The sequence below is a fragment of the Brienomyrus brachyistius genome, chromosome 1, assembly GCF_023856365.1.
Source record: "Brienomyrus brachyistius isolate T26 chromosome 1, BBRACH_0.4, whole genome shotgun sequence".
Lineage (NCBI taxonomy): Eukaryota > Metazoa > Chordata > Actinopteri > Osteoglossiformes > Mormyridae > Brienomyrus > Brienomyrus brachyistius.
Window position 1 is genome coordinate 56,254,722 of NC_064533.1, and position 288,358 is coordinate 56,543,079.

General features: G+C 43.2%; 3 protein-coding genes across 6 annotated transcripts; 1 reads left to right on the top strand and 2 right to left on the bottom strand.

The window, feature by feature from the left end:
• Positions 1 to 13,705: 13,705 nt before the first annotated feature.
• LOC125731156 (titin-like) lies at positions 13,706 to 169,661 on the bottom strand. Its single transcript, XM_049005864.1, has 158 exons — positions 169,420 to 169,661; positions 167,591 to 167,690; positions 166,874 to 167,077; positions 166,215 to 166,502; positions 165,997 to 166,085; positions 165,811 to 165,876; positions 164,857 to 165,115; positions 163,329 to 163,404; positions 162,776 to 162,985; positions 162,549 to 162,691; positions 162,201 to 162,388; positions 160,521 to 160,751; positions 159,288 to 159,532; positions 158,945 to 159,138; positions 158,532 to 158,696; positions 158,248 to 158,416; positions 156,394 to 158,087; positions 154,735 to 155,016; positions 154,371 to 154,637; positions 153,900 to 154,172; positions 153,536 to 153,799; positions 153,194 to 153,454; positions 152,848 to 153,108; positions 152,494 to 152,757; positions 152,121 to 152,381; positions 151,776 to 152,039; positions 136,855 to 136,989; positions 136,685 to 136,725; positions 131,991 to 132,249; positions 131,424 to 131,882; positions 130,846 to 130,890; positions 128,168 to 128,215; positions 127,579 to 127,980; positions 124,894 to 125,169; positions 123,414 to 123,680; positions 123,056 to 123,322; positions 122,594 to 122,860; positions 122,295 to 122,434; positions 121,982 to 122,108; positions 119,274 to 119,416; positions 118,311 to 118,434; positions 113,982 to 114,248; positions 113,805 to 113,902; positions 113,490 to 113,658; positions 113,084 to 113,350; positions 112,434 to 112,700; positions 112,070 to 112,348; positions 111,568 to 111,976; positions 111,337 to 111,461; positions 110,985 to 111,251; positions 110,626 to 110,895; positions 110,232 to 110,531; positions 109,834 to 110,136; positions 109,568 to 109,755; positions 109,283 to 109,397; positions 108,276 to 108,560; positions 108,030 to 108,181; positions 107,674 to 107,821; positions 107,408 to 107,585; positions 107,056 to 107,177; positions 106,676 to 106,963; positions 106,247 to 106,543; positions 105,968 to 106,154; positions 105,774 to 105,889; positions 105,393 to 105,692; positions 105,000 to 105,299; positions 104,813 to 104,918; positions 104,495 to 104,691; positions 104,015 to 104,320; positions 101,994 to 102,272; positions 101,595 to 101,894; positions 101,201 to 101,503; positions 90,917 to 91,300; positions 90,428 to 90,730; positions 90,042 to 90,341; positions 89,657 to 89,953; positions 89,007 to 89,291; positions 88,632 to 88,925; positions 88,229 to 88,528; positions 87,841 to 88,149; positions 87,561 to 87,751; positions 86,588 to 87,017; positions 85,604 to 85,912; positions 85,336 to 85,517; positions 85,114 to 85,243; positions 84,723 to 85,022; positions 84,292 to 84,609; positions 83,883 to 84,179; positions 83,453 to 83,752; positions 83,030 to 83,344; positions 78,777 to 78,925; positions 78,551 to 78,701; positions 78,185 to 78,466; positions 77,789 to 78,091; positions 77,385 to 77,687; positions 76,978 to 77,259; positions 76,510 to 76,809; positions 76,107 to 76,409; positions 75,719 to 76,027; positions 75,342 to 75,623; positions 74,916 to 75,215; positions 74,540 to 74,833; positions 71,479 to 74,451; positions 70,937 to 71,254; positions 70,525 to 70,809; positions 70,120 to 70,419; positions 69,674 to 70,024; positions 69,292 to 69,567; positions 68,828 to 69,127; positions 68,435 to 68,737; positions 66,959 to 67,258; positions 66,585 to 66,872; positions 66,190 to 66,492; positions 65,798 to 66,100; positions 65,411 to 65,716; positions 64,761 to 65,048; positions 64,390 to 64,680; positions 64,003 to 64,290; positions 63,321 to 63,911; positions 63,112 to 63,216; positions 62,834 to 63,031; positions 62,454 to 62,750; positions 61,779 to 62,366; positions 61,332 to 61,634; positions 44,056 to 61,167; positions 41,244 to 41,540; positions 40,533 to 41,120; positions 40,090 to 40,392; positions 39,697 to 39,993; positions 39,329 to 39,616; positions 38,840 to 39,139; positions 38,442 to 38,744; positions 38,036 to 38,341; positions 34,734 to 36,497; positions 34,056 to 34,349; positions 33,046 to 33,333; positions 32,625 to 32,924; positions 30,459 to 32,522; positions 29,659 to 29,961; positions 29,262 to 29,567; positions 28,881 to 29,171; positions 28,470 to 28,769; positions 27,934 to 28,239; positions 27,480 to 27,782; positions 26,779 to 27,060; positions 26,089 to 26,682; positions 25,657 to 25,944; positions 25,252 to 25,551; positions 24,860 to 25,162; positions 24,443 to 24,745; positions 23,765 to 24,349; positions 23,336 to 23,638; positions 22,941 to 23,240; positions 22,107 to 22,679; positions 21,557 to 21,862; positions 20,881 to 21,474; positions 15,203 to 20,791; positions 13,706 to 15,071 (listed from the first exon to the last, which is right to left on the bottom strand). The coding sequence occupies exons 2-158, from the start codon at positions 167,679 to 167,681 to the stop codon at positions 14,779 to 14,781; spliced, it is 71,880 nt and encodes a 23,959-aa protein (XP_048861821.1). The 5' UTR covers positions 167,682 to 167,690; positions 169,420 to 169,661; the 3' UTR covers positions 13,706 to 14,778.
• A 319-nt stretch (positions 169,662 to 169,980) lies between these two features.
• ccdc141 (coiled-coil domain containing 141) lies at positions 169,981 to 188,185 on the bottom strand. Of its 2 annotated transcripts, none has more exons than XM_049019952.1 (23): positions 187,831 to 188,185; positions 187,209 to 187,331; positions 184,678 to 184,866; positions 183,477 to 183,585; positions 182,915 to 183,168; positions 181,848 to 182,015; positions 180,413 to 180,579; positions 179,978 to 180,104; positions 179,716 to 179,838; positions 179,342 to 179,533; positions 179,025 to 179,174; positions 178,458 to 178,637; positions 178,222 to 178,347; positions 177,850 to 178,035; positions 177,419 to 177,580; positions 177,087 to 177,236; positions 176,255 to 176,395; positions 175,943 to 176,131; positions 175,561 to 175,744; positions 175,355 to 175,467; positions 175,149 to 175,202; positions 174,691 to 175,062; positions 169,981 to 174,567 (listed from the first exon to the last, which is right to left on the bottom strand). In XM_049019952.1, the coding sequence occupies exons 1-23, from the start codon at positions 187,930 to 187,932 to the stop codon at positions 173,746 to 173,748; spliced, it is 4,383 nt and encodes a 1,460-aa protein (XP_048875909.1). In that variant the 5' UTR covers positions 187,933 to 188,185; the 3' UTR covers positions 169,981 to 173,745. The 2 variants fall into 2 exon arrangements, with proteins under 2 accessions (XP_048875909.1, XP_048875820.1); XM_049019863.1 differs by having other exon boundaries at positions 177,850 to 178,038; positions 187,831 to 188,184.
• A 31,754-nt stretch (positions 188,186 to 219,939) lies between these two features.
• Positions 219,940 to 239,359, top strand: LOC125747915 (protein phosphatase 1 regulatory subunit 1C-like). Of its 3 annotated transcripts, none has more exons than XM_049023665.1 (6): positions 219,940 to 220,098; positions 220,567 to 220,627; positions 231,512 to 231,549; positions 231,779 to 231,897; positions 237,917 to 238,057; positions 238,681 to 239,359. In XM_049023665.1, exons 1-6 carry the CDS (start codon positions 220,018 to 220,020, stop codon positions 238,736 to 238,738), a joined length of 498 nt encoding a protein of 165 aa, XP_048879622.1. In that variant the 5' UTR covers positions 219,940 to 220,017; the 3' UTR covers positions 238,739 to 239,359. The 3 variants fall into 3 exon arrangements, with proteins under 3 accessions (XP_048879622.1, XP_048879529.1, XP_048879704.1); XM_049023572.1 differs by having other exon boundaries at positions 231,779 to 231,893; XM_049023747.1 differs by having other exon boundaries at positions 231,779 to 231,845.
• The last annotated feature ends 48,999 nt before the right edge of the window (positions 239,360 to 288,358 follow it).

The following is a 288,358-nucleotide window of genomic DNA, read 5'->3' on the forward strand; positions in this document are numbered from 1 at the left end:
ATTGCAAATAGTGAGGGGGAGAGAGGGCATCCCTGCCTGATTCCCCTCTTGAGACAGAAACTGGAGGATGTTTGGTCATTCGTCCTGACATATGCTGTTGGGGAACTATATAATATTTTTAACCAGTTCATGAGAGTTTCCGAAACCAAATTTGCGTAAAGCTGCAAATAAAAAATTCCAGTTAACTCTATCAAATGCTTTTCTGCATCTAGAGACAATATTGTAATTTGAAGGTTTTTGTTGCATGAGTAGTCTATCAGGTTAAGTAATCTTCGTGTATTTGTTGATGAGTGTCTCCCTTTTATGAAACCAGTTTGGTCAGGATGAATTATGAGAGGGGTTATCTTCTCTATTCTTTTTGAGAGAGCTTTGCAGATTATTTTAAGGTCAGCGTTAATAAGGGATATTGGACGATAGCCGGTAGGCAATGTAGGGTCTTTGCCTGGTTTTAGCAAGAGACTAATGTTGGCGGAATTCATATTTGGTGGTAGCCTACCATTTTCCCTGGTCTCGCAACATTCTGTGGAATGTTGGTGCCAGAATTCTTCATAGAATTCTGCTAGAAATCCATCTGGACCTGGCGCCTTTTTATTGGGCATACCATTCAGGGCTTCCTGGAGTTCACCTGGAGTCAGCGGAGAATCGAGTGCCATCGTTTGATTGTCTGATAATTTCGGAAGGGTTATACTTTCAAGAAACTGATCAATTTCGTCTTTAGCACTAGAACTGCCAAATCTACGCAAATTTGCGTAAATTCCCTGGGCCTAACACCTACTAGCATCCCTGCTGAGAGTTTCTTGGGCCATTGTCCTCCTGCTTTTGTTGTGCAAACACACCCATTACCTGTGAGGCCTGGCACATTTGCATTTTTTTACTCAGAGCAGCTAAAATCCAAGGCAGGCTAAACCTCTGTGTGTGACATGGAAACCTTCACAAAAGTCTGCCATATCTATACCAAATATCCCACACGCTGACTGACCTACAAATATGAAAGACACACATTCACAAAATATATGGAAGCACAAGTCTGTTTTATTTATAAAAAAAATTGAGTGTTTCAAACTTTGCAGTGTTTGCAGACCCAGTGACCATCATCCCTGCATTTGGCGCAAGTGAATTTGTAACACTTTGCACTGGTAAACCTGCTGCGGTTTCTGTTGCAGTTCTCCTGTACCTGACACTGAGTTGTCCATACAAGTCCTGGCACAGCAGCAGCCTTCCTCTGTCCCCATAGCCTTTTGTGGCATAAATTGGCAATGGAGTTCCTTGGCTAGATGACTCAAAAATAATCTTCTTTTGCCTTCCCACCCTGTACATGCCTTGTACAGAACGTAGGAATTTGCCACCACCAGGTCCAGCATGTTGTAAAATACAGCTACTGGCCACCTGCATGTTGCTGCTCTTACGGAATACATGCGCGCCATTTGGTCCAACACATTTACACCACACGATAACAGCAGAGAGAGAGAGAGTCATGAGTGTATTTGCTTTTTTTCTACCTTCTTTCTATATAGGCCTGTATAGTACATATCAGAAAACATTGTAGCACTGATGTAAAATTATACACACATTCACATACCTTCATGTGGTTATAGTCTGTTATCGTGTTGGGTTTCCTCTTTCTGCCTTCACAGATCGCCACATCTTGGTCCAAAGAACTCAGAACACACACAATCTTGTTTTTTTAGGTGCATAAATTGTCAAGGAGACACTGCCACTTCTAAGCACTGACGCGGAAAATTCCTCTTGCTGTGCAGTGTCCTTTGAAATTGGAGGAAGTTCATACCAAACTTTATTCCCTGTGCTCAGTAGTGTTGTTTTGCGCTGAAGCAGTCTGTGTGACAGTGCCAGTGAGGTGAAGAAATTGTCCGTTGTGACATTTCTCCCGTCATCCAGAAATGGCTCCATCAGACTCATGACCATGTTCTCTGCCAGCCTCTCCCTTTTCTGGTGACTGGGGTCCTTTCCCAAGTTAGGGGACACGTTGCAGACGTATTTGGTCTCCAAATCCGTGGCCATCCAGAACTTGATCCCAAATTTGTCCGGCTTGGATGCGATATACCAAGTGACATGGAATGGATCCATATCTACTCTACGTTGTCTTTCCACCGGTGTCCCTCAGGGCTCGGTTCTTGGCCCTCTCCTATTCTCCCTCTACACTAAATCTCTTGGCGAAGTTATATCCTCACATGGCTTCTCCTACCACTGCTATGCCGATGACACTCAACTCATCCTCTCCTTCCCTCCCTCAGACACTCATGTCTCCACTAAGATCTCTACATGCTTGGCAGACATCTCATCTTGGATGACCACTCACCAGCTAAAACTCAACACTAGTAAAACTGAGTTGCTTTACATCCCGGCTGACTCATCCCCCCTCCAGGACCTTGCGATCTCCTTTGACAATTCCCTGATCCGTCCTTCGGTTTCTGCTAGAAACCTTGGAGTTACCATAGATGATCGGTTGTCATTTTCCTCACATATCGCCAGTCTTTCTCGCTCTTGTCGGTTTCTCCTCTTTAACATCAGGAGGATACGTCCATTTCTTTCCACCCAGGCTACCCAGATACTCGTCCAGTCCCTCGTCATCTCACGCCTTGACTACTGCAACTCGCTTCTAGCGGGTTTACCACTGAGCGCCATCCGTCCCCTCCAACTGATTCAGAATGCAGCTGCTCGTCTTGTTTTCAACCTTCCCAAGTTCTCCCACACCACTCCTTTGCTGCGCTCCCTCCACTGGCTTCCTGTAGCTGCACGCATCAGATTCAAAACACTGATGCTCGCATACAAAGCCAAAAATTCTCTGGCACCATCCTACCTAAAGGACCTCATCACACCCCGCTCTGCACCACGATCTCTCCAATCCTCCAGCACTGCTCGACTGGTCCCACCTCCCCTCAAGGCACAAGGAAGACACGCGTCTCGGCTCTTCTCTGTCCTGGCACCTAATTGGTGGAATGAACTCCCCCTAGATGTCCGAACAGCTGAATCCTTGAATGTCTTCAAGCGACGACTCAAAACTTTTCTTTTTCAGAAATACCTGACGTAGAACTTCTATATTCTTACTCGACTCTTTTTCTGGTGTGTGTTTTAAAAAAATAAAATAAAATAAAAATTCTGCACTACTCAATGGCGTTCTCAGAGATAGTATTCGTAGCTGGGGTCCTTATTGAGCTAGCATCGGAAATTCATTGCAGAGTCTCAAAGCACTTATGTAAGTCGCTCTGGCTAAGGGCGTCTGCCAAATCCTGTAAATGTAAATGTAAATATACTGCATGGACAATGAACCTTGGTCGAGAACAGCTGTACATCTATGTTCATGTGTTCTCCTGGAGTGAAACTTTCAGCACAGTTCTTGGTGAAGGCTGGCAGAGAACGTGGTCATGAGTCTGATGGAGTCATTTCTGGATGACGGGAGAAATGTCACAATGGACAATTTCTTCACCTCACTGTCACTGTCACACAGACTGCTTCACTTTACTGGGCATGGTGAATAACGTTTGCCGTGAACTTCCTCCATTGGCAAAGGACACTGCACAGGGAGAGGAATTCTCCACGTCAGTGTTTAGAATGGCGCGCATGTATTCAGTACGAGCAGCAACAAGCAAGTGGCCAGTAGCTGTGTTTTACAACATGCTGGACTTGGTGGCCGTGAATGCCTACGTTCTGTACAAAGCATCTACAGGGTGGAAAGGAAAAAGAAGATTGTTTCCGATTCTTCTAGCCAAGGAACTCCATTGCCAAATACAGGGATGATGGTCACTGGGTTTTCAAACGCTGCAAACACAGACTTTGAAAGATAGACAGACTGTGTGGGACAGTAACCACTGAGACAAAAGGCAGAAAGATGACGAAGAGATGAACCTGGAACTGAGGCACGGATACATCAATTTTTACATGAACAGCCAAACATGCAAAGCTGGAGAGATCACATAAAAACAAAATTCACTTTTGGTGTTATAATTCAGTGATGGCCAATGAAAATGAAATGACATTTTATTCTGTATGTGTATGAGCCATGGACCATGACTTCACTCAGCTTATGACATTTATATACAAACATGCATTGGAGACTGAAGTGTTAGCATGTTTTCATTTTATTCATTTCATTCTATTAGCAACTTTTCATTCTATTTTCACTCAATTTGTTTTATAAATAACACAGACTTGTGTTTCCATATATTTTGTGAATGTGCGTCTTTCATATTTGCAGGTCAGTCAGCGTGTGGGATATTTGGTATAGATATGGCAGACTTTTGTGAAGGTTTCCATGTCACACACAGAGGTTTAGCCTGCCTTGGATTTGAGCTACTCTGAGTAAAAAATGCAAATGCGCCAGGCCTCACAGGTAATGGGTGTGTTTGCACAACAAAAGCAGGAGGAGGATGGGGCTGAAGACCTGTGAAAATCACAGCAGGGGTGACAAACACCTTGGGACTCTCAGCAGAGAATAAAAACTCGGTAAATCTAGTGTTAGATGAGTTTCTGTGGTGAATATAAAGATTTGTAAAAGTCCCTGAAAATGTTATTTATTCTGTCAGGATCATATACTGTATCCCCATTTGAGTCTTTAACAGCACATATAGTTGTTTTTTCCTTATTTATTTATAACTGATTAGCTAAAAATTGACCTGATTTATTACCATGTTCATAATTTTGCCAGCAAAGCCTTTGTGCTAAGAATTGAGTTTTTTTTGTTAATAATTTCATTTAATTCTAGTTTTGCTTTACATATTTTATTCAGCATTTCCTGTTCCTGGGATGAAACGTAGGCTTCTTCTAAGGATTTGATGGTTTCTTTTAATTCCTGAATACACTTGTTTTCTTTTTTTCTTTTTATATGATGAGAATGAGATTATTTTACCTCTCATCACAGCTTTGCCTGCTTCCCAGAGAACAGATGCTGATGTTCCAGGCAGGTCATTATAGTCTAAATATAAAGCCCACTCTTTTTAAAAATAGTTAATAAAGTCTCCATCTTTAGGCAATGATGCATTAAATCTCCAGTTTCTACTTGGTGGAATGGCCTTCCTATTTATTAGAAACAGGAGCATGATTGCTGACAGCTATAGGGTGTATCTCTGTGTCTGAAATGTCACTCAGCAGTGAGCTACTGACTAGGAAATGATCCAGACAAGAGTAAGAGTGATGGACATGTGAGAAGAAAGTATATTCCCTACGGGTGGGTCGCTCCGTACTGTTTAACTGTTTATATTTGTGGATTCCCAATTGCGCTGAGCAGCTGTACTGAGCCTGTCCATTTCTTTATCTAGTCCAAATTTGAGGTCGCCCCCCAAAACAATTGCGCAATCTAGGTGTTCAGAGAGTGCGGTAAATAAAACGTGGAAGAATGAGGGGTTATCAACATTTGGACCATATATACTAACAATACATAACTTTTTGTTAAGTATAGATAATTTAGTAATTATAAATCTACCCTCTGGATCTATAATCTATAATTGTGTTTAGTACTGTAAAATTGACATTTTTATGTATTAAAATTGCTACCCCTCTTTGTCTAGAGTTATAGCAGGCTGAGAACACATTAGGAAACTTAACATTTTACAGTTTTTCTGAATTCCTAAAACACATTTCCTAAAATCTCCTCTCCTTTAATCAAACCACTAAGCACAAAACCTAAAATTCAAGCTAAACTCACAAAAAAATGAAAACACTACCAGTCAAAATAGTTTTTGGCATGTAAATTAGAAACTGTAAGACTATAATAAAAAAAAAGTATGGTGGTCTACAATGACTGATTACTAATATGCAACGTTTGCCGTATTCAGTACTCCAGAAAAGTTACTGTAAAGATCAAATCCAAAAATTAAACAAATGAGAGGTATATTACAGTAAAATGTTGTGCAACTGCCAAGTCAGATTCACGGAAAGAAAGAATCCTCTGTGTGACCCATTTGTAATTTGACGTCGAAATTCTGCTCCTATTCACCTATGGCACTCACTCTTTGGCTTCTTCAAATGTTTATAAATGTGTGTGAACAGTTTTGAGTCATTGTGTTTAAATGACTACTGTGTGCTGGCTGCGCTTAACCTCGGTGGCCTGTGTTTTCTATTTTGCATCAAAGTTCACCATAACTCAAAATGTGTTTTGATGAATGAGAATGTGTTTTGAGTTTTGCAAAAAGGGTGACTGAGATCTGCAAGTTGTGTCTAACTAGGTGAGCATAGTTTTGCCAAGTTATTGATTCAATAAATGACTTTTGGCAATTGGCATGCAGTTTTGTTCCCAAAATGATTTCTAATATTTCAGCAATTCAGAAAAACTGTAAAATATTTCACTTATCTAAACAATATTTATCCCAAAGTGCTACAAATGCTTTTATTCAGCACAAACTCAGCACCAATAATCTGAGATCATTTTGAATGTGATTATTCTATTTTTTTGTTAAAATCTACTTTAAACATACACTTTTCGAAATCTATTTTCAGTAGTGCTGACAAATTGTAAAAAATCACACTATAAACATTTCTAGCCAAGACTTTTGAGCTCTGAAGCTTATAGACATAGGGGCTGGCTACACAAAGGTGAATGAGACATTCAAAGAATTGTATGTGGTTTGATTACTAAAGTGTTACAACTTTGAAGTGACTTTGGAGTCACCACACCTTTGCATACTGTCAATGGCCCATCAGTCTGGAATGTCTGTCACTGATCCTCACACTAATCAGTTTGGAAAAGCAGTGTGAATTTTACAGTTTTTTTCAATTGCTAAGACAGATACTGCAATACTGAAGTTGCTTTCTCAAAACTCTTCATACAGTCACCATAACATTAGCGTATGTGGGCTTATGTTAAGCCTTTTGATTTGCCTCAAATGCTTCAAAAATCATGGATTCCTGTCTCACTCACAACATAAAATTTTCAGAGGCCATTTTGCACATAAGTACATACTGACCCTAAAACTGCCAATAAAACAGTCAAAACTGAAATATGTCATTTTGCTAAATTATTATCAAGACCCTTTCTAAAATAAATTGTAAAAACCACATAAAATAAACAAATTATGTTAATTGCCACAAGATCAAACAATGAATGTGTATGCCAAGATATTTCTCCAGAGCAATGCAATGAGTATGTGAAGACATAGTACCGTAGATTCTACTCTGTCTTAGCAATTGAAAAAAACTGTAAGAAAAGACACAATACTAGCCTTTTTGCAGTTTATAACATGCAACAGATTAAACGATGATGTATAAAATGTGCAATCACATTATATTACAGGAATAATACAAAACAATAAATGAATATTAGAACAACAAATTAGTTAACTAATAGCTCAGCAACTAATAGCTAAGTTCTCCTCAAACGAGCTTGATGGGCCGAATGGCTTCCTCTCGTTTGTAAATTTCTTATGTTCTTATGTTTTTATGTAAATTGTCACTCCTGATCAGGATGCCAAGCTTCAAAACAGTTGTGGGTTATGCTTAAAAGCCAGGTCTGTGCCCAGAACCCAACTAGTTTAAATGAACTAGAAATTCTGCAAAGAAGAGTGGTCAAATATTCAGCCAGAATTATGCCAGAAGCTTGCTAATGGCTACCAAAAGATTCTGGTTGATACCTGTTGTACTTGTGTATGTAAACTTGTGACCACAACTAAAATGTGTTTTTGTAAAGAAAGCGCCATCTCATGGTAACACCCTGCAAGTGAATAAATTGGCAGCTTTAGATGAGAATTTAGGCACACCCCCAGAAGGAGGGGGGTTACTCCCTTTGACTGGCTTTTGGCAGGCAACCGGCAGGCAGCCAGCTGGCAGTTGGCTGGCAACCAGCAGGGAGCCGGCTGGGAGGGGAAAATTGAAGTGGCTGCATCTGTAGCAGGCTGAGAGCACATTAGGAAATTCATGTGTTTTAAATTGATCAGTAGCTTTGGCAGGTCTATGAGTCTCTTGTAATAAAACAACGTCTGCCTGTAGTTTTTTAAGCTGGCCAAAAATCTTTAACCTCTTTTCTCTGGAGCCAGCTCCATGCACATTCCATGAGACAAACCTTAGTATGCCCATAGACCGGTGTGTGCAGCTAATGTTGCACATGCAAATGAATGAGGTTTGATCGAGCGTGTACGCGCTTGTGTGTGTCCTATGTGTCTGCGTGTGCTATAAGGTCGGAGTGGTTGTGCTGACGCTGAGTGCATATGTACGTGGTCGTGCCGTGCAGATGCGTAACGACTGAAGATATTGTGTGTGACAGAGTAGAAAAGCAGGTGATCAGTGTAGTGAAAGAAGGGGAAAGTGAGGGAAACATACAAAGGGGCAAGTTGGTGAGGGTATACATGGGGTCAAGAGAAAAGCGGAAACATTGCTAGTATTATAGCGCTGCGGAGACTGACGGTAATGTATTCAATATGACATCACGTTAAATTGGCAGAATGACATGTATGAGCTAGAGAGATGTTGTTGGAAGAGGATTAGAGGAATTAAGAAAAATATATAACGGGTTCTTATCTGGACTGGCATTTAATATAACCAGCGAGTGGTACTGGGGTCGCGGTACAGCTGCCCATCCACGTAGAGCCGGTCTACGGCGATGACAGCTCGGGAGCCTTTCTGAATGAAGTTACGTCGGATTGGGAACAGAACTTTGCGTCGCTCCAGGATCTCTTTGGGGAACTGGTCGTTTATGCCAAAGTCCGTTCCTTTCAGCCCCCTGCCGCTCTTCACCTGCTCCTTCTGCTTAAAATATCCAAATTTAGCCACAATAGGACGCGGTCTTAGTGCACCAGGCCTCTTGGCTCCCAGTCGATGTACTCTCTCAAAGCAGATGTTTTTCACATTGTCCTCTGAAAGCTTCAGGTGGTTCTTAATAAAGGCTTTGACAGTAACTTCTGCGTCCTCTTCGGCAGATTCCGGAATGCCTGAAAACACCAGGTTATTTCTCATACTACGGGCCTGTAGATCGATGACAGTCTCTTTTATTTTTTTATTTTCTTCATTCAGATGGGTCACATTCTCAGTTAGAGACTTAACCGAGTCCTGTAGTGAGGCGTTTTCAGCAGCGAGTGTTCCCACCTGCTGCTGGCTAAATTCCAAAGATTTCCTCAGGGATATGAATTCCTGACGTAGAATCTCAACTAGCGCTAACCTCGCGTCGAAGCTGGACAATCGTTTGTTGAATGAAGCCAGGATGTCGGCAAAGTTTTTACCAGTCGGCGATGTTGTTCCAGGGGAGTCTGCCGGGCAACTTCTCTTGGAGGACGGCATTTCACTTTGGGCTGGAGAGGATGTGTTCGCGCTCTTCTTCATGACTATATTGCTGAAGTACCAGTCGATATACTCCTCAAGAGATTCCAAATTTTCTTAGCTGCTCATTCAGAGTTACCGCCAAGTCTCCGGCGTCTGACGTCACCTACAGCATTTAACATTTGGTGTCAGAAGTAAACAGTTGAGTAATTATGGAAACCAGAGGAAGAGAGAAGCGAGGTCGAGAAGAGGGAGGCCAACCGGAGGATGTTCCAGAGCAGATTACATCCCAGGCTGCAGGGGAAGCTGCAATTGTTCAGCTTGCAAAAATGTTTGAGAGTTTTATGGACTTCCAGAGGGTAAGAGATGACCGGGTGGAGAAGGAGTCTGCTAAGCAAGCACAACAGTTTAAAGTTCTCACACATCAAGTCCATCAACTACAGCTGGATGTGGAACAGACTCGGGATATCATGAAGATATCCAAAGAAGATATCATGGAGGCTGTGGTTCTTCAGCAGTACCTGCGTGTCCTTTACCCGGAGGTGAGAACATGGGTAAAAGAACGGAGCCCAGCGACTGCAGTAGAGGCAGCTGAATTGGTAGACATCTATCTGACTGCGCACAAAGGTCTGAAGTTGGCCCGTTCTGCTGGAGTACTGGACAAGTCCATAAGGGGCAAGTCTGAGGGTTTGGGTAAAGGAGTGGGTTCTGAAAACAGCTATAGCCAGTGTAATACAAGCAAACGTGATATGGGGAGGATTTGAGCATAAAGCCCCTTTAATCTGTTTTAACTGTGGCGCTCAGGGCCATAAAAGCCCTGTTTGTCCTGTAAAAAAATTTAAATCTACAAATATGTGTTTTGTGCCTCATCCTACCCTAGTAAAAGATGTAATTAAACGAGGGAACCTGTTATGACAGTGGAACTAAATAGTAAGCCACTCTTAGCTCTTGTTGATACTGGATGTTCTCAGACGTTGGTCCAGGCAGATCTTGTACCAGTTGAGTGTTGGAATGAAGACAAGGTTATGGTGAAATGGGTACATGGTGACCAGTTTGAGTATGCTACGGCTGATGTGTATATTAAAGCTGGTGACCAAACCTTTCTCTTGAGAGTAGGGTTCGTGTCTGAGTTGCCATACCCTGTGTTACTGGGTCAGGACCTGCCATCGTTGCCAGGACCTGCCATCGTTGCTCTTGTGCTGACGCCCCGTTACCCACTGCCGCGGACATTAGCTGACCGACAAGACATGCAATACGCATAAATCCCCTCCTAAAAACAGGATGGCTGTGTTTTACCTATATAAAATAGTGCATTTTGTTTAAAAAATAACCCATTAACAATACACAACTACACCTTTTACCATTTAATACTGCCATACCATCTTTCCTCTCTAGCTAGAAATGCTCAACGCGTCCGGTGACCCAGTTGAAATTATTGTTAAAAGTTTTATTATACCTTAAAACATATTTAAAATATCACATTACTAAATTAATGTAACGTATTTTATTCTTTTAAAGACTACTGATTCCAATTTAGCGCCATATACTTTTATCTTGTAGGCTGCAGGATAGCGCCATTTCTACCAGCTATAGGCTAGTAAAAGAGCCTTTTGTCCCTGCTCTGAATAAAACATGCAGAAAACTGCTTCTGATTGTGTGTCAGTCACTACAACTGTCATTTGATGGTTTCTGCTTCCATAAAGATAAATCAAAGCCAAATCAAGGTGACACACCAATAATAGTGGTAGTGGTAGGAGGCAAAGCCATGGTTAAGGTGGTGTGGTGAAGGTCGAGGTAGAGGTGTGCAGCGCTGCGTGAAGGACATGGAAACCACCAACGAAAATGATGACGATTCCAATGATAAGCTCTACCTGTTCAAAATATCAAAATCTGTAGATGTTACAAACCTCCAACTTAACAATGACATTGTACTACTAGTGAAAATGATGTTCAGGTCCCTAACACCAAATGATGGGTCACTGCTCCTTTCTTCATGGTATCACCAGCCCAAACCTCACTTTAAACAGTGGAACAAGCACAGCATCGATGCTGATGTGTGGTCAAGCCTACATCTGAAGTACCCACAAGTTTACTACTACTGGGAAAACTGAAGAATTATCAGCTCAGACTCGAGATAAATCCAAACATTGCTCCAGTTATTCAGCCAGTACGCCGGATCCTGTTTCATCAAAGATAGCACGTTTTTGCCAAATTGCAAGAATTAGTGGCTCTAGATGTCATTGAACGAGTGACAGAACATACTACCTGGGTTAACCCACTAGTAACTGTGGAGAAAAGGGCTGAAGGTGATGAGAAACATGGAAATGTCAGAATCTGCATTGAAATGCGGTGAGCCAATGAAGCCATCATTCGTGAGCGTTGCTCTGTACCCACAATTGATGAAACCATCCAAGAAATGGCTGGAGGAAAATATTTCTCGATAATTTACCTTAATATGGTATATCATCAGTTAGATTTTCATCCAGACTTCAGAGAAATCACCACATTTTCTGCACAAAGAGGACTCTACAGATACAAAAGACTGTCTGCTTCCTGCCCGTGTGATCACCCGCTTTTAACCAGCGCGATCGCAGCCTATCGTGACAGAATGACAGACCGCAAAAAGAAGACACCTCCCCAGACCGAGACGGAACTCCTCGCTCTTAGGGAAGAGGTGAAGTACTGGCTTGGCCAGCCAGAGGTGAGGGGCGATCCCTTGCTGCGAGCGATCGCCCTTCGCATAGAGAAGAGGCTAGAGCGGAGAGCCCTGCCCGAGGACACGCACCTTGCGGCGAAGGTCCGTGAGGGTATATGGCGGCTGAGAAGTGGAGTAGCGGAGAGTAACGAGAGGCAAGTAGCGGAGAACTGCGGCTGGCCGTTTGGCCCGCTGTCCGAACTCCCTGATGTGCCCCGGACTCTGCCCCCGGACCTTTCTGGAAACTCCTAGGCCCCATCGAGAACCGTGACCCGAGGACAGAGGAGAATGAGAGGATCGGCGATTGCCCCGATCGCAGCTTATCGTGACAATGGTCTTGCATAAATTGTTTGCCTGCCTCAATACATCAAAGACATTAAGAAAGACATTAAAGAAATTGAGAGACATTAAAATGACAGCATAACCATCTTATTACTAAGGAGTGAGTGACGTCATGATTTCAAATCAGCGTGTGACAGGGGGAACATGGGGGACCTGAAACACGTGTAGTCATCATTGCTTTGCATGAAAAGGGCTTCACAGAAAGATATATGCTCTCTGCCTTCCCAAATGCCCGGGGTGGGCACCACTGAGTTGGAGTCCTGGTTCAGTCCCATGGAGAAGTGACATTGCTAATGGGATCTACGAACTGTATCATTGTGGGTGCCGCCTTCAATGCCACAGGCTAGCGTGGATAATGGACTAATTTTTCCCATTCTGTATTACTCTCTCTAATGATGTTTAATGTATTACAACACATCCACGTAGAGCGCTTTGAGATGACTGTTATGAAAGGTGGTATACAAAAATAAATTGAATTGATATTGCTGCTAGTAAAACTGCACCTACAGTAAATCAACCATTTATCGGATCATCAAGAACTTGAAGGACAGAGCTTCAATTGTTGTGAATAAGGCTTCAGGGCACCAAAGAAAGTCCAGCAAGTGCCAGGACTGTCTCATAAAGTTGATTCAGCTGTGGGATTGGGGCACCACCAGAGCAGAGCTTGCTCAGGAATGGCAGCAGGCAGGTGTGAGTGCATCTGCAAGTACAGTGAGGTGAAGACTTTTGGAGGATGGCCTGGTGTCAAGAACAAGAACAAGGAACAAACAAAGAAGCCACTTCTCTCCAATAAAATCATCAGAGAGAGACTGATATTCTGCAAAAGCTACGGGGATTGGACTGTTGGGGACTGGGGTAAAGTCATTTTCTCTGATGAATCAATCTTATGTTATGCCAACAGTAAAGCATCCTGAGATCATTCATCGCTTCTCAACCAAGCGAGTCGGCTCACTCACAGTTTTGCCAAAGAACACAACCATGAATAAAGAATAATAGCAAAACATCCTCCGAGAGCAACTTCTCCTAACCATCCAAGAACAATTTGATGACAAACAATGCCTTTTCCAGCATGATGGAGCACCGTGCTATGATGCAAAAGTGCACCAAATATTGATTCTTTGCATAAGCTTAATGTAATTGTAAATAAAAGCCTCTTACACTTATGAAATGCTTGTCATTATACTTCATTATGCCATAGAATCATGTGACAAAAAGATCTACAAACACTGAAGCAGCAAACTTTGTGAAAATCAATACTTATGCCATTCTCAAAACTTGGCCACAACTGTAGAATGTTTGTTACGATTCCAGACCCCCACAACCATGTGCAGGATAAGCAGGTGCAAAAAGTTTCTCTATGGATGGACATCGTTTTCCATTAATAATCAGAAGCGTAAAAGACAATGATAAAAATATTACTGACTACTGAAAATTTCCAAGATTCCAGAGAAAAAAAAACTCAGAACGATGTTTTGAGGTGCTGAAATCATGCTTTATTTAATCAATTAATAAAACTCAAGGAGGTTGCTGTTATAGGTAAAGCTACATTAATAAATTCAATAAAACCAAAGTTTAGGACATGCAGTTAATGCATTTGGTTTCTGACTAATTGTGATACACTGTGGTACAATTGCTTGGTAGGTGCCTTGACTAAGGACAATGTGAAATCCTAAAAGCGAACACACTTAGACACACAAACGCACGCACGCGCACACCCACACGTACAACCACAATGCACCCAAGCAATCCTCCAAGAGATGGCACTGTTTCTGTAGAGAAGTACTTGAATAGCCTGAGTGAGGTAAAGGCCAGGCGATGTTCATTTCTCAGGTTCAGTCAAGCAGTCCACCACCAGAAACAATGCACATAAAACAATTTAGCTCACAAAGTGCAGGCCGCTCGCACTGTGGGCATTTCAATAAAATCCTGTAGTGACATCGTCTTTCTGAACATGAGACCTAGTTGGACAGCTTGCATGAGGGTGTACAAACTGCACTTGAGGTCTATTCTAGAAAAAAACATCAACAGGGAAGCATCCACCTGCTGAGGCAGTCTTGACATCAACATACTGTTGAGGCACAGCATTTAGTTTCAGGTTTTTCAGGGTATTCGTTTTTTTTTTTTTTTTTTTTTAAAAAAAAAAAAACTTTCTCCTGTTAAACATTTAGTTCCACTTCTTTAAGTTAATATTGCCATAAATAACAACGTATACATTTTCCATAACCGGTTAATTCGGCTATATACATTATGTACATGTTACAGAGAAGTGGCCCAATAATCAATCGAAAGTCAGTTACCCAATATGGCACATTTTAACATCTTACATTTTAGTCTAATTTGGCATAAATTAATGTCAAGTTTGTTATAAAAATAGTTCATATTTACAATAAGTCTTAATTATTTAAAACACTTTTTGCTCATTTAATAAATGAGGAAATGATGGAGAAAAACCATAGCCTTGATTAGACAAGCGGTTATAGAGGTGGAGGAACGATGGATGCCTGGGGATGGATGAAGCTGGCAAGCTTAAAGACAGTATATGTTTACATTGATCGAATGCTGATGTGGACAGTGGCAGTGTCTGACCCAAGCTCGTTGGTCAGTTTTAAGGTATAAGCCCCAGCATCTTTCTCTTTGACACCACTGATAATGAGGGTGGTAAGGTCCTCTGTAGTTTCAATGTGGAGTCTGCTGCTCTCCTCATCTTTCAGCGTCTTACCCAAATGGGACCATTCAATGTCCACGGGCATCCCTGAGAAACCACAGGCCACCGTTAGGACCTTGCCCTCCTCTATGCATATGTCTTTAGGTAGGGCTTCGATTTTAGGTGGCGTACCTGTTGCAGGGAAGTAATATAAGAACATAAGTCTTAAATACACAACACAAATGAAATACATATTTAAATTAAACCAGGTGATAATGATACATGTGAGTAATTGAGTTACGCTAATATGTGTCAAAACTCACCTTGAAGACTCTGTGATGTTAATGTATGACTGGTCATTTTCTCAGTTGCTGTTACAGACCTTGATGATATAGAAGACACAATGGTAGAAGATATGGATTCACATGTAGCCTCAGTCATGCTGGTGCTGCTGAAGCCAGCCTCTTGCATGGAAGCAGTCAGACGTGTCGCCATTGCAGAGAAACCTTCCTGTGTGACTGATATACTGGTGAGTTCGTCAGACATGGATGTGTGGACTTCCTCATGATGAATTTCTGTCACACCTTTGGCTGAGATGTCCTGTCTTTCAGTAGAAAGAATTACAGAAGCTTTCGTTGGAGTTAGTGACTTAACTCCTAGGGGAGATTTAACTCTTTGTGGAGAGCCAGTGGGCTCAGGAGATCTACTTCCTTTAAAGGACTGGATTGCTTCAGGTGATTTAATTCGAGACTCTGGGGTCTTGGAACCTGGAGATATTGGAGATGTCACCCTAGGCTCTGGTGACTTCACCATAGGGGACTTGATACGAGGTTCGGGTGACAATGGAGATTTCAATCTGGGTTCAATAGACTTTACCATGGGTGATAATTTAATTTCTGTGGGTAATTTTCCTCGAAGCTCTGGGGATTTAGCACCTGGAGACACTGGCGATTTTACTCTAGGCTCTGGTGACTTCACCTTAGGTGGTGATTTTATTCCTATAGGAGACCTAATACGAGGCTCTGGGGACTTAGCAAATGGAGATTTTACTCTGGGCTCAGGTGACTTTACTTTAGGTGGTGATGCAATAGCCATCTCTTTCAGTGTTGCCTTGTGGATTGAGAGGCTGAACTGTGCCTCTTGTTGGCCCTCAGAATTCTCTACAAACACAGTATAGCTGCCTTCATCTAATGTATTAACAGAAGAAATATCTAAGGTGGACTTGTTATCTGTTGTACTCACATGGTGACGATGACTAGAAACAATAACCTGTCCTTCACGTGCCCATGTCACACTGGGTGTTGGATCACCATCAAAATCACATATAAACTTAGCTGATTCTCCTACAGATACAGTAAGAGACTGTGGTTTTGCCAATATTCTGGCAGGTAAAGTGGTTTTCACTTCCTCCTGCACTATAATTTCCTGCACTGCTGTGACCTCTACAGCTTCCACCAGCATTTCCTCACAGACAGTCAGTTCTTTTGCTGTTGTCACCTCTGTTTTTTCAGAAGATTTATGCTCTTCATATTGGACGTATTCATGGACTTCAGTTACTTCCATGTGTGTTTCAGATGTCGAAGCTGCTTTCAAGGAGGACACGTCAGTCTTTGTCATTTCAGGAATATAAGGTGTGGGGGGCTCTTCATCTTTGCGAAGAGATGATATTGTAGTAAAGCCCACCCCTGAAACATCTAGAGTGGCATAGTCAGAGGCTTCTCCCTTCACGTTTCTACAAACAACACGATACGTTCCACTATCCTCTGCCTGGCAGTCAAAAATATGAAGTGACAAAACCCCACTGATGTTGCTGAACTGGAATTTTTTGCCCTCGTGAATTTCTTGTCCATTGTGGTACCACTTGAATTCAGCATCTGGCTTGGCCTGAACATTCAGGGTAAATTTGGTGTTCTGGCTAACAGGTACGCGGTGGGAGCGCATCCTCACAGTTACCCGTGGGGCATGGTCAAGGCTGAAGGGTTGCTGAGTCACAACCTCATACTTTTTTTCAGATTTCAAGGCTGCTTTTCTTGCCTCATATCTGGACATGATGTCAACCTTTGTGGGCCCTTCGACTTTAGTGAGTCTACTGTCAGATATAACTGGACTAGGCGGACGAATTGGTGCTTCTTCAGGGGTGGGTGACCTTCTATGTGGCACAAACACAGGCCGTGCTTCTGGGGTAAATACAGAAGATGTAATACTCGCTTCCACTGCCTCTGATATTACTGATGAAACTTGTACTCTTTGTTCTTTCTTCAAAACTCTAGTTTTCTCTTCTGCTTCCATGCGTTTCAGTTCAGTTTGATAGGAGGATAGCTTCTGTGTTGTGGCTACAGGACAAAGAATTTCATGATCTTCTCTCTCTGCATGCACTCTTTGTTTTTGTTTCGGAGGTCTGTATGTAATTCTCTCATATCGTTGGCGGAGATCAATGAAGCTTGGACCAGCTTCAAATTTGGATGGAATACGGTAGGAGTCATACAATTTAACTTCCTCCTCTTCCTCCTCCTCATCATATGTCCTTCGCTTTGGTGGTGTATGTCGTAGTGGGGAAAGTTCAAAACGCACAGGACTGAGACTAGGTGGAGATGCAGAAAAGCCAAGCTGAAGCTCATCTTCAAGTCGAAGCCTCTCTTCTTCAGTCTTCTTCATTGATAAATAGTCACGGACTGGGAGGAGCAGCTCTTCATCTGACAGGTCACCAAGTGACCTTCTTCTTGGTCGGTAGAAAGCCTCAGATTCAGGAGAGGGTGCACGGTATTTTGCTGGTCTTACTGTTTCAATATCATCCTGAGATGTCTTTGAAATGTGCCTAGACTTATAAAAGGTTTTGATTCTTGGTTGAGGCACCTCATAGAATTTGTCCCATCTAGAGAGGCGAATGCGTTTCGGGCGTTTCTGTGGATGTTTTTCCATGGGTTCGGGCATTTCATACTGGTCACGCAGTATTTTGTACCATTTCATGTCAGAGAGTGGTACAAAGTATTTTATTTCATTGTCCTGCTCAAGGGCAGTTACAGCACGGACACGCGGTTGTGGGACATCATACGGCATGCGAAGCCTCTTTTCCTCTGCTCTCTTCTTCCTTTCTTCTTTTTCTTTTTTATCCTCCATTTCAACTTTGTCTTTTTTAGTCAGAGCTGGTTTGTACATAGTTGCTGCCTCTCTCAATGCCTGTTGAGCCAGAGGGGTGAGTGGAGTGACTTCCGTGCCTGAAAGGATTTGTGAAAGCCTCACCTTCTTGTCAATCTCCACCTTTTGAACTTGCTCTTTTTTCTCTGCCTCACTCTCATACTCTTTTTTTACATGAGCAACACGCTCAACCCTGAGAGTTGCTTGGCAACTTGCAGAGCCAGCTGAATTTGTAGCTGTGACTCTGTATGTACCCGAATCTTCTGGAAGAGTATCTCTAACATGCAGGACATAATAATCCAAGCCTTCATGAATAACCTCAATCTGTGGGCCAAATGACAGAGGCGTGCCATCTTTCTCCCACTTCAAGATAGGTGACCCTGACACTCTCACTTCAAAGCGGACACTTTGGCCCTCTCTGCACTCTACATTAGCAAGTACACGCTTGAACATAGGTCTTATTGTACTATCTGCAGGAGTTGGCCGAGGTGTTACTGTGAGACGTGCCTTACAGCTGTCTTCACCAAATCTGTTGCGGGCCACAACAGTGTATTCTGCATCATCCTCAGGCTCAATATTACGAATAGTAAGCTGATAGAGACCCTTATCACTTGTGAAAATGTATTTCCTGTCATCATCTCCTGGTGTAATCTTTTGTCCAGATTTCAACCACAGAACACGAGGCTCTGGGTGAACTGTTATAGTGACTCCAAAACGCACATTTTCAGCGATATGTGCACTTTGGCTGATCAGAGGGAAGGTAAATTCAGGTGGTTTCTGAAGAAGTCTAGTTGTATCTACTCTGCGTTTCACTTTCTTTACAGGGCGTGCGAGAAAGTAGTCCTGGTATGACCTGACTCCTTGGACAAACAGCTCTGCATAAGCACTATCCTCACCACACTCATTAACAACTTTACACCTGTAGGTGCCATCATCAGCTCGGTTAACTCCTCTGACAGATAAGATGGCTAATCCATCTTCATAACTGATTTCATACTTGTCATTTTCCTCCAGTTGTCTAACTCCACAGTACCAAGTTACCTCAGTACTGCTGTCATAGTTTTCAATATGGCAGACAAATTTGGCATCACCACCTTCCTCTGTAATGTTATGTTTGATCTGACCAGCAACGGGACCATGTTCAAATGGTGCAATCTTCGCCTTGCTAACTGTGACCCCTCTCTGACTTCTGATAGCACCACCATTAGCTACACGAGCTGCTGAAACAACAACGTTCCATTCTTTCTTGACTACTGTCTGATAGTATCTGATATGTCTTGTAGTCTTAATAGCTGTGTTGCTAAGTTGTTCAGATTCAGTTTTTAGCCAAGGATGCTCAAGAGCTTCAGCTGCTGTCATACGATGCTTGCGGTCTTTAGTCAGCAGCCGGTCCACAAAGTCTAAGGCATCAAGTCTGACTTTTTTGAAGGCTTCATCATCAAAACTGTATTCTGCGTTGGAGATGTTATCAATGACCTGCTGATTAGTTTCAGCTGTAAATGGATTAAGCCCACTAATAAGCACATATGCTAGCACACCAACTGACCACATGTCAGTGACAGTACTAACTAGGTCATGTTGGTGGATTTCCGGAGCGCAGTACTCAGGTGTTGTAAACTGAATTTTGACACTGTCTCCAGGTGTCAGATGTCTTGCCTGACCCATCTCAATGATCTTGATGTTAGTACCCTTTCTTGTGGTGTAGACAATGTTTTCAGGCTTTATGTCAAAATGGCCAAAACTCTTGCTGTGTAGGAATGCAAGGGCTTCACATACTTGTTTAATGTATTTTACTATGACTCGTTCAGTGAGCTCAAAGTCAGGTGATGCAATGCGTTCAAAAATGTCTATGCCTGAAATAAAGTCATAAATCAGCACAAGTTCTTCAGGACTCTCAAATGATTCATGGAGACACAAGAAGTTCTTGTGTCGAGAGAGGTTAAGGGTGGCAATTTCCTTCTTTACAATGGCTTGGTCAGCACCTTTTACTTTTACAAATTTAACCATGAAGGTTTTCTCTGAGCTTATTTCAATGCAGCGATGAACTATACCAAAGTTTCCTCGCCCTAATTCCTCAGCAATCATATACTTGTTATATAAGTTCTTAATTTCTGAATTTGGAGCTTTACTCATCGAGACTTCTGCAATGTCATCCACTTCCTCATCATAATTCAGCACTCGTGACTTGTCTTCCTTTGTTACAACTGGACTTGTTGGTTTGGATGGCTCACTTTGCCCAAATTTGTTTTCAGCAATAACACGGAATTGGTAACTTGTCTTTCCAAACAGATTTATGACTGTGTAGTGTGTATCACGAGCTTGGGCTACACGCATCCATTTTTCCGCTGTGGTAGCACATTTCTCCACAATGTAGCTGGTGACTTTGCTTCCACCATCATTAGCTGGTGCACACCAGTTTAGTGTGACAGAGTCCCTGGAGACATCACTGGCTTTGACACCTCTCGGTGGATCTGGTACGTCTGCAACATCAAGCTCAACTGTCTGCTGGTCAATGCCAAATCTGTTCTTTGCACAGACAATATAGAAACCAGCATCCTTCCTTTCAACTCCATTAGAGAAAACCAAGGATGTGAATGATCTTGTAACGATTACTTGATAGTATCCATTGTTATCAATGAGATCTTGGCCTTTCTGCCAAGTGATCACTGGATCAGGCTTTCCACTAAATGGAATCTTGATGCTGACCACTTCACCACGGAGAGCATGTACTGCTTCTTTTTCTTGAAGATTTTTGGGCAGATGAATCTTGGCCGGTACTGCAAAGTATAGAAATATACAGATTAATGTAGAAAATTAATGAGGCAGCAACAGTAAAAGTTGTTTGGTAGAAGTAGGGCTTGCATACCTTCAACATCCAGAGAAACAGTTGCAGCAATTGACCCTCCCTGGTTTGTTGCCCGAACCTGGTAAGCAGTGGAATCTTCTTCATCTGCAGCATTGATGACGAGCTGATGATAGCCACCTTTGAATTCCTGAACAGTTATTTTCTCGCCATCTGAATGAACTTCTTTACCACGTTTGTACCACTTAACCACAGGCTTAGGTTGTCCACTGATCTTGCAAACTAAGGTTGCCTTGCTCTTATATTTGACACTCATGTTTCTCAGTTCTTCTTTGAAGGCAGGAGCACGGATTTCAACATCTGATTTTGGAATAATAGATGTAGAAGCTTCAGTCCAATAACTTTCTCCCCCAAGATTTTCGCATTTCACTCTGAATTCATATGACAAGCCTTCAACAAGTCCCTTGACACAGTAGACCGTTTGATGAATTTCATCAGTAGTCACTGCAGTCCATTGGTTTGATTTCTTATCTCGCTTCTCAAGGCAGTAATTTTTAATCTTAGAACCTCCATCACTGATAGGTGGCTTCCAAAATACCACACAGGAGTCTTTGGTTATTCCAGAAACATTTAGTTGTTGTGGCACTCCAGGTTTATCTGTAATTTGTAATAAGTTATTCAAGCAGCTAATTTTAACATTCATTTTGTTGTTATCAAAAGTTGTCAAGATTTTACTTACCTAACTGACTCTTAATAAGGACAATTTCAGGAATCTCTAGAGGTTCACTGTTGCCATAGCGATTTTGAGCAGAAACACGGAAGTAATAACCAGCTCCCTCAGTAAGATTGGGAACTCTGCATGATGTTCCTGATATTGATGATGATACTAGAAGCCATGGCTCGCCTTCAGATTCTTCACGCTTTTCTACAATATAGTTTGTTATCAGAGCTCCACCATCATCAGCTGGTGGTTTCCAGCTGATTATTACAGAGTTCTTTAAAAGAGCATCAACTACAATTGGTCCTTCAGGTTTTCCTGGTTTATCTAGAAACAAAAGAAGAAACTGGATGTTTTATGATTTCATAAAATATGTAGTATCTGTACATTAATTCAATTTTTCTACTATTATTGATATATTTTATTTAGCTTGCAGCTATTTTTAATTTACCAAACAAAGAAAAGGTACCTTTAGGCTGACTGTCTGCATGAAAAGTGCTATATAACAAGTTATTACTAAAATGATTCTTCAGTATTATTACAGATTAAAATAATACAGATTATATTTTACCTTGAATATCGACATCAAGTATAGTGTCAACTGTACCAAATAGATTTCTGAACCACACTTTATATTTTCCAGCATCCTTGCGATGCACATCCTTTACGACCAGATGGGTATAATGATCTGTATTTTCAATTATGACTTTATTAGAAGGTTCTAGCGGCTTGTTGTTGTGGAACCACATAATCTTTGGTTCTGGGCGTCCAATATATACAACGTGCAGACGCAGACTTGTACCACAGCCTGCATAGTATTTTTCCTTTAGAGGGTAGCCAGGGTTGATCTGTGGAGGAGCCTCCAAGACAAGTTTTCCACTTGTTTCTGTCTCTCCAGCCTCATTGACAGCTTTACATGTATAAATCCCTTCATCCTCCTGGACATCAGCCAACACTTTGAGTGAATGAGTGCGACCATCACTGCTCATCGCATACTTCCCGCTCTCGAGTAGCTCTTTTCCATGCCGGTACCATTTTATCTCTGGCAGAGGTCTGCCAATGATCTGGCACTTCAGTGTGGCATGCTGTCCTAGCTTAACAGTGACTTCCTCAATCTCTTTCCGTAGGCTTGGTTTATCTGCAACTGGAGAAAAACAATTTTTAATTACACAAAGTATATAACATTTTCTTTATAATTTTCTGGTTTTAATGTAAGTAAAGCATTTTTGCATGTATGTGCCTTAATAACATACTTGTCTGAATCCATCATAAGAATTTTGATTTGATTAAAAAAAATCTATTTTTCTTAAAATTCTTCCAATGTCATGAGCTTCATAAATATTTTGTGCATGTGCTGCTGGAATAGGCAGTATAATTAACTGACAGCAACATTAAATATACATACCACTCAGCTGAGTTTTAATTGCTGTAGCAGTCCTCCGTGGTCTGCTGATTCCAGTTTCATTTTCAGCAAACACTCTGAATTCATATTCAGTGGCATCTTTGAGACCACCCACAGTAAACTCTTTCTCCTTTGTATGTTCTGTGTTGCATTTCCGCCATGTACTTTCTCCAGACATCCTATACTCAACCCAGTAACCTAGGATCTCCTTTCCACCATCGCATTCTGGACGTTCCCATCGAATGGAAATATAGTCCTTTGTAACTATGATTACATCAATTTCACCAGGCTGGCTTGGCTTGTCTTTAAGAAAAATATCACACATATGATCAGTCAGATATCACTGAAAACATTTGGTGGCTTTTTTCATGCATCTTAGAAAATTACCAAAGACCTACCAAATGGGTCTTTGCAAATTATTGAATCTGATGAAGGCCCTGGGTCGCTCTCGCCAATTTCATTTTTGGTTACAATACGGAAATGGTATTCTTTCTCAGGAGTGAGCCCAGAGAGGGTGTACATGGTAGTAGTAACTTGAGTTTCATGACGTATCCATTTCTCAGTGCCTGCTTCTCTAAGTTCAATAAAATAGCCAGTAACAGCAGAACCACCATCGTACTTGGGTCTTCCCCATGCTAGAGCAACAGAGCTCTTTGTGACATCCAGAATTTCTGGTGGGCTACTTGGAGGTTCTGGTGGACCTATCAGGTTAAACAGATTATATGGTAAGATGATGCCATTCAGTCATTCATATTAAAGGGAGATAACTGATGGTAAATATTAAATTCACAAATTTTTGCAAACTGAAACATAAAAATGAAACTCACACAGAGGTGTCTTTGGTGTCACACTTTTGTCTGATTTCAGATATCTGCTAGTGCCAAACTGGTTCTCAGCTGTCACCTTGAATTCATACTCAATGTTCTCTTTCAGTCCCTTCACAACCACAGATGTGTCAACCACCCTTGTATCTACTGTGTACCAGGCAGCTTTGGGAACCTTACGTCTCTCAACAATGTAGCCAAGTATTTCTGAGCCACCATCATCTGCAGGAGGTTTCCAGCTTACTTTTACAGAATGAGCCTGGATGTCATCAAATCTAAGCGGACCTTCGGGTAGTGCTGGGGGCCCAATAACTTTCACTGTTATATGCACCAGTTTTTTGCCACACTTATTCTCTAGCATGAGACTGTAGGTTCCACTGTCTTCTCTAATGGCTTCCTTGAGTACAAGCTCAGTGTTATCTTCACTGGTAGCAATCATTGATTTCTGGGGAAGCTCACAACCATCTTTTGTCCACTTGCAGATAGGGTTTGGTTTGCCCTTGATGGGTATGCATAGCCTGATTACTCCACCCTGCCTGACAATAATGCCATCTTTGTACTTAGTTTCCAGATCGTAAGAAGGAGGTTCTGGAAAAAAAGTGTGTGAATTAGCTGTTACACTCATGTATATTCAAACTGAACGACCAAAAGCAGAAGAGTGAAAATTTATTACATTCTTACCCAGCATCTCTGTAACTTTGACAGTGCCTGGGACTTCAGCAGGTTCCCCTGATCCACCGGCATTACAAGCCAATACACGGAACTTGAACTCCTCACCCTGGGGCATCTGCGTGAGTGTGTACTCACAGATCAATGAGGGTGTTGTGTTACATTTGATCCAATTGAACGAACCAACCTTCTGCATTTCTATTAAATAGCCTGTGACTTTGGAGCCTCCTTCCTCATCTGGTGGACTCCAGGCCAGAGACACAGATGTCCTTGTTGTATCTACAACTCTAGGGTTTTGTGGTGACCCAGGTGGATCTGTCCAAAAATAAAACATTACATTTAGCATATTTAAATGCTATATGCACAACTTTCAAAAACAACTGTACTCTATGAAAAAAATATTTAATAGAATCCAAAAAGGTAACCTACCGACAGGATCTGTTGCCACTGCAGGTTTAGAGACAAGGCTGGGTTTTCCAATACCCCTAGAGTTAATAGCTGTAACTCTGTGCTCATACTCAAGGCCTTCAATCAGGCCAGTAGATCTGTATCGGGTCATCGTTACTGGATTCTTGTTAGCACGCACCCATCGATCAGCTCTGACTTCTTTTCGCTCAATGATATATCCAGATACCTTGGAGCCCCCATCTTCATCAGGAGGGAGCCAGGCAATAGTCATGCCATCCCGAGAGACATCAAACACATCTGGTCTTCCAGGTGGCCCAGGTATAGCTATAAATGGGAAACAAATCGCTCAATAAATCCCTTGTGGAAACTTCGACATGTTTAAAACATTGCTATTTACTAAGAAAGCTACTTACTTTTGGTGCTCTTGCAAACCACGAGATCAGACTGCAAGAATGATCCAGTGCCAAAGCGATTTGTGGCAGCGACACGGAACACATACTCATCTCCCTCAGTCAGATTGGTGAACTTGTAGGTGGGTCTGCTCACAGATTCAGACACAGGAATCCATCCCGGACGATGAGCATCGCGCATCTCAACAATATAATTAGTGATAGGGGCACCACCATCTCTCTGGGGTGGATCCCAGCAAATAATGACAGATGTGGCGTCGATCTCATCAAACCTGACTGGACCTGTAGGCTCATCAGGTTGGGCTGACAGAAAGAGGTTATATGTCATTAATCATTTATGCTTTCTTGTCCTCAGAAATATCATTCTATGAAATCTTGTGAGTGAAATATGTCAAATTTCATTCTCACCTAGAATGATCACTTTGATGATCTCTGAGGCACTTCCCATGGCATTATTCAACTCAAGCGTGTAATCGCCTGTGTCATCAATTGTGGTATTGCTCACCATCAACTTGGAGTATTTTCCTGTGCTTTCAATCTTGACACGTTTATGTGTTTTCAATTTTACATCACCAAAGTACCATGAACAGATTGGAGGAGGTCTACCGATGATTGGCAGGCACAGTTCAATTGGTTTTCCAGCCAAGAAGCTGATAGACTTCTGAGGAATGGCAGACAGATCAATCTTGGGCAATACTGGAAAAGGAATTAAAAACAAATGAGATATTACACAAAAAGTATGTTAGAGATATAGTACATTTTTATATTCTAGTGTGATAGTATCAGTTACTGAAACACACAGATGAATATGCAATTTTAATAATACATTGACTCATTTACCTCTTTGTTCTTGAACAGTTACAGCAGTTACGATCTCTCTTGGTTCACTTACTCCCCTACTGTTCATGGCTCTGACCCTGAAAATGTACTGCTCATGCTCATTCAAAGAAACAATGGTGTGCTGGAAATCTGTCATCTTCAAAGTAGCCACCTTCATCCACTTGTCTATTCCAAATCGGCAAGCTTCAATTACATAGCCAGTAATCCTACTGCCACCATCATGAAGAGGTTTTTCCCATGCCAATGTAACTGTGGACTTCGTGATATCTACAATGTCCAGTTTCTGTGGAACCATGGGTACCTCACATACTAGCACAACGTCACTGGTTTCACAAGGCTCACCAATACCGTATATGTTCTCTGGCAAGACTCTGAAGTAATAAAGCATTCCTTCCGTAAGACCTGTGATTTTGTATGACGTCTTGTGACATTTAGATGTCACAGTCTTATAGGCTCTCATTGATGTGTCCCGTCTTTCAATAATGTAGTTATTAACTGGTGCTCCACCATCAACACTTGGAGCATCCCAAGCAATCAAAGCTGAATCCTTTGTGAGTTCCTTAATTTTAAGAGCCCCAGGTGGCCCAGGTGTATCTGAAATCCAGAAAAAAGAAGTTTCCAGCCTTTTATGATAATTGTTTAACACTACAAAAACACAGACATTACTATATCTTGATTATGGGGTCTTACCATAAATCTTCACAAGAATACTGGCTGACTTCTTTCCCGATGAATTATCTGCTTCAATGGTGTATTTACCAGCATCATAGCGATGTACTTTGTCTATAATCAACGTCGAGTGATGCTTGCTGACTTCAATAAATCCTCTGTTCTGAAGATCCACATCAGGTTTGCTCCAAATAACAACTGGAGTAGGTCTTCCAGTCACAGTGACACACATTCGGAGTAAACCGCCAGCTCTTAAGCAGATAGTCTTCTTCAGCTCATCAGAAAGCTCAAGATCAGGGGCTTCTGTTTAGACAAACCAGTGTAACATGTCAAGTCTGTATTTTACTCCTCATGCCCAAAGGCTAGTTATCTGGTTAATTAGCAGTATAGAAATACAAAGTTGAAAAGTACATATTAATTATGAAATGAACTAAGTTAATCATTGAAGAGAAATTATTTTTTTAAGCAAATATCTTTATTCTCATAGCTTAACAAGCTCCATTACATGTATAAAATGAGTTTTATTAAGCCATATAATACATCACACTTACATTTTATGCATTTGGCAGACACTTTTGTCCAAAGTTATGTGCAAGTGAGTTAAATAGCACATTACAGCTAAGTTAGGCATAAATGCCTCTAGTCTGAGCTCCCAGTGAATGCTTAGTTAATTTCAAGCATCGAAATAAGTACTGTCAATAAAGGGTTATGATTTCTCTTACCGAGTCTCTCCACAGGCTCTGTTTCACTGCAGGGATCACTGAAATCCCCAGTACCATTGACATTAATTGCAGCCACTCTGAAGACATACTTCTTACAGCTGGCAAGACCTATAACGGTGTATTCCGGCTCCCTCAGTGTTTTTTCATGAGCTTTACTCCACTGCTCTGCTCCTACTTCTTGCATTTCAAGCACATAACCTATCACATCTGCACCACCGTCTTCTGTTGGTCTCGTCCAAGCCAGGCTGACACTGTCCTTTGTTGTGTCTGTCACTCTTGGGATTGAGGGAGGAGCTGGCACAACTTGAAGAGAAATACAGTCAAGTCAGTACATTTGTGTGCATTTCATGCAGTGATTTATACGTTCAGTGATTTATACATTTGATATCCATATGACTAATATTTGACATTTGGGTTAATCTGCCTTAGGTGTTTATTGGGTGTCACCACTTACAGGTCGCCTCCCTGCACACAGCATACAGGGACACTTCACTGGGTTCACTGTCTCCAGCTTCATTCATGGCCATAACACGGAACTGGTAAACGCCACCAGTCTGAAGACCAGTGACTTTGAATGAGGTGCCACTTATAGTGAAATCTCTGTTGACCTTGGTCCATCTGATGGCCTTCCTTTCATGTTTCTCTATTAAGTAATTGGTTATCTCACTGCCACCATTGTTCTCAGGCTTCAGCCACTGAATAGTGGCAAAATCATTTCCTATGGCTATAATTTCTGGTGTGCCTGGAGGGGACGGCACAGCTGTAATATAAGAAAGAACATTTGTTTAGCAGTCCTTCAAAAAGAACATTTATATTATACAAAAGCATAACTGCTTACCATACAGTTTGATCCAACATTTTATGCTTTGCACGTTTATAATTAGATCCATTAATGAAAAGCTTGTTTTGGCTGACTATAGTGTGATGTCATTGTCATATTTAAGCAATATAATATATATAATATAATCAATACAAAAAAATCTGACTTACTGAATGTATTTCTGGCAACAACAGGTTCAGACTGCAGTGGTATGCCAGAGCCATACTTGTTTACACCTCTAACTCGGAAGAGGTATTCATGATTCTTTATCATCTTGGAGATGACACAAGATAGGCTCTTACACTCAGGTTCCATTATAACCCAGTTGAGACGGTTGGTGTCACGTCTTTCAATAATGTAATGTGAGATCTCGTCTCCACCATCCTGAAGGGGTTTCTTCCAAGACAAAGTGCATTTTTGCTCAGAAATGTCACTAATAGTGATGTTGTCTTCGCAAGGTCCAGGTGAATCTACAAATGTGATGATGTTGGAATTACATACAAACAATAATGTACAAAAGAAAAGTTCACTTCAGCCATTTTCCAGTACACAGTAGGCTTCCTGAACACTTGAACACTTACCCAGGACTTTAACTTTTACTGTTGCAGTCTTGACACCACTGGCATTCTTCACTGTCAGGTTGTATATCCCAGAATCATTTCTGTCACAGAACTTAATGATAGCCATAGCACGTGTGCTAGTGTACTGTAAGAAGTACTTCTCACAAAGCTCTAGTTCTTTATCTCCTTTAGCCCAGAAGACCTTAGGGTCAGGTTTACCACCAACAGCAGCATCAAGTACAAGGTCTGACCCTGCTCTAACAGTAACTGTTTCTGCAAGAAGTTTGCTGTCAAGTTCAGCTGTAGGTGGACCTAAAGAAAAGAAAAAATAGTGAATCTGTTGTTTAATTATCGCTTTGTGTAGGAAAACATGTCAAGTGTAAAAGGTCCCATGTATCTTACTGTATTCTGCCTTGCACTGCACAGAGCCAGTGGAAGGAGATGGCAGGCTGTGAACTCCAGCTGTATTCTTTGCAATCACCCGGAACTCATAGACTTCTCCCTCACCCAGAGCTGTCACTGTGAAGTTCATCTCTGTAATGTTTGTGTAGTTGCACTTAAGCCAGCGACCCTCACCCGTACTGGTGTATGGTTTACGCTCTACAATGTAGCCCACTATTGGACTTCCGCCATCATTTAAGGGTGCAGTCCACTTAAGGGATACAGTGGATCTCGTGACATTAGTCACTTCTGGTTTGCCAGGTGGATCTGAGTGTGAGAGACATGGAAAGATAAATGTAATTTCTTTTAAACAGAAACTGAACATGAAGTTATTACCTTGAAGAAATGGCCTACTCACCAACTGGGTTCTGAGCCACCATTCTCTTGGAGGCTTCACTTGGCTTGCTTAGGCCTGCAGCGTTCATTGCATAAACTCTGAACTGGTACTCAAGGCCTTCAGAAAGTTCAGTCACTTTGTAGTAGCACTCAAAACATGGGACCTTGTTTTCTCTGACCCAAAGAATTGTGTTGCGTTCCTTCTTTTCAATCCAGTAACCATTCACCTTACTGCCACCATCATGATATGGCTCCTCCCAGCGAATACTCATGGAGTTTGCGCTCACAGAAAAGACTTCAGGCCGAGTGGGGGCACTTGGAGAAACTTAAATAAAAATCGAGAAGCAACAATTCAAATCATCCATCCATCCATCCATTTTCCAAACCGCTTATCCTACTGGGTCGCGGGTGGTCCGGAGCCTATCCCGGAAGCAATGGGCACGAGGCAGGGAACAACCCAGGATGGGGGGCCAGCCCATCGCAGGGCACACTCACACACCATCCACTCACACATGCACACCTACGGGCAATTTAGCAACTCCAATTAGCCTCAGCATGTTTTTGGACTGTGGGGGGAAACCGGAGTACCCGGAGGAAACCCCACGACGACATGGGGAGAACATGCAAACTCCACACACATGTGACCCAGGCAGAGATTCGAACCCGGGTCCCAGAGGTGTGAGGCAACAGTGCTAACCACTGCACCACCATGCCGCCCCCCAATTCAAATCATATTTGACTTAAATATATTCCATTTATACTATTTGCAAATCACCACAAAGAATGCAAATAAATAATTTTGCATCATGAAGTTATACTCACCGAAGGGATGCTCAGCAATAATAGTCTCAGATTCGGTGGGCTTGCTCACACCAAATCTGTTTTCAGCTGAGATACGGAAAGTATACTGCATGTATTTAGTCAGACGGGACACCAGGAATTTTGTGCGCTTCACACTAGAATTCACAAGCTGCCAGGCAGTTGAGCCAGATTCACGCTTTTCTATGATGTAATTAGTGATATCAGTGCCACCATCATCTTCAGGTGGTTCCCAAGTCAACACACAGGACTCTGATGTGATTGATGAGACCTGAATGGGTCCTGAGGGTGCACTTGGTCTGCCAATAACATTGACAGTGACTGTAAAGGTTTTGGATCCAGCAATATTTTCAAGGTTAAGGAAATATTTGCCTCCATCACCCCTCATGCACTCCTTGACTGTCAAGGTGGTCCTGTCTTTTGTGGTTTTAAGTAAGACTCGGTCCGTCTCCTTAAGTCTCATTTCTTCAAGTTTCCAAGTCACCTTAGGCACTGGCCTCCCACTAATAGGAACATCAATAGTGAAAGTAGTTCCTGATTTGCATGTAATAAGTTGCTCAGTAATACCACTGAGATCTGCAGTTGGTTCAATATGAGGTTCTTTAACAATTACAGATGCAAGTGCTTCTCTTGGTTCACTGAAGCCAGCATCATTCTTGGCCTTGATGCGGAATTCATATTCTGTGTTTTTGGTAAGGCCCTCAATGACCATGCTTAGAGAATTAGTGTGACCACCAACAACCCAATTATTGGTGCCCTTTGCTTTGGTTTCAATAATATAGCCAATGATACGACTTCCACCATCATGCTCAGGCTTCAACCAAGCAATGGTAGCAGTGGAATCTGTTGTATCCACAATGTCCATTCTCTTTGGTGGAGCAGGTTCTGCTGTGGCAATGACTGGATCAACAGTTTGAAATGCTTCACCCTGGCCATACTGATTTTCTGCAAAGACTCTAAAGAAGTATGGGACACCTTCTAACAAATCAGTAACTCTTAACATTTGAACAGAGGACTTTCCGACTTCCTGCCAACAACGTCGGCTAGCCTCACGTTTCTCAACAATGTAGTGATGAATTCGAGCTCCTCCGTCATTACTTGGGTCATCCCATTTTAGGGTGAGAGCTCCTCTTGTGACATCCATGAAGGAGAGTGGTCCAGGTTGCCCAGGTGAGTCTAGCACTTTTACTATAAATGTTGTACATTTGCTGCCACCACTGTTCTCAAGAGTGAGGGTGTACTGTCCAGAATCATTTCTATTACAGTTCTCAATGGTCAAGGTAGTATAATTCTCTGTGGTGCTAACATCTGCCATTACACTAAGTTCTCCTTGTACCTTCTTCCATGTAGCTATAGGGACAGGTCTACCTTTGAAAGCAATATGCAGATGGACAGTACTACCATTCTTCACAACATGTGTTTGTTTGAAACTTGCATCAATTTCAAACTCTGGAGCTGAAAGCCTGTCCACAACCTGTACAGGTTCCAGAATCTCCCGGGCTTCTCCCTTCCCTGCTTTGTTTACCGCAAAGACACGGAATTTGTACTCTTCACCACTTGCCAGATCTGTTACAGTGTATCTATTAGTGGTACAATATTCAGGATTGACTTTTTCCCATTCTTTTGAGGTTGCTTTACACTTCTCAATAGTGTATCCGAGAATCTCCATACCACCATCAGATGCAGGTTTTGTCCATTCTAGACTGACAGATGTGTTTGTAGAATCTGTCACATTTACCACAGACGGAAGGGTGGGCACAGTGGTCGGTTCACAGCATTTTATAAGAATTGATGTATTGCTTGGTGCACTAATTCCGGCATCATTTACGGCGATCACCCGGAATTCATACTCATGACCTTCAGTAAGATTTGTCACTCTATGGGCTGGCTCGGTGATAGGCCTCCTTGACAAAACCTTTATCCAGCGCAAAGTCTTCTTCTCACGTTTTTCTAAAATGTAGTATTGAATTGCACTTCCTCCATCAGAGCCTGGTGGTTCCCAGGACAATGTAATGCTGTCACCTGTAATACTGGTTGAATCAGGGGTGCCAGGAGCATCAGGAACAGCTGTAAGAGAAATACATACATGTTGATTGAATGTGGTTTAAATGTATGTGTAATACTTATCACATTAAGCACATAATTCTTAAATTAACAAGCTGGACTTACTGTACTGCATTTGGGCTATAATTGGGTTAGATTCCAATGACCTGCTTGCACCAAACTTGTTGACGGCAGAAACACGGAACTGATATTCATTGGTCTTGAGCAGCTTTGTAGCATTGTAAGAGCAGGTACCGCATTGGTCCGTTACGAGAGTCCAGGAGATTTTGGAAGTTTCCCGTTTCTCAATGATGTAGTGCGTGATGGGGGAGCAGCCATCATTTTCAGGGGCACTCCAAGAGAGGGTTGCTTTGCCTTCTGAGATGTTTGTGAAGGTAATAGGCCCAGAAGGCTCATCAGGCTTATCTGGTTTGAAAAAATGAATGAGACATAAACATCATTTTCTTCACGCTTAAGTTATATTATAGTAGATATAAAATGATATAATTGGACATATAATAAATCACAATGTTTTTTAAATACAAACCTAGAACTTGGACATTAATCTTCTCCTTCTTCGTTCCAGAGCTATTTGTAGCTTCCACCCTGTATATGCCACGATGACTACGATCACCATCTCTGATGAAAAGAGTGCTTGATCCAGAAATTGTTGTAATTTCAATCATCATCCTTTTGTCGATTTCTTTTTCATCCTTAAACCATATAACTTTAGGCATTGGCCTTCCGGTAACTGAAACTTTAAGTCTGATGCTTTCCCCTGCCTTGACTGTGAGACCCTCAAAGAGGTCCTTGCCAAATTCAATGTTTGGAGAAACTAAAAAAAGGAGTTTGGTATGTTATATTATTATTAAATAAATAAATGGTGTGTATGTGTAGATCTATGACAACTATGACAACTTTAACCCCTACCCAGCCCAAACGATAACCATAAGTAACCAAACAAACAATACAAACAAATACACATTTTTGCATTTTTAGTTTTTTCATTGCAGTCACAGATTTTTATAAAATAGAGTTTTCCCTGAAAACTGGTCCCCATAAGGTAAAAAAATGGGTATTCATCATGTTGTGGGGACATTTAGACACATACTCACACACACACATACACACACATAAACACGCACATGTAGGGTATAGCTATCCTTATGGGGCCCGCTGATTCATTTCTATGGGAAAAATGGTAACGCTAACTATGATAATCTTAACCCCCACCCTGCCCTAACCATAACCATAAGTAACCAAGCAAAATACAAGAGTTTTTGAATTTTTAGTTTTTTCATAGCAGTCACTGATTTTTATAAAATAGAGTTTTCCTGGTTTCCTGGTCCCCATAAGGGAAAAAAATGGATATTTATCACGTTATGGGGACATTGTGTCCCCATAAGGATAGGTATACCCGCTCGTACAAACACACGTACTTATTATAAAATTTAGAGGATAGTACAAATAAACCACTCCAGACTTTTGACTCGTACTATATACTTTGTGTGTGTGTGTGTGTGTGTGTGTCTACATATTACCAGCAAATATACATACCATTTTCATCTCTGACTAGAATGTAGCCAGAAGACTGGGAAGGAGGACTGATAGTGCCAATGGCATTTCTTGCTGTGACTCGGAATTCATATCGCTCACCACAAGCAAGACCCGTCACTGTGAAGTGACATTCATGGACATCAGAGAAATTGCACTTCAACCAACGGCCATCTCCTTGGCGTTTTTCCACGTTGTAGGCCACAATTTTGCTGCCTCCATCGTGCTTAGGTGCGTCCCATTTTAGTGTTACAGATTCACTTGTTATATCAGTATAATCTGGTGTGCCTGGTATATCTGGAGTGGGGAAAAAAGTAGTCATTATCACAAACATTCACATGAATACTTGTTACATTGGTTACATGACCTTGCATTTACATTAAATGTATAGCCTTATTTAAAGCTTAATTAGCAATACAAAAACCAGTTTATGTTTGAATAAGCATATATAAACAAAAGAAAATCACAAGAACTTTTCAGTCATTAAATCATCATAGATAAGATAAGATAATTATCCATAATTAGTCCCACGGGTGGGAAATTAGCATTTTACAGCAGCAGTGCAACAGAAATAAGCAGAATGCAGAAAGTCCTTAAGCACACAGATGGGAGAGAAATACTTTTTAATGTTAAAAGGTTTTAAAGACCTTGAAAAATAAAGCCTATGAAATATAAACTTACCGACTGGAGATACTGCCGTGGTAAACTTGCTGGCTTCACTCACTCTACTGCATCCAGAGTCATTCTGTGCATAGACTCTGAACTGATACTCCAGTCCTTCAAGCAGGCCAATGATTCTGTAGTTTCTTTCAGTTATTATGACAGTGTTTACTTTCTGCCACATAACACTGTTTCTCTCCTTCTTCTCAACATGGAAGCCAATGACTGGTGAGCCACCATCATAAACAGGTTTGTCCCACTGAATTGTCATGCCATCATTAGTAACGTTGTATACTAATGGCCTTCCTGGGGGGCCAGGTGGTCTGAACTCATGTTTTGCAAGCACATTATGTGACACTAGAGGCTCGCTCACGCCATATCTGTTTTCTGCACATACCCTAAACTGATATCCCGTTCCTTTAAATAAGTTAGGCACCTTAAATGTAGTTCCAACCACAGCTGAGCAAACCATCTTCCAGGTATCCTGGGAAGTGTCAAGTTTCCCCACACTGTAGCAGGTTATTTCTCCACCTCCATTATCATTAGGTTCATCCCAAGATATTATTATGCTTTCAGCTCTGATCTCATCAAATCGGATTGGGCCAACAGGTTTGGAAGGAGGTCCAAGAGCAATGAGCTGGATGTGGAATGATCTCCGGCAGACTTTATTATCAAGGGCAAGTGTATATTTTCCTCCATCTTCTTTTTTCACATTCTTGATCATAAGGGTCACCTTATTTTCAGTTTTCTTAAAGCGAATTTGGTCACTCTCCTTTAAAGGAAGGTTGTCTTTAAGCCACTCAGTAGAAGGCCTTGGCTTACCCATGTATGGAAGTTCAATGTGCACTTTGTGCCCAATTCGCACGCTGAGTTCACCCTCTGGATATTCTGATAAGTCAGCCTCAGGAGGAATGATATAGTCTTTAACTGCGATAAGCTCAGACTCTCTAAAGTCACTCTGTCCCTTTTCATTCTTGGAACATACTCGGAATTGCATGACTGTTAGTTCTTTGAGTTTTTTAATCTCATATTCACAATGCTTGCTGGTCCCTGCAAATTCCCATGCTTCTTCGCTCTGGAGTTTTTTCTCAATGATATAATCAGTTATAATGCTGCCACCATCATAATCAGCCTTCTTCCACTGCAATGTTACTGAGGTTTTTGTTGAGTCTTTCATTGAGATATCTTTCACTGGTCCTGGAGTCTCAGTGGCCTTTACTGGCTCTGTAGTACTACATGGATCACCAGTGCCATTTTCATTCTCAGCTAAGACACGGAAGAAGTAGGAGGACTTCTCAGAGAGTTCATCAATCTCATATGCCGTAGTTGTACACTTAGCTACACTTGAGAATGATCGCTTGGTAGAGTCTCTCTTTTCAACGACATAATTAGTAATTGGTGCACCTCCATCAAGGAGAGGAGGTTCCCAGCTAAGAGTTACTTTGCCACGAATGACATCCTTCAGCACCAGTTTCTGGCAAGCAGATGGAGTGTCAAGCACTTTAACAGACACGGTTACTGTTTTAGGCTCGCCTACACCATTATCAATGTGGAGGGTATATTTGCCAGTGTGATTGCGAGTGACCTGGGTAATGACAAGCAATGTTGAAGATTCTGTGTTATGTATGTCATATTTTGGATCATTGCTGATGTTCTCTTCTTCCTTTTTCCAGATGACACTTGGTGCAGGTCTACCCTTTAGTGGAACCAAGATTTCCACATTTGTTCCTGCCTTCACCGTGTATTGTGTCCTCATAGCAATATCTTGGTCTATCTGAGCTTCCTCTGCAGGATAAGAAAAAATAATATAGATGAACACTTTGCTAAATGACTATATTACACACACACACACACACACACACACACACACAACACACACATACACATAAACACACACATATGTTGTCGTACCTATCTAAATGGGGATTTTCCATTAATTTCTATGGAAAAAAACCCAATCCTAATCACAACACCCTTAACCCCTACCCAGCTGTAACCTTAACCATAACTATCCAAACCGAATATAAGACTTTGGCATTTTTACCTTTTTTATTGCATACACATATTTTTATAAAACTGCGGCTATCCAAATGGTGACCTGAAAAATATTCACGTTTCATCATAGCGTTAATTTAAACCTATACTTGATATAGGGTCGTGACTGAGCTGGCATGATGAAAATTGGGCTGCGGTGCAAAAAAGGTTCAGAACCACTGATCTATGCAACTCCCCCCGCCCCCCCAACACACACACACACACACACACACACACACACACACACACAGTGATCTGGAAAAAATTATGAAACAAGAGCAAAATTTTCAATTTCTCTCATTTTGCAATTTAGGGGTATGTGCCTGTGTAAAACATTGCATTGCATGTGCAAAATCCAGACTGGCTCTTCCCTGCTTCTCATTGATCCTTGCTCTAGGGCCCTTATCCGCAAAGGGCCGGTGTGTATGTGGGTTTTCGCTGCAACTCCCTAATCATATTACTAATTAGAGGACTGATTGGCTGAAGAGTCCTCAAACCTGGGTTTGACCAGTTGACCTACAGGTTATCCCAAAAACCTGCATACACACCAGCCTTTTGCGGATAAGATTGGCCTAGGGTCAGTCCTGCTTCTAGGAACCTGTTATAAATTGTCCTAGCAATGCCCTTCACACCACTTAATGATTCCCATTCCTTTAGAAGGTCACTTGAGGTCATCCTCCAATTTATGAGGCAATGCCGAATTAGTTGATGGTCGTCTCTTGCATTAGAAAGTTGCTTCACCTTGTTCTTGAGTACTGCTGTCTTAGAAACTTTAAGCCTGAAAGCAGCCTGCCTCACAGTGTAACATTCTCCCAGCAGAACCAGGATTAATCCAAAAATGCAGATTTAAAAAAAATATAGAGTGGTATCTTAATTTTTTCTAGAGTTGTATGCACACACACACAGACACACACAGTTGTGTAATCATATCTTTTCGGGGACCACTCATTCCTTTCTATGGGAAACGTGCTAATGCTAACTATGACAACTTTAACCCCTACCTAGCCCTACTCATAACAATAAGTGACCAAACAAAATACAGTTTTTGCATTTTTAGTTTTTTCATTGCAGTCATGGATTTTCATAAAATAGAGTTTTCCCTGGAAACTGGTCCCCATAAGGTAAAAAAAATGGGTATTCATCACATTGTGGGGATATTTGGTGGGTACACATACAAACGCACACAAAGACATACACAAACATATATATGTATATACATACACACACACATACATACATACATACATACATACACATATATACATACACACATATTTATTTATAATTACCAAGAACATCTTTAGCTTGAACAGGCTCAATCATCTCAATTGGCTGCCCACATCCAGCGCAGTTAATAGCTGATACACGGAAGTAGTAATCCACATCAGGTTTAAGCTGTGACACTACATACTCTGTTGTTCTCACTTCACCCTTGGTGCTGACCACAACCCATTCCACTTCTTCAGCTACTCTCTTTTCAACAACATAACTGGTGATCTCACTGCCTCCATTGTATTCTGGTTTTGCCCAACCGAGGGTGATTGATGTTTTAGTTGAGTCAATCACTTTTAGCTTAGTTGGTTCATCTGGTGGGTCTAAAGGGGGGGGAAATATTACAAACGTGCAGCGTAATTACAATAAAGTAAATATCACCATCTTACATTGTAACTCTGGAAAATACTACAGCATTCTTACCAACTGGATCAGCTGCTTTGTAGAAGTCAGAGGCAATAGAAAATGGACCCTCTCCAGCCTTGTTAATTGCATAAACACGATACTGATACTCATTTCCTTCTGTTAGGTTGTGAATTTTTTGTGTGGTGCCAGAAACAGGATCTCTGAAGACCTTTTGCCACCGTAAACTCTTCTTGTTACGTTTCTCTAGGCAGTATCCAATGACTAGACTGCCACCATCCACACCTGGTTTGTCCCAGACCACGGTCATGGTTGATCTGGTAATTGCAGTCACTTCTGGTGTACCTGGTTGTCCAGGAGTGACTGAGATAACAAAGCAAACATTTTAAAATGCTAGTTTTCACCATAATTTGAATTAGTCATACTATTGTTACATTGATTTCTTCTATTATTCTCACCAAATGCATTCTTGGCGATAACAGGTTCAGATTCCAAAGGTTCTCCAACTCCAAACTTGTTGACAGCTCTTACTCGGAATACATACTCATTGCCCCTGACCAATTTCTCAGCTGATACAATGTGTTCTTCCATCTCTTCGGATATGACTGACCATGCAACTCTGCTTGTCTCTCGTTTTTCTATAATGTAGTGGGTGACCTTTGCACCACCATCATCAGTGGGAGGCTCCCAAGATATCGTAATCTTGTCCTCTGTGACAGACTTAAATTCAATATTTCCAGCTGGGGAGCCAGGTACATCTGATAAAAAAAAATAAAAAGAAATATAATCCAAATACTCACAGCTTAGACTGTTGCCCCCGCGACCCGACTCAAAAAAGCAGTAGGAGATGGATGGATAGATAGATGGATAATCCAAATAAATAATATGTTGTTATATTTCTGAAATTAATTAATGTTGCCATAGTATAATTAATTAAACATGCATACCTAGAATTTGTAATCTGATGGATGCAGAAGCTGAGCCCAGTGGATTCTTGATCTTGATTTCATACAATCCGGTATGGTGGCGGCTGGCATCTTTGATGAGGAATCCTGAAGTGTCTGTACTGCTCTCAATGGACACCTGAGCACTTGACACCAATTCCTTACCATCTTTGCACCACTCGATTGTTGGGAGTGGTTTAGCAATAATTCCAACATGAATCTTGACTACTTTTCCGGCCTTGTACTTCACCACGTCTAGATATTCTGGAGGAAGGTCGATCTCAGGAGCTCCTGGATTGGAAATTAATGAATAAGGTTAGCAAAACACCAAATGTCTGTTATCCTCTAAATAAAAAGGGACAAACACTTACCCTGTACATCAAGACATTTAACTGGCCCTGCGATCAGTGATGGGTTGCTGAGAGAACCAATTGCATTCCTTGCAAACACTCTGAATTCATATGACTCATCCTGAGTTAAGCCTGACGCAATGAAATTTGTTTCAATGACATTAGAGAAATTGGCCTTTGTCCATCTGCCTTTTGGAGATTCTCTCCGCTCAACAACATATCCAGTGATCTTGCTTCCACCATCATAATGAGGCTTCTGCCAAACAAGTGTGACGGTGTTCCTTGTTGTTTCAGAGACACGCAGATTAGCTGGAGGTTCTGAAAAGCAGCATTTACGTAATATGTAATTTTGAAAAGTTAAAACGATTCTATGATCAACAATGACAGAATCAAATATAACATAAATTTACTTACCACAAGCATCGATTGCTAGGACTTCCTCAGAAGTTTTACTAATTTTACCTATTCCAGCAGCATTTTCTGCAGCCACTCTAAACTCATAGATATGGCCTGGGGAAATGTTTGCTACTTTATATTGTGTGGCACTAATGGACACTTTATTAATTTTCTGCCAAAGAGCACTAGATCTTTCTTTCATCTGTAAGTGGTAACCGAAGACATGGTTTCCTCCGTCAGAGACAGGTTCATGCCAGCAGACAGTGAGGCTCTCCCTGGAGACAAAACTGACCCATGGTGTTGAAGGAGGCCCTGGAATTGCTGAAAGTAAGAACAATGAACTTAAGCTTTTATTTATAGGGATACTTACAGTGCATTTAAGGCTGCATTTAATGTTTATAGGGATATTTATAGTGTATCAAGTGCAATACAGTGAGCTTTTCAAGTATCAATATACTTACTGTATGGGAGCTTTACTGTTACACTCGCAGAGTCAATGTGATCACTGATGCCAAAGCGGTTTTCTGCTTTGATTCTGAATTGGTATCCTTCCCCTTTGGTTAATTTTGTCACCTTTATTGCACTTCTCGCAACTGTAGAGGACACCTCTGTCCAGGTAGGGGTGCTTGTCTCACGTTTCAGTATGATGTAATTCGTGACAGGACTGCCACCACTATACATGGGGGGAAGCCATGTAAGGCTCACACTCTGCTCAGTGACCTCCCCAATTTTGACAGGTCCAATTGGAGGACCAGGCCTATCCAAAACCAGAATGTTTACAAAAGTCTTGGTCACTCCGCTTGTGTTGGAGGCAGTAATCTCATACTTGCCAGCATCACTAGTGACACATTCCTCAAGGTTCATCATCAGACCATCAGGAGTGACTTCGTATTTAAACCTCTTGGTGGATTTCAAAGCAATATTTTCTTTTGAAAAAGTAACCTTTGGCAGAGGTTTACCAGTGAAAGGTATTTCAAATTTGAGGTTAGCTCCTGCTCTAACATAGACTGTATTGCGAGGGAAGTTCTCCATATTAAACTCTGGGGCTTCTGTAATTAATAAACAGACAAACAAACAAACAAATTCAAGAGGCAAAAAAAAACTTATTATATATACTAAAATTAGCTACAAAAATGTCAAGCTAAAATTATGTGTAAAATGCAATATCTTACCAAGCTGGTCTTTTATAAGCACAGGCACAATCATCTCTTTGGGTTCACTTAGCCCAGCATGGTTTTCGGCACAGACTCTGAAGAAATACTCAACATTCTCCCTCAGTCCGCGAATAACGTGAACATTAGCTTTAACCACAGCACACTTGACCCACTTCTTCTGTCCTTTTTCAACAGCCTCAATAACGTAGCCAGTAATCCTGCTGCCTCCATCATGCTCTGGTCTACTCCAAGATAATGAAACACTATCTTTTGTTACTGTAGTAACTCCGAGTCTTGCTGGTGCACTTGGTTTTTCTGTGGGTAAAAACAACACATTTTACAAATTTTGAAAAAGACAAAATAGAGAGAACTAACAAACTGAAGCAGGGGGGTGTTCTCCGTACGTCACTTAACACATCCAAAATCAGAGGACTTATCCTGGGTATTATGCGTATCAGGCTATTTCGGTTCTTCAAAGCCAAAGCCAAATTTGGATTAAGTCATCTGCATGCTCCAGAGGTCACTGACTAGGCTACATACCCTATATTGACCAAAATTTTGTGACACACCTCATAATCAGTGAATTCAAATGTTTCATTCAGACTCATTGCCACAGGTGTATAAAATCAAGCACCAAACCATGCAGTCAGGTTTAAAAACATATGTAAAAGAACTACTTGTTCTGAAGAGTTCAGTGAATTCAGGCATGGTGCTGTCATAGGATGCCACATTTGCAATAAGTCCATCCATCCATTTTCCAAACCGCTTATCCTATTGGGTCGCGGGGGGTCCGGAGCCTATCCCGGAAGCAATGGGCACGAGGCTGGGAACAACCCAGGATGGGGGGCCAGCCCATCGCAGGGCACACTCACACACCATTCACTCTCACATGCATTCCTACGGGCAATTTAGCAAGTCCAATTAGCCTCAGCATGTTTTTGGACCGTGGGGGGAAACCGGAGTACCCGGAGGAAACCCCACGACGACATGGGGAGAACATGCAAACTCCACTCACATGTGACCCAGGCGGAGATTCGAACCCGGGTCCCAGAGGTGTGAGGCAACAGTGCTAACCACTGCACCACCATGCCACCCCTTTGCAATAAGTCAGTTCATGAATTTTTTTCCCTTCTAGATATTCCATTTTTAACTGTTAGTGGTATTATTGCAAAGTGGAAGCATTTAGGGAAGAGACACTCAGCCCAAAGTGGCAAACCACATAAAATAACAGTCATAAAAGCTCCTATAGGTGTAATGATCAGTTGTCTCAATACTTTTGACCAGGGGTGCCCACACTTTTTCAACTTGCAAGCTACTTATAAATGACCTAGTAAAAATGATCTACCTACTACAAAAATGCAAAACATGCATTTATGTATAAAAATATTGAGTATTGTTTATTATTGTTTATTTTAATTATTTATTTTTATTGTTTATTATTATCATTATTATTATTCTTTATAATTATTATAAATTTTCCTTTGGGATAAATAAAGCATCTTTGAATTGAACTGAGATTTTAGTTCCTTCACCTTTCTCTTTCTCAGCTCGCTTTTCAGAGGGAAGTTAATGTTGCTACACATTTTCCTTCTTCGGAATAGCAATGGTAGACTGACAGATAAAGCAAACACACTTCAAATATGACGTTGTGAAAAAAAGTCCTCCTTCCATTCCATTCCGGTAGCTTCCTGGAGTTTTGCAGCAGCTGGCGCGGTTGAATGTGTCATATACAGGGACGGATTACGGACCGGGCCAGCGGGGCCGCTGCCCAGGGGCCCTTGGGGTGCAGGGGGCCCGTGGGGCCCCTAGCCCAAAACAATTTGCAACGCTTATCAACAATGTATTTTCGTTTGTCTATTTTAGAGGGCCTACATTCTTTGATCCTCTGCCTACAAGGGCCCCTGACCCTATAGGGAGGGCATTTGGCTGCCAAGGGCCCTTGAATTGTGGTGGTTGTGGTGGTGGTGCTGGTGGTGGTGGAGGGGGGGGGGCCTCGCGAACGTTTTGCCCAGGGGCCCACACAACCCATAATCCGTCCCTGGTCATATATCCTCTATTTTTTATGCCATGCGATCTACCCACTCTACCTTTACGATCGATGTATTGGGCACCCCTGCGACCATGCTGGGCAAGTTTGTGATTGGTTGTCTAAATTGGTGAAAGCGAGGGTACAATTCTTCACCCCCAAAAGAGCAAGAACTTTTGCTAGAAATATGCTAGAGGGATATGAGGAAATTCAGGAAAACAATATGTATCAAATGCAATATAGCAAAAGCAGCCAAAACAAGAAAGGACGGCTGGCAAAAAATAGATGAAAATTAAACATATAATTGTCCTTTTTAATTGTTTACTATCACAAACTTTGCATTTTCAATCATGCTAAGGCTGTTAAAACCATCCATTTCTATAACTATTTTATTTCATCCAAAAACTAGTGTTTTGTTGATGGTTGCCCTATTATTTCATTTTCTCTTATGTGGCCCAGTATAATTTTTTTTGTATTTATACTGTTTATTATGCAATAAAGTTCGATTTAAAAAACTTCTCTTAGCAAAATTGCATCAATTGCATTCAGTTGCTCTCATAAGAATAGCGCGGCTATGATTCCTGAGAGGACACCTCTGTTTAAATCTGGATCTAATTTTGTTTACACTGGATAAACCTGCTCCTGAGTAGGTTTGAGCGTATGGATATGTTCATATGACTAAAGATCCATCAACAGTTTTGAAGAATCAAGAATATGTGATGTGGACAAATCGTCAACAGATAAATCCAAATACGAAGAACACCCCCCAGCTATTTATTATGTAGATTAAATGCAAACACTGACCTGTAATCTTTGTCCCATCTTTAGTTTCCAAGGGAACACCAATTCCAAATTCATTTTCACCAATTATTCTGAAGTAATAGATGGCTCCCTCTTGTAAGTCTTCTACTTTGTAGCTCAGAGTATGGCAGTTGTTTGTCACACTCACCCATGCCTTTTTGCTTGCCTCACGCTTCTCTACATGGTAGTTTTTAAGTGGGTCACCACCATCATTTTCTGGTGCTTCCCATGTTACTGTTACTGATTCTTTTGTGACATCTGTGATCTTAATTTGTGATGGTGGCCCAGGAGAGTCAAGTACTTTGACAGCAAGTGTCAAAGCAGCAGTTCCAATTGGATTCTGCAACGTTACAGTATATTTTCCAGAGTCATATCTTGTGGCATTTTCTACTGTAAGTTTTGTGGAGGTATCACTTGTGTCAATGCTTGCTCTCTCTTTCAGATTAAGTTCTTCTTTTTCCCACAGAACACTTGGAACTGGTTTTCCCTTGAATGGCACAGTAAGGGTAAAAGAGTTTCCATGTTTAACGAGAATTGTTTTGCGCATTTCAATGTCCACATCAAACACAGGCTCTTCTTCTCTCTCCTTTGCAATGTGGGGTTCTGAGGCCAGACTTGGATTACTGACAGCAATCTTACTGATGGACTTGACAATAAACATATATTCTGCTCCAGGTGAAAGTCCACCAACTGTAAACTCAGTATTTCTTGTGCTTGGGGCAGCTACAATCCAGTCTGTGTCCACTGTTTTCTTATATTCCACCCTGTAACCAAGTACAGGGCTTCCCCCATCGGACAGTGGCTTGTTCCAAATAATACTGATAGAGTCTTTGGTTGAATCAACCACCTTTGGTTTAGTGGGAGGCGATGGTGGTAACCGGGGGTCCTCTGCTTTAATCAGTGGACATGGATCACTTGGAAGACTTAAACCAGCAGAATTTTCAGCAATGACACGGTATTCATAGTCACATCCATGACGGAGGTTAGTTGCTCTAAATGTGATATCAGTCACTGGCTTTTTGTTGATTCGTATCCAGTGCATTCCAGACTTCTCACGCCTTTCAATGTTGTAGCTGGTGATTTCACTGCCTCCATCAGAAGCAGGTTTCTCCCAGCAGATTGTCATTGCCTCGCTGCTCACATTGGCAACCTCCACCCGTGTAGGTGCAGATGGGACTGTGAATGGATCTAATACCTTAATGGGGACACTTTCCAGGGCTTCACCCACTCCAAATTTGTTCACAGCTAAAACTCTGAAGGTGTACTCACTGCCTTTGAGAAGTTTAGTAACTTTGCAAGTTGTTGCCTTCATCTCTCCGTATAGCAGTGTCCAAGCCAAATGGCTTGTTTCACGTTTCTCAACAATGTAGTGAGTGATTTCTGCACCACCTATTTCATGAGGGGGTCCCCAACTCAATGTGCATTTTTCTGATGTAAGGCCAGTGACTTCCAGTGGTCCAGCTGATGGTCCTGGCTTATCAAGGATCTTGCAGTTGATGGGGAATGATGTTGTTCCAGCCACATTTTTTAACATCAAGATATACTGTCCTGAGTCACTTCTGACACAATCTTTAACAGTTAAAGTGGTGTTGATGTCTGTTGTACAAATCTCAATTCTAGGCCTTGGCTCCATCTCTTTACCGTCTTTTGCCCAGGAAACGACTGGAATGGGGCGTCCGGAAATATCAGCATATATTTTCAATGCGTCTCCTGCTTTCACCACAAAGACATCTCTGAACTTCACATCCATCATTATCCGTGGTGGATCCACATCATCTTTGGCTGTTGTAGGGCCTGTACAGTCAGATGGATCACTGAATAAACCTGCTGCATTCTTTGCTATGACATGGAAGTCATATTGCTGGTTTTCTGTAAGGCCAGTAACATCAAAGTATGTTTCCTGGATATTGGTGAAATTGCACCTCAACCAACGACCCTGGGGAAGTTCCCTTCTTTCAACAATGTAACCGGTGACTTTCGCTCCACCATCATACTCTGGCTTTGTCCATAATAAGGAAACAGATGTTTTAGTGATGTTCGTGATAGTGGGTTTACCAGGAGGGTCACAAGGGTCTCTTGCTGCCACCAGTTCACTAGTTTTGCTGCATTTACCAATACCAGCAATGTTTTCTGCATAGACTCGATATTCATAAAATAAGCCCTCTTCAATTCCTGTGACCTTGAATTCTGTGTCTTTGATCAGTCTCCTGTTCATCTTTATCCAAAGAACACTACTTCTTTCCCTGCGCTCTAGGTGATATCCTAGAACTGGGCTTCCACCATCATTTACTGGTTCATTCCATGTAACAAACATGAATGCTTTAGTTACATGGGCAATCTGAGGTGTAGCAGGTGGACCAGGTAGCTTGAATTGATACTGAGCAGTAATACCTGGGGACTCAACAAATGGTCCCTTTCCATAGCGATTCACAGCATATACACGGAACTGATATTCTGAACCATGTGTCAAACGAGACACTTTAATTGATGTTCTAGCAACTGCAGATGATACAGTCTCCCATACTGTTGTGATAGTGTCCCTCTTCTCTACAATATAGTTGTTGATGTTGCATCCACCATCATACTCTGGTGGACTCCAGAATAAGGTTATGCTTTCAGAAGTAACAGTATCTACTTTCAGTGCTGTTGGTGAGCCAGGTTTGTCAAGGACCACAACACCAATTTCAACTGATTTGGTGCCAGCAGTATTAGCTAAAGTGATTTCATATTTTCCAACATGATCCCTAGTAGCTTCCTTAAAGGAAATTTTGGATGAGGCTTCAGATGTTAAAAGAGTTATTGAGGATGTCTGCCTTAGAGGAAGACCATCCTTCTTCCAAGAAACAGCAGGCTTAGGCCTGCCTCTAAATGGAACTTCAATTGTAAGGTCTTTTCCAGCATTCACACTATAAGTAGTGAAAAGTAAGTTAACAGTGGGCTCCATCTGAATGTCTTTTGTAATCACAGGTACTCCTAATTCTTTTGGTTCACTTTTTCCTTTTTCATTCACAGCAATAATGCGGAAGGAATGTTGTTCACCTGATGTAAGACCAGTAACTGTTGCTTCCTGTCCTTTAGTTGTGGTGCTCGCATTCCATTTATCACTGCCTTTCGTTTGTGTTTCTACATTGTAGCATATTACTTTGCTACCACCATCATGTGATGGTTTTTCCCACGACAGAGTTACACTGTTTCGTGTCACATCTACAACAGAAACTTTACCCGGTGACATAGGAGCTTGGGCAACCTTTACTGGATCCTTAGTTTCTACCGCCAAACCAATACCATGCTCATTTACGGCACGTACACGGAAATAATAAATACCTCCCTCTTGGAGTTCACTAATCACAAACATATTTTGTGTGCAATTATTTGTGACTGCAGTGTATGCCTTTCTTACAGATTCTCGTTTTTCTACTATGTAGTTAGTTATTTTGGCTCCACCATCAGTTAAAGGCTGCTCCCACAGAAGTGTTACTGAATCTTTCGTGATGTCTTTAACTACAAAATTAAGGGGTGCACTTGGGGAGTCCAGTATTCTAACGCTGACAAATGCAGACTTTGTACCACTATTGTTTTCCAGAGTCAAAACATATTTGCCACTGTCAAATCTATTGACATTGTCAATGGTAAGAATTGTATAAGAATTTGTGGTTTCAACTTGTGCCTTTTCAGTCAGAGATCCTTCTTCCTTTTCCCATTTGACATTAGGAACAGGACGACCCCTGATTGTGACAAAAAGACGAAGTGTTCCACCTGCATGCATGGAGACGACTTTCCTTAGATCTGAATCTAGTTCCATTTCTGGAGCTTCAACTTTTTCAGCAGCAACAACAGAGCCATGGATGTCAGCAGGTTCTCCTACTCCTTCAGAGTTAATTGCACATATACGGAAGTTGTATTCAGTATTTTCCTTTAGTTTTTCAACAACATAGCGTGTTACTTGTATGCCAGTTGGTGGGGTACATATAACCCATTCCTCCTTTGCTGCTTCTTTCATTTCAACCAAGTATGCTTTGATATATGCACCACCGTCATCCATAGGTTTGCTCCAAGCTAGAGATACAGTTGTGCTTGTGTGATCCGTCACTTTGGGATGGTTTGGTGGGCCAGGTGGACGTGTGGCATCACAGGCTCTGTAGAACAATGAAGGTTCACTTGACTCTCCTTTACCAACCTTGTTTTCTGCAGAGACTCTGAATTCATAGAAGTGCCCCTCTACAAGTCCAGTGACTTTGAAATGTTGCTCGTTTAATTTCTGTCTATTACATTTTATCCATCTAATGCTATCTTTGTCACGTTTCTCAAGATGGTAGCATTCAACTTCTGATCCACCATTATGCTCTGGCTGATTCCATGTTAGGATCATGGAATCCTTTGTTATAGAACTTGCTTCAGGAGTAGATGGCGCATTTGGTGGCTTGAATGGGTTGCGTGCTATCACTGGCTCAGATTCAAGTGGTTCACTCACACCATACTTATTAACTGCCATAACTCTGAAAATGTACTCTTCACTAGTCAGGAGATTAGTCACTTTACAACTGGTGGTTTGGCATTTAGATTCTGTTAGAGTCCATGATAGCCGACTGGTTTCTCTCTTTTCAATAATGTAGTGAGAAACTTTAATGCCCCCATATTGCAAAGGTTCACTCCAGTGTAAGCAACATGTGTTCGCAGTTACATCAGTCACTTGGAGTGGACCTGATGGAGGTCCTGGTCTGTCAAGAACTTTCACTGTGATTGGTATTGTTTTTGTTCCACCAATATTACTGAGGGTAAGCTCAAAGTGCCCACTGTCATTTCTATTGCAATCCTTAACAACCAACATGGTGTATTTTAATGTAGTTCTCACCTCCATCTTTGCTGTATTTTTTTCAATTTCTTTTCCATCTTTTGCCCAAATTACATCAGGCACTGGTTTTCCATAAATATCAGCATGAAGGACAAGGGTTTCACCAGCATTAATTACTATAACATCCTTGTACTTTGGATCCATAGACACTCGTGGGGGTTCAACTTCATCTGTTGCAGTAATTGGTCCAGTGGTTTCAGATGGCTCACTGAAAATTCCAGCTGCATTTCTTGCAATCACTCTAAATTCATACTTTTGATCTTGTGTTAATCCAGAGACTGTAAACTCGGTCTCAATAACATTTGTGAAGCTGGATTTCATCCAGCGACCTTCAGGCAAATCTCTTTTTTCTACAATATATCCAGTGACTTTGCTGCCACCATCATACTCTGGTTTTGTCCATTGAAGTGTGATTTGGTTTTTAGAAATGAAAACAGGTTCAGGTGTGCCAGGTGGATCACATGGATCACGAGCCACATAACATTCTGAAACTTTGCTTGATCTACCAACACCAATAATATTTTCTGCAAAAATTCTGTATTCATATCCATTTCCTTCTTCAAGATTGCTTACTTTGAAGATGGTATCAGTAATAAGAATCTTGTTCAGTCTAACCCAGAGAATGCTGTTTCTTTCTTTACTTTCAAGGTGGTAACCAATAATTGCACCACCACCATCATTAACTGGTATGTTCCATTCAACAACCATATGGTCCCTTGATACTGATTTGACATATGGGGTGCCAGGTGGTCCTGGGAGTTTGTAGGGGTATTGTACAACAATTGATGGTGAGTCCAGTGAAGGGCCCTTTCCATATCTGTTCTCAGCAGTCACTCGGAACTGAAACTCTGAACCTGTTTTCAGTTTAGTTATCTTGATAGCAGTCCGGGCAACCAATGCAGACACAACCTGCCAGGTTGTAGTAGTTGTGTCACGTTTTTCAACAATGTAGTTCTTTACCTGACAGCCACCTGTGTATTCAGGAGGTTCCCATGAAATGTAAATAAAATCGTTACTTACTTCATCAATTTTAATGGGGCCCATTGGGGGGCCAGGTTTGTCAAGTACTGTGATTCCAATCTCTTCTGTTGCTGAACCAGCGCTATTTGTTGCAATAACTGTGTATTTACCAAGGTCATCTTTGTTTGTTTCCTTGATCTGAAGGATAGTTGAAACATGCGTATTTGAGTAAGTCACCCTTGTAGTTTGTTTCAGTGCTTCTCCATCCTTCATCCATTCAATTTTCGGTTTAGGACGGCCCATCACAGGTATTTCTATCTTGAGATCTTTCCCTGATTTGACATTGTAGGAATTGAATAGCAATCTGAAACTTGGTTCAATATTCAAATCATTGGCAATAACAGGTGCCGCCAGTGGTGTTGGGTCACTTTTTCCTTTTTCATTATATGCTATAACACGGAAACTGTATTCTTGACCAGCTGTTAGTCCTGAAACTATGCCATCACATGTTTTTGTTGACGTTGCTACACCCCATTTGTCGGTTCCTTTAGGCTGCATTTCAATTAAGTAACCTGTAATCCTGCTACCACCATCATGCTCTGGTTTTTCCCATACTAGAGAGACACTAGATTTAGTCACATCAGTTAAAGTGACCTTTCCCACTGGTAGAGGAATTTCAGATGCCTTCACTGCATTCTTTAATTCAGCTGGCTGGCCAACTCCAAATTCATTCTCAGCCATCACTCTGAAGTAATACATAGCACCTTCTACAATATTTTCTACCTTGAAACTTGTTTTTAGGCACTTGGCAGTAGCATTAGAATATGTTTTTCTGGTTGATTCCCGTTTATCAACAACATAATTCTTTATCTTTGCTCCGCCATCAGTTACTGGTGGTTCCCATACAAGAGTGACAGAGTCTTTTTTAATTTCTTTCATTTCAAGATTTAAGGGTGGGCCTGGCGTATCCAGAACTTTAACAGACACAAAATCAGATACAGAACCACTCTTGTTTTCCAGTTTTAGTGTATATTTTCCAGTGTCATTTCTATCACAGCCATCAATTGAAAGCTGGGTGTAGTTAAGTCCCTTCTCAATTAGCACCTTATCAGACAATTCAGCTTCATCTTTAGACCAGCTAATATCAGGACTTGGTCTTCCTCTGAATGGTATATTAATCCGCACAGATCCTCCAGCACGGACAACAATTCCTTTCCTTAGTTCTGAATCAAGGCTGAGTTCTGGGGCTTCTGTTTTCTCTTCAGGTTTAGCAGTTCCAGGAATGGCTGCTGGTTCTCCAACACCTATCTTGTTAATTGCACAGACCCGGATATTGTATTCCTGATTTTCTATAAGTTTATCAATTTCAAATTTGTTCACACGGAGGCCAGTTGGTGGTGTGCACATAGTCCATTCCTCATTTTCAGCTTTGCATATCTCTACAATGTACCCTTGAATTGCACTACCACCATCATTAACTGGTTTGCCCCATGCTATTGAAATTGAGCTCTTTGTGGTGTCAATCACGTGCACATGAGTAGGTGGTCCAGGTTTGAACTTTGGATCACAAGCTTTATAGTAGGCACTTGGTAAACTTGGTTCTCCCAATCCAGCTGCATTTTCAGCAGAAACTCTGTATTCATATTCATGATCTTCTGCTAAACATGTCACTCTGAAACACACATCAGTGACTTTTTGTCGGTTGCATCTTGTCCATCTGATTCCAGACCTGTCTTTTTTCTCAATAATGTAGCCAATAACTTCACTTCCACCATCAGTGTCTGGTGGAGCCCAGCACACTGTCATAGAGTCCCTTGTAATGTTTGATACTTCTAGAATTTGTGGTGACCCAGGTGTAACAAATGGGTTTTTCATTATCACTGGGGCAGAATCTAGTGGTTCACTAATTCCATATTTGTTGACAGCCATTACACGGAATATATACTCATTTCCATCAAGGAGCTTTGTTACTTTAAACATATTAACTGTACAATTATTAGTGACTACAGTCCATGCAAGTCGGCTTGTTTCCCTCCTTTCAATAATGTAATGGGTAACACTGCTGCCTCCATCATACTGTGGTGGGTGCCATGACAGTATACATTTTTCAGCTGTTACACCAGTTATATTTAGGGGGCCCTCACATTGAGCTGGTCGGTCTAGTACTTTGACATTGTATGGAATTGTCTTGGTACCAGCTAAGTTTGTGAGTAGCAAAGTGTATTGCCCACCGTCAGATGTAATTGTATCTTTGATAACAATCATTGCTTTGGAATCGGTGTTTTTGATCTCACATCTCAGTGTATTTTCAATTTCTTTGTCACCCTTAAACCACTGAGCTGTTGGTATGGGTTTTCCTTTGATATCAGCATCAAGCTTAAAAGTCTCTCCAGCATTTACAACAATAACTTGGCTAAACTCTGGGTCAACTGAAAATCTGGGAGGCTCAACTTCATCCTTTGCAGTGATTGGTCCAGTATTGTCAGATGGCTTACTAATTGTTCCAGCTGCATTCTTTGCAATAACCCTGAAGTCATATTTGGCATCCTCAGTTAAACCAGTTACTATAAACTGTGTTTCAATAACATTTGTGAAATTTGCCTTCATCCAGCGTCCCTCTGGAAGATCTCGTTTCTCCACAATGTAGCCAGTAATCACACTTCCTCCATCATATTCAGGCTTTGTCCACTGGACTGTAATTGAGTCTCTACTCACAGTTACAACTTCTGGAATTCCAGGCGGATCACAGGGGTCACGTGCCACACAACCCTCTGAGACTTTGCTGCTTCTGCCTGTACCAACTATATTTTCAGCATAAACCCTGAACTCATATTCAATACCTTCTTCTAAAGGAGTTGTTTTAAAGTGAGTTTCTTTAATTAGAGACTTATTAATTTTGGTCCATATAATACTGTTTCTCTCTTTCCGCTCGAGATGGTAACCAATTATACTGCTGCCACCATCTATCACTGGTTCATGCCATTCCACCACCATATGATTCCTTGATAGTGATGAGACAAAAGGAGTTCCTGGTGGACCTGGTTCTCTATAAGGATACTGGGCAACTACACATGCAGAGTCTAAACCATAACTTTTGCCATAACGATTTACAGCAATAACTCTGAACTGATATTCTGCTCCAGTTTTCAATCTGGGAACCTTCAGAGCAGATCTTGCTACAGAGGTTGAAACATTTTCCCAGGTGGTTGTGGTTGTGTCTCTCTTTTGTACGATATAGTGTGACACTGGGCATCCCCCAGTGAACTTTGGCAGCTCCCAAGAAATTGTAACACTTTCAACACTGATCTCATTGAATTTTACAGGTCCTGTTGGGGGTCCAGGTTTATCCAGTGTGATTATTTCAATGGTGGCATCCTTTTGTCCAACAGTATTAGAAACCACAATCCCATAAATCCCAGAGTCATCTCTTGTTGCTTCTTTTATGTTAAGCACTGTGAAATGTTCAGTGTCCACAACATTAACCCTCGTTGTTTGTCTAAGTGGTGAGCCATCCTTTGTCCAAGTAATGTTTGGTTTTGGACGTCCAGAAATTGGGATTTCTACTTTGATGTCCTTATCAACTGCTACAGCATAACTGCTAAATACAGGTCTTACATCTGGTTCAATCACAAGATCCTTCACCTGCACAGGAACCGCAAGCGTTCTTGGATCACTCTTTCCTTTTTCATTAGCAGCAATAACTCTGAAAATATATTCTTCTCCTTGAACTAAATTGCTCACAACAGTCTCAAGAGTTTTCACATTAGCACAGTTAGTCCACTTGTCACTATCCTTTTTTTGTATCTCCACCAGGTACTGAAGGATTTTGCTTCCTCCATCATGGTCAGGTTTTTCCCATGCAAGGGACACACTATTGCGTGTCACATCAACAACAGTTAGACTGGTAGGAGACTGGGGCACTTCTGACACTTTAAAAGCATCAACTGTTTCTGCAGACAAGCCAATACCATGCTCATTTTCAGCAAGAACTCTGAAGTAATAATTGCAGCCCTCCTGAAGTGGTTCTATCTTCCAAGTTGTTTTGTGGCAGTTAGTAGCAACAGCTGAATAAGTCTTTCTCGTACTTTCTCGCTTTTCAATAATGTAGTTTTTTATTTTAGCTCCGCCATCCACAGTAGGTGGCTCCCATGAAAGTGTGATGGACTGTTTTGTAATTTCCTTGACTTTGAGGTTAACTGGAGCACTCGGTGTGTCAAGCACCCTGACACTTACTACAGCAGACTTTGAACCACTTGAATTTTCTGCAGTAACAGTATACTTTCCACTATCAAATCTGTTGATGTTGTCAATCATAAGGCAAGTATGTCTACTTGTCACCTCAATCTGAGCTCCCTCCTTGATTTCACCATCTATCTTTTCCCATTTAATTGCTGGGGCTGGTCTCCCTTTGACTGGAATGAACACTCTAAGAGTATTTCCAGCTTTAATATTAAGCATCTTCATAAGTTCAGCACCAAGATCAAGCTCTGGCTCTTCCATCTTGTCTTCAACCAGGACTGTTCCAGGGACATCTGCATGCTCACCAACACCAGCCTTGCTAATAGCACACACCCTAAACTTATATTCATGTTTTTCTTGTAGTTTTCCAACTTCATATCTTGTTTGCTTGACACCTGTTGGTGGTGTGCACATTTTCCATTGTTCTTCGGCTGTTGCCTCGCTTACCTCCACTGTATATCCTTGTATTTCACACCCACCATCATATACAGGTTTTCCCCAAGCAAGAACAACAGAAGTACTTGATATATCAATTACTTTTGGATTGTTTGGAGGGCCAGGTTTGAAAGTAGGATCCAAGGCTCTATAGTAAATAGATGGGGTACTAGCCTCTCCAATGCCAGAAATATTCATGGCTGAAACTCTAAATTCATAGCTATGATTTTCAAGAAGTCCAGTAACCTTGAAGTGTAATTCATTCTCTGTATCCCTGTTGCATTTAGTCCATCTCACACCTTCTTTATCATGTTTTTCAATAACATACCCAAGAATAGGACTGCCACCATTGTTAGTAGGTGCTTCCCAGGTTACAACCATTGAGTGTTTTGTGATATCGTAAATCTCAACACCTTTAGGTGCATCTGGAACAACAAATGGACATTTAGCAACTACAGCCTCAGATTCAAGTGGTTCACCAGCTCCATACTGGTTCACAGCTATGACACGGAAGCAGTACTCATTTCCCTCCAAAAGTTTTGTAATTTTCAGATCAAGCGTCTTTACTTTTGGCTCAACAGTTGTCCAGATTAGTCTACTTGTTTCTCTTCTTTCAACTATGTAATGAGATATTTCACTGCCACCGTCTTCCTGTGGTGGTCTCCAAGTTATTGTGCACTGGTCACTTGAAACACCACTTACAGAAATGGGACCACCAGGTGGACCAGGTTTGTCTAAGACTTTGACAGTGATGCAAACTAACTTCTCTCCTCCAATATTTTTTAGAAGTAAAGTGTATTCACCTCCATCAACACGTTTAGTTTCTTTTACACTCAGACATGTAGTATGGTCTGTGTTTTTTATTTCACGGTATAAGGTATTAGTAAGTTCTTGTTTTCCTTTCATCCAATATATTGTGGGTATTGGTTTCCCATGAACATCAGCATCAATTTTGAAGTTGTCCCCAGCATTTACAAAAAGAGTTTGAGTATACTGTGGATCTATACTAATGTGAGGAGGATCAACTTCATCTTTGGCAGTGATTGGGCCAGTGCTGTAGGAAGGATCACTAAAAAGACCTGCTGCATTTCTTGCAATGACACGGAACTCATATTTGTGATCCTCAACTAAGCCAGTTGCCAGATATTCAGTCTCAATAACATTAGTGAAGTTAGCCTTCATCCAGCGACCATCAGGTAAATCCTTCTTCTCAACAATATAACCAGTGACTTTGCTCCCACCATCATACTCTGGTTTTGTCCATCTTAATGTAATTGAATTGTTTGTGATAGCAATAGCTTCAGGAGTACCAGGAGGATCACAAGGATCTCTGGCAACATAGCATTGTGATAGTTTGCTGGGTTTGCCAATGCCCATAATATTTTCAGCATATACTCTATATTCATATTCCATCCCTTCTTCTAGACCAATTGATTTGAATGTTGTGTCCTGAATAATTGTCTTGTTTAGCTTCAGCCAAAGAACACTTTTTCTTTCTTTGCGTTCAAGATGATATCCCAATACAGAGGTCCCTCCATCAATGACAGGCTCATTCCAAACCACAACCATACTATCTCTGGTTGAAATGTGCACAGATGGTGTTCCTGGTGGGCCTGGAAGTTTGAAGGGATATTGAGCAACCACAGATGGTGATAGTAGAACTGTACTTTTCCCATATCGGTTCTCAGCTGTAATCCTGAACTGGTATTCAGTGTCAGTTTTCAACCGTCCTGCCTTAATTGTTGTTCTAGCTAGGTTTGGAGCTACAATCTGCCAATTTGTACTAGAGGTTTCCCTCTTTTCCACAATATAGTTCTTGATTGTGCAGCCACCATCATATTCTGGAGGTTTCCAAGAAAATGTGACACTGTCAGAAGTGACTTTATCCACTTTTACTGGTCCTCTTGGTGGACCAGGTTTGTCAAGAACAATGATAGCAATGTCTGCTGTTGTTTCACCAGCGTTGTTTGAAAGTTTGATGGAATACTGGCCAACATCATCTCTGCAAGCTTCCTTAATAACAAGACACAATTGATCAGATGTAGTTTCAAACTTTACTCTTGAGGTTTGCTGGAGTGGAGTACCATCTTTTTGCCAGGATACAGTCGCTTTGGGGCGAGCGGCATAGGGTATGTTTACTGTCAAGTCTTCTCCTGCCAGAACACTGAATGTGGAAAATAATAATTTAACTGCTGGAACAATTACAAGTTCTTTTACTATCACTGGTACCCCAATCTGACGTGGCTCACTTGTTCCTTTCTCATTCCTTGCTGATACACGGAACATATATTCTTGACCTTGTGTCAATCCAGTAACAACAGCTTCAGGGACTTTTACAATCATACATTGCATCCAGGAGTCATTACCTTTGCTCTGCATCTCAATGACATAGGCAACTATTCTGCTTCCTCCATCATGCTCTGGCTTTTCCCAAGTTAGTGTAACACTATTCTTTGTGACATCTTGAAGAATGATCTTACCAGGAGGAAGTGGCTTTTCAGACACTTTCACTGATTCAGTAGTTTCAACAGGAAGGCCAATGCCATATTCATTTTCTGCTATAACCCTAAAGTAATAATTACAGCCTTCCTGCAACTGATCAACAGTCCAGCTTGTTTTGTGGCAGTTAGCATTAACAGTTGCATATGCTTTCCTTGTGGATTCACGTTTTTCTATTACATAATTTTTAATCTTTGTACCACCATCATTAAAAGGGGGATCCCAAGTAAGTGAGACTGATTCTTTCGTAACTGCTGTGATCTTGAGGTTTTCTGGTGGTCCCGGGGTATCCAGCACTCTGACATTCACAAAAGCAGTTTGACTGCCTGCACTATTTTCTACAGTCAAAATGTACTTTCCACTATCAAAACGATTGACATTTTCAATTATTACTGATGTAAATGATGATGTGCTCTCAATGGTTGCCCTTCCAATGGGCTCATCATTTTCTCTGGACCATTTCACTGTTGGATCAGGCCTCCCTCTTATAGGTACAAACAACCTTAAAGTGTTACATGCTCTGATGTTAATAACCTTACGAAGTTCTGCATCGAGACTAATTTCTGGGTGAATTAATCTGTCCTCAGCCTTTGTTAATTCAGGAACACTGGCAGCCTCTCCAACGCCCTCACAGTTAAAACTCGAAATATTGATTTTGTACTCTTGATTTTCCTTCAAGTTGATGATTGTGAATGATGTGCCTTTCAGACCATCTTTTGGTGTGACAACTGTCCATTCATCTTCATCTGGAAGGCTAGTCTCAACAATATATCCCAATATATCAGATCCACCATCATACACTGGCTTATTCCAAGCAAGAGTGATAGATGACTTAGTTGTGTCCAAAACCCTTGGATTTCCAGGAACTCCTGGCTTGAAAATGGTATCACTGGCTTTATAGAATGGACTTGATGGGCTTGGCAAACTTAAACCAGCAGCATTTTCAGCACTGATTCTGAATTCATATTCATGTCCCACTAAAAGTCCTGTTACCTTGAAATTTACATCTGTTACGTTCTTCTTATTGCATCTAACCCACTGGAGACTTGACCTATCTCTTCTTTCAATAATATAATTAAAAATATTGCTTCCTCCATTGTTCTTGGGATTATCCCAGCAAACAATCATTGAATCCTTGGTGATGATTGTTACTTCAGGAGTTGGTGGAGGATCAGAAGTTACATATGGATTGACTGCAACAGTAGGATCAGATTCAAGTGACTCACCAATTCCAAATTTGTTAACAGCCATAACTCTGAAAATATACTCGTTTCCTTTTAGTAACTTAGTTACCCTGACTTGATTGACTTGTAAGTCTGATGCTACATTTGTCCAAGCAAGTCTACTTGTTTCTCGCTTTTCAACTACATAATGATTAATATTTGCTCCACCATCATCTGATGGTGGTGACCATGTTAGGACACAACTTTCAGCAGTGAGGTCTGTTACAGCAAGTGGCCCTCGTGGAGGACCTGGTCTATCAAGAACTTTGACATTAAAGATATGTTTAGCAAAACCTCCAAGGTTGCTAGCAGTTAATGTGAACATACCACCATCCCTTCTTAATGAATCTTTGTTAATTAAGGCTGCTGTGAGGTCTGATGTTTTGATTTGAAGTTTCATTGTATTTTCAACTTCTTTTCCATCCTTTGTCCAAACAATAGATGGCAATGGCTGGCCTGCTACATCAGCCTCAAGCTTAAAGGCATCACCTGCTTTCACAAGTATGACATCTTTGAACTTAGCATCAACCATTACTCTTGGCTCTTCAATATCATCTTTGCATGTGATGGGATCTGATGGCTCAGATGGCTCGCTCACTGCACCAGCTGAATTTCTGGCAGAAACCCGGAACTCATAGGAGGCATTTTCTGTAAGACCGCTTATAGTGAAAACTGTCTCAACAATGTTGCTAAAATTAGCCTTAACCCAGCGTCCATTTGGCAAGTCTTTCTTTTCCACAGTGTACCCAGTTATTTTGAATCCACCATCATACTCTGGTTTTGTCCAATGAATAGTCACTGACCATTTAGTAATGTCAATTGCTACTGGCTGGCCAGGTGGGTCCACAGGATCAAGGGCAAGCATGGGCTCAGATGGCTTACTCGGTTTTCCCACACCGGCCTGGTTTTCAGCAGCAACACGGAATTCATAAGCAATTCCATCTTCCAGTCCTATGGATTTGAACATATTTCCTACCACTAAGGCTTTGCTTATCCTTTGCCATGTTACAGCACTCCTTTCTTTTCTTTCAACGTGGTATCCAGTGACTTCATTTCCTCCATCATTAACTGGCTCATTCCACCCAACTGTTATAGAATCCCTGGTAAAGGACACCACATGTGGAGTTCCTGGTGGTCCAGGGACTTTGAATGGATAAGCAGCAACCACAGATTCTGAGGTGATTGGTGGTCCAAGACCATATCTGTTTTTGGCTTTAACACGGAACTGATACTCAAGTCCTGTAGTGAGACAGTCAGCTTTAAATGTTGTGCGAATCACTGTTGAAGAGAGCTCTAGCCATGTTGTGCTTGTGGTTTCACGCAATTCAATAATGTAATTGTTAATTGGTACCCCTCCATCATTTTCAGGGGAGTCCCATGATATTACAATATAGGTACGGGTTATTTTGTCAAACTTAATTGGCCCCTTTGGAGGTCCTGGAATATCATGCACTTTAACTGTAAAGGTTTCTGTCACTGTGCCAAGTATATTTTTTCCTGTAATGGAGTATTGTCCACTGTCACTTCTTGCACATTCACCAATACTAAGGATAGTCGAAATTGGAGTATCTTCAGTGTTTACTCTCGGAGTAAGTTTGAGGTTCTGATCATCTTTTTTCCAACAAATGCTTGGTTTTGGATGACCAAAAACAGGAATCTCAGCCTTTATATCATCTCCTGCCTTGGCAATCACTGACCTATGGCAGATTCCACGTAGGTCAAATTCAGGTTCTGTGTTCTGTTCCTTAACCAAAACTTGCCTGCTGTTACAGGGATCACTTCTACCAGAGTTGTTAACAGCCATGACTCTAAATGTATACTCCTCATTTTCATTTAGATTTTTCACTACATAGTCTAAAGTTTTTACAGCAGTCACATGAGACCACTGATCTGAACCTTTCTTTTGAGCTTCAATGACATAGCCAGAAATTCTGTTGCCACCATCATGCTTTGGCTTTGTCCACACCAGACTTACAGAATTCTTAGTGATATCTGCAATGTTGACTTTTTCCGGACGAGTGGGTGCTTGTGAAGCTCGGACTGGATCTGGCATTTCAACAGGCTCACCAATGCCAAAGTCATTTTCTGCTCTTACTCTGAAATAATATTCCGATCCTTCTGCCAAATTAGGGATTCTAACAGAACATTTTGCACAATGTGTGATGACAGCAGCATATGCTTTCCGGGTTGCCTCACGTTTCTCAATGATGTAGTTGGTGATCTTTGACCCCCCATCAATTATGGGGATTTCCCATTGTAGAGTGACACTTTCCTTATTAATATCCATGGGTTTCAAATTAAGGGGAGGCCCAGGTGTGTCCAAAACTCTTACATTGACATATCCAGTATTTTTTCCAGCAGCATTCTCTACTGTAAAGATATACTTTCCAGCGTCACGTCTAGTGCAATCTGGGATAACCAGTAGAGTATATGATTCTGTGGTGTCAATATGTGCTCGGCCTTTAAGTGGTATATCCTCTTTCATCCATGTGACTTCAGGAGGTGGCCGACCTTTGATGGGCACAAATATACGTATGGAGTTTCCAGCCTTGACAACAAGTGTCCTTCTGAGTTCAGCGTCAAGCTCAAATTCAGGTATTTCCATACGATCCACAAGTTCAATAAGTTCTTCAGTCTGAGCTGCTTCACCAACTCCTTCTGCATTCATTGCACTCACTCTAAAATAGTATTTTCCTCCTGGTTGAAGATTGGCAATAACAAATTCAGTAATTCTCAGTGGTGTAGATGGCTTATCCTTAACCCACTCTTCTTCTCCTTCTTTTTTGTGTTCAGTTATATATCCAGTAATTTCAAGCCCCCCATCGTATTGGGGTTTTCCCCAGTTGAATGTAGCTGTGGATTTGGTTGTATCTGTAATTCTAGGGTTCAGTGGAGGCCCAGGTACATCTGAAAAATAGAATATGTGCACTAGGAATAAGAAATGATAGATGTATGTTTCTGGACATAGATTTTATTTTATCTTGAAATATCCAGGTTACAAGTAGTTTTCAAATAGAATAAGCTTCAGCTCTGTAGCGAAAATGAATGACATAAGTAACATTAGTACTCACATGTCACATTCTTGGTCTTGACAGGCTGAGACACCTCACTTGGAAGGCCAAGGCCAGCTTTGTTCTCCGCAGTCACTCGGAATTCATACTCAATTCCTTCAGTGAGGTCTGGCACGCTGTAATAAAGCTCTGAAATCAACTTCTTTGAGGCCCTGACCCATCGTGCCCCTTTTCTTTCCTTTCTTTCAACACTGTAGCCTACAATATCACTTCCTCCATCTTCAGCAGGTCTCTTCCATGTAATGGTGACAGAGTTATTCGTCACATTTTCAGTTTCAGGTTTTGATGGAGGACCTGGTGGGCCTGTAATTATAAAAAAATAATAAGTAAAAAAAACATTCATACACAATAAGTTCAGCATAAAATATTGTATAACAATAATAAATATGATGATAATAATAATAATGTCATGTATAATAAACTGGTAGAAAGTTTACATCAACATACCAAAACTATCCACCATTTTCACTGGCTCAGAAAGTGTTGCTTCACCAGCACCATATTGATTTATAGCTGAAACACGGAAGACATATTCATTGCCTTGGATGAGCTTGCTAGCAATAAAATGGCAATCTGTGATGTTCTCAGCCAAAGTTGTCCAAAGAAGGCGACTTGTCTCCCTCTTCTCTAGAATGTATGATTTAATCGGCAATCCCCCATCTTGATGAGGAGCTGTCCATGTCAGAGTGACTTTTTCGGCAGACACACTGCTGGCTTCGAGGGGGCCGGTAGGTCCAGGCACATCCAGCACCTGCACTTTAACATTCTCCTCCTTGACCCCAAATGGATTACTGGCAGAGATTGTGTATTCTCCTGAATCCTTCTTGCTGGCATACTTGATTGTCAGTGTAGAAGATGTTGGCGTCATTTCAATCTGGCAAATATCTGATGGTTTAAAGTCTTTCCCTGCTTTGGACCACATAGACTTTGGTGCTGGTTTTCCTGTGATGCTTGTGGCAGTGATAACAATTGTATCACCAGCCCTGACCTTAAGCCCCTCTTTCACGGTAGAATCAATAATGATAGCTGGTGCCTCTGTTAATGAGAAGGAAATGAGAAGGTTGCTTATGTGGTGCTATTAAATGCTTCACAAACCATACAAAAAATAGGAAGTGTTCTCACCATACTCATCTTTGCACATAATAGTGTCAGTTTGTTCTGAAGGAGGACTGATGGCCCCAGCCGCGTTCTTTGCTCTTATTCTGAATTCATACTTGCAGCCCTCTTGTAGGTCTGTCACTGTGAATGCGCAGTCCACAACATTTACATTGTTGGCCTTCATCCAGACCTTTGCCGGCAGGTCACGCTTCTCAACAACATAGCCTGTCAGTTTGTGTCCACCATCATACTTGGGTTCAGTCCACTGTAGTGTTACTGTACTCTTCGTAACACTAATCACTTCAGGTTTACCTGGGTTATCTAAAAAAAATCATATAAATCATAGTTAAATTCACATTACTTATGCAGGAAAACAGAATTAAAACTGTATTTTTAGCCCTTACCGATTGGATCCAAGGCAACAAAAGGCTCAGTTGATGCACTAGGTTTACCAACACCAGCTAAGTTTATTGCCATGACTCTAAACTCATATTCAAGGCCTTCCGTTAGGCCAGCTGCCCTAAATTCCTTCATTTTCAAGGCTACTGGGTTGGCTCTCTTCCACAGCAAGCTGTTCCTTTCTTTGAATTCCACATGATAACCTGGATGAATAAAAAGGTCATAGTTTTCATTCATAGTCATGACAAAATTTTGTTAATAAAAAAGATAAATATGAGATTACCAGTGATTGGGGAGCCACCAGTTTTCCTTGGATCAGACCAAGCAAGAACTGCAGAATCATGCCACATGCTGATGACTTGTGGTGCGGGTGGCGCATCAGGTACATCTGTTAACAAAAATGACCCATTATTCCTAGGTGTTTTCTCCTTTGAAGTGCAATATAACAATCAAAAACATAACAATACAATTAAAATAAATTAAGTTACTTACTGAATGGATGCTTAGCCACAACTTCATCAGATTTTAAGCCTTCCCCAATCCCATACTTATTTTCAGCTTTAATTCGGAATATATATTCAGTTCCTTCATGAAGATCTGTCACTCTAAAAATGTTTGTGTCCACATTTGAAGCGACAGTAACCCACATGTTAGTTACAGAATCCCGCTTCTCAAGAATATAGTTGGTTATTTCTGATCCACCATCATCCTTTGGTGAACCCCATTTCAATGTGGCACCATCAGCAGTGACTTCTTTGAACTTGATGGGTCCGGCTGGCATTCCGGGCTTTCCAACAACCCTAACAAAGATGTTGGACTCTTTGGTCCCGGCACTGTTTCTTAAAGTGATGGTATACTTAGAGGCATCGCCTCTTTGACAGTCGCGGATGAGCAGGGTCGTATTGACGGAAGTGGACTCGACACACACGCGACCCGTGTCAGTCAGGGCAGTGTCGTCTCCCTTCTTCCAGGAAATAGTAGGGACTGGTTTCCCCATGATTGGTATTTTGAGCCGTACAGTACTGCCCTCTTTTGCAATGTAGTTTAAGTTTGGCAGCTCTCTTAAGTCACATGCAGGTGGAACTACAAGAACAAAACAGTAGATTTTCATCTATTGAAGACAACACAGTTAAATGCGTATATCTGCAATATTTCATTCTTAAGAAAAACTCACCAATGACATCTTTAGCCACAATGCTAAGCTCCTTTACTGGACCCTCTCCAGAATCATTCAATGCCTTTACTCTGTATAAATATTCCCTTCCTTCTACGAGGTCTTTGGCACTATACTGCATGTTTTTTGACCTCATCAGCACCCTCCACCTATCATCACCATTTTTGACCTCCAAGATGTATGCCATGATCCTACTTCCACCATCACTAATTGGTTTCTTCCAAGCAAGTGTGCATGAATCCTTGGTAACCAGCAATGCTTTAAAGTCTTTAACTGGTCCAGGTTGCTCTGAAAGTGAATTTGTGGCTCAAAGTAAGTTGCATATAAGTTAATCAAAATTTACAATTGCTATATTATTGAGCAACAGATCAAATGTGTCATACTTACCAGAGGCTCGCACTGCATCACCAGTCTCACATGGCTCTCCAATGCCAAATTCATTTTCAGCGAAGACTCTGAAACAATAGGATCTTCCAGGGTTCAAGTCTTGAATCAGGAATGATGTTTTTGCACACTCAGCTGAAACTCTGGACCATGACTTTCTCTCTATGTCATGCTTTTCAACCATGTAATTCTTCACTGGGCTTCCTCCATCAATTAGAGGAGTATCCCAGGAAATGGATGCACTGTCTTTTGAGGTCTCCTTCACCATCAAATTAATAGGTGGTCCAGGGGTATCTGTACAAGAAATATAATTGTGAGGCTTAAGAAGAGCATTGCAATTGATTGTTTAGAAGATTAAGGAAAGAAAAACTTACCAAAAACCTTGACAGTGATTGTGTACATTTTCATCCCAGTTGTGCTCTCCAGATTCAAAACATATTTTCCAGCATCATATCTGTTCACTTTTTCAACATACACCAGGGTGTCTATGTCAGTGGTCCTGATTACGATTCCCTGTCTGTTCTTAATATTGGTGTTCATTTTAGCCCAGGTCACTTTGGGAGCGGGGCGGCCTCTCAGAGGTATGTGAAATCTCATAGGCATCCCAGCACGCAGTTCCAGTGTTTTCTTCAGCTCTTCATCAAGATCTGCTTCAGGAGCAACTGCAAATTGTATAAATTTTATGAAGCAGGTTAATATTCAAATCATGGATTATGTTTTGGGGGAGGGGATGAGGATTTCTTTCTTCCCAGGGATACAAGTAACGTGTAAAGTACATCTCCTGAGAGGTGCGATTAGCTAATAGCATATTTAGCTAATAAGGGAAAACCTATATCACTTAGAAATTTTCCATAAAAATAAAACAAATTTAATAAATGTTATTAAATAATAAATAATAAAGAGTAATAAATGTTATTTTTTGCCAAAAAATGAATATGATACATTTATACATAAGCTTTCTTTTGTAAGATGGCATTATAATAATGCTCTGTATTGCATTCATACAAACTCAGCAACAACATACTTAAAACCTCCTTTGCCAGATGTGTTCCTGGAACTTCACTTGGTTCACCAAACCCAACTTTATTCACAGCGGTCACCCGGACCTTGTATTCTGTATTTTCAAGCAGTCCAGTTATAGTGTACTTTGTCTCCTGGAGATTCTTGGGTACGTTGCACCTTATCCAGTCACCACTGTCTGCTCGCTTAATCTCAGCTAGGTAGCCCAAAATGTTGCATCCACCATCATGGGAAGGTTTGGTCCAGGTCAGGCTAATTGTGCTGTTTGTTATATCAACAACCTTTGGTGATACTGGTGGTCCTGGAAGATCTACAATGTCAGATATAAATATAAGGCTGAGTTTCAAGCTGTTTGCTTGCAAATTGGGAGATAACTGCTTTTAATACTTACGTAATGGCTCATGAGCAAGGGCAGCATTTGATGGGTCACTTGGTTTGCTTAAACCAGCTTTGTTGACAGCAATGACTCTGAACTCATACTCAGCCCCTTCTGAAAGATCACTTGCTTTTATTGTTCTCTCTGCTACTGGCTTTTTGTTGAGTTTTGTCCATTTGATATCCTTGGTCACCCGCTTCTCAACAACATATCCGAGTATGGTGGAGCCGCCATCACTAGCTGGTTCTTTCCAACTGACTGTCATGTTATCCTTTGTGATATTAGTAATAATAGGTGGCTCACAAGGTTCAGGAACATCTGTTGATGAAGAGATTTACAGTCAAAGTTTGCTAGAAGCACAAAGGCTTTGGGATATATCACAGTAGTAATGTAAGAAAGTGTCTTACTGAATGGATTCTTAGCCACAGTAGGACTGCTCAGGATGGCTTCACCAGTCCCACACTTGTTCTCAGCACGGATGCGGAACTGATACTCCCGACCCTCGATCAGCCTTTCCACCAAGAAGTCAGTGAACTTGCTGTCAACTTTAGCTGTAACCTGTGCCCACTCAGCTCTACTGGTGTCACGTTTGTCAATTATGTAGTTTGTGACTGGACAACCACCATCTGCCTTTGGTGGCTCCCAAATCAGCCGGGCATGATCAGAACCCACTTCTCCAAATTTGATTGAAGATGGTGGGCCAGGTATATCTAAAAAATGGCAAATTTAGAAAGTAAAGCATATTTTTTCACTCAATACAAAATTAAAGCTGATGAATTATTCTATATGCATTTTTTCTTACCCAGAACTGTCAGGTTAATTTCACTTGTTTTAGAACCACTTGCATTTTCTGCAAGAACAGTATACTCTCCCGTGTGTTTTTTCGTCACCGATAGCATTTCCAGCTGGAAAAGGTATCGTTTCTGTTTCATCTCCACACCTTCAGCAGCTTTCAATACCTCCCCATTCCTCTTCCAAGTAACTTTTGGCATCGGTTTTCCAAAAATTTCAGCCTCCAGGCAGACATTTGATCCAGCTTTCACCGGGAGCATCTTCTTCATTTGAAGTCCAATTTCAATTCTTGGTGGGACTGAATTGAAGATGAAAACAAATTAATATTTCTAATATGAATATACAAGCTGAAATATTATTTGAGAGTGTTTTATTACACGATACCATTATCTGCAGAGACAAGGACAGTATCAGACACTTCGGAAGGTCTGCTGAGGTTTACTGCAGTCTTGGCAATGATTCGGAATTGGTACTGGCATCCCTCTTCTAGACCAGTTGCAATATACTCTTCCCTGGGCACGTTCTGGCTGCTGATGTTGCAACGGATCCATTTGTCATCAGGAATCCTCAGGGCTTCAACATAATACCCGATGATCTTGCTGCCCCCATCATGCTTCGGCCGGGCCCAGACCAAAGTGACTGAATTTTTAGTTACATCAAGCACCTCAGGTTTTCCAGGGGAATCTGCAAAAGAAGGCTCATATTTTCAATAAAATGTGTGCTTGTTTATATATAATTATATTGCAGCATACACATGGTGTTAAACAGTACAATCACAGTAGACATAGTGCAAAAATATGTCAAATTACACAGTACACAAATAAATGAAATATTCTGATAAACAGTATGTGTTATTAAAAATAAATATTAAAGATAAGAATAGTAATTATGTGGAAATAAATTATGTGCAGTTACAACAGAAACCATCACATTGTATTACAAAAAGACAATGGGGTTTCGTGATGTGTTATGGCTGTGAGTGTGAAGTGGCATGTCAGGAAGAGGTGTTGTGGTGTCTGATGGCAGCAGGATGGAATGATTCCCAGTAGCGTTTTTTTAGTACACCATGGTGGAATGAGCCAGTGGCTAATTGTACTCCAGGATAGTGCCCCCTGAAGCAGATGGCCTTACAGCACCTTGGATGTTTGGCTAAGCATCAGACTGGCTAAGATGCATGATCAAAGTGCTTTTGAACATGGCATGATTACTGGTACAGGATGCAGTTGTTCCAGCATCTCAGATGGACAGGGGAGAATGGCTTGTTAGGGATAACATGATGGCCACAAGTGCACAATTAACAGTAGTGTGCAGAAATACCTAACTGCAGTTCTGGAGGAAAACGTGAGTCCTACCTGCTACCATGGGTATCGTCACCATTAAATCTGAGGGGGACGTGTCTCCCTCACATTTCATAATCATTTGTATGGACCTCCCCACATTTAACATAAAGTATTAGTTTCATGCCAGTGTGTCCTCCCCACATTCAAAATGCTTCTGATGCCCTTGCCTGGAACTATCCATGTATACCTTATAAAAAGGGCTGTCCTGGTGCTAGCCCGGTGTACCTAATAAAATGGGTCCAACCTGGTACTAGCCAAGTGAACCTTTAGGCCAGTGGTGGAGTAATGGTTATGGAAGTGCACTTGTTACCGAATGATTGCTCATTTCAATCCCTAGCCAGCAACATACCACTGAAGAACCCTGAGCAAGGTACTACCTCTTAGCACTGCTCCCTGGGTGCTGAATTAGCTGCTCCCTTATATGTCACATATGGGTTAAATGCAGAGGAAACATTTTGTTTGTTGAAATTCAGCGAAATGCAGAATGGTGTTACAGTGAATAAAAAATACTGTTACATACCCACTGGTGTTCTTGCTGTAACAAATTCTATTTTTTTGCTTGGTTTACCCTGTCCAGCGCGGTTTATAGCAGACACCCTGAAGGTATACTCCAGGCCTTCGATCAGGCCAGCACAGGGATATTCTGTAGTACGAACCACTGTGTCATTGGCCTTCACCCACAGAAGGCTGTTCCTCTCTTTGCGTTCAATGTAGTAGCCGGTAATGGGACTGCCACCATCACTTTCTGGTCTGTCCCAGGCCACAAACATGCAGTCTTTGTTAACTTTGTTGATGCGACAGTTCAAGGGTTCACCTGGCACATCTGTGATAGAAAATATTTAAGAAATTAACTTTCCTACTGTATGCTGCAAGACATCTTTTTTCTCATTTATGCATTGATTTGTGAACTCACCAAAGGGGAATTTAGCAACCATTCTTTCAGATGTGATAGGGTCTGAAATGCCAAAGCGGTTTTCAGCTCGGGCACGAAACATGTACTCCCTTCCAGGTACAAGCTTCCCAATTCGGCAGCCAGCCTTGCTACAGGACGAAATGGCAGAGACCCAGTCACCTCGACTGACATCACACTTCTCCACCACGTAATTTGTGATGTTACTTCCACCATCCTCGAGTGGTGGGCTCCAAGAAAGTGTGCAGGCATCAGCATCTATGTCACTGATCTCGAATGGTGGCTGTGGTGGACCAGGGATATCTGTAACACAGACAATTTTCATGTTATTATCCATGTCCGTCCAAACATTATCAGTGCACTGCTATCACCAGCATAAGGCAAGATACCCTGGAATCAACACCTTAATATACTGTATCTCCACCAATCTCATTACCTGTATTTAAAAAAAAGCAAACAAAACTTACCCTTGATGGTCAATTTAAGCATGTGCTCAATTTTGTCTGTGCTATTTTCAGCCACAAGACTATACTCGCCAGTGTCCTGCCTCGAGACATCTTTGATGATGAGCACACAACAATTGTGAGATTTGTGCACAGCAAGGCGGCTAGATGGAACCACATCACTGTCTCCCCGCTTCCACTTGCAGACCGGTGCTGGCTTCCCAGATACCAGAGCCTCCACTCTGAGTCTTTGTCCTGCTTTTGCCATCATAGCATCAGGCATAATAATTGTTGGTGGCACTGAATGATATAAAGGAAGTGTGGAAGTGAGATTTAGCATTTTCTGCAAATGTGTTACAAACTGAAAAAACATTAAATATATAACATGCAAAAAAGGGGATCTTACACATTTGTTCCTTCATTTCAAACTCTCCCTTGGTTTCTGTGGGCAAACTACAACCCACTGCATTCCTCGCTGCCACTCTGAATCTGTATTTCTTGCCCTCTTTAAGTCCAACAACAACAATGGTTAAATCTTTGACCACAGAATATGGTGTCCATTCAACTGCAGGTTTCTCTTCCTCTTTCACTACAGGTTCACCTTCCACAGGCTCCTTTGGTGGAACAACCACATGGTAATCAACTACATAACCATCGATCTTAGATCCTCCGTCCCTGAGTGGTTTCACCCACCCTAATGTTGCACTGGTCTTTGATATTTCCAGTACATCAATTTTCATTGGTGGGTCAGGCTTACCTACAAAGCAATTCACCATATTTAGAAAATATTTGGTTAAGTACCACTAAATAATAAATACACTTGATTTAAAAAAATGAAACATATGCACTTACTGATAGGGTCAGATGCCAGGTAGGACCTTGGTGTAACGCAGGGTACACCATCACCATACTCGTTGACGGCTATAACTCTGAAATAATATTCTGTGCCTGCAATAAGGTTGCTGATTTTCATGCTGGTCTTCTTCACGTCATTTTTAATTGTTCCCCAAGTCTTTCTGTCAATTTCACGCTTTTCAACTATATAGTGCGTAACCTCACTGCCACCGTCACACTCTGGTGGGGACCAGGTGAGCTCACAGGATGTCATTTTGACATCCACAGCATCCAAACCCAGTACAGGCCCTGGAGTGTCTATTAATTAAAGAAAAAAGGATAGCACATAATATTGTACAGTGAACTTAATGTCAAATTAAGAATGAAATGGTTTAGCATGTTAAGAGTCTGTTTGAGACTCACCCAGTACTTTGACATTCACAAACACAGCCTTCTCCCCAGCTGGACTTGTGAGCGTCAGAGAATATTTGCCAGAATCATCACGTGTGCTGTCAGCAATAACCATAAAGGTCATGGTGTCGATTAGATCTACACGAGCTCTCCTAACCACATTGTCAATACCCATTCTTCTCCAGGTCACCTTGGGGGCAGGTCTTCCCCTTACTGTGGCAAAAAGCCGGATGGGACAACCAGCTCTGACAGTGACGCCCTTTCTCAAGTTGGCGTCCAAGTCAATCTCAGGTGTAACTGTTGGTGACAAAGATAAATGACTCTTTACTGCTGAAGAAAGGTTCTTATGACTGTTCCAGGCTGAACAATGAATTTAATAACAATAACAAAATTTCTATGGTTTTCATGTTGATATGGATCTCACCAAGTATCTCCCGAGGTGACACAGCTTCCTTGAGACTAGTAGGATTGCCCATGCCTACTTGGTTTTGAGCAGAGACACGAAATTCATACTCCATTTGTTCATCCAAGCTCGTCACAGTGAATTCCGTGATGGTCAGCTGAGCAGCTACATTGCATCTTTTCCAGGTTTCTTCTGCTTTTTTAAGCAATTTAGGTTTCATTTCAACTACATATCCAATTATAGGGGCTCCACCATCAGAGACAGGTTTCACCCACCCAAGTGTGATTGAGGTTATTGTGCTGTCAATAACTCTCAAATTGGTTGGAGGACCAGGAGGCTCTGTCAGAACAAACAAACAGAAAATAAAATACAATAGTACACTTAGTTAAGGAATTAGCAGGACTTGAGCCTTTTATTATGCAAAGCAGCTGAACTTGAAACCTATGTTTATCCAGCTGTTTAGCTATACGGTTAATACACAATACTTGATCACTAGAGTGCACAAACAATTAGCAGCACAGACATCATTACAGAATATGTGTAAGAATAGAATTCAAACATACCAAGTGCAACCTTGGCAATCATAGCTCTTGAAGGCTTGCTAGGTTCTCCCAATCCAATTTCATTTTCAGCCTTAACACGGAACTGATATTCATGATTAGGAATCAAGTTAGTAACATTCATGTGTGTCTGTGGGATAGGACTCTTTGTCACCGGAGACCATCGGATGGCATGCTGCTCTTTTCGCTCCAAGATGTAACCTGTGATGGTCTTCCCACCATCATTCTCTGGAGGACACCATGAAACAGTCATTTCCTCCTTGGCAACTCTAGTGACCTCAGGTGGATCTGGAGGACCAGGTCTACTGAACTGAGTCTTAGCCTCAATAGCCTCACTCTCCACTGCAGGGCCAGCCCCCATCTTGTTCTCAGCTCGTACCCTGAAGATGTACTCATTCCCTTCCACAAGACGGGTTACATTGGCAGAATTGGTAATGATTGCTGCTGAATGAACTGACCAAACCATTCTCTTTGTCTCACATTTTTCTAGAATGTAATTCATTATATCACAGCCACCATCATCTTCTGGAAGATCCCATGTCAGTTTGCAACGGTCCACTGAAATGCCAGATACTTTCAGGTTTCTGACAGGACCTGGTTTGTCCAGCACATTCAAAACAGCATGAGCAGAGCAGCTTCCAATGGCATTAGTGGCAGTAATTATGTATTTTCCACTGTCTTCACGTTTTGCATTTGTCATAAGGAATTTAGAGAAATCCACACCAGTGTCAACATGAAGTCTTGGACTCTTATTAATGTCTCCTGTATCATTTTCCTTAAGCCATTTAACCTCAGGCTGGGGTTTTCCTTTGAGCCCAGCTTCAATCTTAATTGAATCACCTGCTTTTACAGCAAGAACACCTTCTAATTTAACATCAATTTGCAGTTCTATTACATCTTCTTTGACAAGGATCTCTGCCGTATTCACCCAGTTACTTTCCCCTCCTTCATTCTTAGCTTGCACTCTGAATTGGTATATTTGGTTTTCAATACACCTGTCAGCCATGAAGTATGTCTCTTTGATTGCTCCCTTGTGCAGTCTTTCCCATTCCTCAGCATCTTTTGGTTTCCTCTCCACATGATAGCCCAGGTTACGGCTGCCACCATCATAATCAGGTTTTTTCCACTTAAGGAAGACAAATGTCTTCCCAATATCAGCAATATGTAAATTCTCTGGTTCACCAGGCTTTTCAACTGGGTCAACTGCAATAATTGCTGTCCTAGTCTCAGTTGTTGGTCCAGGACCACATTTGTTTTCCGCACTGACACGGAATAAATATTCACAGTTTTCCATAAGTGGTGCCTTAAAAAGGCGTTTGGTACAATCATTGGAGATCACAGACCAAGTTCTTTGGCTTGGTTGGCGGATTTCAATAATGTAATTTGTAATTTCTGTGCCTCCATTGTCTTCTGGATTCTCCCATGACACCATGCAGGAATCCTTTGTCACATAAGTTGTCTTGAGATTGCGACACTGTCCTGGTGTGTCAAGCACGTTCACAATAATGGTAGCCTGTGCCTGACCACTGACATTCTTTGCTTGAATTGCATACTTTCCATAGTCTGCTCTGGTTGCTTCTCGAATAACCAAATCAACAAAAGGGAAGTTTTTGTTCATCTCAGTACGCTTATCTCTGCCTAGCACCCTTGCATCTTTAGTCCATGTAATTTCTGGATCAGGCCGCCCTTTAACACGAGTAGCAAGAGTAATAGTCTGACCAGCTCTGACTGTCAAATGGTCACGACAGGAAGCATCAACCATGATATCGGGAGGAACCAGGATATCTTTAGCAAGAACTGTTTCAGCTAATTCTTTTGGTTCCCCTTCACCAATCTTATTGGAAGCCCTAACGCGCAATCTGTATTCTGTGCCTTCAATTAAACCTGGCACTCTAAATGCACACTGCCTAATAAGCTCATCCTTATTAATTTTATTCCACTGTGATGTGCCAGCTTTCTGGCATTCAACAACATATCCCAAGACAGGGCTGCCACCATCTCTCGCAGGTTTTGTCCAAACAATGTCAGCATAGGATTTGCCCCAGTCCTTGAGTTTGACATTGCTTGGAGGTCCTGGTTTGGTAATTGGACGTGTGGCTTTAAATGGATCTGACACTGGGGAAGGCTCACTGATGCCAGCAATGTTTTCAGCAAATACCCTGAATTCATATGTGTTGCCCTCAAAAAGTCCTGACACTCTGTATTTGACATCCAAAACAGGTGTTTTGTTAACGCGAATCCATTTTCCTGTCATTTCCCTACGTTCAACAATATAACCACTGACTGGACTGCCACCATCAGAAAGTGGAATTTCCCATTCTAGGGTCATAGCATTTTCTGTAATGTCATAAGCCATTGGTGGACCTGGAGAACTAGGTGGATCAAACATGTGTTTGGCCGTGGTTGGTGGACTTTCAAGAGGGGCTCCAATGCCAATCTTATTCTCTGCACGAATGCGTACAATGTATTCACGACCCTTCTGCAAACGTGGGATCTTAGCCTGGGTGCTGATGCTTTCAGAACTCATAACACCCCATGGCTCCCATGGCCTTTTGGAGTCTTTCTTCTCGACAACATAACTCATCAAAGGAGTTCCACCATCATCTTTAGGGGGGCGCCAGTTTATGACCATGTGATCAGGGGTAATCTCAAGAATGTTAACAGGACCAGTGGGTGCTGATGGTACATCAAGGACTGTCACATGTAGAGGAACTGTTTTGCTTCCAGCACAGTTGGATACTGTAAGAAGATACTCTCCAGAGTCCATTCGTGTACATTCTTTAATGCTGAGCACAGTTGAAGAATCCTCTGTTTTAATGTCAATCTTGTCTCCTGTCTGTAGTTCCTTTCCATCACTCATCCACTTTGCCACAGGGATAGGAATACCTTTCATTCTGGCTGGAAGAGTAATGGTGCTGCCAGATTTTACCACAATACCCTCAATTAGCTTCACATCAACTTCAATTGTTGGTGCCACTGAAAAAAAAATACAGATACAAAAATTTTATGTTTTAATGCCAATAGCAACACTTTCTTCAACAATAAAAAACTAAACATATCTTACCAAGTTTCCCTTCGCATACAACAGGTACTGTGGTATCAGGACGGCTCAAGCCAATTGCATTTTCTGCTTTGACACGGAATCTGTAAGTCTTTCCTTCCTCAAGTCCAGTAATGTGGGTTTCATTTCTAGTCACAGTTTTGTGAGTGATCCAGTCTTTTGTGCCTTCCTCTTGGTACTCAACTAAAAATCCTGTGATATCACTTCCACCTGTACGGTCTGGCCAGTCCCACTGAAGCCAGACTTCAGTTTTATCTACGTCCACATGATGCAAATTCTTTGGTGGACCAGGTGGATCTAAAAAGAATCAGTTAAAAAAAAGTTACGATAAGAAATTAGAGCATTTACCCCCCATCAAAACAAATATTACAGTACTTACACAGAGGATCAACAGCCTTAATGGGTTTCTTTGCTGAAAGGTATGCACTCCTGCCAAATTGGTTTTCAGCTGCAACACGGAACATATACTGGGTGCCCTCTACTAAGTACAGAGCCATTAAAGTGCGTTTTTTGGAGGAGGCACAGACAGGTATCCACTGGTCAGAAGCCACATTTTTCTTCTCCACCACATAGTTAGAAATAACAGCCCCACCATCATCCTCTGGCTCTTGCCAGCTGAGATAGGCTGTTTCGCTTGTCACTTCGGAGATGTTCAGATTCCTGGGTGGACTAGGTTTATCTTTGCAAAAAAAAACACAAGAACAAACTTAAAAATACACATACACACAAAATACAATTCCTTACTCTCAGGTCAATGATAAATCAGAGATATTTAGCTGCAATACATAAGTCATGATTAACACACCTAATACAAGCACAGTGCACGTGGCTGACTTTGATCCAGCTGCATTTTCAATGGTTATTGTATAATTGCCACAGTCTGAGCGCCGGCAATTAAGCATCTGCAATTTGCTCCCAAGAGCAGTGGTCTCAATGCTGGCTCGTTCAGGAACTTCTGCATCATTCTTCTTCCATGTGACTTTTGGGATTGGCATGCCCTTAATGTGGGCACTGAGAACAATGTCTGTTCCTACCATAGCTAGATGGTCACGAGCCATGTTGGCATCGAGCAGCAGCTCAGGAGGCTCTGTTAGAAAGAAATTAAATATGACCTATTTAGCAATCGATGCACAAATACATGGAAGCAAAACAAATAATGCAACAAATAAGCGATGAATTTACCCAATCTGTCCTGCACGTTCACGTCTTCCTTGACATAAGCAGGTTCAGAATTCCCTGCTGCATTTACAACAATGATCCTGAATCTATACAACTGTCCATCTACAAGATTAGTCACTATGAATTTTGTTTCCGGGCATGATTCTGGAGTCTCATTTGCCTTAGTCCATTCTTCATCGCCGATCTTCTGATACTCAATAAGATATCCAAAGAGTTTTCCCTTGCCATCATGGCGAGGTGGTTGCCAGGACAGACTAACTGAATCCTTAGTCTTGTCAACAACTTCAGGAAGGACAGGAGGGCTTGGGAGGACTGTAAAAATGATGTCAGCAAGTGTGAGTTAAGAGTACTGTAATAACTTCTGCACATCTTAACACAGCAAAATACTCACCAGTTGGATCTTTAGCAATGACAGGTTTAGATGGTTCACTAGGGTCACCAACCCCCATTTCATTTTCAGCCATGGCCCGGAATTCATATTCACAACCTTCTGTGAGATCCTGTACCCTGTACTGAGTGTCTGGATAAATAGGGTCTCGGGTAGCACGTGACCATCTTTTTGATGTGGTTTCCTTTTTCTCCAAGATGTAGTTTGTTATGGGTTTGCCACCATCTCGAGGTCGAGTCCAAATCACAAGTGCTGAGTTCTTGAAAACTTCCTGCACAACAGGCAGTTCAGGTGCACTGGGCACTCCTGTGGATAAACATCAGGTGAACCAGTTGATGCATTTTATGCATATATAGAATCTAGTTTCAATTTGTATTGTTAGACACCTGAAGGAGCTTATACATACTGAAACGGTCTTTGGCCCTCATTTCTTCAGACTCTAGTGGATCACTGATACCATACATGTTCTCAGCACAGACTCTAATGATGTACTCTTTGCCTTCGATCAATTTGGGAACTTTGCAGGAAGTCTTTGTGGTTGCAGATGTTACGGACAACCAGATATCCCTACTTGCTTCCTTCTTCTCAACAACATAATTAGAAATTTCACTTCCACCATTATCTAGAGGAGGTTTCCAGGAAATCACCATGTGATCTCTGTGAACTTCCTCAAATTCTACTGGGCCTTCTGGAGGTTGTGGACGATCTGAAAGTATAATTTTTTTGGTTGTCAATTAAGTGAAGGATAATAGGCATTTACTGCTACATAAATGAATAATTTATATAATACTTTATTAAAATTATATAATAAAATTAATAATCATCATAAAATAATAAACAAACAAGAATACCAAATACGAAACAAAATATTTACCGACAATAATCACGTTACAGATCCCTTTGCGTAAACCTGTACTGTTCTCCACACATACGCAGTACCGGCCACTGTGCTCTCTCTTTGCTTTCATGACACAAACACACATTGTTGTTAACGTGTTCTTTAGCTTGGTGTGGCTATCAGCTTTAAGCTTCTTGTCATCTCGGAACCATGTGACTGATGGTGCTGGTTTTCCAGTGAAGCGACCCGGGAGAGCAAAGGACTCGCCGACACGCACGATTAGCTTGTCACGGAAGTCAACTTCAATCGACGGGGGTTCTAAAAACACAACAAAAGGTTAATCTTAGCCAGAAATTCAATTTTTACGCACTGTTATATATAATAATACATATAATAAAATTACTTTGTTATGTTTTGTATATAATTAATTTGAGGTTATTTACCAAGCTGGTCTCTGCAGGTGATTGCTTTGGTGCAGAAAGATGGCTTTCCCTGACCAACCTCATTCACCGCACTGACCCGGAATTCGTAAGAATCCCCCTCTCGGAGACCATCATATGTAAATTTCCTTCCCATCAGCTTTTCTTTTGTGAGTCTGATGAACTTGTCCTTTCCAATTGAACGAGCTTCCAGAATATACATAGTGACTTCAGAGCCTCCATCGGACTTTGGTGGCTTCCAGACCAAGCTGATGTAATCCTTTGTGACAGCTGTGACCTCCAACTCCTCAGGACGCTCAGGTGGAGCTAGTTTAGATAAATCAAAGATACTGAGGTTACACTAGGACTCTTTTACAGGTGTATTGTAAAGAAATATGCTTTACTTTAACCATAAATAAATAGCTTACAAATTTTTTCCCTGATGATTATTTCTGCAGCAGTTTTCACAAATGGGCCCATTCCAACCACATTTTCAGCTGCTACTCTGAAGAAGTAAGCCTTTCCAGATACCAGCCCACGGATAACAGCACTCTGCCTGGTGGCCTCATAAAATGCTGGAGTCCAGGTCTTGCGTTCAGAATCACATTTCTCAATGATAAAATTACTAATGGGTGAACCACCATCATTCTCAGGGAAAAACCAGTTTAATTTACAAGAGTCACTGGAGAGATTTTCTGTGCATAGGGGTACACCAACTGGGCCAGGAACATCTTTGTGGAAAAGAAACAACACATATTTCAAATTAGTTCGGCTTCTATTCTTCCAAGAATACAATTACTAATGTCTTTACTAACATTACTTACCTAACACATCCACAATAATAGCTTTCTTCATTTCACCTGCTTCATTCTTAGCTGTCAAAGTATAAGTGCCTTTATCTTTTCTGGAGCATTTTTTCAGTGTAACAGAAGAGCTAGTTGCAGTTGTTTCAATGACTGCTTCTGGCGGCATTGAGTATCCATCCCTATCCCAAGTGATCTGGGGTGCAGGCTTGCCGCAGTAATAGGCCAAGATGTTGAATTCACCACCGACATGAATGACTATTCTTTCTTTCACAGAAACATCCAGATCCACCTCAGGAACAACTGCAAAATTTTGACAGCATTATTTTAATAAAAATAATTCTGTGGAATAAATCAGAAGTAGAATGCATTATTCCAATAGCTTACTTATCCTGTCTTTGACTTCAATCACATCAGTGACATCACCAGGTTCGCCGACACCAGCGGCATTTAATGCACTGACTCTGAACCTAAAAAGTCCAAGCTCCTTCAGTCCAGTCACTGCTAATTTTGTGCCTCTCACTTCCTTATCTTTAGCCTTAAAAAAGAAAATATTAAATTTGACTTAATATGATTTCACAGATTAGAGTAAAAAATGGCAGTGATAACTTACCTTTTTCCATTCTTCTTGGCCTTCTTCTTTGTATTCAACAACGTATCCAATGATCTTTGATCCACCATCTTTAAGTGGCGGGATCCATTCCAAATTAACTGTCGATTTAGACCAATCAGTTACTTTGCAAGTAGGGGGACCAGGAGGAACTGAAACAAAATAGAAAGTGTCAGTCTGGGGACATACTGTATAATAATAAGAACATAAGAACATAAGAACTATACAAACGAGAGGAGGCCATTCGGCCCATCAAGCTCGCTTGGGGAGAACTAAACTAATAGCTCAGAGTCGTTAAAATCTTATCTAGCTCTGATTTAAAGGAACCCAAGGATTCAGCTTGCACTACATTATCAGGAAGGCTATTCCATACTCTGACTACACGCTGTGTAAAGAAGTGCTTCCTTAAATCCAGCTTGAAATGTTCTCCCGCTAATTTCCACCTATGGCCACGAGTTCGTGTATTTAAACTAATGCTGAAGTAACTATTTGGTTGAACAGCATCCAAACCTGTTAGAATCTTATATACCTGGATCATGTCCCCCCTCAGTCTCCTTTGCTTGAGACTGAACAGATTTAGCTCAAGTAACCATTCCTCGTATGACATTCCTCTAAGACCAGGAATCATTTTTGTGGCCCTACGCTGCACCTTTTCTAAGGCCACAATGTCCTTTTTAAGATATGGTGACCAAACCTGCACACAATATTCTAGGTGAGGTCTCAGCAAGGAATTGTATAATCTTAGCATTACCTCCCTTGACTTAAACTCCACACACCTGGAGATATACCCCAACATCCTATTGGCCTTATTTATTGCTTCCCCACGCTGGCGAGAATGGGACATGGAAGCATCAACATACACACCAAGGTCTTTCTCATGATCAGCTACCTTTATTTCAGTGACACCCATGAAATACCTGTACTTTATATTTCTGCTCCCTAGATGGAGTACCTTACATTTATCGACGTTAAATTTCATCTGCCAGGTATCGGCCCAGTCATTAATTAAATCAAGATCCCGCTGTAGCTGCTGAGCCACTAATTCAGTATCTGCTACACCACCCACCTTGGTGTCATCTGCAAATTTCACCAGTTTACTGTATATATTGGTATCCATATCATTTATGTAAATTAGGAACAATAGTGGTCCTAAAATCGAACCCTGCGGTACCCCACTATGAACGCAAGCCCACTGTGACATTGTGCCTCTTATAACTACTCGCTGTTTCCTATCTGTTAACCAGTTATCAATCCAGGTCGCTACGGTACCTAAAATACCTGTCGCTTTGAGTTTAAGTAGGAGCCTCTTGTGGGGGAAAACATCAAAAGCCTTTTGGAAATCTAAGTAGATGACATCATAGGCCTTCTTATCATCAACTTCCTGAGTAGCTTCCTCAAAAAACTCCAACAGATTTGTTAAACAGGATCTACCTCTCCTAAATCCATGCTGGCTATCCCAAAAAATGTTATTGGAGTCCAGGTAATCTACCATTTTCTCTTTGATTATAGCCTCCATAACTTTACCAGTTATACAAGTTAGACTGATTGGCCTATAGTTAGACAAATTACTTCTATCCCCTTTTTTGAAAATAGGCGTTATGAAGGCGTGCTTCCAATCAGAAGGTACCACACCTTCAGATAAGGATTTTTGAAACAGTAAAGTTAAGGGTCGGCAAATAATATCCCTCATCTCTTTTAACACTATAGGTAAGATGCCATCAGGGCCCTGTGATTTATTTATTTTGAGCTTAGCTAGGCTTTGCAAAACATCTGCTTCAGTTATATATATATTAGCTATAGACGATGCTGGATAGGTAATAACTGGTAAATTACTAAGGTCCTCAACAGTGAATACCCGTGCAAAACTATCATTGAACTCATTTACTATATCAATGTCGTTTACTATTATAAGACCCTTACTATCCTGCAGATTAGTAGTTTCAGGTTTTAGAGCTCTTTTAGAGTTAAAATACTGGAAGAAACTTTTAACGTCATCCTTAGCTTCCAATGCAACCATCCTTTCGACATTTCTTTTAGCTCGTCTAATATCATTTTTTAACTCAGCCTGTAGACTTAGATATTCCTGCTTAATTCTGTCATCGTCAGTTATTTCCCATTGCTGGAACAAAGCCCTTTTCCTCCTTACTTTATACTTTATTTCCCTAGTAAACCACCTAGGTTGCAATTTCCTAGATTTATTCTTGCTGGAAACAGGTATGAAGTCCTCTTGCACTTGCAATAATGTGCTTTTAAAAAATTCCCAGGCCTTTTCAACAGTTTTGTTATTTAACTCCATCCAGTTCACAGTTTCTACTTTTAGTCTCATACACTTAAAGTCAGCCTTCCTAACATTATATATTTTTGATTTGGACTTAGCTCTTCGAACACTAAACTTAACCTCAAATTTGACCATGTTATGATCGCTACTGTCAAGTGGTTCTAAAACGTCTAATTTACCAATCCTGTCCTGGTTATTAGAGAGAACAAGATCAAGAATGGCATCTCCCCTGGTAGGGGTGTTAACAAACTGAGTAAAAAAACAATCCTGTACTAATTCCACCATCTCCAGTTCATTTTCTGAAGAGCCAGTGACAATGTCCCACTGCATTCCTGGTAGATTAAAATCACCCATAACTACCACATCATTTTTATTGCTCATAGTCCTAATATCACTGTATAACAATCTGCTTTCCTCAGCAGCTATATTAGGTGTTCTGTAACAAACACCGACAATTAGGCTATTTGAGTTTTTAGCATCTAATTTTACCCATATTGCTTCCGTAGTTTTATTTATATCAGTAAGTTCCCTTGCCTGCAAGTTTTCCTTTACATATACTGCAACACCACCTCCCTTTTTTTCTATACGATCCTTACGGAACAACGTGTAACCATCCATATTATATTCTTGTCCATCCTTTTCACTCAACCACGTTTCAGTTATTCCTATAATATCATAAGAGTCCGATGAGATAAAAGCCTCTAAATCATGAATTTTATTCCTAATACTTCTGGCGTTTAAATACAGACAACAAAGGGTAGGCCTATTACGGTGCCCACTTACAATATGATTATTTGGGGCTTTCCGTTTCCCCCCACTGACATAGTTAACTAACCTCCCTGCCCCCCCAGTCCCTAGTTTAAACATTCCTCAACTTCTCTACACATACGCCTCCCCAATACACTGGTTCCCCTCTGGTTCAGGTGCAACCCATCCGGCTTGAACAGGTCCCACCTGTTCCAGAAGGTCCTCCAATGCCCCATAAACCTAAACCCCTCTTTCCTACACCATCCTTTTAGCCACGCATTTAATTTCCTTATCTCAGCTAACTTAGCCTGACTTGCACGTGGCACGGGGAGTATTTCGGAGAATACCACCGTGGACGTTCTGCTTCTAAGCTTATTGGCGACTTCTATAAATTTATCCTGCAGAACAGCCCTTCTACCCTTGCCTATGTCGTTGGTGCCAACATGCACCACGACAACTGGATCCACCCCAGCTGGGGCCAAAAGCTTATCCACACGATCTGGAAGGTCTCCTACCTGGGCACCAGACAGGCAAGACACCGTACGGAACCCTCTATCACGCGTGCACACATAACTGTCTACTCCCCTAATAATGGAATCCCCCACTACCACAACCTCCCTCTTCCTGGGGGGAGGGGGCTCCTCAGTGCCCAAGGGCCCACCTGCCTCCCCAGTCCGTTCCGGCTCTAAAGCTGGAAGAACCTGAAACCTGTTCGACACAGTCACCTCAGGTGATGCCGCCTCTGCAACGTGTGTACGCCCCTTCCTGCGTCTACGACCTACGGTCACCCAGCTCTCTCGACCTCTCTGCTCTTCATTCTCCCCCCTCCCGGCTAGTGGCGTACACACCTTCTCCCTAAAAGGCGTATTAACTTGCTCCTCTAACTCACTGTTGTATTGGATGAGAGCCAGTTGCTCCTCAAGGCCGCGAACCTTGACCATGAGCGAGTCCACTAGCTTACATCGCTTGCAGATGAAGTCCGACTGGACACTAACGTCCAGAAGGGCAAACATGTTGCAAACGCAACACTGAGCCGGCCCCATAATTAACTAACTCACTATGACCCCGTACTCCCAGCCCAGTAAATTTATATAGCGTAAATTTATAAACTTTACACTAAAGGATGTAGACCTACCCTTGAACAACAGTACAATAAACTCAATAGTAAAGACCATAGAGATAGCCACAGAAAACAGTACAATGAACTCTACAATGACGGCTGCAGACATACCCATAGGGTCTCTGGCAAAGATCGGATCTGATGGCACACTGGGTGGGCCGCACCCTGCTGCATTTATTGGTGATACACGAAACTGGTACTCTGACCCTTCAATGAGACCCCGCACATTGTGGGACACGCCAAGGGGCATGATCCGAACGGGATCACGTGTCACCCTGTTCCACCGTTTCGCGGTTGTCTCTTTGCGCTCCAGCCAGTAACCAGTGACTGGTGATCCACCATCATCTTCTGGCTCTTCCCAGTTGATTGTCATCGACTCATGGGTCACACTTGAAATAGTTGGCTTTTCACATGGCCCAGGGGGTACTGAAAATACAGGGTTGTGAAAATACATACACACAACATTATCTAATGATTCATGAATATCAACAATGTCGAACAACAGGATAGAGAAACAGTTTACCATAAACTTACAGTAAATATTCCTGGCCTTCTCAGTTTCACTATCTAGAGGATCTCCAACACCGTATTTGTTCTGAGCCCTGACCCGGAACACATATTCGTAGCCATCCATCAGGTTCTCCACTGTGTATATGCGTTGTTTGGGTTCACTGGTAACATGAATCCATGTCTTCCTGTTGGCCACCCGCTTCTCTATTACATAGTTGGTGACCTTTGAACCCCCATCATCCTTCGGGGGAAGCCAGGACAAAGTAATCTTGTCAGCAGACACTTCCTCAAATTTTATGGGTGCTGACGGTGCTCCAGGGCGCCCTGAGAAAACACAATTTTGACTTCACTGAACACATTGCTGTGCATCTATTTTACCGTATTCAATAAATTTCTGTGAGATTGATAAATATGTAATGAAAGAGAACAAAGAGAATAAAGTATTGCAACTTACCTAACACATTGAGTCTCATTTCTTTGGAGGCAATCCCGAGGCTGTTCTTGGCTGTGATGGTGTATAGGCCAGTGTCTGCTCTGGTTCCCTGCTGGATCAGCAATGTGCAGCTACTGTCTGACACCAGTTTGTTGATATTTTCGTCATATTGCACATCAGCTTTATCATCAGCCCGGTGTGGTGGGGCCTTCTGCCACATGATGGTAGGGAAAGGGCAACCCCTAATTTTAGCAACTATGCTGATGTCACTCCCCTGTTCCACTTCCATGAATTCATCAAGCTCAATAGAAGGGGTACCTTAAATAATAATAATAAAAATAAATAAATAAATAAATATAAACACAAGGTATCTACCTTTTTGTGACTGAAGAGTAACAACAAAGAGTTAAAAACTTTAGAATTTACGTACATGTCTGGTCTTTGACATTGACTGGTCCAGCGGTGGAGGATGCTTTGCTAGAACCAGCATCATTCACAGCCTTGACACGGAACTCATATTCCCCACCTTCGTTAAGGTCCTCAACCTTAAAAGTGGTCTCCTCAATGTCACGCCTGTTACATTGTCTCCAGGTCTCCTTTTGTGTCCCAGAGGCATCCCAGTAGAGACGCTCAACAACGTAATGTGTAACAGGGGCACCGCCATCATTCTTGGGTGCTCTCCATGTCAGAGTTACTGTGCTCTTGGTCACCTCCCTGATCTTAACTCTTGTAGGAGCATCTGGAGGATCTAAATAAAATATAGAAAGCTAAATTATGTATTATAAACAAACAAACCTCTTAAGAATGTTCTCAAAGTGAATTCTTTTTGCCAAATTGTATTAATGCAATTATATATCTCACAAATGGGGTCCCTGGCTGTTGTCCTCTGGATGGTGTCAATGTGCGGCCCAAGGCCAAGGTTGTTCTCTGCACGGATGCGGAACAGGTAATCCTGACCAGAAATGAGATCTGGCACCACAAAGGACTGAGTAGCACATGCTGGGTTCACTTTTGTCCAGGCTTTTCCTTCCACCGTTTTCTTCTCAATAAAGTAACTCATAATTCTCATACCACCATCATTGACAGGAGGTTTCCAGGTAAGTCTGCATGAGCCTCTTGTGATATCACTAACTTTAATTTCCCTTGGTGGTCCAGGCAAATCTAAAAATATGTATTATCAACATTTAGGAACACAAGCAACAGAAGCAATGTTTTGGTGTATCCATGACAATTTGCCCCCTCCCCCACTCACCAATGACGTTAACTCTGACTTTAACAACTTTCTGTCCAGCTTTGTTTTCAGCTGTGATGATGTACCTGCCAGAATGACTTAACTTACTCTCTGGGATGATTAAAGTTGATGTGGTGTCAGTCGATTGAACCTAAACACGAAAAGAGAGGATATTAATAAAGAAATGTGCACTGCTGTCCACAAAATAATGCATATGATATGCTCAACAAAAATAAAGTCTACCTCTGAATCCACTGGAAGTGTATGAATATCATTCTTCTTCTCAGTCTTTGCAGCACCTTCAAACTCCCATCTAACCTTGGGAACAGGTCTTCCCTGGATAGCTACTGGGATTCTGATGTTAGATCCAGCCCGGCACGACAATAGATCTTGGGAACTGACATCGAGTGTGACAACTGGATCCTCTGTGAACCAGAAACACAAGTACGTAACTCAAGAAGGAAAGAAATTATGACAGTTCTTTTTAGATGAAACATCATATACAACCTACCTTGGATGTCCTGGACAACCACAGCATTAGATCTGACACTGGGGTCAGATTTACCAATAGCATTGACTGCAATGATCCTGAACCTGCATTCTTTGTTCTCTTCAAGATTTGGCACAGTAAATTGGGTGGTAAGGCTCAGCTTGTCTGGCTCATTCAAGCTCTTCCACTCTGTTGCGCCCTCGTCCTGAATCTCAATGATATAGCCTTGAATGGGGCTTCCACCATCTTTATCTGGTGCACTCCAGACAAGTGTGACACTGTCACTGGTTTTGGTTGCAACTTCAGGTGATGATGGTGTACCAGGGACATCTAAAGAATAAAGTATAAATATAGTTGTTAGTCTTTTGAAATTATTAAAGTGACAAACTATTTAGCATAGTGGAATAAACAAACACCAATCAGACAGTTATATACAGTACTGTGCAAAAGTCTTAGGCAGTCCAAAGAAATATTTAAAGCTGTTTATCAGGATAGCAAGTGTACTTTGGCTTAGAACAAAAAACACAATTTAACATTAAAACATGTGCAAATTAAGAGTAACACAATAAAAAATAGTAATCATTTCTTCTGTTTTCTAAAAAGTTACTGATGTCTAGTTGGATGGCTAGATGAACACTGCTTCAGTTCCCAAACTTCTCATCAGGGGCACCTCAGCCATTCCATGATTTTGTTAAATTTCACCAACAGCTCAATTAAATAATTAAATATATTGGTTTAAAAGTCTGTGACAGATTGACTAGCTGTATGAGGTGTGCTAGTGGCCAAGTCAAAAAACACATGGCTGCACTGGATGATCGCTGCAAATATTAGGATGATTTTAGCAGAGGTTCTGAAATGGCTAAGCTGACACACTTTGACAGGCATAAGATCATAGTTTTACACCAACACGAAGATAATCTAAACATCATTTTCGTTGCCTGCCTAAGACTTTTGCACAGTACTGTAGATATACACAAGGGGCATCTGCATGTTATGCTGACTTACTGCGTGGATCAATCGCAAATGCAAATTCAGTTGCTTCACTGTGGGGCCCAATGCCAGCAGCATTGCAGGCCATGACACGGAACTGATACTCGATGCCCTCAATGAGCCGCAGGATGTTGAATTCCAGACCTTTCACTGCTGGCTTAGTGACTGGGGCCCTGTTCACACGACTCCAGTAAACAGCTCCACGCTCTCTCTTCTCCAACCAATAGCCTTGGATGGTAGAACCACCGTTGTCCTTGGGGGGCTCCCACCGTACCAGCATGGAATTCCGAGTATGTGAAACAATCCGGGCATTTAACGGTGGACCAGGAAGTCCAAACGGATCCTTCAGGACAACTTTCTCAGACTCACAGCCATCACTTATTCCATACTTGTTTTCGGCTCGGATTCTGAATTGGTATGTTCCGTTGGGTTCAAGTTTGGAAATCTTTAAGAAAAAATATTACGCATGACATTAATATAAACACACAATAAAATAATTGCCATCCATTGATTTTCTGTATTTGCTTGTATGGAATATTATATAACACTTTATAACATACAGTGAATGTAATCTTTATAACAATACTACAAAGATATAACATGTAACCTTTATAGAATGAAGACCAATTACTGCTGCAGGATGTAACGAAAATAAGTGATTCTGCATGTAAAGTTAGCATCAATGTTTCTGCATCTGTATTTTATTTTAGCGCTGGTTGCATAAATATGTGCCTTAGTCAGCTCTGCAGCTTATTACTATGTCGAAGGCCAAAGAATATACAGTGTGTTGACTCGAATATAAGACATTTTTTTTCTCAAAATATTTCTGAAAAAGTGGTGTTATGTTATATTCGGGATCTACACAAAAAAAGATAATCAAATTCCATTGCCATTCCTGTATAACCAAATACAGGAATGATGCAAGAATAAAATATTTTTTATTGTATTTTTGTGTATGTACTTATTTTGCAGTCATAGTGAAACTTACTGCATATCGCCTGTCAATAACACAGCTGGTGACATCTTCCCAGTCTGACTTCTTCTTACTGGCATCCCTCTTATCAATGATATAGTTTGTGATGTCACTGCTTCCATTATCTTCTGGTGCATCCCAGGTCAGATAGCAAGATTCAGCTTTGATATCAGATACTACAATGTTTCGTGGTGGCAAGGGGCAGTCTATAAAAGAACAGTAAAATAGAAGCAATGTTGCCTGTTTCCCTTTTGAGTAAATTGTAAAATTAATACTACCTTCTGGAAAGTCTTACCGTATATGATAACCCTTATGTTCTGAATAGCTGTGCCATGGGAGTTGGAGGCAGAAAGAGTATAGAAGCCTTTATCCATTCTTCCTGTTGCTGGCATGCTTAACTTAGTTGTAACTTTCATCCGTTGCACCTCCTCTGTTTTGATCAAAACGGTTTCACTTGGTTGCTCAACGACCACCCCATCTTTGAGCCATTCAACCTTGGGCAATGGGAGACCAGTCACCTCCGCAGAAATTTCAGTGGGATCTCCATTCTTTACAATAAGGGTATTTCCCTTGATCTGTTTCAGCAGTGTCACTAATGGACCAGCTGTAACAAAAAGTAACATTTTAAATCACAAGCTAAGTATATTTTGAGTTTTACTGCTCAAAATCAATGTGGTACAAACCTTCATCATCTTGAATCGTGGTAGTGAGTTCTTGTGAGGGTTCACCATTCCCAACCTCGTTAACTGCCTTTACACGAAAGTCATATGTTTCATATTCTTTGAGGTTTTCTATTGTTAAAACAGTGTCTCTGCACATCTGGTGGTTTGCAATCTCAAACTCTCCTCCATCCTGTCTTCTTTTCTCAACATAGAATCCCTGAATAGGACTTCCCCCATCACTACGAGGTGGATTCCAGGATAAAGTAATTGATGACTTGGTCCTTTCAGTGTAATGGAATCTGTCAGGGGCAGATGGGGTACCTTTTATATAAAAGAAAAAATATCATTAATTTTATGTTTCCATTGTTTTCCATTGTTTTATATTTCCAGTTATAATTCAAATACAAAATATTGAATATGTTACCTATTGGATCCACAGCAAGAATAGGCCCCAGATCACATGGGGGTCCACTGCCGTACTTGTTCTTCGCCACAACTCGGAACATGTACTCCTCTCCTTCAAGCAGCCCAACAATCTCACATTTACATGTAGAAGTTTCTAGAGGCTGTCTAAATATGTGCATTTTTGCATCTTTCTTTTCAACAACATAGCCAATGATATCACTTCCACCATTGTCAATAGGATCGGACCAGCTCATTAAAATCATCCTTTTGGTTACAACAACAGGCTTCAGATCCAGCACAGGCCCAGGAACATCTGGTAGGATGAAATATTCTCCTTTAAAAAAAGCCAGCATATGAGATAAACATGTGACAGAGAACACTACCATTTACGCACCCATGACATCCACTCTTGTTTCTGCAGTTGTGGTTCCACTTGCGTTTGTGCCAGAAACTTTGTAATTGCCGTAATCTGTTCTCAAGGAATCCTTGATCATAAGTACACTGGTCTTTCCTTTGGTCTCTATGACAACACGCTCTTTGTCCAGCTCCCCCTCCTCCTTCAACCACTGCACCTCAGGGGTCGGCCGGCCCGTAATGTGAGCAATCAGCCTTAGTGATTCGCCAGCCCGGATAATGACACCATTTTTCACAGACAAGTCAAAATCAACATTTGGAGCCTCTGTTGAAGTGAATGAATAACCACAAATATCAAATGTACTTTCAGCAAGTTTAGCAATTTATTCTATACTTCTGACTCTAAGCAAATCAAACTTACAAATGTAATTCCATGGAAGACAAGAATAACACAGACAAACACAAAGAAGTATATTCATGAACTTTACCAGAGCCAGTCATTTAGGACTGACTTCTGGTTTCCCTTGCACTAGAAAAAAAACTCCCAAACTCTGATGGCAGGAACCATAAAGGTTGAAACTGTAAGCCTTAAAAGTTGCTGCCAACTGTCTACCAAAAAAAGATAAGACGAACTTGAAAGTGGTAACTACACTGAAAGCTGTGCTCTTACACCTCTTTAAAATGGATTACCTTGAGGTTCTTTTACTGTGACAGTATCGGTCAGGCCAGGAACTCCCTCACCGGCATCATTGACTGCCATGACACGCACAATGTAATCAGCTCCCTCTGTGAGCCCTGTTAGAGTAAATTTGCGGTCCTTGCAGAGTCTTTCTGTTGATCGGGACCAGTCTTTTTCTCCTACCACAATTTTCTCAACATGATACCCAAGAATGTCTCCACCACCATTGAACAAGGGAGGGTCCCATCGCACATCAATTGTAGAGTTAGTCGTGTCAACAATACTTGAAACAGGTGGACCAGGTGGTACTATGGATATAGAAATTACAATTAATATTTCTGCACACAAAAAAAAATATTATGATTTGGTTTCTTGTTAGAACCACATCTGACTTACAGATAGGGTCTTGTGCAATAATGGGGTCTGTAGGGACACTGAAGTTTCCAGAACCAGCTAAGTTCTCAGCACAGACTCGGAATACATAGGTCAAGCCTTCCATGAGACCTTCAGCCCTGACTTCCAAAGAATTAAGCAGACTGTGGTTCACCCTGCTCCAGTTTTTGCTGCTAATTTCTTTTCTCTCTATCCAGTATCCCAGGATTGGACTACCATTATCTTTAGGCTCATGCCAAGTGACTAACATGCTGTTAGCAGTAACATCCACAATTTTTGGCATGTTGGGGGCCTCAGGTGGTTCTACGAAAGAAAAATGCAGGTCATCATTGGTATGTAAAACAAATCAATTATCAGTCTCTAAAGCTTTATGTCTTACAATTCCTTACCAAACTCATTTTTAGCCAAAAGTTTTGCCGAGTAACCAGGAGGTCCAGGACCAAATTTGTTTTCCCCAGTGACTCGGAAGATGTATTCCTTCCCTTCAATGAGATTAGTCACAGGAACGGTGCAGCCCTTCACAGCTGAGGATACATTGACCCATCCAGTGTCATCCTTTGTGGCATCTTTTTTCTCCACGATGTAGTTAAGGATTTCACTGCCACCGTTATCCACAGGTGGATCCCACTTACAAACAACAGAAGTGTTTCTGACATCTTCAAAGGCAAAATTCACTGGTTTTCCAGGTTTATCTGTAAATGAAAGACTTAATAGGTTACAGACTTTAATGGCAACATTAATAATAATAATAATAATAATAATAATAATAATTATTATTATTATTATTATTATTATTATTATTATTATTATTATTATAAATATAATAGCAGCAATAAAAATGTTCCAATTCAAGTGAAAATGAAGCAGAAAAACCTTACCAAGCACATTGACATCACAGGATGCAGTTGCAGTGCCATGGGCATTCTCGACCTTAATGACGAACTTTCCATGGTCTTTCCTTATGGAGTCACGTATCATTATACTGGTTTCACCCCTCTGGCTGAGGTCAAAGGAAAGCCGTTCTTCAATAGATGGATGGTAGGGTTCTTCTGGCTCTGGAGGAGCACCTTTCACCTTCCTTCTTATGACTGGCTTATCTGGCTTCCTCCTTCCAGTCTCTGGTTTGAGCACCTCGTCATTCCTGAACCACGTTACCATTGGGTATGGGGATCCAGAGATGCGAGCATCTATCTTGATCTCATCACCAGATTTGACACTCAGGCCATACAGCATGCTTCCTTTGAGGGAGACCTTGGGTGGATCTGAAATCAAATCAAAGTGTTTTTATATTATCAGAGATTTTACCCATTCAAGGTAAATTTATCATAGGTAACACTTTTCTTAAAGCAGTCATATAAATGCATTATAGATAATGTACCTTCATATTGCATTATGACGCACTCATAAAGTATTACTAATACGGCTATAGATATTTATAAAAAAGGCATGCATTACAACCATGTTTATTATGAATTATGAATGCTCTATGAAGCTGTCATCTATAATACACTGTAAATGCCTTCATAATGCTTATAATTGTCAAAAAAGTATTAAGGATGCTTTGTACTGCTGTGTTTATAATACTTTATGAATGCATTATAATGATTTTTTTAAGTTAAGTGTTACTGACTAATCTAACTATCTAATCCTCGTTTCAACGTTCTGTGCTGAAGTGTTCCAGAGTCATCTTGTGCGGAATGAGGCATATATTTTAAACATTTTCCACAAAAAAGCACTCCTAATAATCCATAAAACATTTATATTATTTACATTAGATGGAAAAAAAAGTGCATATTCGCTTTTGCAATGATCCACATACAGCCCTTTTGGGGGTAAAAATGTTTATTTTATAAATAATTAATCATAAGCCTATAAATAAAAGGATAGAAAAACACTCAAAAATTTACTGGAGTTCTACTAGAAATAACAAAATGCAGCAAAATACAGTTTATTAGGAGGACAATTACTTGATATTTTCGTAATATTTATTCACAAAAGTTTATATATGTATGTTTGGTGTCGAGCTCCGTCAAAAGAGTTGAAACAGAACGCACTCATTATGTAAGTGGACCACCTCCCATTTGTAAGCACAATGACGTGATACAGCCATAGCATAAATAGGTGGAAAAACGATTCAGCATATTTGACTCTAAAACTCTCTGTTATGCTTTCATTTATCCAGCGGATCATAAACTAAGCAGTGCTAAACCATGCATTGCTGTTCATTAGATAACTTCAACAAGTTACCGAATGAATAGAAAGTCAGAGATATTCATTTCTGCTCGGCACTAACCATATATCCCTTCACAATACTAAGTCATAGAAAGGCCCCCAATGAAATTGTCCTGTCCCGAACGTCCACTCCCTCCATGTGCCATGCCCCCTCGTCAACCCCATGTGGATTCCCCGTGTTCACCAGCTGTTTCCAGTTGCCGTCCTTAGTCCAATGTATTTAGTCCACGTTGCAGTTTATTTCCACAGTCCGGTCATTGTATTGTCAGTCTGCGTTTGCTTCACCTTTCATTAAAACCCTGACTTCTGGCATCCTGCATTTTGTCTGCGCTCTGGGTGCAGAATATTGGCTGCAACAGCCCAAGGTCCTGGAGGACCTCATGGCTTTCGCCCTGGTGACTCGTACCGGGGAGATCCTTCAAAGCCTGACCCCGTTCGAGGATACGCACCTCATTGATGAGGTGCACAAAAATGTGCGGCAGCTGAGAAGGGGCACAGCGGATTCTAGGATATGGCAGGTGGCCATGGACAGCGGATTACCAAACGGTCCGCTGTCAGAGCTGCCCCATCTGCCTCAGACTTCGCTACCAGTACTAGGAAGAAAGAAGGAAAAAGCAGAAAAGCCGAAGATGGGAAGACATGCCTGAGGTCTTCTTAGGGGCCGTCTCGGTCTCCGCTGCCTGCTCTGCTGTGTGTCGGGTGGAATCCCTCCTGATTCTGGATCCGGCAGTGTTCAGGCTGGATGGCACTGCCATCGCCCTACCTGGGCAGATACCCGAAGCTTCTCCGTTTTACTGTCAGTGCATACAGTTTGCCCGTTTTTTGAGATGCGCCCAGGTCCATTAGGGATGCCATCCTGCGGGTCCCTAAGTTCCTTAAACAGGCAGCGACTGCTGCTAAGGTGCAAACTCCAGCTGCAACCCCCGTGGTTCCTGTGCTGGCGTTTCCTGCAGCTTCACCGCCCATAGTTCCTGTGTCTGCAGCTTCGCCGCCCTTGGTTCCTGCGGTTCCTGCTTTGTCGCCCGTTATTCCTGCAGTTCCTGCTTTGTCCCCTGTGGTTCCTGCGGTTCTTGCTTTGTCCCACATGGTTCCTGCGGTTCCTGCTTCGTTCCCTGTGGTTCCTGTGACTCCTGCTTCGCCCCCATGACTCTTGTGGCTCCTGTGGTTCCTCTTCTGTTCTTCATGGCCCCAGTTCCTGCTCTGTCCCCCATGGTTCCTGTGTCTCCTGCATCGTTCCTCGAGGTCCCCGATCCAGCGGCTCCAGCCCTAGCCCCAGAGGTTCCTGTTCTAGTCCCCGTGGTTCCTGCACAGCTACCCGTGGTTTCTGCTTCATTCACCATGTTTCCAGTACCTGCTTCGCCCCCCCTCGTGGTTCCTGCTGTGCTCGCGGAGGCTCCAGTGACTGGGGACCACCTGAAGTTCCTGAGGCACCTCTGGCCCCCGTGGTTCCTGTCCCTGCAGCTGCAGCTCTGCCCCCGGAGTTCCCTGCACTGCCCCCTGAAGTCCCTGCCTCTCACGTCCCTGCTGTGCCCCCTGAGTTCCCGGTGCAGGAGGTTCCTGGCCAACTCCCCATAGCTCCAGGTCCTGCTCGGCTCCCCGTGGCTCCTGATATGGTCCTTGGGGCTCCAGACCTGGCAGCTTTGGCTGCACTACCCGAGGTCCCTGCGCCGCCGCCTAAGGTTCCTGGCCGAGCGCCTCCCACAGCGCCCTTCATGGTTCCTCCTACACCGCCCGAGGTCCCCATGCCAGAGGTCCCTGCTCTGATGCCAGTCCCCGTGATGCCCGCTCCAGAGAAGCCAGTTCCCGTTATGCCAGTCCTGGTGGCCGACACGCCGCCTCCCGACGGTCCAGGCCCCCATGGCCCCAGTTCAGGCAGCTGACGCTCCACCTCCTATAGTCCCTGATCCTTCTACCTTAGTGTCCCTGATCCCTGATATCTCGGTGACAAGTCCCCTGGGTTCCTTGGCCCCAACCGCTGTCCCCAAGGAGGTCCCTGATGACCTGACCACTGCACATCCGTCCATAATGGGGCTGGAAGAGGAGCTCGAGTGGGACCCCTCAGGGATCACCCTGACCACACCCTTGGATCCCTCCAAGAGGCCACCCCAGCCAGCACCAACATTTCACAGCAGATCTCAGCTGGGTTCCCAGCTCTCGGTCTTCCATAAAGGGAGGGGACACTGACATCAGGGTTGACTCCCTGGCACGTCTTTGCCCCCCCAGACTCCAGCTCGGCAGGTGCCCCCGACCTCACCTGTGGCACCTTGTCGGCCAACAGTAGCCCCGACTCCGATGCCTTGTCGGTCACTTGCATCTGGACCAGTGAAGGCTGCAGCCCCGCCTGCCCTGGCTACAGTTCCCTCTTCTCCTCTGCTCAATGTCCCCTTCAGCTCCCTCCTCGCCATCTCCACCAGCCCTTTTATCTGCCCCATCGCCTTCCTCCTCGTCCACTTCAGCCTCTTTTTCAGTCTGACGGTCACCTGCATCCCCTCCGATTTTCTCCTTGCCTCTCCCGGTTCCCCTTTTGACTCCCTCCTCACCACCCTCGACGTCCCCATCAGCCCGGCCCCACGGAGGTCTGCTGCTCCAACACACCTCACCTTCCGCTTGTCGAGGGTCCCTTAATGCTCTTGCCCTTGGCCCCCTTGTTACCTGTGTCCACGCCCCATCCTGCTCCACTGTTGTTTCCAGTGGCGTGTTGTTTAACTGGTGTGTTGATAGCAGACAGGGCTATCGTAGAAGGAGGGAAGACACGGGCGGCGGGATCTGTGTTTACATCCGAGATGCGTGGTGCCGGAATGCAATGGTGGCACGGAAACACTGTTCACCACTGGCGGAGTTTTTGATCATAAAGTGCCGTCCTTTCTATCTGCCCAGGGAAATAACTGCGCTTTTGTTGGTCGCTGTTTACATCCCCCCCCACCAATAACAACAGCGATAGGAACGCGGCACTAAATGAACTGTTTCAGGCCATCAGTGAGCAACAGACAGCACACCCAGACGCCTTCACCATCCTCGCTGGAGATTTTAATCATGCTGATCTCAAGACTGTGCTCCAAAATTTCACCAGCATGTACATTTCCCAACAAGAGGAGATAACATTTTGGACATGGTCTACACTTCTCACAAAGGAGCATACAAAGCCATCCCCCTCCCCCACATCGGTCTCTCTGATCACATCACTGTTATGCTAATACCAGCATACAGACAGAGAGTGAAAAGCACCAAACCGGCTCAGAAGCAGATAAGAGTGTGGCCAGAAGGGGCCTCCTCAGCTCTTCAAGACTGCTTTAACAAAACAGACTGGGAAATGTTTAAGCAGGCAGCCACTTACAATAACTGCACAGACATTGAGGAGTACACAGATACTGTAACCTCCTATATCACTAAATGCATTGGAGATGTGACCTACACAAAACCCATCATCACTCGGGCTAACCGGAAGCCATGGTTGACAGGGGATATCTACAGGTTGCTGAGGGACAGAGACAATGCATTCAGAGTTGGAGACGAAACTGACCTGAGAACAGCAAGAGCCAACCTGTCCCGGGGCATCAGGAAAGTAAAACAGGACTACACAAAAAATATAACCTCTCACTTTCAAGACAGTAAAGATGCACAGAGCCTATGGCAGGGCATTCAGGCCATTACAGAATACAAGCCCATGCCAAAGAGTTGTGGCAATGACATCTCTCTGCTCAATGACCTGAACAGCTTCTTTGCACGTTTTGATGCACAAAACAGCACTCTGCCACAGAAGACCCCATCCCTTCCCAATAACCAGATTCCATGCCTGACTGCTGCCAGTGTGAGGAAAACACTCTCCAAAATTAACACCCGGAAAGCAGCAGGCCCGGACAACATTCCTGGTAGCGTGCTGAAGGACTGCGCTGAGGAGCTGAAGGATGTCTTTACAGATATCTTTAACATCTCCTTGAATCAAGCCATTGTACCATCATGCTTCAAAGCTGCAATCATCATACCTGTGCCAAAGAAATCATCCCCATCATGCTTCAACGACTACCGTCCTGTGGCACTGACTCCAATTATTATAAGAACATAAGAACTATACAAACGAGAGGAGGCCATTCGGCCCATCAAGCTCGCTTGGGGAGAACTAAACTAATAGCTAAGAGTCGTTAAAATCTTATCTACCTCTGATTTAAAGGAACCCAAGGATTCAGCTTGCACTGCATTATCAGGAAGGCTATTCCATACTCTGACTACACGCTGTGTAAAGAAGTGCTTCCTTAAATCCAGCTTGAAATGTTCTCCCGCTAATTTCCACCTATGGCCACGAGTTCGTATATTTAAACTAATGCTGAAGTAACTATTTAGTTGAACAGCATCCAAACCTGTTAGAATCTTATATACCTGGATCATGTCCCCCCTCAGTCTCCTTTGCTTGAGACTGAACAGATTTAGCTCAAGTAACCGTTCCTCGTATGACATTCCTCTAAGACCAGGAATCATTTTTGTGGCCCTATGCTGCACCTTTTCTAAGGCCACAATGTCCTTTTTAAGATATGGTGACCAAACCTGCACACAATATTCTAGGTGAGGTCTCACCAAGGAATTGTATAATCTTAGCATTACCTCCCTTGACTTAAACTCCACACACCTGGAGATATACCCCAACATCCTATTGGCCTTTTTTATTGCTTCCCCACACTGGCGAGAATGGGACATGGAAGCATCAACATGCACACCAAGGTCTTTCTCATGATCAGCTACCTTTATTTCAGTGACACCCATGAAATACCTGTACTTTATATTTATGCTTCCTAGATGGAGTACCTTACATTTATCGACGTTAAATTTCATCTGCCAGGTATCGGCCCAGTCACTAATTAAATCAAGATCCCGCTGTAGCTGCTGAGCCGCTAATTCAGTATCTGCTACACCACCCACCTTGGTGTCATCTGCAAATTTCACCAGTTTACTGTATATATTGGTATCCATATAAATTATGTAAATTAGGAACAATAGTGGTCCTAAAATCGAACCCTGCGGTACCCCACTATGAACGCAGGCCCACTGTGACATTGTGCCTCTTATAACTACTCGCTGTTTCCTATCTGTTAACCAGTTATCTATCCAGGTCGCTACGGTACCTAAAATACCTGTCGCTTTGAGTTTAAGTAGGAGCCTCTTGTGGGGGACAACATCAAAAGCCTTTTGGAAATCTAAGTAGATGACATCATAGGCCTTCTTATCATCAACTTCCTGAGTAGCTTCCTCAAAAAACTCCAACAGATTTGTTAAACAGGATCTACCTCTTCTAAATCCATGCTGGCTATCCCGCAAAATGTTATTGGAGTCCAGGTAATCTACCATTTTCTCTTTGATTATAGCCTCCATAACTTTACCAGTTATACAAGTTAGACTGATTGGCCTATAGTTAGACAAATTACTTCTATCCCCTTTTTTGAAAATGGGCGTTATGAAGGCGCTATGATTATGATTTGATTATGATTATAATCAAATCATATCATATTTGATTATGATTATGAAGTGCTTTGAACGGCTAGGCATGCATCAAATCCATTCTCCCCCCCACCCTGGATCCCTTCCAATTCGCATATAAAGCTAAACGATCCACAGAGGATGCAATCTGCTCGGCCCTACACCCAGTCCTCACCCACCTGGAAAAGAAGGACTCATATGTGAGAATGCTGTTCATAGACTTTAGTTCAGCATTCAATACCATAATACCACAACAACTCATCTGCAACAAAGATGTGTGCTCAGTCCTCTGCTCTTCACCTTATTGACCCACGACTGCACACCAACCTACAGCTCCAATCATCTGGTGAAGTTTGCGGATGACACAACCCTGGTGGGTCTCATCACCAAGGGGGACGAGACTCACTACAGGAAAGAGGCCAATTTTCTGACCACGTGGTGCAAGAACAACAATCTCCTTCTGAATGTCAGCAAGACCAAGGAGATTGTTATCAACTTCCAGAGAGGCCACACCCAATACCGGCCACTGATCATCGAGGGTGCTGCTGTGGAAAGAGTGAGCAGCACCAAATTCCTAGGGGTGCACATCTATGAGGACCTCTCCTGGACCACCAACACTGCATCACTGGCAAAGAAAGCTCAGCAGCGCCCCTACTTTCTGCGAAAACTCAAACGAGCAGGGGCCCCACCACCCATCATGACCACATTCTACAGTGGAACCATTGAGAGCATCATCTCTAGCTGTATCACTGTGTGGGGCGGAAGCTGCACTGACTATAACAGAAAGGCCCTACAGCGCATAGTGAACACAGCTGAGAAGGTCATTGGCACATCCCTGAAAGACATATACACCATTCGCCTGTTCCGGAAAGCAACCACAATTGCAAGTGATGCCAGTCACCCTGCACACAGATTGTTCAACCTCCTGCCCTCTGGAAGGAGGTACAGGAGTCTCCGCTCCCGTACCACCAGAGTCACTAACAGCTTTGTCCACCAAGCTATCAGGATGTTGAACTCTTCTTCTTTCCAGCCCCAGAGTAAACAATTCGGACCCTGTATCCTCTGACTCACAAAATAGAAAGACTATCTTCATATATGGAAATTGCACAACCTGCTGCTATTTTTATTCTTATTTATCAATGCTGCTATTGACTCTGCACTGAAAACTCATTGCTGTCAGTTCCTGACTTTAAGTCTTCTTAAGTTCAATCCACATGCACTTTACATGTTGTTCACTGATTACATACTGTTTACTACCTACATATTGTTTACTGCTACAATCCATGTACTTTACATGCTGTTTACCGTTTACTCACTGCTTACTGTACATACATGTTTTCTGTTGTGCTGTACTTATGCTGTTGTGCTGTACTTGTACACTTGTTTGTCTGTCCTGTCTTGTCTGTCCACTGTATTTTTAGTGTTTAGAAATAGCGTTTAGAATTTGGTATAACACAGGTTACGTTGGTGTTATGTTGTTGTTCTGTGCACTTTATAGTTCGTCCCGTCCTGTATTGTTTGTCTAATGTACGCAAGGGACAGTGGGAAAAGTAATCTCGATATCTTTATATGGCTAGTACATGTAAAGGAATTGACAATAAAACTCTCTGATTCTGACTCTGACTCCCAGTGCATTACTGTCCCGGTGCTCACTTCCCATCCTGCTACGCTGTCATTCCCCACTAGTTTCTATGTTTCTCCCATGTTCGCTCCTCATCCCTCGGTGCCTTTGTTTCCTTCTGGCCCCTCTGTGCTCCTTGAGTTTCCCCCTTGCCCTACAATACTTTCAGGTTCTGTGGTACCCCCTGTGTTTCCTTCCTGTCCCTCTATGTCTTCGTTCTCTGCCCGTCCCTTGGTTCCCCGTGTGTGCTCCACGTCCTTTTGCGCCTTTGTCCCCCGCAGGTCCCTATGTGCCTCCTATAGGTTTGTCCCCTGTGTTTCCTCCTCATTCCTTCGTGCCTTTGTTCCCTGGTGTGGTCCCTTCATTGTCGCCTTTAGTGTTCCCCGGTCCTGTGTTTCCGTCTTTGGTGTCTGTATTAGTCTGCGTTCCCCGTGGTTTGTGGCTTATTGTTTGAGTTGTCCTTTTTGTGCCAGTTCTGTGTGTCCACATTGTTCCCTGTGCCCTGTTGATGTTGTTGCTTTTGCCTCCCCAGTTGCTGTTGTATCTCCAGTCCCCATCACTTCGCTCCCCTTAGGCACGCCCAGAGTGCGCATCTTTGGGGCGGTCCTGTCCAGCCCCGATTGTCCGCTCCCTCGATGTGCCACGCCCCCTCATCAACTCCGTGTGGATTCCCCGTGTTCACCTGTTTCCTGTTGCGGTCCTTAGTCCAATGTATTTCGTTCGCGTTCAAGTTTGTTCCCCCAGTCCGGTCATTGTATTGTCAGTCTGCATTTGCTTCACCGTTCATTAAAACCCTGTGTTTCCTTGACTTCTGGCATCCTGCGCTTTTTTCTGCGCTCTGGGCCCTTTAGCGCACAACAAAAACCTCTGCATTCCCATATTATAGGTACTCTAATGTCAACATTTATAATACAATGGTATCTTGGTTTGCGAGCATAATTAGATCCGGAAACATGCTTGTAACCCAAAGCACTTGTAAATCAAAGCAAAGTTTCCCATAAGAAACAATGTAAACTGAGATTATTCGTTCCACCACCCAAAAATGTTCATATAAAATTATTAAAGTAAAAATACATAAAACAAATTAACCTGCACTTTACCTTTGAAAAAAATTGTGGATGGTGTGAGGGAGACAAGAGAGAGGAGAGGAGGAGGGTTATTTTTTAGGACGACTTACATTATAACTAAAGGAATCACTATTATCTGTTGTTTCACTGGAATCTCTTTCTTTTTGTACAACTTTAAAAAAGATCTTATCCAATGACAGCTGCTTTTGCCTCCTTTTTCATTTCGCGGAAATGTGACATTGCATTATCGTTAAACGAATTCATCACTTGCACTGCTATGCCCTTATTTGGGTGGTGCTTTTCTACTAAATTTTGACCATACGAGTGAGGCATACCAACTGAGACCAAGCATGGGAAACAATTACCCACAATCCCGCAGCGTGAGAGAGAAGAACCATCGGCTTAGTTGAGATCACTCGGCAGACAAAGTATATACGTAATACTCGTATTGCAAGACCTCGCTCATTTACCAAGTTAAAATTAATATAAAAAAAATTCTCATCTTGCAAAACACTCACAGACTAAATTACTTGCAATCCAAGGTTTTACTGTATTTATAGTGCCTGCAAATTTTTATATTTCATACAAATAAAATTGATATTAAGACCGTGTCAGCATTTACACATTTACATCATCATATCTGCAGAAAACCCTGAAAACAAAAACGCACAGCATATATATACCGTGTAGTAAGCCAAAAATTAAAGTGATAGAAAATGCTCAAAAATAGATAGGGTTGTAAGGGTTAATTGACTATCATTTGAAATGCCACTCACCCACTGGATCGGCAGCTTTTACAAGCGGAGTACTGTGGGATGGGTCACTGAGTCCACAGGTATTCTCGGCACGGACCCGGAACTGGTACTCCTTTCCCTCAGTCAGGCCCTTCAGGATAAAAGAAAATCCAGGTGCTGGGTCCTCATTGCATCTCTCAAACCTGTCTCCATCCTTTTCAATCTTCTCCAAAATGTATCCCATGATGGTGCAGCCTCCATCATTCTCTGGTGCTTGCCAAGTCAAAGTGACGGACTGAGAGCTGGGGTCATGGGCTTCAACGTTAGCTGGTGGATCTGGTGGCTCTGAAAGATTTCAAGTAATACACTGAATTCTGAACTCATTCTATACCTTCATTACTTTTAATAATGCAACAGTAGCCCTCCAATTACTTACGCTTCTGCTCCTCGATGATCACAGGGTTGCGAATCTCAGTATACTCCCCACCTCCAACTTTATTCACAGCTTTGACCCTGAAGTAGTATTGCAAATTAAAGAGCAGGTCAACAACCATGCAGCTTGTTTCTTTCTCTGCAGATATCACGGGGACATAAGTCTTCTTGCTGGCTTCTCTGCGTTCCACAACATAGTGGAGAATGGGTGTTCCTCCATCGTGCTCTGGAGGCTCCCAGGAAAGCTTGCAAGAATTCTTGGTGATATCGCTTGGAACTATTTCGCCGCACTGTCCTGGTAGGCCTGTCAATTAATAATAGAATGTTTTATGCATTGTTGGTAATTTCTTCTGAACAAGAAACCACTGAAATCATGCCGACTCATATTAACAACACACAGTACCTATGACTTTCACATTGACAGTTCCAGTGACTGATCCAAGAGGATTCTCCAGAGTCACAGTGTACACCCCAGCATCTGAGGGTGCACATTTAGCAATCTCGATATGAGCTGCGGTAAGTTCACAGCTCAGAGCGACTCTGTCGTCACCCTTTAACTCTGCACTGTCCTTCTGCCAGAAAAAGCTGGGTTTTGGCACTGCCTTGTATGGGACATTCAGCTGCATTTTCTCACCCTCAACCAGCACAATGTCTTGGGTCAGCAGATCAACCATAGGAATACCTTTAGGAGGTAAAACACAAGACATTTTTTAACATTACATTCTATCAGTAATTTTAGTCTCTTACTCAAGGGTCCAGCAGTAGGAACCCCCTTAGGTAGTAATTAGTTGACCCATAATAAATCAGGTAACCCAGGCAGTGTGTGACTCAGCAGGTTAAGCCTCTATTTCCCTAATTAGAAGGTCTGTCCCCCTAGCTATTTGAGGCCCCTGCCATATACTAAATGAACACAAAGTTACACTGATATAACTTCTCTCAAGCTCTTAATAACTAGAAGACATTGCTTATAGTTCAGTTGTGACTTGTGATTTTATATATCTGTCATTTTTGGTATACATTCTTATTATGGTGAGTGTATGGTGTAATTAATAATTATTTTATTTAATCTGTAAAATCCCTACAACAAACTTAAAATATAATACATAGTAATGTTTTGAAGTCAAAGTAAGCTGTTCCTTTTGTATTTAATAAATTTCTGTTTGAGGAATTTGCAAAAAACTGCAGTGCAAGATGGGTAGGATATAAAGGCTGCCTAATGTCCTCATCCGTCTGAGGACATACATCAAGACTAGGAAGGTGCATGCCTGGTTGCGTTTGTTGGTCCAGAAAGTAATTCAACATGTTTAAAAGTAAAAGTGGGGCATAAAAGAGGAAGGAAAAGAAAAAAAAAACTTTGAGCAAGTTCTGTTCTAATAGGCTATTATATACCACAGGCCTTCTGTTTGTTTGCAATTTCGCTATGTAGGCTACGTTCTTAGAAACTGCTTTTTGTTGGATATAGCCCGATTATATGCCGTGGGACTTTTAATTTGCTTGTTTGCAATTTCGCCAGGTAGGCTTTCTTTAAACTGTGTTTTGCTAGACTACATATTTCGGGATGTTTTATTGTAGTCTTTGTAAATATGTATATAGTTTAGGCTAACCCAGCCACTTAAGGGAGCAAACCAGCTGAACTAGGTGCCGGCCACCCAAGCCCGGATTGGCGAGGGTTGGCGTCAAGAAGTAAAGAGACTGTATCTTCACTGCATCACTGATGTCAAAATGTGGGAAATATGTGGTTGCATAAATAAATGCGTTAAAGTAGGTTAATGATTCTGTGCTGTCTAAATTGTATAAAAAGGCTACATGACATTTGAATAGGCTATACCTAGATGCATGAACACATTATGAGAGTGAGAAAGACAGTGCGTACACACTAATTAACCTATACCGTATTCACTTAGACAATACACTGTAATTTTTGCAACAGAAATGGATGAGATGGGCAGGCAGCTGGAGGAGGAATTTTTGTCCTTGGTAAAACTCTGATGTGCTCCACACTGGTAACAACGTTGTTTTCTAGGCATAGCCAAACAAATGTTCTCCTGTCTGAAAAAGCATAGAAAACTAAATTTAGCCACAGAAACTTTATAGTTTCTGTGAGGGACAGTCGAATTCTCCTGTTAAGTGTTTTGTGTTCTTGCACCCACACTTTAAAACTTGTTTCAGCGCTGCCACATATACGTATGCGTGTGTGCGTGCATGTGTGTGCGCGGGGGGGAGGGGGGGCCCGATCGGTGTTTTGCCCCTGGGTCTTGTGTGCAATTGTTCCGCCACTGGCAAGAAGGGATATGTGAAGAGATGCATTCCAATGTACTTGTACTTGTGCAAATGGCAAATAACCGATTAGCTAGCCTGTAATCTATTACCTAACCCGATAAGCACTAGGCCGTTTATTTTCAAAACATTCAGACAATTGCTTACTATCAGGGTCTTTGGCAAACACGCTGTCAGAGATCTCTGAGGGCTCACTGACACCAGTGGCATTTATTGCACGAACTCTTGTGACATATTTCTTCTCTGGGATAATGCTCTCCTCCACCCTGTAGCGAAGATCCTTTATGGGACGGGTATTGACTCTCATCCACTTCTCTGTTCCAGCTTCTGCCAGCTCAATGTGATAGCCCAGGATGGGGTTGCCTCCAGTCTTTTCTGGCAGCTTCCAGGTGATCGAGATATGGTGCCGGCTAGCATCAGTGATTTTCAGGTTCAGTGGAGAAGATGGTGGGCCTGAGTAATCCGATATATTAATGGCCAAAAATTTATCAAAACCAAAACCAGAACCAATCAATTCATACATTATTCATCAAGTAATATAATCAGCTAACAAAAATGGCTTGCATAAGAATTATTCTTGTATAATAATGAACCAGGTGCTGAGGATGAAAAGGATGCATGACTTACTTGTGGGGTCCTCAATTGTAAGGATGTCAGTTGGCTCACTGGGGTGCCCGACACCAGCTTCATTCTCTGCGCAGACTTGGAACTGCACCTCTGTTCCCTCAGCAACGTCTGTCACTTGGTATGTACGCTCGGGCCCTGCTGTTTTCCCAGCTTTTACCCACCGTGTGGCCATTTTCTCTTTCTTTTCAATAACATACCTATATAAAGTTATGCAAGTCGAAGCAATTAAAAAAATTAAAAAGGCACAATATAAAATTTTTAAATCAATCAACAATATGCACAGAACATGCAATATACATGTTTTTTTGTAAAACGTACTTTGTTATGTGTCTACCACCGTCATTCTTGGGAGCTTCCCATTTCAGATCCACGTGCCTCTTGGTTACCTCCAGCACAGTCAGAGCATATGGTGGCCCAGGTGTAGCTGCAGAATAGAACACTGAGCAACAGTACTGTCCATCGAGATATCACAATAGCCAGGAACAAAGACACAAAAAAATCTTACTGAAGGTGTCCTTGGCAAGGATGGAATCTTCTAGTTCATTGAATTCACTCTGGCCTGCAGCATTCTCTGCAGCTACGCGGAAGACATAGAGGGAGCCTTCAGTCAGTGGCGTCACTGTATATTTCAGGTCCTTCACAGTGGTGTCCACCGTCTGCCAGGCCTTGCGTCTCACATCTCTTTTCTCCACAACATAGTTGGTCACAGGAGAGCCACCATCTGTATCTGGAGTGGCCCACTTCAACTCAGCACTTATCTTAGTAACATTAACCACCTCAAGCCAACGTGGGGGTGCAGGGGGATCTGATGAACAAAAATAGGAAAAGCAGTATTTTAATCACTGTACTGGGTTTTCCACAGTGCCAGTGAAGAGACAGGCAGGTCTCTGTGACTCACAAAGTCTCTCTTTGCAAATGACCTGGTCACTGGGGTCACTGGGCTCACTCTCTCCTGTCTTGTTCACGGCCTTGACCCTGAAAGAGTACTCCTGCTTCTCCATCAGACCCTCCAGAAGGTACTCCGTTGTGGTCGCATCCTCAGCCACACGAACCCATTCCTCTGTTCCACTCTTCAGCAGCTCAATCACATAGGACTCGATTTTGGCCCCCCCATCATGTTCTGGCTTGTTCCATTGCAAGAAGGCAGAGGTCTTACCAATGTCTTTGATAAATGGTCGACCAGGTGCCCAAGGAGGATCTGCAACAACAAAGTGCTCATTTTATGCTTTTGTATGAGTGTCTTTCAGAAGAAAAATGGCTGAAAATATCTTTATCTTACCTATGGGGTCCTTAACTAAGATTGGGTCAGTTTCCTTGCTTGGTTTCCCGGCTCCAGCAAGATTCTCAGCTAAGATCCGGAACCTGTATTTCTTTTTGGTCGGAAGCCCTTTCACCCTGTAAAATATTTTGGTCAGATATAACATGGAAATTGTCCTAGAACCCTTTCATCAGCTAACATTTTTCCATTCTCACCTGAAAGTAATGTCTAGCACTGGCAGCTTGTTACACCTGATCCACTTGTCAGTTTCTGCGTCAAACCTCTCAACCCAGTATCCGGTAACTGGACTTCCACCATCCTCATCAGGTTCATACCACTTCAGTGTCACTGCATCTTTAGCTATATCAGATGCCTCCACCCTACTGGGAGCACCAGGAGTATCTGAAAACAATGTCATATAACCACGATCATGATCAAGGCAACAGTCCATAATATATAATAGTTGAACTACATCTACTTTCAAAGAAACTTACCAAAAGAATATTTGGCAACAACAGGCACATGTTCAGCTGGGACACCGATGCCATACTGGTTCTCAGCAAGCACTCTGAAGACATACTCCTTTAGGGACATCAGTTTGGAGGCTTTGAATGTGGTTTGTTTGATGGTGGAAGACAGTTTTTTCCACTGATCACTTTCTGAAAGCCTCTCCTCCACAATGTAATTAGTCACATCAGAGCCACCATCATCACGAGGAGCATTCCAGGCCAAAACACAGGATTCATTTGTGATGTCTGAGATATCAAAGGCAGCTGGTGGACCTGGTTTGTCTGTTTAGACCAAAAAGGAGATGCATTACTTTAGAAAAACAAAAGCGAGCCTACTATTCACCATATGAAACACTATATTATGCATTTGTAGTTACTATAATTAGTCCATTATCTGGACAAGAGAGACCTTACCAAGTATGTTGACTTCAACTGTCGCAGTGGCACGACCACTACTGTTCACAGCCTCTACGATGTATGTAGCTGTGTCTTCTCTCTGAGTTTTAGCCACAGACAGTATGGACTGCCCAGGCTTTGCCTCAATTGAGATTCTGTCATTTTGTTTCAGTACAAGGTCAGCTTTAGTCCATGTGATTTTGGGTTCTGGCTTTCCAAACACCTTAACAGGTAACTCTATCTTGGATCCAGCCCTGGCAGTCAAGCCAGCAAGCAGCTTCACATCCAGCTGGATCTCTGGGGGTTCTGTAGAGTGTGATGAATGCTAGATTACCCCCATACATTAAATACCAAAAAACCAGCACATGACTTGAAGAGAAGATCATAAAGAAACATACCGATCGGGTCCACGGCCTGCACTTCATCCGTGGCCCGGGAGGGTCTGCCAGCGCCCAGTCTGTTTGTAGCTTTGACACGGTAAGCATACCACTGGTCCTCTTTGAGACCAGTGACCTGGTACCTTGGAGGAATAATTATAGTTTCGAATTCAGTTAGAATACTGCAGCAGTTATAAATCCCATTTGAGGCCACCAGCAGCAGTTTACTACATGGACCTTACACAACTTTAATATGTGAAAATGATTGCTGTCAATGAAAAAAACATCATCATACAACACAATAACTATGTAAACATTGTTAATTAATAAACTAGTGTCAACTAGTGTAACCCCCCCCCCTTTAATAGCTTACTTGAGATCAGCCACAGCATCTCCACAAGGTTCCCATTTATCCGTGCCACGCTGGCACTTTTCTACAACATAGCCCTTGATCGCAGCACCTCCATCATATCTTGGGGGCTCCCAGATCAGACATATCCCAGTGGCGGATTTGTCTCTCCATTTCAGGTTCTCCGGCGGCTCTGGCACAGCTGCAATGGGAGAGATTTAATATAGGATTAGATCATATCAGCAGCCACTATCCACCCAGCAGAACAGGCCAGCCCTCCTTTTACTCACTAGCTGGTGAGGATACATTCACTGGCTCCTCAAGGTAAGCAGGTTCTCCAGGACCACATCTGTTGCAGGCAGCCACACTAAACAAATACTCTTTGCCTTCGACAACTTCTGTGACGGTATACTCCAGGTCCTCAACACCACTGGCAACCTTAGAGAAAGGGCCAGTTTTCCCCTTTGAGTTTATATCTCTGGTGTACTGTGAAGCTTCATGTTTTCATCACTTAGTTTGCAGATTTACTGGCATTTCTGCTACCCATTGTCTATAAATGCTATGTGTACACAACACACATACAATTAGCTGAATCTTACCTTTATTTTAATCTTATTTATTTCAACTCTGAAACACTGATTCATACCTTGACCCAGGTCTTACGGGAAACTTCGCGCTTTTCTACATGGTAGTACGTCACTGGACTTCCTCCATCATGTTCAGGAGCTTCCCACATTAGGTGTACATGCTGCCTGGACACCTCTGACACCTTGAAGTCTCTGGGTGAACTTGGGGATGCTAAACAAACACACACACATGAAAAATGAACCTTCTGGGACAGAAATGGAGATTGTTATAGGTTCCATGAGTCACTTTCCACTGTATCACTCACCAATGACATTGACTTCAATTTCACCAGAGGCCGAGGAGACATCATTCTCCAGGTACACAGTGTACGTGCCCTTGTCCTGCCGTGAGCTGGGGGTGATGATGAGCTCTGTGGTCTTGTGCTTGGTGCTCATGGACACACAACCTTCGGCTGTCAGCTCCTTGTCCCCTACGCTCCACTTGGCCATGGGCAAGGGATAGCCAGTGATAGGGATGCGGATTGCAACAGGGTTGGGGACGATGACCTCCAGACCATTTTTAAAGGCATCAAGTTCAAGACTAGGTGCAACTGTGAATGATTTCAGTATATGAATTAGCTTATTTAAATTACGCTAGGCAGAATCAGATTCATTCTTTAATATATGCAAGAAACAGGAGTACTACCCCACTCTGTATATCACATTTTAACCTTTCTATTACAAATCCTTTTTGACTGCTTAGCATCCCATCTGCTCCTAATAAATGTTCAGTAATGCTTTACATTAACTGCACCCTCATAATGCCTTCGTTTTGCATTCATAGAACATTCAGTGCACCTTCATAATGTATTTATAATGAATTCCAAGAACATTCATAGACAGCATGTAAGTATACCTTATCCTAACATACCTCAACAACTTCAATATACATTAATGGCAAATATTATACGATTATAAAGTTTGTTATTATCATTATAATGTTTGTTATTAATGTATATTAAAACTGTTAAGATATGTTAGGATGTTGTGGTATATTTACATGCTGCTTAGGAGTGTTCTATGCATTATGAAGGTGCAATGAATGTTCTACAAACGCATTATAAAGGCATTATGAAGGTGCAGTTAATGTAAAGCCTTCCCGTTTATTAATGTATATTAAAGCCATTAAGGTATGTTAGCATGTTAAGATACACTTACGTGTTGCTTATGAATGTTTTACGAATGCATTATAAAGGCATGATGAGGGTGAAGTTAATGTAAAGCGTTACCAAATGTTTATATATCTATGGTGATCTGAAATGCAGCCACCCACCATGGGGATCGTCGGCCAGCAGTGACCCAACCTTCTCATGTGGATCAGAAAGTCCAGCTGCATTTTCAGCAGATACTCTGTAGTGATACTTCAGTCCATGTTTCAACCCTGTCACCTAAGCAAGATTTAAAACATTTAAGTGTCATTTACATCAAATTTCTGCTTCACCTTCTAGCCTTTTTAAAACTAGATATTTTACTGTGACATTTACTGCATACATTGATGTGTATTTTAATATACACAGCTTATACATGTTGCCTTTGGCTTACAGGGTGGCAGACTGACCTTATAAGTGAGGTCCTGGCAGAGCCTGGCATTACACCTGAACCAGTTCTCACTGCCATCCTCACATTTCTCAATGATGTAACCAGTAATGGGACTTCCTCCATTACTGAGGGGTGTCTCCCAAGTCAGTATGATGGAAGTCCTGTTCTGGTTGGAGTATTCCATATTCAGTGGTGGGCTTGGCCTCTCTGAAAGACGTGGAATAAAATTAATGCTGCATTTTTATACACATTTAGTTTTACAGTTTAAAACCAAACGCAACAAACCAATGGGGTCCATTATCTTCACTGGAGAGGTTGCAGCGCTTGGCTTTCCGATTCCAGCCTTATTTTCAGCTTTGACCCGGAAAATATATTCTTTATTCTCAATGACATCATTGAGGACTGCACTGCAGTCTTTTGCCTTGGTCACCAGAGCCACCTCCCATCTCACTGATGTCCTATCACGGAGCTCTATTACATAGGCTGTGATTTCTGAGCCTCCATCAGATTCTGGGGGCTCCCAGGACACTGTAGCACCATATCTGTTCACATTTCCCACAGAGACATTCTGTGGTGCTTCAGGAACATCTGAAATATATGGTCAGGTACCTTAATAATCATTAAGCCAATCTTCTTAACAAGCATCTCTATACTGAACACTGGGAGCTTCATGCTGTACCTACCAAACTTGTTCTTGGCTTGTACAGGCTTGTCCGTCTCCACAGTCTGTCCGCTACCCACCCGGTTACGGGCACTGACACGGAATAAGTACAGGTTGCCCCTCTGTAGTCCACCAACACAATACTCAAGGGCATCAGCACGGTCTGTTGCTACTGTCCACGTTTTCCGTTTGATGTCTCGCCTTTCAACTACATATGCCATGATCTTGCTACCGCCATCACTCTCTGGTTCCTCCCATGCAAGGCTGACTTCACCATCTGCAGTGTCTACAACATCCAGGTTCTTTACAGGTCCAGGAACATCTAGAAATGACATAAAATATCAATTATTCATTGAAGAATGAAAGTCTGCATGAAATGATCATTGGCATTATTGTTAAGAATACTGCTGTCTTACCGATGATGTCTAAGTTTATGTAGGCCTCTCCCTTTCCATGTTTATTCTGAATGACAATCTTGTATTGGCCTTGGTCAGCCTTCTTTGGTTCTTTCAGCCTATACTCTGTCTTGTCAGCAGATGTGTCAATGTTCTGCCCAGGTAGACTGATTTCACCAAATATCCACTCAGCCTCCGCCCGGGGATAAGCGTCAAAAGGGACCGTCATGACAAATGACTTTCCGGCATCCGTCACCAGGTTCTGATCAGTGGTCTTGAACTTTGGCGCAGCTAGAGTAATCAAGCAAATAAATACATAAATAGGTATTGACTGTTCAAGTGCATTGCCATGCGCCACACAAATGAAGGCCTTTGAGTACCTGCTAGCTCCAGCTTTGCCCTCCCATCCTTATCCTTAGCAAGGACTCTGTATTCCCCCTGGTCCCGGGGCCTGATTTCACACACTTGAAGCCTGTGAACCTTGCCCTCACTGATCATTTGGTATTTGTCACCCTGAACAATGACCATGTTGTTTCTCAGCCATTTAACTTCAACTCTGTCTTTGTTCAGCTCAACGTCAAACATGGCGTCTGAACCAGGACGTTCAAATACATCGGTGGGAGGTCTGATGATTTCAATTGGGATCTCTGGAACATAATATAGGTGTTTTAGAAATGAAATACTAACACAAATAAATTCTTAAACATATGAATGTGGTCCTATGAAGCTTGCCTTCGACAAAGAGCCTGGCACGGGTACGCATCTCGCCCACGGCACAAGCATATTCACACTCATCATCTGGTCGGCAAGCCTTTATAATCAGTCTGCACATCTTGCCCTCCTTCTCAATATGATACCTTAAAAAAGAACAGAGGAAAAATGATTACATCATCAACTCAGCACTAAGCACTCAGTGCTTATACTGTATGTATATTGCTACAGAACCACATGACAAAATCTTACCTGGGTCCTTCACGGATCGCCCGGCCAGTCCTGAACCATTTCACGTCAGCTTTCTCCTTGGAGAGTTCACATGTAAATTCTGCATCCTCAAACTCTGTGACTGTCTGGTCCATGAGTCGCCCAGAGAAGTCAGGGGGAGCCTCGCTGATGATGAGCTCTGCCGTGGACTTGTCAGATCCAGCAACTGCACAATACTCACCCTCATCCTCCATGCTGCAGTCCCTGATGGTCAATGTGTGCTTATTCTTGTCGGCCCTATAAACAACTCGCTTGCTGAAGGTGATCTCTTGATTGCCCTTCATCCATTTTACAGTTACATTGGTTCTGTTCACCTTGCAGGTAAAGCTCACTGTCTTCTTCTCTTGGGTTTCACAATCCTCAAGAGGTTCAGTGAACCTCAGCTCTTCAGCTGTAGATTAAAATAAGTGATTTATTATTTGGACCCATGTATCTGAGATGCTGGCTACTGGAACAGAGTCATTGGCAACACAGTCATATTTACCTTCTACAACAAGACTGGCAGAGCTCTTAGCAATTTCTCCACGCTGGTTGGTCAGTATGATGCTATACAGGGCTTCGTCTGACTTCTGAGCATCTCTGATTCTCAGAGAGAAAACAGTGTCCTTCTGGAACATGATGAACTTGCTGCTCTCAAACACAGTCTCCTCGTTCTTGAGCCATTTTGCTTTGGCCCCCTCAGCATTGACTTCACAGTTAAACATGACTTCCTGTCCTTCTGTAGCCTGTGTGTCTTTTATCTGTGTCATTACTTTCAGTTTTTCTGTTCACAAATAAACACATTATTTGTACATTTTGAATCAGCAGTGACTAATACTGAAAAAGGAAACCAGGACAGTGATACATACCAATCACAATCAATTCAGCGGTAGCTCTGGTGGAACCCACAAGAGCAACATAGGGCCCTTTGTCATCAAGAGTACAGTCCTTTATAATGAGCACTTTCCTCTTGCCGTCACTGATGATGTTGTACTTGTCTCCCACCGTAAGCTCCACCTCACCCCTAAGCCACCTGACTTCCTGTGTTTCCTTGGTAACAATGCAGCTAAATTCTGCCTTTTCACCTTCAATGGATATCTGGCTCTGGGGTTTGGAAGTAAATTCTGCTGCCAGTTCTAAGAGGTGCAGAGCATCAGCAGAAGGTTAGTCAGCAGGTTTCAGACTGCAGGCTCAGGATTTGTGGCAGAGGACAATATACCTGTATTACAATTTTGTTTGTTTGCTTATTAGGGTTTAAGCACAGCCACTAATTTGAAATAACTATTGCAAGGTATAATGTGTTTAAGTCCAAATAAGTAAATTACCGTTTAACACATTTAAGGTGCTGGCTTATTTTCTGTATTTGTTCGGATTAAGCTTGTCACTTGTACAATAGAAGATTCTCTTTTTTGGAGTTGAACCAGCAGTGACAAGCCAGGTAACAATATAAAAGCTGACATTCAAGCAACTGAAATAATGTTATTAAGAAAAAGTGCCTTTAAGGTGCATTGTTGTATACCGTTAATCAGGAGCGTTGCTGCCGTTTTTGAGGCTTGCAATTGGCAACTGTATTCTCCAGCGTCATCCATGCAGAGGTTCTTGATATGAAGGATCCTCTTGCGGCCATCGACGATATGCTCGTACCTGCCACCCTCCAACAGTTCCTTCTCCCCTTTGTACCATGTGACATCTGCACTAGCCTTGGAGACCTCGCAAATCATCTTCACGCTGTCAGATTCTGTTCCCTCCACGTTGACCAGTTTCTTTATAAATGATGTTTCTTCCTCTGTACAGAAAATGTGTCATTGTAATTTGGTCTGGACATAATGTTAAAGAAGAAGAAAAGTAAATCGGAACAGTAAAAGGGATGAAATGGTCTGTGAGAAATCTGTGAGATCAAATGAAGACCGACAATGAAAACTCACCAACAACAGTGAGCATGCCCGAGGATTTTGCCATCCTGGCATTACACTCATACTCGGCCTCGTCATCGAAGCTGGACTTATTGATGATGAGAATGTGCTGGAAGCCCTTGGCAATGATCTCATACTTCTTGCTCTTCCTTATTTCACAGCCATCTTTCAACCAGCTTACCTTTTAGAACAGGGAAATGCAAAAGTCTGGATGATGAGCCAGATAAACCTCATGCTGAGCTTGAATCTACCTCACAATCTGGTAAACTAAACATGAAGTAAAACAGACATTAACAGTCCCCATCTTGAATGTAAAACCTCACATACCTTCACATTTTCACGGGAAACTTCACATTCGAATCTGGCAGATTCCTTCTCCTTAATCTCAACATCACGAAGAGGCTTTGAGAATTCAATGCGTGGAGCTGTGGTAAGAGCAACACATTGTCAACACCACTGTGATCCAAAATCCAACCATCAGCGGCTGCTCCTTTATTTACTTACGCTCTACATTTAGGAAAGCAGATGTCTTGAAGTCTTTGGAGTCACAAGTATATGTTCTGGAATCCTCCAGCGTGCATTCCAGGATGATGAGTCTTCTCTTTCTGCCCTCAACAACAATTTCGTGCTTCTTAGTCTTGCGTATTTCCTGACCATCTCTTAGCCATGTGACCTCGGCATTTTCTCGGGATACTTCACACTCCAAGATGCCAGTTGACTCCTCCTCCACAGTCTGGTCCTCCAAAAGTTTTGTGAACGAAACCGCCGGTTCTGTTGAGTCAGACAAGCAGGAAGAACATAAGAACATAAGAACTATACAAACGAGAGGAGGCCATTGGGCCCATCAAGCTCGCTTGGGGAGAACTTAACTAATAGCTCAGAGTCGTTAAAATCTTATCTAGCTCTGATTTAAAGGAACCCAAGGATTCAGCTTGCACTTCGTTATCAGGAAGACTATTCCATACTCTGATTACGTGCTGTGTAAAGAAGTGCTTCCTTAAATCCAGTTTGAAATGTTCTCCCGCTAATTTCCACCTATGGCCACGAGTTCGTGTATTTAAACTAATGCTGAAGTAAGTATTTGGTTGAACAGCATCCAAACCTGTTAGAATCTTATATACCTGGATCATGTCCCCCCTCAGTCTCCTTTGCTTGAGACTGAACAGATTTAGCTCAAGTAACCGTTCCTCGTATGACATTCCTCTAAGACCAGGAATCATTTTTGTGGCCCTACGCTGCACCTTTTCTAAGGCCACAATGTCCTTTTTAAGATATGGTGACCAAACCTGCACACAATATTCTAGGTGAGGTCTCACCAAGGAATTGTATAATCTTAGCATTACCTCCCTTGACTTAAACTCCACACACCTGGAGATATACCCCAACATCCTATTGGCCTTTTTTATTGCTTCCCCACACTGGCGAGAATGGGACATGGAAGCATCAACATGCACACCAAGGTCTTTCTCATGATCAGCTACCTTTATTTCAGTGACACCCATGAAATACCTGTACTTTATATTTATGCTTCCTAGATGGAGTACCTTACATTTATCGACATTAAATTTCATCTGCCAGGTATCGGCCCAGTCACTAATTAAATCAAGATCCCGCTGTAGCTGCTGAGCCGCTAATTCAGTATCTGCTACACGACCCATCTTGGTATCATCTGCAAATTTCACCAGTTTACTGTATATATTGGTATCTATATCATTTATGTAAATTAGAAACAATAGTGGTCCTAAAATCAAACCCTGCGGTACCCCACTATGGACAGGCCCACTGTGACATTGTGCCTCTTATAACCACTCGCTGTTTCCTATCTGTTAACCAGTTATCTATCCAGGTCGCTACGGTACCTAAAATACCTGTCGCTTTGAGTTTAAGTAGGAGCCTCTTGTGGGGGACAACATCAAAAGCCTTTTGGAAATCTAAGTAGATGACATCATAGGCCTTCTTATCATCAACTTCCTGAGTAGCTTCCTCAAAAAACTCCAACAGATTCGTTAAACAGGATCTACCTCTCCTAAATCCATGCTGGCTATCCCTCAAAATGTTATTGGAGTCCAGGTAATCTACCATTTTCTCTTTGATTATAGCCTCCATAACTTTACCAGTTATAAAAGTTAGACTGATTGATCTATAGTTTGACAAATTACTTCTATCCCCTTTTTTGAAAATGGGTGTTATGTTGGCATGCTTCCAATCAGAAGGTACCACACCTTCAGATAAGGATTTTTGAAGCAGTAAAGTTAACGGTCGGCAAATAATATCCCTCATCTCTTTTAACACTATAGGTAAGATGCCATCAGGCCCTGTGATTTATTTATTTTGAGCTTAGCTAGGCTTTGCAAAACATCAGCTTCAGTTATTTATATATATATATATATATATATATTAGTTATAGACGATGCTGGATCAGTAATAAGAACTGGTAAGTTACTAATGTCCTGTTGAGGACATTAGTAACTTACCAGTTCTTATTACTGTTGAGTGAATACCCATGCAAAACTATCATTGAACTCATTTACTATATCAGTGTTGTTTACTATTATAAGACCCTTACTATCCTGCAGATTAGTAATTTCAGGTTTTAGAGCTCTTTTAGAGTTAAAATACTGGAAGAAACTTTTAACGTCATCCTTAGCTTCCAATGCAATCATCCTTTCGACATTTCTTTTAGCTCGTCTAATATCATTTTTTAACTCAGCCTGTAGACTTATATATTCCTGCTTTATTCTGTCATCATCAGTTATTTTCCATTGCTGGAACAAAGCCCTTTTCCTCCTTACTTTATACTTTATTTCCCGAGTAAACCACCTATGTTGCAATTTCCTAGATTTATTCTTGCTGGAAACAGGTATGAAGTCCTCTTGCACTTGCAATAATGTGCTTTTAAAAAATTCCCAGGCCTCTTCAACAGTTTTGTTATTTAACTCCATCCAGTTCACAGTTTCTAGTTTTAGTCTCATACACTTAAAGTCAGCCTTCCTAACATTATATATTTTTGATTTGGACTTAGCTCTTCGAACACTAAACTTAACCTCAAATTTGACCATGTTATGATCGCTACTGTCAAGTGGTTCCAAAACGTCTAATTTACCAATCCTGTCCTGGTTATTAGAGAGAACAAGATCAAGAATGGCATCTCCCCTGGTAGGGGTGTTAACAAACTGAGTAAAAAAACAATCCTGTACTAATTCCACCATCTCCAGTTCATTTTCAGAAGAGTCAGTGACAATGTCCCACTGCATTCCTGGTAGATTAAAATCACCCATAACTACCACATCATTTTTATTGCTCATAGTCCTAATATCACTGTATAACAATCTGCTTTCCTCAGCAGCTATATTAGGTGTTCTGTAACAAACACCGACAATTAGGCTATTTGAGTTTTTAGCATCTAATTTTACCCATATTGCTTCCGTAGTTTTATTTATATCAGTAAGTTCCCTTGCCTGCAAGTTTTCCTTTACATATACTGCAACACCACCTCCCTTTTTACCTATACGATCTTTACGGAACAACGTGTAACCATCCATATTATATTCTTGTCCATCTTTTTCTCTCAACCACGTTTCAGTTATTCCTATAATATCATAAGAGTCCGATAAGATAAAAGCCTCTAAATCATGAATTTTATTCCTAATAGTCCTAGCGTTCATATACAGACAACAAAGGGTAGGCCTATTACGGTGCCCACTTACAATATGATTATTTGGGGTTTTCCGTTTCCCCCCCACTTACATAATTAACTAACCTCCCTGCCCCCCAGTCCCTAGTTTAAACATTCCTCAACTACTCTACACATACGCCTCCCCAATACACTGGTTCCTCTCTGGTTCAGGTGCAACCCATCTGGCTTGTACAGGTCCCACCTGTTCCAGAAGGTCCTCCAATGCCCCATAAACCTAAACCCCTCTTTCCTACACCATCCTTTTAGCCACGCATTTAATCTCCTTATCTCAGCTAACTTAGCCTGACTTGCACGTGGCACGGGGAGTATTTCAGAGAATACCACCGTGGACGTTCTGCTTCTAAGCTTATTGGCGACTTCTATAAATTTATCCTGCAGAACAGCCCTTCTACCCTTGCCTATGTCGTTGGTGCCAACATGCACCACAACAACTGGATCCACCCCAGCTGGGGCCAAAAGCTTGTCCACACAATCTGGAAGGTCTCCTACCTGGGCACCAGGCAGGCAAGACACCGTACGGGACCCTCTATCACGCGTGCACATATAACTGTCTACTCCCGTAATAATGGAATCCCCCACTACCACAACCTCCCTCTTCCTGGTGCCCAAGGGCCCACCTGCCTCCCCAGTCCCTTCTGGCTCTAAAGCTGGAAGAACCTGAAACCTGTTCGACACAGTCACCTCAGGTGATGCCGCCTCTATAACGTGCTTAATATCGCCCTCTCACGAGTGTGTGTGGAGTTTGCCTGCTTTCTGCCCACAACCTGAAAAAGCTCAGCTGAATGTATGTGTGTGTGTTTGCATTGACTGAATGTTATAGTTTAGCCCATTTGTTGAGCTCATTTGTTTTATGATTTAGATGAAATTTAGCGCCTCACTCATACTTCATTTCAGAGATTTCTAATCACACTCAAGAAGTTAGAAATCTATTCATAAAGTATTGAGCATGATAACTGCTGGTCAGCTATATGACTAAAAGGCTTTGCAAATGGCTCTACCACATTACCTTTCATCAGTTTTGTGAAGAAATTGGTTCCTCCCCTGTTCCTCTTCCTAAATGTCTTTCTGATCTTAGTAAAAACCTAGAAGCTGCTCCAGCTCCCCTCATCAATGTCATCATCAAAACTGTGACTCACCGTTCACTACAAGTCTGGCTGACGCTGTGAAGTCCTTAGCTGTCAACTTCACCTCCCCAGCATCTGTCAGCTGCACATCTTTAAGGGTCAACGAATGAATTTTGCCCTCTGCATGGATAACAACCTGTACAGATTTGATTGTTAGAAAAATAGGAAATATACCAACACATGGGGAAGTTACATACATGCTACTTAATTGCATGTGTTGCATGCCCAGCAATGTGGCATCCTTTAAGTACCCCTAAAGCACCATCAATAATTCTGATTGTGGTACAAATTTTTTCATAATAACTGTCGTGCAGTCAGTCTGTCTAAGTTTGGTAATGCAGATTATTTTTTCATGGGAAGACCTTTACTTAAATACCAATGCTGATATTATTTGGGAAATAATGCATTATACATTCAAAACAATAAAAGACAAATAGTTTTGCTAATGCAAGCTAAAAGCTGTCTAAATGTCCTTGGAATGACACACTAGTCACAATCAAACACTTAAAGGTGCTATAAATAACGCCTGGAGGGTTATTCATGTTATCTTATCACAGAGATGAGACTCCTGCCTTCTATGAACTTCATACTAAAACAAATTAAACACATTTATTAAAACATAAAAGGGATTTGGGAAAAACAAAAAACATTTATGTTTAACTGTTATTATACACTGAAATACTCATGTCCATTTTCAAATTCTGACAAACTGGAAAGTTCTTCTAATAATTGACATTTATTTTATTGAGCCCACGTTTTTATCCAAAGCAACATACAATTTTTTGAAAAAGCAGGGTGAGCAATTAGAGGTTAAAGGCCTTGCTGAAGGCACCAATGATAAAACCACTCTGAAGACCCAGTTGAACTAGGAACTTTTTGATTACAGACATTTCTTCTTCTCTAAACTGCTGACCCACGCATCACCCTCTAAGCAATATAGCAGTTAAACACAAACACCCCCCATGGGGGACTTACTCTGTCAGTGAGCTCCAGCTTGGTGCCCCTGAGGAACCACTCGACAGTGATGCCTTCATAGGACAGCTCACATTCGAAAATGGCGACGTCTCCAGCTGTGACGGTCACATCACTAAGTGGCCGCACCATGCTGATGGCTCGGGCTTCCCGTGAACAAGGAAACATTGTTACTGTCCCAGCAAGGAGGAGCAGCGGCGAATGTACATGCCAGCATGTGTGACCACAGAGTGAGACTGGGGCCTGCTTGCTTGCTGGGGAGTGAGTGTGCCCAACGGCCACCACTGGGGAATGTGACTTCGGCAGAAATCCCAAAAGGGGGGGTTGCTCTTCCACATCACCAAGAACCCCAAGCTAAATATGGTATCAAGCTTCCAAAATAGTTACAAAACCTGATTCCAGAGCAGTCACCCCCATTCCAGACACCAAGCTCAAATGTCAGTGTCTGTCAGGCAAGCCTTCATAATGTTAAAGGAAAACAGCAATAATGTAGGCCAAATGTGGAAACAGCAGCATTTCAGGAATACACAGTAATGTTAATGTGATAATGCCAACAAGAATGACACCTATAAAAAATTCTAAAGCAACAAAATAAAAGTAACTCACTTTAATAAAATGAATACATCAGCTGTCTATTTAACAAAGGCAGCACCAACATACAGACGTGGACAAATTTGTTGGTACCCTTACAGGTCATTGAAACGATGCTTCATTTCTTATGAAAAGTGATTCATCCATTTTCATTTTCCAAACCGCTTATCCTTCTGGGTTAAAATTAAAAGCAATTGTCTAATGTACACCTGCAAGCCTTTAGTATGTCATAGAGTAAACCAATAAAATTATGAAAAGAAATGATTTGTTCTTTAGTTTACAAAAATATGCTAAAATAGGATGGACAGATTTGTTGGTGCCCCTAAAGAGACTATTTATCCTTGCGTTATAGTCAAGTTTTTAACTGTTATTAGTATCACAGGTGCCTTCAAGCTTTTCACCAGCCATTCAGCCATTTTAAAAGGAAAGAACATGCTGCTGTGTTGTTTGGTATCATTGTGTGCACCACACTAAACATGGACCAGAGAAAGCAAAGGGAAGAGCTGAGGAGCTCAGAAAGAAGATTATAGATAACCATGTTAAAGGTAAAGGCTATAAGACAATCTTCAAGCAGCTTCATGGTCCTGTGACCACAGTTGGCAACATCATTTAAAAGTACAGTTTAAGGCTCATGGGACTGTAACCAGCCTTCCAGGTTGTGGATGCAAGAGGAAATGCAATCTCATGTCGATCAGAAGAATATTGTAAATGGTAGAAAAAGAGCCAAAGAAACCATTCAAACTATGCTGTAAGGTCAAGGTATGGCACTTTCTTATCGCAACATCCATCACATTTTGAACAATAATGGACTTCATCAAAGAAAACCCAGGAGGGCTCCATTATTGACAGAAAAACATAAAAAAGCCAGAGTGGAATTTGTCAAAATGCATGTTGACAAGCCCCAAAATTTCTGGGAGAATGTCCTTTGGACTGAGGAGACAAAAATGGAGCTTCTTGGCCAGTCACCTCTATGTTTACAGAAGAAAAAATGAAGCTTTAAAAGAAAACAACACCATACCAGGGTGGCATGGTGGCACAGTGGTTAACACTACTGCCTCTCAGCAAGAAGGGCCTGGGTTTAATCCCCAGGCCCGGCGTAGGACCTTTCTGTATGGAGTTCGCATGCTCTTTGTGGGTTTCTGCTGGGGGCTCTGGTTTCCTCCCACCATTCAAAAGTGTGCATGTTCTAAGTTGGCTCTGTAATTGGGTGAGTGTGTGTGCCCTGTTGTGTGTTGGTGACAGCCCAGGGTTGACTCATGCCTGTGCCCATTGTTCCTGGGATAGGCTCCGGTCCCCCCCACAACCCAGTTGGGATTAAGTGGTTACAGTGATGGATGGTACTCCATACCTACTGTGAAACATGGAGGGGGCTTGATTTGTTTTGAGGCTGCTTTTCTGCATCTGGCAAAGGGAACCTTGAATCTGTGCAGGGCACAATGAAGTCTCGAGACAACCAAGGCATCCTGGAGCGAAACTGCCCAGTGTCAGAAAGCTCAGCCTCAGTCACAGGTCATGGGTCCTCCAACAGGATAATGACCCAAAACATACAGCTATAAGCACCCAAGAATGGCTGAGGAAAAAAACATTGGACTATTCTTAAATGGCCCTCCATGAGTCCAGATCTTAATCCTATTGAACATCCTATTGAACATCTACTATAGGAAAGATCTGAAAATTTCATTGTGGAAATACCTGAGACTGCTTGAGCACTTTGCTCAGAAAGAGTGGGCCAAACTACCTGTTGGCAAATGCAGACGTCTCAGATTGCAGATTGTGAAGTACAGAGATTGCTTGTTAACAGTGATTTCCAGAGATAGTTGCGTTATTTTGTTTTTTGTGCAAAGGTACCAACAAATTTGTCCACGTCTGAATCCTTCATATTAACTTAATACAGGAACTGTAAATTTTTTTGTGCTTGCTTTGTAAAAAAGGATTACAATTTCCCAGAAATACCATTGTTTCCCAACTTGTTTATACTGTTTATGAGATGTGAAAAGGCAGGACACCTTCACAGGAGATGCTCCCTGATTTGAATGTGTGAATGGGCCCACAATGCTAAGGCTAACCCTGATCCTCCTCCCATTTAAAAATGGGGCACGTGTCCCTCATCAGCCTCTCACCTCTGACCCTGAGCTGAGCGCTGGACTTGGCATTAGCGGCATGGAAATCCACCGTTCCAGCCTGGTCCATGCGGACGTTGTATAGGATAAGAATGTGCCGGGTGCCCTCCTCCTTCTTCTCAATGTCCTTTGAATTAGAAAAATATGGATTAAGCATGAAGTGCCAGCCAGAGCTTGTGGGTCTTTGTAAACTTCTTGAAGCAGGTCCATATTGATAAAACACCTGTCCATAACCCAGGTCCATATTAATCTGTGCCTGTAACCTGTTATGTGACTGTCACACACTTTGGACAGTGGTGGGCACACATCTTACATCAGACTGGTGGAGGACCTCTCCTTTGAGCTTCCACGTGGCATGGATGTCTGCTTCCGATATGTCTACCTCGAAGCGAGCTATTTCAGTCTCCGTCACTTCCACACTGTACAGAGGACGGACTACTTTGATGTCCCGCTCTATGGTATGAGAGAAAAGAGAGGGCATCAGAATGCCGGTAAGTTCAAATATATATGAAAACACATCTGTCAGTTTTCTATTAAGCATACCGTAATAGCATGAAACTGGGCTCTGTAACACATGCAGTATGTTCTGGTCGTGTGATCAATGTGACTCACCCTCGATGTTCAGCTTAGCCATGGTCTTCTCCGAGATGCAGTCACACGTGTATTCGCCAATGTTGCTCCTCTCAGCTCTCTTGATTGTCAGAATGTGTTTCTTCCCCTCAGATCTTATTACAATGTTCTTGGAGGGTGCAAGCTCCTTGCTGTCCTTAAACCATTTAACCTTAGCAGTGGGCTTGCTCAGCTCACAAACCAGCACAACCTCATCCTTCTCCACTGCCGTGTAATCCTGCAGCTTGGTGATGAAGTAGGGGTCTCCCTCTGTGAGGGGCAGCAAGCGGCACAAATGAAGTTTTTATACACACACACACGCACACACACATAATTATACAAATAAAAATACATAGATATATATGAGTGCGTGTATGTATATACGTATGTGTGAGTATAGATAATGCATACACAGACACAAACATATCAAAGAACAGATACTCAATAGTCCGTCTGCCTACTAACCGATGACATTGAGCATGCCCTCTGAGGTGACACCCAGGGCCTCAACCTTGATTAGTGAGGTGTCATCCATGCACACCTCTTTGAAGGTCACGGTGTGAATCTTGCCATCCTCTGATATTTGAACCATTTTGGAAGGGCGTACACGCACATCATTTCTGTACCATGTAACCTGGATGTTAGCATGAGAAAGTTCGACCTTGAACTCTGCTGTCTCGCGTTCTTTGACTGTGACCTCCTTGATGGGCTTGACGAACCGGAGGTGAATACCTGAAACATGACATGTTAGAGACAGTCAGGCACCATCTGCTCCCTCATCACAGCTGTGTTAGACTCAGACATGAAGGTTGATTAATATTACCTTTGGAGACTATTCTGCCGAAGGATATCAAACCTTCAGCCTCAAAGACATACTTGACAAGATCTTCCTTAGTGATAGACTTCACCACCAGCATGTGCTTAGTCCCTTCATGATGCATCTCATACTTCTCACTGGCGGTCAACTCTTCAGCCTCCTTCAACCAGCGGAAGCTCTTGGCCTCCCTGGAGACCTCACACTCAAACATGGCATCCTCTTCCTCATACACCTGCACATCACTGAGTGGGCTGATGATCATGAGTGGCACCTCTGAAAAAGTTAGGAAAAGGCTTTGCTGAGTCTCTGTGCTGCAGATTAATACACACAGGCTGTTCCACCACTGAAATATGTGATTGAATTATTCAGACTGATCAACTGCAACCACAAAAGAATGACTTTGATGTGTTTAGTAATAATCTCCAAGTACTAGACACTAGGCACTAGACCTGCCACCCTATCTGCCACAATATCATATCTCAATTATAATTATAATTATATTGCTAGCTTGCGCAATAATCACCAGGGCTTTTAGATGATGGCTGGAACATTTGTCCAGACACCAGTTTTTCGGTACTATACAAACGATTACTTATGCCACGAATTTGGTAATAAGATTAGTAGTGGGCCTATAATGTTAGTAAGCTGTATAAATGCGGCATATCCTTATGTTTAATATATGTGTGGGATTTTAAACTACACAAAATACTGCCTTGAAACCGACGTCTTTTTTAAGTTGTTTATCTACGATATCTCCTCTTTCAAAATGTGGTTGTTGAGCTGTCCCTTTCTTCAATGCCAGTGCTTATTGCTTCCATGATAAACCAAAACAGTAGGTTAGCTCCATTCATCCATCCATTTTCCAAACCATTTATTCTACTGAGTCGCGGGGGGTCCGGAGCCTATCCTGGAAGCTATGGGCACGAGGCAGGGAACAACCCAGATGGGGGGCCAGCCCATCACAAGGCACACGCACACACCATTCACTCACACATGCACTCCTATGGGCAATTTAGCAACTCCAATTAGCCTCAGCATGTCTTTGGACTGTGGGGGGAAACCAGAACACGAGGAGGAAACCCCACGACGACATGGGGAGAACATGTGACCCAGGCGGAGACTTGAACCTGGGTCCCAGAGGTCTGAGGCAACAGTGCTATAGGTTAGCTCTGCTAATGAAATTTGATAAACATACGGATTTACCAAATTTATACTGATTCTTATGGGCATCAGAATACCCATCTCATTAATATTTTAGCTGTACTACTAATCTGCTTACCAGATTGTGGGCATAAGTAAATGTCTCTATAGCGCTGAAAAGCTGGCATCTGGAAAAATGTTTCACTCGTCATCTAAAAGCCCTGGTGATTATTGTACATGTGCCATCGAATAGTGAATTGTGTTTCCATCTCACACTGTTAATGAAACATCTGAAATAGCACATGGCAGCAAACAGGCCAATTTGTTAAGTATACGTGCTGCTCACCTTGCACTATGAGCTTGACGTCCGCCTCCGTCTTGATGCTCCCACATTCGCACGTATAAAGGCCGATATCATCGTCACCCATGTTCTGGATGGTCACACTGTGTTGCATGCCAATGACGTTTATAGCCACCTTGTCAGGCACAGCCTCCAAAGGTGCCCCATTCTTTTTCCAAACAATGTCCCGCTCCTTGTTGAGCTCGCAGGTCAGATACAAGGGCTGGCCCCTCAGAACAGTCATCTCCTCTTTCAAGGTCTTCAGGAATTTCACAGGTAATTCTAGGACATTTGTATTTGTATTAAATGAATATCAGGTAATAAAACGGACATCATTGCTATGTATTGAATTTTATTTACTCGTTCAAAATACAGTACAGCTGTTTCAAACACTTTTCAAATTACCAAACTGAGTATAATTCAAATACACTATAATACAGTACTGCACTTAAAATGTACTTTATTGTAGTTTCCCTGCTGCATATTGTTGGCTCAGTATTCGCAGTTTATCATAAGCTTTGATGAGTCTATATTTGTCATTGAGAGAAAATGACTTTGTTTTTCCCATCATGTTTTCTGTGCACACAACATTAGCCTCAGGTAGCTAGCCAGAAGCAGGAAGGTTACTGCAAGGTAAAATAGGCCAATCAAAGTAAAGTAAAAAACAAAAAAAAACATAGTTTTACATTTACATAAGAACATAAGAACATAAGAACTATACAAACGAGAGGAGGCCATTCGGCCCATCAAGCTCGCTTGGGGAGAACTAAACTAATAGCTCAGAGTCGTTAAAATCTTATCTAGCTCTGATTTAAAGGAACCCAAGGATTCAGCTTGCACTACATTATCAGGAAGGCTATTCCATACTCTGACTACACGCTGCGTAAAGAAGTGCTTCCTTAAATCCAGCTTGAAATGTTCTCCCGCTAATTTCCACCTATGGCCACGAGTTCGTGTATTTAAACTAATGCTGAAGTAACTATTTGGTTGAACAGCATCCAAACCTGTTAGAATCTTATATACCTGGATCATGTCCCCCCTCAATCTCCTTTGCTTGAGACTGAACAGATTTAGCTCAAGTAACCGTTCCTCGTATGACATTCCTCTAAGACCAGGAATCATTTTTGTGGCCCTACGCTGCACCTTTTCTAAGGCCACAATGTCCTTTTTAAGATATGGTGACCAAACCTGCACACAATATTCTAGGTGAGGTCTCACCAAGGAATTGTATAATCTTAGCATTACCTCCCTTGACTTAAACTCCACACACCTGGAGATATACCCCAACATCCTATTGGCCTTTTTTATTGCTTCCCCACACTGGCGAGAATGGGACATGGAAGCATCAACATACACACCAAGGTCTTTCTCATGATCAGCTACCTTTATTTCAGTGACACCCATGAAATACCTGTACTTTATATTTCTGCTCCCTAGATGGAGTACCTTACATTTATCGACGTTAAATTTCATCTGCCAGGTATCGGCCCAGTCACTAATTAAATCAAGATCCCGCTGTAGCTGCTGAGCCACTAATTCAGTATCTGCTACACCACCCACCTTGGTGTCATCTGCAAATTTCACCAGTTTACTGTATATATTGGTATCCATATCATTTATGTAAATTAGGAACAATAGTGGTCCTAAAATCGAACCCTGCAGTACCCCACTATGAACGCAAGCCCACTGTGACATTGTGCCTCTTATAACTACTCGCTGTTTCCTATCTGTTAACCAGTTATCAATCCAGGTCGCTACGGTACCTAAAATACCAGTCGCTTTGAGTTTAAGTAGGAGCCTCTTGTGGGGGACAACATCAAAAGCCTTTTGGAAATCTAAGTAGATGACATCATAGGCCTTCTTATCATCAACTTCCTGAATAGCTTCCTCAAAAAACTCCAACAGATTTGTTAAACAGGATCTACCTCTTCTAAATCCATGCTGGCTATCCCGCAAAATGTTATTGGAGTCCAGGTAATCTATCATTTTCTCTTTGATTATAGCCTCCATAACTTTACCAGTTATACAAGTTAGACTGATTGGCCTATAGTTAGACAAATTACTTCTATCCCCTGATATATTTCTCCATATATCGTCATGTTTCAAAAGACCAAAAGTGAACATTGTAAGTTGAATACTTGATTATCATAAGTAAATTATTTAAACAACATTTGTACAGGAATGATTCTGTCCCAAGTTTTTTGATCCATATAAGTGCTTGATCACTATAACCATAATCATCATAAGCGGTTTACACTGTATTTGTGTTCATGGGTTGTTACGTGTACATTTTCATCAGCACATACTGTCCTCTCATGAATCTATCCCCGTGGTTATCGCAGCAAAGCTCATGCATGAGAACTGACATCAGCCATAGCGACGGAGTCTTACTCTTAGCTTAGGAGTTGGCTTTTTTCATAATTAAAAGTTGCTCTCTGTGAATAAGTTTTAGGGAAAAAACTCTTGGTTAAAAACTTTTAGTGTGATTTACTGTAGGAGTATTCTTAGTGGTAAGATAAAATGCTTTGTGAATATGGGCCCAGAATACTAACACTGACTGGTGCTCCCAAATAAAATTCATTGCTTCCTGACCTATTAATTGCCAAGTCACACAAGGGAGCATCTAAGATGAATATTTTACATGCATATATCCCTTCTGAATATTACATGAAAAAAGTGAACTTTGTGTACCTTCCACAATGAGTTTGGCGATGGAAGTCTTCTCCTTGTTACCCAGCTTGGCCACGCAGGTATACTCGCCCTGGTCAGACAGCTGCACATCGATGATGGCCAGCTTGCGGTCCTTGCCATCAGAGGTGAACTTGTGCTTGGGGCTCTCCCTCAGGTTGCTTCCATCCTTCATCCAGGTGGTAAGGGCAGTGGAGGGGGACACCTCACACTCAAACAGGGCTGAGGAGCCAATGGACTCGGCCTCCTGCAGCACAATGTCCTTCAGGTCCTTGGTGAACTTCAGTGGGACGGCCTTGAGCTGGAAACCAAATGGATTCGCATCTGGAGGGGGTTTATCCCCCCCTGCCCCAGGCCTCCGGCCCCTCCCTCTGTCACCATCGCCAGGGGAAGGTGTTGGCCTCGCTGGAACAAGAAGTTTGAAAAAATTCACTTTCCCAAAATAAGTTCCTGACACAGCAACAGTTATGAGTATGGAAGTATTAAAGTACTCAGTGCATAATCAGCCCCACTGTGCCAGTAACATATATATGTAACATAGGATGAAATTTGCTTGGGGCTAGGGGGAACAGGCAGAATCATGCAGGCTCACCTCGGAGACCTGCTCTACCTTTTCCAGGTTCTTCTTTAGGTTTTCCATCTGTATAAAGAAATAAAAATAACTATCTGATGAAGGGTGTAGTAGAAAAATGACATTATGTGGAAAACCATCCCATCATTGGGGTTCATTTGGAATCAGGGATGAATAAGTACACAATAAAATGGAGACACGGCAAGCGAACCACAAAGGGGTATTCTGTTAGACTGTTAACACACACAGATGGATGGAAACACATCTTCTTACCTCTTATTTTACTATGCATGAAAAAACAATGGAAAATTGACTGAATATTGATGAAGCAAAATGAGACACAAGCAACAAACAGACCACATAAGTACAAATGATTTATAAAAGAATGTAGCGCCTGGCAGACTGAGGCATCGCAAGAGCAGTGAAGAGTGAGGAAACTTGCTTGCCGGGACAGAACACGTTCTTTATTATAGTCCTGAACCAAACCCAAATACACATAGCAAAAACAGAAGTTGGTCAGATGCCGAACTTTAAGGTGCACACATGGTGGGAGGTTTATACAAGCACAAGAACACATGAGGATTGGACAGGGTATTCACAAGACATAGGCAGCCACACAATAGGGAAATACAACCATTAACAACAACAGTGCAAAAAGGGCTATTTACAATTACAGTCTGGGGCTATTTACAATTTCATGCTGGGATATATTGACCCCCGCCGGCGCTACACTGCCTCGCACCTCAAAGACTGACTGTCTTGGCAACCACCACCCCCAATCCCCACCTCACTTCTGAAGCAAGTCCCATGGGTCTAGTGGCTCCCGCCAGTGTCTCCGATGAAGGGGGGGGGGGTGTCAGTTCCAGAACTCATGTGTGACCGCAAAGCTCAGCAACTAGCGGGCGCTCAAGGCAGGTTTCCCCCCGGAATGGACTCTTCCTCTTGCGTGCCTTAAGGGGACCTAATGCCTCTTCCAGGGGATCTCCCCTTCTCAGGGGACAGCCAGTGCAGGAGGCTGCTGTGGTTGTGCTGCAATTTCCTCCTGGTCCCAGCTCTTCCCCCTGCCCTGATGTTGTGCGATAGGGCAGCCCTGCATAGCTTCTCCTGCTTCCAGTGGATGGCCTCTTGGAGGCGTGTCGATTGGACCTGCTCCTTGCACTGCTCATGGATTTCATTCATGTGCTAGGTCTCCACCTCCAGCAGCTTGTGACATGTCTGGGCCAGCTCCTAGTCCTGATGGTCCCACTGCTGCTCGTCAAGCTTACACCATTCCCGGGCTAACTGGGCCTCCCAGCTGCACCATGTCTCCTTGTGCTCAAGCAGAGTAGCCTCCGCCTGCTCGTGCTCAGAGCTGGGGTTGCACCGTGGCTCCTCGCAGCTGACGAGCAGGGAGTACTCGGATATAGATGAGTGGCCAAAGTCTACAGTAAAGGCCTTCTTCCTCGTTTGACAACATCATGCGAATCCGCAAAGCTGGGAGGAATGGCTTCATGGTGTGCTTTGTAGGTCAGGTGCATCTTGGATGGAGTGGAGAGTGCCTTCCTCACTCCAGCATCCCCTACTCGTCTGCCAGAGGCTCTGGTGCAGGCCTCCAGGTAGTATCATGCCCAGTGCCCTTCTCTCCAGCACCACGAGCTTCACATCCCTCATTGTCCTCCTCGTGTGCACGAGACTTGCTTGACGGGACAAAACATGCTCTTTATTATAGTCCTGAACAGGACTATAGCAGGCACCCAAAGAGCACTGAACCCAAATACACACAGCGGAAACACAAGGTGGTCAGATGCCAGGTGGCCAAACAGTGAGAGATTTATACAAGCTAAGAACACGTGAGGATCGAACAGGATACACACAAGGCATGGGCAAACACCCATGCGACACTAGGGAAATTCAACCATTAACAACAACAGTACAACACGGGATATTTACAATTACCGACAGGGGCTATTTACCCTGTGAGCATGCTGGGATATGCTGACCCCCAGCTGCGCTACAAGAATAAGAGGCACAGGGCCTTAGACACCACGTATAGCATTTCTCAGACTTTTGAGATACATTATGTTCCTTCTTGAGTCTTGGGCTTGAAAAATCCTGGAACCATCTTTCACACTTTTTATAGGAAAAGCTTCAGGGAATCGGGCCCTTCTTCTTGTGGCATAAAAATCCCAGGGAATAATTTCACCAGTAATACACAAGTATTTCTCGTGGCTGGGGGAGAATTGTTCATGGTTTGACAATTTGTTATATAAAATGTTGGTATTAAATTCAGCAGGACCACCTTTGGACCAGTTTCTCCTCTGCAGTTGGGCCCAGCCCCTCCCAATTTTGTGTGTCCTGCTTATTCTGGAACCATCAACATTCTTCCACATCTTCTGTGCATAATTACTCAATTTCCCTGTAACCCAGTTAAGGTTAAGCAGAGGGTGGGTGGGAGGATGTATATTTTGTTGGCCTCAAAATAAAATGTACCTGTTTATTTAAGAATTCACTTTGCACTATTTGTTCTACACAACATATGAAAATAATTCATAATAACTCATAATAAAACACTCACACAGAACAGCACAGGACACATGAAACACACCAGAAATCCGCTGATAGTCTTTAAGCTGTCAGTTACACAGTGATAGCGAAACACAGAGCAGACTGTAAGTTCCACACTGTGTCTGCAGTTATCAGGCAGGTGTGTGACCACATACCTTTCGGTTCTGGCCCAGGTGCTGATACAGGGGCTTTGGTTCCACCTTAATTGGATAAAAATGGAAGACAGACTATATGGTAATCAGCAGTTAACTGTCCATCATGTGAGTATGCAGTACACAAGGAGGTGACCACCAGAAATTGTGGGGTTTCCTCCACTGAATGAGTAGATTATGAAGGATCAGCATACAGGAAATTGATTAACTACAGGTTCCTTCATTTTCAGAACAGCAGACCCTTGACTTGTACTGCTGACGTTTTGGTAAAGCCTCCTTTAAACCATATCCTCTATTCTACTACTGACAACAGACCCATAATTATTAATAACTGCCGATGAATACGAACTCAACCAACCAAATGACTGGTAACTTGTGCATCACTATTGATATAACATTCTGTAATTATTATAATTCCTCTAGGGAACTCTGTTCAAAGTTCAAATTCTAAAATTATTAAGATAAATTATGATACTGTAAGGGTTTGATGAAGAAGCTTGTCTGTTGCACACACATCTTCACATATTGCCAATAACTAATTCCCAAACATTTCAGAAGCATACAAAAGCACTTGTCCTTACCTGGGGCCCTAAACGCACATGAGTCAAATTTACTTCTAGGCTCACTGACTGGAATGTCAGCACATGCCTCTGTATCCTCCAGTCTGCCAGTCTGAACTCTGAGAGGGCCAGTCTTAAGTACCGGGGAGATTTGATAATCTAGGTTGAAAGTAAGCTTCCGACCCACCCTGGTCCAGATCGGGGTCACCAACGTGTCTCCCTCCACAAGGCCTTCTAGTCCCAGGGGGTCACCCAATGCCATTGGTTCAAGCATATTTACAAAACTGCCTTCATCAGACAAGAAGCTTAAAACTGTTTGTGGGGACCTCCACAGAGGCTTTGGGTGAAAGGTTTTTATTACTAGGGGTTCTTCAGCTTCTATCTGTTTCTCAATATCTTCAGTATTGGGATCATGCATTGCCTCAGTCTTCTCTGTCTTCAAAGTCATCCCATGCTTCTTCTTATCATCTTCATATTTCCCTGAGCAACACAAAACAGTCAGCACTTGCATACCAGTCCACTATCAGCATATCAGAAAATATTTCCCAGTGGATGTACTAAAAAAGGATAAAAATACAGAGTAATTACCGTTGACAGCGACGAAGCAGGAGGTGCTCACAGTGCCGGCTTGACTGCTTGCAGTACAGGTGAACTGGCCGCTGTCCTCAGCAAAGGCCTCATGGATCATCAGGCAGGCACATCCACTCTCATATGAAAGGCAGAAGTTATAGGAGCTCTCGATCTTGTACTCTTTGTGGAACCACATCACACTGGGTATGGGGCTGCCAGAAATCTGACATTCCAGAGTCACAGATTCTCCCTCATTGATGGTCATGTCATCCAAACCCTAGAAACGTAAATTATCTTAATGTGTAATCCTTGAAAAGATCATGCCGGAAATGGAAAGATGATTTAGAAAAAAAATAAACTTACAACCAGGAAAGTGGGCTGTACCAATGCCTCTTCTGTGGCTGGCTGGGTTGAAGCTTTCTCTGCAACCTAGAAAATGTGATTTTTATCTGACTTAGAAATCATCTTATGTTGTTTTATTGAATGGTAGAAAGATTAGTAAAGTAAAAAGGAATGAGGAGGTAGGACCCCTAATGGTGGTGGTGATGTTTACAGAGGATGGGTACAAGCCCTGGGCTCTGCTCTGGTTAAACAGCTGTCAAGCCCACGAGGACCATGAGGAAGAGGTTAGACCTGTGGGGAGGAACCCTGTGATATCTGCATTGCATTTACCTGCCTCATGGCTCCCTAGACCAAAGCAGGCAAAAAGAAAATGCAACAACAGTATGCATATGTCGAATAATTTCCACCATCATGAGGATGACTCATAACAAGAAGTGTCACTTCTGCACTGCAAGACATGTGGATTGAGTCTGATTCATAGAACTAGAAGAGAACGGTATAAAATGACTATTTTTATCAGGTGGCGTAACATTACAGTGAAGTATCAGGTGTATCAGAAAGGAAGGAGTATTATTTCTGAAAGACAATAAAGACTATGGAGTGATTCAGGTACACCACCCAGCTTAATGGGGTTTAAACAGAGCAACAGGAAGGATTTTAGTCAAGGACTACATTACAAAACTATACAGGTCTCTAAAAAAAAGGCTGCATGTCAGACAGGAACATACTCTGATATGTGCCCAAAACAGGCTGATTCCATCACAGCTGCTGAGGCACAGAAATATGATCAGACATTTGTGGCCATCAATCTACTGCATCCTTCAACAATGGAGGCCTTCACTTTGCTGTGGAAGGAATCGACACTGAACAGCAGAGGACATCTTGTGGCTGAGCTGTCCCATAGTTCTAGTGCAGGTCTTTGAATGATCCTGAGGTGGGGGCATCAACTGGACAACAGATAGGTTCCCACGTGGAACGTGAATGATGGCAGGCAGTACATTTTCTGCACAAATGGGGTGTTCTCATAGATAATGTCACTTTGTACTCAGTTCAGCACTGACTCAGATATATCAAATAATGTAAGCAGAGACACAGTCCATCCATCCATTTTCCAAACTGCTTATTCCTTCGAGGTCGCGAGGGTTCCAGAGCCTATGCTGGAAGCAATGGGCATGAGGCAGGGAACAACCCAGGATGGGTGGCCAGCCCATCGCAGGGCACACTCACACACCATTCACTCACACATATACTCCTATGGGCAATTTAGCAAGTTCAATTAGCCTCAGCATGTCTTTGGACTGTGGGGGGGGGGGGGGGGGGGGAAGCTGGAGTACCCAGAGAAACCCCACGACGACATGGGGAGAACATGCAAACTCTGCACAAATGCAACCCAGGTGGAGACTTGAACCTGGATCCCAGAGGTGTGAGGCAACAGTGCTAACCACTGCACAACCCTGACTCCCCTCAGAGACACAGCCATGAATATAATTCAGCAGTGAGGGACAAAAGATCGCATCCAGACCAAGGGGTGAACATAGAGGAGTGGGACCGCTGGTATTTCTAGATTCCTCTACTCCACGTGTGTGATGTTCAGTCACTCCACAGTACAGCCACACACAGGGGATGTGGTGCCACCGATGCATTAAAGGTTTAACAGTGGTACTTGTGATGGTCACGCCTGGGCAGTGGCAAAGGGGCTCCCCAGCTGAGCCACCACTGCACCTCTCAGACAATGAACATTCCTGGAACAACATCATGAATATATGACTTGGGGTACTAGATGCATATCAGAACATTTCTGCACGCTCTTCAGGGTGATTATGACTTTTACACTAAACCATTGTATGGTTTAGTTTTTTACCTATATTATTTGACAGAAGTTTATAAGCCATCACTACTAAAAAAGATTTCCTATCATAGCATTGGCTTTGGCTTGGAATGGCCTTAAGGCTGTAATCGAGCTTTTCTCCATGTCGGCTCATTCTAATTTCAGTGGTTATTTTGAACACATATTAAACTTAGGAGGTATGACTACTCTATCCCGAAACCTTAAAAGAGAAAGTCAGGTGAATTGGTATCTCTGAATCCCCCTGAGAGTTCGAGTGTGCACATCAGTGCGAAAAAATATCGCCCTCTGCAGGGTGGTCCCTACCTTGTACCCTGGGCCGTATGCTGTAGGCTCCAAACTAATACTGTGACAATGTACAAGGCAAGCTTTTTGAAGATGGAGGGATTGTAGTTGGGATCACCACTAGTTATTTTTTTTGTTAAAATGTACTCCTTGCTAGTAAATTATTAGCTGTTGTAACCATGAGGAGATATACTACAAATTAGACAGTCACCAAGTATTGTTACATTTAAAAACCTAGTAAAATAAAAATTGCAATACCATAGAACAAAAGCTTCAAATTTTTTATGAGATATGTGTTAATGGTAGGGCTGGGCAATATGGCAAAGTATTTCATTGTAATGTATTTTTTTCATATCAGTCGATGTCCATAATTATCACAATATAATTAATACATTTTTATTTTTAATTGCAGTTCAATATTTCCTTAATTTGAAGCTCCATTTATGCTTAAAATTTCCTTAAGATTTTCCTTAAACAGAACATTAAAAAGAGTAAATATTGAATGGACTTCAAACTGAAATTTATTGTAAATAATCATACACATTTTTTTTGCTGTATGGTGTAATACCAGTAACACACCGACAGTACAGTTTATTATCGAGTATTTTACTCTGATTGCCTGGCTGCTCATTCCAGGAGGTAGCTTGAATATTGCTAGTAAAGTTGCCACCTTTCTGGTATTGAAAAATAAAATGTTTTTTTGACCAATATGGCAATATGGGATGTGACTGAAAATTTAAATGCTAATTGCTGGTGTCTATAACTCTAAGTGCTTGCATTCTTTGTGTTCTACTGGATGGCAATGCTTCAAGTGGTGAAAAAAATTCATAGTATTTCCAGTTTTAGTTGGCACAAGTTTTCAACAGAGATTATAATACACGACAGCACTCTGTTGCGTCATGGGCTTCTTTAACTTGGCAAAGTACCGCCACACCACCAGCGTCTTTGTACCTGGTTTATCCACAATACAGTGTATCTCCTTTGAAAAAGACATCAACACCAAAGTTTCTTAAGAGGGAGTGCTTTTCTTTCCTATGACTCAAGTATAGTACCAGAAGCATAGTATCTGGGGTGCTCTATTAACTCAACACACCTTGTTACGTGTTTGTTGTAGCTAGGATGTCTATCATCAAAACATTGGCAGCATGCCAGGTTTATTAGGCACTGACATGCTTTTGCTAGCATTCTCACTATAGATTCCGAATTCACTGTAGATTATTATTGTGTGGATTTTCCTGCGGAGTGAATTTTGCTAGATACTTTCATTTTGGATTTCACTGGATAACCCTTATTAGAAGGCTTGTTTAGGACTTGCCTGCTTTCTTGGTGAGTTGCCCTGTTATTTTAACTGTGTTGTCTTTCATCTCTATAACTGCCCTATTACATTCTGTTATTTGTTCAATAAATTCTCCATTTGTAATTTTACGGCTATGTCTGTGCTTATGCTCCATTACTGGTGCTGACAAGCACTCACAGAGAAAGAGATTTTATTTCACACCAAAACTTCATCAAGTGTTTGCCATATCGGCACCAAGGATATTATATTGTGATAATTATTATTATAGTTTTATTGCCCAGTCCTAGTTAATGGCAAATGTTATAATCATTTGACACTTATGCACATACAGTACTCACGATATCATCATGATGCATCAGGAGATGCCTGGAGATGGATTTAAACTGGACACTGGTGAGATAGACGGACATATACCTGCTCTGAGAGTGGGGTCTGTAGTTATGTTCCTGAAACAGATGTCAGTTCTCTAAGATTGATACTGTCTGTCTACCTCCATTGCGCCTTGTCTGCACCATGTGAGCAATAACAACATTGTAAGAAGTGGAACAGATCGAACACCAAACGGTGATGAATAAACTGAAAAGCGAATGAGGAGATGAGATCAGAGGTTCAGAACAAAGGCCGGTTATGGCTGTTAAAGTGGAATAAGGTGTGGCCAGGGGAACTAGCACGGAAGCTCCAGTGCTGGCTATCTGACATCACACTGACCCTGCTGTTTCGGTAGGATTGTCTTAAATATGGCCTCCTGTCCTGCATCCAACAAGAGGAAGAAAACAGTGCAAAAGAGACACAGGATGCTTTGCCTACATCCAACACACAGAACAGCTCCAAAAGTCCTGCAAAATCACCCTCCTACTCGATGAGACACAGGTAGACATGTTGTCTGACCACCAGGAGGCAGTATTGAGTCAGACTGTTTGGAGCCACGAGGAATTTCCATACCTCCACAGCCTCAGTCTTGGTAGCAGATACCGCAGTTTCTTCTGAAAGCAAAAACATCAGAATGTCTTAGAGTGATACACAGACCACTTTGCAAGTCCAAAACAACAGGAAGCACTGAATGTTTACCAAGTTCTCCATGCTTTTGTTATGTTACTGTGGATGATTCTCACCTGTGATGGTGGCCTGGCTGTGCATGGCTGATACAGCGGGGATCGTCAGTGCAACGCGGCCATTGCTGCCTGAGATCTGCACATCAGAGAGGACCTGGCCATCACTAAGCCAGCTCACATCAGGAACTGCGCCATCTGCTTGCACACAGACCCATTCACCATTAAATAAAGGCACACTGCCTACCTTACATTTTTATGATGGATATTCGTCCTTTTGAGTTTATTTCATGCGAGTGGATGGATTTTATTTAGATAACAGACATGACTCCTTACCACCAGCTCCAACCTCAAGCGCTGCAGCACCACCCTCAAGTGCCACAACGCTCTGTGTAATTCCTGATGCCTTCATTGACATGATAGTAGGCACCCTAGAGACAAAGGAGGGAGTTACAAAGTAATGCATTAGAAGAACTTAATTCGCTGGTGATTGTCGGTCTATGTGTGTCCAGCCAGCTTGAGAAATGTTACTAATTATTAAAGGAGATCCCTACTGGGACAGGATAAATACTGCAATGAATGAGGCAGCAGAAAATGAATGCATGAGTGGATGGATGGACAAATGGATGAATATAAGGTGGGAAACTCCCACCGCAAGCACAACTGGGGCTGTCAAACTTTTACCAAAGACCTGCTTTCTGCATCAAGTGAAATAGGACCATAAAATTTATTTTGGTAAGAATGTATGTTTATTTAAAGAATTATCAGCCGCATTACACATTGCTGAAACAGAGGCTTATGAACAAGTATAATGATGACAAATGTACCATTTTGTGTAATGGGAAGTACTTGTTTTTATTTATAAATGTGGTAGAATATAAAAAAACACATTGAACAGTATAGATTGGTAATTGTCAGCTTCAAAAAATCAAAATAACTAAAATCTTTTCAACATTATTACATCATGACAATTCTAGTCTCTCTATATGATCCACTGATGTCTTAAAGATTTTTATTCACTAACAATGATATATGTGCAGTTGTCAACAACCTTTCTATATATATAGAGAGAGCTGAATGTGTAATAGCATACTGAGGGTGACATTATAGTTATGGGTGGGTGCGGAGCACCCCACAGAGGTGATATTCATTCATTGGGTTACTGTGACACCCCAGCCAAAATGCACAGGATCATGACTCATGGCAACCATACAAATTCACATGTTTAGACAAGTACCTGCTTTACTTCGCCAATTTGTAAGAAACCCTGGAATTTTGATATAACAAACAATTGCCCAGACAATTTAACATTACCATCTAATCAGTTTATCGCAGGACTGCCTTCTTATTTCACTGTCAACAAGTGGTTCAAAAGTAAACTCCCATAAATCTATGCTCGGTTTTCTTTAATAAAACTGCTGGTGTTTTGCTCTGCAGTGCCGCTTCTCCTATTCTGTAAGCCTGTCACAGAACTCCATTGCACCACCTTGCTACCTAATATTCTGCTGAATTCTTGAAGTGATCTGTTGTTGAATGGGCAGTAAGCAGCCAAAAAGATACAACTGAAAAATGTCCTGGAGTTATCAAATCACCCATTCTGATTTATGAAACATTGCATCTTAAATATAATATCAAAATGGTAGACAACATATAAATTTGTTTAATTTGTATAAAAAACTAATGACCCCCAAACAAAACAGGGATATTAATAAACAACCTAAAGAGAATTCCAGAGAAATAAAATTTGAGCATTTGAATGAGATATACTCATTCATAAGACCCACATTGCCTCATTTAAAAAACAACCTTTTGGAAAAACCTGCAGCTTCTCACTCAGCATGTGAACAAAAGCAGTACGTGTAGGTCTGGCCACCTCCACAACAGCGCCCACCTCAAGACTTACATTCACATAAAAAAAATGCTGAGAACACAATGTTTTTAAATGCTACACGCCAAATAAAAACATTACCAAACCATATACACGTCTGAAAGGATTTCTGCTGAATGACCAAAGTGGATGACTCCAAAAATAATCTGGAGACATCTTGATTGACAATCACCACATGACACATAGCTGGAGGTGCATCTGATACCCCCCTAACCGATTCCCTTAAAAAGACATCAGAACCCACCGGACTTCGCAGGCGAATGCTACCAAGAGCTATTCTCGGGTCTGCAGCAAAATGCTTGTGAAAGGTGTCAGCGTGTTTCCTATTTTGTGGAGAAGTATCATACAATAAGCAGGCCAGTACTGCAAGGACTTCTGCCCAGGTTGGCTGCATTAGACTAACAAAAAGTTACTGCTCACCGTCGCTTTTAAGTGTCACTAAAGGCATACGTACACATGCTGCTGTCACCAATTAACAAAGGAGAAGCGTCAAATCACATACCCCAGCATTACTTACTTGTCTTCACAAGGTGGCCCAGGGAAGGAGGGGCAAAGCCCTGAAGATGTGTACCTATAGACACGTTATCTCCTGATCTGGGCTTTCTCTCAGAAAATCCCAAGTGAGAATGGGCGAGCCTCCAAAGAGAGCCCCCAAACAAAACCACACGAAGCGGGGAGCCGTGCAGTTTTGCTTTCTCCTGCCACAAAGCCAACGCCAGTTCGAGGCGAGGCAGGGAGTTCTCCAACAGCTCAGAAGTGCTAAATTGCCTCTTTCACTATATATACCCCCATGGGGCCCAGTGACCTCGTCACCACTGCCACCAGGCCTCATTGGCCATGCTGTCTTCCCCTCAGGGGGATGGGGCTGAAGGGGGGGTTACTGCAGGAGGAAGAGTGCACACCTGTCAGCTGCGTTATAGTTCGCTGCATGGCTGGGTGTCAGTTCCAGTGGGATGGCCGGCCCTTCAACATGAGATGTCAGAAATCACACTAATATACACACAACTCCCCAAAATCAGCCCTCTTTCATTCCTATCAGAGTGACTACTTATTGCAAGGAAGTCCATTTATGTGCTTAGGGACTAGAAAAAAGGTCTCAGTGCATAAACATATGACACAATGTTGTTAATATAACGATTGTTTGGGCGTCTGTGTGCTTGTGCCCCACTTAGAGAGCAGTCACAGGGTCCCTCTCAATTCACATTAATCAGTATAGATCTTAGACATAACCCAGGAGCACAGGAGAGATTACTGAAGTGGGGGGAAGGGGGGAACCAAACAGTGAGCAAAAGGTCTCTACTCTTAACTTAATCCTACCATGCTTGATGTGGTATTCGGCGTGATTTTATATACGAAACATTTTGATTAACACTGGCTGATATACATACAATGTTACAGTGTTGTCTGGTATGGAATTGCCAATCACCCAGAAATAGTATATTGGACAATAGCAAATTACAAGCAAATAACAAGCAAGTTGCAAATTTAAATTTACTGAGCTCCAGTATACTGTAATGTTTCATATTATGTGAGGACACATTCATAGTTCATAGAACTTTATTCTAACAGACATAATTTTACGTTAGGTCAAATGTAGATGAAGTTTTTATCTTTTATCTGGCATAAATTAGCTTGTCAGACATATGACAAAATATGTTGACAATAGCATTCAACATAAGCTTGCTATAGATTAAGTGTATATAGAATTTGCATCTACTTTCATTGCTCACTATTTAAAAGAATCCCGCAACAGATCTTTGTTTTTTTTTTTTCCAGATAGCTTTTTTCAGTATTGTGTACCGGTTTCGTTCGTGTGACTGAAACTGAATCTGGCACAATTCAGGCAGCTCTGTTTGTTCTGGACCCAAATCCTGCGACGGTCAAATACAACCCGAATACATGAAGTCACAAATGTGGTAAGTATTGGTGTTTTTGAACAACATGTTTTAGAAAGTGACATTGGAGTTTGAGTTATTTATCCTTCGTTAAATCGGTAGGTAGCATCCTTAAGTGAAAAATTTTAAAGCCACGTATACGCTAATAGGTATGCGTGCATTTTACTCTGTCCACCTACAAATGATATAAAAAGAGACGGTGGCAACATGTGTATGCAGCACGGAGATATGCACGCATTTCAGTGGAATCCTACATGCTGTGAGTAGATCGTGATGGTCGAAACAATTTGGTGAGGTCAAACATCATGGTATCCACCCCTATTTAGGGATGCTACTTATCAAAGTTTGGTTATTTTTTTCCCCCTCACCCTGACGTAACCAAAGACACAGAAGAAATATACAGTACCACCCTTCTTTTAAATGTTCTCACCCCAAGGGAAAGTCCAGTGCCAAAAGACAGATCTGGGACAAATAACATTAATACAAGTTAAATAACAGAATCCATCCATCCACCCATTTTCCATGACTGCTTATCCAGGACAGGGTCAGGGTGAGCCTGGAGCCAATCCCAGGCAGGACAGGACACAAGGCAGTGGACACTCTCTCACATACATGTAATCCTGCACAAAGGGCAATTTCATCAGTTCACCTCCAATCAGTTCACCTACAATCTTGGATTACAGGAAGAAACTGGAATATCTGGAATAATCCCAGACAAATACAGGAAGAACATCCAAAACACACAAAGCTGGGAGGAGGAAACCAATGCACAGCGCTGTCCTTGGACATAAAACATTATCCTTTCCTCCATCCATCTTCCCACAATTTTTTCTGGTCAGGGTCATGGTTATGGACCTGGAGTCCTTCCTAGGCAGCATAGCCAGGGTATACCCTGGATGGGGTGCCTGTCCATCAAAGGGCATGTGTGCATACACATACAGATCGACAACTAAGACACACATATAACCTAAATACAAGCATGAGGAAATTTGCATGGCCTGCAAACTCAACACACACCACAGGGGCAGGAATTTGTACCCCCAACCTAGGAAGTGTGAGGCAACAGTGCTGCCCACTGTGCTGCATTAGTAAAAGTGAATATGATCACTCATAAAAAATTGATCAAAAATCATTTTAATTGAAATTTCATTTGCAACATTACTGCTAGCTTGTCATTTTTTGTTTATTAAAGAAAACCACCAGGTACCGACTGACCATACGAAAGACTGGGAATTTTCCCAGTGGACCAGTCTTGCAAAGGCCAGTCATTTTTCCCCAACCTGCTCATCGATCTTGGTGTATTTAATAGATGATTAAATGGATGATTAATGATAATGCTTTATTTCATTAGTGGCCAACTGGTTGATCACAATCGTCAAAAGATACCTGACTGCTTTTAGTTGCCAGTCCGCCTCTGATAACCACATACCTTCACTTCTTATGAAAAACATTCTCACCCGTTTACAGCACTGCTTCCTGACATGATCTATTATAACCATGAGTCATAATGTGACCTCTGCACTAGAGAAACCAGTGTAAAGTCAGTTTCTCATTTCATCTGTGTCTATAGCTGAATATGTAACTGTAATTATCTGAATTTGCACATGGTCACAAGTCATAATGTCACTTCTGCAGCTTGAGGAAACTGGCGTAAAGTCAGTTTGTCATTTCATCTATGTCTATGGCAAAAAATGTGACTGAAATGTGATTGTAAATATCTGAATTCGCACTGCAACGTTCTTGCCTTTCTCTGATGCCTAAATCATCAGCAACTTTTCACGAGCTGCTCAGGACCAAAATTCAAGAATGAAAGGAGGGCAGATGAAGGCTTATAGCTTAAGAATGGCAATGTTACCCAAGACACTGAGCTGTGCTCTACTCTGATAAGTTTCCAGGGCAGGACATATCATTTATACAGCTGGCCATTTCTGTCTTGGGGGTGGGCTTTGCAGGGACCACACAAAAAGCTTAAGGAGGGGGTGTCACGTGTCACCTTCAGCAGCTGCTGTGGCCATGGTGCCATTTTGGGATACTGCAGATGTGTGGGGTTTTCTGTTGGGGAGAGGAAAGAGGAACACCACTTAAACAGGGGGACACCAGGGACAGAGACAAACAGAGAGAGTAACATTTACTGTATGACGCAAGGAAAAACAGCCCTACTGTACTTTATAAAGGTTAATTTCAGAACAAGTGAATGACAAATAAAATTACATCAACTGAAAGTTCCAGTAGACATGGTTCATTTGGTCGATTTCACTGTCAGCTGCCACACTGTCACGTTACTAACACGTGCAAGAACAGATCCATTTAGGGCCACTATGTCCCATATAACTTCAAATGGATTGACTAGGATCATCAGGAGATTAAATGCGGAGCACTTTACAGTGCTCTTGCACAGGCTGCATCGCAAGGCATTTGTCTATAAGCAGTATATGTATAAATACTCAGAGGTGGACATTTCAGGTCCAGAAAGACAGAAATCCAAACCAGGATTTTGTTTCAACCAACCAGTTGAGTACTATATGACTGTGACTCTTTATGTTCATTGGGTTGGTTGAAAGAAAATCCTGGTCTGGATTTTTACTTTCTGGATCTGAGCAGTAAATGTACCTCATGATTCTTCGTGAGTCATTTTACCTGCATGTCTGGATATCAGCAATTGTAGTCCTCACAGATTTTTTCGTATGTTGCATAAGGACAATGTCATGGTGTTCAGGTCTGGCTTGAGCACTGTTACATGTGCAAGGTGAGCACACAGGTGCTGGGTTTACACGCCCCCTGCTGGTCCTGCCACACTCAACGCTCACCCTTATACCTCATGACGTCCACTGGCTTCCGGTACTTTATTGCATTCAATAGAGAATGATCCTACTTACATTTAGGCACTTATCCTGTCTTAGATCATCTTCTTCAGGTCTGCTGTCTGATTTAAACTTTCCATCATGGGTGCTCGTCATTCAAAGTTGAAGCCCCCAGATTTTGGAATTCCCTCATAACCACTTTTCTCCCAGAGTTCAAATTTCAACTAAAATCTCATCTCTTCTCTCTCTGCGGTGTTTTCTGATCTTTGAGCGCCATAGTGTCCATTTGCTGTTACTCTGGTTTGAATTAGTCTGCGGTTTCTGTCATATTATTTATGATGTTTTATTTCTCCCATCTTTTATTTGTAATAATTACTTTTTGTTAGTTATTCCCTCAGTGAAGCTTCCTTAAATTGATGTAAGGTGCTATATAAATTATAAATTTTTTTGGTGGAACCGCCCCCTGTGGGCCGTGCTGCTCAAGCATGCAAAGACGGGAATACAACAGCAAGCAATCTTCAGTTCGCAGGATGTCCCATGTATGTACACTAAGCGGTACGGGAACGTTCCCCAGATTACTTACTGTAAGCAAACATTCCGCTAACATAATTCAGGAAAGTTTTCTTAATATTCAGAGAAGTTAGCTTTTGAGAAACTGTACAGTTTGCGGAACGTTCTACAAACGTTCATAGGACATTCTCCAAATTTCACGGGGAATAAACAAAATGTATCTTAAAATGTATCTTAAAGCATTGCCTAGTTTTTTTCTTTTTATTCTTTATATCTTACCAGGTTTCCTCACAGAGCAGCAATTACTGGATATGCAGTGTCTATTTCATGATCTGCCCTGCTCTGCTGCCAGTACAGCAACCATATATTTTTCAGTACTTACAGTCCATGTAACGTTTATCAGTTCAATTTTCTAAGCAAAGACGGACATTTGAAGTTCAAATATCCAAAGTTGACATTATGAAATTACTGCTTCCACACTCAAATAATTCAATATTGTGGTGATTCTCTCCTCTGTTCCTGATGAGAATTATTGTTTAGACACCGATCCAGCCTACCAAAATTACCAAAAGTCCCAAATAATCCCACAAATATACAAATATAAAACAAGAAATTATCAGAACTATATGACTAAATAAGAGAAACAGAAATGAAACATTTCACTTAGCTTCTTCAAATGTATTTGTATTATACAACATATATATTAAACATTTGTATGTTTATAATGATAGATACCAAAATACATTTAATAGAAGTTAAAATAAAAAAATAACATTGCTCTTCATTAATTAGAGTTTCGGTGTAACCTTCCTACACAACCTAACACGGTGGTTAGAAGTCTTGGCGTTCTTGTTGATTCTGATCTATGTTTTGATGCTCACATAAGAAGTATTACTAGAACTGCGTTTTATTATCTACGGAACATAGCCAAGCTTTATAAGATGCTCTCACTTCATGATGCATAAAAATTAATACATGCCTTTGTAAGTTCCAGACTGGACTACTGTAATGCCCTCCTATCTGGTTGCCCGTCTGCATCCTTACATAAACTTCAATTGGTACAGAATGCAGCAGCCAGAGTTCTAACAAACACTAAAAAATTTGATCGCATTACACCAGTCTTATCCTCCCTTCATTGGATTTCAGTTAAATCTCGGATTGACTATAAAATACTGCTATTAACCTACACTGAACAAAAATATAAACGCAACACTTTTGTTTTTGCTCCCATTTTTCATGAGATGGACTTAAAGATCTACAATTCATTCCAGATACACAATATTACCATTTCTCTCAAACATTTCTCACAAATCAGTCTAAATGTGTGATAGTGAGCACTTCTGCTTTGCTGAGATAATCCATCCCACCTCACAGGTGTGCCACATCAAGATGCTGATCTGACATCATGGGTAGTGCACAGGTGTACCTTATACTGCCCACAATAAAAGGCCACCCTGGAATGTGCAGTTTTGTCTCACAGCAAAATGCCACAGATGCCACAAGCATTGAGGGAGCGTGCAATTGGCATGCTGACAGCAGGAATGTCAACCAGATCTGTTGCTCGTGCATTGAATGTTCATTTCTCAACCATAAGCCGTCTCCAAAGGCGTTTCAGAGAATATGGCAGTACATCCAACCGGCCTCACAACCGCAGACCACGTGTAACCACACCAGCCCAGGACCTCCACATCCAGCAGGTTCACCTCCAAGATCGTCTGAGACCAGCCACTCAGACAGATAATGCACGGCCCCATGTTGCAAGGATCTGTACACAGTTCTTGGAAGCTGAAAATGTCCCAGTTCTTGCATGGCCAGCATACTCACCGGACATGTCATGTTTGGGATGTGCTTGACCGGCGTATACGACAGCGTGTACCAGTTCCCACTAATATCCAACAACTTCGCACAGCCATTGAAGAGGAGTGGACCAACATTCCACAGGCCACAATTGACAATCTGATAAACTCTATGCGAAGAAGATGTGTTGCATTGCATGAGGCAAATGGTGGTCACACCAGATACTGACCGGTTCTGAGTCCCCAGACCCCCAATAAAGCAAAAAACTGCACATTCCAGGGTGGCCTTTTATTGTGGGCAGTATAAGGTACACCTGTGCACTACCCATGATGTCAGATCAGCATCTTGATGTGGCACACCTGTGAGGTGGGATGGATTATCTCAGCAAAGCAGAAGTGCTCACTATCACACATTTAGACTGATTTGTGAGAAATGTTTGAGAGAAATGGTAATATTGTGTATCTGGAATGAATTGTAGGTCTTTAAGTCCATCTCATGAAAAATGGGAGCAGAAACAAGAGTGTTGCGTTTATATTTTTGTTCAGTATATAAAGCACTGAATGGCCTTGCACCAAAATACATTAGCTATCTGCTGACCCTCCACGCTTGCTTCGTTCTCAAGGCACTGGATATCTGTTAGTACCTAGGGGAGAAAGAGCTACAGCAGGCTGCAGAGCTTTCTCCTGTAGAACTCCTCAGCTGTGGAATGGTCTTCCACCGGATGTGCGGGTTTCAGGCTCACTCTCAATATTCAAGTCTAGACTAAAAACACACCTATTTAGTTTAGCTTATAGGGACACTAGTTCTATCTCTAGCTAACTCCTCACTCACAGTCAGACCTATAGTGTGTGGTGTAGAGCTGGGTGGGGATCGGTGCCATTGGCTTTGGATAAACTTAACTGTCAATGCTGTCACTCTAGCTTCACAATCCCTTATGGAATTCGGGTGCTGACATTTCAGGGACTCCCCATGCCTGCATTCCCACCTGCCTCTCCCTCCTACATATGCTGCCATAGCCATATCTGCCGGAGCTTGCACATTGCACTTCATATTGCACTCACCTAACTGTTAGCACTGGCTATAGTCTCCCCTACTTTGACTAATTGCACATTTTATTTCCCCTACTTCTCCAGGGGGATGCTGCCTGGTGACCTCAATCTATCAAGATGACCAGCACACCCTGCTACATGTGACGTCGCCACTACGAGTGACGTCCCTGCATCCAGGTCGTCGTTCTGCTTGTGTCATCTTTCATTTATGACCTTCTGCCTTGCCTGGCGATTGGAAGGAGAGTCGGCACCGGCTTGTCATCACCTCCCTGCTCCCCGATTATTTCTCAAATCTTATGATTTGGACAGTGTGACTTGGCACTTAACCATCTCTTCTATTTGACTCTCCCTGCTGGCCTCTTGAGGTTTGGGCTCCCCCTTTGAGTCTGGTCCCTCCCAAGGTTTCTTCCTTCTTGGGAGTTTTTCCTTGCCACTGTCGCCTATGGCTTACTCACTGGAGGTTTTGGGTGAGGATGCTGTAAAGCACCTTGAGACGATGTAATGTTGTGATAATGCACTATACAAAAATAAATTTGTTGTTGTTGTTGTATTACATATAATTCTCTCAGTATTATAATTCTGTCAATTTAGCTTAACCCTATTATGCTGATAGTTGTGAATCAAATAGTACAAGAAATCCTGTCAGAGTAGTGCGTGTAATGGTAAAAAAAAAAAAAAAAGCTGTTCGTTACATGAAATTTACTCAGAAATCATTTAATATGACATATATTGTAGACATTTTATACAACATTTACTTCATCCGTCTCTAAAAGGCCATATTGTTTTCCTCGACAATGAGTGTCGTATTTTTCAGGAGTTTGCACACAGTTTGTGCGAGGAACTTGCAGACTTGGGTGCCACTGTTGACTCTAATGTGATGTGGGAGACCTATCGTGAAGGTTGCCAAAGGTTGTATTGGTGTCCCCTGTCTTGATGTATGGCTGTGAGTCATATATGCTAACCTGTGACCTGAGACGAAGACTGGACTCCTTCTGTACTGTGTCTATTCAGAGAACCCTTGGGTACCGCTGGTTTGACTTTGCGTCGAAAGAACGGTTGCTTGAGGAGTCCCAAATGTAGGAGTTTCGCTAGTCAGTGTTTTTTTATGATTCTACATAAAGATTTCAGCAAGATAATAAACTAAAATACACGCATTGCCGATGATGCCCTCACCCTCAGAGGGTTAACAGGTGGAGGCCACTGACATTTTTCCCTCCGACATTCTGACTGTTTTTTCATTAGTTTTGCATTTGGCTACAGTCATTATCACTACTGGTAGTATAAGGCAATACCTAGACCCTACAGAGGTTGCACAGGTATTCCAACAGGATGCCACATCAATATGTGTCACTGCTAAAAGGCTTGCTGTGAGTCCCAGCACAATCTCAAGTGTATGGAGGAGATTTCAGGAGACAGACAGTTACTCTTGGAGAGCTGGACAGGGCTGTAGAAGGTTCTTAACCCATCAGAAGGACCAGTATCTGCTCCTGTGTGCAAGAAGAAACGGGATGAGCACTGCCAGAGCCCTACAAAATGACCTTCAGCAGGCCTCTGGTGTGAATGTCTCTGATCAAACAATCAGAAACGGACTGCAGGCCTGACGTCCTCTAGTGCAGGGGTGGGGAACCTGTTCCATGGAGGGCCGGTGTGGGTGTGAGTTTGTGGGATTGCCCCTCAATCAACCATTAATAAAGAAGTGGTTCTCAACTCCAGTCCGGGGGATCCACTGTTATTGGCCATCCCAAAAACCCGCATCCACACCGGCCCTCCATGTAACAGGTTCCCCACCCATGCTCTAGTGGGCCCTGTGCTCACTGTCTGACACTGTGGAGCTCAATTGACATTTGCCATAGAATACCAGAATTTGCAGATCTACCACTTGCGCCCTGTGCTTTTCACAGATGAGCTCTCGTTCACCCTGAGCACATGTGACAGACATGAATGGGTCTGGAGAAGCCATGGAGAGCATTATGCTGCCTGTAACATTGTTCAGCATGACCGGTGATGTGGTGGGTCAGTGATGGTCTGGGGAGGCATATCCATGGAGGGACGCACAGACCTCTACAGGTCAGACAACAGCACCTTGACTGCCATTAGGTAGGATCCATTGTCAGACCCTGTGCTGGTGCTGTGGGTCCTGGGCTCCTCCTGGTGCATGACAATGCCTAACCTCATGTGGTGATAGTATGCAGGCAGTTCCTGGAGGATGAAGGGATTGATACCACTAACTGACCCCCACACTCGCCTGACCTAAATCCAGTAGAACACTTCTGGGACATTCATTATATTTCAGTCCATTCGACACCGCCAGGTTACACCTCAGACTGTCCAGGAGCTCAGTGATGTCCTGGTCCAGATCTGGGAGGAGATCTCCCAGGACACCATACGTCGTCTCATTAGGAGTATGCCCTGTCATTGTCAAGCATGCATACAAGCACATGGGGGCTATACAAACTACCGAGTATGATTTTGAGTTGCTGCAGTGAAATTTCAGCAAAATTGACTGGCTTGCTGCATTGTTTTATTATCTTTTTGGGGTGTATTTGAAATCAGCCCTCTGTTGGTTGATCATTTTCATTTCAATCAAGCAATGTGGGATCCTTTCATACCTAACATATTACCCAGTCCATTTCGGTATAGATATCCACTATGATTTTTTCTCATTGAGATCTGATGTGTTTTCAAAGTGTATCTTTAATTTTTTTTGAGCAGTGGTGGGCCTGAATGGATTATCATGATCATTTTGGCAAAGTGTGAAGCAATAAGTCTGATTGCTGGAAACATAAACACCTGTACAGTGGTCACACACATGCAGAATGCTGCACAATGGATGTACTGTCCTGTTTGCTGCATTCACCGCAATAACAGGATCTGCAACGTGTTGCCACTCGCTGCATTTTTTTTGTCACCCCACTGCTGTGACCATCAAACAAAATGGTTTTTCTAGTCTCCACTTTATCCAAAAAACCTCGATTTCTGTTCCAGAAAAGTTTATTTTCTTGCATTTCTTGGCATGATAAGTAAACATTTTCCTGCTTAATTTATACACATCAATATTCATTATGTGTTTTGCATTGACCATTTATGGTTGGATGTGGGCATGTAGAGGGTGGAATATACAGCTGATCCACGCGCACACAATTCAAGGTAAGGTGTGATACATATAGAGAACTTTGCTTGGAAGTGTACATACGCACAGTTTTATAAATATGACTTTTTTTTTGCGCACGCCATTTTTCCTTATGTGCTTACATATACTTTTACTATACTTTTACATCCTCCAGATGTTTCATTCTGACAGTTCAGGCAGGCACTGACTCAGCTCTAATGGTTACTTATGGGTTCAATGGACTCAAAATATTTGAAGGATGCACACTCAAAACCAACTCAATTTGGTCCAACAAAGACTCCAAACGAATAAATGGATCACCACAAAATTGCATATTGGTATCTTATCCTTCCATTGAAGACCCCCAATGTGAGGTTATAGAATCAGTTTTAAGAGATGATATTTAGCTTTTTGAAATACTCTCAATCAATAAAACTGACATGCAAGCATGTATGTTTCTTTTACTGTGTTTTACTATCCTGTGAATTATAACGTTTCTATGAAACTTGCTGGTGGAAGAAAAGTCAGCAGAGTTTAATCTTTTCAGAAAAAGAACTTTAATGTTTTCAGGCCACGACCATCAGCTTGGATAGTAAATGGGAGAAACTACACTTCATTTAAGCAGCCTTCAGAGCCCGAAAAGACACTTTGTTGTTCTTGTCTGGTATCTACTGATTCTGGCCCATCTTAAAAAAATCTGGAGAATAAAAAGAAAATACACATTCAGTAAAGTATCTACTTGGCAAAAAAGGCAGGTGGGGAATTAGTATTTTAAAATGTAACTATTACTGTTCATCTTAAACCCACATGAGGATAATTCAGGCCATACAAGTATATTCCCTACATTTGATAAAAATTTATTTGATATGTTTGTGCTTAGGTGGTTTCTCAATGTATATATAATAGTTACTGTATAGAGACATTGCTACCTTCCTTCCGGTTCTGTCTTCAGCATTCTATCACACTTTCCTTGCTGTTAAAAAACAGGAAGGATAATTTGACTTTGCAGAAACACAGAATGCAACCAAATCTATTGTTTGATTCTCAGACTGATTGCCTCATATCTGACATTCTCAGGAGCCGCAAGCACCAAATGACCGTGAAAAGCACAAAGAGCCATATGCACCAGATGAGAATGAAAAATATTAATGATGGGACACTAATTAATTTATATCTCAGCAGCACCAGGGAACCTCCTGTAGCTTTTAGCAAGCCGTAATACACACCAAGCATCAGCAATCAACATGCTCAGAGAAAGAATCTGGCAAGTTGCAGAAGTAGTACTATTGAGACCCCCCTCATGGAGCCATGCTGTGTGTGGAATCAAAGGGGCCTCTTAACAAATAGCAGGTTCTCTCTTTATGCCTGATTCACTCTTGAGCTTCCTGTCCAGACGTACCCTAGAGCTTTGGATATTCTGTTGTTTGTTTTCCCTGAATGGAAGTATACTGCTGTTTTAGTATTGCCAAGAAAATATACTAAGTTCATGTATATTGATAAATATTTCTGGATTACAGTACACTTGTACCATAAGTGTGTTTTTAGATGGATATACAGTACTAGTTATGGAGTAATTAGAGCAAAGCAAAACTGAAATGATCCTTTGAGTATTTTTCATAATAATCATATATTTGTGGAGCTTGATGTCCAGGGGTAGGGAACCTGAGCCAGGGAGAGTTGGTGTGGGTTTTTGGGATTACCTCTCAATAAGCCAATAATAAAGCAGTGGTTCTCAACTTCAGTCCTGGGGACCCCCTGTTATAGGTTGATTGAGAGGGCATCCCAAAAACCTATCCCTACCCCTGCATGCGTCAATACATGAATAGTGACTATATTGGTTTAGTGTAGTGTAATAATTGCAGTGTAACTGTATCATGGAAAATTCTGGAAGACAAGCTAAAGAAATAGTTGTCCAACATAAGCATGATGACTTACGGGTAACCGTCAATGTAGCTGAGACCAAACAGTCTTCTCCATAGAAGAAGGTGTACTCTCCTGCATCTTCTTGGCTAACGTTCATGATCTTGAGTTGGTAGACCTTATCCTGCACACCAATCCCATACTTCTCACTAGGTTCAATCTCCATGTCTGCCTTCAGCCATGCGAATGGCATGTTAACATGCGATACTTCACACTCAAAAATGGCTGTCTTACTCTCAGCCACCTCAATGTTCTTCATGGCTTTTGTTATTCTTAAGACTGGGAAATACACACAAAAATATTGTTAAAAAAAGGGAATCATAGGAAGATAATTTTAAGCAATGTAAGATGTGTGCATACTGTCAATGCTGAGCGAAGCGTTGCAGTGCAGATGGCCCACCACAGCGGTGTACTCCCCAGCATCATGGGAATCCACAACATTAATGACCAGCTTATGGACCTTCTTCTCATACAGGATGGTACATTTTTCACTGGGCATTAGCTCAACGTTGTTGAACATCCATTTCACAGGGATGTCATCGTGCGAGAGGCCCAGCTCAAAGGATGCAGTGCCACCCTTCAGAGCTGTCACGTCCTTAGGTTTCTTCAGAATCTTTACCACTAAATTAGAGGTAAACAAGCTGTGAATCGTCCTTTCTTGCAGGAAAACAGGGGAGCTTTTTAAATTCTCCTCTACTGCATTCACAAATACACATGAACATATTAAACTTACTCTCAACACTAAGTCTCGCATTTGCAAAGAGCTTTCCGAGTTTGAATCCATAGACTGCCTCATCCTGTGTCATACAGCTCTTGATCACCAGGGTGTGGACTGCACCATCTATCGTCATATCAAACTTGCCACTGGGCTGAATCTCCACTCCATTTTTGGTCCACAGAGAACCTTTCATGTCCTCATGACTGAGCTCTAGACCAAATATTGCATCTTGGGTCTCAAGCACCGCCTGGTTCTTGAGAGTCTTTTTGATCTTCACAGCTTTGAAGGAAATGAATGAAGGTCAACAATAAGGAAAGACAAAAATACATACAGCCAAACTGTAAATATATAGCATTAGCTGGTGGGTACCTTCGACCCTGAGGTGAGCAGTTGTTTTGGAGTTGCCCAGCTGGTAGGTGTATTCCCCAACGTCCTGAGGCCTAGTGATGATGATGACAAGGCGCCTGAGTTCCCCAACGTCTTGACTCTGTATGTTGTCACTGAAGAACACATGCTGGCCATCCTTCAGCCACAGGCCTTCGGCGTTGGGGTTGGCCACCTCACACTCCAGCTCAGCCAACTGGGACTCTGCAACTACCACATCCTGAAGGGCCCTCTTAATAGCACCGCCTAAGATGGGGGAAGGCATGCTATGCTACTCATAATTATTTCATTTTTGTCAAACTAATCAATACAGACCAGGTATTGATCTCACCAGAAACAGTAAGTCTTGCACTGCACGTCTGTTCACCCGCAGCAAACATGTACACCCCTTCCTCATCCTTCATGGCCATCACAATTGTTAGGGTGTAGCTCTGGCCAGTAGACTCTATTTTGTATTTTGCACCAGCTTGAAGCTGCTGGTTATTGAAGGTCCATACAACATCAATGCCTGGATGAGACAGCTCCACCTCAAAGGTAACATTTTGGGTTTCTGCACGCACTTGGTCCTCCATTGGCCTCAAGATGTCTATGTCTTTAAAAAGAAAGTTAAAGATGATCATGTCCACAGCTCAGTCTAATGGCAATAATAAGATGCTGTATTTGTCTTACTTACTTTCAACAGCCAGGTGACACTCGCTTCCAGTGCTTCCTACAGCCAGTCTGTAATAGCCTTCATCAGAGGCAAACGTCCTGCTGAAGACTAGACGCTGCTTGGACCCCTTGGCAATCCACTGCACTCTCTCACTAGCTAATACCAGCTCACCGTCATGATACCATTTCACAGAGCTAACATCAGCAGCAGAGATTTTAGCCTCCAGAACAGCCTTGGTGCCCTCAACTGTGGCCACGTCCTCTAGTGGGGTCAAGATGCTGATTGCTGCATGACATTAAATATCAGTACAAAATAAATGTCAGTAACCTTATTAATGAATCACACTTGAACTGAAACACAGTTAGCAATAAAGTCAAATGCTCACTCTGAACAGTCAGTCTTGCAGAGGTGGAGATATCCTGATCAGAAACAGTAAAGGAATATATGGCACTGTCATCCCTGTCAGCCGCTTCGATGACAAGCTTGAGAGTGAGCTTGTCAGTCACCAAGCGAAAATGGCCAGTGGTATCAATGGCTTGGCCATTCTTCAACCAGGTGCCCTTAACGTTGTCTTGAGAGAGCTTCACTTCCAATTCAGCAGTGTCACCTTCACAGATGGTTAGATCTGAGAGGCCTTGCATAAGTGTCACAGGACGCACTAATTGGACGAAAGTAAAGAGAGTTTCTTTTTGACGTTCACCATACAGCAATATTCACGGCTGCTGTCTAGATTAACTAGTTGTCATCATTATAAAAACATGATGACAGATTTTCTTTTAGGTGCAGTAGTGATTATCTTAGTGCTGCAATCCTTCTCATTATCTCTTCATCCTCTTATAAATTGGAGAAAACTCACATTTCATCTTCAGCTTGCCAGTTGTCATCAGTTCACCCACAACAAACGTGTACTCCCCCTGGTCCTCCCTCCTCACGTCTTTGACTGAGAGGCTGTACCTCCCACGCCGAGAGGATATGATGTATTTGGTGCTGGGGGAGATCTCCATGTCATCAAAGCACCAGGTGCCCTCTACATCATCACGTGACATCTCACACTCAAAAGTTGCTGTGTAAGATTCTGGAACTTCTACATTATCCAGGTTCTTCAAAATATCCAGTGGGGAACCTGCACAAAAGCACCAAACAAAAAGGAAAGTTATATCGCTTGTGAAAATGGAAAGCACATGCATTGCAATAGTGTAATAAATTTGAACTTGAATTACCCTCGACAGTGAGCCTGGCAGATGTTCTGATGTAGTCAGCATCAGCCACAGCACAGCTGTACTCTGCAGTGTCACTGATGTTGATGCTGAGCACAGAGAGGAAGTGTGCCTTCCGGTCAGAGTGCATCCGGTATTTGTTACCAGGAAAGATCTCTTCATTGCCCTTCAGCCACTTCACTTTGACAAATGGCTCGCTGGTTTCACATTCAAAGGTCACCATTGTGTCCTTCTCTTTGGCAGTGGCATCTTCTAGTTGTTGAGTGAATGTAATCACATGTTTGGCTTTTGTGTGAAATAAGGAAAAAGACAAATCAATGCAAGATTTTACTTGTGTGTAATTCATTTGTTGTATCATTCAAAAATCTTTCAGGTTTCTCATCAGAATTTACCACAAACTGTAACTAAAACAACATATAGATTGCTGAAAATGCATTTCAGATATTTAGATAAGTAAGGTGAAACATTACAATACAGCCATAAGAAGGTTGTGGCATTGTGGCATGTTGTATGTTGCATAACATTGCCATACATGATGGATGTCTATTGGACATGCCAACAAAGGAGTGCACCCTGGCAGCAGCATGAGCAAAGAGGTGAATCATCTCCTGCCTGGTAAGGAATCTAAATTGCGAGATGTAGAAAAATAACAGCTCTATTGTCTTTTATTTAAACATTTTAAAACACCTAAAAATTGTAGGCAGTGTTTTATTTGAACAAAGATTGCACTTTTATTTATGTCTTGCAAACTGAAGACCCAAACAAAATAAAAATATACACAAGCCTAAGTAAACCCTGTTCCCAGCCGTTGTACTCGTTCAACAGTGAGCTTCTTTTTTCCCGGTCTTCTGATATCATTATGCCACCTTTGGCACTGCGCAGATAATCTGGTGATGCCAGAAATGAGCACACACTTGCTGCTACCTCATCCCATGCCTGCTTCACCTCAAAAGGCTTTAGTGGAACAGTGGTGCTCTCATAAATGATGTGCTCACGTCTTTTCACCTGGCGTACAAACATGTCCGTTATCTCGAGTGAAAAGCACTCTGGTTTGCCAGGCAGATGGACCATTGTAATAGCAATGAGGTGTAGATCATTTGCCACTGTCAATTAAAGATGAGGTGACGTGCCATTCTGGCTTGCTGGCGCAAAGTCTGTTTTTTCTGATGTCAAATTAACTAAATGGATTTGGACGCTCCCATAAATGTTAGTCGTGCTTTGCACTTTACGTTTTGCATTGGGTCGACAAGAGCTCCTTGTCACTCAGTAAGATGCCAACTGTTTTGTCCAGTTCACAGCCTCTATCTTCCTCCAGCCACTGGCTGATATGCAGCACTAAGCACCAGTACTAAGTACTAGGGTAAAGTGAACGTTGCACCTAATTAGTGGCATGTTACAGACTAACAAAGCTTCTGTTAAACATGGAGTTCTGAAACCCATAATGGGTTGTATAATTGATTCAACACTGAGTGGTTTAATCTAGGGGTGACATAGTGGCTCAGTAGCATCTACTGCATCATGGTACCAAGGTTAAGGATTTGAATCCCACCTCATCCTCGTGTGTGTGGAGTTTCCAAGGTCTCTCTGTGTCATGTACGAATATGTGAGCACTAGGAGCCCATGCTGCAACCAGCTCGGAGAAATGTTCACACAGTGTTTTACCTTGCACAAGCAGGAACGTGTGACTTGAAGTCTCCCCAGCGACGTTGACTGCTTTAACCATGATACTTGCAGAGTCAGCAGCTGAAACTTCTTTAATTACTAACTCACACACCTTGTCTTCTGGCCAGTACCAGGTAATGCGCTCGGATTTCTCCAGCACTATCCCATTCTTGTACCACTGGCAGTCAGGGGCCGGTTCCCCTTCTACTCTAACTCTAAAGTGAGCTTCTTCTCCCTCGGAAACAGTTTGGCTCTGGATGCGATCCACAATTTTGGGAGCCTTCATGCCGGGATCTAACAGTACCTTTTCCGTTCTGGTAACTGAAACTGTCCTTGTCTCTTGCTCCTCTACCTTATCTTTGTCAGACGCTTCTTTGGTCCGGTGAAGAAGTTCCCCTTTTCTCTTCTTCAGCATGTCTTCATAGGATTCATCTTTCTTATGTGATTTAAGCTCTAAGGCAGAAATTGCTTCATAATAGCCTTCTTCTGTTCTGCGCTTAAATTTGTTTTTCAGCTCTTCCGTTTCCTCTTTGGTGATCTCATGGATGACTCGCTCAGCCTTCTTCAGTCTGACAGTCTCTTTTGTCTGGGTTGTTTCAGGGGGCTCCTCAATCTTGATGACTGTGAAGGGAAGGCCACCTTGCTCGGGGGTGGGGCCAGTTTCAGGACTCTTCAGCTCAGGGGCTCGACGGAGGATGGACCTGAAGTCCTTTCTTTGACTGATTTCCAGTTTCACACAGTACTCTACTACACCCACAGGATTCTCAGCCATTACTTTGATCTCTCCAGCATCATAAGACTTGCAATCAGTAATCTCAAAGTAGTAAATACCATCATAGCGGAGCCTAAATCGTTTGCTCTTACGAATAAGCTGCTTGTTGAGGTACCAGTTTACCTTTGGGACTGGGTAACCAGTCACTCTGCAACGGAACCTGGCCGTGTCTCCTTCTAGCACCACTGTTGGCTCTGGGAGAAGTACAATCTCAGGTTTAGCTTTCTCTGATATCTCATCATCAGTGACACCACTAGGACCCTCATGGGAAACACGCTCAATTTCCTCAATCTTCTGCTTTCCCTTTATGCCCTCTGGGAACTGAGTTTCCTCCACAAGACCCTTCTCATCCTTCACAATCAAGGTGGTAGACGTGTGGTCTGCTCCATACTTGTTTGAAGCCTTGCAGGTGATGATTCCACTATCCCTAGAATAAGCCACTTCATAGTCCAGGCTGCAGTAGCCAAACTCATTGGTCATGCGCAGCCTGTTTGCTGCTGCTAGAGGCTGGCCATCATGCAGCCATTCCACTGTCATGTTGGGGTCGCCGATGGGGGTTAACCTGCAGTCAAAGTGCACAGGACCAAAGTGCTTCAGCCGAACCGACGACAGCTTCTTTTTGAAGTGAGGCTTCTGCTGCTTCTCCATGTCATACAGGTCTCCCTCCTCCCATTGCTCTTGTCCATAGCGAATAGGCAGAGGCTCCAGCTCTGGCGGGGCTATCTCCTTTGCCTTATAGGTGCCCTTCGGGATGATGAGCCTCTTTTCAGGCGTGGGTTCACTGAACTCCACCTTCACGTTAACCTTGAAACGGGTGGTGTCCCGTCCTGCTTTGCTGACAGCAATAGCCGTATACCAGGCACTGTCCAGGGCCGTGGTTGGGCTGATCATAAATTTAGATTCTCCTTTTGTGCCTTCAATCCTAAACATATAATAAAGAACATGTACAAGTGTAAACCTATTCTGTGAAAACCTGAAATATCTACAAATATTACAATTGTGAACAAAGTCCAGATGAAAATTACTGTTTCAACAGCAAATATGTTGACATTGCACTTTCTTACTGTATTGATATTTCTTACCTGAAATTTGAGTACTTGTAAGTGGAAATTATGTCACTGTTTTTAAGCCAAGCAATGTCAGGCAAAGGGTTTCCAGTAGCTTTAATGGAAAACTCAATGGATGCACCCTCCTTGACATTGATGTTCTTCAGCTTCTCAACAAACCGAGGTTGCGAAATAATTTCTTTAGCTGAAAAAGACAGCGAAAACAAAAATAATAATGTCGAAACAAATTATGCATAAGCACTAAGCGCTAACTAGCTCTAATAGCTATGTAGGCTGCAGTTTAAACAGCGGTATGGTACCCTCCACGGTGAGACTCATGGTGATTGAGCTTTGACCATATCTGTTCTTGGCTATGACAGACCATTCCCCGGAGTCCTCAGGAAGAGCTGGAACCACAATCAGTGACTGAACACCGTCTTCCTTTACTACCATCTTGTGTGTGTAGTCATTGCACACTGGCTTCCCTGGGAGAGACAGTTCAAGCCTTTTGTATGCTCACATTGATTTTTTGACATATAAAAGACACACAAAGGTGCTTTGCTACCTTGTTCTGTATACATGCTTTTAGATTCATAACAAACATCTTGAGGAACACATTCAAGTGGCTTACACTGCTTTAACATGCACACAACAGAACTATTAGGCCTTCTGAGAATGCATGGGTAAGCAACAATGGAAGCTATCAAAGATGAAAACATGGAGCATCCCTTACCATTGTGAAACCAGAAGGTCTCAGGCATAGGGCTACCCACGACTTTGACATCAAACCTGGCAGTCTGTCCCTCGGTACACCGGAGGGAGGAAGGCTTCATGACAAATATGGGCCGGTACATCCTCTCCATCTCGCCCTCATTGTTCTCCTCTAGTATATATTCAGAGGAGTGGCTCACAGGAGGACATGTGGAGCTGCAGAGATGTAGAGGATTTACAACTAGACTAAGCCATCTCATCTAAGCCATCTGCTACAATGGGGATATGAATAGCTCTAAGAAATCATTAGCAATGTCAACACACTCTACAGAATATATTCATGGTAATATTTAAATGTGACACACCAGACTGACTTAACAGCTGCTGGCTGAGGGGCAAATGGCCGAGCCACACTTGCTGTGCTGAGCTCCACCTGCAGCTTCCCGGAGCTGATGGCATTTCCATTCACATTGGAAGCCAGCACTGTATAGATGCCTTCATCTTCAGGTAGTACCAAAGGGAGATGGAGGCTGACTCTTCCATCCTGTAGAACCTCAGTCTGGTAGTGGTCACTATGTTGAATACGCTTCCCATCTTTGTACCAGGCAATCTTTTTGAAAAGCACCCAAAGATGAATGAATTAAATATATAATATTTAATATGCCTAATGTGTATTTTATAATAATAATAATTGATACTTTATTGATCCCCTGTAGGGAAATTATCTTTACGCCTCCCCCAACTTGCTCTTTGTGGAGTAAGTTGACCGCGAAGGGCTGCCACCCGTAGCGGCGCCCAGGGAGCTGGGGGTTAAGGGTCTTGCTCAAGGACCCGCAGACGTGCTGAGGCTGGGTTCGAACCTGCGAGGACACAGGCTTAGCCCACTGAGCCACACGCTGCCCCTATAATATTATAGGAACCCTTCTCAACGAATCTGCTCTTTTTAATTCCTATGTATTTTCAATTTATTTCTGTTTGTTAAGGAAGGAAATCAGTGTTCATTTAACACTGCATATTTGCTGTGTACAAGTGATTTTTTTCAGAAGTAACTAGATATCCAAATAAGTAACATTGGCTTAGTATATAAGGCAATAGCTTGTATTTCAGGTCATTTTCACTACTGTACATTGTACACGGTTCCTCATACACTTACTACATAGCTAGCTTAATCATGATAGCTAAAGAATGATAACATTAAAGTATTATTATGTTGTTTTGGTCTAAGACTAGCAAGTTGACTACCTAAAGATTATATAAAAACCTTGCAGATGCCACCAATAGCCCACTTGGCATAAAGCGGCATGAAAGGACTATGCATCATTAAAATGACCTTTAAAGTAAATAAAACTAGTAATAAAAGCAGAATATTCAATGTATCAGATTAAAATGATCATCAAGGCCTTTGATATTTATAAATAGCCTTTTAATTTTCATAAAAACAATCTTCAGTGGACTCTGACAATTGAGGCTCTGCCTTCCCTGACGCAAGATCCATGGTAGGACTATGGGAAGTGCACTTTAAAAAATTTCAGGGAAAAGGCCCTCATTTGGAACCCCTCAATGTCTATACCATGGTTATGCCCTTTCATTCAGGTCACCTTGGGCAGAGGAGATCCAGCTACTCTGCACTGGAAGGTGACCCTTGTTCCTTCCACCATCCTTTGGCTCTTCATTGGCATGTCAAAGGTGGGTTTCATGGCCTCTTGCTCGGACACATTCATCACCATCTCCTCTCCATCCTCAGTCACCAGCTCTTGGTAGTTGCTCTGAAGGATACCTAGCTCAATCTCCTGGATTATCCTCTCTTCAAAAGCAGAGATGTGACATTCCTGTCAACGAGGAATGTTTTAGGGATTAAAAATGACTTTCCTTGTTAGTTTTATATTCACTTGGTTTATTAATAACCAAGCAAAAAACAAATTTTCAGTTAGTACACAAATTAATAAATGAGACAGAGGACCCTATTTTCCACCGGTGCCAAACATGATACAAAGTGGATTTGCTAGTTTCATGCCAGAGCATTGCTCATTGTGAGCCATGTGTGCAAACCATCAAAATAGCAAATGATTTTCTGCCTGCTTTCTGTTCGTAGGAGTGGTATATTAGAAATGTTGCCGGTGCATGACACTTGTTATGGAAACAGGTATGCCCTCGAGGTGCACTAATGTTTTTTTGTTATATTAGGATTTATATACATTTCATTATAGAGTATACTTGATTCTTTCATGTAATCATACTGTACAATGAAACACTAAAAGAAAAACAATATATATTCAAGAAAGGACATCTGCATTGCTGAAAATGTATTTCAGAAGTTTAGATAAGTCAGGTGAAACAGTACAATACAGCCCTGAGAAGGTCACAGCATTCTTTGTGGCATGTTATATGATGCATAACATTGGCATACGTGATGGATGTCTGTTGGACATAAATAAGGACACATTAGAGGACTTTAGAAGGCCTGATGCTGAACTGCATGTGCCACTGCCAACAAAGGAGTGCACCCTGGCAGCAGCATGAGCAAAGAGGGATCAGCTGGCAGAAACGCTGAATTGTCTGTAGCCTGGTAAGGAATTTAACTGTGAGATGAAAAATAACTGCTCTATTTCCTTTTATTTGAATATTGTAGAAACTGTAGGTTATTTTGCTTGAACAAAGATTGCACTTATACTTATATTTTGCGGACTGCAGACCCAAAATTTAAATAAAAATACACAAAAGCATAATTAAGTCCCCATTTCCAGCTACTGCGCTCATTTAGCAGCAAGTTTCTGTTTTCCCCGTCTTCTGATATCATTATGCTGCATTATGACACTGAGCAGATGATCTGATGATGCCAAAAATGAGGACATATTTGCTACTACCTCGTCCCATGCCTGCTTCTCCTCTAAAGGCAGTGGAACAGTAGTGCTCCTATAGATGATGTGCTTGTGCCTTTTCACCTCACGCACGAGCATGTCCATTTCCTCAGGCAAAAAGTATTTTGGCTTGCTGGGCAAATGTGCCATTGTAATAGCATTCCACCACAGATCATGCACTATTGCCTTTTAAAGGTGTGGTGACGTGCCATTCAGATTGGGTCATTGCAAGTTACGCCAAAAACACGCCTCTGAATAATTAAGAGCATTAGGACAACCTTTTTGCACCTTGCGCTGGTGCAAAGCATATTTTTTCCACCGTGAAAATAATGAAGTCGATTTACACATACCCATAAATGTTGCTTTGCACTTTACACTTTGCATTAGATCATCAAAATAGAGCCCAGAATGTCTCTGCACCTGCTCCAAAGTCCTGCTTGCTGTCACCTGTGTCTGCTGAACTGTCCTCTTCTGCATGAGAACTTGCCTCCTCTGGACCTCCCCCATGACCGTGGGGGTGGTTTCCCTCCCTTTGGTTTCATACACAAGGCTCACCGCCTGCCCTCCAGAGATCAGCCTGTGTTGCCTGCTGAGGGCTTCATATTCCTCTGTATGATGGGACAGTGACCCATGTCATCATATTAGCATCAAACTGTATCTACGCACAGATCCTTACTAACATCACTCATGACATTTAGTCTCTCCCTTTGTTGTGATTGAACCCAAAATGATGGGAAAATATGTTAGTATTTGTTTAGTGTGACAGACCTTCCTTAAGCAGGATGGCTGAGGCAGAGGCTTCTCCAAACCGGTTCCGGGCTGTGATGACATAGTGTCCAGCATCATCAGCAAGCATCATGGAAATCTGCAGCCTGCATAACCCGGACTCTTTATCATGGAGAATTTTATGCCTGTAGGGAAAAAAAGAGCCTGGTACAGCTAAACATCCCTTACTATAAAGCGTTAAAGAATCTGCAGTTAGACAACGAGCATACCTGAATCCATTGCTCAGGGGTACTCCAGCTTTCTTCCAGTAAACATGGGGGTGTGGGCTACCACCGATTTGGCACTCAAAGGCCACGGCTCTGCCCTCCACCAACCTCTGCACGGATGGCTTTGTCACAAAGAATGGGGCTATGCCCTCCTCTGACTCCACCAATCCATTCACCTCAGATATGGCATGAGTTTTGGCCTCCATGGTAACGCTAAGAAGTCATTTAAACTAAATTTAATGTTAAAATATTCAAAAAATGTACAGTGTTGAATAATTTTAGCATGCTTTGCTTAGTTTATGTTTTCTGTAGTTCATATCTGCAGCAGCTAGCACTCTGCGCTTAGTGTATCTCTGCTATAACTCAAATTAGCATGCTGTGTCTATGGTATCTCTGCTGTATCAAATTACACTTATATTTTACTTATTTAGTAGACACTTTTATCCAAAGCGAAATACAAGCTTGATAGTACATTACGAAAATTGCTGGCGGCACGAGTGAAGTCAACTAAACATTTGCAGCTAGGCTGTAGTTAGAATTAGCATGCTGTGCTTACTGCATTTCTTCAGTCTCAATGTGCTTAGAGACACTGGTATTAGCCATGGCTTCTTTGATCTCAGCCTCCTCTGATGCTGCAAAGGAAACATGCTGATTTATATTGCACAGGATAAGTGGTTATGGGTGCTCAATGGGTGGATGCATTACATGTTATTTTTTACACAGAATCTCAAAGTATAACATAAAAATTCCAAAGTTTCAGTTTTATAACTTATGGACTATTGGTGGACTGGCGGGGAGTGGGGATCACCGGTGCCCTGATACCTGAACTTTCACTAAAGTGCCCTTTATAGTGGCAAAAATTGGTTGCCCTTCATACAATTTAGTGCCCTCTAGAGTGTGATCATGTGCCCTATAGCTCAAGAAAATGCGATGAAGTATCTTAATGAGTGCCCTTCTAGTAGAGAAAATTATGCAGTGCCCTGTGAGGTGCCCTTACAGTATTCCTTGTGGGTACCCTTCCAATGGAAAAGGGTGCTGTTATGAAGTTTCCTGTAGGTGTTCCTGTAACCCTAACCCTATGGGCGGAGTGGTAACTCTGAGGCTAAGGATCTGTGCCAGTACTTCGAAGGTTGCTGGTTCGAATCCTGTGAATGCCAGGAGTGATTATACTCTTTTGGGCCCTTAAGCAAGGCCTTTAACATGCAAATGCATTGTCCTGGGTATGATGTTAACCTACATCCAACCATAAAGCAGGTACTCCAAAATTCATGGAAAATTTGGGGGTTGGTGGCAGGATTGGCACTCCTGCCACCAGAAAAGACTTCAGTTCTATTCTGTTCTATTCAAACTACTGTTGGGCAGACCTGCTGCAAGGTTGCAAGTGGGTTCTCATCCCAGAGGTGACTTTTTATGTGGTGGGTGTGGCATCAGCGTATGTTCCTCACGCCTGTCTATCTCTCTCTTTATAGGTGTTCCAATGTGTAAGAAAATATCTCAAAAAATGTAGGTTTCCTCTGTAGTTGACAAAACATTGTTTGAATAATCTTAGTCACCTCACCATACACAGTGTACTGTAGTGTGCTGAATGCATGACCCTCCTATCTCCTCCTTAATATGGCCATGATGAGCCACGCCTGGTGTTTGCTACTCCTTAGTCCTTGTATATTGCTTGTAAGTCCCTATTTGTCATGTTATCCCCAGTCCAATCATCAATGTCAAAATTTCATGTTTCCAGTCCTCCTGTTTTGGATCCCTTGCAGTCCTGTTTGTTTCCAGACTTTTATCATTTAGTTAAAAAAAACCGTTTTGTTTCAACACAAAACCTGTCCTTGGGTCCTTCATCCCTCAAGTCGTGACATGTGCCATTCTACAAGTGGGGAAGGGGTGGTACACACATCATGCAATGGGTGCCCTTTAAATTTTTTTACTCCTGCCCTTCAAACAACCTGAGTCCATCACTGTTTTTGACCACTGAACACAAATATTTGTAAATTGTCTAATATCACTCAGATTTGCTTATATATTTGTTTTGACTAGACACACAGAGACACAAACCAGGAAATATAAATAAAAACACTTTGTACCCTTGACAGTGAGGAAGCAGGAGGTGCTCACAGAGCCGGCTTGGCTGCTTGCAGTGCAGGTGAAGTGACCACTGTCCTCAGCGAAGGCCTCACGGATCACCAATTGGGCACATCCATTCTCATATGAAAGGCAGAAGTCAGAGGAGCTCTTGATCTCATACTCTTCGCGGAACCACACGACACTGGGGATGGGGCAGCCGGAAATCTGGCATTCTAGAGTCACGGATTCTCCTTCAGTGATGGTGGTGTTGTTCAAGCCCTGAGTAACAACAATCACACTTCTGATAAAAGTTAATAAACTGGATTAAGACTACATTCATATTATCAGGCTGAAGTGACTCAAATCCGACTTTTTTATGTTAGTGTGACACAGATGTCATGTTTTCAGGGCTATAAGGATAAAGAAATCTGATCTTTTCAAATTAGATTTGAGTCACTTTCATATGTGATTATATACATAACTAATTTGTGGCCATGCAAGATGAATGAAAACAGTCAGATCTGAATTCATGTAGGTTTTTGCCTATACTCATCATCATCATCATCATCATCATCTGCCAAAACTAGCAGCACAGCAAAATATTAATGGCGAGCTACCACTGTGACAACAAAAAGTGAAACTTGATCATGTACAGCTGACAAATTGTTTGCACATCCTTCAGAGGACAATGCGATGTATACATTAGCTATTAGTGTGTCCATTTTGTCAGTTTTAATACCATGAGTTGTCTCACAAATACAACGTTTATTGTTGCTGGCGATACAATTGACTTGTGCAAAAATATTTCAATATGAACATGCATGCATGCATACAGTTAGATACAGGTCACTTGTAATTATGTATGTGAACCATTAACATAGGCAAATCTAGAATCATTTGAACATTGATGCTTGTAATTTGAACGTAACCTAAGCAGACTAAGTAACTTGCTGACTAACTTAAAAAGTACCTACAACTACAATGGCTGGTGGCTTTGAGGCAGCTTCTGTCAGGGACAGTTCTGACTTCGAGTCTTCAACCTGTAATACATAGATGACTGTTGCAGTGCTGGAGAGCTATCACAGCTTCACATACTCTCTGATTCATATAAACATGCATTTTGGTCTGTTCCTAGCCAGGTAACATTGCCAGTTTCCTACCTTTATAACACTAGCTTGCTGTTCTTCAAATATCTTCTCAGATGAAATGACAGTGGTAGTTTGCTTGGAAAGAATGGCTTCTTCTTCACCTGGGAAAAAAAGTCTCATAAAATGGAATGAAAAGGTCATCAACAAAAGGCAGAGTTTACAGCTGCAGTGCACACATCCAAAATTATATAATATAAAGCATAATAAGAATGCTTCAGAAAGACCCTGACCTTGCACCAGTAACTGCGCTGTACAAGTAGCCTGGCCACTGCTATTGGTGGCACTGACAGAGAACATTCCGGAATCTTCTGGGAAAACCTCAGCAATGACCAGACTGTAAAGGTCTCCGTCTTGGAAAAGGCAGAAGTCGCTAGAGCTCTGAATCTCACTTCCCTCGTGGAGGAAATTCACCACAGGTGTAGGGGTCCCTGTGACACGTACCGCCAGCGTCACCTGGCTACCTTGTTTGACTGTCACGCTCTGCAGCTTCTGGATGAAGTTGGGTGGGGTGGTTTCTGCTGCAGAGGGATTTATAAACACGGAAAACACTACTTGCAGTTAAGGGACTCTCTGTGCTTATTCTTTCCACACTAAAATGCTGCTCTATCTTTATGAACCATAGCAATAGATAAACAGTGTTAAACCAGGAAAATAATGACGGTTAAAATAACTACATTATAACTATATGTTTTTGGTTTTACTCTTTACTGTTTTAGCAAGCAGTATTTGTTCATTTCCACCTAATAACTGCGTCTGTAGTCCTAAACGAAATAACTGAAGATGGAAATACAATAAGTCACTAGGTGTAATTATAGTTTTTATAAGCAATAATCATCAAATAAGCAAATACATTTTCTTAGTAAAAGCATTTGTTCTTTTCTTTTTTCACCTGTGACCACCAGCTCAGCTGTGCTAGTAGCCTGACCAACACAGTTTGTGGCTCGCACAGAAAAGCGTCCACTGTGTGTGGCTGACACAGCAGGGATTGTCAACACGGCGTGCCCATCACTGCATGAGATTTGTGCACCGGGCAGAGCTGTGGCAGAGAGGACCTGGCCATCCCGGAACCAGCTCACTTCGGGAACCGGGGCACCTGGTGGCACAGGGGAGAGACTTGGTGAGAAATGACTAAAGGCAGTGAAGCACAGGAAACTTTGTGATAAATGACTAAAGACTGTGAAACACATGAAGCTGGGTGAGAAAGTACTTAACACAGTGAAATACTGGAAGCTTGGAGAGAAATGTAGAATGCCTGAACACAGTGAAAGACAAGAAGCATGCAGAGTGTAACTTTATTTTAATCACTAACCATGTGCATCCCTGATTTTCATATTTTATCTTTATCAGTTTCAAGGTTAGGCTGGGCAGTGCCTGCACTTCTTTGTTGACAGATTCAGAGGAATAGTCGCAAGGTATATTATGGCAGGATGTGCAGTGGCACAGTATTTAGGGGCAGGGTGTATAGCAGGAGGGTGTGTAGCGGGAGGGTGCGTAGGGCAGGGCTGGACTGGCCAAGTGGTATACTAGCATTTTCGTGGTGAGCCGATGGGATTATGGGTCATCAAACTCAGAAAAATTATGTTGCAGTATTATTGCAGATACTTACCGCTGACATGAGCCTCGAAGGATGCAGCTGTGCCCTCCAGAGCCACAATGTTCTGCAGTGGCTGTATGAATGTGGGAACTTCTGTTGACATATCACAAGGCTACCTCAGAGAAGACAGAGCAGGACATACAAAGACAAAAAAAAAAGACATAATGACATAATAACCTTTCCGTAATCACACTATACATAACTTGGCCAGAGCTCTCAGTAGTTATAGGTAGAAAAGTTAGGCTTAAACATGTCGGTTGTACTTTCAGAATTTTGGCTCAGGCTGTTACTACTACTACGTTTCCACAACTATACAGGGGCATATTTCATTGAAGTCATCACCTGGTAATTACCTTTCCAGCAGAGAATTACAGGGACTTGAACATGTGCTGGACACTACAGCAAGTACAGGACACCCCAGGCCACCACAGGAGGTATTTTTAGCTTGGAATCTGAGGGACACCTAAAACACCTGTTTTCCCTAGAGCCTCCTGGACAGAGCCTGCATGTCAGGTGGCAGTGGGGCCATTTGTTTTGCTTTTGTACTGGTATGTATACTATAGTCAACATCATTGCCTGCATGTCATTCTTCCACACATATTCTTGAAATACTCTTCATGATTTTAATACTTTTATTACTGATTAACATATTTTATATAGTGACATAGGCAGAATTTGTCATGCCAGTTATGTTAATAAGTATGCAATTTTGAATTACCTGTATATTTATCTAACTTTCATGGACCTCATTTTCAAAAGATTATGTTTGATATTTTGGATAGAGGATTTTTGCTTGGCTGATTGTTATTTTTTTTCATATAACATTCGTTATCTAAAGTAGCTGTATAGTAAGTTTTATCATAATCACAGCTCACGGATGACAAGCGTTTCACTTGGATAAGTGACAGCAGAAGGTACCCCGGGATCTGAGCTTTGGTGTTTTTCTGTGCTAGTAACAGTTAATACTACTTTATGAACCGGGCCTGCCAAGGGTGACCTTTATGCCCCATTACAAAAATCACATTATAAGCAAGCTCCAAATTCATTGTGTATAGAAAAATCCATGAAAATGTTTGATTGATCCATTTCAAGAAATACAGAGCTGCATAGCTCAGCCATGGCAGAAAGTACATGACATACTCTGACCTGTAAGCAGCATCACTGCTGAAAGCTGGCAGGTACTGTTACATTCAGACCATCTCTGTGATTTGAATAAATCTGCAGCAAAGCCCTACTTTGCCCCAAGGAGGCATTTCACTAGAGGTTCAAAGCTTTTACATTTCTGGATCTATCTGAACCATCCCAGAGATGGGGGACCTGGCTTCAAATCAAAACAGAAAGAAACTAATTATAATAATGAAATTTCTAGAACATCACAAATAATATTATGACTGTTGGAGAACAAATACTGAAAGACAAGAAAATTGTATTGAAACCTTATTTGCAAGGACTGCAGGATATGTGACAAAAATGACCTAGCCAAAAATAATCAGCAGTAAGTTTGACTGACATGCACCATGTGACAGTAGGCTAGTGTTGCATCTGACTGACTTACTGCTGACTCCCTTAAAAAGACAACATAGCTCAACAGGGACATCAGTCGAGTGCTATTAAGGGCTATTCTTGGCTTTTCTTAAATTCATGCAGAGTTTAGTGTAGTAACCTTGAGGGCAGAAAAGTGACAATCTGCTAAAAGCAGCTCTGAGCAACATGTGAAAGCATTCATTGCTGCTGACATCGTTGAGCCATTTCCACAGCTCTGTCTGTAAGTTATCATCCCTCAAGGCAGATAAGCATTTACAGTGTGACTGTTAACATTTGATTACGAAAGTGCAGCTTACTCGTGATCAGCAGTGGTGCAGGATGGTACAGAGCTCACAAGTTTTTCTTCAGGAAGCCACCCTCTCCTTCTGAGGTGAATCCAGTGTCACGTCAGTACAACTTTGGGAAAAAAGTCCCCAAAAGAGACCTAGAGCAGATGATCTCCACAGTGTGGCTGGGCTGCTTTTCCTTGCAATCCTTACACCTGAGCTGAGACTGGGAGTGTTTCCTGCAGCTCAGAAGTGCTAACATGGAGTGCTTGCTATATATATCCCAAACCCCAAGCTTCATTCCAGCCACGCCTCTTTTCTGATGGCTCCATGATGCTGGGCAGCCATTTTGTGCCACTGAGTTCACGTGTGTAGGAGGCCTTGCATTAACAGTGAGAGGCTGTCTGAAATAGCTTTATGTTCAGCCATCCGCGGGGCCCAAAACACCTTCCTAAACCTATGTAACTGTGTTACTTAATCACAGAAAAACGTGACAAGTATCTAGCATCTAGTTGCTAGATATCTAGTGGGCAGCATCTAGTTAACCAGAAGGCTAAGCATTCCCTAATGGAAGACAAAAATTGCACTACATTTTTACATGTAATAGTTTTATTTAAAATTCGTTATTTAATGAGTTAACAATATCTGTGTTTATGTAGTTTATGCTTATGGAAAGAAAACATGTTTCCCTGTATATTAACTGTCAATATGTAAAATTATTTAGTGTTCTAATTTATTAAGCAGCAGTCTAAGATGGGGTGCCCAGACCTCCCTCTCAACAGCCACCTCCTCCAACTCCACTGGGAGAATACCAAGGCATTCCCAGGCCAGCCGAGAGATATAACCTCTCCACTGTGTCCTGGGTCTGCCCTGGCGTCTCCTCATGGTTGGATATGCCTGAAACCCCTCCCCAGGGAGCTGTCTAGGGCGCATCGTAGATAGATGCCTGAACCACATCAACTGGCTACTTTTGATGTGGAGGAGCAGCGGCTCTACTTTGAGCTCCTCCTGAATGTCTGAGCTCTTCACCCTATCTCAAAGACTGAGCCCAGCCACCCTGTGGAGGAAGTTCATTTTGGCTGCTTGTATCCGCAGTCTCATTCTTTCGATCACTACCCAGAGCTCATGACCATAGCTGAAGGTAGGAGCATAGATTGACTGGTAAATTGAGAGCTTTGTCTTCTGGAATATCTCCCTCTTCACCAAAACAGAACAGTACACCGTCAATTAACCACAGCATATTTTTTGACTGTGAGAGAAATTGGAGTACTCAGAACAATCTTATCTGCAAAGGGCTAGTGTGTATGCGGGTTTTTGGGATAACCTTTAGGTCAACTGTTCAAACCCTGATGTGAGGAATCTTTAGCCAATCAGTCCTCTAATTAATAATCTAATTAGGTAGTAGTAACAAAAACCCACAGACATAATGGCCCTTTCTGGGTAAGATTGGCCAACCTCTGTGCTACCATGCCACCCCCAAATTGCTTACAAATTGCATATACCTTACATATATATTTTTATATATTTTACAATATATGAAAAATTGCAATATATAATTCAATATATTGTAATGTATTTTTGGATTGAATTTTGCTTTGTATTTTTTTATATATTTTTGGAGCAGACACTTGTGACACGAAAATATATATTGATGTCCATACATTGAAATGTTTTTGTTTTATAAGGGTTACTAAAACGTAAATTACCAGTATGCTGCAAGGTGACCATGCACTGCTTTGGTTAGCAGAGATTCTGCAATAAACACTAAACCATGACAGTAACATATACATAAAAATGATATTGAATGAAACGTATGATATATATACAATGAAAATACACTCGTTCTTGGCCTCAGATAATCTGGCACCTCTTTTGAAAATTGCGCATAATTTATTATCCACTCTGTAAAATGATGACTGTGCATTAGGGCCTGCAGCAGTGCTGTTGCTGCATGCATTTGCAACAGTTTCTATAAAACCTTAATTGTTTAAAAGACACTGCACTAGAGCTCGCGCACTTTCTGCCATGTTTAGACGTCTGGCATCCCAGTGACACTCCCCCTCATCGTGCACCTTGTAGTGGAAGACCCAAAGAAGTTGACCAAGGCAGTGACTATCTGTAATTCCAAGTTCATTGTATATCATACTTTTCATTCAATATCATCTTTGCTTTTAGCATACAAACAGCAGTTCTTTAAAAGATAAATTATACAAACATTCTGTGTAAAGATAGAAATTGTTCATCATATAAACGCCAAGGATAATTAAAAAAAAAAAAGTGACATGGGGTGAACATGCAAAATTCACACACACGTAACCCAGGCAGAGACTTGAACCTGGGCCACAGACATGTAAGGCAACAGTGCTAACCACTGCACCACCATGCCACCCCTCAATGTATTCCAAGTTTTTTTAATATAATATAATGAAACATGTGTAAAGACTGAAGAAAATAGCTAGACAAACTTTCATTAAGGAACTGTGAATGATGATAACAGAATCACAGAGAAAGGAATATGTTCACACAAGGAATTACTGATAGAAAAAAATGTACTTAAACATTGCAATAGCTGAAGATGAATGGTCATGATTTGCAATCATAATGGCAACATGCCAATGAAACAGAATTTCAGCCTGTGGAGGTCATATTCAAACAGAAGTCATTAGCAAGTTAGTGCAGATTGTTGCTGACCATACAAACTGTTTTCATACTTGCTTGTAATAAGTGATGGCAAAGTAATCTGGCTTTATTTAATGCAGGATATAGACATGGGAGCTGAAAATAATCCACCACTCCTAAAAAAACCTGCTCTTAACTAAAACAAACAATAACCATCCTATCCAGAATCCTGCTCTTAACCAGAACCATCAATAATAATCCTACACAAAATCTCACTCTTATTCAATATTTACTGACCCGGATCTATGCTGAGCACATAGCCTCTCCTTCCTGGTCTCTGTCCATGCAGACATATTTTCTCAAATCTGATGTGTCAACACTCTGCTTCACCAGGATGTGGCTGTCATATGATTTTGTGTTTCTTACCTGTTTAAGTGGATGTGAATGTTTTCACACAAAAAACTAACTGTAAAATCCATCCATTTTCCAAACCTCTTATCCTATTGGGTCGCGGGGGGTCCGGAGCCTATCCCAGAAGCAATGGGCACGAGGCTGGGAACAACCCAGGATGGGGGGCCAGCCCATCGCAGGGCACACTCACACACCATTCACTCTCACATGCATTCCTACGGGCAATTTAGCAAGTCCAATTAGCCTCAGCATGTTTTTGGACTGTGGGGGGAAACCGGAGTACCCGGAGGAAACCCCACGACGACATGGGGAGAACATGCAAACTCCACACACATGTGACCCAGGCGGAGATTCGATCCCGGGTCCCAGAGGTGTGAGGCAACAGTGCTAACCACTGCACCACCATGCCGCCCCCTAACTGTAAAATGACTGGTCAAAAAGTCCCAATGATGCAAGTAAACAGAGACATAGGTCTCTTTGGGTCATAAATGGATGCAGGATGCAGAGTACACAATAAGTATTTTTCTAGCGTGGTACACAGGTGGACAGGTGCCTAGGAGCACATTACAACAGCAAGTACACTAGCCACCGGAGGACACACAAGGTCCCAAAACAGGTGAGCCAGTCCAGCTGAGAAGAAGGGGTGGAATCATCTGGGTAGCTATTACCTTTGACCTTGAGGACAGAGCTAGAGGAGAATACCACTAGAATTTATGGCCTGTGTGACATTGAGACTTGCGCTGCTATTGGTGATCATCTGAATAAACACGCCATGTGTTCTGTCCTTTTGGGACAGTTCTACGTGCTGCTCATGGGTCACTTTCGGTCCATTCCTGTACTTGAGATAAAAAGTGAATTTCTACTTCACACAGCCACAGCACAGCAAGCAAGAGAACATTGAAAATACAAAAAATAGAAAAATGTATAAGAATCAGGGGCTTAAAGGCAGTCTGTGGGTCTATTAATGTTCTAGGGTTCACCAAGCATCCTGTTAGTGAAGGACAATAAAGTAGAACAACAAACAACAAAAGCAAATATCCAGATATATTGGTTATTTAAATAATACTGAATACATTTTTGTATTATTATAAAGGATTATGCAGAGTATTAGAAATGACTGTAGCACAGTACATGTAATTGTGATATATGTATTCCAAACTGGCATCTATAAATTCCTTGATTTCTCAAAACTGTAGCCCTACCCCTCTTATTTAAGTATAGTGTTCTTGATGGGAATGGGGGGGGGCATGCTCTCCTGTCACAATAGTCATAACTCTCAGCGAGCTCTAACCCAAACCCTAACCATCAGTAAGCCCCTGTCTGTGCCTATGAGGCCTGCTCATTGTAGGCTTCCCACCATGTAAGCGTAGGCTCTGGGGATCCCACGACTTCTACCTCCAGGGTCACAGGGGAGCCCTCCATGACCTTGGCATTAGACAGTAGCTTGGAGAAGTAAGGAGCCTGACCTGAAAGGCCAGGTATCGCCTGGCTCCCTGACAACAGCCGGACCTCTTCCCAGACAATGGCAGGCCTGCAGGGTCCCAGGTCCGTTAGTGGGGAAGGGGGGACATGCATGTCACTAGGCAGAGCACCCACATGCGCACACTCTTGCATCTGCGTGAAACTCTCATGCATTGCATACAGAGTCCATTGGCACTCGCTGAGAGTGCTGGGGGCGGGCAAAGAGGGTGGGGGAAGCCTGGTATTTAGGATGCTGGAGAGTGTGCTGGACACCAGGCTGGGGGTGGGCACGGTCAGGGGGCTGTGCACAAATGATGACGACTCCACCCGAAACCTGGAAGGCGAGGTCTGGCCTTCATCATGACTCAGGACCAACCCCTGCCTCTGGGGGACACCATCACTGAACTGAGAGTGGAACTGGAAGAGGCCCTGCTGGCTAGCATGCGGGCTATGTGAGCACATGCCATCCTCATTCTCTGACTGAACCATGTTGGACTCTGGCGTCTCAGAAAGTGGGGGCAAAGAGATGTCATCAGGTGAGGGGCACTCGTACTCGTCATTGGAAAGATACTCCTCGGTGAAGAGGTCACCCTCTGTTGCACACGTCTCCTCACCCATGGGAGGGAGTGATGAATGTTCATATGCATCAGGACACATGATCTCTTCTGCAGAATGAGGAACTTCCCCCTGGGGTAAGAAACCTTGTATAGTGACTAAGACAAATGCACTTCCAGTCTAGCATGTCAGTGGTAACAAGATGATAGTCGAAACATACTTGGGAACATTCTGGGGAATGGGACACACACCCACCTGTGTGTGTGCAGGCTGTTCCCTAAAACTTCTGAGAGACTCAGACTCCTCATGCCCTTTCTTCTGCTCTTCTGGCTTGCAAAATTCCCCGCGGATGTCAGAGAAGCCAGGGATGACCGAGGATGGCAAGAGGGACAGGCTGATGGTCTCGGTGTGTGAGGTGGTGTGCAGGCATTCAAGTCGCTCAGTTGTGGAGCTGTCAGAGATGGAGGTGACCCGGCCACTCTCTGAGTATGCTTCGCAGCAGTAAGACATGCTCTGTAGCAATGCAATGTCGCGTCCAAGTTGTTGGGTTTGGTTCATCACCCTGCTCCTCTTGTCATGGCTCGGGCCAGCATTTTCTGGAGTATGGCATGACTCCTTCAGCAAACTCTGTGAGCACATGAGAAGTCACTGAGCAAGTGACACTTCCTTCAGCATGCGCGATGTACATGAACGGCAGAGCTTCTGCACCTCACCATGTCTGTGTCTCTGTGTTGCCCTGGGCTGGACTGCTGCTTCAGAGCCTCTGCCTGAACACAAACACACAAATACACTCCAAACCTCAAAGCTAACTCATAAGCATCATCTCTGAACTGAAGGTCTGACAAAACCTTTTCAAACATGACTTTAATGGCAGAGCCTAGAAGCATTCCATTGCTTTTTATTCAATCGCACACTTTACCTGCAATTTGGTTTCCAGGCCCATAAGGCCTTTGCAGAGCTCTTTGATAGAGTCCACAATCTCACTGTGCTTGCTAACAGCTTTCTCCGCAAACTTCTTCCCCTCTTCTGGACCTAGGAACAAGCTTAATGTTCATTTAAGTGCCTTCAAAACCATCTCATTCAAAGAAGGTCCAAAAATACTGAAAACCCAAAGGAGATTTGTACCAAGGAGACGTATGGCCAGCTCTTTGATCTGCTGGATTCGCTCCTCCTGCTGTGGAATTGTGGGCCAGACAAACTTCTCAAACTGCTTGTAGAGCATGCTCACAGCCTCCTTGGTCTTACACTCAGAGGAGTACTTCCCTACCCTCATGATGGTAGCGCTGGCCTCATCAGACCAGAACTGGTACTGAATTTTAAAAGAGATAGAATGAGAGAGGAAAGTGTGGACTACTGTGATATTCTAATGCATTTATTGATTTCATGAATGCATGTTGTCACATGAATACTTAAACTGAAATGCAGATTATTTCAGGGCTTTTTGTGAATTGGTTCCAGGAGGTAAGGTATTGCCCACCCTATCCCAAACTCAAACCCAAATCCTAACCTCCTCCACAACCTGCTGCAGGTTAGCTGTCATTTCAAGGTTTGTCTTGAATTCCTCCATGGTCCTGTCAAAATCTCCCAGCTGCCTCTGGAGCTCGTTCACGGCATCTTCCATCTCTCTCCCCTTGAGGGGCTGCTCCTTGCTGGTGATGAGCTTGATAGTTAAGGCCTGCACCTTGTTCTTCAGCACCTGGAATAGACATGGGTTGGAAAGGGGATCGGTAAATAATAGCTACATGTTTAATATGATCAATGAAGAAATTAACCTTCACTTGAGCTCATATGAAGGACAGGATTGCAGCTTCAGTCTCACTTGCAGTTTCTCCATGTACCGCTCTATCTGCTGAGATTGATTCTTCACCGCCTTTATGTTCCTTATTTTCTCGTTCCTCTTCATATAGCTGAATTTTAAGTTGTTGAATTTCTTTCTCAGGTCTTTAAATGAATCCCTAAGCTTAATTAAGAAACAAATAAGGCAAAAGATTAATAACTTGCTATGAACTTCGGAGAACATCAGCTACAGATAATTGGCTAAGCTGGAACTCTCTACTCAGCCATACCCTTGAAAGCTTGAACTGGGATCAGAATAGTAAAAGACAGCTGACAAGTGAGTTCCAGTAAGAAAATAATTAAGCAAACAGGAGATATGAGGGAGATAGGAGATCACCATAAGTTGGTCATAAGTAATGGGATATTTATACACATTTTTAGGTTCCAAGGTCAGTGAAATTGTAACAGCCTAAGGCTTAGAAGTAGCACCTGTTTCTCTGTAAAATGATAGCATGTTAGCACATTAGCCCACAGATTGTGCCCATTCCCATGGGGGTGTAGGGCTATGCCAGACTCTTTGTGTGGATGAGTAAGAATGACAGGAGGGTCACCCCTGTAGGGCACTAGCTCGTCACAGAACAACCATCAGTGACCTTTCCAGATGGTGAAACTGACCAGCAATATCTCATAAAGTCTAAAGATAGCTCCTTTAAGCTCAAGGCCATTACACTGTATTAGTGGAGCAGCACGAAGATGGCGAGCCCTGCATCCAGGGCTGTGTTTAAGCACCATATCAGGAGGCCAAGCCAAGGAGATAACCCAGAGTGAAGATCGGGGCTAGTGGAAGTCCATGTCTGGGCCCATGATGGGATTACCTCATTCATCTCCTCCTTAAACACACAATACTGCAAGTGGCTCTCCAGGTTTTCCTCACAGCGATAGGCCTCCATACTCCACCTCATGCTGGCTGTCTCTAACTTTTTCATCCTCTCCTGGAGCTGCTGGACCTGGAAGCCCAGGGTATGCTGAAAGATGGTGATGGACATTGGGGGACATGATTAGGGGGAGCAGAGCTCTTTGCCTCCATACTGAACAAGCTACAGGCGATTTAATCCACTATGATCCTAAGCTGTCCCTGCCCAGAGGAATGGTGACATTAAAATGTTTGGAGCATTTGTTGGCGGGGGGAGCAAGGTGTGGGACTTACCGACTGACACACAATGCTGGCAACCTCTGCCCCTAAGGAGATGGCTTGCTTATACAGGTAGCACATGTGGGCACGCCTCTCCTGGTACTGTGCCAGTTGGACCCGAGCCTGACTAGCATCAGGAAGCACTGTGACTGGCACAGCATTTGGCACGCAGTCCAGCTAAGATAGGAACAAGTGCAGTAAATCAGTATTAATGGCAGATGGTGCTAAGGAGCTGCACTGGAGAGCCTCTGTCTGGTTTCAGTTTCTGGAGTTACTGCAGTAAGCATAATAAACAGGTGAAATTTAGCTTTTAAAGAAATTAAATAAAAGCACTTTTCCTGGAGTCTGAGGGGATAAATGATCTGGCAGAAAGCATGTTAAGAAACCTTGCTTTTATTAAAGCTTGTTTCCTCTGTGAATCTGGAGTGTATTGTATATAAACATACATCATGATACAGCTGCAGGAACCGGACAGCCTTGCAGAGGACCACTTCATACTCCTTTATCTTATCCTTGGCTTGCTGGTGCACATGGAGGAGCTCCATCACCTTCTCATTCTTCTCTTTCACCGAAGCTCCTCTGAGTGGCAGCAGCTCTGAGATCTTCAGCGTGTGCTCCACCTCTGCATTCAGCTGCTGAGATGGACAAAAGTGTACAGGAAGGGATCATCAGTTCAGTTTGCCAAGCGAGGTCATATTCACTGTCACAAAAACTAAATAAAATATAACCCAAGTTATGCCTGTGACACAAAACTTCACCAGTATGATCTCTTGTATGACTAATCAAACTAATCATCCACAAACAGCACACAGTCTCACCATAAATTGTGGTTTTGCAAGGTTGAAATTCTCCTGCAACTTGGTTACAGTTGTGAGATCACTTCCCAAATCCATCTTGGATCCTGGAGCAAGGACATCCTCCAGCATCTTCAGGTCATGGATGGTCTTCATAGCAAATATAGAAGCATTTTATCTTTCATAGAAGCTTAATGCTTGCAGCAATAATGCTGATGCCCCCTTCGAACATCCACACAGCACCGCAACATCTTCCTTACCTTTTTAAGGTGCTCCTTGAATTTCTTCCACTGCTTTTTCACAGATTTTATCTGGTTGACCTGGAGCTGCCATGAGGTCCACAGGTCCATCAGGATGGCCTTTTTCTTGGTCAGCTTTTCCATGATCTTCTCAACCTGACACACGGCAGCTTTCACGTCAAGCTTGTGCTTCTCACTGACCTAGCAGAAGTTGATGCAGGGTTAACAAGGGTGTCAGGATCTGTATTATTCACAGATCTGGGAACCCTCCTGCTTTAATGGCAAATATTAAAACTTATCATGGTTCTGTACTGACTCTGCATCTATAATGTCGATCCAAATGTCCTCACACAGCTGTTATCAAAAACCCCCAACCAAACATCTCTGGGTGCAGGGTGTCATTTACAATGTCTTTGTAACATTTACACACACACATCAGAACTTTCCCGCAGACATACAATCTTACGTCTATTACGCTGAACCAGGACCAGTAGGACAGAGGAGGGGTGGCTGGCTCAGCAGGAGCTCCAGCATATCAGAGTCCCTCCCACATTACCGGAGACCCTCTGGGGTCATGCTGGTTCTCACCAAGCTGACCGAACATATGAAGATGTTGGCCTGCTCCTGCAGGTTGAGGAACTTCTGCAACAGTGACTGCCATTTGCCACTTGCACCATCAGTGTCATCTTCAGGCCTGCCTTTAAAAATCTCCTGTACTTGCTGTATCTGCTCATCCACCTGTTGGAGACGACAGCCATCAGTGCTTATGTATATTACATGTATTCACAAGCTACTTTTATTTCTTCTGGTCAACAGCATGAACTGCTGCAATAGACAAGTTTCATTAAGTACTACGCCACCTGCTGGACACCACTTTTTTCAAATTTCAGTTGAAGTACTCCCACCTCTTCTGTGACGTGCAGAAAACACACATAGGGCCTGAGAGTGTCCAGCCATGCATTCACACTTCTCATCACTGCCCCCAGCTGTTCGTTCAGGGCAATGTTCCTGCTGGACAGCTCATCGGCCTCATGGGAGTCCAGCAGCCTTAGCTGTGCCACAAGCTCTGTGATGTACTTGAGCTTGTCTGCTGTGTCCTGAATGAACATGTTAGAGATAAAGTCCATGTCTCTCTATACTAAGAAGCAATTTAAAGACACACCTACTAGTGGACTGAAAAAATTCACTGGTTTTAAACCATTTTTGCCCCGGGAATATATGACTCGATGTATGAAATCCATCCTATCATAACTACTCCCCCTCTTGACTGGTGGCTCACCTGTGCCTGTGAGGCCAGCTCCTTGTGTCTATTCAACATGTCCTCTGACTCGGAGAGCCCTGATCCAGGTTCAAGGATGCTATTGCTGATAGCGGATCTGGTTCCCTTCATCCACAGGGACACCTGTGCATGAGGAGCACATCTTCACCACCTTCAGGGGACCTTACAGCCCAAAGGAATCTACTGACCTTAAATCAGCCATCTATCAGTGTCCATGTATCTGATAGCCATGTACTGCATATGCCTTAGGGACATGTCCTACCTTGTATATCAGCTCTTCAATAGAGGACATTAGCTGTAGCTTCTTCTCAGCCAGGTCCTGGTAGGCATGGCACTCTCCACTGAAGGAGTTCACCTGGATACATCCCAGCACCCCAGCCATTTGGGCACTGTACAAAGCATGATAATATGCAGTATTCTTCTCTGCTCTGGTTCATATGGGTCTATTTTCTGAATACAATAAAGTCTTAATACTTACTGTAGTAGATCCAGCATAATAAACTAAAGTTTATCTGTCTATCCTTTACTTATCTCAGTCAGGGTTGGTGGTGAGGGGCTGGGCAGTTAGAAGCTCAATGGATGGATGGCTTGAGGGGTAATTTGAGCGATGAGTGGATGGATGGACTTCACTGAGTATTCTGTGACACTCGCCTCCCCCTGGAGCCCCACCCTGCCCCACCCCCATCCTCGTCCTCACCAATGGGGCTGAAACCTCTCAAGGAGAAGTTGTTCATGCTGGAGAGGATCAGAAGTCACCTCCCTCGAGGTGCACTGCAGCTCCTTGTGCCACTGGGCCAGCAGAGAGTTGGACTGTGAGTGAGGGGCCTGCAGCTGGCTCTCCACACCAGCTAGGGCCTCAAAAGCCTGCAAAATGGGGAGCAAACAAAGCCATACTTTCAAACACTAGAGGGTACAAATGTGACTCGTGCTGGCAAAATGAGTCGGAATGCGCACAGGCTAATTATGAGCTAGAGTCAAAAGTGTCAGAGAGTTAATTTTCATCTAAACTGAGATTTTCCCAAAAATGAGTCCATTAAGTCATCATCTATATATCCCAATAATCAAAATAGCAAATAAATACCATGAACCATCATAATTTGAATGTTTCGTATGGGCTTTGTCTTCAGAAATTAGTCCTTTATCTTAAATTTTCTTATAAAATCTGTGTTTTTCTCCACTCACTCACGCCATGACTAGGAATCGCCCCACCGATTGTTTGGTATCACCATGAAGCAAAGCTCGTGTACTTTCTAAAAATTTGGATAGAATTTCCAATGACATCACTCTGAACCAACAGAACTCGATTTTTTAAAGCCCTGTTGATGTAAACAACTTCTAACGATGTAACTCGGTCATTTTTTGGCCAATTACAACAAACCATACATCATTTTGAAGGTTTTAAAAAGGAGAATAGAATCTAAAAATAATAATAACTCCATTTTGAAAATTTCCTCATTCCGACTCATTTTGCCAGCATGGGTCACAAATGGCACCATAATTATGGACTCAGATGCCACCAGAAAGATGTAAAAAGTACTAAGATGTGTTAAAAATGAGGCAAACTAAAAATGAAACAATACCCACTATCATATTATTTATTTAATATTTAAATTTATATAAAAGCTATTTGAATGTCTTTTGCAATTTACCCTCAATATTTAACTTTACCTAGAGAGCAACGTTCTTAAAACATGAGAAGTATAATAGGCTGGATTTCTTAGTCTCACAGGTCCCTTGGCAGGCTGTACAGCTGTAGAGCACAGTAACCTTGCCTTCCTGCTGACATCAACTCAGGACTGCTCATTCCAAGCTTGTGTTATTCTGATCGTACACACTACTTCACCAAAAACTGCACAACACACTGTTTACTTGAGAAACCTGGTGCTACATTGCTCCGATTCACTTCAGAGGCTTAAAGAACTCCCGGACTGAACACCACCCCAGTCTTGCCCTGAACCCAAGTCCTAGCTTGTCTTGCAGACTGACTCTGATGTTCTTTGGGAGGCACTGCATCATCTCCCTCTTTTTTTCTACACATTTTTTGCAACAATTAAAGTTCCGTCCTTCAAATGAGTACCCCATGACTCTAGAGAGGTCTGTACAGTGTTCACAGTAACACTAAGAGCCCTTGCCTTATTGTTGCTTTCCTGCCGATCCCCCAGGTGGCCCTCCATCAGTCTCCAGAGCTTTTCACGGGGCTCCATCAGCTGGAGGCTCCTCGCAGCTAGAACCTCCCTGTCTTCCACAGAGAGGACCTCAGGGGCCTGAGCCAGCAGCCTACTTATGATCAGGCTCCGGTCCTGTCGAAAGGTGAGGTGAAACTGTATAGCATCATGCTGTATCATCCGGACACAACTGTCACAGCAAAAGTACTGGATCACCTTACCTATTTACACAGCTGCCCATTCAGTCACTTTTTAATTTAGACACTTTTTAACTGTGGAGGAGGCTTGAAAGTTTATTTTAAACACATTTCTGAGACTACAATGAAGTTAACTTTCAGTTAAGTACCTCATGAGGATGCGACATGTATGCGACCCTTCTTTAATAAACCTCCTATATGGGGCATGCTATCAATATGGCTGGCCTTAAGGAAGGAAGGAAGGAAGGAAGGAAGGAAGGAAATTGCCTTTCATTTTAATGATAACCATCTGCATGTAAAGCCCTCATGTTGTTAAAATTTCAGAATAGCATCATTTGCTTCATTAACAACAGGCCATGAAATGTAACGTCAGTACTGGCACATTTTTTGGGAAGGACTTTGGATGTGGCCAAAGATGTACCCAATGCAGTACATAACACTTTCCACTTTTCAGTGTTTTTTAATGATAAATTCATGACTGGTCATGCCACATCCTGTTGCCACCTCATGACTAAAGCAAGAGGAAAGAAGACCCTCATGGCTGACCGCCATGGACACCGACCAGTAGAAAAGCACCAATAGGAGATATTGTGAAAAGCAGAGAGCTTGTTTACTGGCTATTTAGATGGGTCCTGCTGTGGCAACTGTTTATAAACTGAGTAGCACAAACCTTTTGGAAAACTAAAGACTAAAGACTGTACCCTCAAATGAGACGCTCCAAATGAAGGTACCCCACCCATTGCACTGGCCAATTATTTTTAACCTGTAGGACGGGCCGGGGTTTCCCTTGACAGCCCCGAAAAGTAATCTAATGACAACCAAGTAACCCCCACTCACTTCCTGTTCCTGCTGCTCCCAGAGGCGGACATGCAAAATAGATTCCAGGTGGTGTTGCTGCTGCCTCATTCGCTGGTCCACCTGTCGGCGCCTATCCTGAAGGATCTCCAGAAGGTTCTCCACCTTGGTACAGCTGCTGTGTGCCCTGTGCATGCTGCCCGGCCTCAGTAGTTTCTCCTTAAAGCAAGAGTGCTGGAGGAAGTTCACCAGCTCCTGGCTGCTGTTCAGAGCCAGCAGAGACGTTTTCAGTAGGCCTGGAGGCAATGGACAGGAGCACAGTAAACACATGAATTCCTGGTCATTCAGTTTATTCTTAAATTGTTCATTTAAAAAATATATCAGCATTGCACACAAATATCACATAAAATGAGCATGCTGAGATGGCAGGGCTGACTCAGCAGACACAAATCTGGATATCTGAATGAGTGTCTTTAAACCACACTGCCATTGTGGATACTGAGCATGTCAGCTTATCTCCCAGCTCCTGAATTCCCCTTGGATGTGGATGAGATACGATAAGCCTTAAGCGCTAAGCCCCCTGCTGCTGGTGAGGCAGACTTGCCTCTTTTAATGCTGCTGTGCTTCTGAACCAGATCCTCCAGGCAGCCTGTGGATATCTCCTTGGACGTGCCCAGTTGGAGCTCCTCTGCTTCGTCTATCTTCACTGCAAACTGCAAACAGAGACAACATCATCCAGTGGAGACTGCAACATGGTAAATGCAGCATCAGCATGGCTGACACAGATGCACTCACGGATGTAGATCTCTCTGATGTAGATTCATTCACCGACACAGATCAACTCACTAACACAGATGCACTCACAGACAGCTAAGGAAATCCACATGCCCACAAACTAAGAAATCAAGTAAAAAGTTTAAAGCCTTTTACAAAATGCAGCTGAGAATAAGGGAAAATGGCATTTCCCATGCTCACATTTACTGTGATTTCCTGTCACAAAGAGCAACAAACTCCTTGAATTGATCATTGTCTGCTTTATTTCAGATATATCTTTCCATGTGACTGAAAAAGAGTAAGCATTATTTCTGTTGCACAATTTATCTATGCGTCAAATATTATGTTTCTTAATACATATATTAATAGTTGCCAGAGGTGGAAAGTTCTGGTCCATAAAGTACAAATCCAGACCAAGGTTTTGTTTCAACGAACCAGATGAGCATAAAGAGTCACAGTCACTCATTTAGTTGGTTGAAAAAAAATGTGGACTGGATTTGTACTTTTTGGTCGTGAACTTTCCACCTCTGGTAGTTACATTGTTAATCTTTTTGCCGTCTGGTTGAGTTACATTACGAGTCTTATTTTCCTGTAGTAGTTTGCTTCCAAGCAGTCTGTGTTTGTATATGTACTTTATAATTACATTACTTTCTGTTAGTATTATAATCTGTTAACATGTTTGTAGTATATTATAGTAGTTATAAATTGTATAATTTCCATTTTAAGTTGATTGATTGCAATGTGTAGTTTTCTATTTCTTTTTCTTTAGAAATCACACAAATAAATGTGTCCCAATTATACATATTATGAAGCAATAAATCCATAAATTGTACTTGCCTCCTGTGCCCTGACAGACACTGCAACAACAGTGAACTTACCTGGCTAAATCACCAGCATTCATTAAAAGTGGACATGAAGGGGCCACAAAGGGGATATAAAGGGACAAAGGGGACATTAACAGGACATTAAGGGACATAAGGGGACAGGAAGAGGCCAGGCCAGCAGCACACCAGCACAGGCAGCACCCTCACCTCCAGGGCTTGGTCATAGAAGCATATGGCCAGCTGTAGCAGGTCCCTGCGAGTGTCCAATTGAGCAACCAGCTCCTTCCAGGCCTGGCTCAGTGAGGATGCCATGTGCTCATGCAGCCTGGGTTCAGCCCCCACCTCCATTGTCCGGTCTGTTTCCTCCAGCAACCCGCGCACAGAGCCCTCGTGTTTCTGATGAAGAGGAAGGTGATGGGTGAGTGGAATACTCAGCAGAGCATGCTGTGGTAGCTGGATTAAGCAAGCTCAGTCAGGAGATTGTGAGCATGGCAATCTTGTCTAACATTGGTGCCTGACCACACAAATGCTCTTCTGGAAGAATGGGCAATAATTCCCACGGACACACTCAAAAGTCTTGTGCAAAGCCTTCCCAGAACACTGGCAGCTGTTATAGCTCCAAAGAGAGGAACAATTGCATACTATGGCCTATGGATTTACATGGGTATTTTAAAAAATGTAGCTTTTGCTATGCATTTTGATCTTTCGTCCATATGCAAATGGAATTTTATGTCACTGAAAACAGCTTTTTTGTGAAGAATTTCAGAAACTCGACATGTAGACGGGGAAAACACTGTCTTTGGCTTGTAACATCAGATTATACGCCGTTGTCCACTTTGTTTGATGTCACAGTGTGCGCCGTTCGCTGTTTACATTAGCTGTTTATCCTAGCAGAACTGGTTATAAGAACATAAGAACATAAGAACTATACAAACGAGAGGAGGCCATTCGGCCCATCAAGCTCGCTTGGGGAGAACTAAACTAATAGCTCAGAGTCGGTAAAATCTTATCTAGCTCTGATTTAAAGGAACCCAAGGATTCAGCTTGCACTACATTATCAGGAAGGCTATTCCATACTCTGACTACACGCTGTGTAAAGAAGTGCTTCCTTAAATCCAGCTTGAAATGTTCTCCCGCTAATTTCCACCTATGGCCACGAGTTCGTGTATTTAAACTAATGCTGAAGTACCTATTTGGTTGAACAGCATCCAAACCTGTTAGAATCTTATATACCTGGATCATGTCCCCCCTCAGTCTCCTTTGCTTGAGACTGAACAGATTTAGCTCAAGTAACCGTTCCTCGTATGACATTCCTCTAAGACCAGGAATCATTTTTGTGGCCCTACGCTGCACCTTTTCTAAGGCCACAATGTCCTTTTTAAGATATGGTGACCAAACCTGCACACAATATTCTAGGTGAGGTCTCACCAAGGAATTGTATGATCTTAGCATTACCTCCCTTGACTTAAACTCCACACACCTGGAGATATACCCCAACATCCTATTGGCCTTTTTTATTGCTTCCCCACACTGGCGAGAATGGGACATGGAAGCATCAACATACACACCAAGGTCTTTCTCATGATCAGCTACCTTTATTTCAGTGACACCCATGAAATACCTGTACTTTATATTTCTGCTCCCTAGATGGAGTACCTTACATTTATCGACGTTAAATTTCATCTGCCAGGTATCGGCCCAGTCACTAATTAAATCAAGATCCCGCTGTAGCTGCTGAGCCACTAATTCAGTATCTGCTACACCACCCACCTTGGTGTCATCTGCAAATTTCACCAGTTTACTGTATATATTGGTATCCATATCATTTATGTAAATTAGGAACAATAGTGGTCCTAAAATCGAACCCTGCGGTACCCCACTATGAACGCAAGCCCACTGTGACATTGTGCCTCTTATAACTACTCGCTGTTTCCTATCTGTTAACCAGTTATCAATCCAGGTCGCTACGGTACCTAAAATACCTGTCGCTTTGAGTTTAAGTAGGAGCCTCTTGTGGGGGACAACATCAAAAGCCTTTTGGAAATCTAAGTAGATGACATCATAGGCCTTCTTATCATCAACTTCCTGAGTAGCTTCCTCAAAAAACTCCAACAGATTTGTTAAACAGGATCTACCTCTCCTAAATCCATGCTGGCTATCCCGCAAAATGTTATTGGAGTCCAGGTAATCTACCATTTTCTCTTTGATTATAAGACTTCTGATTGGCCAACATGGCTTTATGGTCAGAGTTTTACTGCTGCCTATTGGTTTGGCATGCTCTTAGCAGCACATTTTAATGGTTTCATATGGATGTGGAGATTTCATAATAATGGAGGTGGAAAAACACCATTTTTAAAAATATCTGTGTATGTGTGGACAAGGCATTAGAATGGGATGTCAAAAAAGTTCATGAAGGTGTAGTGACAATACTTTTGCACATGTAGTATTGCTTTTACTGTTATCAAGCACAAAAACGAGAAGCCTCAGGCCTTCCATATTGCCTCTCACCATCAGTCTCACCATCAGTTACTGTGTAATTCTCGGTCAAGGGAGTGAAAACAGTAAGAAGTAATGTCCATGATCCCAGGTCACTGAACAGAAGCCAGACCTTGATGTGTCAAGCCCACAGTGGAATATCACAAACCAACATCTGGTGTTGTCAGCACATTTAAATCCCTCACAACCAGTGTCTTATGAGTGGATGAACCTGTCCAGGGACCAGATGAGTAATCCAGTACCTTGAGCTTGATCAGCAGTTGCTCGTGTTCCTCCAGGAGCCTCTGCGTGTCCTCCTGGCTGTTGCCAATCTCCAGCAGGTCGGGCTCTGACTCGGCCAGCTGCAGCTGGAGCAGTGTGCCACACTAAACAAACAGTAGACAGGAGGGATGTTTGTCATTTTTCCTCCTACTGGCTGGCTTCCCCAGCATCCAGTCCCTACAGCAGCTCCTCCAGCAGCCCAACCCTCTGGCAGCCCAACACAGTGGATCCTCTGGCAGCCCAACCCAGTGGCAGCTCCTCTGGCAGCCTGATCCAGTGGATCCCCTGGCATCCTGATACCAAGGTTCCCCCAGCATCCCAATACAGCAGTTCTCCCGGCAGCCAGACATGGCAGCAACAGCCCTGGAAGCCTGACTTGACAGTTCCCCTAGCAGCCCAACTCAGTGGCAGCTCTCCCAGCAGTCCGACATGACAGATCCCATGCAGCCTAACCCAGCGGTTCCCCCAGCAGCCTGACCCGACTGTTCTCCCAGCAGATGAACACAGCCGCAGCTCCCCTGGTAGCAGTTCACCCACAGCCGGAGCCCTGTTATTCTCTGAGCATGGTTTAGATGGACAGACAGACGACCTCGGTGCAGTTACCTGGAGCACGGCCACGGTGATCCGCGAACCCCCGGCCTGCACAGCTATGCTGCTGATGGCAGTGCTGGCCAACTGACCTCCAAGCTCACCTTCATGGGACATTCCCTCTGTATTCCAGTGGCACAGCAAGCAGAAGAGAAACTTTGGAAACCCCCTGGAATGTCAGGTAGCTGGCTAGATACCCTAAACATGCCCTTCCATCATTCAACTGCCTGCTCCAAGCCCTCCACAAAGCCCTCCGTTCCTGGCAGCGCAATGCTGTTGCCCCCTCAGCCAGTCCAGAAGCAGACTCTGAAGTTACTTCCCCACGCAACTCACTCAGGCAGGACAGAGCACAGAGGGATAAAAATAGAGCCGCCTGCCAGGATTATCACTGCACTGTGAGCCATCTGACACACCCAAGTCACCCCTCCTCCACTGTACCCCCGACACTAGCCCCGACACTACCCCCCCCAAAGCAGTCCTGAGTGTCACTGAGCAGAGACACTCCCCCTGTGGCATTAAGAAGTTAGTTTCCACTCCCCTCTCCCCCAAATCCTGCTTCTCCTAGAGAGAAATGTATACTGTCCCCTGTGCTGTGAGCAGCTCCTACATTGTTGTATTTAAATATGCAGAAGGCCTCTTTTCCCAAAATTTCCCCCCAATTCTCCCTTCAGATAGGAGTAAAAGGACCAGGGAGCCCAATTTAGAAACTCTTCGGTTGATAAACTAGCAGTTAAACATGAAGACTTCTGTAAGCATTTCAAGGAGTCTGAACATGTAAGGAAGTGGGGCGGGGGGATAAAGAGCAAGGCAGCACCAAATGATTTTAGCACAAGGGAAGGAAAAGTCCTGTGTGCGGGGGGAAGGGGAGGGAGCATTCTAAGGCTGCAGTGCTGCAGTCACACAAAAACAGGCTCACTCCCTGCTAATACAAAGGCTACTTAGGTATCAGTGATCCATCTGTGGGGAGCAGACTACGAGGGGATGTGTGCAAACCACTCGGGGGGGTAACAGAGTGGCTCCAGGTCACTTCAGAACATCATGTGCAGGGACACCTCTGACAGGGTCAGGATGGGTCCACTACCAGTCAGTCTTCTGTTGGACGAGAAAAGGTGCCTCCAATCCCAGAGGTTATCAGGAACACCAGGTCTACTTTCAGGACATTCTAGGAACCCGGCTCAGTGTTGTTTGTGACTGGAGAAACTTTACAGCCTCCCCCCCTCTCCCCACCCCCAACACTTAGGTGCCAGCTGTCATGCCAGGGCAGCAGCTGAGAAAGTCGTAAATGGATTTACCTACCCTGAGAGAAAACCCTATAGAAAACAGCATCTGTGTGTCTGCAGCCAAAATAGTGCAGCATGGAGCTTCTTGTAACCCTTAGAGTAAGAATGCAAACCCGGTACCTAGATCTCCCAGTAACCCCAAAGGTAGGAACCCACACCTGGTGCCTGGATCTTCCAGTGGCCCAAAGGCTAAAAACCAAAATTTGGTACCTGGAGCTTCCAGTCATTCAAAGGGTAGGAACTCAAACCCGGTGTCTGGATCCCATGGGTAGGAACCTAAGTCTGGTGCCTGGTTCTCCCAGTGACCCCAAGGGTGGGAACCGAAGGCTGATTTCTGGATCTCCAATGTCTTCATTTCCACCAACACGGAGCTGGTGCTGGACTGATTCTTGCTTTGTACCTTTGGAGTACCTGCCTGTGATTCCACCGGTTTCAAAATGGAATGGAACAGATTTTACGTATTTAAAGGCTTCCAAACCAAAAAAAAAAAAAAATGTCTTTTGTCACGTCAAAGGCAAGGACGGAGGCAAAGGCGGGCATGGGGGGAAAACCAAAAGGCGCTTTATTAAAGCAAACTAGCATGCAAGCAGGGCAAAGGAAATCGATCACAAGGAGTCAAAAAGGAGTAGGGAGGTTGAGGCAGAACCACTAGACAGGGACAAACAGACATACCCACACCCCAAGACTGGACCGACATGTAGAGAACCAGAGACAGAGGCAGACTGAAATGGGAGGACCAAACTGGCCACAAGACCAGATATGAGACATAACCAAGGAAATCAAACAAACGTGGGCAACACTAGGGATTGCACAAACGGACTAGACACTAGGGTGCCCAGCAATCTACTGAAAAAAATGGAACTTTACCATTTTAAATGTGGTACCCCCTCAAGTTGTTACCCTTGTTCTATAAGAAAAAACTGCAAAGTTTCAGAATCTTAGGTCAACATTTATTGGTTGTTCAACACAAGTGATGTTCAAAATAAAGTTTCTACTATATTGCGATTCTTCATTTTTCCTTTGCTATGGTAAGCAATTATATCTGTTTTGTTACTTATTTAATAAATTACAAAATCTGTATAAGCATTCTTTGGATGCCATGTTGTTTTTAAAGAAAACAAATGCAAACAAATACTTAAGTTCAATCTTGTATTATAATAAAATTGCTTACAAGCAGTGTAATGTAACTTATTTAGAATGCGAATAGCAATCTTCAGGTGAGGGCGGCACTACACGCCCCCTAAGCAGGTAAAAAAAACTAAGGTGTCACGCCCAGCTCGTACAATCCTCGTGTGTGCCACGCCCTCCTGATTAGCCATGTGTGCTTCCCTGATCGTGCCCAGCTGTGTCTAGTTATTTTGATCAGTCCTGTCTATTTCAGTCCATGTCTTACCTCAGTTCCTCGTCTGTCATTGATGTTAGTTGGCGTCTGGTGTTTTCCTGGTCCCAGTCTGTTGATTAAACCCTAGTTTTGCCCGTATTCCACCTGTCCGTCTGCTTTTTGCCTGTCTGCCTGCCCGAGCGATTCCCTGCTCACAAGCGACCGCGGCGATTCACAACATAAGGTGACATGGTTCACGTTTTTGCCAATTTAACCTAATTTTAAAAACTTTAATGCTTCTGACAATTGACGTTTTAAAAGATGACTATGGATTTAGTCAGTGTTTTTTTTCATAGATTTTTTTCTCAAGATTTCAGTGAGGAAATAGACGCAAAAAGTATGCTGCATCACCAATCACGCACATCACGTTAATGTAAGGTTTTTTCCATACCCACAAAAGACATTGCAATTTTAACCTTGATTTAGGTCATGCTGGCTGGCACATGGATACAGGGACGGATTATGGGTTGTGTGGGCCCCTGGGCAAAACGTTCACGAGGGCCCCCCCCCACCAGCACCACCACCACAACCACCACAATTCAAGGGCCCTTGGCAGCCAAACGCCCTCCCTATAGGGTCAGGGGCCCTTGTAGGCAGAGGATCAAAGAATGTAGGCCCTCTAAAATACATTGTTGATAAGCATTGCAAATTGTTTTGGGCTAGGGGCCCCACGGGCCCCCTGCACCCCAAGGGCCCCTGGGCAGCGGCCCCGCTGGCCCAGTCTGTAATCCGTCCCTGCATGGATACAGTGCAACACTACAGCGGATAGCCATTCCTTAATTTAGCTATTCCTTATTTTGCATTTAACTGGTGTATCATGATTATTGCTTAATAACTATCATATGCTGTTACGTTTACATTTCAGCTCTAGGTGTGCGTTATGTTAAGTTTTAAAAATGTGGTCAATAGCTCATATTCCAACTACAATTGAAAGAAATGCCATTGAAAAATTGGAAAACATGTTCTGTCGATGGCAGAAGTTGAAAAAGAATGTAAATGGTACAACAGATACCCAGAGAGCTCATGAACATGCTTTAAGCAAAGATTTAGAGAAACTGTTTAATGTAGTAAATGCAGACGCCATGACAATCACGATGCTGTAGACAACAACACCAAAAGAAGGATGACTATCGCCTTAAAAAAAGAAGACTGTGGTGAATCAAAACCATCCAAGCGAATTCAGATTGAACCAGGTGCCATTACTGACAAGGAACTCGACTTTGTCATAAGCAGGACAATGTCATTCTTTCACACATTTGTCTTGAATGCCGACTTCCTCACAGTGACAAATTGTGATACTTAGCAGAACCGCAATGAACTTTAAACAACTTTCAACAAACAAAGGCATACGTCAGCAGTGTAGCAGAGGTATATGACAGAGCGGAGTGAGCAGTGAAACTGATGCAGGATTTCAACTGTTCCATAATAACTGAAGAGCAGAAACAGTATCTGCTGCAAGTTGTCTTGAGCCACAGGGCCAAATATCCAAAAGCCAGGTAGTTGCTGCTCGTTGGTGCTAGAGATGATGCATTATAATTTGGAATAGACTTCATTAAGGCAGTCCTGCTATCAAACTTGTTCAAAGTATTGTTGTTTCAGTTTGTAATTAACATTTGTCTCTGTAGTAATTATACTCAACTGGAAATAGTTATAGGCTACTGATGACAAAATTAAATAATCTATCTGTATGACAATAAATCTGTTAATTGTAAACATGTTGAGCAACCTTTAAATGTGCATTAAAAATTCTTTAAAAATTTACTGTGCGCTCCTGTCATAGGACATAACAAATTTAGAGGGTACCACAGAAGAAATTCTGAAGTTCATTTTTGACTGGCACCCTACTAGACACTCAAAAAAGACAGGGTGGACAGGTGCAGGGACAACAGGAGCAGGGGCACAGACATGGACAAAGGCAACAAAGGGCATGGACCAAGGAAGAACAAAGGCAGGACAGGGCTATGGGGCACAAACCGAAATGGGGCAGGAGGAAACAGGGCGAAGCTAGGGCATCTGGGAAGTGGGATGTTGATCCTGGAGCATGAGCTCCCCCCCCAATGGAGGTTGCAGGTAAGCTAAACTGAAGTTATGCAATAGGTCTTCAGTCGAGATTTAAAGACTGAGACCGAACTGGCATCCCAAACATAGGCTGGTAAACCATTCAGCAATATACTGGCCCTTTGGCAGAATGCTTTGCCGCCAACTATCACTTTTTATGTGTGGAACAAGGAAACCTGCATTAAGATAAGATTGCCTTTATTAGTCCCACGGGTGGGAAATTTGCGTTTTACAGCAGCAAAGTGGACAGTGCAGCAGAAATAAGCAGAATGCAGAAAAAATGCAGAAAAAAAATCAAGTATCAAACAATAGAAATAAGAAATATAAATAAAATACAATACAATATATACAATACAATACAATACAATACAATACGGTATGTGCCTTAGTGTTTGTTGTGAAGTCTGATGGCAGATGGAAGAAAAGACCTGCGGTATCTCTCTGTCGCACACTTTGGATGCACCAGTCTGTCGCTGATGGAGCTGCTCAGTACTGATAGTGTGTCCTGTAAGGGGTGGGAGATGTCCTCCAACAGGGAATGTAGCTTAGCCAACGTTCTCCTGTCGCTCACCACCTCCACTGAGTCAAGGGGACCTCCCAAGACAGAGCTGGCTTTTTTAATCAGCCTGTTCAGTTTTCTCCTCTCCCCAGTAGAGATGCTGCTGCCCCAGCAGACCACACCATAGAAGATGACTGACGCCACCACAGAATCATAAAAGGTCTTCAGGAGTGGCCCTTGCACTCCAAAGGACCTCAGTCTGCGTAGCAGATACAATCTGCTCTGACCTTTACTGTAAATAGCATTAGTATTGTGGGTCCAGTCCAGTTTGTTGTTCAGATGAACACCCAGATACTTGTAGGAGTCAACAATCTGAATGTCCATCCCCTGGATGTTGATTTGTGTGGATGGAGGACGTTTGTGCCTACGAAAATCCACTACCAGTTCTTTGGTCTTTCCAGCATTGATATGGAGGTTGTTCAGTTGGCACCATTCCACAAAGTCTTGGGTCATTTCTCTGTACTCCTTGTCATCCTCATTAGCAATGAGGCCAACAATTGTGGAGTAATCAGAGAATTTTTGCAGAAAACAGTTGGTCGAGTTGTGTGAGAAGTCCGCAGTGTATATAGTGAAGAGAAATGGGGCCAGGACTGTTCCCTGTGGGGCCCCTGTACTGCACACGACTGTGTCAGACACACAGTCCTGTATCTTCACATATTGTGGCCGATTCGTTAGATAGTCCAGAATCCAGGAGGTGAGGTGGGGGCCCACTCCTGTGTACAGTAACTTGTCCCTCAGTCTTGTGGGTATGATGGTGTTGAAAGCACTGGAGAAATCAAAAAAACATGATTCTCACAGTGCTCCCAGGCTTTTCCAGGTGAGAGAGGGATCTGTGTAGGAGATGAATAATCGCATCATCTACCCCAATGCCAGGCTGGTAGGCAAACTGAAGTGGGTCCAGTGAAGGGCTCACTAGGGGTCGAAGGTGGACCAGGACCAACCGCTCCAGGGTCTTCATTAGGTGAGATGTGAGCGCCACCGGCCTGTAGCTGTTGAGGTCTTTAGGCTGCGATGTCTTAGGTACTGGTATCACACAAGATGTTTTCCATAGCTGTGGTACCTTCCCTAGCTTCAAGCTCAGGTTGAATATATACGCAACTATCCCACACAATTGGTCTGCACAGGATTTCAGAACTCCTGAGCTAATACCATCTGGACCCGTCGCCTTCCTTACTTTGATCCTTCTGAGTTCACACCTTACCTTGTCTTTACTGAGATACAAGTCAGGGCAAAGTTGCTGAGTATTGGGGGTAGTAGCTTGAGGTGAGAGACAGTATGCAGGGAATGTGGTAAAGGTGTGACGTGGTGATAAGGCGGGGGAGGGGGGCAGTAGCTAGAAGGCTCGGATGAAGGTGACTGAGGAACAAAGGGCAGGACATGGTGAGGGGCAGATGATGAATCAAACCTGTTAAAGAAGTGATTCAGTTCATTCGCCCACTTACTGTCCCTTACTGGCTGGGAACTGCGCTCTTTGTGGCCTGAGATTGTTTTCAGGCTCCTCCAGATTCCACGTACATTATTTAGCTGCAGCTGATCCTCCATCTTCCTTTTGTAGATGACTTTCCCTCCTCTGATCGCCCTCCTCAGCTCTTTCTGAACACTCTTCAGCTCATCCTTGTCTCCTGACCTAAAGGCTCTCTTTTTCTTTTTAAGGAGAGTCTTAATGTCTGGAGTGATCCATGGTTTGTTGTTAGAGAAACATCTAACAGTCCTGGAGGGAACAGCAATATCTACACAAAAGTTGATATAGTCCGTTATACGGTGCACCAGACTGTCAATGTCCTCCTCCTCGTCCTCACAGAGCACATCCCACATAGTAGAGCCAAAACAGTCTCTTAGAGCCTCCTCAGCCTCAACAGACCATCTTTTCACTATGCAGGGGGCTGTTGGTTCCCTGCGCACTAAAGGTTTGTACACTGGGAAAACATGCACTAAGTTGTGATCCGATCTTCCCAGGGGAGGGAGAGGTGATGAGTTATATGCCCCCTCTGTGTTGGCATATAGTTGGTCCAGTGTTTTATTGCCTCTTGTGAAGCATGTAACATATTGGGTGAATAAGGGTAAAGTGCAATCTAGAGAGACATGATTAAAGTCACCGGAGATGAGAAGGAGAACATTAGGGTGCTGTGTCTGCAGTTTGCTGATTGTAGAATGGATGACCTCACAAGCAGCATCCGCGTTAGCAGAGGGGGGAATGTACGCAGCTATAAGGATAACATGCGAGAATTCCCTCGGAAGGTAGTACGGTCTCATGCTAATAGCTAGCAGCTCGATATCTCTGCTGCAGAGTTTCTCCTTACTAGTGATATGTCCAGTATTACACCATTTCTCGTTAACGAATACTGCTAGTCCCCCACCTTTCCTCTTGCCGCTCTCACTTGTCCTGTCCGCCCGTAATAAGTGAAATCCATGTAGCGCAGCGTTGGTGTCTGGTGTTAGTGCAGTTAGCCATGTCTCCGTTAGCACCATGATGCTACTCTCCCGGTATTCCCTCTGATGCCGGGTTAGCGCCGCCAGCTCATCCATCCATCTTGTTGGGAAGAGATCTTACATTTCCCATAATAATGGAGGGGAGAACAGGAGTATATCGTCTCTTTCTGGCACGACGCTCCCTCCCAGCACGGCATCCACGTCTCTTCCTTCTCAGTTCGCGGGGAGTCACAGGTCTCTCTCGGTGCAGCGTAGCTGTGCTACGCAGTGCCAGTAGCTGATCACGCGTGTAAACAATGGAGTAGCGGCTGCTCTCTGAGTCTCCAAACACAGGCGTAAAAAATAAATAATTAAATAGAAAAGCGGCTAGTGCAAACACCAAAGTATTGTAAATATCCATGATCAAAATGAGGAATTAAATTAAAAAGTTAAGAATTAAGTAAAGGAAAGAAAAGAAAGAAAAACGCTCAACCATGAGCTGGAGCTACTGTAAAAGGCAGCCACTCGTGCGGCGCCGGAAGGATCTCAGATCATAGAATGATGTGCAATGAGACTTGAAATAATTCTATCAAGTAGGCAGGAGCTAGACCTTTAAGTGCCTTAAATGCAAGTCAGAGAACTTTGAAGTCAGCTCTAAAGCTTACTGGTAACCAATGCAAGGAACTAAGAACAGGGGTTATTTGCTCAAACTTCCTGCTCCTGGCGAGTTAATCTGGACTTGTTATTAAGATGGAGCGGGTGTTAGAATACTTCCAAGGATCCTCGAGTGTTAGGGATATGCTTGGATATGCTTTCATAGGGTCTAAAATCTCAAGTGGTGCCCCTGTTTATACTATACACGTTTCCTTTTTCCATGACTAATTTTTTACATTTAAAATTACACACTCAACATTGCCTAGGAGAGTTACCATGATTGCAACATTATTTGATTCTCTGTTTTAAGCTTTGCTAAGATTACCTTGTGCTTAATTTTGCAGAATATTAGACAGGAAATTAATGGGCAAGCATCAAAGCACTTAAGCCAGAAACATAGTGTCGTGATCATTAATCATTAATTCTCAAGATGTAATTAAACTCACAAATTATGACAGGTGAGACATTTGGTGACCTATCACTGTCTGCTCTTTAAAAGCTGAGACCAGGACAGACCTGTAGGTTTGGATGATTATACACGCTGTCTAACCCTAACCCCTCATCTGGTTTAACATTAGCCCCACATCCTAAGTAACACTAACTAGATGTAGGCTTAGAGAGTTTGGAAATTATTTCCTGCTGTTCCTTCACTTCCTCCTCAGCCACATCAAGCAGGAGCTCATAAAGAAGCCTGTCAGAGGCAGTGTTCAGTGGGAGCTGTTTGTTTCTCGTCTTGTTCCTGTCATATGCAGGACGAAGGCGTCTCCCACAGCGACGTGTGGAGGCCATATCTGAAACACCCACGGAGGTGACTGCTCCTTTGTAACTGCTGTCTCTCAAAGATATTTAGCATCTTTTCAAGTGTTAAATTATTCATCCACGGCTCTCAACATAAGAACATAAGAACTATACAAACGAGAGGAGGCCATTCGGCCCATCAAGCTCGCTTAACTAATAGCTCAGAGTTGTTAAAATCTTATCTAACTCTGATTTAAAGGAACCCAAGGATTCAGCTTGCACTACGTTATCAGGAAGACTATTCCATACTCTGACTACGCGCTGTGTAAAGAAGTGCTTCCTTAAATCCAGTTTGAAATGTTCTCCCGCTAATTTCCACCTATGGCCACGAGTTCGTGTATTTGAACTAATGCTGAAGTAACTATTTGGTTGAACAGCATCCAACCCTGTTAGAATCTTATATACCTGGATCATGTCCCCCCTCAGTCTCCTTTGCTTGAGACTGAACAGATTTAGCTCAAGTAACCATTCCTCGTATGACATTCCTCTAAGACCAGGAATCATTTTTGTGGCCCTACGCTGCACCTTTTCTAAGGCCACAATGTCCTTTTTAAGATATGGTGACCAAACCTGCACACAATATTCTAGGTGAGGTCTCACCAAGGAATTGTATAATCTTAGCATTACCTCCCTTGACTTAAACTCCACACACCTGGAGATATACCCCAACATCCTATTGGCCTTTTTTATTGCTTCCCCACACTGGCGAGAATGGGACATGGAAGCATCAACATACACACCAAGGTCTTTCTCATGATCAGCTACCTTTATTTCAGTGAGACCGATAAAATACCTGTACTTTATATTTCTGCTCCCTACATGGAGTACCTTACATTTGTCTACGTTAAATTTCATCTGCCTGGTATCGGCCCAGTCACTAATTAAATCAAGATCCCGCTATAGCTGCTGAGCCGCTAATTCAGTATCTGCTACACCACCCACCTTGGTGTCATCTGCAAATTTCACCAGTTTACTGTATATATTGGTATCTATATCACTTATGTAAATTAGAAACAATAGTGGTCCTAAAATCGAACCCTGCGGTACCCCACTATGGACGCAGGCCCACTGTGACATTGTGCCTCTTATAACCACTCGCTGTTTCCTATCTGTTAACCAGTTATCAATCCAGGTCGCTACGGTACCTAAAATACCTGTCGCTTTGAGTTTAAGTAGGAGCCTCTTGTGGGGGACAACATCAAAAGCCTTTTGGAAATCTAAGTAGATGACATCATAGGCCTTCTTATCATCAACTTCCTGAGTAGCTTCCTCAAAAAACTCCAACAGATTCGTTAAACAGGATCTACCTCTCCTAAATCCATGCTGGCTATCCCGCAAAATGTTATTGGAGTCCAGGTAATCTACCATTTTCTCTTTGATTATAGCCTCCATAACTTTACCAGTTATACAAGTTAGACTGATTGGCCTATAATTTGACAAATTACTTCTATCCCCTTTTTTGAAAATGGGCGTTATGTTGGCATGCTTCCAATCATAAGGTACCACACCTTCAGATAAAGATTTTTGAAACAGTAAAGTTAACGGTCGGCAAATAATATCCCTCATCTCTTTTAACACTATAGGTAAGATGCCATCAGGGCATTGTGATTTATTTATTTTGAGCTTAGCTAGGCTTTGCAAAACATCAGCTTCAGTTATATATATATTAGTTATAGACGATGCTGGATCAGTAATAAGAACTGGTAAGTTACTAATGTCCTGTTGAGGACATTAGTAACTTACCAGTTCTTATTACTGTTGAGTGAATACCCATGCAAAACTATCATTGAACTCATTTACTATATCAGTGTCGTTTACTATTATAAGACCCTTACTATCCTGCAGATTAGTAATTTCAGGTTTTAGAGCTCTTTTAGAGTTAAAATACTGGAAGAAACTTTTAACGTCATCCTTAGCTTCCAATGCAATCATCCTTTCGACATTTCTTTTAGCTCATCTAATATCATTTTTTAACTCAGCCTGTAGACTTAGATATTCCTGCTTTATTCTCTCATCATCAGTTATTTTCCATTGCTGGAACAAAGCCCATTTCCTCCTTACTTTATACTTTATTTCCCTAGTAAACCACCTAGGTTGCAATTTCCTAGATTTATTCTTGCTGGAAACAGGTATGAAGTCCTCTTGCACTTGCAATAATGTGCTTTTAAAAAATTCCCAGGCCTCTTCAACAGTTTTGTTATTTAACTCCATCCAGTTCACAGTTTCTAGTTTTAGTCTCATACACTTAAAGTCAGCCTTCCTAACATTATATATTTTTGATTTGGACTTAGCTCTTCGAACACTAAACTTAACCTCAAATTTGACCATGTTATGATCGCTACTGTCAAGTGGTTCTAAAACGTCTAATTTACCAATCCTGTCCTGGTTATTAGAGAGAACAAGATAAAGAATGGCATCTCCCCTGGTAGGGGTGTTAACAAACTGAGTAAAAAACCAATCCTGTACTAATTCCACCAACTCCAGTTCATTTTCAGAAGAGCCAGTGACAATGTCCCACTGCATCCCTGGTAAAATCTCCCATAACTACCACATCATTTTTATTGCTCATAGTCCTAATATCACTGTATAACAATCTGCTTTCCTCAGCAGCTATATTAGGTGTTCTGTAACAAACACCGACAATTAGGCTATTTGAGTTTTTAGCATCTAATTTTACCCATATTGCTTCCGTAGTTTTATTTATATCAGTAAGTTCCCTTGCCTGCAAGTTTTCCTTTACATATACTGCAACACCACCTCCCTTTTTACCTATACGATCTTTACGGAACAACGTGTAACCATCCATATTATATTCTTGTCCATCCTTTTCTCTCAACCACGTTTCAGTTATTCCTACAATATCATAAGAGTCCGATGAGATAAAAGCCTCTAAATCATGAATTTTATTCCTAATACTCCTAGCGTTCATATACAGACAACAAAGGGTAGGCCTATTACGGTGCCCACTTATAATATGATTATTTGGGGTTTTCCGTTTCCCCCCCACTTACATAATTAACTAACCTCCCTGCCCCCCAGTCCCTAGTTTAAACATTCCTCAACTACTCTACACATACGCCTCCCCAATACACTGGTTCCTCTCTGGTTCAGGTGCAACCCATCTGGCTTGTACAGGTCCCACCTGTTCCAGAAGGTCCTCCAATGCCCCATAAACCTAAACCCCTCTTTCCTACACCATCCTTTTAGCCACGCATTTAATCTCCTTATCTCAGCTAACTTAGCCTGACTTGCACGTGGCACGGGGAGTATTTCAGAGAATACCACCGTGGACGTTCTGCTTCTAAGCTTATTTGCGACGAGGAAATTTATCCTGCAGAACAGCCCTTCTACCCTTGCCTATGTCGTTGGTGCCAGCATGTACCACTACAACTGGATCCACCCCAGCTGGGGCCAAAAGCTTGTCCACACGATCTGGAAGGTCTCCTACCTGGGCACCAGGCAGGAAAGACACCGTACGGGACCCTCTATCACGCGTGCACACATACACACGTGGACAAAATTGTTGGTACCCTTCAGTCAATGAATGAAAAACTCACAATGGTCACAGAAATAACTTTAATCTGACAAAAGTAATAATAAATAAAAATTCTATGAAATTTAACTAATAAAAGTCAGACATTGATTTTTAACCATGCTTCAACAGAATTAATAAAAAAAAAACTCATGAAACAGGCCTGGACAAAAATGATGGTACCCCTAGAAAAGACTGAAAATAATGTGACCAAAGGGACATGTTAATCCAAGGTGTGTCCACTAATTAGCATCACAGGTGTCTACAATCTTGTAATCAGTCAGTGGACCTATATATAGGGCTCCAGGTAGTCACTGTGTTGTTTGGTGACATGGTGTGTACCATACTCAACATGGACCAGAGGAAGCGAAGGAAAGAGTTGTCTCAGGAGATTAGAAAATCAGGAGATTATAAAGAAAATTATAGACAAGCATGTCAAAGGTAAAGGCTATAAGACCATCTCGAAGCAGCTTGATGTTCCTGTGACTACAGTTGCACATATTATTCAGAAATGTAAGATCCATGGGACTGTAGCCAACCTCCCTGGACGTGGCCGCAGGAGGAAAATTGATGACAAATCAAAGAGACGGATAATACGAATGGTAACAAAAGAGCCCAGAAAAACTTCTAAAGAGATCCAAGGTGAACTTCAAGCTCAAGGAACATCAGTGTCAGATCGCACCATCCGTCGTTGTTTGAGCCAAAGTGGACTTCATGGGAGACGACCAAGGAGGACACCATTGTTGAAAACAAGTCATAAAAAAGCCAGACTGGAATTTGCCAAACTACATGTGGACAAGCCACAAAGATTCTGGGAGAATGTCCTATGGACAGATGAGACAAAAATTGAACTTTTTGCCAAGGCACATCAGCTCTATGTTCACAGACGGAAAAATTAAGCATATCAAGAAAAGAACACTGTCCCTTCTGTGAAACATGGAGGAGGCTCTGTTATGTTCTGGGGCTACTTTGCTGCATCTGGCACAGGGTGTCTTGAATCTGTGCAGGGTACAATGAAATCTCAAGACTATCAAGGGATTCTAGAGAGAAATGTGCTGGCCAGTGTCAGAAAGCTTGGTCTCAGTCGCAGGTCATGGGTCTTGCAACAGGACAATGACCCAAAACACACAGCTAAAAACACCCAAGAATGGCTACGAGGAAAACATTGGACTATTCTAAAGTGGCCTTCTATGAGCCCTGACCTCAAGTCCCTTCCGGCTCTAAAGCTGGAAGAACCTGAAACTTGTTCGACACAGTCACCTCAGGTGATGCCGCCTCTATAACGTGTGTACGCCCTTTCCTGCGTCTACGACCTACGGTCACCCAGCTCTCTCGACCTCTCTGCTTTTTATTCTCCCTCCTCCCCGCTAGTGGCATACACACCGTCTCCCTAAAAGGCGTATTAACTTGCTCCTCTAACTCACTGTTACATTGGATGAGAGCCAGTTGCTCCTCAAGGCCGCGAACCTTGACCATGAGCGAGTCCATTAGCTCACATCGCTCGCAGATGAAGTCCGACTGGACACTAACGTCGAGAAGGGCAAACATGTAGCAAACGCAACACTGAGCCGGCCCCATAATTAACTAACTCACTATGACCCTGTACTCCCAGCCCAGTAAATTTATATAGTGTATTTAACTTTAAAGATTAATTTTACGTTAAATGCAATAAAGTGCCGAGTACACTAAAATAAGTTACTTGTGTTGAAACGGAACTTAATTATTATTGAAATTTTAAATCCGATAAATTTACTACTACTTACCAAAAGAACTTCTGCCTGACCCAAGTATTAACTAAAAACAAAGCGAAATCGAAGTTGCTCTTGGGAGGTCGAAAAAACCACAAAACCCCCCTCACAGCAGGCTACTGCCGGAGCGGGGAAAAAAGTGGAAAATGTCCTCCCGGCCCCGACTGGCGACCGAGCAAAGCTCAGGAGCAACTGTCCTTTTCCGGCGCTGGGTAACGTTACCGACGCTAGATATTATTAGCTGTTATCGCCCCGCCGGTGTTTGTTACGGAGTTAAATGCGAACAGAAAATGCTGCTCACTGTCCGTAACAATCGCGCTGTTAATTAACAGACAGGACAGACAAGCACTCACGCCGACCGAAATAAGAACAATAAATAGAAATAAAACAGCCACCCACGTAAACAATTAAAGCACACAAAATATACGTTCAAAACACTCCAAAAACAATCCCAAAACAATCGCTGCAGCTCAACACCACTCTCTCCACTCTCTCGCTTCAAAACCGGAAGTGTGCGTATCTCGTAACGATCAGGATAAGCCAAAATAATTTCCTGAAAATATTTTATTCCAGGAATGAAAAATATTTTTACAGATATCAGGCTTGCAAAGAACCTATAACCAAAATTATTGAGAAAAGGTGAAACCTGAGATTTGACTGATATAATGAATGCTTTATGATATATTCAGGCTGAAATAGGTAGCAGCATTTTGGATATCTTCAGATATATATTCAGAGAAGGACATCGTTATTTTATATCACCTTGGAGAAAAAAAAACTACATTTTTTAATGTACCCTTCAGCTCCTCCTGTTGTCAGTGGTCCATGTACCCCGAGCACCCAAATTTAGTTCCCTGTGATGTTTCCCATTTTGGCTACCCTGTTCCAGTTCCTCCTGTTCCAACTGTCTGTCCTAGTTCCCCTTTGGTTTTCTACCCTGCTCTGGACAGACAAAAATAACAGAGCAGTTCAGTCCAGTCTGACAGGATGCAAACAAAAGCATGCAAAAGCATCACTTATAGACAGAGACAGATCTTATGTCAGTCTGATGAGTTTCATCCTGGTTAGAGTACTTTCAGGGAACAGTCATGATATGGTCAGGGTACGATAATGGCATGGTCTGGAAATGCTCCCTTGATCTTCTGACAGGAGGCCAAAAAACAGCTGTAAATAACAAAAGTCACCACAATGCTGGAGAAGCTCTTCCACATAATCTCATCACATCAAAGAGCTGTGGGATCCACCGGCCCCCAAGACATAGCCTGCGGCCAGCTATGCCTCTGGGAGGAATTACATTAATCCACCCTCAGCATTAACAACAATAAATAAAACATTCCCAGTAAGAAAAGAGAGACAGTCCATCCTGGGTGTTCCTTGTGCATCCTGGGACAGGCTCCAGGCTCACTGTGACCTGTATGAAAAATGGATGGATGGATGAATGGATCTGCATTTGTATGTGAATTAATTTCCAGCACTGATACCTTTCTCCCTCAGAGTCAAGATTTTAACAGCATCAAACAGAACCAATGTGTACTTACTGTACTCTTAGAAACTGATAAATCAGGGTGTAGCTTAAAAGCTCATGTTTGTCTGAAACTCAGTGACCAGATCAAACACTCATATTACTGTCACCATTAAACAATGAAAAATATCCCAGCGATGGCTGCATCAAAGGTCAAATCATGAAAACCATGTTGTGGCAGCAGCCAAAACCAACCACACTCCAAACCAGGCTGTTCATAATTTGCTTCCCATATCCAGAAGGTTCCATTGTTTTTATTGCTGTGAATCCCAAAGTGGCCCCTGAGCTCATAGTGAGAGTAGGATCCCATCAATGTGCAGGAGCAGCAGAGTCTGCAGCTATCTGCAGGAAATCCACAGGGCCAACACTATCCCAAACAAATTACTCCCCAAGCACACGTTAAACTATGACTAGACAATCAATCAAAAATTTATCAAAACTGACATTCACAACCTCTAATTGATGTAATCTTGCCCATGACGGTTACTTCTGTTAGTACTTAAAAAAAAAATCTGTCAATGTTTTCCCCAGTGTGTGTTCATGGACTGTCCTCTTAAAAACACACTACATGAAAACAGCTTCAGCTACCAAAGGTAATACCACCAATCGGTTTCATTACTAGCAACATTTAAAAGCGTAAACTGCTTATGGATCAAAAAGCTTGTAAACAGGGCTGAGCCAGGTAAAAACTGCCATTTTTTCCTGTCAAGTTTTTCTCAACGGATTCCGGTACCTCAGACCATACTAATCAAAATAAGATTTTGTGCCATCTTGAAATTTTTCTAGAATGCAAGATGGCCACCAAAAATCCAAGATGGCCACGATGATACCTAAAATTGGTCCTAAGTGGGTGGAACTTGTCTAAAGATCAGTTTTTTAGCATGATTTGGTGAGTTATGGTGAAAGATATAATATTCAGAGGCTTAAAATCATAACCAGGCATTTTCATTGTGCAAATCCAAGATGGCCTCTGGACGCGGTCCCCTAAATTTCAAATCCCTGCAGCAGAAAGGAGATTGAGGAAAACTCTGGTTTAGGGTAGCAGAGGTAAACTAGGGAGCATGGAATGTGGTGGATCTAATAGAAAACACTAACCATCAGGATATCAGGCAAAAAGGCCACCATCTCAACAGATGTGTATGAAGCCAGTGTAGAGTGTCTTTAGATTTCACTGCAAGCCTCTATACAGTACATGGATACTGCTACACATGCTGCTGATTTAGAGATCCTTATTCCTCTATTTCAGTGCACAACTGGATGGTCTGGAGCAAAAACGTGGTGGTACTAATGTTAAGGCTATTTTATGCATACAATGGTGTCCAATGATCACAAGAGCCTTGAGTTGCCATTACCAACATTTTTTATATTGGTATCAGTTGACTATGGTTAAATCAACAGGACTCTCGGAGATTGAGAGGCTGCAACAACAGTCCCAATCACCATTCAAAGACTAAATGGAAGATAAGCCACCATAGAGTGACAATTTATGAAATTTTTATACAAAATAAACATAATAATCAGTTTAAAATGAATTATTCTTTCTGAATTCATTAATCTTATCCATGGACTGCATAACTAATGTCATGACTGCTGCATAGCAAATCTCTGACTATTTCCCCACACAGGGGGTGTGGGCTTCGGCTGTCATGTTGGATTTTCTGATAGATCAAATAGTCGTATTTGTAAACTACCTGCAGATATGAATTCTTTAACCATGAAAACATATGGATAGACACCAGAATTATGGTCGTAGTTTTTCTAGAACAGAAGATATGACACTTTGAAGTTTAGGGGACTGTGTTCAGCGGCCATCTTGGATTTGCACGATGAAAACGCCTGGTTATGATTTTAAGCCACTGAATATTATATGTCTCACCACAACTCACCAAATCATGCCAAAAAACCATATCTTTAGACAAGTTCCACCCATTTAGGACCGATTTTAGGTATCTTGGTGGCCATTTTTGATTTTTTGCAGCCATATTGGATTCTGGACAAATTTCAAGATGGCGCAAAATCTTATTTTGATTAGTATGATCTGAAGTACCGGAATCCGTTGAGAAAAACTTGTCAGTTTTTACCTGGCTCAGCCCTGTCTGTTGGGACAGAATCATTCCTGTACAAAAACTGTTTAAATAACTCACTTACGGTAATAACGTAGTTCGCTTACAGTGTTCATTTTGGGTCTTTTTATATATAACATATGGAAAAAATTAAATTACGGTAATTTCTTTTTTGTACTTGCCTACTCTGTCTTGCAGTAACCCATCTGCTTCTGGCTAGCTACCTGAAACTAATGCTGCATGCACAGAAATCATGATGGGAAAAAGCCATTTTCTCTCAATTCCAAATATAGACTCATCAAAGTTTAACCTACTAAACCTGCCAAAAATGAGCCACCAAGTTGCAGCAGCGAAACTACAATTAAGCTATATTTTATGTATAACACTGTGCTGTATTATAGCATATTTGAATTATACACAATTCAGCGTTTGAAACAGCTGTACTATATTTGAAATTGTCAATAAAATTCAGCAATTAGAGATGCTGTCTGTTTTATTACCTTATATTTGTTTAATAAATATACAAATGTCAATTATATGGTAATCTGCCAGGGACATAAAGAAAAAAATCAGTTATAATGATCATCCGCTTATAGTAATCAATTTCACCCAGACAGACATGATGACTGTAAATGGTTTCCACTGTAATTTATTTATCTACTTTTTTAGGGAACTTTATTTTTACAATAAAACTAAAATATGACCTTTTTTCATGAGACATTTTCATTTCAAGTGAATTGTGCTTTGATTTCAGTTGTTCCAAATATTCAATAAATAACCATAAATGGTTCATCTTTGTGTTTCCTACAATTATTTTTAAATCATAAAGATAAGATATACAGTCTTTCATTAGAAAAAATATCCCAGCTTTCTTATAGCATAAACCTTGTCAGTGAAATATGAGGGCAAAAAAAGAAACAAAAAAAAAACAATAATCGTTCATTAATCGTAATCAAGGTATAATGTTCAGTTAATTGTGTTATCGATTTGAGATCATATCGCCCAGCCCTATCTTAAACCACCCACAGCACACACAAAACACACCCCCAGTACATATTAAACAGGGCTCAGAGTCACACAGTCAGAGCAGTAGGGCCCCTGATGCAGCCCAGCCCACAGCAGCTTCATAACATTGCCCTTTTTAGGTAAGAAGCATCACGTGCGATGTCATCTACTGAAATAAGACATGGAAAACGTCCCCACCCCGAGCTGATGAAAGCATAAAAGCAGCTTACCAGCACCTACCTGTGGCACCCATGAGTATTTGATTATAGAAAGGCACCCCCCCCCCCCAACAACGGTTCAGTTCATTATTCTGTTGTTTTTTGTGTTTTCATTGTTTTTGCTGTGTGGCACTCCCTCACACTGGCTTGCCTTAACAGTAACCTCTGGTGCTATACCCTTTTACGCCAGAGGGGGGGCAGTAATGGCGCATGGGACTACGATCCGTAGAAGCAGCTCAGTTCAAGCGCTAGCTACGTACAGCAGTCAGCACGGCACAGCCATTATATTTGATTGTTATTTTCTGTTATTACACGTGAGTTAAGTGCACAAGCATTAGATTGATAGTGTTCTTTAGTTTAGTTGAATTAGGTTTAATTACTATTTTTATTGGTCTAGATTATACTTGTAGATCGTTTTCACGTCGGAAGTAACTGTTTGTGGCCGCTAGCCTTAATGCTAATTATTGTTCGGGTCCGTGTTGAAAGATGTCAGATAATCAAATCGTTGTTGCCTATGTTACACATGTTAGTCCATGGTCAATCCGATACAATTTAATCAGAGTACTTGCCCAAATAAGTATGAGTGAAAATGTATACTCGTAAGCCCTAAGTCCGGTCCATTGTTATGTCGTATGGAGATGAACATGTTTTATTTCTTGTACATTGAGACAGAGGCTGACTGCGAAACGTAGAAGCAGCTCAGTTCGAGCGCGAGCTACGTACAACAGTCAGCACGGCGCAGCCATTATATTTGATTGTTATTTTCTGTTATTACAGAATAAAAGCCAACCTGTTACACGCCAGCTCATGCTTTTGTCGTAACATGTGTAACATACCCCTTCTGCACAAGCAACTGAAGGTGCTCCCCTCCTGATTCCTGAGCACCCCCCCACCCATGTGCAGTATAGTAAAGTGCTTGTTTTTAACCACAGACAATCACACAAATTTTGCTGAGGGGACCCCACCTGCAGTCGGAATATTTTATTTGTTGAGCATCTGCCCCTCGGAAGTCTCTGCTAGTCTTAACCTGGTAAAGATGAGGAAATAACTAATATTAGAAACCTTGCTGTAACCAAATATTCTCTTTCATATGTGAAAATATACACTGGGATCTAGTGACAGACCGCACTGGGAATAATATCTTACTATCACATGTGGGGGATACTGGATTGGTTGGTACAGTTTTCACTCAACCCTGTATATCTGTATAAGCTAAATACCTGCAAATTAATCTCAGCTAAAAATCAGACAACAGGAAACCTGGTATATTGTTATTTCAATTATAAAAAACATACTGGGCACTTATGCCAACGAGCCCCAACATGGTTGAATTAGGATGAATTTGCACACGACTACGTTGTCTAGAATTAGTCATTGTCCTCCTGTTACAGACATACATATGAGGTGATTGAGGTGTGGATTGATTCTGATCGTGTATGGACTGATCATCCTGAGATTCAGATACGTTGTCCATGATTCACCTATAATATTATTGTATTAAGGTTAAAGTGCATAAGCATGTTTTTTTTCCCACTCTGATCACTTATATAACTTGTTTTTCAAAAATGACTGGTTTAAGAGCATCTGTCACGATCGGGGTGCAGCGAGCGCGGCGATCGTGCGGGTAAGGAGCAATGAGCAGGCAGACAGGCAAATACGGGGCAAAACGGGAGTTTACTGGGGAAACAGGGACCAGGAAACAGCTCACGCTTACAAACATCAGGAAACATCAATGACGGACCACGCTAACAGGTAAGACCAGGACTTAAAACCAGACAAGACTAATCAAAGCAATTAGATACAGCGGGTACAATCAGGGAAATACACGTGGGAAGGCAGGGGGCGTGGCACACACGAGGAGCGGACAAGCCGGGCATGACAGAGCCCCCCCCCAAAGGCGCGCTTCACCGGGCGCGCCCAGGAGGAGGCGACGAACGGGACGAGGGGACCAAGACCTGAAAAACAAAACCCAAAACCAAGAACAAGAGACCGGGAATTAAACAGAGAGACAGAACAGGCACAAAGACAGGACCAGGGACAAAACCTGACAGAGGACGGGGAACACGGACCGACAGAGAAAGAGAGGGGACACAGAAGGAACCGGCGGGACACAAGGGCCAGGAGTGAACAGAGGGCACAGAGGAGGACGGGTAGCAAAGACAGGAGGAACACGAGGAGCAGAGACGGGCGGAACGAAGGGACGAGCAGAAAACGAAGGGACAGAGACAGGCGGGACAAAGGCAGGGGCATAGGGAGACAAGGAGGGGGAACAAAGGGGCGCCCGAGGGAGACCCAGCGGGCGACGAGCGGCAGCCGGAGGGGCCGCAGGCGGCCGGGAGGCCGGAGCCGGAGGGGACCTCGGAGGGGCCGAGGAGGCAGGGCGAGGGACCCGCGGAGGGGCCAGGGAGGGAGCAGGAGGGAGCACCGGGGAAGGGGACGAGGGAGCAGGAGGGGCCCACGGCGAAGGCCCGGAGGAGGGGGGAGCTGCAGCAGGCGACGACGTCCGGGGGAGGGCCGGAGGTAGGGGCCCCGCAGGCAACCGAGGAGCCGCCGTCGGGGAGCCCGCAGGCGACCGACCAGGCTCTGGAGAGGGGAGCGAGGCGGGGCGACGAGGCCTCGGAGGGGGACCCGCAGGCGACGCCCGACCCGGAGGGCCAGGACCCGCAGGCGCCAACCGAGCCAGAGCGCAGGCGAGGGAGGGCGAGCCAGGGGGCAGGGCGGGCGGGACCCCAGCCCTGCGTCTGTGTCCCCTTCCCCTGCGGGACACAGACAGGCTGACCCTAGGTCGGGGTCGATGTCGCCGGGGCGAGGGACAAGGGGTTACAAGTTCTGTCCCCGAGGGGTCCCATTCCAGCTCCTCCACCTCCGAAGAGGGAGGAGCCAAGATGGAGTTGTCCGGGACCACCTCGGGGACTAGGACAGGGACTGGAGCTGCTGCAGGCGGAGGGGGCGCCTCTGGAGCTGCTGCAGGCGGAGGGGGCGCCTCTGGAGCTGCTGCAGGCGGAGGGGGCGCCTCTGGAGCGGCAGCAGGCGGAGGGGGCGCCTCTGGAGCGGCAGCAGGCGGAGGGGGCGCCGGGACAGGAACACGGTCAGGCGGAGCGGGCGCCGGGACAGGAACACGGTCAGGCGGAGCGGGCGCCGGGACAGGAACACGGTCAGGCTGCGGGGGCATCAGCCCGGAAACTGCAGGACGCTGCAGTGGGGACCTCGGCCCAGGTGCTGCAAGCCGCTGCCGTGGGGGCGCCCGCCCGGGAACTGCAGGACGCTGCAGAGGGGGTGCCGGCACGGGCGTTGCAAGCCGCTGTTGTGGGGGCGCCTGCCCGGGAACTGCAGGACGCTGCAGTGGGGGCGCCGGCCCAGGCGCTACAAGCCACCGTCGTGGGGGCGCTCGCCCTGGAACTGCAGGACACTGCAGTGGGGGCGCCGGCCCAGGCGCTGCAAGCCGCCGTCGTGGGGACGCCGGCCCAGGCGCTGCAAGCCGCCGTCGTGGGGGCGCTCGCCCTGGAACTGCAGGTGACTGCAGTGGGGGCGCCTCGGAAGCGGCTGTAGTAGGCGGGGACAGGAGCGTCTCGGAAGCGGCTGCGGCGAGATCAGGAACTGGGACTGCAGGCACTTGCTGTGGGGGCGCTCGCCCGGGAACTGCAGGGGACTGCAGCGGGGGCGCCTCAGGATCGGCTGCAGCAGGCGGGGACAAGAGCGTCTCGGAAGCGGCTGCGGCGAGATCAGGAACTGGGGTGAGATCAGGAACTGGGGTGAGATCAGGAACTGGGGCGAGATCAGGAACTGGGGCTGCAGGCAATTGCTGTGGGGGCGCTCGCCCGGGAACTGCAGGGGACTGCAGCGGGGGCACCTCAGGAGCGGCTGCAGCAGGGCGGTCAGGGACAGGAGCGCGGTCAGGGACAGGAGCGCGGTCAGGGACAGGAGCGCAGTCAGGGACAGGAGCGCAGTCAGGGACAGGAGCTGCAGGTGGCTGCAGTGGGGGCGCCTGCCCGGGAGCTGCAGCAGGCGAAGGCGGCTGCGCGAGCGGCATGGGCGGCTGCGCAGGCGGCCGCGCGAGCGGCGTGGGCGGCTGCTCGGGAGCCAAGTCCGCGGGTGGCGGCGGCCGCACGGGAGCGGGGTCCGCAGCTCTCCGGAGCTGGATCAGCCTCCGGAGATCCTCCGTTAGTTTCTCCAGGTCAGCTGGAGGGGAAGCGGGAGTGAACGCGGCAAACTCCTCCCCAAGCTGCCTGGCGAGCTGGTCTACCTCAGGCGACCCCTGCCCGGCCAGTTCATCCATCACCCTCCAGTATAACCCCTGGAGGGTGAAGAACTGGGTGGCGAGGGTAAGGGGCGTAGCGATCACCTCCTGCGGGAGCACCGCTGCCGCAGGCGGCGGGACGGGCAGGTCCCGCGCAGGCGAGACAGGCTTGGCCCCTTTAAGGCGCCGGGGGTACTCGCGGAATAGCGTCTCTTCCTGTCCGGATTCCTCCCCAATTGTCCAGGCGTTCTGGCCGGTAGGTGCACCGCTCTAGGGGCGGCAGGAGGACTGGACTTCTCCGCACGGAGTCCGCGAGTAGGAGGGGTTCCTCCTCCTCGTCTTCAGACGGGAGCCATAGCCTGGCTAGCGCGCAGGCTCCCAGGCAGATCTCCGGCTCCTTCGGGATCCGTCTTGCCCGCTTGCTTTTCTTTTTGTGGTCCGTCATTCTGTCACGATCGGGGTGCAGCGAGCACGGCGATCGTGCGGGTAAGGAGCAATGAGCAGGCAGACAGGCGAATACGGGGCAAAACGGGAGTTTACTGGGGAAACAGGGACCAGGAAACAGCTCACGCTTACAAACATCAGGAAACATCAATGACGGACCACGCTAACAGGTAAGACCAGGACTTAAAACCAGACAAGACTAATCAAAGCAATTAGATACAGCGGGTACAATCAGGGAAATACACGTGGGAAGGCAGGGGGCGTGGCACACACGAGGAGCGGACGAGCCGGGCATGACAGCATCCTTATCTTATGTGAAAGAATTCTTGCTCTTATGTGAAAGAATCCTTGTTCTGGGATCCTTTCCCTATTCAAGGACGCTTACCATGTTTCCCTGGGTTTTAGAGGGGCTTGCTGAAGACAGGGAAAGATGTTGCTCAATATGTTTTGTATGCCACTGGTCAGTGCATGAGAAACCTGCCTTATCTTCATGGGAAGGAAAAGCAAGGATACTTGTTTAATTATTTTGGGAACTGCAACTAGTTAGTCAGTGTGTATAGAGCGCTTACCCCTATCCTTAGGAGGAGGGGATACGTTGATTATAGAAACTTTCCAATTGAAACTGCAGGCAGCATTGCTCATACAAAATTGGAAATTTGAGAATGCATTGCCTGGGGGGGGTGGGGGGGTGGTGGTGAGCCTGGCCAGCTCATCCCCTGCCCACATGTAATGCCCAAAATTTAGTATAAAGGAAAGGGAAGATATCAGTGTTGGTTGGAGCTCAGCCGTGGCATAGAGCGCGCATCGCCCGGCTCTTTCTCGGGACTTATGTGTTAGTCTCCTGCCAAGACTGAAAAGGGCTCCCCAGTCAAAGAGTGAAGGTAGGTGATGATGGCACGTCCGAGTGTAAATAGCTTTGCAATGTCAAATGTGTTGCTTCAATCAATTATCACAATAGCCATAGTATCAATTTGCACTTTCTATGTATGCATGTTTTTTTTATCACTTTTTATATATACCTATAATCTCTTGTATTGGCAATTTTATTCTTCTTAATGATATATGTATATAACTATTATTATTAGATATTACTTGTGATATGGAATTATTTTGCATTGCCTTTGATCCATCGTCTTGGTATTGATTTTAATGCAGGGTTATTTTATATTGCTTGTAATAAATAGGGAGGCAGCATGGTGGTGCAGGGGTTAGCCCTGTTGCCTCATACCTCTGGGACCCAGGTTCAAGTCTCCACCCAGGTCACATGTGCGCGGAGTTTGCATGTTCTCCCCATGTTGTCGTGGGGTTTTATCCGGGTACTCCAGTTTCCCGCCACAGTTCAAAGACATGCTGAGGCTGATTGGACTTGCTAAATTGCCCGTAGGAGTGCATGCCAATATGCTGAAGAAAAGTCTTAACATGCACATTCTACACGCCCCAGACAAGGGCGATCAGGATCCCAGAAAGCAACCTGGCTATAGTGACTGAAGAGCTGGAGCTGAATGAGGAAGCCCTCAGGCTCATGGCCAATCTGCAATTCACCAACCTCCTGCTGCAAAATATGGACTCATTTGAAAGGGAAAAGGTATTGGACTGTAAGGGGGTGGGACCAGGGGAGGGGGAAAGGCCTGGCGGTGTCAACCTAGGTCTCAAAGCACTCCGTTTCTGCTTAGCTGAAAATAACCTACCTGTCCCTCAGGTCCAGAGCATCGATGGTGACATTTTTCCTGGGTTGCACAATATGAGGGTGACTCACAGTGGTGAGTCCAACCAGCAGGTCTGATCCAATGATATCTGTCAGATTAAATGGAGAGATAAACATTGAGCAGGCAGCTACAGATGCTCTGACGATGCAAGTCGTTGACAGTAAATGCAACACTGTGTCCTGGGCCTGTCAGTTCAATAAGATGACTAAATCTCAGGCTTGCAGGAGTACTGCTGTAAGTTACTGTTCTGATGAGCTTGTGAAGGACCCACAGAGGCTTAGGCCTGCCAGCTGAGCCGCTTTAATCCTGCCCTCTGCTGACTAAACTTGTGCAGTGCAGCTGAGCAGTGCAGATGCTTTTCTTTATGTAAAGTCACTTGTTATTCCACAGCTTTCATCAATTCACTTTATTACTATTAGACAAAAACTACAGTGTTAGTTTTGTGGCATGTGATCTTGTGACATACTTGTAAGACTGGTTCCTTGCAATGCTCCTGTGAACAAGTGCCTCTCATTGGTGACTCCTCACAGGCTGTATAAATGTATCATCCTGTCTGATTTTCAGTGCTCTTATTCATGAATTTGAATGGCAGGGAGTCCACTTATCTTTGTTTGAAAAAGCAGCACATTCCACACCTCCTCCTTATGAAATTGTCATGTCTGCAGGGAGCTGCTTGCTTTTCTTACTGTTGTCTATTTTTTCAGCATTGGTATGGACACCCAGCCAGAAATCTGAGACCAGTGGCTTCTCTGAGGGCACCCATTTCAATGGCATTGCAAACAGGCTGATGGTGGAAATTGTGGCATAAATTAACTTCCCATAATTCAATGTTCTTTTACTCGCATATCTGGATAGCTTACTAATCAAGGCCAGGGGTGGTGCATTTCTCCTGCACACCAAGCTGCCCATTTCTCTGTTGTCTTTTGCATGCTGGGTAAACCTTGCCTGGGGTGTTAGTGTGAATAGGGCTGATAGTGATGGTCCATATGAAGGCCATGGATAAACTGTCATGTGTGAGGAACCTGCACTGACATATCCTCAACATTCTGAAGAGGGGTGACAGCAGTTTGTGCTTTTCGTGTTCATGTAAGTTCAACAGCGCTATGAGAGCAAGACAACCATCATAGAGGTTTCAGGGGGCTCCAGCACAAGACTGTGTTGACATTGGTCCTACTGGGAACCCCTGATGGCCACAAGAGGAACAACACTAACTCCTGCATCACGGAACAATGGCCGGATCTCCCCCAGGAATTAATTTGCTTACAAATAACTGTTTACTGATCGACCTGAATCTGCAGCAGAAACCAGCCCATGTGATGTGGCTGGGTCTGATTGACCTGATTTTGCAGCAGAGACCAGTCTGCATGACGTGGCTGAGTCTGAGCAACCCAATTTTGCAACAGAGACCAGCTTACATCATGTGCCTGGGTTTGAGCTACCCGGGTCTTCCTTCATGACCAGCATGGAGAGCAGCCCAACCAAGGCTGTGGCTTCAGGCCCAGGGGTATGTATGGATAACACCCCAGGACCTGATCCTTCGGGGGGGGGGGTTTGTGATGTGACTGGGGCTCCTGCGCTCCCAGCCCTACCCATGTGATTTCCTCCATGCTCATGCATTTTCATGCAGGGACCCCCTAGCACTGCTCCCCACCAGTCTTCGCTTATCACACAGAAGGAGGAGGACCAGTCATCCTGCTGCTTGGTCCTTCTCATCAACTGGCCAACAACATCACATTCCTCCAGTATAACCGTTATGGCTTTTGGTCTACGTAACACCCCAGTTATGTTTCAGAGGTTGATGAATAAGAGGACCTGTACCTCTCAAGATCCAAGAAAAGGGCAGGAAAAATCATCACAGACCCCGCACACCCTGGACACAGACTTTTTGACCTGCTGCCCTCCGGCAGACGTTATAGAAGCCTGCAGACCAGCACCACCCGACACAGGAACAGTTTCTTTCCCCTCGCCATCTCCCTCCTAAACAGCTGAACTGTCGCACTGCCAAACACCTTCAGCACTGCACTGCACTTTATGTACACTCCTTGGTATATATCTGTATATATTCTGGTATCTATTCTGTAATCTCTGTTTTTCTTCTGCTTATAAGATTTAGATTTTTATTGTACTGTTCATTGCTCATTTATACACACATATATATACTATGTACATACATACATATATTTATATTTATTATATATATATTTATAAATAGTATAAACATATTATACAATATGTACAAATAACACTTACATACACCTGTTAACACTTGTCTTACACTGTAGAACAATCCATATTCACAGTCATATTGTAACTATATTTATAGTATTTACACTTGCTCTGGTTATTGTTCATTGTATCCTTACACACTGCTGTTTTGTTTTTTGTTTTCTTTTTACACTACTTGAGAGACAACATCTACCGGAATCAAATTCCTTGTATGTGCTTGCACATACTTGGCCAATAAACACGATTCTGATTCTGATTCTGATTCTGATTCTGATAAAGTGCTTGGTGATGTCCTTAACTGTGAGACTTACCTAGATGATGTAGTAATTTATTCAGACTTGTGGGAACAGCATGTGAGTTCACTTGAGCAGGTATTTGTTCGGTTGCAAAAGGCTTAGAGAATTGTGAACTCGGGCAAGGTACAGTTAGTTACCTTGGTTTAGTTAACTTGGGTGCCAGTGCTGTCCTTCTGCAGGAGGATAACCTAGGACTTGATCACCCGGTATGCTATTTCTCCAATAAATTTGTGAAGCACCAATTAACATATAGTGTTATGAGATGGGTGCGGCATGGTGGTGCAGTGGTTAGCACTGTTGCCTCACACCTCTGGTACCCGGGTTCGAGTCTCCGCCGAGGTCACGTGTGTGGAGTTTTCATGTTCTCCCCATGTCGTCATGGGGTTTTCTCTGGGTATTTCGGTTTCCCCCCACGGTCCAAAACATGCTGAGGCTGATTGGACTTGCTAAATTGCCCATAGCAGTGCCTGTGTGTGTGAATGGTGTGTGAGTGTGCCCTGTGATGGGCTGGCCCCTCATCCTGGGTTGTTCACTGCCTCGTGCCCATTGCTTCTGGGATAGGCTCCGGACCCCCCACAACCCAGTAGGATAAGCGGTTTGGAAAATGGATGGATGGATGGATGTTATCAAGAAGGAAGCGCTAGCCCTCTTGTTGGCATTGCAACATTTCAAAGTGTACATGGGAGATAGTGTTCAACCAGTGGTCGTGTACACCGACCGAAATCCTCTATTGTTTTTAAAACACAGGTGTAATGCTAACCAGCGCCTCATGCGCTGGGCTCTGATTATCCAGTCCTTCAATTTGGAAATAAGACATAAGAAAGGTGTTAGCAATCTGGTGGCCAATGCTTTCTCCCGAGCTTGACTGCTAACCCTGAGCATTTATTCTTCTAGTCACCTTTTCTTTGGATACTTGTGACTGAGATTGTGATCGCCTATCGGGTTCACTCTTGTGTGTGGGGGGGGGGTGTTACGTGCCGTAAGTGTTTGCAAGAGGTCCTGGCAGATTCTCCGGGCTACTCACCCTCATTGCCTTTCGCTGGTTGCTCCCTTTGGCTCAGTTTCCCTGGACTTGGCCACGCCCCCTGTCTTCCTCTTTCTGCAAAGAAAAGGCCACATGTTTATCTTGATTTATTATTGGATTGTTGATTTGTTTGATTGCTTGCATATGACAGTTTTGGTTTTGGATTTTCGCTTCGCCCTTTCTGCCCTGGTTTGTTGTTTATCTGGTTTGACCCTTTGCCTGTTTTCAACGACCCTTTGCCTTCTCCCTTCGGTACTGTTGCTCGGGGTTTGTTTGCTTGCTGTGTGTGTTTGTAACTAGGGGTGTCAGGAGTGACTGCCTTTTTGTTTTTGAGAGACGTGGTGATTTATTGTTGGTTTGGTTAGGGAGCTAGGAGTTAGTATTGTTGTCTTGTTTGTAATTTGTTTATCTCACGTAGGATTGGGTTAGATTGGGTTTCGTTTGGTAGCGGTGTTTTGTTTGTTGTTTTGGCCATTGTCACTCCCGAATTCTGTTACTCCTGGTGTTTGTAAAAGTGTTTGTGAGAAATAAAAAACATAAAAAAAAGATCCCTTTTGTTTCCCGTGTCCCCTTTCCCTATTCCCTGCTTGTCTCGTCTTCCCTTTCCCTTTCCTTTTCTGATGGTCTCCAACCCTAGACTAGGGACCGTAACACTGGTGTCACCTCTGTGACCAAGACCTCCCACAGGAAGTTGCTCCCCCCTCACCTCACTCAATTCTCCTGTTCCTTGTGAAGCATGCCCCCAGATTGACCTCCCTGGACTCAGAGCCCTTGTAAACCTGGAGCTCCTACAGTCTCCCTGCTGTGCAGTATCATGACTTTCTGTCCCATCCACGCCACATCCAGGCTGTGACAACACCCCAGGAGCCTCCTGATAGCACAGCCTCCACCTGCAACCCCTACAGTGCCCTCTATGGTGCCAGTCCACACAACGCCCCCTATGGTGCTAATGCAAACAATTCCCCCAATGGTGTCAGCCCACATAGTGCACCGCAGTTTGCCGTCCAACAACCAGTATGGAATTCACCACAGTTTATCCTGCACCAACCTCCACAGTGCCCCCTGCAGATTCTCCTGTACCAACTGTAACGGCATTCACAACAGTTTCCCCAAGAGCATTCTCCAGGATGTTGTGTCTCCGTACTTGTTTCTGGTGTACACCCTCTGCTATGTTCAGACCGTCTGCTTCAGTGTATAGCATCGAGCTGCAGCTGAGCCAGGTCCTGCAGGAGATCTATGGATCCATGCAGAACCTGGCACAGGTAAGCCCAGTCTATGGGGGGTGTTGTTCTGTAGCCACAGTTGATATAACATAGTTATAGTGCTTATAGCTTAGTGGCCCCTTAAAGCTGTGTTATGCTTTGCTCATGCAAGAACCTACAATTCATTTATCTGCCCTTGCAGCTGATTGGTCTTGCATGACAGCCATTATGTAAATGTTACTGCTGCGCCTTCCCAGAATGTCCAGTCCTCACTCCAGCCCCCATGTTGTGTAATAGTGTGCCATCACACTGACTCGTTCACTCATTACCATGCCTTTCTCTGTGGTTCTTCCACTGAACTCATCAGGGGCCCATCCAAATTAGGCAGTAGGTGGTGTAGTGGTTAAAGTTGTGTTGCCCATACTTTGGATGAAGAGTTCATATGACAAATGAATGCAAAGGGCTTCCAACCCAGCAGACATGTGAAGATCCTGGAATCTTCTCTAAAGCTTCTGATCATTTCCATATGTAGATATGGAGAGGAGAGTCTGCTTCATAGAGAATGGCCAGGCATATTAATAAGTTTCGTTCCAGTAAATGAACCCAGGGCACCCAGAACTACCCACCCAGAATGTTTGTGCAGCATATTTGGTTCTGAAACTCTTGATAAAACCTGAAAATTAGTTTGAACTTGCTTTAGCTCTTGTAGATTGGAGAGGATCTACTGAGGAAAGTGTCTCTATGAAACCCTCTGCTGAGCTGATCTGCTAAATATTTTACCTCCAGCAAGTGAGTGGACATGAATGACAATCTGTGCCTTTGTTAATGCCTCTGCCCCATAGGCCCATGAGCCAGGAGCAGAAAAACTTCCAGAGGGATCTCTGGGATTTCTCTGGCCAGATGCTGGACCTGGAGCTGGCCCTGGTCCAGCAGCAGTACCTGGTCTACCAGCACCTCACACCAGAGCAGATGTGGGTCCCTGACCTCACACAAACAGCCATTAGTGGCACTTGTTTGTAGCCCATGGGGGGCCAGGAGAGATTCTCCTCTTGAAACGTTGATCAAGGTGTTTTGTTGCAATTCCCATCTCTTTCATACCCTCGTACATGCCTGCAGGCATGTTGTTTTCCCAGCAGCAGCAACTATGCAGCTCTGTGAGGCTGGAGCTCCAGCAGCTGGATCTGAGGTTGGAGGAGCATCTGCGCTCCCGGGCCACTTCATCCAGCTCTTCTGGGGGGATCCCAAGGCCTTGACGGTGATATCACAGCCAATAAAAGGCCCACATTGACGCTTGGAGGGAAAGTAATAGTGTGGGTCCCCTCAGAATGGCCCCACAGGGCTGCTGTGAATGACGCCTGTGTTGCTTGCATTCCCGCCCTGCACATGATCATGGCAACAGCCTCCGAAATACAGGCCTAGAAACAGCTCAGCATAGCAGCAGCTCTGCTGACTATATCACACAGACACACACACTGACCTGCTCTGCTGAAAGTGAGAATCCGCACTGGGACTGACAGAATTAGACTTGCACAGGATTGACAGATTCCCTGTTCTCAACTGATCTGTAATTGAGAGACATGAGCTGCTCCCAAGGGGACCAAGTAAGGGGTGCAATGCAATGCTGGGGCCTACTAGGTGGACTAAAGAGTGTGAGTCCTGGGCGCAGCAGGCAATAACATGTTGGTTGTGGCAGGATGGGGTGGGGCTGTGAGCTATGTAGGGTGAGGCTAGGGCCAGCCAAAGGCGGAGTTACCCAGTAGAGCTCAGTGAATGTGATGCGTAGGGAGGCCTGTTCCTCCCTCTCTCCTTTCCTGTCCCTCTCACTTCTCTCACTCACACTATGGAGCCTAACAACCCAAAGAAGATCCAGTTTGCTGTGCCACCCCACCAAAAGCAACTGGACCCGCAGGCTGCAGAGCAGGTGAGCAGGACAGGCTGCCTTGGGGACTGCAAAATCACGGGGAAACTGTTTAATCCAAGAGGCATGTTGGTATTTGTAGTGGTGATGCTGGTTTGTCCAAAGAGGAAGCTTATTTATACCATGGGAATAATGGTCTGTATGCCAGTGAGCTACAAACAGAGAAGAATAGTCCAGAATGAGGTCAATGCTGATTCACTGTATGAGCATGACTGTTTCTTGGTGTTTACCTCCATAGTAATGCTTTAAGTAGCCTAAAGCCCACATTTGCAGATACAGTCGCCACTGTATCGGCTCTGTTTAAAATCATTGGGGTTCATCCCCACCCCACCCCCCCAAGCCAATGAAAACTGAACTTTGGGGTTGTGTGCTGCAAGCTCTGATAGTGTAACACTTACATGTGTGAGAAAGAGGCAGTGCTGTGGCATGAGTGGGTCTGCAGCCAGTCATTTACACCTCCTGTCCCCCTAGATTCGCAGGAGACGACCCACACCGGCCTCCCTGATGGTGTATGCCAACCCAGAGGCTGGAGGTAAAGGATGCCAGTCAGAATTTTCTCCACAGAAAACCCAGACGTCAGTTGCTAACTCGTATCTTAATCCAGAACATAATTGTTACTGTACCAACCTTTAAATCTCTATACAAACAGACGCCACTGTCCATCTCGCACAATTCTGCCAAAACCAACTGGATAATTGTAATGTTGACATACTCAGTACTAGCAGAGGAATTTACACGTGAGCACTGAAAGACACCGCCATGTGTGTAAATGTGTGCCCATCCCCAGGTGCACAAGACAGCAGATGGATGGATATAAAGATGGACAGATTTTGGAGGCCGATGCTGTGGCTTTGTGATAATTGTTGCTGTTGACTGTAAGTTGTTAGAGACAGTGTATTGGACCTGCTCTGTTATTATGTTCCGCTGTACAAGGTACCATACTTTTGGTGCTTCACTTCTTACTGGCTTAAAAACTGGTACCACTGCTAAAAGACATCACAATGCGAGGTAGGCTATTTTGTACTGAATTTAAAAAATTGCTGAAAAAAATCATAAATAATTAAAATAATAAATGAAAATGCGAAAATACAGCTGGATGATATGCAGTATTAATATCATCATTGCATGTTATGCACATGCAATTCTCCATTTCAAGGACTGCAATAGTCAGCTGGGTTAAGATCAAGCTTTTTCATACCTTCAAACTATGCAGAAATTACACCATTGGGGATTTAAAATTCACTAAAATATTTTTACTTTGTTATAGGAAACATAACTTAGCAAGCATTTTAATGATTGTTCTATTTCAAGATTATCAGTATATGTTTAAAGATCAGTTTAAAGTTTACGGCCACTGCTTTTGCAAGAGCTCTGCAAGCAAATCATAATAATTGTCATTGCTGTTTAATTAAATCACTCCTAAACAAGGTTATGACCATTTTACTTATTTTACTACTTATTTGCTTTATGACTATACCAATATTTATTATACCAAAATCACATCGCGATATTTCAATTTCTTCCAATACCATGCAGGCCCAGTACCTTATAGAATTTTTTTTTTAATTCTTATCATGCCATACAAATCAGGAACAAGTGTGCTGAACCAGAGTCACCCACTGTGTGGAGTAATGTGAGAGTATGAGAGTGACAGGCAGTCTAAAGTAACATGTGGGATTGTGGCAGGCTCTCTACATACTAATGCTAGAGAGTGTGAAGACCAATTTATGCTTCAGTTTTCTGTGTGCGGTTTTGGTTGTGGAAGAGGAGACATGACATAAATTTCGTCATCAAGGGGTGGCTCCATACAGCTTCAGTCGGTGCACAGGTAGCGCAGATTTGTATGTCTAGCGGAAATCATGCACGTCCATAGGCACTGACTACGCAGATGCAAAATAACTGATTAGGTATTTCCAGTAAGTGGCAGTGAAGACTTTCACAGATCAGCAATCAATAATAAAAGAGTAGAAGAAGAACAGTTGTTGCACTAGTTGTTGCACTAGTTATGGTAACCAGCTATATGAGGAGGGTCAGAGGTATTCGCATGTTTTTTTTCATACTGTCCAGTCATTACATGTGTGAGAGAGGCAGCGCCGTGGCGTGAGTGGGTAGATTTGCCACTAAAAAATAGTAAAATATAGAAAAAGTAACCCTGTTCCGGCATTTTTAAATATTGGCAATAAAATTTGCTAAGCAGGGTGGTAGTTGGGATTTTAATATACTGCTGTATGCCATATTATGGTAGTACTGCTCAAGCCTAGACTATTTACTTTTAAAACTGATAAAAGTTCACTTGTGTCACTGCCCTGCTTGTATTTGTGTTTGTTGTAATACATATGCCATCTCCTGGAAAAATCACTACTATATGCATGCACTGGCCGCAATCCCCTGGCCGCTATCCACATCTGCCACCAAATGTAGTATAAATACAAACTGTGCACACAACCATCTGCAGCCTGAAAAGGCAAGCAGAAAATTATGAATTGGCCTTGAGAGTGACAAGTTCTCGGTAGAGTAACATGAGAGAGTGACTGAAAGAGTGAAAGCTTCCCCCACCTTGGTAAAATTTACATTGCTGCTCTGTTGGGAGGTCTACCCCCAAGGCTATGAGCCATGCAGTAATGGCCCTCTTCAGCATAGATGCAGTGCAGCTGTAGCAGGACCCATTCCTCATGAGCACAGCACTCCTATATCTTGCTGTTTACATCACCAAATGTTAGAGAGCAGATCTCACCAAGTGTTGGAGTGCAGGATGCCTTGTCTAAGCTGCCCCAGTTCCATCTGCTGTAGGTGCTGTGAGAGAGAGTCTTTGTTAAGGGGAGATACCATACAACAAGCTGCTCTTTGTAGGACTAGAACTGACTTCCACAGAGAAGCTCAGAGCCCGCCTGTGTTGATGCGCGGTGGGCGTCGGTCTCATGAGCAGAGCATGTGGGTGCTTTCTGGGAATCTGTAGCAGACTCTCATGCTGACGTGACACGTTTCTGTCAAAATAACACTGCTTTTTGTCTGGTGCAGTGTGTATGGTAGCATTGTTTAAGACAAAAATGCAAATGAAGAGAAATAATTCAAAGTTACCCTGTAATGCTTTGTAACTCACTGGAGAAAATTCACTTTAGCAAATATATCATTGCTGAAAAAGACATATCTACAAAGTTTCCACTAATCTATTAACCACTAATTAACTAAATTAAACTTTTCATTAGCGGATCAGTGGATTAATTAGCTTCCACTAAATTTATTTCCGCTAACTGTAAATCCACTAACATTTTTTCACAGGTAAAGTAAGTAATGTTTGTAGATCCTAAAATAACATTTATTCCGGTCTGACGTGAGCCTGTCTGCAACAGTCTATCTGGCATGCTGTTTGTTGACTATGTGATTGTTTGTTGACAGGATGTGATTGGTTGATATCTTCTTGTATTTAAGGTAATCTGGGCTAAATATAAGTGAATGAAGATAAAGTACATTTAAATTGTGGTATCCAGACCTGGGGCCTGTATCACAAAGCTGTATATCTTGCTTAATCACACAACTTGTCAGATTTCAGGTACCCTACATTTATCTCAGACTACCTTAAATACAATAAGTTATCCGACTAAGCCACAAATCTTGCTTTGGCCCCTGGTTATTTTCCAGGTCATAATTTATAGATCTGTAGACCAATAAAGAGCTGAGATCCTCCTTCCTAGTTAGGGTAAACGGCACTATGTTTGTAGTCCCCAAGGGGTTTCACTGTCAGCATAATGTCAACATAAGCCAGTTGCAGAACAGGTCTATAACAAAAACACTTACATCTCCCAAACAGAATATTACTGAAAGAGGATTTATTCCAGAGAGGCTACAGAATCCAATGATCCCCAGTTGGATAAGTCTTAAATATCTCAAGGTAATCATTCCAGCCCCAAGGAAGTAAACTGCTGAATAAGTAAGAAATTTAGCTCTCTAGGTATGTTTTTAAGGTTTTCAGGGCCCAAAACCAAACCAATGTTAAATTCATACAATAAAAGTTAGTGGTTAGCGGTTATCATTAGCATCCACTAATATTTTTAATGAATTACTAGTTTACTGTTATCAAATTAAATTTTAGAGTTAGTGAATTAGTGCGATTATCAAAGCTAACTTTCTGGTTAGTTGAGCCCATCACTGAAAATAATGATATTAAGCTAACTATCTTTAGTTCAAGACCTTCTGGAACAGCTGGGACCTGTTCAAGCTGGAAAGGTTGTATCTGAACCTGAGGGGAACCAGTGTACTGGGGAGGTGTATGTGTAGAGTGGTTAAGGAATGTTTAAACTAGGGCCTGTGGGGGATAGGGAGGTTAGTTAAGAATATAGATGGGGGGGGGGGGAGATGGAAAGCCTCAAATAATATTAAAAGTGGGCACTGTAAAAGGTCTAAATTTTGCTGTCTGTACTTAAACTCTAGGAGTATTAGAAACAAAATTCATGATTTGGAGGATAATTTTGTTTTAGCAGACTCCATCATACAACATTATAGGAATAAGAGAAACATGGTTGAGTGACAATGATGGAGAAGAATATAATATGGATGACTATGTCTTGTTCTGTAGAGACCGGATAGGCAAGAAGGGAGGTGGTGCTATAGTATACATAAAAGAAAATTGCAGGCAAGGGAGCTCACTGATAAAATTGAAAGTACAAACTAGATGCTAAAAACTCAAATGGCCTAATTGTCTGTGTTTGTTATAGATCACTTAATGTAGTTGCATAAGAAAGCAGAATGTTATACAACCAAGTGCCAACATTTAACATTACTGTTTCAGAAATCCTTATCTACTGGTGTGCTACCTTCTGTTTGGAAACATGCTAATATAATGCACATATTCAAAAAAGGAGATAGACATACACTGTAATCCAGCAAACTATAGGCTGATTAGTTTAACTGGCATAACTAGAAAAGTAATGGAAGCTATAATCCAAGTGAAAATAGTAGATCATCTGGAGTCAAATAACATTCTGAGGGATAGCCAACATGGATTTAGGAGAGGTAGATCCTGTTTAAGTAATCTACTTGAGTTCATCGAGAAAGCTACAAGAGAAATTGATCACAAAAAGGCCTATGATGTGATCTACTTAGATTTTTTCAAAGTCCTTTGATGTTGTCCCCCACAAATGGCTCCTGTTTAAGCTCAAAGCTGCAGGGATTTTAGAAACTGCAGCAGCTTGGATCAAAAACTGGTTAACAGAAAGGAAACAGTGGGTAGTTATTAGAGGAACAATGTCACAGTGGGCCTGAGTTCATAGTGGGGAACCGCAGAGTTCAATTTTAGGGTCACTGTTATTCTTAATTTACATTAAGGATATTGACAACAATATATACAGTAAACTGGTTAAATTTGCAGACAACACCAAGGTGGGTGTTGTAGCATATATTGAACCTGCGGCAAAGAGGCTACAGTGGGATCTTGATTTAAAAAGTGACTGGGCTGAGACCCAGCAGATGAAATTTAATGTAGACAAATGTAAGGTAATCCATGCAGGGAGCAGAAATAGAAAGTACAGATATTTTATGGGTGGGTGGGATATTGGGTTACGTCTTGGTAAGACCCCACCTAGAATATTGTGTGCAGGTTTGGTCACCATACCTTAAAAAAGGACATTGCTGCCTTGTAAAGGGTTCAACATTGGGTTACAAGAATGTTTCCTTGTCTTAGAGGAATGTCTTATGAGGAGAGGTTAACTGAGCTGAATCTGTTCAGCCTCGAAGAAAGGAGACAAAGGAGGGGACATGATCCAAGTATATAAGATTCTAACAGGTTTGGATGCTGTTCAGCCATATAGTTACTTCAATATTAGTTTAAGTACTAGAACTTGTGGCCATAGGTGGAAATTAGCAGGAGAAAATTATTAAATGGATTTGAGAAATCACTTCTTTACACAGCGTGTAGTTAGAGTATGGAATAGTCTTCCTGTTAATGTAGTGCAAGCTAAAACATTGGGTTCCTTTAAATCAGAGCTAGATAAGATCTTAACAACTTTGAGCTATTAGTTGTGTTCTTCCCAAACAAGCTTGATGGGCTCCTTTTCCTTGTAAATTTCTTATGGTCTTATGTCCAATTCAATTTAGTTGTATAGCCCGTTTTTAGAATATTACATTGTCTCAATGTACTTTGTATTGAACTCGCCGAATGCCCCCAAAGAGTAAGCCGGAAGAAAAGGTGGCAAAGATAAATTCTCCAGTTTGAAGAAACCTTGGAAGGAACCAGACTCAAAAGGGGAGTACACAGGAAGTGCAAAAAAAACAAAGTCCTGATTTATAAAGTAGAGTATAGTCCAAGTATAAGTGCAGAAAGTCCAGCTGATGTTAATACAGCCAGGTGAGAAAGCTGCTTCCTTCGGTGGGATGGAGGGGAGGTGCGGTTCACCAGCAAACATATGATGATGGCAGAAGTGTAGCCCACCCTCAGGAGCTCCAAGACATAGAACAGTGCATTAAAAAACTGTATGACAAATATTTGAAATTATATGAAGTATTTTGTCATGTGGTATGGCGATAGGAAGCCTCCATAAGTATAACTATGAAAGCTTACATAGGTTTACAGAGGTAGGAGGGAACACAGGTATGAGGAATCCCTGAGTATGAGCATTACAACAACACACAAAATATGTGAAGCCAGAGTGACAGCACTGGACACCCAGTTCATTTATAAATTGTCATCAATGACCCTGATCCACAAACAACTCTGTGTTATAGACTATAACCTTAGATGGGAGTGAGAAATAGCTATCAGCTTTGTGACTATATGCTAAACTAAACAAAAGAGTTTTTAGCTTTGACTTAAATATTGGGAATGAACCTGAATCTTGGATTTTTGCTGGTAGACTATTCTTGTAACAGAATACTCGGCAACCAAATGAAGACGGTTCCACTCAGCAGCAGGTAACCCACCCCTTGAGAGTGAAGCAGATGGGGGGCATTATATGGAACCAGTAAACGGCTAATTTACTCTGCTGCTAGACCATTCAGTGCCTTATAGGCAAGCAGTAGCACCTTGTAGTCAATACAAGCGCTAACCAGAAGCCAGTGGAGTGAGGCTAATGCTAGACTGATATGTGCATGTTTATCCAGTAGTAGTCCAGCACTGTGCACCAACTGGACCACCTGGAGTTTATTTAATGATGCAGAGGCCGCCCAACCAATAGGGCATTTCAATACTCTAGCACTAGATTTACCGAGTTTTTATTTTCTGGTGAGAGTCCCGAGGTTTTTGTCACACCTGCTGAGATTTTCGCAGGTCTTCAGCTCCGTTCTCCTCCTGCTTTTGTTGTGCTAACACACCCATTACCTGTGAGGTATACAGTATACATAACACACCCATTACCTCCAATTGCAAAGGACACTACACAGCAAGAGAAATTCTCCACGTCAGTGCTTAGAAGTGGCAGTGTCTGTATTTTACAACATGCTGGACCTGGTTGTGGCAAATTCCTACGTTCTGTACAAGGCATGTACAGGGTGGGAAGGCAAAAGAAGATTCTTTCTGAGTCTTCTAGCCAAGGAACCCCATTGCCGATTTATGCAACAAAAGGCAATGGAGACAGAGAGGAAGGCTGCTGCTGTGCCAGGACTTGTATGGACAACTCAGTGCCAGGTACAAGAGAACTGCAACAGAAATTGCAGCAGGTTTACCTGTGCAAAGTGTTACAAACTCACTTGCGCCAAATGCAGGGACGATGGTCACTGGGTCTACCTACGCTGCAAAGTTTGAAACACTGAATTTTTCAATAAATAAAACAGACTTGTGTTTCCATATATTTTGTGAATGTGTCTCTTTCATTTTTGCAGGTCTGTCAGTGTGTGGGATATTTTGTATAGATATGGAAGACTTTTGTGAAGGTTTCCATGTGACACACAGAGGTTTGGCCTGCCTTGGATTTGAGCTACTCTGAGTAAAAAAATGCAATTGTGCCAGGCCTCACAGGTAATGGGTGTGTTTGCACAACAAAAGCAGGAGGACAATGGTCTTTGAAAATCTCAGCAGGGATGCTAGTAGGTATTAGGTCCAAGGAATTTTCAAATTCCCGTAGATTTGGCAATTCTAGTGCTAGTCTAGAGGTTATAAAGTGGGGTTCAAACTTAGATTAGTGAAAAAACCGGGACACTGATTTTTTTATTTTTTTTTGGGGAGGGGGGAGTCATGGATGAGGATGCACACGACATGTGGCAGACTGACAGCCTGCACAGTTTGGTAGGTAATAAGGTAAGCTTAATATTTCTGTCACCAATCAAATGAAAGTACAGATAAGGCCAATTGTCGCTGTGTTTTACCAGTTTTTAACTATTTACGGACACAGGATTGCAGGTATAAACATAACCAAAAAAAAAAAAAAAATAGCATTAGAATGAAACCAAGTGAGATTTTATTTGAAAGTACGAAATTCTAAGTTAGTGCATGTACATTTTCACAAAAATCGTCCTGGGAAAGAATATAAATTTTCCGGATCAGTTCTTCAAAAAAGAGGACAATTTCAGGAAAACTGGGACAGGTGGCAACCCTATTATAAAGATGCGTACTGACTTTTTTGCATCTTAAAGTGAAAGCATTGTTCTAAGTTTTGCAATATTCTCTATCATTAAAAAGTGGACGTTCACAGATTTCATCGGACAGCTGTTAAACGTTTTTGTCAGTTAGATATTTATCATGTTTGCCAGCTGACGAATCCTTTTTTTTACGTATGATTTATTTATATCATTTTCACAACCTAAACAGAGACATACTGTACAAATCTTTAAGGGCACAATCACAAAAGTTATGAGAAGTACTATTCAGTACAATAAAGTGATCATAAAACATAGAGTGTGCTATTATCCTCAGCATTAAAAATGAAACACTGATATACATACAGGTGTCTGCCTAAACCCACAGAGATATTGGTCAACCGAAGAGATTCAATATGGTTTAGAAAAGGTTGCCAAATTTTGGAAAATTTTACCTTAGAACGACGAACTGAATGTTTAATCTTTTCAAGCTTCATATAGGAAAGGGAATCCTTTATCTAGAGGGAATGAGAGGGAGCTTTCTACTACCGCTAGGCTACTACCACCCCTTTAGAAGTTAAATTTATCAGAAGTTGTTTAATAAAATAATAAATTCTTAACAAATCAAACCCTTGGTCTTATCTTTTTAGTAGTGAAAGTATGCTTATAAAAGGATAATTGTTTATATTATTTGGGTTGAATTAATGCACATTGTAGATATTAAAGACATTTAAGAGGCCCTTTCATTCCAGGTTCCAATAACGGCAGTGCACTCATGCACATCCAGTATTAATGCCCCTACATCACCGATATCAGTAAGTTCTGACTTTAGTGACAGCTAACAGATAGGTAGCAACATCAGTCTGCAGAGTATTTTAATAAAATGTAACAAATACATATAGGTATACATATATTTTTTATTTATTTGTAAGTATAAGAATATAAGAACATAAGAACTATACAAACAAGAGGAGGCCATTCGGCCCATCAAGCTCGCTTGGGGAGAACTAAACTAATAGCTCAGAGTCGTTAAAATCTTATCTAGCTCTGATTTAAAGGAACCCAAGGATTCAGCTTGCGCTACATTATCAGGAAGGCTATTCCATACTCTGACTACGCGCTGTGTAAAGAAGTGCTTCCTTAAATCCAGCTTGAAATGTTCTCCCGCTAATTTCCACCTATGGCCACGAGTTTGTGTATTTAAACTAATGTTGAAGAATCTGGATTAAGAACATAAATCTACAAATGAGAGGAGGTCATTCGGCCATCAAGTTCGTTTGGGGAAAATTTAACTAATAGCTCAGAGTTGTTAAAATCTTACCTAGCTCTGATTTAAAGGAACCCAGGGTTTTAGTTTGCATTACACTAACAGGGAAGTGTGTATTAACTACACACTGTATATGGAAGTGCTTTCTAATATCCATTTTAAATTGTTCTCCAATGGCCACGAGTTCTAGTATTTAAACTAATATTGAAGTAGCCATGGCATGGTGGTGCAGTGGTTAGCACTGTTGCCTCACACCTCTGGGACCTGGGTTTGACCAGGGTTGTTCCCTGCCTCGTGCCCATTGCTTCCGGGATAGGCCCCGGACCCCCCACAACCCAGTAGGAGAAGCGGTTTGGAAAATGGATGGATGGATGAAGTAGCCATTTAGCTGAACAGCATCCAGACCTGTTAGAATCTTATATACTTGCTTTCCCACACTAATGAGAGTGGGACGTGGAAGCGTTAACATACACACCGAGGTCTTTCTCACAATCAGCTACCTTTATTTCAGTGGAACCCATAAAATATCTGTACTTTATATTTCTGCTACCTGCATGGATTACCTTACATTCATCTATGTCGAATTTCATCTGCCAGGTATCAGTCCAGTTGCTAATTAAATCAAGATCACGTTGTAGCCTATGTGCTACTAGTTCTGCTACACCATCCACCATGGTGTCGTCTGCAAATTTAACCAGTTTACTATATGTATTGGTGTCAGTATCATTAATGTTAATTATGAACAATACTGGTCCTAAAATTGAACCCTGCGGTACCCCACTATGAACGGAGGCCCACTGTGTCTCTAATAACTATCCATTGCTTCCTGTCTGTTAACCAGTTTTTGATCCAAGCTGCTACAGTTTCTAAAATCCCTTCAGCTTTGAGCTTAAGCAAAAGCTGTTTGTGGGAGACAATATCAAAGGCCTTCTGGAAATCTAAGTGGATCATATGGTAGACCTTTTTGTGATCAATTTCTTTTGTAGCTTCCTCAAAAGAACTCAAGTACATTAGTTAAACAGGACCTACCTCCCCTAAATCCATGTTGGCTATCCCTCAGAATGTTATTTGAATCCAGGTAATCTACCATTTTCACTTGGATTATAGCTTCCATTACTTTTCCAGTTATGCAAGTTAAACTGATTATCCTATAGTGTGCTGGATTACTTCTAATCCCCTTTTTTGAATATGGGTGTTATATTGTACGACACCAGCAGATAAGGATTTCTGAAACAGTAAAGTTAACGGTCGGCAAATAATATCCCTCATCTCTTTTAAAACCATAGGTAAGATGCCATCAGGGCCCTGTGATTTATTTATTTTGAGCTTAGCTAGGCTTTGTACCACATCAGCCTCAGTTAAATATATATTGGTCATAGATGACGCTGCATTTGTAGCAAATGATGGTAGGTTACTCGTGTTCTTTACTGTGAACAATACATGTAAAATAATCATTAATCTCATTTACTATATCAAATTAATTTTCAATTATAAGACCCTTACTACCCTGCAAATTAGTGATTTCAGCCTTTAGAACTCTTTTGAATGTGAACCAGAAGATATTCACACATATTGTGTTGTTTAATGCTTAATTAAGTTGACACCAGAAAATTTGTTGGACTTTATCAATCTATGCATTTCTTCCAGATACTGGAGACAAGCGGGAGACAGGATATCTGGGAGAGGTAGGACTCTCATGTCCACCTTTGTAGCTGATCTCACGGATCATTTGTGTGGTTGGATATGGTAAATTTCTCCTTTGATGTATGTGACACACAACATATCCCTCCTGTGCTGAACTGGAAATGCCAACCTTAAGCACCTGCTTTACTATATGAGGCTTCTGTTAGTGAAGTGTGGGTTTAGTTACTGAAATGGCATTTGTTAAAAACCTGCCTATCCTCCCCATATCAGGTCCCATCTAGTGAGCTTTCCAGGGCACAAAGGAAGCATGGGGTCTACACAGCACCAACCATGAGAGGTACAGCCCTCACAACCACAAGCAGCACCTCCCTAATTGTGGGCTCAGGCAGGTACAACTTCTCCTCACTCCTGTACCACTAACTTGGGTTTTTAGGTGGTTTGTATTGCAGCTCATGCTATGGAGTCGGTATGAATGCATGGTCCAGCATATTTGTACTATGTTGCTGATTGTAATGTTGGTTTTGCATTAGAAGTTTAATGTGTTGTGAATGGAACAGCTGTTATCATCAACTACATCTCAGCCAAAGTGATAAAAAAGATCCTGTAAGTCATTATAATGAGACACTTTCTTGAAATCACAACTTCTTATCATGAAATAAAGCATCTTGAAATAATCACTTACTTTCCTGAAATAATGAGAGACTTTCTAGAAATAACAACTTAGTATCTCAAAATAATGAGAAACTTTCTTGAAATAATGACTCAATTTCTCAAAATAATGAATTAATATGTAGAAATATTGAGAAAATTTCTCAAAATAATGATTTATTTAGGGATATTTATTTAGGGGGTGGTACAGATCGTCAGTATTACAAACTCCACAACCCTTAAACACACAAATTCACATATTAATTTACACTACTTAAAGAAGTGTGCGGCGCAGTGCAAAGCATGCCGATAACTGCACAATTAGTCCAGCTGACTAACCTCGCAGTGTGATATTATGTCAGTCAATCATGGACTGTGGGTAAATTCCAGCAGCACAAAACATACTAGACCACCTTTACACTAACATTAAAGACTCATATAAGGCTACTCCCTACCCTAGCCTACAGACCCCTCATTAAACAGGTAAAACCGGCAGTAAAGTCAGTCACTGTCTGGCCAGAGGGTGCTGACTCTGAACTCCAGGACTGTTTTTACAACATTGACTGGAGTATCTTTGCGGACACTACCTCCCATAGCTCGGACACAAACATCAACGAATATACATCTGCTGTACTATCTTACATTAACTTCTGCACTGACACTGTCACAACAAAAAAATCCATCTGCACCTTTCCATACCAAAAACCTTGGATGACCATTGTGGATCGACTGTTGCTGAAAGTCCCTGATGCAGCATTCAAGTCTGAAAACGACGAAGCGTGCAGCTTAGCCAGATCTAACCTCAAAAAGTTGAAGATCACTTCCACAACAACTCCAATCCTAGGCATTTGTGGCAATGAATCCTGTCATCACAGATTTTTAAATCTCCAATTCTGGCTCCAATTCTGTCCACAATGCTTCCCTACCAGATGAACAAAATCTTTTCTATGGCCACTTTGACAACACCAACCCATCCACCATAATCCCCACCCACCCAGGAGCCCCAGTACTCAATCTTGACGACTGCTGAGATCAGAGGAGCTCATCACAGAGAGAGCACACAGAAGGTTGCTGACCCAGATGGCATACCAGGATGGATCCTCTGGGAATGCTCTGACCAGCTAGCTGTGGTCTTCACCTCAATATTCATCCTCTCTCTGCCTCAATCTATAGTCCCCACTTGCCTTAAAACAACTTCTATTATCCCTGTTCCCATGAAACCAACACCCACATGCCTGGATGACTGCCGACCCATAGCACTCACCCCGATTTCCATAAAGTGCTTTGGGAGACTGGTCCTGACCCACATCAAAGACATGATTCTCCCCGTACTCAACCCTCATCAGTTTGCATACCATCCCAAAAGATTTACAGAAGATGCCACTGCCCTGTACTCTGCCTTTACTCACCCGGTACATAAAAACAGTTACATCCTGATGGTGTTCATTGATTACAGCTTTGCCTTCAACACCATCATCCCCTCAAAATTAATAACCAAACTCTTCTCACTCGGAATTAGCCCCTCCCACTGTAACTGGACCCTGGACTTCCTTACCAACAGACCTCAGTCGAAAAATCTAGGCAATTATACCACCTTCACCCTGACCTTCAACACTGGTGTACCTCAATGCTGTGTTCTGAGCCCCCTCCTTTACTCCCTCTTTACCAATGGCTGCCTGCCAGGTCACCACTCCAATACAATAATAGAATTTGAGGACAATACCACAATTCCAACAATCCCATCCTCAACGCGCAGAAGATGAAGGAGCTGATTGTAGACTTCAGGGAGTTCAAAAGCTGCTGCCATCATGCTATCAATGGGGTCGAAGTACAGAATATTCACAGCTTTAAATTTCTTGGAGTACACATCAGTGAGGATTTCTCCTGGATGAATAACACACACTTCCTTGTGAAAAAAGCACACTCCTGAGGAGGCTGAGCACACGTCTCTCTCCCAAAAATCCTGTGACCCTTCTACCGCTGCACTCTTGAAAGCATCCTAACCAGCTGGGTCTCAGTATGGTATGGCAACTGCACATCGGTTGACCAGAAGGCCCTGCAGCTGGTTGTCAAATCAGCCCTGTGCCGGGTCGTCAGGTCGGCCCAGCACATCATTGGTACCCAGCAGTGGCGGACTGGGACAATAATTCAGGCCGGGAATTTGACTCCACTCCCAGGCCACCTCTGCTGCTGCAGTCACATTTACCAATAACTTTCACTACATCAATCACTGCCTAAAGGTTTTGCAAATGCAAGACATACTGAGCAGAATAGGGAGTGATTACTTTCATTGTATGTCAGCCATTTTCTGTTTGTGCCATCTTTTGAATGTAATACATCAGGAATGGCTCTTTCAGATGTTTGAATTGGGTGATACTTAAAAAAAAAATCTAAATCCTTAGACTGTGGACGGGCAAAATAATCAAAAGAGATATCAAGGCTTTCACTGTCTCCTTCACCTTTCCCTGAATCATTCTCTCTCTCACTCTGCACATCTAGTTGCTCTGCAATATGAAATAAGCGGGTTCAATAATCTGTATTTATAATTGTGCAGCCATCAGTTGTATGTCCCCAAAATCACAGTCCTACTACTGATCTTATAAATCATAAAAAGCACATGTTGTTTAAAAAGTATAGCCTGCTGCCTGCATGTTTAGTTTTGCTTATCTTAAACTTTACCTGAAGGTTCCTGCTCTGACTCAAACGCTGAACTGTCCACCACCTCTAGCTCAACAGCAGGAGCATTTGCAGCACTAGTGCTACTGACGCTTCCTTCGTCACCTTTTCAAAATAAATAAATAAACAAACAAACATTGTAGGCTACATATTGTAGACTAGAAATTAAAAATCAAAATAACTAATACTGTATTCTTTTCCATACCATCTACTTGATTTATTTATTATTTAAAACAATTTGACCCACTAACACTATTCTGTCTACTTTTTATTCATTTTTATTTATTATATAAAAAATATGCTACATGTAGACGAAACGAAACTTGACACAGCACAGCAGCACTTACATATTGTTGCTCGTTTGTTGGTTTAATTTTATCTATTGTGATTATCTAAGTGATTTGGATGAAAGTGTTCGTCTGCCAAATTATTATAAATATAATGTAAATGTAATCTTGACCAACTTGTTCCCTTACTGGCGAACATGGCTGGGATTTTGCAGCTTGCTGCGTCTGCGGCCAGGGCTTTTTTCCTTTTTATACGCTCCCTCTCTGCTCCTCCTCTGCGTTTACGCTCCATTTCTTGAACGATTTAGTCAGATTTACCCTGTCTCTGGATATAGCCAGATATTAGGCAGTGCGCTGACGTTGGGTCATGTGGGAGTGTAATTTTCCCTCCGCCATTGCCTGATTCGTAGATTGAGAGATCCGTCAATTAATTCGTAGTTGCACACCAGCCTATCACATGCCAGGCTGATCGTCTGCACAGCGGCAGCCGGCAGGCCAGAACTACCGTCAGGCCACCGGGAAATGTCCCGGTGCTCCCGATGGCCAGTCCGCCCCTGGTACCCAGCTCCCTGCAATAAAATACATCTCTCACAAACACAGGCTTCATAGAGGTATGTGCATCTGTAGAGGCCTCACCCACCCCAACCAAAGCTTCTTCCCTCAAGTTGTTAACATCCTTAATTGTCTACCTGCTGAACACTGAACTCGTCTCACTCATGTTAAAAGCGTAAAATGCAGTAATTCCAAATCATCACACTCATATCTGATGATCATTTGCTCATTCTACTGCAAAGGGTACGCACATGACGTCACAGCAGGCACCACGCTCACACCCACTGAGTGACAGTGTTTGAATGTATTGAATGTTGCAAAACAACACATCTAAAATGAGAAAGAGCTGTTGTGCAATTGATTGTACAAATTGATTTACCAAGAAATAGGAGCTATGTTTTAAGAGACTGCTGAAAACTAAATCGGTAAGTATTGGACATGGATCGGTCATATATGGCCAATACCCGATCTAATAGGTAAGGATCGATGGTAATGCCGATCCGATTGCACCTCTATTTAAAACATGGTTACTGGCTGCTTGGCTCAGGCTTTTTTTGGCTTCATAGCAGTTGCAAATGGTAATTTTTAAAATGGGGAAACACATTGACAGTTAACAGTATGACCAAAAAAGGCCTTTTTCTTATTTTAGTTGGTCAACTATTTATATGTAAAATTGTGCTCGCCTTCATCAAAGGACTTCTGTAGAATGAAGTTGAATCAAACCCACCCCCACACAATAACAAGTATTTTGACTAGATTATCTTAGATTCAACACACACGCAGCTTATTTAGCAAGCCAACTACCAATAGTTTAAATACACGAACTCGTGGCCATAGGTGGAAATTAGCGGGAGAACATTTCAAGCTGGATTTAAGGAAGCACTTCTTTACACAGCGTGTAGTCAGAGTATGGAATAGCCTTCCTGATAATGTAGTGCAAGCTGAATCCTTGGGTTCCTTTAAATCAGAGCTAGATAAGATTTTAACAACTCTGAGCTATTAGTTTAGTTCTCCCCAATCGAGCTTGATGGGCTGAATGGCCTCCTCTCGTTTGTATAGTTCTTATGTTCTTATGTTCTTAATACTTGGTCCCCACAATGTAATATAAACATAATCCACACATACACAGCTTATCCATCTTATCGCTATTACTGTAAGTTGAGGCTTATCCATAATTTTATTTAAAAAATGCATGATTTGACATTTGCTAGTGGCAGGTTGTTTGTGAAACTGATACTGAACTAGATCTGGGTGTCATCAGCATTGAGGTGAAAATTTATGTTGAAGCAACCAATGATCAGGGCTACGGGATGAATAATGAAGAGCAGCGGCCCAAGAAGAGAGCCCTGGTGAATGCCATCCCTGATACCTGCTAAGAATTATTTAAAACCAGAGAGGGTAATAAGATGTTTTCTGTCAGTGAGATATGAAATAAACCAAGCACTGCCTCACAAATACCTAGGTTTAGTCTGTGAATCAGAAAAGGGTGTGAGATTTTGTCAAAGGCCGCACTTAAATTAAGCAAAAATAGGAGGCTTACAGCACAAAGATCAATTGCAATATGTAGATCACAGTCTTTGTTTGGTGTGAAAAAGAGCTAGTGATAGATCTAGCCACCCAACTAGATATGGGTAACCTTTTGCGCAAGAGAAGAAATTCCTGTTTTTAATTGATACTGTTCATTTGCATACATTCTAGTTGTCATGCCCGGCTCGTCCGCTCCTCGTGTGTGCCACGCCCCCTGATTACCCACGTGTACTTCCCTGATCGTACCCAGCTGTGTCCGATTATTTTCAATCAGTCCTGTCTATTTGAGTCCATGTCTTACCAGAGTTCAGTGTCTGTCATTGATGTTTGTATGCGTGAGATGTTTCCCAGTCCGCGCTGCCTTAGTAAATCCCCGTTTATCCCGAAGTTTTCCTGCCTGTTCTTTGCTCGCTCACCTGCCTGAGCGATCACCCATTTCCAGCGTGATCGTGACACTCTAGTATTATGTTGTGCTTTTTTTTCTGGGAGGATATGTAACCTTTACCCAGGAAAACAGCCTTAAACTTTTTTTTTTCCCTAAGTAAGCACAGTACCTGTATGATCAGCAAACTCTGTGGTGTTTTTACATCATCAGGTTTCTTCACTAACACCTTTAGCGGTGTGCTGACTGCAGAGCCAGCAGGTTGAATAGCAGGTTGACTAACAGATGGTGTTTCTCTGTGTTTGGCCTGCCCCACATGCCCCTTCACCTACTTAGGCGGATTGTGCCAGGAGACAGGAGGAGTCAAACAACATCCACTCTCACAGGTTGGGTTAGGCGCACGGCCCAAGGAGCGTGTCGGGGCCCTGCCCAGGTGCAAAGACACGCCATATCAGCACCATCTTCATGCTCTCACAGGTAGGGCCTTCACAGCATCCCGAGCAGCTGATACTGCCCCATAGACCCCTGCATTACAACCAGCTACTGTTATCATGATGAGCATGATGGTGTACCAGCTATAGCAGAGACCGTGCCTTTAATTGTATCGTATGGTCAGATCATGAGCAGGTCACATGGCCCATGGCCAGTGGCTGGCAGAGCCACATTATGGCAGTGCTATTTCTTTGGTTTACGTTGTGGTTTTCTCTGTATTACATTGTGGTTTCATTCTGCTGCCTCAGCTGTCCACACACCTGTGCTGCTCAGACTAAGCTCAGAAACACATTCAGTTGTTTTCACATATAACTCAAGGACAGCAGTGATGCAGAGTCTGACCTTTGGTCTTGGAGCAGACATAATACCAAGAAGGGTCAAACCCAGTAGATGCCAGAGTAATTTAGAAATCACAGCCTGAGAGAGAACAGACGGAGAGGGTAGTGAGAGTTAGGATACACCATAGCCAACTTGTAGACCTCGGGAAACCTCCAATCAAAGAGGAGAGCAAGAGTGCACACAGCAGTGCTGGCATGGCTGCCTGTCTGACTGAAAGCACGAGGGGGGACGAGTTCTTCTCTGAGACCCAATCTGTGTCACTCTCTCAGGAGGAAAGCTGCTGAAGACAGATACCAAGCTGTCCTTCCCGGAAGAAGAGGAAGATGATGTGTGTGCTTAGGTGCTCACCAGTGGACAGCACCTCTTAGAAGAGTATCAGAGAGTCAGCAGCCCCGCACTTCCTTTCTGCACTGAGTGAGTCACGGTGGATGGATAATGGATTCCAGGCCCCTTCTTATCTGCCTTTTCTGAGCTTTTTCCCTGCTCTCCAGCTGGAGGGAGTGAGATGGCCCCCAACTGAAGTGCCACTGACATCTTAAGTGATGACCTAGATACCGCAGTGATAACAATGCGACCCATTAACATTCATTAGTACTAACCACATCTGTTCTTTTGGGATTCATTTTCAAACAACTAACCCAAAGAGAGACATCAGGGATCCCCAAGCCGTATGAATGTTGCCCTTTTTTTCAGCATGCATTACACCCGGCATCATGCAACCCTCTTCAAGACATCAGTGCCCTCAGATCTCCATGATAAACTTTCACAAGGCAGCAGATTCAGGCTAAACACATACCGATCAAGCTCTGCATCAAGTCTGAGCAGCTTTTGACAGGCTTTCAGTATAAGAGTTACTGCTCATTCGCAACTCTATCCTGGGGTCATTTTATACTATCACTTTGTACATGTTCTGCCTTTTTAACATGAAATAAATGTCTGTTCTCTGAATGCTCCTTGACTTTCTTGCTTTTTTGTCAGCACATGGCTGAATGTGACTCTGAGCATTAAATCAGGCAGACTAGGCTCCCACTGAAGCCTGTGTCCGTATTACAGAGGGAAAGCCTCACGTTTAATACACAGCTTCAGAGAAACAAAGGGACAGAAATATGAGAATACAAAAAATTTTAATGGCAAAGGTCTTAGGGAGGAGATCAGCACAGCATCCTGGGACAGTGACATATCAAACATGTCACTGTAGAAAAGTAGTCAGGGCAATTTTTTTTATTCATTATACAAAGTACATGTCCAAATTTTCCTGCAGGGGGTGCTGCCTGCCCCCAATGGCTGTAGACCCAGGCTCTGGAAATTGCTGCTTCATTCAGGGGAGTCTGTGCTGCTGAGCTGGGGTTTCAGTCCTGACCCTGGACAAGCCTGTGACAGTATGCCCTCTGGATGGTGTGGAATATGGTAGCTGGATGCCTTACTTTAGTTCTTTTTTTTTTTTTGGCAAATATTTTTATTGAAAAAAGGAAAACAATACATTACTTGCATTTACAGAAATACAATTTACCTTTCTTCGTTTTTCTAAATAAATATATTATCTATTAAACACAACTAAACAAAAAAACACTCCAAAAAAAACTAAGAACCTCCCCCCTCCCCCCGGTCCCACACGGCTCAACACAACCACCAAACATATTACATAAATATAACAGTAACAGGTATACATTTAATCAGGCAATACCTCTAGACTAGTAAAATAAGAAATAAATGGTTGCCAATTGTGGAAAAATTTGGCTGTACATCCTCTTAACGTATATTAAATTTTTTCAAGTTTAAAAAAAAACATGACATCTTTAAGCCACTGGGAGATAGTAGGATATTTAGCAGACTTCCAATGCATCAATAATAAACGTCTCGCCAAAAAGGATGTGAAAGCTATGGTATCCTTTTGTGTAGAATTAAGTGTAAGTGAGCGATCAGGAATCCCAAATATAGCAATCAGAGGACAAGGTTGTAGTTACCCCAAGAACAGTTGACATAATAGCAAAATAACCTGTCCAGAAACCTTCCAGCTCAGGACACAGAAAAAACATGTGGCTAAGGTGACAGGGAGAGCCATGGCATTTATCACATTTGTTTTCCACTTCCGGATACATTTCAGAAAGTCTAGACTTAGAGAAATGTGTCCTGTGTATGACCTTAAATTGAATAAGTCCAAGGCGAGCACAAGAGGTGGAAGACTGTACCCTCGTTATAGCCTGTTCCCAGGACTCCTCAAGTATTTGAATTCCCAGTTCCCCCTCCCATGTACACTTAAGCTTAACATTTGAGTGGTTACTAAGAGACAGGATACTATCATAGAGTTTCGAAATGGTTCCTCTATGATGAGGAATAAATGAAAGCATAGTTTCCCACTGCTGTTCTGGAGGTAAAGAGGGGAAATTAGGGAAACACTTGGCAACAAAATTTCGAATTTGAAAATAGCGAAACAGATGGGTAATGGGGAGACCGTAACGAGATGACAAATTGGCAAAACTATCGAAGACACCATCCACATATAAATATTTAAATTGTTTTATACCCTTGTCACTCCACACTGAGAATGTTGAGTCTAGGAGTGATGGGGGAAACAAATGGTTGTCGTTTAGAGGACCCAAGGAAGATGCCTTTACAAATTTATAGTTCCGTCTAAACTGAAACCAGATCTTGAGTGTGTTAAGAACCACCTGATTATCAGTATACAGAGAGGGTTTTATGGGTAAAGAGGAATAGAGGAGAGCCGGTATAGAAGATCCCTTACAGGATGATAACTCCAATTTACACCAAGAGGATCCAGAAGATTTTAATCAGTAGCAAAGTTTATGGATGTGAGCAGCCCAGTAGTAAGCTAGAAAGTTAGGCAATGCAAGTCGTCCACTAAATCTGCATCTCTGCAGTAAAGTTTTACGAACCCTAGGTGGCTTCCCTCCCCAAATGAAAGAACCAATAATCTTGTCCAGAGACAAAAAAATATTTTGGCAAAAATAAGGGAATCGACTGAAATAAAAATTAAAATTTTGGTAAAATATTCATTTTAACAACATTAATCTTACCGATTAATGAAAGGGGGAGATTACCCCATCTTTGAATATCAGATTTAATCCTTGATATAAGGGGAGTAAAATTAGCTGATTTAAGACCAGATAGAGAACGAGTCACATTAATCCCCAAGTATTTAAACCCTGATGGACTAAGATGAAAGGGTAGATCGGACTGTTGAAGATGACATGCTGACGTATTAATGGGAAAACACTCACTTTTCCCCAAATTTAATTTATAACCTGAAAACGAGCTGAAATTCTCCAGAATACCTAAAACAGCAGGGATGGAGAGTGCAGGATCGGTTATATATAATAACAAATCATCTGCATACAATGATAATTTATGTTCAATTCCATTACGGATTCCCTTAAATACAGAGGAGGATCTCAATGTGATAGACAAAGGCTCGATGGCAATGGCAAAGAGTAAAGGTGACAAAGGACAACCTTGACGACATCCACGACCCAGAGCAAAATAATCAGAATAAACGTCATTAGTATGAACACTGGCTTTAGGGGACGAATAAAGAAGCCGAATCTAAGAAATAAATTTATCGCCAAATCCAAATTTCTTTAAAACAGCAAACAAGTACTCCCACTCCATCCTATCGAAAGCCTTTTCAGCATCTAAAGAAATCACAAGTTCAGGAAGTTCAGATAGATGCTTTGAGTAAATAACATTAAAGAGTGTACGGGTATTAAAAAACAATTGACGTCCCTTTACAAAGCCATTTTGCTCTTCAGATATAATACAAGGAAGCACATCCTCAAGGCGAGATGCAATTACTTTAGCTAACACCTTTGCATCGGCATTAAGCAGAGATAATGGCCTGTAGGAACCACATGAAGTTGCATCTTTGTCATTTTTGAGAAGGAGTGCTATAGTGGCTTGTGTGAAAGTTGGGGGTAATGAACACCTTTCCAAGGATTCATTAAACACAGATAAAATCAATGGTGCCAATTTACCAATAAATGTTTTATAAAATTCAACTGGAAGCCCATCAGGGCCTGGGGCTTTATTAGACTGCATAGCTGTAATAACATTTAATACTTCTTCAACGGAAAATGGGGAGTCCAATTGCCCAGTATATAAGTATCAATAACAGGATTTGAAAGATTATTAAGAAATTCGTTCATTTTAGGTATGTCCGTAGGAAATTCTGACTCGTATAACGAAGCGTAAAATGTTTTAAAGGTAGAATTAATTTCCAAGGGATCTGTAGTAATAGTGTCATAAGTGTTTTTAATACTAGGTATTAAACCCGAAGTGGCTTGTCGTCGTAGCTGATGTGCCAACAAGCGACTTGCCTTGTCACCATATTCATAATATGAGCCACAACTGCATAGTAACAAGCACTCTGCCTCTTTAGTTGACATAAGATTGAATTCTGCTTGCAAATCAAGACGCTGCTTCAGTAATTCTGGAGAAGGGTTCAGTGTATAACTTTGATCAAGGTTACTAATCGCAGCTGTAAGTTCTTCAAGCCTGGCATTAATCTTTTATTAGCAAGAACAGAATAAGAAATAATTTGACCTCTCAGGTAGCATTTAAGTGTCTCCCATAACAGAGAATATGAAACTGAATTGCTTTGATTAAAGGACAAGAACTCCTCAATAGAACTTGAAATGAATTCACAAAATCTTTATCTGCCAGAAGAAGAGAGTTAACACACTAGAACTGCCAAATCTACGCGTATTTTCGTAAATTCCCTGGGCCTAACACCTACTAGCATCCCTGCTGAGAGTTTCTTGGGCCATTGTCCTCCTGCTTTTGTTGTGCAAACACACCCATTACCTGTGAGGCCTGGCACATTTGCATTTTTTTACTCAGAGCAGCTAAAATCCAAGGCAGGCTAAACCTCTGTGTGTGAAATGGAAACCTTCACAAAAGTCTGCTATATCTATACCAAATATCCCACACACTGACTGACCTGCAAATATGAAAGACGCACATTCACAAAATATATGGAAACACAAGTCTGTTATTTATAAAACAAATTGAGTGAAAATAGAATGAAAAGTTGCTAATAGAATGAAATGAAAACATGCTAACACTTCAGTCTCCAATGCATGTTTGTATATAAATGTCATAAGCTGAGTGAAGTCATGGTCCATGGTTTTTGACATGCTCATACACATACAGAATAAAATGTCATTTCATTTTCATTGGCCATCACTGAATTATAACACCAAAAGTGAATTTTGTTTTTGTGTGATCTCTCCAGCTTTGCATGTTTGGCTGTTCATGTAAAAATTGATGTATCCGTGCCTCAGTTCCAGGTTAATCTCTTCGTCATCTTTCTGCCTTTTGTCTCAGTGGTTACTGTCCCACACAGTCTGTCTATCTTTCAAAGTCTGTGTTTGCAGCATTTGAAAACCCAGTGACCATCATCCCTGTATTTGGCAATGGAGTTCCTTGGCTAGAAGAATCGGAAACAATCTTCTTTTTCCTTTCCACCCTGTAGATGCTTTGTACAGAACGTAGGCATTCACCACCACCAAGTCCAGCATGTTGTAAAACACAGCTACTGGCCACTTGCTTGTTGCTGCTCGTACTGAATACATGCGCGCCAGGTGAACATTACAACAAAACAACAAAAATACGGAAAAAAAACAAATAAACAAGTCCTGTGCAAATAGATGCAGTAAGCATAGAAAAGATTGTGCTGGACTCATCCGAAGTACAAGAGTATAATATCCGATTTAATCTTATTATTTAAAAGAGAAAATGAAAATAAAAACAAACAGTACCGTAACTAGTGCAACACACCAAAAAAATAAAAATAAATAAATAAAAATGCGCATGCAGCGTTAACCCTAATGAGAGCGTAATCACTTAGCAGCATTACAGCACCAAACTGAAGGGCTATTGAGGCTCACTCAGAAATCAACGTTTTGACATAATCACTGGCTTCCTCCGCTGAAACAAAATTCTTCTCAACACCCTTATATGTGATGCGAAGTCGCGCTGGATGAAACAGGCCGTACCGAACACCCTCAATGCCACGGAGCTGCTGCCTGACCGGATTGAATGCAGCTCGAGCGCATGCTATCTTAGCAGTGTAGTCAGGAAAGACTGAGATGGTCTGGTCTCCAACTTTAAACTGTCGGCATTCTCTAGCGCGGCGTAAAATGTCAACACAGTCAGTATGATAATGAAACCTGCATACAATGGCTCGTGGACGGTCGCCGGTCTTTGGTGTGGGTTGGAGGGTCCTGTGGGAACGATCCAAAAGCAGCTCCTTCTCCAGATTAAATGCTTCCTTTAACAAGGAGGCCACGGCCGCAGTGGTGCACGTGTCAGGGCCCTCCGGTACTCCCACTATCCTAATATTATAACGGCGCGACCTAGACTCCAAGTCTTCACATTTATTTTCCAGCTTGGCTACATTAGCTGTGAGGCACTTGATAGTATTTTTCATTTCGACTATGTCGTCCGAGCACACAGTAAGTGCGTGCTCCATCTCCCTGACCGTACCTTTCAGCTCGGACACGGTAGCGTCATTAGCAGCTTTATCAATCGCCAGCTGCGTCTTCACCGCTTGCAAGTCGAACTTAATAGTAGACAAAGCATCACCGAGAGTATCCTGAAGTTCTTTTTTAAAAATATCGGCGATATCTTTCCTAAGCAAAGCCAACAACTCGCCTTTAAGAGCATCCATATCCGGATTAGCTTGGCTCGAGGGGGGCTTTACAGGTGATGACTCACTCGAGGATGTGGTCGCGGCTTGCAAACTAGGCCTCAGTTGTGTTTGAATAGTACTGCAAGTTTTAATATTTTTTGCTGCCATTTTACAAAGTCCCGAGTAAAACTTCTCAACTCAACGAACTACAGAATGAAACAGGACTAAAATTATGGCCGAAAAGCGCAAATGAATAACAATTTTAAACGAAATCGGCGGGAGCTCCCAAACTCACGTCCTACTCCATCTAAGCTCAACCGGAAGTCTCCCTTACTTTAGTTCTTATGTAAAAACATGAAAATATGAAAGGTACCAGTGAGTGTTTCTGCTGAATATGGAGTCCATTTATGAAGCTGTTGTGTGGAAGAGGTTTCTTCCTGACAGAGCCACAAGTATCTTGAGCAGCCAGCTCCATCCAGTGCTCTTTGTTGTACTGAATGGCCTGGGCCAGTAGATGGTACACTTGTTTAAAGTCAACACTGGCCAGGGAGTGCTCTGTGGAGACTGCGTTGCTAAGATATGGCCCTCCATGTGAACACTTCTGCCCAGACTCTAGTATAGCTCCAAGATCACTGCCAGACAGGCCAGAGAGCCAATCAAAGACACTCAGAATCAATCAGAGAAGGCAACCAATCAGCAGACTAAAAGAGGAGTAGCCAGACAGAAACAGACACCTATTGGGAGATGATGCACTGGGATGAGCCCTCCTCTGTGTGTAAAACAGTGATTAGAGCCCCAGGGATCATGATGGACCAGAAAGGCCCACCACAGATCATACACACCGATGATCAGAGGGGTCACCATAATTTGCTGACCCACAAAGCCCACTGGGAAAACGCTGGCCAGTCCAGCCTTGGTTTTAAGAGAACGTTTGAACACTTTGGAATTCTATGGATTTCTGCATTAATGACTGTATGACTCCACCGTACTTAACAACATACAACTTTTCACATAGCTGCCTCTCATGTCTCTTTCTATAGGACTGTACAGATCAATAATTCTCAATCCTGTTCCAGGCACCCCCCCTGCCAGAATGTTTCCATTCCAACTCACAATGATTTCAATATGCCACATTCATTATTAGCCTATTAAAGACCATTAATGCCTGATTAAAGTAGGGTTGGATTGAAAACATTCTGACGGGGGATGGGGGAGGCGTGATGCTAGGGACATGATTGAGAACCACTGGTATAGAGGACCATTGATGGAAAATGTTCTGAACCCTTATATTTAGTGTCTAGGGGAGCATGAGCAGGAGCCATTGCTGGTCCTATGTGGTGTTTCAGGGAGCTGAGGTCTGTTTGAGCTGCTCTGTTGCTGATTTACTGCTCTGTTTTGGATCACTGTGATGTTTTTTTTTAATTCCCTCCACCACCACCCCTCTGCGGAGGACTGCTTTATTTCTATTTATTTATTTAATTATTTATTTTTGTTTCCTCAAGAGAAGGAGATGGAGAGAGAGGGGGAAAAAAGGAAAAAAATGGAGAAGACGAGGGATAGAGAGAAAGAAAAAAAACAGATAATCTGTTTCAATACCTGCTGAAAAGAGAAAACAATAACCAACATCTGTACGAATCACAATGAATATTAAATGTTAAATGTTGTTGAACAGTACAAATAACTAGTATTACATTATATGTTTAGAAGCCACAGCTGATCAAGACAGTGGTTGTCTGTGAGTACCTGTTTGTACACCTGTGTGCACACCTGTGTGTGTGAGCGCGCTGGTTTCTCCATGTAAATGTCTAGTAGTCTGTGTGGGAAGCCACAGCCCCGCCCTCCAGGACATGAAGCAGACACGGAGGAGATCCGTGGCCCAGACATCCAGAGGCCCCCCAGGGCATGGGAGCCCCCGGAGGACTACCTCAGGGAGAATTGCAGCCCCCACCCAGAAAAGGGCAGAGGAGAGCTCTGGAGGGAGGTCATCCGGCAGCCACAGTGCAGGAGCCCCAGGGGGTCGTGGCGGCGAGCCCGCAGGCTCTGCCGGTGGCTGGCCACACCAGGGCAGACCGGTCCCTGGACCCAGAGATCCCAGGGCCCCACCACCACACAGCAGGGGCCCGACAGAGCAAGGAGGGCCAGGCCTCACCAAGCAACAACCGAGAGTGAGCCAGTACCTGAGTACCCAGCCCCGGACATCGAGAACCTCCAACGCATCAGCGGCCGGGGGCCTCATCCACCGGCAGGGAGTGTGGCGGGGGGGAAAATCACTGTGATGTTGCATGACAAGCCACTGCAGGACTCCCTGAGACTGCTTGGACTTCATTGTTCCCTCAGTGACTGTGGGCCAGCAGTCCATACACAAATGTTCACAACAGAGCAAACACACACCATCACCCCACCCCAGACTTCACTACTGGGATCTGTACTTCACTACTTAACTGCTGGGATTTGTACTTCACAGTGGGTCTAAAGTTAGATTTTCTTTAAGCATGACACTGTGTATATTTTACAGAAAGTTCTGACTCATCTGCACACACAGTACTTTTCTGCTGCTGACCACAGAGGTAGTCTTTAGCAAGCTGGAGATGACACTGGTGGTTCCTTTCATGGTGGGCTCCAATGAACATAATTCCTGCTCAGTGTTTATCAGAGGAGACTCATGACCACAGACTTCAAGCATAATAGACATGTGCAGATCCCCAGCTGTCAACTGGAGCTGCTTACAGATCTGAATTATTGAGGACTTATGGAGGAAGAATTTTCTTCATCTTTTTGTAACCCTTCCCAGTCATACAGTAGGAGTGTCAACAACACTCCTAAATACCTCGGTAATTTCAGATTGACCAGGATTGTGTTGTGAACAGCAGGTGGTTGCAAAAGTTTTTATTTACTATCATGACCAATTATGTCTAATGTTGCTAATTTGCATCATAGCTAAATTTATATCCATTGTACGTGCTATATTCAAATTAACAGTCTCCACTTAATTGAGCATCAGTTTGACAGCAAAAACAAAAAATGTTATATATATATATAAAATAGTGGGGCGGCATGGTGGTGCAGTGGTTAGCACTGTCGCCTCACACCTCTGGGACCCGGGTTCGAGTCTCCGCCTGGGTCACATGTGTGCGGAGTTTGCATGTTCTCCCCGTGTCGTCGTGGGGTTTCCTCCGGGTACTCCGGTTTCCCCCCACAGTCCAAAAACATGCTGAGGCTAATTGGAGTTGCTGAATTGCCCATAGGTGTGCATGTGTGAGTGAATGGTGTGTGAGTGTGCCCTGCGATGGGCTGGCCCCCCATCCTGGGTTGTTCCCTGCCTCGTGCCCATTGATTCCGGGATGGGCTCCGGACCCCCCGCGACCCAATAGGATAAGCGGTTTGGAAAATGGATGGATGGATATATATAAAATATATATATTAAAAATATATATATATATATATTAAAAATATATATATATACATACATATAGGGGCGGCATGGTGGCGCAGTGGTTAGCACTGTTGCCTCACACCTCTGGGACCCGGGTTCGAGTCTCCGCCTGGGTCACATGTGTGTGGAGTTTGCATGTTCTCCCCATGTCGTCGTGGGGTTTCCTCCGGGTACTCCAGTTTCCCCCCACAGTCCAAAAACATGCTGAGGCTAATTGGAGTCGCTAAGAATTGCCCATAGGTGTGCATGTGTGAGTGTGCCCTGCGATGGGCTGGCCCCCCATCCTAGGTTGTTCCCAATAGGATGAGCGGTTTGGAAAATGGATGGATGGATATATATATATATATATAGTCATGCCCGGCTCGTCCGCTCCTCGTGTGTGCCACGCCCCCTGCTTACCCAGGTGTGCTTCCCCGATTGTACCCATCTGTGTCTGCTTATTTTGATTAGTCACGTCCTATTTAAGTCCTGGTCTTACCTGTTCCTCTTGTCCGTCATTGTGGTCTTTCTGCATCTGATGTTCCCTGCTCCCAGTTCCCAAATTAAAACCCCTAGTTTGCCCTGATTCCGACCTGTTTGCCTGTTCCTTACCCGCCTACCCACACGATCACTGCTGTGCCTGCCCGCGATCGTAACAGAATGACGGAACCAACAAAGAGGAAGAAAAGCAGAGGAAGGCGAATCCCGGAGGCGTCGGCGATCCGCCTGGGAGCTTGCTCTCTCGCCAGGCTATGGCTCCCTACTAGGAGCGAGGAAGAGGAGGAACCCCTCCTGCTGCGGGACCTGGAGCCAGTCGCCGCGGAGCTGCCGCCACCCCTCGACCGGTGTTTCTTCCGGCCCGAGCGGCTGGCGAATAGAGGAGCCAGCGCGGTGAGAGACGCTGTTCCGCGTGTGCCCCGGAGTCTTAAAGGGCCCATGCCAGTCTCGCTTGCACAGGACCTGCCAGTCCCGCCGTCTGCAGCAGCAGCTCCAGAGGCGCTTCCCTTTGCCTCTGCCTGCTGCAGCCCCCTGCTATATATCTGCTTATTTTGATTAGTCACGTCCTATTTAAGTCCTGGTCTTACCTGTTCCCCTTGTCCGTCATTGTGGTCTTTCTGCATCTGATGTTCCCTGCTCCCAGTTCCCAAATTAAAACCCCTAGCTTGCCCTGAGTCCGACCTCTTTGCCTGTTCCTTACCCGCCTACCCACACGATCACTGCTGTGCCTGCCCGCGATCGTGACACACACACACACACATATATATATATAAAAATATGAAATAAATAATATGAAATAAATTTAGGCATGAAGGGGCTAAATCATTGGGCCACTGCTAGTGCAATGTGTTCTGCAGAAAAAATGAGGTCTGCATCTATGATAGTCAAATGCGTGTACTGGACAACAGCACAAAACAGGCACTGTCATGGATGCTACGAACAGAAAAATCTAATTTTGTTGTGCTGCAACCACAAGTGCAACAACGTGGCAACACGTGGCTTTTTTGCCTTGGCATTTGCTGAAGCAATATGCAGGGGATTAAAGCCAGATGACCGTTACTTCTCCGAAAAATGGACAACTATACTCATGTTTAATGAATAAGGTGACCAAATGTGACATAGAGCCCAGGCAAAAACAAAGGAAAGAAATAGGACCAAACCTTACAAAAGTTGAGGTTCACTGCCTGTTCAGAGCCATCTACAACGGAGACGTTATGGTCCAATGATCAGATTGTAACAATTGTGATGATGGTGCAGGAGGTAGTGCTATTGTTTGGCAACTGGAGGGTTGCAGGTTCGAGCCCTGGTTCCTTCTGACTCTCTCAAAGTGTACTTGAGCAAGACACTGAACCCCCAATTGCTCCCAGTGTACAGGTTAGTGCCATTGCTCCTCAGTGTGTAGAACACTTTGAGGGACTTGCGCACAAGTCAGATGGTACTACTTCCTACAATGGTAAATCGACTGCATTTATATAATACTTTTCTACTCTTACAAGTACTCAAAGCACTTTATATGTATGCCTCGTGCCTTGGTCGAGGGTTTATGCCCATATATGATATCAATACATGCTTATGCCACGTGCTGCCGATAGGGGGCCACATGGTTTTGGGAGATTGTCGTTATGTCCATATATGGTATCAATACATGCTTATGCCACGTGTTGCCGATAGGGGGATTTGGGAGAATAAACTTTAATAGAATAAAAATGCATTACATGTATTTTATTATAGTGCTTTTTTATATTACGTTAAGGTATAATAAAACATAGAGCAGGATGAAGGCAAGCTAGCGCATACACGTTCAGCGGGGCCGTCCGTCCGGCCCGTAGCCACGTGTTGTTAGTAAGCGCCGCGGCGTATTTTAAAAGAAAGCACCCAAATGTTTTAAAAGAAGAAAGCACCAAATGTTTTAAAGAAGGAAAACTTTAGGGTTATTTTAAAAGAAAAAGCAGGGTGAATTTAAACAAACATGCCCGAAATAATCAGCAGAAGAGCAAATTTAAACAAGCGCAAGCGAAAACAACAAACAAGCCCGTCGTTTTAAAAGAAGCGAGCACTCATATTTAACCAACACGAAAGACTTTAGTTATATTTACCAGGTTGGAGAAAGCATGTAAGCGGTAAACTTTTAGAAGAAATAGGACGAAACGATCCCGGAGCACTGCCACATGCGACTACTCTGTTTGAACAACGCGGGGCGGAATGGACGATCGCTAGTCCGGCGCTTGGCGCATGCGCACCCACGCCGACGCCCCTTTCAAAATGGCGACGCCGGCGGAGCTCCTGTTTTACCAAATAAAACACCTATAACCGTAATGTTTTTAAGTAATTAAGCACTTTTCTGCCAATGTGAACAATAAAGTAAAGCGGTCTGAGCATTTTCGACTGCAATAATCGGTGAATAACGCGGTTAATTCTTGTTTAAGCGAGCGCATGCGCTCTCTCTGGCTCGCTCTGATCTAGCGCATGCACGTAAATACACACGGCATTTCCTTTATTGAGCCAGGTCGTTGCGTCAAGCAACTGTCAAATGGCGAGCAATTGTCAAATTGCCTCATACAGACAGTGCCAGCCATGAGTTTGATGACACCAGCGACGCTCCATAACCGTGACTTAGTGCTGCTAAACCGAACATGGGCACCCCGCAAGCCACGGAGGCAATGCAAGCATGGGGCTCTGTGCAGCATATTCTCGCATAAAGAATGTATCTGTATAAAACACGAGAAAAAGTTTGAACAAAGTGAGATCGACGGGGGGATCATTAGCCCCTCCCCGTTTGTGGCAATAGCAACCAATAAGATGAGAGAAGGCTGTACTTAACCATGGTGAAAAACGTATTAATACCCATCGCTCCTGTGAGCCAGCACTCAAAGACAACGAGACACACCTCCCCAGCTTGCAATGGCTTGCAAACAGACAACTTCGACTATCCCGCCGTCTCCTGAAACGATCACGCTGCCACTGATAGACGAGAATACTTTTGGACTGCTGCTGAACAACGCTGAAACCCGCCCTCGGCGGCCACCGATATAGCCATCGACGTTTGGGCTGCGACTTGACAACTCACCAGAGCCTTTTGACCTTCAGCAGGCCGCATCATGGGGGCCGTATGGCGACCCGGGCCTTTCATCGTCACCCCCTTCGAGCCCAACATGGGCGCAATGGCCGGCATCGATGGTTGAGGCTGCAGCGGTGACCCCTCATGTATTCTTGGGAGCACCACGGTCCCCGTCACCGACGATCGACGAACTCTGCGAGCGTTTTGCTGCGCTGTCATTGTCTGAAGATGTTGTGGATGGGAGCATCACTGACTCGGCTATGAAAATTATCAAAGGGGCTCTTGCCTGCATTCTGGATCATGTAATCGAGGAGGACTTGAAGGAGGACTGTGTAGGTTGCTCTGTGATGCATCCTAGCCAGCGTCGGCACACGTGCCTGTACGACCCCGAGCCATTTTACTTCTTTCACAATTTTGAAAAGTTGGTCAAAAAGCTGTATAGACCGTGGTTTAAACACATCATCACGAAAGCGGTGTCGGTGTTCAATCCCCACCCCTCACCAGTGAAAGTACAGGGTGCTGTTGAGGCAGTCAGACTATCCCTGCCGGCCCCTGGAGGATGGGCTTCCCCTTTGAGTCTGGTCCCTCTCAAGGTTTCTTCCTTCTAGGGAGTTTTTCCTTGCCACTGTCGCCTATGGCTTACTCACTGGGGGCTTTGGTGAGGATACTGTAAAGCACTTTGAGACAATGTAATGTTGTGATAATGCGCTATATAAAAATTAATTTGTTGTTGTTGTTGTTGTTGTCATGTGTGATCTTAAAGCTGAAATAATCGTGCAGGAGAAATTGCGCGAGTTGAAACGTGAAGTTGAAGGGGCAGATTACGAGGGGGCTATAGATGACGCATATAATGAATTCTGTATTTTGCACGCATACAAACAACCCCAGGCTGCTGTGTAAACGCTGAACTATGTGATCAAAATGTTTCTGACAATTTTTGCATGCGTTCTAAATAAAATGAGTTGACTCAGAAACACTTTGTCATTATTGCTAGAGGTCCACGATGGATGACAAGCGCTTGAAACATGTCTATTATACACCATCAAACCCTGGGTCTTTTTGAGGCCCCGACAGATTATACAGATCTCTGATAGATGAAGAAGGGGCGTGTAATATAAATAAGAAACAAGTTGATACATGGCTATCTGGTGAAGATGCGTACACATTACATAAACCGATCAGGTTTAACTTTAAAAGGAACAGAGTCTTTGTGACTAATATCGATTCTCAATGGCAAGCTGACCTGGTGGACATGTCGGCTTACGCGGAACAGAATGACGATTTTAAATACATGTTAACGTGTATAGACATTCTATCAAAATACGCATGGGTGCGATGTCTTAAAAGCAAGACGGGTGCAGAGGTAAAGAAAGTGTTTGAAAACATTCTCTCTGAAGGCAGGACCCCTAAAAAGCTACAAACCGATCACGGGACAGAGTTTTTTAACGCGTCGTTTCATAAGCTTACCGGGAAACATGGAATAATACATTTCGCCACTGGTAACGATGTCAAAGCGTCTGTAGTGGAAAGGTTTAACCGCACATTAAAGACACGAATGTGGCGTTATTTTACAGCTTATAATACAAGAAGGTATGTGGAAATTGTACAAGACCTAGCGAGAGCTTACAATAACACCCACCACAATACCATTAAAATGAAACCAGTTGAGGTAAATGCACAGAATGCGGCCCAAGTCTTCAACAACGTTTATGGTTTGATGCCGAGTACATCTAAAAAGCACCGCTATAAGTTTAAAATTGGAGATGTGGTCAGGGTGTCTAAAGCACGTGGAAAATTCACCAAAGGATACGAGCAAACTTTTACGGACGAGTATTTTACCGTCGCCGAACATCTACCTAGAGCACCGCCGGTGTATAGGTTAAAAGATTATGATGGCGAAATCATAGAGGGGACATTTTACGCCGAAGAGCTACAAAAGATCAGACTAGACAAAGACAAAAACTTCAAAGTTGAGAAAATCGTTGCGGAAAAAACGCAGCGTGGTAAAAAAATGTTTTTAGTGAAATGGCAGGGATGGCCAGACAAATTTAACAGTTGGGTTCCTGCTAAACAAGTAGTTGACATATAAGTGCGACGGGCCGTGTTTGTAGTGTTCAGTTCCACCAAAAGCGGCCATGGAGGAAAGCGGCTTTTATGTCACGCTCCCAAGCAATGCGTCTATGGATGTTTTCCCACACAATACCATATCGAGCTACACGACAAAACTAGCCAAGCCGATTGAACTGAATGGTAAATGGGAAGTAGGACTAGCCGAAATCCATTACCCGCGTACATGGGATACACTGGTAGAAGAAGAAGACACCTTATTTTACGTGACAGGATGGATGTCGATACCATCGACCCTACAGTACAAGCTAAAAGCGAGATATTACAGAGATATTGAAAAACTAATCAGTGAGACGAACGCGGTTCTAGGAATGTCAAAACTAAAATTTGACTATAGCGTGATAAAAAACAAAGTGTATATGGTCGGACCACCGCACGTTGCCTTTAAAGCGAAAGGTAACCTTGCACGGATGCTGGGGTTTGTGCCTGATGTATTTCAGAAGATTGGTGATAGACCAGCGGCACCGTACCCCGCCGACATAAGCGCCGGTTTTTACACGACTCGATGACAATGTTATCAATGTGATTCTTGCAGAGCGACACGTAATGAATCCTGTCGTAAGATATTGTGACCATCGAGTTGTGTTCCCTAGCTATATGTACGCTCCGTAAAAGAGGCACGTGGCTGTCACCCACTCTTTTATGCTCGACAATGTCTGAATACACATAAATCGTGTAAAAACCGGCGCTCATAAAAACTTGCACTTATAACAAAGATGGTCTGGCTGCAGACCTCCACCAAGAGGACCAGAAACACATGATCTCCATAAGTGAGTCTGGACATGACGTTATTCAAACCTATGCCATGGAGGCAGTACCAGATATCACATGACCTCCACACACAGCCCGGACTTTAACTCAACCGAACAGTAATCGAGTCCTTTAAAGTATATACAGTTGTGTTCAGAATAATAGCAGTGTGTACAAAAAAAGTGAATAAAGCCCAAAGTCCTTATAATGCTATTATTTCTATACACGTAAATTGGGAACACTGTACATTCCATTCCTAATCAAAACATGAAGAAAAATCCTCAAATTTGTGTTAATCCTTTATAAAGGTTTAAGAAAAAGGAATATTAGGCTGTTAAAAAAAATAGCAGTGTCTGCATTCTTCTTTACAAACTCAACCATTCACTGTGTAAACTGAAAAAAACTTTTTTTAGCTTCCCTTTGAATCACATAACTAATATTTAGTTGTATAACCATGGTTTCTGATAACTTCTGCACATCTGTGTTGCATGGAGTCGACCAACTTCTGGCATCTGTGATCAGGTATTCCAGCCCAGGATGATCGGACTACATTCCACAATTCTTCAGCATTTCTTGGTTTTGCCTCAGACACACAAGTTTTCTATTAGGTTAAGGTCCGGGAATTGGGCTGGCCACTCCATAACGCCAGTCTTGATTGTCTGGAACCAAGATGTTGCTCTTTTAATGGTGTTTTTGGGGTCGTTGTCTTGCCATTTCAAGGGCATGTCCTCATCAGCATACAGCAACATGACCTCTGCAAGTATTTTAATGTGCTTAAACTGATCCATGATCCCTGGTATGCGATAAATAGGCCCAACACCATAGTATGAGAAACATCCCCATAATATGATGCTTGCACCACCATGCTTCACTGTCTTCATAGTGTACTGTGGCTTGACTTCAGTGTTTGGGAGACATCTGAGAAACTGTCTGCAGCCCCTAGACCCAAGAAGAACAATCTTGCTTTCATCAGTCCACAAAATGTTGAGCCATTTCTCCTTAGGCCAGTTAATGTGTCCTTTGGGAAATTGTAACCTCTTCAGCACATGTCTCTTTTTCAGCAATGAGACTTTGCGAGGGCTTCTTGCCAGTTGCTTGGTTTCACATTGGCACCTTCTAATTGTCACAGTACTCACAGATAACTGTAGATCTTCTTTGATCTTCCTGGAGCTGATCATTGGCTGAGTCTTTGCCACCTTGGCTATTCTTCGATCCATTTGATTGGTAGTTTTCCATTTTCTTCCATGGCTCTCAGGTTTTGGTTGCCATTTTAAAGTATTAGAGATAATTTTAGCTGAACAACCTATCAATTTCTGTACTTCTTTATATGTTTTCCCCTCTCCAATCAACTTTTTAATCAAAGTACGCTGCTCTTCTGAACAATATCTGGAACGACCCATTTTAATGAGATTTCTGAGAGAAATACACTATAACCAGCACGTACACCAGTTGCTGCCTTCCTTCCTTAATTGACACCTCTTTTTTCACAGATTGAATTACCTTACTAATTTAACTTCACACTGCTATTAATTTCAACACACCCCTTTAAATGAATGGATCACACAGAACCAGCAGCATGCATGTCATGTCTATTGGTTTTCTATTATTCTACTACACCTACTAGCAAATTATTTGCCATGTAGAAAAAGGTATAAAATGAATTTCTACCAAAACCAGTGATGGATCAGGTTAGTGATGTCGGACTGCTATTATTTTGAACACAACCGTACTTCTTATTTCGGTGATCGATTTAAATTAGATTATTAACTATGGAAATGGATGTTAATAATGTATTTTAATTCTACAAGAAGGGACGTTAATAACGTATGTTAATTTTAATAATTCAATGTGAAATTCTCACCTTTTTGTAGCTTTTGATATGACAAATATCAAACTTAATCTAAAAGGAAACAAAGTGCTAACAGGTCTTTAAAGCATTACATGAGACATGTCCTAATATCGCATTCAACCACACAAGTAACCTTGTAGAGGTTTTACCAATGCCTTTACAGTTGCTTGCATTAAAGTTTTCCCAAAGTTTTTAAAGGTTTTAGCCTAAATATGTATCCATATGCACAGGGTTGAAAAGTATCAGCTTTATTATTATATAAACACTATAAATCATCGCAAGCACATAATAAACTTAGGAAACCAACAAACAAAACTGGATCAATCTACTTAGAACTATTTTATTACAATAATAAAATTATTAAAGCAAAGTTAATAAAAATGAATTTTAAATAAAAGAGAGTATATGAATGCTGCTTTCGTCAAAATGACAGGTCGGGAAAAAGGTCATGAAGATCAAAGGAGTCAATTTGACAAAATGAAAGGTCGGGTCAAACGTCATAAAGATCAAAGGGTTAGGGGTCACAGAGGTCAAAAGGGGGCAGGGGCAGGAGTAGTGCCCAGTTGTTAATTATTTCCAGATGTTGCGGGGGGGGGGGTGAAATTTGTTGCAAGTGGTTTTTTATTATTTATTGCGGTTATATGATAAGGTTGAAAATGACGTTTAGTGTGGAGAATGAAGTGAAGCTGAAAATGGCATGGTGTGTGGCTGCTTATGAATATTAGTGGGATTTGTCCGATGGTATTGGAGCCCATGCTGAGGGTGATGTTGTTGAAGAGTGTCAGTACTGGAATATGACTGTCGTATGGTGATTATTGACATGATCGGGGACGAGTCTCTGATCATGGAGTATGTGATGAGGAGGTATCCGTCTAGGTCGGTGTGGTTACCGGAGACTGGAAATATTGTGGATAAGGAATTGTACTATCCTCTGAGGCTGGCTGTGCCTGCAAAGGACTTGGACATTCTGAGAGCGATGTTGGAGCTTATACCGGTGTTGTACGAGTCTGAAAGAAACTCTGGGAAAATGAGAGTTGGAGCACAGTTTGGCTGTGAGACTGTGTCTGTGAAAGTGGCAGGGAGTGCGAGCGGGGGCTGTCTGACCACTGCAACAGTCCAGGGAGTGAGGGTGACCCCCCCTCCCCCCTTTTTCTTTAATGCTTATCTGAAGAAAAAAGTTGTTTTGAAATTGGACCGTACATAAAAAGCTTTTTTGAAGTTGGGGGTAAAGTTGGGGAAAAGTAGTTTTCCCCATACACCTGTTATTTACACCCCCTGTAGATCATCCCGGGTCAAGTGTAACATCTGTATGTGCGTATAATTACAAACAGAAGATAAAAGAAAATATTATGAAACAGACAATCGAAATAATTAAGAAACAAGATAATCGGAGGTAACCTAAAATTTGACACACTGTATTTCTTATTAAAGCATCCTAAGAAAAGATAAAAGTTAAAAGTTTGTTTTTCCACGCTTATCTACTCCTAAAAGGCATGCAACCAGCCACAGATATTTATTATGGTGAGTGGTCACCGCACCTGTTTTCCTCCTTCTGTAAAGAACCAGTACCCTTAAGTATAATCTACGGCCTGCACTGGAAAGAGAAAAAAAGAAAACTACATGGGACTTCCTTAGAGTGAGTATATTATTTCTTTTATACATGTTTCATGATAAACGCTATACATTGAAATAACTTTAATATTTTTAAATTTTTTTTAGAGATTAACGATATTCTGTGTTCTTTCTATGAGAGATGGTGCGGATCGAGCAGGTCTATCAAGAGGCAATCTATGTAAGAACTGAGTCAGTAGGTATGCACCGACCCGTTTTTAAGTTTAAAATGCATAAAAGCAGCACATAGATTTGTGTACTGCATCAAGACTTTTTGACTTTGTCAGGAACCTCTATTTAAACAAAATAAATTAAATCAAAATCAAGACAAGGCATGTTCATACATGAAAGGCAAGATAAGACCAATTCAGTTTATTTATATAATTCTCTTCAGGTTTATTTTACCATCAATCCATCCATCCATCCATCCATCATCTCCCGCTTAATCCGAGGTCGGGTCACAGGGACAGCAGTCTCAGCAGGGAGGCCCAGTCTTCCCTCTCCACGGCCACTTCATCCAGCTCCTCTGGGGGGATCCCAAGGCGTTCCCAGGCCAGCCAAGAGACATAGTCCTTTCAGCGTGTCCTGGGACTTTCCCGGGGCCTCTTCCCAGTGGGACATGCTCGGAACACCTCACCAGGGAGGCATCCAGGAAACATCCTAATCAGATGCCCGAACCAGAGTAACGGCTCTAATCTGAGTCCCTCCCGGATGACTGAGCTCCTCACCCTATCTCTAAGGGAGAGCCCAGCCACCCTGCGGAGGAAACACATTTCGGCCGCTTGCAGTCGCGATCTCGTTTTTTTGGTCACTACCCACAGCTCATGACCATAGATGAGGGTAGGAACGTCGATTGACTGGTAAATTGAGAGCTTTGCCTTTTGGCTCAGCTCTTTCTTCACCATTACAGACCAATGGAGCGCCCGCAGCATTGCTGACGCCACACCGATCCGCCTGTCGATCTCCTGTTCCATTATTCCCTCACTCGTGAACAAGAGATACTTAAACTCCTCCACTTGGGAGAGGACCCCATCTCCAACCCGGAGAGAGCATTCTACTCTTTTCCGGCTGAGGACCATGGTCTTGGATTTGGAGGTGCTGATTCTCACTCGGCTTCACACTCGGCTGCGAACTGTTCCAGTGAGAGCCGAAGGTCACGGTCTGATGAAGCCAACAGAACCACATTATCTGCAAAAGCAGAGACCTAATCCTGAGGTCACCAAACCGGACAACCTCAACACCCTGGCTGCACCTACAAATTCTGTCCATAAAAACTATGAACAGAATAGGTGACACAGGGCAGCCCTGATGGAGTCCTCCCCTCACCGGAAACGAGTCTGACTTATTGTCGCCCATTTGGACCAGGCTCTGGCACTGGTCATACAGGGGCCGAACCGCCCTTAAAAGGAAGCCCGGCACCCCATACTCCCGGAGCACCCCCCACAGGACTTCTCGAGGGACACGATCGAATGCCTTCTCCAAGTCCACAAAACACATGTATACTGGTTGGGCAAACTCCCATGAACCCTCCAAAACCCTGAGGAGAGTATAGAGCTGGTCCACTATTCCATGGCCAGGGCGAAAACCACACTGCTCCTCCTCAATCCGAGGTTCGACAATCCAGCGGACCCTCCTCTCCAGAACCCCCAAATAGACCTTACCAGGGAGGCTGAGGAGTGTGATCCCCCTATAGTTGGAGCACACCCTCCGGTCCCCCTTCTTAAAGAGGGGTCCACCACCCCGGTCTGCCCCCGATATCCACATGATGCTGCAGATGCGTGTCAACCAGGACAGCCCTGCAACATCCAGAGCCTCGAGGAACTCTGGGCGAATCTCATCCACCCTCAAGGCCCGGAAACCGAGGAGCTTTTTAACCAGCTCAGTGACCTCTGACCCAGAGATAGGTGAGTCCACCCCCAAGTCCCTACACTCTGCTTCCACATTGGAAGGCTTGTCGGTGGGATTGCGGAGGTCTTCGAAGTATTCTTTCCACTGACCCAAAACTTCTCTAGTTGAGGTCAGTAGTGCATCATCCCCACCATAAACAGTGTTGATGTTGCACCGTTTTCCTGCCCTGAGCCACCGGATGGTGGACCAGAATCTTCTCGAAGTCGTCCAGAAGTCGTTTTCCATGGCCTTGCCAAACTCCTCCCACACCCTAGTTTTTGCCTCAGCACTCGCCAAAACCGCATCCCATTTGGCCTGCCGGTAGCCGTCAGCTGCTTCTAAAGTCCCACAGGCCAGAAAGGCCCGATAGGACTCCTTCTTCAGCTTGACGGCATCCCTCACCACCGGATTCCACCAGCGTGTTTGGGGATTGCGGGTTTGGGTACCAACCACCTTACGGCCACAGCTCCGGTCAGCTGCCTCTATAATTGAGGCGCGGAACATGGCCCATTTGGACTCAATGTCCACCGCCTCCCCCGGGATATGGGAGAAGTTCTGCCGGAGGTAGGAGTTGAAACTCCTCCTGACAGGGGATTCCGCCAGATATTCCCAGCAGACCCTCACTATACGTTTGGGCCTGCCAGGCCTGGCCGGCTTCCTCCCCCACCAGTGGAGCCAATCCACCACCAGGTAGTGATCAGTTGACGGCTCCGCCCCTCTCTTCACCCGAGTGTCCAAGACATGCGGCCGCAAGTCTGATGATACGACTACAAAATGGATGCCAGGTGCACATATGGACACCATTATGCCTAAACATGGTGTTCATTATGGACAATCCATGACAAGCAGAGAGGTCCAATAACAAAGCACCGCTCAGGTTCAGATCGGGGGGGCCATCCCTCCCAATCACGCCACTCCACGTCTCACTGTCATTGCCCACGTGAGCATTGAAATCCCCCAGCAGAACTAGAGAGTCTCCAGGAGAAGCGCTCTCTAACACCCCTTCCAAGGACTCCAGAAAGGGTGGTTATTCTGAATTGGCACATAAGCGCAAACAACAGTCAGGACCTGTCCCTTCACCCGAAGGTGAAGGGAGGCTACCCTCTCGTCCACTGCGGTAAACCCCAATGTACAGGCGCCCAGTCAGGGGGAAATAAGTATGCCCACCCCGCCTCTGCGCCTCTCCCCGCGAGCAACTCCAGAGTGGAAAAGGGTCGAACCCCCCTCAAGGAGACTGAACCCGACTATATCTATCCAGACTTCACAACCTCGCGCATCAGCTCAGGCTCCTTCCCCATCAGAGAGGTGACATTCCACGTCCATAGACCTAGCTTCTGCAGCCGAGGATCGGACCGTCAAGGTCTCCGCCTTTGGCCGCTGCCTAACTCACATCGCACTCGACTCCTATGGCCCCAACAATAGGTGGTGAGCCCATTTGAGGTAGGACCCATGGGTGTGAGCCCGACCACCAGGCCTAGCTCCAGGGGGGGCCCTGGTGACCCGCGTCCAGGCAAGGGAAACCGTGGATCCAAAATCTTTTTCTTCATTAGGAGTCACAGTTCGCCTGGTTCCTCACCCAGGACCTGTTTGCTTTGGGTGACCATAAAGCCCCAGGAAATATTGCTCCTGAGATCAATGGAACACGCAAACCCCTCCACCACGATAAGGTGTCAGCTCCAGGAGAAGATTTTATTTTACCATAATTTTTTTATTAAAAAGGAGAGGTATGCTGTCAAAAGAAAGGTCCAGAAAGACAAGTAAAAAAAGAAAGCTCCAGAAAGCCACACCAAAAATATTAAAACCAATTTTGTGAGAGGTAGTGGGAACTTGTATAACTGATTAAAGTTATGGAGGCTATAATCAAAGACAAAATGGTAGATTACCTGGACTCCAATAACATTTTGCGGGATAGCCAGCATGGATTTAGGAGAGGTAGATCCTGTTTAACAAATCTGTTGGAGTTTTTTGAGGAAGCTACTCAGGAAGTTGAGACATGCTGAGACTGACTCAGGAAGTCAGGAAGAAGGCCTATGATGTCATCTACTTAGATTTCCAAAAGGCTTTTGATGTTGTCCCCCACAAGAGGCTCCTACTTAAACTCAAAGCGACAGATATTTTAGGTACCGTAGCAACCTGGATTGATAACTGGTTAACAGATAGGAAACAGCGAGTAGTTATAAGAGGCACAATGTCACAGTGGGCTTGCGTTCATAGTGGGGTACCGCAGGGTTCGATTTTAGGACCATTATTGTTCCTAATTTACATAAATGATATGGATACCAATATATACAGTAAACTGGTGAAATTTGCAGATGACACCAAGGTGGGTGGTGTAGCAGATACTGAATTAGCGGCTCAGCAGCTACAGCGGGATCTTGATTTAATTAGTGACTGGGCCGATACCTGGCAGATGAAATTTAACGTCGATAAATGTAAGGTACTCCATCTAGGGAGCAGAAATATAAAGTACAGGTATTTCATGGGTGTCACTGAAATAAAGGTAGCTGAACATGAGAAAGACCTTGGTGTGTATGTTGATGCTTCCATGTCCCATTCTCGCCAGTGTGGGGAAGCAATAAAAAAGGCCAATAGGATGTTGGGGTATATCTCCAGGTGTGTGGAGTTTAAGTCAAGGGAGGTAATGCTAAGATTATACAATTCCTTGGTGAGACCTCACCTAGAATATTGTGTGCAGGTTTGGTCACCATATCTTAAAAAGGACATTGTGGCCTTAGAAAAGGTGCAGCGTAGGGCCACAAAAATGATTCCTGGTCTTAGAGGAATGTCATACGAGGAACGGTTACTTGAGCTAAATCTGTTCAGTCTCAAGCAAAGGAGATTGAGGGGGGACATGATCCAGGTATATAAGATTCTAACAGGTTTGGATGCTGTTCAACCAAATAGTTACTTCAGCATTAGTTTAAATACACGAACTCGTGGCCATAGGTGGAAATTAGCGGGAGAACATTTCAAGCTGGATTTAAGGAAGCACTTCTTTACGCAGCGTGTAGTCAGAGTATGGAATAGCCTTCCTGATAATGTAGTGCAAGTTGAATCCTTGGGTTCCTTTAAATTTGTGACGCCCGCTCCGTCCGCTCCTCGTGTGTGCCACTCCCCCTAATTACCCACGTGTGATTTCCTGATCGTGCCCAGTCGTGTCTTGTTTCCTGCTGCCTTGTTTCATGTATTTAAGTTCCTGATTTGTACTAACCCGTGTCTGTCATTGATGTTTGTTTGCGTGAGATCCCCGGTCCTGTTATTAAATCCCTGGTTTACCCCGACTTCTGCCTGTCCGCCTGCTTCCTGCCCGTTCGATCGCCGCTCTGCCCGCGATCGCAGCGTATCTCCCGTGACAAAATTAGAGCTAGATAAGATTTTAACGACTCTGAGCTATTAGTTTAGTTCTCCCCAAGCGAGCTTGATGGGCCGAATGGCCTCCTCTCGTTTGTATAGTTCTTATGTTCTTATGTCATCTGCATAAAGGCTTATCTTATGGTATATTTTTTCTGTTTGAATTCCTTTAATATGTAAATTCTGTCTAATCGCCGCTGCTAGTGGCTGAATGAAGATAACAAAAAGCGAGGGAGAGAGCGGGCAGCCCTGCCTGGTGCCCCTCTGCAAACGGAGGCTTCAAGAAAATAGTTCATTTGTCCTAATACGTTCATTTGGAGAGCTGTATAGTGTTTTGATCCAGCTTATGAAGGATGAACCAAATCCAAATTTATGTAGAACTGCAAATAGAAATTTCCAATTTACTTTGTCAAATGCTTTCGCTGCATCTAGAGATATAACCGTGGTTTCTAATTTGTTAATGGAGCAGTAGTCTATAACATTCAATAGTCTACGTGTATTATTGGCTGAGTGTCTACCCTTGATAAAAACCTGTTTGGTCAGGATGTATAAGAAATGGATTAACTTTCTCTAATCTTTTGGCAAGGACTTTGGCAAATTATTTTAAGATCTACGTCTATGAGTAAGATTGGGCGGTAGCTCGATGTCAGCGTTATGTCTTTACCAGGTTTCAGAAGCAGGCTAATAGTATACGTTTGGAGATAGCGAGTGATCATTCTGAATTTGAGTAACCATTCTGATAAAAACGGGTGCTAGCGTTGGCCAAAATACTTTGTAGAATTCTGCTGGGAAACCATCGGGACCTGGGACTTTATTATTTGGAAGATGCTGTATGGCTCAGGGTCCGGTGGCAATAGACCCGTCCGCTGACATACAGTTTGTTGACCGCGATGACAGCACGGGAGCCTCCGTCGATGAATTTTTTCCTTATAGGGAACAGGATCTTCCTTCTTTCCAGGATCTCCTTGGGAAACTGGTCGTTGATGCTAAAGTTTGTTCCTTTTAATTCCTGGCCGAGGCTTTTAACCAGTTCTTTTTGTTTAAAGTGCTCGAATTTAGCCACTATTGGTCTGGGTCTGCGTCCGTCGGGTCTCTTCACTCCTAGGTGGTGAACTCGATGGAAGCTGATGGTTTTTAATGTGTCCTCCGGGAGTTTTAGCTGAGTTAGAATGAACTCTTTCACCGTAATAATAATAATAATAATAATAATACATAATAATAATAATACATTTTATTTGTATTGCACTTTATATTTTAGCAATTTCAAAGTGCTAAAATATGCTTTCTCCAGGATGCCTGAAATTACTAAATTGTCTCTCATGCTGCGTGTCATGCCCTGCTCGTCGGCTCCTCGTGTGTGCCACGCCCCCGGATTACCCACGTGTTCTTTCCCGATTTGTACCCAGCTGTGTCTGATTATTTTCAATCAGTCCTGTGTATTTCAGTCCGTGTCTTACCTGAGTCCTTCGTCATTGATGTCAGTTGCCGTCGTATGTTTCCTGATCCCCGGTTCCCAGAATAAACCCCGTGTTTGCCCTGATTACGGCTTGTCTGCCCGTTCCCTTACTTTGCCCGCTTGCTTGTTTCTGCTCGCTCGCCTGCCTGTACGCTCACCCAGCGATCGTAGGCGTCCCGTGACACTGAGGGCCTGGAGGTCAATGATAGTTTCTTTTATTTTTTTATTTTCCTCCGAAAGGCGCGTCATTCCATCTGTGAGGGATTTTACCGATTCCCCGAGGGTCGCATTCTCTGCAGCGAGTGATTCCACCTGTTGTTGGCTGTACTCCACTGACTCACGCAAAGCCTGGAACTCTTTATGGAGAATTTCCATTAGGGACAGACGCGCAACTAAGCTGGATAGTCGTATATCTATTGACTCCAAAATGTCTGTCACATCGTTGGCAGTACGAGAAGCCGTTTCTGGGGAGTCCTCGGGGCGGCTTCTCTTGGAGGACGAGTTATTTTTACAGGTGGAAGTGGTCGGCGTTTTGTCTCATTTCCGCATAGCAATTCTCTCGAAGTACTCGTCTATAAAATTTTCTAAACTGTTCAGAATTTCACTGTGCTCCAGGATGCTAAATTTTTTTACGGATACAACTGAAATGTATTTTGATTACCTTTAAGGCTGTCTAGAGATAAGTTGGCGTGGAAAGAATCCGATTGATAACCTTTTTGCAGTCAGCTGCGCACCGCCATGTTCAATACTGCCGTGGTTCTCGTCGAGGTCTCGTGTTGTTACAGCATAGCCACTACTCAGTTTTTCTCCGGTTTTCTTGCTGCTCTTGTCTCTCGCACCCCAGTAAAATGGCCGCCGCCTCGCTTTCATTATGTATACCTTGGACAATGACGTCAACTTAATGCGACTTATCATATTTTGACTCTCGTTGCTCTAGCTTGTCAGTAGCTGACAGGAGACCAAGAGGATATCAGTTCATCAATTGAAATTTGTCAAGTTCATGACTGTAAGTATGACCACAGTGCATATGGTGCAACTGATAGTTTTGTTACTTCATACCATCAGATGTGGACCCAGGCCGCATGTTAAACATGTCAAGTAAATTGGCGATGCTAATTTCTGTTAGCCTGTTAATGGCAGTTCCCATTAGGTGTTAGCATAGTGCTAATTGTCAATGACGGTAATCGATCTAAAATCATTTTGGAGGCCTACGTGGTCTAGGTTACAAGGGGGGGGGGGCGGCTCATAGGAAAGTTACGTATCATCATCATCATCATCATCATCATTATTATTATTATTACTTAATAGGCTTTGCTAAGCAGGTAAATTCATGTGGGCTTGTTCTTTTCATATTAAGACGCATTAATACCAACTAGCTTTAAGAATAGTGGAATGTTACACTTTTTTCTTCCTCCGTTTGTGGCACCCCCTGGATGAATGGCGCCCTTAGCATTTGCCTATATTGCCAATTGCCTGCATAAATGCATGAGTGGTAACGCAATGGGACTTATCATGGAGATTACCAGGGTCTTTCAGCTAACATTGCTGGCCTTTTTTGTTGTGTTTTGTATTTGCATTGTTCTGCATGTAGTAGGAGAGTAGTGTATGTTTATTTCGAATGGAAGAATGAAAAAATACCTATATGTGCATTACATTTTGAACATAAAAGTAGGCTGTGTTAAGAAAACCCGCTTCTCTGTCGATTTACTCGTGGCTCGGTCGTAAATACATGTCTGACATTCATAATGAACCAAGACAATAAAAATCGCTTCTCAAATTTGCCCATTTATGGTTCTTTATTTCTGAATGCCAGCTTGTCCCTGATAGACGTTCATTCATTTAAAAGGAGCTCTACCCCGTCCCAAGATGGCGGCTCTGTTGACGCATTCGCTCCCATAGACGGCTGTATTCAACGCGACATCCAGTGTTTATATCTCTGGTACTGATCTAGCTGTAGTTAGATTAAATACAGTACAACTCTTCACGTAAACCCGCATTAGAAACAGAGGTACAGAGAGAGTGTAAGGAAGCTAAACTTAATCCATTATTAGAAAAAGAATAAAATACATTACTTCAGATTGCAGTGTTAGTTTGGCCTCCTTTACATATTTTCCTTTCCCTTCACAATTCATTTAGAAAAATAGATCCAGAAAGAGGAATAATTGGAATGTTTCCTTATAGAAACAGTGGGACAAGATAACACTGTGGCCGTTATGAAGCCAGGCGCCGAAAGTTGGTGACGTATCCCAGCTAATAAATGTTATTTATGAGAAAACTACAGTAATGTGGATGTCAGTTCTTCTTTATGCGTGAAGGATGGCGCAATGGCCCTGGTGGACGGCGTGGCCAATGCTGCTGACAGCCTTCAGTTATGATGCAGTCCCAATGACCGAGCTGGAGCACACTTCCACTTTTAGGATTGGATGGAGAAGCAGCATACAAGATCGACAGCAAGACAACTTCACCTGTCCAGCAAACCAACCATGCTGAACTGGCCCCTACTAATGGAAGTGAGATGTACTTCTGCAGGGGGTGTTATAGGGGGAAGAACATCCTTGCGTCTGCCGGAGTGCCCCCTCAAGTGGCTGTGACCGAACTCGATGGATGAATTGGACTGCATGTACTATGGCTATGTTAAATGCCAAAATACAACGAAATAATGTTCAACGAATGTTATTGACATCTAATCATAGTGCATGGAAGCAACTGTGGAGTATTAGTTCTACTATGTGGTTACATCTAAAGCCTGAAATACCTCAATGTAATGATACTTTACGCACTGGGGAATGTATAATGTAACTACACACTAAGCTCAATGTAGATTCCACGGGTTGTCCATAATAGCTGGAGGGGCATAATGGTGTCGTGGATCGCCCAGGGGAAGCCCCTATGATGTCACGCGGGACTCCCCTGCCACACCCCCGCCGGTTTCCCTAGGAGGGAGTTGAGCAGCGGCCGTAGCGCTTCTACACCGGTCCCGAGAACCGGCAGGACCGCTTACCGTTTGCCCTCCTCTACCAGCTGATGCCCGTCGGGGTAATCAGCGAGCCTTTTTATTCGTGTCTGGCACACCTGCCGGTCTTCAGCCCTCCGTGCTAAGTTCCAGCGTTTATTCCCTGACCTGTCTCCACCTCTGTTCTGCCTCTTCCGACCTTTGCTTATAGCCTAGCCCTCTCACTGCCGATGCCGATCGCCTGACCACCTGTCTGTTTTCACTACCTCGATTTTGGATTTTTTTTGTCTCTGTCCTGTTGCTCTCTCTCCCGGAGTTGACGGAGAAGATAAATATTGGACTGATCCGCTATAGCGTCCTCCTTATTTTCCGCAACCCCCGCCGTGATTAATGGACTCTACAGGTAAAGGGAGAATAGCTAGATACCTATACTAACAAAAGGTATGATATACGAGATTGTGATAAAATTGATAGAGGACATATATGCTCACTACGAACACGTCATACTAACCCATGTTTTGATACGAAGGGAAACGTGTGCCAATAGTACTATTGGCCCCCCCGAGATATGCTATTTGAAGTCGGTCCTCACATCCTTTGTGTGAGTACCATCCACGTCCATGAACATCTACCATACGTGCAGTATTCCGGATGTTAGAATAACACATATATTTGGAAATGGCAAAACAAAACATATTGGTTAAAAATTCGAAAACCTTATGAAAGTATAAACCAAATGCAAATGTCACAAGCAACGCAGTTACTGAATATTTTTGAATGTGTGAAACTAACGTCAATATCTGTCATTGCTTGTTGCACATGCTTGAAAATCAGTCCACTTAAAACTACGTAAATAAAGTCTCACAAATAACACAATAAATCACAACACGCTTAATTTTTCTTTTAACATTTGCATTCATGGCGCTGTTCTACATTAAACATTTTGAAACGGAGCGACTGAATATTCCAGGTTTCCATCTCTCATGCATCTGGTGTGACGTGTTTTCAGACTCTCAGGCTGGCGCAAAGAAATCTTACGGCAAGTTTATTTTACACTAGTATAAACGTAAAATCAGCGACACCAAAGGCGTTGGAATAGTTTGCAAAACCTACAGACTATTTAAAAGGTAACACAACTGTTACATAGGTTTTATATCCGTGTGTCTGGGTGTGTAGACTTGTGGCGAATTGAACGTCTGACTCCGGTCAGCTGACCAAAGTTGGTAACCTTGGTATTGTGTGTAGGAGATTCGGTATAACTATAATTTCGTTCTCCATTTACATGCCGGAAGTGTCTTTAAGTGTTATGTAGTTTTGCATGAAACGCAAAAATAAAACAAAGCAATTAGAGCCAAGCAGTTGCTGCTGTAGTGATTGAAGAACTTTTGTCGGAAGTGGGATTCGAACCCACGGCTTACTTCGGAGAACAGAATACCCCTTACTTTGGAAGGCCATTTACATTGTGTTTGGAGTCTGAGACCGCTCGGCCATGGGGAAGTTTCCAGTTGAACCCTAAGGAATAGGTTAAGTCCAGCCTTCGCTTCCAAGCTGACGTTTTTCTACATAGTAGCATATGATGCTCTGCTGCCTTCAGTGAAAGTCCTGACATAATGTCTTTTAACATTTGCGTTCATGGCGCTGTTCTACATTAAACATTTTGAAACGAAGCAGCCGGACTCGTGCCAGCGGTACGAAACGCGTCGAAGTTTCCAATAATAACATAACAATTGCGCTGAGATCACATATACGTAAAAAAAAAAAGATTGAGTCAGATAAATGTACCAAAAATTTTATTATAATTATCATTATTATTTTTTACAACCAGTAATGCCGATAGCCCCATTGCATGAAGAGCAATACACCAAAATATTAGGAACATTATACACTCAGCCTATCCTCCTGCTAATATGAGTAGTCACTTTATGTATTGCCTGTGTCAGAACAGTACGGATTAGAACAATCTGTATTACAATCTGTAATGCGATCCGGGCCCTTTAAGGCTGGCTCGCTGCGAAGAGTGGGTGAGTCCGAGTGTGCGTTAGAGCGGGGTAGCGATTTCAGTCAGAAATTTCAGGGTAATAGCGGCGAAAAAAATGGATCATATTGCCAATGTTGCTCAGAATCGCAGTAGCCTTCCGATGGTATGCGGTGCGTTGCGGTAGATTACTGTTAGGTTGAAGAAACTGTTATTAATCATTTTGTTATCACTCCTGTATGATCAGCAATGAATGTAAATATGTATATATATTATTTTATTTTCCCCTAGCCTCATACTTTAGATTATATTAATAATAGCATTCCCACCTTAGCAAAACCAGAACTTTCTCTCACCTCCCTATTCTGCATGACTCTTGCGCCTCCCACTGACTATAAATAAAGGAGTCAAGGGGAACCACCCTTTGTAAGACATTCTGCTGTAGTTTGCATTGCAGAGAGTGTGGGTACCCTTGCAAGTAAAAACTATAAAGTGTGTTGTCTCAATAAAAGGTGGAGTTGGGGTGGAAACGCCGGGCGCTTTCCCCAACATAGAATTTGGTCCTTCGAGCCGGATCCGAGGAACCCCGAAGACGTCTCCAGTACGCCGAGATAAGCGACACCGAAGTCTGTCGACAGCCACTCGAAGTCGGATGCAAGAAAGACCTGTGATGTGAATTCGTCATCAGGCCGGTGGTTAGAACTGCGCTCGACGTCTGGTGATGTCTGAAGGACCTCGGTGACGGAACAGAGAGCACACTACATAGGTGAGAAACACGGCGCCTAAGTGAATAGGTAGCCAAGTGAGACATACGGCACCTAAGTGAGTAGGTGGCCAAGGCATGCATGTGGTTAAGCTTAGCCGAAATTAAGCGGGAGCGAAAGTAGGCGTTGTGGGAGAGAGTGTACGGCATTCTATGTGGATGTGTCCTTACAGGTTTTAGACTAACCTACACGATCCACCCTAAAAGCAACAACATACTGGTGACTGAAGGATAAAGGACGGGTTTCATCCCTGAAAACTAACACCGCTGCTCTAATAGTGAGCAGTAGAAGGCCGTGTTGGTGTCCTCCTGAGATCTCATGCCAGGGACTTGCTTTTAGGATTTTTTATGTTTTGTAGTGTATTCAATAAAAGGTAACAATGGGAAAAAATCAGAGTAAACAAATCAAACTAGAGGGAGATGAGAAGTTTATGGAAGGATATAAGCCAGGATCAGGACAAATAAGTAGTCAGAGATGGAGGAAAAAACATGGGTTTGAAGGAAAACTCCATACTCCAGACATATTAAAGTTACAGGGAAACTTAAAACTGGAGATGTTACAGACTACCAATAATAAAAAAGGCCAAGATAGAAAAAAGGAATATGTTTTCTCTGATGCATGGTTAGAACAGAGTAAACTAAGAGATAATAAGAGACAACAGAAAAAGGGAAATAAGGAGAAAAAACTGCAGGTGGCTTTAATCACACTAGACGAAGAAACGGCAGCAAGACCTTCTGCCCCTCCAGCTCCTCCACCGCCCCCACAAATTCCGGTGCCTGCACCGGCGCTGGTTCCAGCCACAGATAGACAAGAAGTAAGGGGGGGGGTGGAACCATCTCGCATGTTAACTCGAGGGTCTGATCCCTCTCTATATCCTGTAAAAGATTTGGCCACAGCTAAAGTACAATGGCATCCAAAAAATAACACAGAACAAGAGGAGGTAGAATGGCAGTGTCCCCTCGTAGAAGTGGCAAACCCAAATCGAGGGCCAAATAATGCAGGACCCGAAACTATGTTAGTATATAGACCCTGGACCGCTGAGGATAGAACAGCGGCTTTAAAAGGAATACCCCCGGTTGAAGAAGGGGTACCCGAGTTTTGGACTGCCATCCTAGAATTACAAAGTAGTTTTCATTTGAACGGCAGGGAAATGTACCGATGCCTAAGACAGTTGTTTACCCATAAATGGGGACGTGTGGCAGGCGACTTCACTGGACACGGTGCCAATAATCAGCCCTTAGCACATAACTCGCAGGAACTCATACAAGCATTACAACACCTGCGAGAGAGGATAGACACAGTCTTCGTGAGACGTGCAGATTATGGGCGAATAGCGCAGTGCAAACAAAAAGATGGAGAGGAACCTGAGGATTTTATGGATAGGATGCGAGTGGTGTTCAGGGGAAATTCAGGAATTCCTCACGACGAGGAAGACGGAGGAGTGTATCAGCAACAATTAAAACGAGCTTTTGTCACAGGCCTAAAGCCTGAATTGCGAAAATATCTCGACAAACATTGGGTACATCAGAATACTGGCTCAGTCCAACAAGCCTTAGAATATGCCCAACACGCACAGAAAGCGCAGAAACAGCAAAAGACAGATACAATATTCAGCGCCTCTGACGTGGTAGCGCTAGTGCAAACGAACCCTCGGGGACGCGGGGGATTCAGAGGTAGAGGAAGAGGAAGATTTAGAGGCCGAGGAAGATTTAGAAATAAACAAACAGGAGGGTTTTCACAGGAAACAGAGTGTTGGACATGCGGGAAACCTGGACATTTAAGCAGGGACTGCAGGTCAGGGAAGCAACCATTTAATCCAAACTCCACCGAAAATGACCAATGACCCTCCTCGGAGACCCCTGTTGCCGACACTATCCGAGGTGAAACAGGTCATTTTAAGGGAAGAAACGGAGGTTACCTTACAAGACCTCCTGGATGAGGAAATAGATTTTCAAGCAGTATGTCAGCTATTAGCAGAAAGGCAGTGGGGAACTTTGCCAAGTCGGAAATTAATCATAAATGGCAAAGTATACGAATGCCTGTGTGATACTGGAGCCTGTAGGACTGTCCTAACCTCCAGTCCTCCTGAAGTCACATACTCCTCATCTGTCATAAATATAAAAACAGCAGGAGGCCAAACAGACAGTCATCAGCTAACAAACCCAGTTGCAGTAAAAGATAAGGAAACTGGGATTGAATGTCAAGCACAAGTGTTAATAAGCCCTTCTTGCCCTGTCAATCTGTTAGGCCGTGACCTTATGGTACAGATGGGCATTAGTGTAGTTGCCACAAACTCTGGCATGAAAGCAATCATAAATGAGGAAGCCTATGTTGTGCAAGGAACCGGAGCACCACAATATTACTGGTCACTGGACCTAGGGGGAACTGCACAGACATGAGAATTGTTGCGAAAAACTAGAGAAAAGCAGTCCCCTAAACAAACCCAGTTCATGCCTGACGATGCCTTACACGTCACTATGTGGTACAAAGGCACCCCAGGACCAGATTATGCCTTTGACAAAACGTTTCATGCCCTCCAAGACACTTGTATCACCTTACAACATTTGTATGTTAACTCCACTACTGGCTTTTCTGCTGCCTCAGTCATCTTATCTAATAAACAACAGGCTGTGTTCAGAGGGGAAACACCACATGTATCTCTATCAAAACCACCTCAGATGCAGTGGAGGGATGTAGAGATGTTCTTACAAGATTCCATGCACAGTTACAATGACTACCAACCTGTACCTGGCTCATGTTGGAGCTATGACAAAAAACACAATGTGTGGCGGTTTCCTTTGGGATGGAGAGTTCAAACCACTCTCACCACACACTTGCAGGACCCAACCTGACAAATTTTTTCTGTTCTGGAGGGGGGATCATGTCCAGATCTAGATCGCCTCCCGGAAGGGTTGTGGTCGTCCTCCCCCACTGATGTAGGACTGGTAAAGGGGTTCCCACCATACAAAGTAATTGTGAAATCAGAACACCGTCCGGTAGTTAGACAATACCCGTTAAAACCTGAGGCAGAGAAAGGTATAGCCCCTGTAGTGCAGGATATGTTGGCATCAGGAATATTGCGAGAGGCTCCTGAGGCCACTTGCAATACTCCTATCTTCCCCGTCCAGAAGGGACATACAGGGAAATGGCGCATGGTGCAGGATTTAAGACCAGTTAATAACATAGTGCAACACACAGCACCAGACGTGCCCAACCCACACTTATTGCTCAACTCATTAACCCCTGATAAAAGTTACTTCTCAGTAGTTGATCTCAGTAATGCATTTTTCTCAGTACCATTGCACCCTGATTCTCAACATTTATTTGGTTTCACCTATAAGGGAAAAAAATACACATATACTAGACTCCCTCAAGGGTTTTCAGAAAGTCCACATGTATATACCATGGCCCTTAGATATTCTATGAGTACCTGTAAAATACCATCCCATAGTCAAGTGCTACTGTATGTAGATGATATATTAATTGCTTCAGATACAAAACAGCATTGTAAGGAAGCCACACTGTTAGTGTTACAGCATTTATATGATACAGGACATAAAGCATCAAAACAAAAATTACAATATTGCAGGGAGGAAGTTATATATCTTGGACATAAACTCTCCCAACAAGGTCAATCATTATTAGAAACTAGAAAACAGGCAATACAAGAGGCACCAAAGCCAAAGACTAAACAGCAAATGATGTCCTTCTTAGGACTTTGTAATTATTGCAGAGAATGGCTACCTGATTATGCCGCACTCGTTCAACCTCTGCAAACCTTAATTTATGGGAAAGACATGGCCTTAAAAGATAAAATTCAGTGGACAAAAGAAGGAGAATTGGCATTCACAAACTTAAAAATGATGCTACAAACAAATGTGATACTTGCCTTACCAGATTATCAACAACCATTTACCTTATGTGTTGATGCTAATCAAGGTTATATGAAAGCGGTATTAACACAGCCGTTCGGGACAAAGGAAAGACCACTAGCATTCTATTCTAAACGATTAGATGCAGTAGCAGCTGGTTTTCCACAATGTTTGCAAGCATGTGCAGCTGCTGCAGAAGCAGTAAAATTATCAGCAGAATTAGTGTTGTGTCACCCACTCACCCTGAAGGTGCCACATTCAGTTTCATTAGTTTTACTGCAGACACCGCTTCCGTTCCTCACACATGCTAGACATCTGACCTTAGTCTCACTCCTGCTTTCACAGTCAAACATTACTATACAGTGATGTGGTCCTCTTAACCCTAGCACCCTTCTTCCGACAACGGAAGATGGAGAGCCACATTCGTGCAAAGCAGTTGTGGAAGAGCAAACAAAACCCAGAGCAGATATTTTACAGACCCCAATATCAGATTCAATGGTTGTTTATGTAGATGGATCAGCATCAAAAAATGATATGGGAAAAAATAAGGTCGGGTATGCTGTAGTTACATCCACTGAAGTGTTAGAGGCCAATGCACTCCCACCTGCTTGTTCAGCACAAGCGGCTGAACTCTATGCTGTAATTAGGGCATGCGAGCTATTCAAAAATAAGTCACTTACTATATACACTGATAGTCAATATGTGTTTGGAGCTGTTCATCACCATGCAAGAGTGTGGAAAAATAGAGGTTTTAAAACATCGCAGGGAATGTCTCTAACTCATACAAACTTACTACTTAGATTATTAGATGTTGTACAATTACCGACTCGCCTTGCACTGTGTAAATGTAAAGCACACCAAACCGATGCTTCCACAATAGCTAAAGGAAACAACTTTGCAGATAAAACTGCCAAAGAAGCGGCACTGAAACAGCCCACCTTATCAGTGGCAGACATTCTTTTCATAGATAGTGATGTGCTGTGTGATGCACAGATTCATGCTCCTAAAACAGAAATACAGAGTTGGATCAAGAGAGGAGCAATACAGCAAGGGAAAGTTTACTATATGAATGACAAGCCCATCCTACCAAAAAACTTATACAAAACAGCTGCCTTAGTGAGCCATGGAAATACTCATGTCTCAACAGGAGGGATGGTACATATTATCCAGCAATACTTTTATGCTATAAATTTTTCTGATTATGCAAAGCAATTTTGTAGAACATGCTTAATTTGCTGTAAACATAATGCACAGGGTAACATGAGACCAAAACGTGGCCAGTTCCCTGTAGCTGAGTACCCGTTTCAAGTTGTACATATGGATTTTATTGAATTATCTTGGTCACAAGGGAAGAAGTACTGTCTAGTCATTATAGACACCTTTTCTAAGTGGGTAGAAATATACCCTGTAAAGCACTGTGATGCAATGACTGTTGCAAAATGTTTGGTAGGCCATTATTTCCCTACTTATGGCATACCTCATATTATAAGATCAGACAATGGGACTCATTTTGTAAATCAGACCATGTCCCTTTGTTCACAAGCATTAGGTTTTACGTTTAAGAATCATTGTGCTTATCACCCTCAGAGTGCAGGCTTAGTGGAGAGAACTAACGGCACTATTAAAACAAGGCTCAGAAAGACAATGGAAGAGACAAAAAGGCCGTGGCCAGAATGTTTGTCTCTAGTAAAATTGTGGATGAGAATAACTCCCATTCCTGCAGGATTAACACCTTTTGAGATAGTGTACGGAAGGCCGTTTCCCCTAGCAACCGAAATGAGTGATATAGGGAAAGCGGACAGAGAAAATACATTGGCTAATTGGATGCGAAAGTTGCTATCATCACAACAAAAACATAGCCCCAGTAGTCTGCCAGTAAATTCTGTTTCTAACCAACAGGATAACTTGCAGCCAGGGGATTGGATCCTGGTCAAGGTCCTGTTGCGGAAGGAGTGGAGCACACCCCGGTGGGACGGTCCTTATCAAGTCCTCCTCACAACACCAACAGCTGTGAAAATAGCAGAACGACCTTCCTGGATACACAAAAGTCACTGTAAACCCATCAAGCCCTTATCAGAGGCCTCAGCGACAGAGTAGCAGTGGAAGTCCGCTACAAAGGCACAGTAACCAATAGGGTGCTGCTGTCTCAACCCGGTGAAGAAAACAACTGAACTGCACTCTATTAGGATGGCTCTGATGGGGTGGGGATGTGGTAAGGTGACTCTAGGGGTCATTCTTGTTGTTGAACTTGTATGGTTGTCCTTGCTCCCACTAGCTCCATTGCAGCACCTACGGCGATGGACCCATGACGACTTCCATCTGCGCCCGTTGCCTGCTGACCACTCACACCCGTTCATGCACCTAATATGACAATTGCCCTCGACCGTCCCCGTGTCTCACAAAAAGTGATGACCATGGACAGTCAACCGCAGTCCTCCTGGCTGGACTGGTTTGTTACAGGAACATGGTGGTCCATACTGATGAAAATGTGCCTACCTTTTGTTTTGTTTTTTTATTTTGTTTTTCTGTTGTTTTATAACTGTTATACCATGTTTGAAAATGTTTATTAATCAAGCTCTTAATGCCGCTTTTCGGACACACAGTACAATGTTTCTCTCCCTTACTCAGAATATGGAGACAGAGCCTGTTTCCAGCAATAGCGATGAAGAAGACATGTAATTCATAATGACGGCTGAGCCGAAAGCACCCGTGCAGGGCTCGGACCTGAAGTAATGGAATTAGATGTTTTTCTATGATAAACAGGAGGAACGACTCCTGATGGTTTTCTGTACTCCACAGTTAGGATGATGATGATGTGATCTAAATGACGGTTGTACTGGAAATGCTTTTGCAACTTGTACAATACTGATGTTTCTGATCATACTGTCATGATAAACAGGAGGGACTGTTAGGTTGAAGAAACTGTTATTAATCATTTTGTTATCACTCCTGTATGATCAGCAATGAATGTAAATATGTATATATATTATTTTATTTTCCCCTAGCCTCATACTTTAGATTATATTAATAATAGCATTCCCACCTTAGCAAAACCAGAACTTTCTCTCACCTCCCTATTCTGCATGACTCTTGCGCCTCCCACTGACTATAAATAAAGGAGTCAAGGGGAACCACCCTTTGTAACACATTCTGCTGTAGTTTGCACTGCAGAGAGTGTGGGTACCCTTGCAAGTAAAAACTATAAAGTGTGTTGTCTCAATAAAAGGTGGAGTTGGGGTGGAAACGCCGGGCGCTTTCCCCAACAATTACTGTGACAAGAAAGCAAACTTTCATTATTACCATTCTGTTTATATTAAATTACGATCTTCCATATTAATCAAGGGATTGTAAAACTGAGAATATTTCAGCTCCAGTAGTTTATATTAAAGTTGCCCGAGTCACAACATGGTCTTTAAATGGCAAAGACAGACATAAATCAAATGTATATGAGCAGCAACATAACTTAGCATCCGGACCCCCCGCGACCCAATAGGATAAGCGGTTTGGAAAATGGATGGATGGATGGAAATGTGATGTGGTGGCGAAGTCGTGCAGAAGTTTTACAACTGCACTATCGATTTATCACTTTATTTTGAAATATAAATTCAGTTCTCATCATTTTTAAAAGTTACTTTCTTTCACATTTGAATTTCAAGGTGTCCCTCACAGTAACACTGAAGGGCGGGGCTCCGGGGGGCGGAGGTGGGGGACGCGGTCAGAATGGTATATTAAGAGGAGACCTGCACATGTAAAGTCACTCTACCTCTGCTTCCAGCGAGACAAGAGCTCCAGATTCTGTTGAAGATTTCATCTTTTGTTGAACAACTTCTCAAGAATGGCTTCCAAGTTGTAAGTTATGATCAATTTATTATTTCATTTGAATCTGTAGAAATTGTGGATAAACTTGTTCTACTTTACTGACACTGTGCAAAAGTCTCTGACCACTGACTGCTATTGTTAAAACTTAAATTGCATCCATTACAAAACTAAAACAATATTTTGAAGCAACTTAAGTTTAATTTAATTAATTAAATTAATTAAAGGCGATTGGCTCAGCTGAGCAGTGCATCAGACAGGCCTCCAACATCCAGTCTCTGTTGAACAGGGTTGTGAAAGCAGATGTAGGTTTTCAGGATATATTTAATCTTTGTGATCACATTGCTGAAATTCAAGATGGCATTGGCAACCATCACTTCAATTTAATTTCACTTGTCTTGCTTTCACAAGTTGAGAGAAGACCATGTGGCAAAAGTACATACTCTCCAACTACAGACCAGCAGTTTGAGGAAGAAACTGTGTAAAATAGTACTGTTATAAGGATACTAAATACTAGACACAGAGCCTCTGTCTTCCCACCCCCACGTCACAGGAAAGACACAGCTTCTGTACTGACACCAGTATATATTGCAGTTCATTGGCTATAGTTCTTGACAAATATATACAAGATGCCTGTGTGTATAGACCTGCCCTGTCTATAGTTATTTTTCCAAAAAGGAGGTAACTGGATGTTCATCTTTCATATTACCGTAAATGTAAAAAAAAAAAATAAAGTATTTTCCTTGTCTGGAAAATGTATTGTGTACAGTTCATTGTCTATAGTTCTCTACAAGTCTATACAAATGCCCGTTGCTTTGGATAAAGGCGTCTGCTAAATGCTTAAATGCAGTAACGGTCCTGTCATGCCCGGCTCGTCCGCTCCTCGTGTGTGCCACGCCCCCTAATTACCCACGTGTGATTTCCTGATCCTGCCCAGTCGTGTCTTGTTTCCTGCTGCCTTGTTCTGTGTATTTAAGTCCTGGTCTCCCCAGTTTGCTTTGTCTGTCATTAATGTCTGATGTTCGTAAGCGTGAGCTGTTTCCCGGTCCCTGTCCTCGTATTAAACTCCCGTTTGCCCTGTATTCCTGCTTCCTGCTTCCTGCTTGCCTGCTTGCCCGCACGATCGCCGCTTCACCCGTACCCGATCGTGACAGAATGACAGACCACAAAAGGAAAGGCCCCCGGAGAAGGAGAGGACCGGAGGAGACGATCCGCCTGGGAGCCTGTTCGCTCTCCCGGCTATGGATCGCTTCGGAGGAGAATGAGAGGGAAGTACCCGCTCTACCTCCAGCCCGGAAGCTGACCACACACTACCCCGATCCCGTGTGGAAGTACTGGCTCTCCAGTGAGGATGAGGACGAGGAGCCCTTCCTCTATCCTTACCCGGAGCCGGAGCCGATCCTTTCACCGCCTGTTTTTCAGGACATCGCACCACCTCTCGCCGCCGCTGGGCGCCGGAGAAGGAGGAGGAGACCGGCGATTGCCTGTCCCGAGGAGCTCCCTCCGTCAACGCCCACGGACACACAGCTCTCTCCCCCTGCAGTAACCACCCCGGAGGCGCTACCCGCGCCTCACTTAGGGAAGCCGGTGAACTGCGCCTCCCAGTTCTTTGCCCTCCAGGGGTTGTTCTGGAGGATCTGGGGGGAACTGGTCCCTCCAGTAAGTCCGGAGGTAGCGGGGCTAGCGGAGCGACTCCAGAGGAGCTTTGCGGCGTTTACTCCCGCTTCCGACCCAGAGGAGCTGGAGAGTATGGCAGAGGACGTGCGGTAGCTCCTACTGCTCCAGAGGGCTGCAGACCCCGCTCCCGTGCAGCCGCCGCTGCCGGCGGACCCCGCTCCCGTGCAGCCGCCGCTGCCGGCGGACCCCGCTCCCGTGCAGCCGCCGCTGCCGGCGGACCCCGCTCCCGTGCAGCCGCCGCTGCCGGCGGACCCCGCTCCCGTGCAGCCGCCGCTGCCTGCGCAGCCGCCTTCGCTGCCGCCGCCACCTGCTGCAGCTCCAGGGCAGGCGCCCCCACTGCAGCCACCTGCAGCTCCAGGGCAGGCGCCCCCTCTGCAGCCGCCTGCTGCAGCTCCCGGGCCGGCGCCCCCACTGCAGCCACCTCCAGTTCCTGACCGTGCTGCAGCTCCCGGGCAGGCGCCCCCACTGCAGCCACCTCCAGTTCCTGACCGCGCTCCAGTTCCTGACCGCGCTCCAGTTCCTGACCGCGCTCCAGTTCCTGCAGAGGCGCCCCCTCTGCAGCCGCCTGCTGCAGCTCCCGGGCAGGCGCCCCCACTGCAGCCACCTGCAGCTCCAGGGCAGGCGCCCCCTCTGCAGCCGCCTGCTGCAGCTCCCGGGCAGGCGCCCCCACTGCAGCCACCTGCAGCTCCAGGGCAGGCGCCCCCTCTGCAGCCGCCTGCTGCAGCTCCCGGGCCGGCGCCCCCACTGCAGCCACCTCCAGTTCCTGACCGCGCTCCAGTTCCTGACCGCGCTCCAGTTCCTGACCGCGCTCCAGTTCCTGACCGCGCTCCAGTTCCTGCAGAGGCGCCCCCTCTGCAGCCGCCTGCTGCAGCTCCCGGGCAGGCGCCCCCACTGCAGCCACCTGCTGCAGCTCCAGGGCAGGCGCCCCCTGACCGCGCTCCAAGTCCTGACCGCGCTCCAGCGGCTCCCGGGCCAGCTGACCGCGTTCCAGTCCCTGACCGCGTTCCAGTCCCTGACCGCGCTCTAGTCCCTGACCGCGCTCCAGAGGCGCCCCCTCCGCCTGCAGCAGCTCCAGCTCCTGTCCCTTCTCCTCCAGTGACTTTGTCTCTCTCACCCCGGCGAACTCGACCCCAACCAGGGGTCATGTCTGTGTCCCGTAAAGGGAGGGGACACAGACGCAGGGCTGGGGTCCCGCCCGCCCTGCCCCCTGGCTCGCCCTGCCTCGCCTGCGCTGGGGCTCGGTTGGCGCCTGCGGGTCCTGGCCCTCCGGGTCGGCTGTCGCCTGCGGGTCCCTCTCCGGTGCCTCGTCGCCCTGCCTCGCTCCCCTCTCCGGGTCCTGGTCGGTCGCCTGGGGGTTCTCCGACGGCGGCTCCTCGGTCGCCTGCGGGGCCCTTACCTCCGGCCCTTCCCCGGACGTCGCTGCCTGCTGCGGCTCCCCCCTCCTCCGGGCCTTCGTCCTGGCCCCTTCCTGCTCCCTCGTCCCCTTCCCTGGTGCTCCCTCCTGCTCCCTCCCTGGCCCCTCCGCGGGTCCCTCGCCCTGTCTCCTCTGCCCCTTCTCGGTCCCCTCCGGCTCCGGCCTCCCGGCCGCCTGCGGCCCCTCCGGCTGCCGCCCGTCGCCCGCTGGGTCTCCCTCGGGCTCCCCTTTGTTCCCCCTCCTTGTCTCCCTACGCCCCTGCCTTTGTCCCGCCTGTCTCTGCCCCTTCGTTTTTTGCTCCCCCTCGCTTCGTTCCTCCCGTCTCTGCTCCTCGTCCTCCTGTGTTCCCTCCGTTCACTCCTGGCCCTTGTGTCCCGCCTGTGCCCTCTGCTTCGCCCTTTCTTGTCTGTCTGTCTGCTTTCCCGGCCCTCTGTCGGGTTTTGTCCTTTGTCTTGTCCCTGGCTGTGTTTTGTGCCTCTGTCTTGTTCCCGGTCCTGCGTTAATTCTGTTCTTGTTTTCCAGGTCCTGTTCTGCCTCGTCCCGTCCGTCGCCCCCTTCCTTGGCGCGCCCGGAGTAGCGCGCCTTTGGGGGGGGGTTCTGTCATGCCCGGCTCGTCCGCTCCTCGTGTGTGCCACGCCCCCTAATTACCCACGTGTGATTTCCTGATCCTGCCCAGTCGTGTCTTGTTTCCTGCTGCCTTGTTCTGTGTATTTAAGTCCTGGTCTCCCCAGTTTGCTTTGTCTGTCATTAATGTCTGATGTTCGTAAGCGTGAGCTGTTTCCCGGTCCCTGTCCTCGTATTAAACTCCCGTTTGCCCTGTATTCCTGCTTCCTGCTTCCTGCTTGCCTGCTTGCCCGCACGATCGCCGCTTCACCCGTACCCGATCGTGACAGGTCCTAGCTGATGAGGCGCCCTAGGCGAGCATCAGCGCCGGCACCCCCCCCTCCCCCCCCCCCCCCAGGCGTAGGGAAACTATAGCGGAACTAATGTTGCGTTTGGGTTTAGGTCTGGTCAGTTTTGCTGGTAACATTTTTGTTTTGCTCAGTTATAAGTGCAGCATTTGTTATGCGGCTGAGAAAGTGTTTTAAGTTATAACATCAATATTCATGGATATTGCAGTTATTGTATGAGCTGCAGTCATAAGTTAATGGCGTGAGCAAGCTGTAGCCTATTTAGGTTTGTGTTTGGTTATTTTTAGGAAAATGCCTGTGTTTTTACTGATTCATTTTTTGATTTATGTGCTTTATTTTATCTAGTTCTCACGGCATGCTCGACCGGATAGATATGTGAATAAATGCCCGTGACCAGAGATCAACTTGTATTCGTTATTGAGGGAGGTTACAAGGGGGGGGGGCGGCTCATAGGAAAGTTACGTATCATCATCATCATCATCATCATCATCATCATCATCATTATTATTATTATTACTTAATAGGCTTTGCTAAGCAGGTAAATTCATGTGGGCTTGTTCTTTTCATATTAAGACGCATTAATACCAACTAGCTTTAAGAATAGTGGAATGTTACACTTTTTTCTTCCTCCGTTTGTGGCACCCCCTGGATGAATGGCGCCCTTAGCATTTGCCTATATTGCCAATGCCACGGGCCGGCCTGCATAAATGCATGAGTGGTAACGCAATGGGGCTTATCATGGAGATTACCAGGGTCTTTCAGCTAACATTGCTGGCCTTTTATGTTGTGTTTTGTATTTGCATTGTTCTGCATGTAGTAGGAGAGTAGTGTATGTTTATTTCGAATGGAAGAATGAAAAAATACCTATATGTGCATTACATTTTGAACATAAAAGTAGGCTGTGTTAAGAAAACCCGCTTCTCTGTCGATTTACTCGTGGCTCGGTCGTAAATACATGTCTGACATTTATAATGAACCAAGACAATAAAAATCGCTTCTCAAATTTGCCCATTTATGGTTCTTTATTTCTGAATGTCAGCTTGTCCCTGATAGACGTTCATTCATTTAAAAGGAGCTCTACCCCGTCCCAAGATGGCGGTTCTGTTGACGCATTCGCTCCCATAGACGGCTGTATTCAACGCGACATCCAGTGTTTATATCTCTGGTACTGATCTAGCTGTAGTTAGATTAAATACAGTACAACTCTTCACGTAAACCCGCATTAGAAACAGAGGTACAGAGAGAGTGTAAGGAAGCTAAACTTAATCCATTATTATAAAAAGAATAAAATACATTACTCCAGATTGCAGTGTTAGTTTGGCCTCCTTTACATATTTTCCTTTCCCTTCACAATTCATTTAGAAAAATAGATCCAGAAAGAGGAATAATTGGAATGTTTCCTTATAGAAACAGTGGGACAAGATAACACTGTGGCCGTTATGAAGCCAGGCGCCGAAAGTTGGTGACGTATCCCAGCTAATAAATGTTATTTATGAGAAAACTACAGTAATGTGGATGTCAGTTCTTCTTTATGCGTGAAGGATGGCGCAATGGCCCTGGTGGACGGCGTGGCCAATGCTGCTGACAGCCTTCAGCTATGATGCAGTCCCAATGACCGAGCTGGAGCACACTTCCACTTTTAGGATTGGATGGAGAAGCAGCATACAAGATCGACAGCAAGACAACTTCACCTGTCCAGCAAACCAACCATGCTGAACTGGCCCCTACTAATGGAAGTGAGATGTACTTCTGCAATGGGTGTTATAGGGGGAAGAACATCCTTGCGTCTGCCGGAGTGCCCCCTCAAGTGGCTGTGACCGAACTCGATGGATGAATTGGACTGCATGTACTATGGCTATGTTAAATGCCAAAATACAACGAAATAATGTTCAACGAATGTTATTGACATCTAATCATAGTGCATGGAAGCAACTGTGGAGTATTAGTTCTACTATGTGGTTACATCTAAAGCCTGAAATACCTCAGTGTAATGATACTTTATGCACTGGGCATGGGGGAATGTATAATGTAGCTACACACCAAGCTCAATGTAGATTCCACGGGTTGTCCATAATAGCTGGAGGGGCATAATGGTGTCGTGGATCGCCCAGGGGAAGCCCCTATGATGTCACGCGGGACTCCCCTGCCACACCCCCGCTGGTTTCCCTAGGAGGGAGTTGAGCAGCGGCCGTAGCGCTTCTACACCTGTCCCGAGAACCGGCAGGACCGGTTACCGTTTGCCCTCCTCTACCAGCTGATGCCCGTCGGGGTAATCGGCGAGCCTTTTTATTCGTGTTTGGCACACCTGCCGGTCTTCAGCCCTCCGTGCTAAGTTCCAGCGTTTATTCCCTGACCTGTCTCCACCTCTGTTCTGCCTCTTCCGCCCTTCGCTTATAGCCTAGCCCTCTCACTGCCGATGCCGATCGCCTGACCACCTGTCTGTTTTCACTACCTCGATTTTGGATTTTTTTTGTCTCTGTCCTGTTGCTCTCTCTCCCGGAGTTGACGGAGAAGATAAATATTGGACTGATCCGCTATAGCGTCCTCCTTATTTTCCGCAACCCCCGCCGTGATTAATGGACTCTACAGGTAAAGGGAGAATAGCTAGATACCTATACTAACAAAAGGTATGATATACGAGATTGTGATAAAACTGATAGAGGATATATATGCTCACTACGAACACGTCATACTAACCCATGTTTTGATACGAAGGGAAACGTGTGCCAATAGTACTATTGGCCCCCCCGAGATATGCTATTTGAAGTCGGTCCTCACATCCTTTGTGTGAGTACCATCCACGTCCATGAACATCTACCATACGTGCCGTATTCCGGATGTTAGAATAACACATATATTTGGAAATGGCAAAACAAAACATATTGGTTAAAAATTCGAACACCTTATGAAAGTATAAACCAAACGCAAATGTCACAAGCAACGCAGTTACTGAATATTTTTGAATGTGTGAAACTAACGTCAATATCTGTCATTACTTGTTGCACATGCTTGAAAATTAGTCAGAAATCTGTCCACTTAAAACTACGTAAATAAATTCTCTACTTGATGGGCTGGTGCTGAATGAATAGGCCAGCTGGCCAACTTGTGTCTGTGCCACTGACTGGCATCCTGACATATAATGACTTTTCCCCCCTCACTGTAAAAAGTCCAGACAGCAAATTAGTTAACAGTAATTAGTAATCACGTGTAGTTCTCATTTATCGTGATGTAAACTTCAAAACCTTTTCTGCACATTTTAATGATTTAATTAATATTACCTAATTTGTTTATCATTTTCTGCAATCACTGTATGTTAAAGCAAGTTTTAAAACTAGCTGTAAAATTATTGATGCTGTTGTTGAGCTGAAATTTGTTGCCGGAGCCTTAGGATATGCCTCTATACACAGGAGTGAGGGGATGGATACACTATTCTATGGATGCCTCTGAAGAGAATAATTATCCCGATTTTATATTGAGAGAGATGGTTAATTCCATTTTAATGCAGACTGGGTTCACAGCCCCTGTTCTGCCCTTGATCTTTTGCATGCATGCTATCATGTATTAGTTTACTCTGAATTTTGATCACATGTCAAACTAAATAAATTTTGGACTGGATTCCATGTTTTTACGCTGTAAGTTACATTTTTATTTCAGCATAATTATAAGATCCCGCAGGTAGAAAATAAGTCTGTTACTTAATAAATGACCATAAAGTAGTTGCTGCTGTATATATTCCATAAATATACTGAACTGGAGTTCTATGCATCCTTACAAAGTAATAACTGTAAGCGTTCTTTAAGTATGAAAGAGTTTAGGACATTGTCACCTGCAGTGGATGGCCACATGTCCCCATAATTATAACTTTAGATTATATTTCTGCATGACTGAGTATTCACTGAGTAACTGGTAGTGTTGGATGGTATTCACGCCTCATATTTACCATTTATATCAGTCTTCAAAGTGTTTAGATTATTAAGGCTGGTCTTGGTTGTTTTCTTGCCTGGAGAAACAGAAGTTTGATGCCATGACGCCACAGCTGCTCGCCGTTCCTGTCAGTACGGTGGAGGTAAGAGTTTGAAACGTTCATCAGCCTGTCAGCTACGCATCTCGCCTGGATACAGGACTCAGCTTTTATTCTTCCGTAATACGCCCTAAGCCCCTCACTCTACTCAATCTCAGTGCTGTTTGGTAGTAAATAAGTCATTGTCACTGACTGCCACAGATTACGGAAATTAAATGGCACAAGTGTAACCCTGTCATTTTAAAGAGGGTAAACTCTGATCAGGAAATTTACGATGTCAGAATAAACTGATTTTTTAAAAGAACTAACTAATGTGCCCTAATAAGGAAATGCATACAATCAGAATAAAATATCTGTGGTTTTTAACAGTGGTACAGTAACAGTCTGATAAAGAAAGGTATCAGATCAATATATCTATAGCATGTAATGGAACTTGCATGAATATATTCTCCCCTCCGGAATTCATAGTTCCAGTAGTTATCAGAAATTGCCGTTATTCGGAAAATTACAGACTATGAACAAAAACGGACAATGCAAGAAAATAAAAGAATGTGTATGACGGAACTCTAGAGTATTTTTGCAAGGGTGGGTACTAGCTGGTTTATGTACTAGCTCACATTCAAGAAACACCATAAATGCTACTCATACACAGTTGGGGGGCAGGGGTCAATACATAGACCAAGTCCTTGTGCCTGTAATCGGAAGGTCACCGGTTCAAACCCAGCCTCAGCACGTCTGCGGGTCCTCGAGCAAGGCCCTTAATTCCCCCCAGCTCCCTAGACGCCCCAACAGGTAGCTGCCCTTCACAGACAACTTACTCCACAAAGGGCATGTTGAGGGAGACACAAAAAACGCAATATCCCCACAGGGATTAATAAAGTATTGATTATTATTATTATTATTAGAAGTTGTAGACGATGAATTCCAGCTGAATGATGTTAATTTACACATTGCTGAAACTAAAGTGGAACACCTCAACATAAATGATCTAGAAGCAGGCAGTGTGAAGGTGTCCACATCACATGGCGATGTGGTGAAGGGGCCTCTGCAAACAACGTATGGGAAACAGAAGAAAGGAAAGAACCGGCAAAATTACACCCCACTGTCAAAAACGAGAGCCGGTGGCTGAAGCTGAACATCCTTCTCAGCCTGTTATTTGAATTTGTCAAATTGTTTTTAATCATTGTGGGATTAGCCCCATTGAACCCTTCACATACATACTTACAGCATCTCTAATATACTTTGAATTGTAAACATGTTTCTTCTCTACATCCATTTATCCATCCATCCATTTTCCAAACCGCTTATCCTATCGGGTCGCGGGGGGTCCGGAGCCTATCCCGGAAGCAATGGGCACGAGGCTGGGAACAACCCAGGATGGGGGGCCAGCCCATCGCAGGGCACACTCACACACCATTCACTCACACAGGCACACCTATGGGCAATTTAGCGACTCCAATTAGCCTCAGCATGTTTTTGGACTGTGGGGGGAAACCGGAGTACCCGGAGGAAACCCCACGATGACATGGGGAGAACATGCAAACTCCACACACATGTGACCCAGGCGAAGACTCGAACCTGGGTCCCAGAGGTGTGAGGCAACAGTGCTAACCACTGCACCACCATGCCGCCCCTACATCCATTTATTTCTTACCTATTATGCAATGTAAGGGGAATCTTACTAATGCTAATAATTACAACTAATATTGTAACTGTGTTTTGCTTATGTTTGGAAGTCCTGGGTTAAGGACGAGGAGTTTTGTGCGTGCATGCGTGCCTGCATGTGTGCATGCCTGTGTAAGTACCTACCTGTCTGCGTGCCTGTGTACATGTCTGCCTGTGTGAGTGCATGCGTGCTTGTGTGGGTGCGTGCATTCCTGTGTAAGTACCTACCTGTCT

Excerpts from the sequence above, each read along its gene's own strand:
- LOC125731156 (XM_049005864.1), bottom strand. The coding sequence starts at position 167,681 with ATGTCAACAGAAGTTCCCACATTCATACAGCCACTGCAGAACATTGTG. Across the intron at positions 77,688-77,788 it reads AATCATCAGGGAAAAAATTT|CTCCACCTGAGCGTCCTGAG; the intron begins GTAAGCTATTTA and ends TATCTAAACTAG. Across the intron at positions 61,168-61,331 it reads CAAGACCAAGAATGTGACAT|ATGTACCTGGGCCTCCACTG; the intron begins GTGAGTACTAAT and ends TCTATTTTTCAG.
- ccdc141 (XM_049019863.1), bottom strand. The coding sequence starts at position 187,932 with ATGTCCCATGAAGGTGAGCTTGGAGGTCAGTTGGCCAGCACTGCCATC. Across the intron at positions 180,105-180,412 it reads GAGAGGTTTCAGCCCCATTG|TGCCCAAATGGCTGGGGTGC; the intron begins GTGAGGACGAGG and ends TGCTTTGTACAG. Across the intron at positions 178,348-178,457 it reads TCAAGGAGCACCTTAAAAAG|ACCATCCATGACCTGAAGAT; the intron begins GTAAGGAAGATG and ends TTTGCTATGAAG.
- LOC125747915 (XM_049023572.1), top strand. The coding sequence starts at position 220,018 with ATGGAGCCTAACAACCCAAAGAAGATCCAGTTTGCTGTGCCACCCCAC. Across the intron at positions 220,628-231,511 it reads TGCCAACCCAGAGGCTGGAG|ATACTGGAGACAAGCGGGAG; the intron begins GTAAAGGATGCC and ends CATTTCTTCCAG. Across the intron at positions 238,058-238,680 it reads CCATCTTCATGCTCTCACAG|GAGGAAAGCTGCTGAAGACA; the intron begins GTAGGGCCTTCA and ends TCACTCTCTCAG.